Consider the following 288358-nt stretch of genomic DNA (forward strand, 5'->3'; position numbering starts at 1 on the left):
CAGGAAGGGAAGTGGAAGCATAATATAGCGTAGCAATAGGGGTTGCAGGGGTAGCCACCGTATCGGGGCCCTTGGGCCAGAGGGGCCCTGAAGGGCCCTCCCTCAATTACAGTATTAGTTCTCTATTGGTCCTGTACTCATAATAATCACTTCTATAGATACTTTGAATAATGGTAATCATTAACAAACTGTTCCCCATCCCCTTCTTGAACCTCTGACACTGTAGTTGCCATTGGCAGGTTTTGATGCGCTGTATCAATTGCTATGTATAGAGTACTTGGGGGACCCCATTGTAAAACTTGCATCAGGGCCCACAACTCCTTAGCTACGCCACTGACTGGGGCCTGCCAAGTGTCAGAATATTGAATGCCATCACCGCCACGCACCCAACCAAGCCCCTTCAAATGAGATTGCTGCAGCATGCCAGGTCGATCCTCTTAATCCATTCAGCCAGAAATCGATCAATGCCATGTTGTGGCATCAGTCTCTTCCAGATTCAGTCATTATGATCAAATTGGGCAGATATCGAAGCTGCAAATCGAGTAATGCATGAGCACTATAAGTGTATGGCCAGCTTAGGACAATTGAGCACCCTGACTCTACAAAACTGTGATAGCCTGCCTGAGAGTTGTGCTCACTAGTAACTGGTAAATTGCGTTTGGTGGCTTTTAAATGCGCTTAGACATGATGTAAGCAGAGCCTCCCCTGCAGCAGCAGCAGCAGCAGCAGCAGCAGCAGCACATGAAGAACAGAGTAATGCAGCCTCTCGCTTCCCGGAGCTGTCAGTGAGTCCGCACACACATCCTCCCCCTCCATCCTTTGTTCCCCTGGCTGCGGCTGCTGCTGCTCCCCCCTCAGCCCACTGTTCCTTCTCCTCTCCTCCTGCATTCACTGGCCTGCCCCTACTGCCGATTACGTCAGAGCGCTGCCAGCGGGGTGACGTCAAGAAACGCGGACCGCAAGCGGCCTCCAGTCCAGCCTGTGTGTCCCCTATCCCTCCGGTACTGATGTGTCCGGTGGCCGCAGCCAGGAGCAGCCTGTGCGTGGGAGCTCACTGATCAGAACGCGGGATCAGAGCAACAGGTGATGCATTGGGGAGTGATGATGAGCGCTGCTCTCTGTTATTATCAGTGTGCTGCTGCTGGAGGTGCTGTGTACAGTTATCTGCTGCTACTGCTGCTGTGTCTGTACATCCATAGCCTCATCAATATTCATGATACAGACTCAACTTGTTACACTGCTGGGAGGAAGTGTTGGTGTATTTACTACTATGAGATCTGTGTTTCAGATGTTCCATCATAGTTGGTGAACTCTTGCCCATCCCTATGTTTAAGAATGATTTAAATAAAACCCTGATTTCTTAATTTTCTCTTTTTAACTGTTGTCTTTTTTGTTTTACTTTTGTATACTGGATATCGGTGACCTAATGTAAAATATTTTGTCTGTTAAAGTGAGCATACAGTTAACTAAAGTAGAAATAAAGTAGCAACTACTATGTAATTATGTTTCACTGATTTTAATTACATAGTGGACTTTTTGTTTGCTCCTCAAACAAAGGTTTTAGATTGTTAGGGAAATGTTTACTTAGCGTATTCCAGTGATAAGGATGTTGGCAAACAGTCCAGAGAAGGAAGGAATGACAGTAATTGCTTAGCTTGCTGTTGGTATGCTGGAACCCAGTGGTCTTTGGGGAGTGCATTATGAAGGTGTTTTTCTTAAATAAGAGTAGCGGTAATTTAAACTTGTAATTAATTCTATTCAGTGATGCAGATGGCAGTTCCTCTGGGCTATTTCTGTAATCTTTGCTGTAGGCTTTCTCAAAGGTTCACACTTGCACACTTTTTCTTAGTCAGTTGCCCTTTGCTATGTGTGTTTAGTGGCATATGGTATTAAAGCCTATTACCGAATCAAGTGTCTGGGACTAAGGAGGTTATTTTTATTCAGAAACCTCTATCCTGAAGCCAGTACTGATTTTATCTGCAGATACTTATGTAGTGTGAACATTTTAATTATCATTAAACTGATTTTTATATGTATACTGTATAGTTCTGCCTTTGCCACATTTTCTGCAGCTCTTGAAGAGCTCACATTACTCAGCAAGGTTTACAATCTTATAATCATATGTTAAAGGACAACTGTAGTGAGAAGAATGTGGAGGCTGTCATATTTATTTCCTTTTAAACAATACCATTTGCCTGGCAGCCCTACTGATCTATTTGGCTGCAGTAGTGTCTGAATAACACCAGAAACAAGTGTGCAGCTAATCTTGTCAGATCTGACAATAATGTCAGAAACGCCTGATCTGCTGCATGCTTGTTCAGGGTATTTGGCTTAATGTGTTAGAGGCAGAAGATCAACAGGACAGCCAGGAAACTGGTATTGTTTAAAAGGAAATACATATGGCAGCCTCCATATCCCTCTAACTTCCGTTGTCCTTTAACCCCCCCTGGCAGTATGAAAAATTCCGCCAGCGGGAAGCGCAGCACTTTTTTTTTTTTTAAATCATGTAGCGAGCCCAGGGCTCGCTACATGATAGCCGCTGCTCAGCGGCATCCCCCCGCCCGCTTTGATCGCCTTCGGCGATCTCCGATCAGGAAAACCCGTTCAAAGAACGGGATTTCCTGGAGGGCTTCCCCCGTCGCACTGATTGGCCAGGCAGCGCACGGGGTCTGAGGGGGGCGCACGCTGCACCGGATAGCGGCGATGCGGGGCGGCGGCGATCGGGGTGCTGGCGCAGCTAGCAAAGTGCTAGCTGCGTTTAGCAAAAAAAAAATCATGTAAATCGACTCAGCAGGGCCTGAGCGGCACCCTCCGGCGGCTTACCCCGTGTCTAGCACGGGGTTACCGCTAAGGAGGTTAAAGGACACTTGAAGTAAAAAGAATATGTAGGCTGCCATATTTATTTCCTTTTAAACAATACCAGTTGCCTGGCAGCCCTGCTGGTCTATTTGGTTGCAGTAGTGGCTAAATCACACCAGGAACAAGCATGCAACTGATCTTGACAGATCTGATAGTAATGTTAGAAACGCTTGATCTGCATATGCTTGTTCAGGGTCTATGGCTAAGGCTAGTTACACACCAGGACGTTGCGTTTAGGGGACGTTATAGGGCACATAACGTGCCCCTAACGCAACGCCTGGTGCTCTCTGGTGTGGACGTCTGAGTGAGCCGCGTTGTGCAGCTCACTCCGGCATCCGTGATGCGTACTCTTGGACGCATGCGGCATCACGTGGTCCCGCCCGGCCAATCGCCGCACAGAGCGGCCGCTCCAGGAAGTAAACACTGCAAGTCACTGAGTGCAGTGAATATTAATTAGCCATGTGCCCGGCCGCTCTCCCCTCCTCCCCAACATGACTGAACATGTGCAAACAGTCTAACGAGGCTTAGCGGCGTAGAACGCACAGCATGCAGCACTTAACTGCGTTACAATGTAACGCAACGTGGGCAGTGTGAACAGCCCACTTGTGTTATATTGCTGTGCTTTGGGGGAGCGTTACAGGCTGCACTAACGTGCGCCTGTAACGTCCCTGTGTGGAAGAAGCCTGAAAGTATAAGAGGCAGAGGATCAGCAGCATAGCAGGGCTGTGGAATTGAGGATTCAGAGCAATTGTGGGTACCTGCAGTTGGAGTCAGTGCTTTTATAAACCGAGAAGTCAGTGTTGGAGTCGGAGGATTTTTGTACCAACTCCACTGTGAGGATAGCCATGCAACTGGCATTGCTTAAAAGGAAATACGTATGACAGCCTCCATATCCATCTAGCCTCAGTTGTCCTTCAATGATCACTATAAGTTAATGGTCCTTTGCCATCCTCATACCTAGAGATGGCATTAAAGAGTAACTGTCAGGCATAAAATACACAATAAGTTCTCTACTGCAGGCTGACAGAGCAGTAGAAAGGATGCTAACCAGGCAATTTAAAAGTTTAAAATCATTATTACTTTTTTTTTTTCATGTAGATTTCTCTACCCATGCCCCTTAGGCTCTAAGAGGGTACGCACGGCTGCAGAAGAGATGTGACAGGTATGCTGAATCAGCCTGATTGGCTGAAGCCTCTGTCACTCATCTCTCTGCGCTGCTATTGGCCGCCTGGTATCCCCTTGTCTGCGCTGGTCGCAGCTGCTGTTAGAGTGCATGGAGGGGGACCAGAGGCTATCTCTTGTCATTGTCCTCTGCCCCCCTCCTCCAGTGGCTCCTCTAGTGCAGAGAATAGATGGGAACGACATGCTTGGATCTATTATTCGGTGAGTCTGTGGCTGCTGCATTTATTCCTCCCCGCTGTGCACAGAGCCAGTGCGGGGAGGAGGTGGATGGGGGGGGGGGGGGGGGGGGAGGAAGGATCTAGCCGGACACAAGATGGCCCCTGCCAGCAACAGGAGTCTTCTAATATAAACATACAGTGGCTTGCAAAAGTATTTGGCCCCCTTGAAGTTTTCCACATTTTGTCACATTACTGCCACAAACATGAATCAATTTTATTGGCATTCCACGTGAAAGACCAATACAAATTGGTGTACACGTGAGAAGTGGAATGAAAATCATACATGATTCCAAACATTTTTTACAAATCAATAACTGCAAAGTGGGGTGTGCGTAATTATTCAGCCCCCTTTGGTCTAAGTGCAGTCAGTTGCCCATAGACATTGCCTGATGAGTGCTAATGACTAAATAGAGTGCACCTGTGTGTAATATAATGTCAGTACAAATACAGCTGCTCTGTGACAGCCTCAGAGGTTGTCTGAGAGAATATTGGGAGCAACAACACCATGAAGTCCCAAGAACACACCAGACAGGTCAGGGATAAATTTATTGAGAAATGTAAAACAGGCTTAGGCTACAAAAAGATTTCCAAAGCCTTTGAACATCCCACGGAGCACTGTTCAAGCGATCATTCAGAAATGGAAGGAGTATGGTACAACTGTAAACCTAGCAAGACAAGGCTGTGTACTTAAACTCACAGGCCGAACAAGGAGAGCGCTGATCAGAAATGCAGTCAAGAGGCCCATGGTGACTCTGGACGAGCTGGAGAGATCAACAGCTCAGGTGGGGGAATCTGTCCACAGGACAACTTTTAGTTGTGCACTGCACAAAGTTGGCTCTTATGGAAGAGTGACAAGAAGAAAGCCATTGCTAACAGAAAAGCATAAGAAGTCCCGTTTGCAGTTTGCCGCAAGCCATGTGGGGGACACAGCAAACATGTGGAAGAAGGTGCTCTGGTCGGATGAGACTAGTGTTGGGCGAACATCTAGATGTTCGGGTTCGGGCCGAACAGGCCGAACATGGCCGCGATGTTCGGGTGTTCGACCCGAACTCCGAACATAATGGAAGTCAATGGGGACCCGAACTTTTGTGCTTTGTAAAGCCTCCTTACATGCTACATACCCCAAATTTACAGGGTATGTGCACCTTGGAAGTGGGTACAAAAGGAAAAAATTTTTTAGCAAAAAGAGCTTATAGTTTTTGAGAAAATCGATTTTAAAGTTTCAAAGGGAAAACTGTCTTTTAAATGCGGGAAATGTCTGTTTTCTTTGCACAGGTAACATGCTTTTTGTCGGCATGCAGTCATAAATGTAATACATATAAGAGGTTCCAGGAAAAGGGACCGGTAACGCTAACCCAGCAGCAGCACACGTGATGGAACAAGAGGAGGGTGGCGCAGGAGGAGAAGGCCACGCTTTGAGACACAACAACCCAGGCCTTGCATGAGGACAAGAAGCGTGCGGATAGCAATTTGCATTTTGTCGCCATGCAGTCATAAATGTAATACAGATGAGAGGTTCAATAAACAGGGACCGGAAACGCTAACCCATCACAGATGTTCATTGTTCATGTTACTTGGTTGGGGTCCGGGAGTGTTGCGTAGTCGTTTCCAATCCAGGATTGATTCATTTTAATTTGAGTCAGACGGTCTGCATTTTCTGTGGAGAGGCGGATACGCCACCGATCTGTGACGATGCCTCCGGCAGCACTGAAACAGCGTTCCGACATAACGCTGGCTGCCGGGCAAGCCAGCACCTCTATTGCGTACATTGCCAGTTTGTGCCAGGTGTCTAGCTTCGATACCCAATAGTTGAAGGGTGCAGATGGATTGTTCAACACAGCTACGCCATCTGACATGTAGTCCTTGACCATCTTCTCCAGGCGATCGGTGTTGGAGGTGGATCTGCACGCTTGCTGTTCTGTGTGCTGCTGCATGGGTGTCAGAAAATTTTCCCACTCCAAGGACACTGCCGATACCATTCCCTTTTGGGCACTAGCTGCGGCTTGTGTTGTTTGCTGCCCTCCTGGTCGTCCTGGGTTTGCGGAAGTCAGTCTGTCGGCGTACACCTGGCTAGAGGAGGGGGAGGATGTCAATCTCCTCTCTAAAGTCCTCACAAGGGCCTGCTGGTATTCTTCCATTTTGACCTGTCTGGCTCTTTCTTCAAGCAGTTTTGGAACATTGTGTTTGTACCGTGGATCCAGAAGGGTATAAACCCAGTAATTGGTGTTGTCCAGAATGCGCACAATGCGTGGGTCGCGTTCAATGCAGTCCTAGGCCGAAGAGGTCATAGCCTAGGGTCACAAAACCTGTTTATTGGGCAATTTCAATGGTGGCGAGTCTGACGTACATAAATCGCAGCAATGGCCGTTAGCACTGTCTGAATCTCACGAAATGTCTCATGCAGGTAGAAGACATATTGTTAGACTTGGGCTCCAAAGATGGGTTCCCTACATCTCTGCAAACCAGAGTTACAGGGCTCCAAATTTGGTAAAATCCCCCATAGGCTTTCATTGGGCCTCCTATTTACAGTTCCAAAATCTCACATCTTTTCAAAGGGCAATTACTCAGCAGTGGCAAATTTTCTAGCATTGTAGGGACCCTTAGGGGGAACATGACTGGTGAGTTTCGGGCCCCTAGGCCAAAGAGGTCATAGCCTAGGGTCACAAAAACCTGTTTATTTGGGCTATTTCAATGGTAGTGATGGTGACGTACATAAATCGCAGCAATGGCCGTTAGCAAAGTCTGAATCTCACGAAATGTCTCATGCAGGTAGAAGACATATTGTTAGACTTGGATTCCAAAGATGGGGTCCCTACATCTCTGCAAACCAGAGTTACAGGGCTCCAAATTTGGTAAAATCCCCCATAGGCTTTCATTGGGCCTCCTATTTACAGTTCCAAAATCTCACATCTTTTCAAAGGGCAATTACTCAGCAGTGGCAAATTTTCTAGCATTGTAGGGACCCTTAGGGGGAACATGACTGGTGAGTTTCGGGCCCCTAGGCCAAAGAGGTCATAGCCTAGGGTCACAAAAACCTGTTTATTTGGGCTATTTCAATGGTAGTGATGGTGGCGTACATAAATCTCAGCCATGGCCGTTAGCAACGTCTGAATCTCACGAAATGTCTCATGCAGGTAGAAGACATATTGTTAGACTTAGATTCCAAAGATGGGGTCCCTACATCTCTGCAAACCAGAGTTACAGGGGTCCAAAATTGGTAAAATCCCCCATAGGCTTTCATTGGGCCTCCTATTTACCGTTCCAAAATCTCACACCATTTCAAAGGGCAATAGCTCAGCAGTGGCAAAACTCACCAGTCATGATCCCCCTAAGGGTCCCTACAATGCTAGAAAATTTGGTACTGCTGAGCCATTGCCCTTTGAAAAGATGTGAGATTTTGGAAAGTGAAATAGGGAGCAAATGAAATCCTATGGGGGATTTTACCAATTTTGGACCCCTGTAACTCTGGTTTGCAGAGATGTAGGGACCCCATCTTTGGAATCCAAGTCTAACAATATGTCTTCTACCTGCATGAGACATTTCGTGAGATTCAGACTTTGCTAACGGCCATTGCTGCGATTTATGTACGTCACCATCACTACCATTGAAATAGCCCAAATAAACAGGTTTTTGTGACCCTAGGCTATGACCTCTTTGGCCTAGGGGCCCGAAACTCACCAGTCATGTTCCCCCTAAGGGTCCCTACAATGCTAGAAAATTTGCCACTGCTGAGTAATTGCCCTTTGAAAAGATGTGAGATTTTGGAACTGTAAATAGGAGGCCCAATGAAAGCCTATGGGGGATTTTACCAAATTTGGAGCCCTGTAACTCTGGTTTGCAGAGATGTAGGGAACCCATCTTTGGAGCCCAAGTCTAACAATATGTCTTCTACCTGCATGAGACATTTCGTGAGATTCAGACGTTGCTAACGGCCATTGCTGCGATTTATGTACGTCAGACTCGCCACCAATGAAATTGCCCAATAAACAGGTTTTGTGACCCTAGGCTATGACCTCTTCGGCCTAGGACTGCATTGAACGCGACCCACGCATTGTGCGCATTCTGGACAACACCAATTACTGGGTTTATACCCTTCTGGATCCACGGTACAAACACAATGTTCCAAAACTGCTTGAAGAAAGAGCCAGACAGGTCAAAATGGAAGAATACCAGCAGGCCCTTGTGGAGACTTTAGAGAGGAGATTGACATCCTCCCCCTCCTCTAGCCAGTTGTACGCCGACAGACTGACTTACGCAAACCCAGGACGACCAGGAGGGCAGCAAACAACACAAGCCGCAGCTAGTGCCCAAAAGGGAATGGTATCGGCAGTGTCCTTGGAGTGGGAAAATTTTCTGACACCCATGCAGCAGCACACAGAACAGCAAGCGTGCAGATCCACCTCCAACACCGATCGCCTGGAGAAGATGGTCAAGGACTACATGTCAGATGGCGTAGCTGTGTTGAACAATCCATCTGCACCCTTCAACTATTGGGTATCGAAGCTAGACACCTGGCACAAACTGGCAATGTACGCAATAGAGGTGCTGGCTTGCCCGGCAGCCAGCGTTATGTCGGAACGCTGTTTCAGTGCTGCCGGAGGCATCGTCACAGATCGGCGGCGTATCCGCCTCTCCACAGAAAATGCAGACCGTCTGACTCAAATTAAAATGAATCAATCCTGGATTGGAAACGACTACGCAACACTCCCGGACCCCAACCAAGTAACATGAACAATGAACATCTGTGATGGGTTAGCGTTTCCGGTCCCTGTTTATTGAACCTCTCATCTGTATTACATTTATGACTGCATGGCGACAAAATGCAAATTGCTATCCGCACGCTTCTTGTCCTCATGCAAGGCCTGGGTTGTTGTGTCTCAAAGCGTGGCCTTCTCCTCCTGCGCCACCCTCCTCTTGTTCCATCACGTGTGCTGCTGCTGGGTTAGCGTTACCGGTCCCTTTTCCTGGAACCTCTTATATGTATTACATTTATGACTGCATGCCGACAAAAAGCATGTTACCTGTGCAAAGAAAACAGACATTTCCCGCATTTAAAAGACAGTTTTCCCTTTGAAACTTTAAAATCGATTTTCTCAAAAACTATAAGCTCTTTTTGCTAATTTTTTTTTCCTCTTGTAACCACTCCCAAGGTGCACATACCCTGCAAATTTGGGGTATGTAGCATGTAAGGAGGCTTTACAAAGCACGAAAGTTCGGGTCCCCATTGACTTCCATTATGTTCGGAGTTCGGCCATGTTCGGCCCGAACCCGAACATCTAGATGTTCGCCCAACACTACACGTGACCCGTTCGGCCAATCACAGCGCTAGCCGAACGTTCGGCCGAACCATCAGGTGTTCGGCCAAACCCGAACATCACCCGAACAGGGTGATGTTCTGCAGAACCCGAACAGTGGCGAACACTGTTCGCCCAACACTAGATGAGACCAAAATGGAACTTTTTGGCCAAAATGTAAAATGCTATGTGTGGCAGAAAACTAACACTGCACATCACTAAGAACACACCATCCCCACTGTCAAATATGATGGTGGCAGCATCATGCTCTGGGGTTGCTTCTCTTCAGCAGGGACAGGGAAGCTGGTCAAAGTTGATGGGAGGATGGATGGAGCCAAATACAGGGCAATCTTGGAAGAAAACCTCTTGAAGTCTGCAAAAGACTTGAAACTGGGGCGGAGGTTCACCTTCCAGCAGGACAACGACCCTAAACATAAAGCCAGGGCGACAATGGAAAGTTTTAAAACAAACCATATTCTTGTGTTAGAATGGCCCAGTCAAAGTCCAGATCTAAATCCAATCGAGAGTCTGTGGAAAGATCTGAATACTGCTGTTCACAAACGCTGTCCATCTAATCTGACTGAGCTGGAGCTGTTTTGCAAAGAAGAATGGGCAAGGATTTCAGTCTCTAGATGTGCAAAGCTGGTAGAGACATACCCTAAAAGACTGGCAGCTGTAATTGCAGCAAAAGGTGGTTCTACAAAGTATTGACTCAGGGGGTTGAATAATTACGCACACCCCACTTTGCAGTTATTGATGTGTAAAAAATGTTTGGAATTATGTATGATTTTCGTTCCACTTCTCACGCATACACCACTTTGTATTGGTCTTTCATGTGGAATTCCAATAAAATTGATTTATGTTTGTGGCAGTAATGTGCCAAAATGTGGAAAACTTCAAGGGGGCTGAATACTTTTGCAAGCCACTGTATATAAATCACAGAAATCAAAACTTGGACACTACAATACATCTGTTATGTAAGAAGAGCATGTATTTATCTACTTACATATGTGTGTTTTTTATTTATTGTTTTTTTTTTGGGGGGGGGGGGGGGGGCATTTTATAGCGAACAGTTACTCTTTAAAATTCACCTGAGGGTAACTTTATAGCTATGCAGAAAGAGGAATTCCTGTGGGCAGAAACTAGACTTTACACAGAGCTAATTAGATTGAGAAATGATTGATTACCTACCTGACAGCTGATTAATCAATCAAGCTAACATATATCCACCTTTAGCTTTTCAAATCAGATTCATCCTGTGGAAAGCTCCTGCTTAGCCCACTGGACTGTACACTTAGTGTCAGCACTATGCCAAACTGTTCAGGCTCCGTTACCCAGAGATGGGAAACTAAGCCGATATTTATAACAAAGTAGATTCTTGTTAAAGTGAACCAGAAGTGAGGAAACTCACTTCAGATTAGATAGTTGCCTATGTAGAGGTAAGGCTCTGCATACTATAGAGCAGTGATGGCTAACCTTGGCACTCCAGCTGTGGTGGAACTACAAGTCCCATGAGGCATTGCAATACTCTGACAGCTCTAAGCATAAGTCGGGGAGGCGGAGGCATGATGGGATTTGTAGTTTTGTCACAGCTGGAGTGCCAAGGTTAGCCATCACTGCTATAGAGCTTTCCTGGTTCTTGGTCCAGCCAGTTGTTCCAGCACCATCCCCTGTTGAAGTGCCCAGCTAAGTTAAGTACCTCTTTGGCACTCCTCAGGCAGTTTTCAGAAGTACTAGGGTTCTTGAGTACTTCCAAAGATGAGTGCATCCATACTGCACATGTGCAAGTCCAGGTTAACGCATGTGCAGTACAGGTGCACCAGTGTTTGGAAGCACTTGGGGATGCGAGTATTTCCGAAGGCTGTCCGAGGAGTATTAAAGACACAGCCAGTCACATAACTTCAACAAGTCAGGGCAATGGAACGGACCAAGGAACAGAAAGGCTCTATAGTATCTAGAGCAGTGGTTCCCAACCTTTTTGGAGTCGTGACACATCACATCAAACGTTCAGATCTCCGTGACACGTACACTAGCGACTGCTGGTGAGTGGCAATTACTGCTGCTGGCATAGTGGTGTGGGTGCTAGTGAGTGGCCATTACTGCTGCTGGCATAGTGGTGGCTGCTGGTGAGTGGCTTTTGCTGCTGCTGCTGGCATAGTGGGGGCTGCTGGTGAGTGGCTTTTGCTGCTGCTGCTGGCATAGTGGGGGCTGCTGGTGAGTGGCTTTTGCTGCTGCTGGCATAGTGGGGGCTGCTGGTGGGTGGCTTTTGCTGCTGCTGGCACAGTGGGAGCTGCTGGTGGGTGGCTTTTGCTGCTGCTGGCATAGTGGGGGCTGCTGGCATAGTCGCTTTTGCTGCTGCTGGCATAGTGGAGGTTGCTGGTGTGTGGTGGCTGCTGGCATAGTGGCTTTTGCTGCTGCTGCTGCTGGCATAGTGGGAGCTGCTGGTGTGTGGTGACTGCTGGCATAGTGGGGGCTGCTGGCATAGTGGGGGCTGCTGGCATAGTGGCCTTTGCTGCTGCTGGCATAGTGGGGGCTGCTTGTGTGTGGTGGCTGCTGGCATAGTGGGGGCTGCTTGTGTGTGGTGGCTGCTGGCATAGTGGTGGCTGCTGGCATAGTGGGTTTTGCTGCTGCTGCTGCTGGCATAGTGGGGGCTGCTTGTGTGTGGTGGCTGCTGGCATAGTGGGGGCTGCTTGTGTGTGGTGGCTGCTGGCATAGTGGTGGCTGCTGGCATAGTGGGTTTTGCTGCTGCTGCTGCTGGCATAGTGGGGGCTGCTTGTGTGTGGTGGCTGCTGGCATAGTGGGGGCTGCTTGTGTGTGGTGGCTGCTGGCATAGTGGGGGCTGCTTGTCTGTGGTGGCTGCTGGCATAGTGGGGGCTGCTTCTCTGTGGTGGCTGCTGGCATAGTGGGGGCTGCTTGTGTGTGGTGGCTGCTGACATAGTGGGGGCTGCTTGTGTGTGGTGGCTGCTGGCATAGTGGGGGCTGCTTGTCTGTGGTGGCTGCTGGCATAGTGGGGGCTGCTTGTGTGTGGTGGCTGCTGGCATAGTGGGGGCTGCTGGCATAGTGGGTTTTGCTGCTGCTGCTGCTGGCATAGTGGGGGCTGCTGGTGTGTGGTGGCTGCTGGCATAGTGGGGGCTGCTGGTGCGTGGTGGCTGCTGGCATAGTGGGGGCTGCTGGTGCGTGGTGGCTGCTGGCATAGTGGGGGCTGCTGGCATAGTGGCTTTTGCTGCTGCTGGTATAGTGGGAGCTGCCGGCACAGGGGCTGCTGCTATTTTGGTGGTGGTTGCTGCTGGCAGAGGGGCTGCTTCTCTCACAGCCAGGGGTTGCTGCTGGAACGGGAGCTACTTAATTTTTTTGCAGAGAGGTGGCATGAAAGTGCCTTACTTACTGTCCTCCTCACTGCAGATTGCCTCTCCATCCGCTCCTCCTCCTCAACCAGGACGCTATCTTCCGCTCTGTTCTGTTGCCCTGCTCTGCCAGTGCCTTCCCCTTTTGTTCCGTCCCATAGTAGATAAAAGACTACAAGAAAATGGCCACCGTTGTCCACAAATGTGGATGCTGGCGGCCATTTTCTTGTAGTCCTCTACTAACTACAATGGGACAGAACGAAAGGGGAAGGCATAGCAGGGCAACAGAGAAGCGCGGAGGGAGACAGAGCACGAACACGGCGACACATACCGGGAGCTGCCGTGACACATGTATGTGTCGCGGCACATGGGGTGGGAACCACTGATCTAGAGTCTTCCCTTTACATATGTTATCTAACCTGAAGAGAGTGTCCTCACTTCACGTTTGCTTTTAAGCAGAACTGGACAAATATGGCATTCAGAAGACAATCTGTCCAATCACCTAGTAGTACATTTTGTTGGCGTCTGTTCCCTTGAAAATTAAAGAAAAACTCAATAGATAGGTACCAGATCTATTTGTTATGGAGCTTTGGATGCCTGGCTTCTAGGATTTACTTGTCATGATGATAAGTATATCATGGTCTTCCATGTGAATATTCTGTACTGTTGCCTAGATACAAGGGAATCTTGATCAGCTCTAATCGGGGCAGAGCTCTCTTTACCTGTATTCAATTGATAAATATTCTCATCTGCCTTATTTTTTTTGGCCAGGACATGGGGACAATGAGGGAGGAAAATAGCCCCTTGAAAAAAATAAAAAATAAAAAAAAAATAGCCCCTTGAAAAAAAAAACTGCACTGTAACGTGATTGTGTAAAATACACCACCTGAGTGCTCCTGTCTAAACATTAATCAGGAAGTCCATGTATCCAGACAATGACTGTATATTTTGACTCTGGACCTCCAGCAATGCTTGTTAGGAATATGTTTTGTTTAGTTTTGATTTAGTTTGGCAATGAATTCCTCTTCTCCAAAATCTTGTTCAGATCTTGTAGAAAATTTCCCCCGGTTAGCTCAGCTATCACTTGAGCTAAATAATTGTCCCCTTTCCTAGTATAAATGGTTTTTAATTCCTGCTGATATTTTGGTTATTGAAATTTTGGTATGCTGCAATAGTTGTATTTCTCCAGTGTCATATATGTGTAGGGGTTGATAAGACAACTTAACCTGCTTAATATTTATGCTAGCCCCACCCCCTCTTCAACTCCAATTGTCTCATCTCCTCTAAAACCTGGTACAAACCTTCAATTGTGATTGGCCAATTTTACCACCTCGATGTATTATGAGGGTCAACTGATATTAAATACTATGAGCATATTATGTAGTTAAATTCTCATATTACAAAATTGGTTGTTTATTGGCCAATGAAAATTGAAGGTGTGTACCAGGCTTAAGCATCATTTTAACCAAACTAGGTGCTCCCCTTAAGGAAGCCCCCTTTGTTTCCTTACTGTAGAGTCTGTAGCCAATTGAGAAGTCTGCCCAGTTCTCCAAGAACCTAAACTCTTTCCGCCCACACCAACTTTGACCACTTATTTAAATCCGCTTATTTTCTTCTGCTTCTCAGATGTACCATGTGACAATTCTTTCCCTGAAATAATTTTTTATGACCTTTAATCTTTTATCAACTTTGTCACTGGTTCCTACCATATCTCACAAAAGTGAGTACCCCATCACATTTTTGTAAATAGTTTATTTTACCTTTACCCTGAAGATATGACACTTTGATACAATACAAAGCAGCCAGTATAGCTTGTTTAACAGTGTAAATTTGCTGGCCCATCAAAATTACTCAACACACAGCTGGCAACAAAAGTGAGTACACCTCTAAGTGAAGAATGTCAAAATTTTGCCCTATTGGACATTTCTCCTCCTGGGGTTCATTGTTACTCATTACTAGTATTACATGACTTTCTTCTACAAAAGAAAGGTCTTTAAAGGATACCACAGCTAAAAAAAAAGATTGCTGCAGTGTGTGGGGGGTTAAAAGTACATACCATTATCTCTTCCTGCCGCCGTTAGTGTAATATATAATTGTAAATGCCACTGCACCAATGGTAAAAGTAAGGATGTGCTGTAATCGCCCCTGGAGTCACAGGTAAACCGCAAAGTACTCCATATGATCCGCACCATCCAAAATGTATCTTTATTTATAGCTCTTTAAAACATAGTACAAAAATATAAAAGGTCCATCAGTGGGTCTGTGCAAAGTGATGATGCACAGGCGTTTCGGGCCGTAACAGGTCCTTTCGTAAATCATGACCAGCCCACAATGATTTCAAATCCATATAACAACTCTTTTAAAGCCCCAGAGAGGACCACATAGAAGACTGCAAAATTAGCATATATACATATTCATATATCCCAGAAGCCAATCAGATCTCTAGTCTGGCTATACAGAATATTTCTATATAATAGCTTAAGTAGACAAACAAAAAGCCCCACAGTACAAGTATATACATAACTTGCATCAGGATACTCACCATAATGCCTCACATGTATAATCACATGTGCAAAAGCAGAGGTATAAACCGGATCATTGTATCCAATAGCAGGGCTGCCTACTGCGTCCGCAGTAGGACTTTGTCCAATCAATGAGGGTCCTTTAAAATGCTCCACCTCCACTCTGGCTTGTATACTAAACACCACTAATAGTGGCCAAAAGGAACAAATGGCCGTGATCAAGCTACACGCTGCAAAGGACGTCGGCCAATGGGGAAACAAAACCTCCCAGCCAATAGAATGGCCGCCGACCGCGTCCGCCAGATGTCAAGACAGCATCTGAGCCAATGGCATCTCAGCCGGCAACGTCCGCTCTCCGCAGTCTTAGGAGCACGTGACCACGGAGATCCGCGTCACGCGCTCCCATCAACCAATCACAGCGCGTCCGACAAAGTCCACATCAAAGGCAGGGTGCATCCCAGCGCAACATATAGGAAGCGCGTGATCACGGAACTCCGCGTCATACGCTTACCAACAACCAATAGCGGCGTAGCCAGCAGCGTCCGCAATCTAAGCGGACCAAGCGACGCATAATTAAGCAGCGTGTACCCTAAAGCACCGCCTACATTTAAATTATTAATAATAATAATAATAATCCGAACATTTGTATAGCGCTTTTCTCCTGTTGGACTCAAAGCGCTCAAGAGCTGCAGCCACTGGGACGCGCTCAGGAGGCCACCCTGCAGTGTTAGGGAGTCTTGCCTTGAACTCCTTACTGAATATGTACTGACCCTAGCCAGGATCGAACCAAAATTAGCCATGTGGAAGCATAAACAATTCAAAGTACCCCCCACAGACTGGACAATATCACAAAATCCTACAGGAGGCTTAAGTATGAGTACAGTGGGACGGGCAGAGGAGGTGATTAGCATGTGACGCTTGGTGTAGTGGAGCACACGCAGCCCAGAGTAGACGGAGGGATCGGCGTGCTTCTGAGCCGATTGCTATGCACTGGCCAGAAGTGAAGAGGGGAGGACATACTGCGCACACAGGGCACAGTATGTCCGGGTGGGGGTCAATCAAGTCGGCGGACACCGGGATCAATATTACACTAACGGCTGCAGACGGAGGGGGGCAGGAGGAGATAATGGTATGTACTTTTAACCCCCGACACACTGCAGCAATCCTTTTTTCAGCTGTGGTATCCTTTAAGATTCTTGTCTGGAAACACCTATATACCGTGTTTCCCTGCAAATAAGACACTGTCTTATATTAATTTTTGCTCCAAAAGAAGTGCTAGGGCTTATTTTCAGAGAATGTCTTATTTTTGGGGGAAACACTGGTAGTTTTCCTATACAAAATGTATGTACTGCATGCCACGCTGAAACACAAGCAGCATACACAGAGCTTGTGGTTTGCAGATATTGCCTCTCACTTAAAAGAATTTGATTCAGCTGATCATGTGGGTAAGAGTCTATTTCTTGCATGCAGAGAACTCTGTCAGGCTCCCCAGAGCTATGATAGGATAAGCTGTGTGTTTTGCCTGAATTGGTCTGTAGTCTTGTACCTGTGGGTTTCCTGCAAACACTGCAAGCCATGTTCAGGCAGGAAAAGGGGGCAATCTGACAGGTTAAAGAGAACCAGAGATGAAGCACCCTCATGTATTTTATTACATTTATCAGTGGGAACATGACAGTAAACACCTACCCTGCTTTTAGTTTCATTGTTATCTGCTTAATTAGTCTATTAGCAACTGTGATAAGAATCCAGTCGAGGTTTGACCTGGAATCATTATAGCTGAGTCACTCTTCTGTGTAGTCTTTTCAAGCCCAAGCCTTCCCCTCTCCTGGCTTAGATTTCCTGCTTTGCATACTGAGAGCTGTGATGATATGGGAGAGGCTGCTGCTCCTGAGAGAGAAGCTCTGTGGCTGTGCTGTAATATGATCCCTGTGTGCAGTAGATACTGATAATGACGGCAGTTTCATTCCTATGAGAGACACTTCCTACAAGCAGCTGTACATCATACCAAAATGAAAGCACATAGATGAAAGGCTGCATTTAGCCTAGATAGCAGCATAGTCTCATATGGCCTAGACAGCACATCCAGAACAACTCATAACCCGTAAGGAGAAGGGATATGAGCCGGCGGCCATATTTGATTTTTCCTGGAGCAATAATGGATAAAAAACACTCAAAAAGGCACACCAGAGCGGCAAAATTATCAGGTAGAGCATTTATTCTTTACAAGCTATCAACTGATATGTTTATTTTGTGTGAATCGTTCATCTCTGGTTCCCTTTAGGGCCCTTTTCCACTAGAGCGATTGTGATTGCTGAATCGCAAAATCGCAAATCGCTAGTGATTTTTAAATCGCTAGAGTTGTTACTTTATCATAGAAATCACAAGAAGTATTTTCCACTACAGTGATTCGATTTGGAAATCGCTAATCGCAAATCGCAATCGCTTGCTGGAGCGATTTTTACAATGATAATGCAATGCAAATGAAAATCACAAATCGCAATCGCATAACAGAATTAATGAAAAATCGCAATCGCAATCGCTGGCGTTTGTGATTTGTGATTGCGATTGCTAGTGGAAAAGGGCCCTTAAGGTAGCCATACATCAGACAACTTGACGGTCGATCAACCATCCAATTCGATTATTATAACCGAATTGGATGAAAATCGGTGCCAAGTGCAAGCCCGACCGACAATGCAACCAATTTTGGTCCACATGCTGTTGGGCTGACTTACGGGTATGGGTGCGTGGCGGTAATGGCATGCAAATTCGGGACCATTGACTAACACTGAAACTCCCACCGCTGTCCCTCCCTGATGTTAAATGGCCCCCCGGTGCCCAGTGCTAGTGATATGTTACCTGTAAGCGGCCTCCGCTGGCTCTGGGATTTCTCCATTCTGCATACATGCGCGCCCCACATGGTTTCCCATTAAAGGGAAGGTTCAGGGAGGGTGGGGAAAAAATAAAAATCAATTTCCACTTACCTGGGGCTTCCTCCAGCCCGTGGCAGGCAGGAGGTGCCCTCGACGCCGCTCCGCAGGCTCCCGGTGGTCTCCGGTGGCCGACCCGACCTGGCCAGGCCGGCTGCCAGGTCGGGCTCTTCTGCGCTCCAAGTCCTTGTACTTCTGCGTCCCACGCCGGCGCTCTGACGTCATCAGACGTCTGCCGGGCTGTACTGCGCATGCGCAGAACTACTGCGCATGCGCAGTACAGCCCGGCGGACGTCCGATGACGTCAGAGCGCCGGCGTGGGACGCAGAAGTACAAGGACTTGGAGCGCAGAAGAGCCCGACCTGGCAGCCGGCCTAACCAGGTCGGGTCGGCCACCGGAGACCACCGGGAGCCTGCGGAGCGGCGTCGAGGGCACCTCCTGCCTGCCACGGGCTGGAGGAAGCCCCAGGTAAGTGGAAATTGATTTTTATTTTTTCCCCACCCTCCCTGAACCTTCCCTTTAAGGGCATGCGGGTGTGACGTCAGATGTCACACACGTGGCCACGCTACTAGGCAACCACGTGGAACACGTTTACGGAGAATCCCGGAAGCAGCTTAGGCTGCAGACAGGTAACATCTCATTTGCACTGGGCACCAGAGGGAACATTTAATGATGCATCGTCGTAAGGCCGATTCCGGATCAATTTCAGAATGAAATCTGTGTATGGGCAGCTAACAGATCTCTCTCTAATCCGATTCGATTAAGATAGAGAGTTGTCTCTTGGTCGAATCTGCCCATCATCGCCAGTTGTATGGCTACCTTAAAGGGAGCCTTAACTGAAAGGGATATGGATGTTTCCTGTTAATTCCAGTTGCTTGTCAGTCCTGCTGATCTCTTTGGCTGAAGTAGTGGCTGAATCACACACCTGTAACAAGCATGCAGCTAATCCAGTCTGACTTCAGTCAGAGCACCTGATCTGCATGCTTGTTGAGGGGCTCTGGATAAAAGTATTAGAGACACAGGATCAGCAGGAGAGTCAGGCAACTGGTATTATTTTAAAAAGAAAAATCCATATCCTTCTCTGTTTAGGTTCCCTTTAAGAAAGCCTCTTGTCCTCCCTCCCCCTAATGAGCTCACACTAACAGTGTCTGCATGTGTCACTTCCCTCTCCATAGAAGGAGAAATTGTGTGTTTTGTGGACCCTGGCATTCCTGAGAGCAGGGAAGGGAGGCAGTGCAGGTACTCCACCCAACCCCCTGCTACATTATAGCTGAATATATGACCTGGTTGCTGATTACAAGTTGACTTGAACAAGACAACTCCTCAATCTGCCAAAGTAAATCTAAAGTCCCATACTCACCGCTAGATGGCTTGGGGAACGCTTAGTGACACAGCCCATCAAACAAGCTTTCCCGATCCATCTTCCGCAGGAACAGGCAATGGCACACGACAGGCGTGAACAGGAGATCAGACGATCGTGACACTTTGCGCGGAAGTTATCGGGATCTTAAATATCCGATCCGCTGTGATTGGCGCAGGTTACAAAACGTTGCTCATCTAGTCGCACACACATACCCACGCTGTGAGATTGTGGAAATGATTACTCACTGCGTAAAAAAAAAAAAGATGGCTATGGGAAAAAAATTGTTTGAAAAATCACGACGTGGGTAAGTAGCTTAACCCTTCCATCACCAAAACAATTACCGTATACTTCATGGCTGGACAGATCTGCTACAGTCTAGGAATATAGTGAAATTTAGGAACTGAGGTTTAGACCTATCTAAATATGCTTTAATTGACTCTAAAATGTATTTCCATCTTTTACATTGATATTTCTTATTTTCAAAAGTTAGTATGACGGAAAACTAATGATGGTACAAAGGACGCCTGAGGTGACATAAAGAAAACTATTTTTACTTAACTGGGGTTTCTTCTAGCCCCTACAAGTCACGTATGTCCCTCGCTGCAGATCTGGTCTCCTCCCTGTTGCAGTAGCAGCTTCTGAAGATCAGATGGGTTGGTGTCTTCTGTACACTAGTCACCAGGAGAGTACTGTGCCTGGTATGCTCCCGATGACACAGGCATGCATTTGCACATGCGCAGAAGATACCGACCCATCCAGGGGTCGGTGATCTTCTGAGGCTGCCAGTGGGAGATGGGAGAGGACCAGAGGTGCGGTGAGGGACACCCCTGACTTGTAGGGGCTTTAAGAAGCCCCAGGTAAGTAAAAATATATTCTTTTTTTTTTTTTTTTTATCTCACCTTGGGAATCCTTTAAAATTTAAATAATAGAGCTACTTATTTTGCTTGTGTATACTTTGTGTTTTGCATTACTAGGGGTGGGGCAGGAGTGTGTCCCAAAGTGTCCCTTTTTTTTTTATTTCAAACATATGGTAGGTATATAGAAACCAGCTACAAATGGCTGCTTGCAAACTAAGGTTCCACTGTATTTCCTTTATTCTTTACAAAAGTACTCCTTGGAAACAAGCTGATGGCCAGCCTTTCTGCTTGTGTGCACACTGTGCTGGTAGCTGTACTGTGCCACTGCTGTCCAGGGGGTGCTTTTGAAATTGCACTATTCCAAAACCTGTTGGAGTTTTCATATTTTTACTACCTACTAAAGGTACTATGCAAGAAAAATTACCTACCCGGGTGATACTTGCCTAGGAAGGGGGAAGCCTCTGGTTCCTAACGAGGCTTTCCCCATCCTCCTAAACCTCAGGGCTCCAGCGCTGGCTCTCCCGAAACCACAGTCGACAAGGATGTTTGCTATGGCGCAGGTGCTGTGGCGCCTGCAATATCAACCTTCCCCCGCTCCAGCGCAGTAGCAGCTTCCCGGTCGGGCTCAGGTAGAAACAATTGAGCCCAATCAGGACCACTCTACAGTGCAGGCGCGAGTCACATGTGCAATTGAGCGGACATGATTGGGCTTGGCTATTTCCGTCTGATAGGAAAGCCACTACCGGATCATGGTAGGTAAGGGTGGTGGGGGGGGGGGGGGGGTTCTTACAGTAGTGGCAGCTACATATATTGCATTTTACTTTGGGAAAAATATACAGCTTTTATGTATTCAAGCACATGTATTTTACACTTGCTGATGGCTTGGTGTTACCCAGGTATATATTTGGCTGGTGTTGGCTCCGCCCACTTTTTCTAACCCTAACGCACAATTACTCTATGACCTAGTTTGTGAGCTTTGCGGTCTTTGGCATCAATAATTTGCATTGAAATGAAACACATCTGATTGGCTGTGGCTTTACCCCCTTTTTTTGAATTTTAACCCTCGTCACCCAATGACCAACTGTACCAGGTTTGAGGCTTGTGCCATTAACAGTGCAAGAATGTCAGCAATTAAATATTCCCCTTGAAAATCAATAGGTGAATTTTGATTGGCTCTTGTAGGCTCCACCCACTTATCTGAATATTAATCCCAGTCACCCAGTGACCAGTTGTGCAAAGTTTGAGAACACTACCATTTAGGCCTAGTGCACACCAGAGCGGTTCGGCTGCGTTTTGCGATCCGCTTGCGGCTGCGGATACGCTTGGGTAATGTATTTCAATGGGCTGGTGCACACCAGAGCGGGAGGCGTTTTGCAGAAACGCATACTCCCGGGCTGCTGCAGATTTTGGATTGCGGAGGCGTTTCTGCCTCAATGTTAAGTATAGGAAAAACGCAAACTGCTCTGAAAAAACGGCACTTCAGAGCGGTTTGCCAGGCATTTTTTGTTACAGTAGCTGTTCAGTAACAGCTTTACTGTAACAATACATGAAATCTACTACACCAAAAACTCTTCCCAAAACCGCAAAATGCTAGCTGAAACGCTACAGAAAAAGAAGAAAAAGCGTTTCAAAATCTGCTAGCATTTTGCGGATCTGCTAGCGGTTTTTGGTGTGCACCAGGCCTCACAGTGTAAGAATGGCTGCCATTTACATTTTCCCAGTGAAATTTGTATTTGTCTTGATAAAAAGTATCCTATATGTTATTCCAGGGAATGTACTATGTGTGTGCCAAATTTCATTCAAATCCGTTCAGCGATTGTTGCGTGATTGAGTAACAAACATCCAAACTTTCGCATTTATAATATTAGTGAGATTTTACAGTTTTTAATAAAAGAGGTCCATTTAAGAATCTTTAGTGTCTTGTTAAAATTAAGGAAACTAGTATAGTATGTGTTGTGTACGTAAGCTGCTGGAAATGAGTCCTACATTTTTTTCTGTTGATATTATGTGAGGCATACTAAGTGTCTTACTCAGAATGATACCTACATTCCTTAGATGAGCAACATTCTTGAGTAGTTGCGAAAGAAGAGAAAAAACATCTGGAGTGTTCTCTTATCCTACTTGTTTTAAATGGGTTTGCACTAATGATGGAAGTTGCACTTTTGGATTTACCCCAAAGCATATTTTGTCCTTTTTTCCTTGATGTTTATTTACCATTGTCTAAGATTTGTGGGAGTTGATCTTGTTTATCTGTGCTGTTATTATTAACCACTGTGATGTCTATTGAACTGTAACAGACCAAATTCTTTTTTTTTTTTTTTTATTTCCTGTATTAGCATAGCAATGCAATGCTATATGGAAACCCTTCTAGTGAGAGTGTGTAACTTGCAGTTGCTTGATATGTTAATGCAATATCTTTGTGCTGCAAGCATTTACTACTAACAAATTTGGCTAAAAGGATACCCGAAGTGACATGATGAGATAGACGTGTATGTACAGTGCCTAGCACACAAATAACTATGCTGTGTTCCTTTATTTTTTCTTTCTCTGCCTGAAAGAGTTAAATATCAGGTATGTAAGTGGCTGACTCAGTCCTGACTCAGACAGGAAGTGACTACAGTGTGACCCGCACTGATAAGAAATTCCAACTACAAAACTCTTTCCTAGCAGAAAATGGCTTCTGAGAGCAATAAAGAGGTAAAAAGGGGAATTTCTCATCAGTGAGGGTCACACTATAGTCACTTCCTGTCTGGGTCAGGACTGAGTCAGCCACTTACATACCTGATATTTAACTCTTTCAGGCAGAAAAAGTAAAAAAGGAACACTGCATAGTTATTAGTGTGTTGGGCACTGTAAATACATACCGTATTTTTCGGAATATAAGACGCTCCGGCATATAAGACGCACCTAGGTTTAGGGGGCAAAAATCAGAGGAAAAAAAAAAACGAATCCTAGGTGCGTCTATGGTGCAGGGGCGTCTTAAGGACCCTTTCTCCCTAAACTGTCACTATCTAAGCTAAACTGCCCATCTACACCACACTACACTTCACTTACCCCTGCTGCCCCCACTACACTACACTACACTTCACTAACTAACCCCTGCTGCTGTAACCACCTACTACACTACACTACACTAACCAACCCCTTCTGCCACTACCAAATACACTACACAGGATCAGGGGAGATGTTTAATCAGGGTTTAGCCAGTCGCCACGATCCTCTCCTCCCCCATCTGGCTTTCTTCATCAGAGGGTGTCCGTCATTCAGGGTCCCAGCTGCTGCGCTCCTCTTCAGCTGCAGTCTCCTTGTCTCTTCATCCCAGGACGTCCTGTCATCCTTTTTGAAGGTCTTCAGAGCCCCAGCTCCCCGCTCTCCGCTTCGCAGCAGTCTTCATATAGACTGCAGCCTTGCTGTATACATGTGCTGCTGCCGCCATCCTTCCTAGTTACGGCCTCCTCCCGAGTTACAGTGTCCTCCCCGACGTCCTCCCTAGTTACAGCGTCCTCCCGACATCCTCCCTAGTTACAGCATCTTCCTCTGACATACTTCCTAGTTACAGTGCCCTCTGCTGGTTGATCAGCGGCGCACGTGTGCGCGTGACGTCAGAGGCACTGTAACTAGGCAGGATGTCGGGGGAGGACGCTGTAACTAGGGAGGACGTCGGGGGAGGACGCTGTAACTAGGGAGGACGTCGGGGAGGACGCTGTAACTAGGGAGGACGCTGTAACTAGGGAGGACATCGGAGGAGGACACCGTAACTAGGAAGGATGGCGGCGGCAGCACATGTATACCGCAAGGCTGCAGTCTATACGAAGACTGCAGCGAAGAGGAGCGCGGGCAGCTGGGGCTCTGAAGACCTTCACAGTGACTGACAAGACGTCCTGGGATGAAGAGAGCCAGACGAGGAGGAGAGGATCGCGGCGACAGGATCCGATAAGTATATTCCGGGGCCACATTTACCGCATCTTTGGAATATAAGACGCACCCACTTTTCCCCCTCATTTTTGGGGAAGAAAAAGTGCGTCTTATATTCCGAAAAATACGGTATGTCTATCTCATCATGTCACATGTCACTTCGGGTATCCTTTAAAGCACAACTGAAGTGAGAGGGATATGGAGGCTACCATATTTGTTTCCTTTTAAACAATGCACATTACCTGGCTGTCCTATTAATCCTCTGCCTCTAATGGCTGGTACACACTATGCAATTTCCCATCAGATAAATGGGTCAAATTGATTATTTCTGACAAGTCCAATCTGATTTACCATTGTTTTGCTGATAAATTTTCCAATTACTTCTATACAAAATCGATCAGAAAAATGATCAGAAATCAGATCGGACCTGTCAGAAATAAATTATACTACCCATCCATCTAATGGGAAATTTCATGGTGTGTACCACGCATAACACTTTAGCCATAGCCCTGAACAAGCAGATCAGTTGTTCCTGTCTGAAGTCTGACTGCCTTTGCTGCATGCTTGTTTCAGGGGTACGATTCAAACACTACTGGTGCATAAAAGATCAGCAGGACTGCCAGGCAACTGGTATTGTTTATAAGGAAATCGATATGGCAGCCTCCATATCACTCTCACTTCAGGTTCCCTTTAAGAAGGTCAGTAAAAGTAAGATTAATAGCGAGGTAAGTGTGAGACCCTACTTGGCTTAGAATTTGGAATAGTGTTGGTGTTCGAATTCAGGTGATTAAATTCACAAACCTGAATTCTCCTGCACACCACACTTCAGCACTCAAAGCAGTGGACAGGCGTAGGTGAATAACATTACAATCCGCAGATGGCTGTGGGATCAGAACGCAATGCGTACGATCGCACGCAATCTGCATTTGTATGCGTTGCATGGCTGCTCCCATTCACGCTTGTGAATGGGTCAGCCGCGCGTTTTGCTAAGAAATGCGTGCAGCATGCATTCGCGGACAGCACTGGGCCACAATGCATGTAATGTGAACATCAGACAGTGCAGTCAATGCACTTCTGATGTTCGTGCGAGTCTGTCTCCCGCACGCGTTGCTGAAATACGGACTGCAACGCGTGCAATGTGCACGAAGCCTAAGGAGTACCTGGGAAAATCGGGTGCAGGAAAACTGCCGACAGTTGTAACATTGTTACGTTTACCAATATTCTACTATTTAACCTAGCGGTATGGACAGATATATCCGTCCATAAAAACATGCTTTGAACCGTTTAAATGTGCATACACATCAATACTCTCCTGCACTGTATACTAGACCCTTGCTTGACATATTTTGGCACGTTACAGGAAAAAAAAAAGTTTTAAAAATAAATTTTATCACTTTTTGCACAGAAATCCTGGGGAAATTGAACGCCAGGGAGGTTAAAGTGTTCATTTTTGATCGTAAAATATTGATTATTACTACCAATATTTTACTACAGCTAAACCTAACCCTACTCTCACACAGAACACTCCCCCTGATGCCTAATCCTAACGGTCCCCACAATCCTTCCTGACACCTAACTGACTGCCACTGCACAACCCCCCTTACTGACGCCTAACCGTTCCCCCACCCCTGCACAAACCCCCTTTCTAACGCCTATCTGTAACGCGCCCCCCCCCCCCCCCCCCCCCATCCAAACCCTTTACTTAACACCTAACTGTAATCCTCCCCCCCCCCCCCCCCCTCTGCACAAAACCCTTACCTGATGTCTCACCCTAACTGCCCCCCCCCACAAAACCCCTTCCTGACTCATAACCCTGACTGCTCCAGCTCCAACCCACCCCCCCGCCCCCGACGTCTAACCCCAACTGCCGCTGATATTTTCAATAAAAGTATATGGCGGCTTCCAATTTGCCTGATACAGGGTTATTGGGAGTTCACTTACTTTTGGATCCCGCTGTGCTTCATGTGACTCCAATGCTTCCTCCACCAACACTCATTATTTAATAAAGAATCAACACACCTTTTTTGACTGTCTGCCTCAGGTTTTGGCATTGTTTTTATTATTATTATTATTTTTAATATTGTTGTCACTAATTTGGCATTATGTGTATAGCATTAAAACAATTTGTACATGGTAGATAAATATAAGTATAAACTACTGGTAAGTGGTTTTTGTTTTTTTTTAAATGTCTCCAACTGAGACAGTGAAAAAAAAATAAAATATATTTCTATATATATATATTTCTATATATCTCTATCTCTATATATCTCTATCTCTATATATCTCTATCTCTATATATCTCTATCTCTATATATCTCTATCTCTATATATCTATATATATATATATATATATATATATTATTTTGAAATCTGATAAATATTGACTGCTAACCCTATTGAATTTCATATAATGTGAAAATGTCAGATCATTACAAAAAGCTTTGGATATAAATTTAGGATTTTATTGAGTTAGAGTTTTTCATAATTTCCCTGAAATAATTAACCAGTAAGTGGAGTGGGGTAATTTTAGAGCTTTTTTTTTTCTTCTCTGATTTCCTTGAATGTCACAAACTGCTAGCATTGCTGAAATGTGCATTGCAATGCATATTGTAGGTGTAAATTCTAATTTTACCACCATATATATGATTCAATGGCTATCTGGTGTGCTCATCATTTCCTTTGGCTACTAATATACACAGACATTTTTACAATAATTATGTATAAATGATTTAGCCAGTGTTTGCCCATTGTAAAATCGTATAAATCCCTGATTTACATTCTGTCATTTATTACATGGTGACATTTTTACTGTTGGCAGGTGATGTAGCTGCTGCTTGCTTTTTTGGCAGTTGGAAACAGCTGTAAACAGCTATTTCCCACAATGCAGCAAGGTTCACAGACAGGAAACTGCCAAGAGTACGTACTCAGAATTTCTTTGTGGGGGGGGTTTCACCACAATATCAGCCATACAGCGCCCCCTGATGGTCTGTTTGTGAAAAGGAATAGATTTCTCATGTAAAAGGGGGTATCAGCTACTGATTGGGATAAAGTTCAATTCTTGGTCAGAGTTTCTCTTTAAAAACTAGAAAGCCACAAACAAGCTTAGGAAGATGCATGCTTTGGCAGAGAAGAGGATTTACAGCATTGTTGTGAAATAACTTTGCTAATAAGCAGTACTAAATTTTGCTTAAATAATAAAGACTAACAAAAGTAAAAATATATCCCTGTATGTAGCAGCTAAAATGGTTTCTACATTCTGTGACATAAAACATGTAAAGGATTAGTGAACATATCTAGTGAATTAAATTCTCTCCCACTCAGGAGGCCATTCGTCGGTCAACCCCTAGCCAATAATTGTAGTCCTTATTCGATGAGGGGCTGAATGTTCTTCTGCTCTGTCATTAGTCAGAAATGTCACATGATGCCTGAAGCGCATCACAGCAGCATATTTAGCACAAATATTTTCTGGCCTTTTTTAAAATCTCCAGAGATGCACACACTCCAAGATCATGCCACATATGGACCCTAAATTCACAGAGAGAGATTTGGACTCTTTGAGCCTCTTCTGTGACAAATTGACAAATTGCAGATCCCTAAACCAGCTGGTTCCTAACAGAGGATCCTGCGGCAAAACTTTGGAACGTTTAGGCTTGGGGACTGCAGTTTGGCACAGAAGCTGCTCTGAGACCCCAGCTCAGCTTTTAAAAAGGCCACTGTACTTCTGCTGCAAAAACCCCCATTAGATCCCTCCCTGCCCTACAACTACTGCCCAATTTCCCTCCTCCCTTTTGCCTCAAAGCTCCTCGAACACCTGGTCCACTAATGCATAACCCACTACCTCAGCACCAACTCCCTACTTGACCCCCTACAATCTGGATTCTGTCCTGCCCACTCAACAGAAACCGCTCTCGTCAAGGTAGTAAATTGCCTTACCCATGCCAAAATTGAAGGCAACTACTCCATCCTTCTACTCTTCTTTTCCTCATCGTTTGATACTGTTGACCATCCCCTCCCCCTTCAATCCCTGCAGACCTTAGGGATTTGCAACAGCGCCACGGCCTGGATCTCCTCCTACCTCTAGGATCACCTCTTCACAACCTCTTTCAATGATTCCTCCTCAACTCCCACCCCCCTGTTTATGGTGACCATCCCGCTTTAAGAACTTTGAGATGGTACTTAACACCCAGTAATCTCAGCCAATGGTACCAGAACCAGAGTAAGAACTGTTGGAGATGTGACAGTGAGTCAGGAGATCTTCAAACATTTTGGAATCGGATTGCATGGTTTCTTAAAAAACTTTATTAGGTGGGAGGACACCCTCAACCCTAAGATAATTGTATTGGGTCGGGACCTGTGTAAGATCAGGAGACAGGGCAATATAGTACAGGTAGTCCCCGACTTACGAATGGCATGGATTCTCTGCTTCCATGGGAACAAGTAAAAAAAAAAACTTTTTCAAATTAGACTTGTAGTTTTTGAGAATTAAAAGAATTAAAAAAAAAATCTAAGAAAAAATGGCTTTTAAACTTGTACAGTATAAACAGGTACAAAGGACAGAGGTGACACAGAGGGGGACTCTGGAGGCACGGGGGGGGGGGGGGGCACAGAGGAGGTACAGGGGACAGAGATAGCACAAACAGATTCAGGTTAAGAACGAACCTACAGTCCCGATCTTGTTCGTTAACCGGGGACTACCTGTTTTCATGTTGACCCTAACTGTGACAACATTATTACTGGACACGTGGAAAACAGAGGTTCCAACACTATCGACTTTTCCAACTAGACGTAGGGGATAAGGATAGCGTAATTCAACCATCAAAAGGCTTTGTGAGGATCAGACAAGAATGGGAACAAGCTCTAGACAAAGAAAGAGAAAAAGCAAATAAGAATTAAAAATTTGCTAGAAATTGACAGACCATGTGTGAGTGGGTGATGTGTGTGACATGCTTTTTTTGTTTTTGTGTGTTTGTTTCTTTTTACACATTTTATAACTGAATACTGAGCCTCAGCAAAAAAATCACTGTAACATAAAGTAATTATAAGCAATTATGAACCAGATATTGCCACAATTCCTATGGCCAAAGGAGCATGCTGATTAAGCCACTTCAAATAGAATGGGGCAACTGATGTCTGCAAAAAAAAAAAAAACAGACATAAGTAAGGCCAACGTGTATATTAAGCAAAAGAATAGAGCAGACAGCAATCAGGCAGGGGGCCAGTGCAGACAGGCATGTTGCCTAATGGGGGGTGGGGGGCTGCTGCCTTAATTGTCATTACAGCATTTTGGTAGTAGGAGTGCCTTGAAAAAATGTCATAGGCAACCTCACCCAGAAAGTTTGAGAACCACTATACTAGTCACTAACCTGACAGATTAATAATACCTGACAGCAACTTAGGAAAAAAGTAATTTATAGTGCACTCCAAACTAGTTACAGGTAAATGTCCTTGCCATAGGCTAAAACTGTCTGTTTCTACTTTAAAGATAATACTAATTGCTTTAATTGTTCACACCACCTTGGACATTTCTGCTTAACGATCTACCTCTTGCAAGGTGCAGCTATCCTACTGTACAACTGTATTTGTTACACCTTAATGCTTACTTTTGTTGTTCCAGTTTGTCTTTCTCTTTTTTTGGGTATATTTATTTAAACCTTTAAAAAACTTGAATTAAGGCTACTTTTCCACCAAGACGTTGCGTTTTAGGGGACGTTATGGTTGCATAACGTGCCCCTAACACAACGTATGGTGGTGTTGAAGTTGCACGTCAGATTGAGCTGCGTTATGCAGCTCTCAAAGCAGCCGCTCCAGGTTAGTGATAGGAAGTCGGGATCTTTTTAAGGATTCGGATCATTTGAATCGGATCATTGAAAAGATCCGGATCTTTGAACCGAATCATTTGAATCATTTTACTAGGGAAGCTGACTGGGTGAAATGACTAGCAGGACAGGACTTTCCCTGCACTGTACCTTCTGTGACCAGGCTATTTATTACAATTAAGGCCACTGCAGCTTTAAGGGCTCACTGCAGGGCCGCACAACTCGGCACACAACTCTTTCCCCCCCCCCCTTTTCTGCCCACCAACAGAGATTTCTGTTGGTGGGCTATGATTGCTCCCAGGATGTTTATAAGTATTTTAGTTTTATTTTTAAATAAATTTGGTCTATTTTTTTTATTTTATTTTTATAGCCCTCCCTTCCCCCACCAGCCAATCAGCGCGATCGGCTGTCATAGGTTTCGGCCTCTGCCACCCAGGGGGACAGCTGTGTCACATGGCTGTCCCCAGTACTTCGCTGCCGTAGATTGCAGCACTATACAGAGTAAATAGACAGCGGTATCACCGTCTAACCGTCTCCTAGCGGAGAGGCACGCGCGATCTCCTGCAAAACCCCATCCCAGGACTTCACGCCAATTGGCGTGGAGCACTCCTGGGGCTGCCGTCGCTTTCACACCACTCGGCGTGGGGCGGTCGGCAAGAGGTTAATAATTAGGTTATACATTAAGAGGTTGATTCATGAAAGTTTATCACGCTAAGCAGCGCGAGTTAAATCAGCAAGTGTAAGCTACAGTCAGTGTAGCACGGGCTCCTTTGAAGTGGCGCACAATGGTAGGTAGCATGACCACGATACTTTACTAGCACAGCCACTACTACATTAGTTAACATAGTAGTGGCCACGCTAGTAATGTATCGCGGTCATGCTACATACCATTGTGCTTGGCTTCAAGGAGTGCACGTAGCTTAAGAGTGCACGCTATGCTGACCGTAGCATGTGCTCGCTGATTTAATATGCGCTGCTTAGCGCGGTACACTATTATGAATCGGCCTATAAGTTTGGCCACCCTGGTTCTTGTATTTGTAAAATTTAGCTTTGTCAGATCCAGTATTTAAATTCTCTGTATATATGTATGTATGTATGCATGTATGTACTGTATGTATGTTGATTATCTTAAAGTTTATACTTGTAGTTTTGAAAGCTTCCAAATATAATGGTTTGTTCACAGTTAGCCTTTTTCTTTATGCAGAACGCAGCATCTATGAAGACTATGCTGGAGGCGATTGGTGAGTATATTTTATTTGTTCAGTATTCTCTTTTATACATGCTAAAGTCCACGCCTTGATCTCCTCTGTTGCCAACAATTGGATGGGGAAAAAGCTAAAATTTCTAATGACGTCCACCATGGACTGATGGTCAAAACAAAGCTACTTTAATTCATAACCAGAAAAGGATTAAAGTGGACCTGAACTCAGAACTCATCTCTGCTCTAAAAGATACACAACAACATAATAACCTTTAAACAAAAAAAATGTATTTGTTACAGCTGATACAAATCCTAAAATAAATCTGCGTAGTTTCTACTTCCTGCTTTCATGGAAGCAGACCTATTGTTTACAGCCTGTGCTTTCAAATGGGATTCTCTGTTTTATGTGCCATAGGCAGTCATGTGACACGGGGGGAGATCAAATTACAACTAGTTATTAGACACAAATGAGGGGGAATTAGACAGGCTAAACTCTTTAAATACATACAGGGTGCATTTCTGTTCATTTCTTTGTGTCATGTGCAAGAGTTCAGGTCCACTGAAAGAAGAAATGGGGCCCTCGGCAAGATAGCAGTTTGTGCCAACACTGCTGATCACCTTGCTTTTTTAGTAAGATTTGGTGGGGGCTAGCGTCAGCCAAGCCCATAGACTCTCTCCAGGCACTAGGCACCTGCTTATGTTTGCCTTGTGGATGATCTGGCTCTGTTCATTACTACTAAGTAAACAATAGAACTTTCAGTTTCTTGCTGAAAACTAATTATGCATTTAGAGCTTGTCCCTGTAACTTGGGTTGACCTTTGAAACATGTGACACGTGCAGCTAACTAACAATAATTAATTAGATCACACTAACAAGTAATAATCTGACTTGTATTTACCAGATTTACATGACTCTCCTCTGCCCTTTTAGTCTGAGACACAATGCAGGGGGCTCTATGGCACTTAATTACGCCCTTCTTCTACGGCAACACTGGTTATATGATAGAGCCTTTGCTTCTTGTAAATGCACAACAGAGTTTAATGTGCAAATACAGATAGTTCTGTATTCTTATTATTTTGGTCATTAACATTTAAAAATTGTGGTATCATAGAAGGCAAAGTACTTCAGTAGCTTTGCACAAGGAAGCCAGTGTCCTGGCCCTGCTCTTTATTTTACCATATTCGCCCTGATTCACATTCTTAAGAGTATCAGTCATACTAGCATCTTTACTGCTGGCTTGATGAATGTCTATGGAATTTTCTTTTTCATCGTCAGTTGATCTACCAGAGTTCTCTAGGGCAGAAGGCTGCATGACATCATAGCCTACGCTAACATCATTGGAAGGAGGGGTTACATACCAGTATATAGAGTACTCCTGTGGCTGTCACTCTGGAAACATTGCATATTGTATCCACCATACATAGTTGTTGTTTTGGTCATTAGACACTCCTAAGTGCTCAACACACCTCAGATGTCACATGCCTTATTCTTGGCATTTACAGCTCTCAGCAGAAATTCCAAGAAAACTAAGAACTGAATAATGTCACGTACCAAGAAGAATTGTGCAGATCCTTTTCATTGCATTTGCCAAAGAATTGTGTGTAGAGAACAAGCTGTTAAAGTGACAGGATGTTCTGACCATGCCTCATAGTTTGCACCATGACATCACATCAGTCACGTGACCTGCATCTTCAGACACAAATATCAAGCAAACCTGAACTGAAAATAAACAGATGAGATAAATGATTGTATCTTTAGTTCTACTATAGGATTAATAATAGGATTTTACTGGAATCCTACAGTCTTATTTTGTGTTTGATTTATAGTTAAGCTTTTTAAAAAAAATGTATTGTCTCATGTGATTGATGACCGCTTTAAATGTTTACAACTTCATCTTAAACTAGTCATCTTTTATTTTTATCTGCTCTCTTCACTGAGAATTGTCTCTGCCATGCAAGACAGTGAGAGTTATGAGAGTTACTATGATAGACGTTGACTCGAGAGAAACGGTCATTTAGAGCCCTGGAACTGTAACGGTTACAGTGAGAAAAGAGGGAACTGTTATACATATGTTTTTCACCGTACATATCCATTTATCTCATCATGTTACATGTTAGTTCAGGTACTCTTTTAAGGTATAAAATGGTTTGTTTTTTTCAATGTGGACAAAATTCACTTTTCATTATGGGGGTTAGAGATAGTGGTTCAGGTTTCTATAGCTCACCTTTTAAAGAGAACCTGTAACAAAAAAAAAGTTCCCCTGGGGGGTGCTCACCTTGAGAGGGGGAAGCCTCAGGGTCCCAATGAGGCTTCCCCCTCCCCTGTAGCTGCAGGCAATCCAAAGCTGGCTCCCCCGAAGTCTCCGGCAATTTAGGCTTGACAAACCTGACAAGCTAGATTTATTTACCTTCCCTGGCTCCAGTGGGGGCGCTGTTGCGGCTCTCCACACGGCGATAGACAAAAATAGCCGATCTCTGTCGGGTCCGCTCTACTGCACAGGCGCAGGAGACTTTTGCCTGTGCAATAGAGCGGGCCGACAGCGATCGGCTGTTTCCACCTATCTCCGAGCAGAGAGCCGATACTGCGCCTGCGCTGGAGCCGGGAATGTAAGTATTTACATCCCCGCTGTTCGGGGAGCTTTATCTCCGCTGCCGTGGGACTAAGGAGGATGGGTTAAGCCTCAATAGGGTCCGGAGGCTTTCCCCACCCGAGGTGAGTATCCCCCAGGGGAGGGTTTTTTTTTTTTTTTGAGGTGTCCTTTAAGAGAATGGTTCATAACTTTCACTTATATTTTTTTCAATGCTTCATTGCAGATACTCATCGTGCCTTGCAGGCAGTTGAACGTCTGCAGGCAAAAGTTCGGGAGCGAGGAGATGTGGCAAATGAAGAAAAGCTGTGTTTACTGAAATCTGTTCTGCAAAGCTCCCTTTTCAATCAGATCCTAACTTTGCAGTCTTCAGTCCAGCATATTAAAGAACAGGTAGGAAACCGGCACTATCTTTACATACTTTACAGGGTGCACAAAAATTCCTTTCAGCTAAAAATCATTGAGATGTAAGCTTTGTGGTATCACTAGATACACATGCAGAGGCTATATTATGAGCAATCAATCGAGAGCTCTTAGTGAGTATCAGGGTAGGAGGCTCTCCCACTAAAATATATACGTAGTTATATGGCAAATAAAAGCTTTAATTTGACCCGAATCCAAGTTTAGAGAAAAGTTAGATACCTCAGCTGAGGGAAGCCTGTGGAACCAAACCAGGTGTCTCGTTACTTGCATCAGTGAGCTTTGATTGCCCATGACCCTGATGTTGGTTCACTAGTTGTGCTTCCTTAGATCACTTCTGGTAGCTACTAACAATACATACCAGACAACGGCCTACAAGATTTACAATGTTGGCAGTGCCAACCTTCGCACCACCAAGTGTCACAGATGAGAGAAGCTTCTTATGCTGGAATGCAGCAAGACATTGACTCTAAACACAGAAGTCGTTCTACCAAAGATTGGTTGAAGAATAATAGAGTGAATGTTCTGGAATGACCAAGTCAAATCAAGACTGTGGAGTAGGTACAAAAAAATAATCTGACTCCAACTCCTCAGTTTATGAAACCACCGACTCCAGGTACCCAAAATTTGCAGGGCTATGGAATGAGTACAAAAATAATCCAACTCCTCAGTTTATGAAACCACCGACTCTGACTCCAGGTATCCAAAAATTGCTCTGACTCCTCAACTCTGACTCCTTAGGCTAGCAGAGTCAAAGTCCTTACCTTTAAAGATGATCTCAAGCATAAATCAAAATTCACATTTACACTACAGGCAAAGGAAGTTATAATCGCATAGCATGCAAATATGTTTAAAACCCAACATTCTGTCCCACAAAATTTAGATTTAGTTGGTTAGCCACACCCATTATCTGACAACTGCCCTGGCACTTTTCTGTCCTTACAAAGGCTGCCAAGAGATTGTGTCATATGCGGGTGGAAGGTGTCTTTTAGAGTAGCCCAAAAAGTGTAACCTGAGAGGTACTTTTATGCATGTGCCACTGAGGCAGCCTATCACAGAGAGAAGAGGTGAGGCCAATCGGAGCTACTTCAGCAATATCCTGTTTCTTAATACAAACATCAGCCATCGCAGCATTGGGAGAAAACAACTGGGATCAGTCATAATAGATATAATTATGTCTCATATTTAGAATGACATTTCTTCTATTTTTGGAACTTATTTAAAATCAGATTGTTTTCAAAAATGTAAAGGGTTAACAAATTGTGAACCACCACTATATGCCCAAGAGATGAATTAGAGCTAGTGTTAGTCAGTATGCTGACTCAGCCTGCTGTAGAAGTGTAATTCGCAGGAAGTGGGATTTTAGGACCCCATTTTTTTAACGGAAAGGCAGCATAGTGAAAGGGATTTAGTGGTTTCTGTATGGGTTGGTGTACAGCTGCAGACAAGCACATAAAATATTTCTAAATAAAAAGCATGCAGTTCCAAAAGTAACACTTATGACTTGCATCAAACATCATGTCTGACTTCAGAGTTTACAACTTGTTAGTGTATTTTTTCAAGGAAGGACTAGTGGTTACCGGTAAGTTATAATTTTTAGTTCACCTTCGAAGTACCCATATTTATAAAAAAAATTTTTTATCAGACTAAAATTTTGAGAGAATTCTATTGCTGCACCGACAAATACCACGTATAATTTGATTTAAAGAGAACCCGAGGTGGGTTTGAAGAATATTATCTGCACACAGAGGCTGGATCTGCCTATACAGCCCAGCCTCTGTTGCTATCCCAACCCCCCTAAGGTCCCCCTGCACTCTGCAATCCCTCATAAATCACAGCCACGCTGCTGACAAACAGCTTGTCAGAGCTGGCTGTGTTTATCTCTATAGTGTCAGTCTGCTGCTCTCCCCGCCTCCTGCAGAACTCCAGTCCCCGCCTGCATCCCTTCCCTCCCTGCTGATTGGAGGGAAGGGACGGGGGCAGGGACCGGAGCTATGCAGGAGGCGGGGGAGCAGCTGAGACTGACACTACAGATGTAAACACAGCCTCACAGCATGGCTGTGATTTATGAGGGATTGCAGAGTGCCGGGGGACCTTAGTGGGGTTTGGGGTAGCAACAGAGGCTGGGCTGTATAGGCAGATCCAGCCTCTGTATGCAGATAACATTCTTTAAACACACCTCGGGTTCTCTTTAATTGAGCAGCCGCTTAAAGTTTAGAGGGGCATGAAAATTTAAAAATGACAGTTAATTTAAAAGACTGTTATTGCTTGTGACCTGCTTTTATTTGTTCCAGACTTGTGTAATACCTGCTGGATCACTAGTGACAGAGTTCGCCCAGATTTCTCCATATGGATCCAATTCCTTGTCGTCAGTCCAGAATGAGTCCTATGCCTTGGCCCAACAGAATGGGAGCCAGTTTAGCTCTGAAGAAACTGTTGCACATTCCATTTCAGCACAGATTAATGGAAAGCCTGGCTATGAAGAGTTTGACCATGTTATCAAGCAAATGGCTCAGGTTTGTGCTGTTGTGAGCAGATGTTGAATGCCAAGGAAGTGAAGGGGCTGTTATCATAGGTATCTTTCTAGCCCCTCAACACTTTTCCCACAATCCTTGTTAATGGTGTTCTGAATTCCATTATACTGCATCTGTGTAATGGATTTAAAGCAAACCTGAACTGTTAATAAACATAAGAGATAATTAATTGTATGTGTTTTACTAATTGTAGGCATGACATAAGTATCGTAAAACATAGTCTTCTTTTTATTTTCAGTTTAAGAGCTGCAATTTTATGTGTTTTGCATTCTATTTGCTTTGCAGGACATCACACTAAATTTCAACTTGCTGTTTGACTGCCCCATTTGCATAGATAACTATATTTTTAACACTTTCAGTACCAGAAATAGAAAGGGATCTCAGACAATGTTAATAGGAACAGTACTGTAGGTGCCCATTGTTTTTTTTGTTTTTGTTTTGTTTTTTATTATGTCAGGCGTCAGTTGAGGTACGCTTTAATTCTTCTTTAGTGCTCCTTTTGGTAATATTTTTTGTGCATAAGTAAGTGTTACGTTATTTTGCAGTAGACCGTGCTCTAATACAGTTGTGTTCAAAATTATTCAACCTCCACTGAAATTCAGTGTTTTGGCCAGTTTGACATTGATTTTGATCATTTCAGTCATCTTGTTTACAATTAAATCAAAGAGGCACTGGTAAGTCAGACAAATATAACATAACATTTATAATGAAATAACCACAAACTTTTGTGGTAGTGTTCTGTGGGCTGATGAAATAAAATTAGAACTGTTTGGGCCCATGGATCAACGCTATGTTTGGAAGAGGGAGAACAAGGCCTATGAAGAAAAGAACACCTTGCCTACTGTGAAGCATGGCGGAGGGGTCAATCATGCTTTGGGGCTGCTTTGCTTCTGCAGGTACAGGGAATCTTCAGCGTGTGCAAGGTACCATGAATTCTCTTCAGTGCCAGGAGATATTGGAAGAAAATGTGATGCAGTCCATCACAAACATGAGGCTTAGGAGACGTTGGACCTTTCAACAGGACAATGATCCCAAGCATACCTCCAAGTCCACTAGAGCATGGTTGCAGATTAAAGGCTGGAACATTTTGGAGTGGCCATCACAGTCACCAGACTTAAATCCGATTGAGAACCTCTGGTGGGACTTAAAGAAAGCAGTTGCAGCACGCAAGCCTAAGAATGTGACTGAACTGGAGGCTTTTTGCCCATGAAGAATGGGCTAAGATACCCATAGATCACTGCAAGACACTTGTGTCAAGCTATGCTTCACGTTTATAAGCTGTCATAATTGGAAAAGGTTGTTGTACTAAGTACTAAGGATGAATGTCACTTGGGGGTTGAATAAAACTGATAATGATGTGAGCACAGAAAAGACATTTGTGGTTATCTCATTATAAATGCTATGTTATATTTGACTTACAAGTGCCTCTTTGATTTAATTGTAAAAAGATGACTGAAATGATCAAAATCAATGTCAAACTGGCTAAAACACTCAATTTCAGTGGGGGTTGAATAATTTTGAACACAACTGTATTTTATAAGACTGAATCCCTGACAAGACTTGATGACTAGTTAAAGCGAACCTTAAGTCAACTAAAAAAAATGAGATGAACTCACCTGGGGCTTCCCTCAGCCCCCAGCAGACGATCGGTGCCCTCGCAGCTCCGCTCCGATGCCTCTGCACCCGCCGGCGACGACTTCAGGTTTCGCCGTCACCGGCCGACAGGCATGGGAACGCGAGTGATTGTTCGCGTTCCCAGCCTGTATATCGCCCCCTATGCTGCTATTGCGGCCAGGAGGCCGCGGTAGCAGCATAGGGGGCGATATACAGGCTGGGAACGCGAACAATCACTCGCGTTCTCATGCCTGTCGGCCGGTGACTGTCAAACCGGAAGTGCTTGCCGGCGGGTCCTAGGACATCGGAGCGGAGCTGCGAGGGCACCAATCGGCTGCTGGGGGCTGAGGGAAACCCCAGGTGAGTAAATCTCATTTTTTTTAGTTGACTTAAGGTTCGCTTTAATACTGATCTAAATGGAGCTAAATTATTTAACCCATTTAACCATAAGCACATATAGTAGAAAATAGTAAATTATTCACTTTTACATTAAATATTTTAGCACCAGAAACTCTTTCTATAGCTACTGTATATACAGTGGTTTGCAAAAGTTTTCAGACCCCTTGAAGTTTTCCGCATTTTGTCATATTACTGCCACAAACATGAATCAATTTTATTGGAATTCCACATGAAAGACCAATACAAAGTGATGTACACATGAGAAGTGGAACGAAAATCATACATGATTCCAATTTTTTTTTTTTTACAAATAAATAACTGCAAAGTGGGGTGTGCGTAATTATTCAGCCCCCTGAGTCAATACTTTGTAGAACCACCTTTTGCTGCAATTACAGCTGCCCGTCTTTTAGGGTATGTCTCTACCAGCTTTGCACATCTAGAGACTGAAATCCTTGCCAATTCTTCTTTGCAAAACAGCTCCAGCTCAGTCAGATTAAATGGACAGCGTTTGTGAACAGCGGTTTTCAGATCTTGCCACAGATTCTCGATTGGATTTACATCTGGACATTGACTGGGCCATTCTAACACATGGATATGCTTTGTTTTAAACCATTCCATTGTTGTCCTGGCTTTATGTTTAGGGTCGTTGTCCTGCTGGAAGGTGAACATCCGCCCCTCAAGTCTTTTGCAGACTCCAAGAGGTTTTCTTCCAAGATTGCCCTGTATCTGGCTCCATACATCTTTCCATCAACTCTGACCAGCTTCCCTGTCCCTGCTGAAGAGAAGCAACCCCAGAGCATGATGCTGCCACCACCATATTTGACAGTGGGGATGGTGTGTTCAGAGTGAAGTGCAGTGTTAGTTTTCCACCACATATAGCGTTTTGCATTTTGGCCAAAAAGTTCCACTTTGGTCTCCTCTGACCAGAGCACCTCTGACCAGAGAACCTTCTTCCACATGTTTGCTGTGTCCCCCACATGGCTTGTGGCAAACTGCAAACGGGACTTCTTATGTTTTTCTGTTAACAATGGCTTTCTTCTTGCCACTCTTCCATAAAGGTCAACTTTGTGCAGTGCACGCCTAATAGTTGTCCTATGGACAGATTACCCCACCTTAGCTGTAGATCTCTGCAGCTCGTCCAGAGTCACCATAGGCCTCTTGACTGCATTTCTGATCAGCGCTCTCCTTGTTCGGCCTGTGAGTTTAGGTGGGCGGCCTTGTCTTGGTAGGTTTACAGTTGTGCCATACTCCTTCCATTTCTGAAAGATCGCTTGAACAGTGCTCCGTGGGATGTTCAAGGTTTTGGAAATCTTTTTGTAGCCTAAGACTGCTTTAAATTTCTCAATAACTTTATCCCTGACCTGTCTGGTGTGTTCTTTGGACTTCATGGTGTTGTTGCTTCCAATATTCTCTTAGACAACCTCTGAGGCCGCCACAGATCAGCTGTATTTGTACTGACATTAGATTACACAAAGGTGCACTCGATTAAGTCATTAGCACTCATCAGGCAATGTCTATGGGCAACTGACTGCACTCAGACCAAAGGGGGCTGAATAATTACGCACACCCCACTTAGCAGTTATTTATTTGTAAAAAATGTTAGTAATCATGTATGATTTTCGTACCGGTAATTTGTAAATGTTGTTGTAGTGCAGTTGTGGCCACACCACTCTAGCACCTTCTTCACAATATATGATATAAAGCTCTGATGTGAGCTTCTTTTTGTTGTTTGTTTAGTGCTTTACAGGTCACGTGACCAGATCTAGCTTAAAGCTTCACACTGACAGCTTTTATACCGTTGTGGGAAAGAGACACTTCCACAAGAGAAAATCGTGTCCTATGACCCCCTTCAATTCAGAAAACTGGAATAGCCGCTATTTACTGTTACCTGCAGCCTCTAGGATTCTGAATGGTCACATGAAATTAGTTCATTTATTTGGGAATGCCCTCTGCACATTTAAAGAGAATCTGTATTGTTAAAATCGCACAAAAGTAAACATACCAGTGCGTTAGGGGACATCTCCTATTACCCTCTGTCACAATTTCGCCGCTCCTCGCCGCATTAAAAGTGGTTAAAAACAGTTTTAAAAAGTTTGTTTATAAACAAACAAAATGGCCACCAAAACAGGAAATAGGTTGATGTACAGTATGTCCACACATAGAAAATGCATCCATACACAAGCAGGCTGTATACACCCTTCCTTTTGAATCTCAAGAGATCATTTGTGTGTTTCTTTCCCCCTGCAGCTATCTTCCACTGAAGTGTCAGGCTGTTTCTTCCTGCAGAGTGCAGACAGCTCTGCCTGTATGTAATTCCTCAGTATGTGAAAGCCCAGCCAGCTCAGAGGAGGATTTATCCAGCTTGTAAAAGATAATAGAGCAGAGAGAAGCTGCACTAATCTAAATAACACAGCAGTGTGCAGAGAGGGGCCTGGAGGGGGGAGATGCATCACAGAACCACAACACTGAAGAACTTGGCAGCCTTCCAGACACAGGCTGACAAGTCTGACAAGAGAGAGATAAGTTGATTTATTACAGAGATGGTGATAGTAGAACATGCTGCAGTAAGCCAGAACACATTAGAATAGCTTTTGGAACTAGTAGGATGATAAAAAACAGGATGCAATTTTTGTTACGGAGTCTCTTTAACATTCATTCTAATGGCTGCCAGAATAGTTATGTGAATTGGTACTCATGATGACAGATGTGTTTTCATTCTCACATATTTTAAATTATCACACTTTACAGCTTCACTTCACTTTTTCTGCTTATATTTTATTTTTTTTCTTTGCAAAAAAAATGTGGTTTGTTTTGCTACAGGGTCGACAAATTGAAGTACTGGATATGGTTAAACCTACAAGTGGTGGTCTTGGTTTTAGTGTTGTTGGACTGAAAAGTGAGAATCGAGGGGAACTTGGGATATTTGTTCAAGAGATACAGGAGGGCAGTATTGCATCTAGGTGAGATTCACTTTCGCCAATCTCAGGATTGCCCCGTACATACACACTCTAATCTCGTGAACATAACCTTGAACTAGGCCCTTAGTGATAATTAGAAGCAGATACTCTTGCAAATTTGGTTATAATGACCCAGATTTCTCTTTTAGTTTGAACTTGGAATTTTTTCCAGTGGCCCCTCCCTGTATGAGACACTCCCAACAGCTAATAGTGATTATATCTGTTGGACTGCCTTTTCCTTTCTATGTTCATTGAATGTCAGTCTGTTTGTTTAATTGTCAGAACATAATTGAATATGGCCTACATGTGATAAATATTTTGTTATAGGGATGGAAGATTGAAGGAAGTGGATCAGATTTTGTCCATAAATGGTCAACCCCTTGATCACACAATTACACATCACCAAGCTATCCACCTGTTACAGAAGGCAAAAGAACGTGTGCAGCTTGTGGTTGCAAGAGGACCTTTGCCTCAGTTGGTTAGCCCTGTAGTGTCTCGCTCACCATCTGATGCTAGCACAGTATCTGCACTTTCTAGTCCTGTGAGTACTATATTCAGTTTTATTGTTCATTTACATGGATTGGAGGTTAAAGGTGCTGGATTTGCCTGATAACATTTAGATTGGTCTTTTCACTCTGGTCCCTAACACATGAGATGAGCTTACAGCTGAAAAAGTAGATACATTTCCTTCGCTTGCCATCTATTTCTATGGTAAAAACACTCTCATTATTTATATACAGGCATGTGTATATAAATGGGGACAGAGACCTTTCAGATTATCAGGCTACATTCCAGGGCTGTGGAGTCGAGGAGTCGGAGCAATTTTGGGTACCTGGAGTTGCAGTCGGTGGTTTCTTAAACTGAGGAGTTGGGAGGCGGTTGTTTTCTGTACCAAATCCTTAGTTCTGGTATGAATTAGACTAAGGAGTTGGAGTCGAGGAGTCTGAGTCGGAGCCATTTTGGGTACCTGGAGTTGGAGGTTTCAAAAACTGAGGGGTCAGATGATTTTTGTACCGACTCCACAGCCCTGCGAGATTCACAGTGATAGTGATTAGTTAGCCAGCAGCTGCCAGAGAGATAGGTAGAGGGCGCACTTTTCTTACACCAGACTGGGTCCGACTGACGGAAGTGCGGGGACCCGGTACCAGAGCAGCAGACATCGGAGGTCGGCGGCGTGGAAGTGATCCAAGCGAATGGGGCTGGAGGAAGCCCCAGGTATGCATAAATCTTTTTGTTTTTGTGAGCTCTGGTGCACTTTAAGTTCCCTGTAGCAGCTGGAATGCAACAAAACGGGAAAGCGTCGCTAAACATTACAGTGAACCAAACAGTGAATGCTGACCGTATGCTTCACTGTATTGATAGCATGGACGTTAATTGGTAAATGCACTGCATGCAGTATGTTTAGATATTGCACTCAGTCCAACCGGGCCAGAACAGCCACACTGTTAACATTTCATTGCTTTTGCATCACAGTGAGACGTTCAGCATTACACTGAGGCCATTACGACACACCGCACAGCTCCACTATGAACCTAGCCTCAAAGTTTCATACACCTGTGTAGTAAGTTAATAAAAGTTTTTCAGTTTGATGGATTATTGTGCCAAAACCCTGTAAAGAGAATTAGGACAACTATCCTCAATGTTCTTTATTCAGCATTCTAAAGATATTGCTGGAAGCAGAGAAAGGAACATGTTAGTAGATAGAAAGTCTGAGGATGCAACATATTGCATACTCAGGTTTTAAAATCTGCAAGTACTTAGATCTTAAATGGGAATAAGAAACTTGAAACTAAGACTGTGTGATGGCTTGGAATGGGATAATATTGTGAAGCAAGCCAAGATTCACTAAGTACAGTAGTGCTGGTAAAGGAAACGGCACCAGTGCTTCCATTAAGGCAAGGGGTCAATTGCCCCAGGGCCCCAAGCACTGCTGGGACCCCAGCCTCCCCCTGCCTCAACATTGTGGTCACGCTGCCACCCCCCTTCCCCACACGGGCAGAACCCCGACCTCCCTCCTAATTAATCCGCGCTAACTAATGTATCCTCTAGCGGGGCCCCAGCACGAGAGCAGCATTTGTACTTCACCTGTCTCGACTTCTGTGCTGGAGCCGCTTGCCTGTCTTCATTCTATTTCCTGTACCCGGCGCATGTTCGACATGATATGATGCGCCGGGTCACACAAAGTAGAATGAAGACAGGCAAGCGGCTCCAGCACAGCAGCCGAGAGAGGTGAAGTACAAATGCTTCTCTCGTGCTGGGGCCCCGCTAGAGGATACATTTGTTAGTGCAGATTAATTAGGAGGGAGGTCGGGGCTCTGCCCGCAAAGGGGGGGGGGGGGGGGGGGGAAGGGGGTCTTGCATCTGGCCAGTGCCTGTCATTTTTCTGAGGGATGGTGGCCCCAGGATTACCTTTGCACCAGGGCCCCATCGGAGGTTAAACCGGCCCTGAGAGGAAATAAAAGAAGCAAATAACATATCATAATTGGATAGGATGTTTCCCCCAAATAACATTGTTGAGCAAAGTGCTCTATCCTAAATAATATAATTAGCCTGTGTGTCCCATCAAATAATTTAATTGGGCAGAGTGCACGTCCAAATAACTTCTGTATGCAAATGAAGTAATTAAACTGAACGTTGCATTTAGCAAATGTCCTAATAAATAAAAGGCAAAACACTTTTATCTGGTCAAGGAAATAATGCTGAAGAATGTGGAGGCAGCCATATTTATTTCCTTTTAAGCAATACTATTTGTTTGTAGTAATGTCTCAATAACACCAAAAACACGCATGCAGCTAATTTTGTCAGATCTGAAAATATCAGAAACACCTGATCTACTGCATGCTTGTTCAGGGTCTATAGCTAAAAGTATGTGAGGCAGAGCCAGGATCAGCAGAATAGCCAGGTAACTGATATTGCTAAAAAGGAAATGAATATGGCAGCCGCCGTATCCCTCTCACTTCAGTTCTCCTTTAAAGTGGTCATTACTTTTATGTGTTTGCGGACAGTCATGGCTGTTGTTTAGAATTTAGTCTTACAAATTCAGATCTTAAACACAAAATAAAAATGTTCTATGTTGCTAATGATCTATACTACTAATGTTCTATTTATCATTAGTAATACCGCTGCAATTCATTATATCATACATTTATTTTCATTTCAGGTTTGCTGTAATGGATAACTGAATTTTCATAGTTTGTGAATTCTGTTTCTACCACTAAATTGCACAATTTGATATTCTGTATTAGATATAATTTATATTGAGTGTTATTAAAGGATACTTGTTAATTACACATTACTGGTTTGTGACATTAACAGGCATGGGAAGGATAATTTACTTCTTTTTCTCTGTTTGGTTTGTATCAGATACACTGGCAGCATGTGGAGACCATTGAGTTGGTCAATGATGGCTCCGGCCTTGGTTTTGGAATTGTTGGAGGCAAATCAACTGGAGTTATTGTCAAAACAATTGTACCAGGAGGAGTTGCAGACCAGGTTAGCTGACTGTCGTTGTTTGATGTGCATATGCAGAGCTGTGATTTGCGAATGATTTATAGAATCAGAATTAGATTACCATTACTATAAACTAGCATGCTATCTCACTTGAAGCTGGAGTTTAGTTTTTCTACTCGGCAATCAGGAAGACTAAACTTGAGCTTCAAGTGAGATAGAATGATAGTTTTTAGAAATATTAATCTAATTCAGTGATTAGTATTACTTCTAATATTAAGGGACATTCACCAAAACATACTGTATTTTGTGTTGATTATAACTTTTCTGCATTGGGATTTTTTACATGTGTAAGTACTTTGTTATATATCATAAGCTCATCTATACACAGAGTGGCCCAAAAATTTGAAAGCAAACCAGTGACAGAGTGATGTAACAATGCAGAGATGCTTATATAAGGAACGCTCAGCTTCAGATGGTGTGATGGTGTATTTATCACGGAAGTTAATGTTAAAATGAGAAAGACCAAAGATTTAAGTGACTTTGAACAAGGGATGATGATCAGTGCAAGAAGAGCTGGTGCTAGCATCTCTGAAACGACAACTCTTTTACAGTTTTCTCCCCCAACAGTATCTCAAGTGTTTAGAGAGTGGCAGTTGAGAAAAAAAAAAAACTTCAAGCGATAAGCACTATTCTGGTTGAATGTTTGAAAAAGGCTGGAGAACGAGAGAGGTGAAAGGCAAGTGGCATGCATAGTCAGCAGCAACAGAAGGGCAACAACACAACAAATTGCAGGTGCATCACAAAGCATATCCCAATGCACAACAAAACTGACTCTGTAAAGGATAGGCTTTAGCAGCAGGAGACCATCAAGATTGCCTTTGGTATCACAGAAAAATAGGAAAAGACACCTGTTGTGGGCCCTTGCCACCACTCTCAATCGGTCGCAAAAAGTTTTGAGGAACATCAAACAGTTTAAAGGATACCAGAGCCGAACAAAGTTGGAAAAAATGGGGGGAGCAGGCATGTACTGGCAGCTATCCTGATGCCCACCGCTCCCCCTGTTCTCCTCTCTGCCCCTCCGATCCTATATAAATCCCCCTCCCCCCCTCGGCAGCCTCTTCCGAGTCAAAGCCCTTGCAAGACAGCCACTAGAACACACTAAGTAGACAGTAGCAGTGTTGGGAAGTCTTACCCAAGAACTCCTACTGAATAGTAGACGTCCAGCCATCGAATAGTGCTATACTTACCCACGCACTGTACACTTGTGCATGAGCTGTACACACACACACACTGCACACTTTCTTACCTGCCATACATACACCATGCAGTGTACACTTACCCATGCACATTACACTTAAAATACTCTGTCTGTTTTAATTACCGGAAGAGTCTAAGCGCAGCCATTGCTGCTAAAGGTGGTAAAACCGGTTTGTTAAATTTAAGATAGCATTGATGTTTCCACTTGGGTGGTATGGGTAAGATCTTTGTTCTTTACTTACGGTACACATATTAAATCATACAAATTGTTATGCTTTGACTCAAGTTCCTTTTGTCTATTTACATTTTGCTTGAAAACTATAAGACCGTAATTGAGGAATCCAAGAAGTGGGGATATAACTTCATATTACTTGATACAGATTTGAGATTTTATCCACAGTCAATTCATTGCAAATTAAATAATTTGTTCCTGTTGTGTAGCCAACTGTCAATTACAAAGGGTGAGATTTACCTCTGGGCTTTTCAGAAACAGAAATTAAATTGCATGTTGGAAGATTTATGTGACAGATACTAAATGAGCACACAGATACATAAAAAACACTGAGTGGCCAAAAAATTAGAGACACCCTCTAATGTTGAGTTGGCCCACCTGTAGCTCTGATCAAAGCCGATATTCTTCTTGGCACGGACTCCACAAGATGCTTTATGGAAAAAAACCTTTTCTTTTTTTTTTTTTTTTTTATTGAAGATTAAACTAATGAGTTTACATTTTGTGCTGGTTGCATGCTCCTTAATGGCCTATGAAGGAGAATGCAGCCCTTGCTCAGACATCTTTTCCTTCAAGAGGTTGTCTCAGATCTAGGTGTTATGAAGTCTGAGCATATCATGCTATAATAAAGGTAGGCATACATTACTACACATCGTCATTTGCCACCTTCCTCAACTTAATATGAGATCAGATATCCACAGAGATCTTATCTAATATCACTTGCACCACCTCAGCCAGGAACTTACTACTGTTCAGTTGAGTACAGATCTAATGCAGCCTTGCTCTTGTACCACTCATGGCCACAGCAAGGAAGCAGAAAATTAGGGTTCCAGAGGTGCCACAGATGTTCAGCCTCCGCCATAGGCATCCATACAAATGAGCTATAAGGGAAATTTGGGAGCTGGGGCAGCCCAGTAATCGAACTGTGGATACATCCCACTATTTGTTGCCACAGTTTCAAAGTCAGGGGTGTTGATTAGGCATCGATTGGAGGTTGGTTAGGCATAAGCATCGGAAGGAGGGGTTGTTAGGATCAGGCTCAGTATAGGGGGAGCTCTCTGTGAGAGACTTAATTTAAGCTATAGTAAAATATTGGTAACATTTATCGGAATTACCACTGCACAATAGTAATATTACCGATATTCTACGAGCGGCTATTTCCAGTGCTCAAATTTCCAAAAACATATTGTATAGTGTGTCTTTTTCTTATAGTGTACTTTGTACTTTTTATGAATGCTTTACATTAAACTCTTTTCTCACCCTAAACTATACATTTTGTGTTCATTAGAATAGTAGACTCCACAGTGGAGACCACATATTGAAAATAGGTGAAACTGACCTTGCCGGAATGACCAGTGAACAAGTTGCTCAGGTTCTGAGGCAATGTGGAAACAGAGTGAAGCTGGTTATTGCCAGAGGTCCAATAATGGATTCAACTACAACAGTTTCTGCCAGTGTCCAAACACTGCCATCAATACCAGCACTCCCTGACACACAGGTGAGTACATTTTCAGCCAACGGTTCCTGAATGTTCCATCTGGCTCTTTAACCATTTAGTCTATGAAGCCCAACCAAAACGTGCCTTTAAGTTGCATGTCTACTATAGAACACGGTGAACACTGGTTTATTTATACTTCTATACTCCTTTCATCTTATTTTAGCTCAAAACCAAATTTCAACATTTTGGGTGCAAATAATTTAGTTTTGGGGGGGTTAAGGTATTTTTCCGACATTCCATGTTGCAAAGACCAAATCTTGATATACATTTGGAGGCTCCTAGCTCCTGTATTGGTTTCATAATGTTTTTGTGGAGAAAGGTTGTTATCCTTGCACCCAATCCCTAGTGATCCTAAAGAGCCAATCCCCAGTGATCCCAAAGAGCCAATGTTTGGGTCATCTCCTTTGTTCCCCAAACCTGTCCTCAAGGCCCACTAACCGTGCATGTTTTGTGGAAATCCACAGGTAGGTAATCAGTTCTGCTGAGACACTAATTACCCCACCTGTGAATGTTTGTGGTTTCCTGCAAATCATGTACAATTGGTGGGCCTTGAGGACAGGGTTGGGAAACTCTGCCTTCGATGCCTGGTCCTAATGCAAGCATGAGGAACACATCTTTCTGCCCTTGCATGACTTTGCCATACTAGTAATCATGATTTATATAATACAGTGATATCCTATTTACCAATGACCATAAGGACATGCATGCATTGAAATTGGTAGGACTAAGTGGCATTTCTTTTTTTTTTTTTTTCTCTCTTTTTTTTTTTTCTTCTGCTTATGTATGTAGAGGGGTTTGACATTTAAGGTTGCAGCTAAACATTCATGTTAGTTCTGTGTAGTTTGGGAACCTAGTTTGAGATTTTATCACTGTAGGGATGACATTCCCTTTTTCTTTCTGGGTAAATTTAGTTAAGTTGATATGCATAAATTGAGTTGAGCATGGGCTCAAATTTGAGCCTGTTGCGTCTGAGACAAGAAGTGAATACATTTCTCCACTACAGGGACACAGACATTAGTAATGACTTGATGGATAATCAAGCTCTTTGCAACTCTTTCTAAAACAAAACTGAAAACTGAAGGGAATTTGGACTTTAAATGTCTGCCTTTTAAAGCACACCTGACGTGAGAGAGATATGGAGGTTGCCATATGTATTTCCTTTTAAACAATGCAAATTGTCTGATAGTTCTGCTGATCCCCTGCCTCTAACTTTTGGCCATAGACTCTGAACAACTCTGAATTAGCCACATGCTTGTTACAGTTGTGTGATTCAGACACTACTGATGCCAGAAAACTCAGCAGGACAGCCAGGCAACTGGTATTGTTTAAAAGGAACTAAATATGGCAGCCTCCATAATCCTCTCACGTCATGTGTCCTTTAATACTGAAATTACGTGTTTTTGTCTCTTTCAATTTTATGCTCCTTTTTTTTATATTTATTTTTTCAGGTGAACAGTGGAATGCCTAAAGGTTCAGATGGTGAAACCTTTGATGTAAAACTGTCTAAAAATGTTCAGGGTTTGGGAATAACCATTGCTGGTTATGTTGGTGATAAAAGTTCAGGTAAGCGGCTTTTTGTTTTCTCTTTAACGAGATACATACGCTAGATGAGATTCAACCAAGGTTGCATTCAAATTCTCAAATCTGTACCGACACCCAACCCCATGGTTTCCTACCTGCTGAAAGCTGCTCCATCCTTTGCCACGCCATAATCCCTCCACCCCATCTATAGGAACAGAATGCATTGGGAGGCTGTATTGAATTCAACCCCAAACTGTCATTCAGCCTGTGTGGGCTGGAAATCTTAGTATCTACACACCTTTAGTATTAATTTGATGAATGGCTATGCATTCCATTGTAAGGGGGAAAAAAAGTGAGCTGAAGTCCTGGAACACGGCACACAGAACCACAACGAACAGGCTTGAAAGGGTCCATGCGAAAGCATGGATATTTTCTTCATGTCTTTTGCATATGATGTGCTGCCTGCTGCATTAGAACACAATGGATTAGAGTTTGAAAGTACCCACCTTTGTAGACAATTGCAACCTGGGGTGTAACTATGGTTGGCCAGGCCCACAGGAAACATCAACACCCCTGGTTGTAACCAAGGTTTCAAATAGTTTCTGACATAATGCTGAGTAACCTAGCAGGTGTAGGTTCCGCACCTAGTAGGACAGCTAAGAAAAAAAAAAGTCTTCCTTGGTACAATTACAGATTTTGATGTTTTATCTTACACAAGCAAATCAAAGATAAAAATCACCTAGCAAGAAAGGGTTATGTGTGTGTATGTGCACACGCGTGCACAATTCTTAATTGCTCTATAGACTTAGTTGGTGCCTAACTATAAAGTACACCAAGAAAAAGAGTCTGCTTCTGATGTGTATCTGCTGCTGTATATATCTGTTAGGCTAAGTTTCCACTGTGCTGGTATGCATCTGCGATTCTATGCTGCCGACCGTCCAGTTTTTTGCATACGTATACGATTTCAGAGTCAGCCTGTTGATTTCAATAGGCTGCAATTCCCTGTCTGAATTTGCATGCAGGGAAATGGACAGTAATCTCAGCAGTGGAAACTTAGCCTTAAATGGGAACTTCAGCCTAATCAAACATACTGTCATTAAATTACATTAGTTATGTTGATTAAAATAGATATTCTCTTACCCACCCTGTTTTAAAAGAACAGGCAATTGTTTGTCATTTCATGGGGGCAGCCATCTTTTTCATGGGGCAGCCATCTTTTTGGTTGAAAAGAGGTAACAGGGAGCATGAGACACACTTCCAACTGTCCTGTGTCCTGATCCGAGCGCTATAATTACAGCGCAGCCGATTTTGGTGCAGAAGGCGCCACCATAAGCCGTAATAGGAATTACGGCTTTAGAGGCGCAGAGTCAGTAACTTTGGCACTGTCAGAAGACGGAGCTGAAGTTGCTCTTAAAACACTGTAATTCCGCTTCCAGAAATGGCTGGAAGCCTAATTAAATTATTCCCCACAATTCACGTGGACATAGAGAAGGAATAGTATTTAACACCGCTAGGAACTTGTGCAGCAACAGGATAAGCCATATACCGGCCAGTATCCTGCGCTCAAGTCTCCCGGCGGCCAATTTATATGTATGTTCCTGATCACCCCTCCCAGCTGCACATGCTAGGCTTCAAATCTCAAATTCAAAATTAAAAAAACAAAACAAATTTGCACCAAAACAGCAGAACGAGAACAACAACATCAGAATTACCATCATGCTTTGCACAGCATCAGGGGACAAATGCCCGGGCAGTTTTCTTCTGTGCAGCTAAAAATGATGCTTTGGTAAGAAAAACAAAGTTCTGATGCTGTGAAACTGTTAAAGAAACACCTAGCCTTTTCAGTACTGCTGAGTAGATTTTTAGTCTGGAGGTTCACTTTAATGTATGTTCTCATTATAGAACTGGATGACAGGTATAGAGGCAGCCTCAGCATGGCATGTGACTGTTACTTCTCACTGCAACTGTGTACCACCACTTTTTAAAAAGGCAGCCTGTATAAAATTGGTGAACAGTGTGTCTGGCATAAAATTAAAGTGTTTAACATGGTCTGGCTATAAGTAGAGTGGCAATCAGACTGATTGCCACTTTAGTGGCGTACAAGAGGAATCGGCGCAAGAGACATGGGCGCAGGATACAGCCGGTATATGGCTGATCCTGCTGCTGCACAGTTACCGGCCGTGTTAAATACTATTCCCCCTCCAGGCCACTAGGGATGGTCAGGAATTATTGTGTTTTAAAAGTAACTTCAGCTCCGTCTTCTAAAAATGCCGAAGTTGCTCCCTGTGCGCTGCTATAGCCGTAATTCCTATTACTGCCTATGCTGGCGCTGGCTGCACCCAAGTCTCCTGCGCTGGATTCACTGTGGTCAACTTTAGTGTACTTTTTCTTTAAAAGTGGACAGCTAAATAATCACTGGGGCAAAATGTATACAGTGTGCCTGACTGGCATTTGATAAGCCAGCCATAATAGTTGTACCATTTTGTTTTCACATGCCCAGACCTGGATTGGCAGCCTGGTAAATCTGATGCCTGCCTGGAAAACTGTGCTTGAGAGTATATTAAATTGCTGGTTTCTACAGCTCTATGCAAGGCTGAACAAATCCTGTTTGATTGAAATGGTTACATATTGTGCACCTGACCATCAAATCCCTAATTGCCTGACTTGTTATCAAAGACAAACCTTACAGCTCCATTGGGTTTAACAAAGTGTATTTATGCAGGCAGATGAGGACTTTTATGCATATAATTCCACCCTAGAAAAGTGGACATGGTCGGCTCGTTAATGCAAAACATTTGACATTGTTTTTTATTTTACAATAGAACCCTCTGGTATTTTTGTGAAAAGCATTACAAAGGGCAGTGCTGTGGAGCAAGATGGAAGAATTCATGTTGGAGATCAGATTATTGCTGTAAGTAACACAGCATGATATATATTTTTATAGCATAGGTGAGTAGTCTGGTCAAGATTTATCATAGGTTGTTGACAACTATTTTCACAAAAGAGAAGTTGGAGAAAGATTCTGTTATTCACTCATTTCTAATTAAGAATAGGTACTGATTTGCGTGCTTAAATACTTTTAAAGGAGGCCTAAAGTGAGAGCAACGTAGAAGGTGCCATTGCTGCCTTTGTTTTTAAAAAAAGTGCAAGTTGTCCGTTAGCTCTGTAAGCACATACTGCAAGAGTTCTGTGTAAGAGAGGGGCCACAAACTCTCCTACAAAGCCCTTATCCATATCATGGACCAGGAGCTAATCCTCAGCTCCGGTACCCAGGAGGAGGTGCGGACAACCACTCCCTTGCATGTGGGGATAGTTCAGAGAGGGGGAATTGTGATGGAATCTGGGAGCCCCAGATGTCTTGCCCCTTCCAGGTAAATAGGCATAGAGGGTAATTTTGTTTAGTTTAAAAAGTAAAGTTAAACCTTTATTAAATGGAGAAAACAAAAGTTTGCTTTCTTAAAACAGAAAGAATTTGTGATAATTCAGGTTGGAGTGAGCTCCGAGATGTCTCCCAGTGCATCATTGCTGAATACATGCAAATTAAAAAAGCTTTTTCTATAGTCTTCTGTTTTTTCTTGTGTCACTTCTTTCTCCTTTTATTTATTTATTTCTTCTGTCTTCATTCTTCTTTTTCTTGCTTGGAGATTCACTTCCTGTCCGACGCTCCCTGACAGACTACTGCTGCTCCAGCGATCCCCGCCCCTGTCACTACTCGCCCCAAATCACCAGCAACCATTGCAAACAGGCACTGCTCCTCACCAGGACTCCTCCACTCTGGTATATAGGCAGGCTAGGCAAACCATTTTTGAAGCTCTTGCTGTGGCTCCACATTGTTTCATGGTCTGGACCATTGAGAAAGCTCCCTGAGCCTTGTCGGGAGTTTCAAAGATGCTTTGCCAGGGCTGCCTGTATTCCAGAATGGCAGAGTCCCAGCAAGGCATGGCAGAGGATGATCGCTGCAGTGCCGGGGATGGAAGAAAAAGTTAGTGATGGTAGGGTTTGCATGGCTGAACTTCTGGAAGGAGCAACGGAGTCTGACAAAGGAGTGGCGGGGAGTGAAGCGCAGCAGTGGTAGTTTGTCGGAGAGCTTTAAGGGTATCCTTAGTAAAGGAGGCACCCAGGTGCTAGGTTAATGCAATGGAAGACGTAAGTTAGTGCTTGCTCCATCCCTTCATTCCACTGCTGTCCACCTGTTGAGATTACACATATTCAGTACTCTCATCCCCAGTGCTTCTGAACATGGGCACAGTATGTGTGCAGTGTGGATCAGCTTGACTTTGGAAGTTCTCTAAGACCCGAATCCAAAGCCTGCACATGGAGTGCTGAAAAAGTATTTGACATGCAGTTTGAATAACTTCAACAGGGGGCAGAGGTGAAACAAAAGAATGGGAGTGAGGACCAGGAAGGCTCTATGGGACCCAGAGCCTTCATGCTACATAGGTACTCTTAGTATCTAACTTTTTTCTGGCCCAATTCAGGTTCACTTTAAGAGGCAGAGGGAAAGAGTTATCTAAATAACTACAAGGAAAGTCAGAGCAAGTGTGACAAAAAGTGTTGCAATTTCACAGAGGAAGCAATCAGAATCCTTGAACTGGGCATTTGCTCCACTTTTACAGCGATTCAACTCCAATTTGACTTGTATTGATTTTGATAAATCTGTCACAGAGTGTCAGTCAATTATAGTATAAAATTAACTGATTTTGGAAGATTATTTTAACTTCCAAAAGTCCCAAACACACCAGTTTGACATGGCTGTCGTAAAGTATTCCAAGTTGCTATTGCTGAGAGCTAGAAGCCTACTTTGGCCCCACGACATCCCCAGTCAGTCCACAGAGCCATCTTCTGCCTGCTGTGTGTTCTATACTCTAGAGCTTAGGATAATTAAGAGACTGACAATAACATAGCCTGTATGCTCATACATAATGAGTTCTGATAAAATGTTATCAGAAAGGAAAATTGCTAATGACAGTGAAATATTAGCTAATCCCTGCATGCATATTCAGCTTGTCTCTTCATGTGTAATAAAGTCAACTTACCCAGAAGCCTTGTTCTTATCTTAATGAAATAGAGAACAAATCATTTTAATGTGAATTACAGGAGTTAAATATAATATGTGATATGCCTTAAAGCTTAGTATGCTTTTCCCTCGCTGTCATTCTGAATAGTTTGTTTTGTACAGCAAAGCAGATGGTGGGATATATTCTCAAGAGGTTGTGATGTTTGTTTTCAAAATCGACTGTGTTCGGCAAAGCGAAATCTGGATATAAACATGTGCTATTAAACTTACATCGTGCAATGATATTATAATCCTTATTTCATCTCCCCTGTTTTAGGTGGACGGGACTAACCTTCAGGGTTACACCAATCAGCAAGCAGTGGAGGTGTTACGTCACACCGGGCACACTGTGCATCTGACTTTAATCAGAAGAGCGCAAAGGCAGGAAATAATTTCATATCAGGCTGATGAATCTTCAAGAGCTACTGACCAAAATGTGACTGTGCAAAATGAAGAGGTTAGCCAAGGTAAAAGACATGCATATAGGAACCATGTCCCTAGGAGTAGTAACATATCACTTAAAGGGGAACTAGTGAAAATAACATAATGCATACAATTGCTTATTGTTTACAATATTCATTTTATAGATTAGTTAGTCAGTGTCTGGCCATTGTGAAATCTTTCCCCTCCATGATTTATATTTTGAAATTCATCACTGGTGGTGACATATTTTGTGCCGCCTGGAACGTTTGTTACTGAGTGTTCTATGCAGAGGGAGATATTGATTGCTTGGCAGCTGGAAAATCTGTTTTTTCTCACTATGCAACGAGGTTCACAGACAGCTATCTGTCAGGACCATGGTCATGACGACATCACACTGTGGGAGGGGTTTCACCACAGTATCAGCCATACAGACACCCCCCTGATGAAAAGGTAAAGATTTCTCATGGGAAAGGGGGTATCGGCTACTGATTGGGATGAACTTCAATCCTGGGTTAAAGTTCCTCTTTAAAGCTAATGCGAATCGACATTAAAAAAAAGAAAAGTCAGATACTCACCTAAGGAGAGAGAAGGCTCGGTCCTAATGAGCCTCCCCTCTTCTGGTGCCCGGTCCCGCTCAGGACCCCCCGTAGCAGTATTCAACCATTTCGGTCAAATACTTGCACTTCCGCCGCCGAAGGGAGGTTTCGGGAAGACTTCGGGAGCACTCGGGCTCCCGAAGATGGGCCGCTCCATACTACGCATGCGCGAGCGCCATCATAGATGCACTCTCGCGTGTCTATGATGTACTTGCGCGTGCGCAGCATGGAGCCGCTGGCTTTCGGGAGCCCGAGTGCTCCCGAAGACTTCCGAAGTCTCTGCGGTGGAGGATTTGACTAAAGGATCCACCGGACATTGGGAGAGGAGAGTGTAGGCTCATTAGGACTCAGAGCCTTCCCTCTCCTTAGGTGAGTATCTGACTTTTTTACACATGGGGTTACATTAGCTTTAAGGATATCTTACCATTTTACAGCTACTACCTTACTAAGCTTCCAACGCTGAGGGCCTTGAAGGACCACTATAGCTACATTTTTGACAATTTGCCATCCCGACTGACATTTTTGTATTGGTAGGAGAGAAGAGTCCTAAATATACTTTGTGTCAAAAACACAAAGAAATATTCATCTGTTAGTGAAGTTGCTAATGGAAGCATGTATTCCTATCTTGTACTCTCCTCTCTCTCTCTTTACTCAAAGGAACACTTGATTTACATTTTTTTTTCAATTGAGATAAGAATTGTTTGGGAAGTGCTGCTAAGTACTGGTGTATACATTTCACTGGCAACCTCTTTGTTTCCTGTTCTCAAAATACTTTCACATTTTACTGATGGCAGAATGAGCCATGAAGGGAGGGGAAATTCCCTTCACACTCCATCAGTTAACCCTGTTTGTAACTCTGTGTGTGAGAGAGAGAAAGCTCCAAACAGCTGCAGCTTCTGTGTCCTGTGTTTCTGACTGAAGTGTGTGAAGAGAGCAGAGGAAATGTAATATGTTAACATTTGTAATTGTCACAGCTTTTGATACTGTTTTTTGCTTTCAGAGAAAAATACTCTGTAGTCTGATATGCAACACTGGCTGTGCATTGAAGCAGACACCCCTTCTGCAATTGATTTGTCCCAATATAACTAAATCCTACACTCAATAAGTTAAAGAGAATCTGTACTCTAAAATTCTTACAATAAAAAGCATACCATTCTATTCATGGTGTTCTCCTGGGCCCCTCTGTGCTGTTTCTGCCACTCCCTGCTGCAATCCTGGCTTGTAATTGCCAGTTTTAGGCAGTGTTTACAAACAAACAACATGGCATGTGATAGGCTGAGAGGAGCTCAGTCTGTGACTCATACAGAGCTTGCAGGGGGCGTGGAGAGGGTGTGTATAGCTTCTATCCTATCACAAGTAGAGCAGCACATTCCAGCCTAAGTGCCTGAGCCCGACAAAGCCGTCAGAGGAAAGAAGATTAGAGTATATAACGGAGATAATACAGCCACTGTGCAACTAGGAAAGGCTGCAGTAAGACAGACCACATTAGAACAGGTATAGGCACTTATAGGATACAATAAATAATGCTGAACATTTTGTTACAGGGTATCTTTAAAGCTTTTGCCTCTGATATTTAACATGAAAAGTAGGAAAATGTTTACACAGCTATTTAGACATTATTTGTACATGCCATTTTAGAACACTTGGGTATTGATAGTATTCCTTTAAAGAGGAACTCCAGTGAAAATAATGTAGTAAAAAAAGTGCTTCATTTTTTACCATAATTATGTATAAATGATTTAGTCAGTGTTTGCTCATTGTAAAATCTTTCCTCTCCCAGATTCACATTCTGACATGTATTACATGGTGACATTGTTACTGTGGGCAGGTTATGTAGCTCTTTCTAGCTGTTCTGGCTGTTACATACAGACAGCTGTAAACAGCTATTTCCTGTCTGTGAACATTGTTACATTGTGGCAGTTTGCCCAGAGTACCGCGGTATTCAGAGCTTCTTGTGGGAGGAGTTTCACCACAATATCAGTCATACAGCGCCCCCTGATGGTCTGTTTGTGAAAATCATTATATTTCTCATGTAAAAGGGGGCATCAGCTACTGATTGGGATAAAGTTAAATTCTAGGTTGGAGTTTCTCTTTAAGTTATTTCCATCCTTCAGTAATTGACAGGTAAGCAATACTGAGACAACGGAAGGTATGTGTCCTGCTAACTCTGTATTTGTTGTGAGAGTACTGTTCCGACGTGGTTCAGTTGGGCGGTCAGTGGCAGCGCCCAAGTCAGCGCAGTGCAGCACTGATCAGGAGCCAAAATGACCTGATCCGGTATTTGGTCCACCAGGCCGATTGCTCACTGAAGCCCTGAGGGGTATCAGGGGCCACTGTATACATATTAGATTCTCGGCAGAGGCAAGAGAGGAGGGATGAGCATTTTGTCTCTATAATGATCAGGTATAACCAGATTATAACATGCAGCTATAGCTAATGCTTTTTATTCAGATGTGTGGAAACTTCATGCCTAAATCATGATTATTATTATTTTTTATTATTATTATTATTTTTAGAAACTGCTAAGAAAATCCAACCAATATCATCACTGAGCAGTGGCAACGCTGCACAGCCTACATCAAAAGGCAAGAGTATACAAACAGGTAATGGTTTCCATAGCATACTGCATGGGCTGTGTGTGGTGTAAACATACCGCAGCAATCTGTCAGTGATAGAGCAGCCTAGCTGTCCCTCAAATCCTCCTCCCTGTTATATTGTAGCATCTGACAGTTTTTGTTTATTTAAAGAATGTATTAGAAAAAAAGCTAAATTGACCTACTCCTTTTTGGAGCATTTTCAAAAAAATGCATATGCTGCTATTATTTCTTTCTGATGTGAAAAAAAGAGCAACAATACATCCAATAGTGTTTGGTCTTACCGTGTTCTGTTTGAGTGAAGAATGTAACTGAAAGGTGGGGAGAATCATTTCAAAAAGAAACTCCGGCAGTAATTGCAGTGATGAGAAGCTGCTACATTTCCTCCGTATGGTCTTTTTATCAGATGACACACAGATGTTTCATGACAGTAGTGAGCACACCTTTACTCATAGAAGTCTTTGTTTTGCATTTTTGGCTCACTAGCTTTCCTTTAAAATTGTAATAAAAAATAGAGGAATACATTTGCAATGGAATGTTAGTAAATATCCCCCCTAGTTTTCATCTACAATCCTTAACCACTTAAGGACCGGGGCTGCTTTCCCAGATCTGTGCTGCGTGGGCTCTCCAGCCCGCACAGATCTGTGTGGCCGAGCGGGGGGGAGGTAAACACAGGATTTCTTCCTTGTGTGTTTACATTTAGCCTGCGAGCCGCGATCGGAGGCTCGCAGGCCGCGATCGGAGACACCCTCCGTGAACTGACATGGAACGGCCGCTTTTTCCATGGAAATCCACGAACGACCAGCCGCCCGCCTATCGGCGTTAGCTGGTCGTTATGTGGTTAAACATACTGCTAGGATAACTGTTGTGTGACTAAACTATTACAAGCATATGTGTACTTGTATCATATACCCATTCATTTAGATTAATATCCATGGAACCAGGCTGACTAAGACCTACCTAGCAACAGGTGTGCCCTCGGTTTTCGGTGATTTAGACCTCCGCAAGTACCTGGTGGATTGAGAGAGACAAAATTTGTAGAGGCAATATCTATTGGTTATCAGTTATGAAAATGATTCTACATTTTAGGGTAAAGGCCCTGCTCCTCCAGTGGCTGCCCAGCTAATCATGCGATTCTCCCCAGAGCTACAGAAGTTAGCAAGTTTTCCTCACACCACATTTTAGATAAGTGTTTTGCTTTAAAGAGAAACTACAGTCAAAATGCAAAATCACATGTTGTACCTGTATAAATGTAAAGTGAAATGAAGATATTTTTGAACATTTGTTTATTATCTATTGTGATTTCCAGCAGAGATTTAGTAAAATATGACAATGGCTGCACTTTTGGTATTACTGAGGATATACCAGGCATGGGCAAACTTGGCCCTCCAGCTGTTAAGGAACTACAGGTCCCACAATGCATTGCAGGAGTCTGACAGCCACAGTCATGACTAATAAAGGCAAATGCATTGTGGGATTTGTAGTTCCTTAACAGCTGGAGGGCCAAGTTTGCCCAAGCCTGGGATATACAGTAATACAAATTAAAATGTTAACTATTTACACATTGGAAACACATTCTGTAGGACATGACTGCAGCTGACTGGTGCACAACCGCTATCCAACTCAGTAATTCCAATCCTCACCTTACATTATCCAGTTTGTGACTGATACAACCCACCCATCATTCCAAACCAAATACTTACAATATATACTTACCTATGTAAAGGCTTGTAGAGTTCAGCTCCTAAAGCTTTCTCCATGGTGTTCACCTTATTGCAGAGTCGTTAGGCAGTGGAAAGTGCTGGAGAGGTAGTGTATGGCTTACCATTCCCTATTCCATACTTTTCCTTCAACCGCTTTCCATAGCCACTGTCTACAACTTTGTTTTGGGTCCCAATCTTTATTGCCGATCCCAATTGAAAATATAGCCAGCGGCTACAGACAATGTCATATGGAAGATTAGAGGGAGGCATGACCTGAAGAGATGAGCTTCTTCTAGTCCACTCTTTATAGACTGTGGAATTAGGGGAGCACCAAGTTTTTAGAGAAGATGCCACTTTCTGGCCCCAAAATCATAGTTTGTATTTGAGGGTTTTTTTTTTGCACTGTTCTTCATATTGTCAATTTAAAAGTGTGAACATGTTTGAATGTTCTGCTGATGATCAATTACTAAGTGTGAATATACTGTATATGAAAAATGATGCATGAGATTTCTTTTTGTTTTGTTTTTTCTTTTTAGAGGAGTGCTACCTTAACTTAATTGACGAAGCTGCTCTGAGGAGTAAATGGCAAAGAATTATGGGAACACATTTTGAAATTGTGGTATGTGATGTGTATGCATAAAATCTTGGTTGCTTATCGTTGCAATAATTTTAATTGTGGTATATATATGAACTGGTAGATATCCCATGGTTTTATTTTATGTTTAAACATTTACAAAGTAGATTTAATGTTTTATTGTCTCTGCTCATTCGCAGTCGAAGTGTCCCAGAGCTAAAATCCATGAACTATTGGCATTTTATATCCACCCCCCCCCCCCCGGCAATCAGAAGCTCTTCTCTGGTAGGAAATACTTTTATGGCTGTAATTCCTTACTGGTGAGGGTTACGCTTTAGATCAACAAGGCTCCAACAAGAGATACACTGTGCAGGCCTGAAGGTTAACTCTTTCAGGCAGAAAAAGAAAAAAACACGGACTAGTTATTAATGTTTTGCCACTGTACATATACATCTCATCATGTCACATCACCCCGGGAAGTAATCTGTATCTCAGCATGATGTTTGGAACAAAAGACAAGCAGCTGCATAGATTGGCAAGAATTAGCAAGAGCGAAAGTCAATGGGAAAACTAGTGCGTCTATAGGAAAGATGCTGAGACAATCATTTTTTTAAAGTCAGTCATACATACATACATACATACATACATACATACATACATACATACATACACCTGAGTTTAGCCTGGTGCTACAGGGTAACCAGTTAAGTCATGGAGAGCCAGAACTGCTAGGATTTTAGAGCATACTTATAGCTCATTTACATACATATGCTATGCTGATAAGGAAGGGAAATAGACGGCTTTATTAAAAGAAAAACGACAATAAAATGAATTTTAGTTTCACAGCAGTAATCAGATGCCACCAACAGAACACTCTGTTGGTGGCAAGAAAAGGAGGCAACATTTATTTGTGTGCTAAGTTGTATGGCCGTGCAGCAAACTGTTAAAGCTGCAGAGTGCTGAATTTTAAAAAATGGCCTGGTCACTAGGGGGGTGTAAGCCTGTGGTCCTCAACAAGTTAATAGGGTCTTCCTTATAACTGCACGTATTTTCACTGTTTTATTCAAAATCATTTTGTTTAACCAGTTAGCCCTTTTGGACGTATAGTATACGCCCAAAAGGCCGCATGTGCACTCCCGGGCCATGGTTTATGAGCCCGGGGATCAATGAATTGGGACATAGTGCCCGATCATTGATCCCTTTCCCAGGCAGAAAAAGCGATGGCTTCTCTCGGAAGCCTCGCTCTTTCTGCCTCTTTTACGTCCCCCCTATGTCTAAGCGTACATGTTACAATTAGAGTGACGTAATGTAAACAAACTCATGGTGGCCATCTTGTGGCCAAATAGTAAAACTGCATCTACATGTAAAAAACAAAAACAAAACAAACACATTCACATAAAAAAAAAATACTATTTATGTCCTACCCTCCCAAAAATACCCAAATAAAATGTTAAAAAAAAAACTAAACAAAAAAACATTACTATAAAAAAGTTAATATTTACCTAAGGGTCTAAACTTTTTAAATAGCCATGTAAAGATTAAATATTTCCATTTTTTTTATTATAAGCTTGTAAATAGTGATGGATGCAAAATGGAAAAAATGCACTTTTATTTCCAAATAAAATATTGTCGCCATACATTGTGATAGGGACATAATTTAAATGGTGTAGTACCCAGGACTATTAGGCAAATACAGTACGTGGGTTTTAATTATGGAGGCATGTATTATTTTAAAACTATAATGGCTGAAAACTGATAAATAATGAATATTTTCCGTTTTTCTTCTTCCTGTTAAAATGCATTTACAGTAAAGTAGCTCTTAGCAAAATGTACCAATTCCACTGTCCCACCGTGCAATCTGTTTACTGTCGGGCTAGCAGTCATAGGAGTGTGGGATAGCTACACCTCACCGCAGCACTTTTGATTGCGGGTTGAGGGGGATAGGCAAAGACCCCCACACCCTGACTGCGGACATAATATTGGTAACCCGTACAGTGGAGTAATCTGAACAGGGATACTCTTTTTTTAACTGTGTATTCATACAATAAAATTATAAGTTTTATTTATGTACCTATAGGGTAATGTCCTTCTGGACGTCAAGTGTGTATTTAGATTTCCCTGGTACGCCCTTCTTTTCGGTAGTGTTTGCTCAAAATGTACCACCCAAAGAAAGCCTAATTGGTGGCGGAAAAAAACAAGATATAGATCAGTTCATTGTGATAAGTAGTGGTAAAGTTATAGGCAAATGAATGGGAGGTGAAAATTCCTTGGATGCATTAGAATCCGCCTTTACCCAAAATTATTGATTATATATTAATCTGTATGTTTTAAGGTTTTTTTTGTAGAAAGGAAATATGAACTTTGATATTAAATAATTGCTCTTTTTTATTTCTCTGTTGTCTCTTCATTCCTAAAATGACAGCTGGAATATTTTTGGACATTTTCTTAAACTCTAGCACAAACTACAAGGTTGTAATGGAGACACAAACCAATGCATGTGTTTATATCAAGTGTATAAATGTGTCCTGAATTATGCCAGACATAAATATTGTAATGCATATGGTTTTCTCCGTTTTCAGGTTGCCCAAGTTAATAAATTTAGTGAAAGCAGTGGATTGGGGATAAGTTTGGAAGTCTCTGAGGGCCATCATTTCCTGAGGTCGGTATTACCTGAAGGACCAGTAGGCCGCAGTGGAAAGCTTTTCAGTGGAGATGAACTTCTGGAAGTAAGGTCTTACTCTGTATAAAGAAACCTTTAGATGTTTTTTTTTTCTTGTTTTTTTTTTGCGTCTATATGGTTGCAGTCTCCTATATCGCAGTCCTGTTATCCTATGCACACTTTTTTATAGCCAAATGAGCAGACTTTGAAGTCCTAATTCCCCCCTCTGGATTTTTTCATTTTTATTAAAGGTGAATAAAGGAACAACACAATGTTCACATTTGATGTAGCTGTTCCAGAAAAATTCTTCTTAAAAACAAAAAACAAAAAAGTCACATAACTCAGAAATCTGTACACAAAGTGTAGAGCTGCCAGCAGAGTGGTAGTTTCTTCCTCTGCCCTGAAGACCCATCACCTGACCACACCCGCCCCTTCCATCTGTTCAATTCTGTGCAGCACAGATAAGTGGTAGGCAAGGGAAAAGTCAGCCATGTTCTCCCAAAGACTAGCTGATCTTCCCTCTCAGCTCCTCCCTGACTGTCCTGTAACTGATTATTGAACTTTTTAAATGAGGGTTTGATGCAGGTTCTTTTTTTATTATTATTATCATCATAAGCTCCTCCTATGCTATCACTTCTGTAATCATGATATACGCATGTTTATATGTACATTTTTATTATTGCATAGTGAACTCTTTGGGATAAGAAAAGGAAATCCTCTAAAGCTCTAGTTCAGGCTCTGTTTTTATTAATGCATTTAATAATTAAATATTTCAGATGGTCTGTTTTTTCTAACCTTGCCTACTTCATGAAATGTAATGATCCTTACACTGCCCTGCACCAATTCAAAGGTGCCCATATCTGTCTCCTGCTTAGCAGGGACCTCCTCACTTCCCCACAACTCCCAAGGTATTGGAACCATCCCTTGTTCAATCACATGGGGCAGAAATAACTTCTTTTAAAACAGGGAACTTCTGACTGCTTTGCATGCTGTTACATTTCCTCTGCTTTAGAGACTAGAGCCTGGATAACCCTTAAGGTGGCCACTCATGGTCCAATTTTCTAGCGAAAAATCGTTCGAGCGATCAGAAATTCTGATCGGAAGAAAAATCGTTCACTACACCATCAACGAACCAATCTTTGCTATCTATCGATCATGATCGTCTTTAAAATTCAAAATTTCGTTCGACGAAAATTCGTTCATAATCGATCATAACCATTAATGGAGATTATTTACTGGCAATTCGATCACTGCCGACCTAGAATTTCGGATCGATCGAAAGATTTTTCGCTAGAAATTGGACCGTTCGTGGCCAGCTTGGCCACTAACTGTCCAATTTCTAGCGAAAAATCGTTCGAGCGATCAGAAATTCTGATCAGACGAAAAATCGTTCACTACATCATCAACTAACCAATCTTTGCTTCCTATCTATCACGACCACCAAGAAAATCCAAATTTTCGTTCGGCGAAAATTCATTCGGGCGACATTTTTTTCACTCGTTCATAATCGATTGTGTCCACCAATGGAGATTATTTACAACCAATGGGATCAGAATTTCTGATCGCTCAAATCATTTTTCGCTAGAAATTGGACCGTTAGTGGCCAGCCTTAGCCAAGCTGATCGGACAAGGACCTTGTTTTCTTTCATCTACTGTGCTGCTCATTTGCTGTCTGTTGTCTTGTCTTCACTCTTTAAGGAACAGTGCATGATGATGTGTTACATAACGACAATAAAGTGCTTCAATCTTGAATCTACAGCCCGGCAGCTTGCCTGTGCAGTGTTTATTAGGGGGCAACAGTAATGTAGCAAGTGTACGAAGTTGTAAACCAATAGTCGTAAATTAATTGTAACTATTAAAATGCATGTGTATGTATACATGTTAAATGCTCTATGTACAGCACAACATGATAGGCACTCAAGCAGGCTGATAACTGACATACAGGAGGCTGAGTAGAGACACAGATAAATTTAAGGAGACCTGGGCGCAATCTCAGACTATAAGGTTGGCCTTGCCGCTGGCTGAGGGGCTTACATGCATGCCTGTGGATATGTGGTTCCATCAATCTCATTTGGGGTGTTTTGTGCATCCGCTGGCTTTCTGGGAGCTTGAGCCGAGGTCTCTTTAAAGTGCACTTGAGGCGTCACAAAGTAAACCTCCTTGGCGGTGCGTTTTCTGTCTGGATTTATGGGTCTAACAACGGTACATTTTTTCCAAGAATTTTAGGCCTCTAATTCTTAAGTCAAAACTCACCATAATATGCCAGAAGAAAGGTCTTGTAGACATTCTGCGTATAATAAAAGACTAGAACACAAATTGTAAGTAATTAAATTTATGAATAAACTTAAAAAATAGTGAAACTGTACAAATAAGGGACCAGACTATACAGTATGCACATATATACCAAATACACCTCCCGCGTGAGGTATATTTTGAAACTGGGAATGGCACAGAGGGCCACATCACAGTAGGGGCAGTAGAAGCTTGATTCCTTTTGGACTTTATTCTCTTTATTTTCTTAGGCGGCAGGCAGAGAGTAATCAACATCCAGGCAGAGGTTGGTGCAGGCAGCAGGCAGAGAGTAGTCAAAACCCAGGCAGAAGTCGGTGAAACGGCCAGCAGAGAACAGTCAAAACCCAGGCAGGGGTCGGTACAGGCGACAGGCAGAGAGTAGTTAAAATCCAGGCAGAGGTCAGTGCAGGCTGCAGGCAGAGAGTGGTCAAAATCCAGGCAGAGGTCGGTGCAGGTGGCAGGCAGAGAGTAGTCAAAATCCAGGCAAAAATCTGTAACAGCAAGAAAGAAGCAGTTAGCTGAAAAGCAGTTGAGAACAAAATGGCTATATTGTTAACATCCTGTGCTTTTTAAATGAGCTTATCTGCCATGGCAGTCAGGTGACACGGGAGAGATCACATTACAACTTGTGATTAGAGACAAATTAGGAATTGGACAGGCTAAACTCTCTATATACATGCAGGTAGCATTTCTCTATTTCCTTCTGCCTTGCACAGATCGAGGGGCCTGAGGCGGGATCAGGCAGGCTAATCTCTCTATTTACATATAGGGCACAGTTCTCTGTTTTCCTTCTACCCTGTGCGAAAGTTCTGGTACGCCTTAATTCCCCCCCCCCCCCACCCCTCCCCCTGATGACGTCACGCCGCACCAACCCTCAGCCCTCTTAATTGACCGCTGGGATTCCCAGATAAAGAATGAAGGTAAAGGGAATCTCGGCGGCCGGGGGGGGGGGGGGGGGGAGAAGCGTGGGTCCTGCTGGCCAATGCTGATCGCACACGGGACCCAGGAGATCAAAGGGAGTGGGGGTTTTAGCCAGCCCGAGCTGTAGCCAGCCCGAGCTGGGGCTTACCGCGCCTAAAATGGAGCCCCAACTCAGCTCGGGAATGCCGCCAGGGGAGTTAAAAAAGTAAATACTTACCGAAGGAGATCCTATAGAGGCTTCCCAACTTGTCCTCTGTTTTCCTGTTGTCGAGACCCCCAGAACATTGATAAGGGCTTGTCGGTAATTACACCGGGGCTATGCTCCTCTTCAGGCATGAGCACGGCCATACTGCATCTGCACGAATACACCTGTGTCTGCGCAGTAAGCGCAGAGAATCTAGAGGCTTTCCTGTCTTTTAGGTACGTTTTTTTACTTTTTTTTTTTTTTTTTTATACTTTGTGACACCTCTGATTGTCGTCTTACATTTTAAAGTGGACTATAAGAAACCATGAATTAACACTGAGACTAAACAGGAACGTTAACATCCCGTACTTTTTCATACTTATTGCGGTATTTGTTTTTTGTCGTTTAAGGTGAATGACATCTCTCTCCTTGGTCAAAGTCATAAAGATGTAGTAAACATTTTGAAGGAGCTTCCAATCAATGTTACTTTGGTGTGCTGCCGGCCATTGCAACAACTTACAAGCCCCTATACCGATGATGAACAATGTATCTCTGAGAATGACATCCAATTGATTGAAAAAGTACTATTCTTTTCTCTTACAATGTTTGTGTCCAACATTTAAAAATATTAAAAAAATGTCTGCAGATATTTAAGCCATTACTTTTTTTTTTTTTTACTTACCTGGGGCTTCTACCAGGTCCTCCGCAGCCAGCTAGTTTCATTTTCGCTGACAGGGACTGGCCACGCATATCCTTCTTCGCATTCCCATCCACAATAGCATCCTGTGCAGGACAATATTCTGGACGGCAATGCAAAGAAGGATATGCGTGGCCAGGCCTGTCGGCGAAAACAAAACTAGCTGGCGGCGGGGGACCGGAGGATCCGTAAGTGACTGAGAGGGCGCTGGATGGCTGCAGGGAGCTGGTAGAAGCCCAAGGAAGCTGCAAAACAGTCAGCAATTAGGCAATGCACACCGGACTTCCGGCCTTCCCTCAAAAGCACCAACTCCCCAGCTACTAAAGGGAGAGAGAGTGGGCAGCGGTAATCATCAGGTGGCAATTGATTGGCGGTGGGCGGACTCGCTAGTGACTGCGCCACCGCAACTACTGCAGGGACAAATTATGGGTTGGCGGGGAGAGCGGAGAATGCGCCCTCAAGGTCCTGCGCCCCGAGGCTGGCGCCTCTCCAGCCTCTGCCTCGGCCCAGCCCTGATGATGCGCTCATTTGCTATTTTTTCTGCGATTTAAAAACGCCTGCCATTCTTCTTATTTCCATGCATTTCTTTACTAAATACATTGTGTAGCAACCTGAAAAATCACAAACTTTCATGAAAAATTGCAATAATGGAACTGGATTCCAAGAACAGAGTGCCACAATCCGCCAGAAATGCATGTGAAGTTGCGCTGCCAAATGTGCTCTCAGCTTAATACATTTATTGCCAAATATATTTGTACATTAAGTTATACCAAATTATTTTCCAAACTGAACTCTTTGAGAGAATTTTAATGTTGGCTTCACATAAGTGGCTTTTCCTGCATCTTAAATTAACAAACAATCTTACTGTTGCTCCTGCCCCATAGCCAATTTCTTCTATTTTGTTTGTCTGCACATGGGCTGCCATCTTGTTGGTAATTTTAGCTCTATGCACAAATTTAATTGGCGTGTTCTGATATACAGTCAGCTTAGCCCCTCAGCTGAAGCAAATAAATGTCTGAAAACATTAGCTTCTATCAAATCTTTGTACTACAATCTTGAATGGGTAATATTCAGGGCTGCTGTTTTTTTGGTCACCAGGTCCTCTACAAAGGTGTTTTTGAGCAAATGGTGGCTCATTTTGGCAGTTTTTTTTTTTATAGAAAATCTGCTGCTACTAATTGTTAAAAATATAAGGTTAAAGACCCTTTTTCATGGCTTTCCATGTTTCATCAGGGACCTAGAGTTAACTACGGCTCTGAAGTTTAGCTACAAGCAGAAGGGGGATTAATGGGAGCACTGGTGTACAGCTATTACATTGACAAAATGCTGGTGCTGAACGTTATTGGTTGTAGTAAGGAGGTTGGTTATCAGAGTTGAAAACAGGCATCGGGATGTTTTTCTTTGTAGTAATTAAGAAAGGTTAAGTTTAAGGAAAGTTGTTGGGAGTATAGAGGGTGGGGGGGGGGGGGAGCTAGGCATCATAAGGGGTTAATGTGAAAGGGAAGTGTCAAGACGGGGCTAACTATAAGGTAGGATAGGGGTAGGAGTTACAATGCAGAATGCTTTCTCTATTGAAGAGGATCGATTAATGTCAGCTGGCCTTCACAATGGCATCAAAATGAATCATGCTGAAATTACACTTAGCCCTGATGTCTCTGATGTCTATCCTGATGAATTTTGTGTAATGGAGAAGAGGCCATAACGATGAAAAGGCTATTTATTTACTTTACCTGGGCTGTAAATATATAGGCATTCAATCTGCTGTCTTGTTTGAAATGTATTTCCTGGAGCAAGGTGTACTTTAAAGGGCCACTATGGCAAAAAAAAACTACAATATTCATACTACATGTAAACACATACCTATGAGAAGTACATTTCTCCTTGATTAAATGCATTATAAATCACTTTTCCCCTATGTTGCTGTCACTTACAGTAGGCAGTAAAAATCTGAAGTTTTGGACTAGTCTGTCTACTTACTGTATGAGTGATTCTCAGTATTTACTTTATTCTTCACGAAAACACTCCCTGGAAAGGCTCTAAACAAATATGTCTGCTGACCTTCCTAGTAATTTCAACACTATTCTGGCAGTTGAACTGAGCAACTTCCATTCAGTAAGTGCTTTGGAAAATAAATAAATCCCTGAGAATACCCCATGATGAGATGGGCTAGTCCAAAACCTTTCTGATCTGACAGATTTCTACTGCCTACTGTAAGTGACAGGGGCATAAGAGAAAAGTAACGTACAGTGCATATTAACCAGGAGGAAATTAACTTTATGTATATATGTATATATATATATACATACATATATATATATATATATATATATTTTATATTGTGTATATATATATATATATATATATATATATTATATATATATATATATAACCGTTTCCTTCATAAATACCATCAAACCATTGTGATGAGAATAAGAAATCAAGGGCAATGCTTTGTTTTTCTGCAAAACTATTTATTCTATTGCCTTACCATTACTACAGGTTTCCAGCTACCTACACTTATTCCTGAGGGTGGCATGATATGGCACAGAAGACTTTTGGTCTCATTGCTTTTTATTCTACTATTAATCTGTTTCAGGATGACAGTTTCTCCAGTAATCAGTTATCAGAACTCTGGAAGGTACAAGATGATATTCCTGCAGCTCCCAGTGTTAATACAGAACCACAGGTAATGCAGTAGTTTGCTTTAGATCCTTGCATGCTCGCTATGGTGTGCAGAGAGCAGTAATACAGATTTATTATTGTGACACCGTTTCTTAATTATTTCACTACAATGATCTAACATGCGGTAGCTTAGCACAGTGTTTTTAGTTCGATTTAAATTGTAGAAAGCAACAGCAAGGAATATACTTCAAGCATGAAATAACGCACCTTTGAGTCAGCAGAAAATTGTTTCAAGTGTAACTATTTAAAACCAGTATGCATTCCTCCCTAGTGTTAATTTTAGTTAGAGTTTAAACCCAACTACAAGAAAGATGTTTATTGTAGTTATTGAAAATGTGTGTATGGTTAGAACTTATTTTGGCACTGCCAATATCTTTTTCCCTACCTGGGAAACAATCCCATTTTTTTTAATTGCCGTCCCTTTTTTTCTAACCCAACTATGTCATTCTGTAAGGGGGGAGGAAGGCAGCATTTGTAAAAGGAAGTCAGGAGTTGCAAATGTTTATGTGCAGTACAAGGATTTCTTTAAAATGACTTAAACACTTCAATGACTTACTCTTTCCATGTAGGGCAGTAGAAATGAATTCTATAGATGCTGCTTGCTACAGTAAAAAATATATATTTGATGTGGAGAAAGTCATTTCATGATTATTGCACAGCTGATTGGTTTTGGGTCCAGTTTAAGGTTCCTTTTGAAAAGCTTCCATCATGCAATTTCAATAGTACAGTTTTCTTCTGTTCTTATTGTTTCATTACTAGTTATACCCTTTGCCTGGAAACATGTAACAGGTAATCAGAAGAATTGGACAGGTTGGAGTGAATGGTAAATTGTCTCTGCATTTCTTTTGCAGTATCACTTGGGCCTTGAGAGATATTTCACCTCTGGCGTCGCTAAAATCTAACCTTCAGCTGACTGGCTGATCCCCAAGACTAACTAACTTTCCATTCTTGTCTGTCTTCTGGTGCCCATACATTGTATAAGTAAAAGTTTCAATTTTCCCATTTATCTGGCCAAAACAATTGAATAAAGTGAAAATCGAATTTTTTTTTATTATTGAGAAAAAGTTGAACCATTACTCAGTTTTGTTGATAAAAATCTGATCGGACATATTGGAAAAATTTGGCTGATTGGTTTCTGAAAGTGTATGGTGGGTTGTATAAGAAAATACTATTAGAAAAAACAACTTTTTTTCATATTCAATAGTTTTTCTCGAATTTTCTGAAAAATTGAACATTAGTGTATGGTACCACAAAAAGAATTTTAAAAACTCTTCGACCAAATGGAATATTTGATCGAATTTCTCTGATTTCCCCCCGTCCCCTTCCCCCCCCAAAAAAAGTACCATCTATGGACACCTTAACATTAACCTGAACTGCTGTAGCAACCCTGACTAATTTTGCTAATTATTTTCCTCCATTTTTGAGAATGAAAACTGAACTATAGTATTATTACTATTAGTTGTGCTGAGAGTTCACAATGTGTACTGTAAAAGGTGTCCCCCCTTCCATCACAAAACGCCAACCAATAATTCCTATTAACCAGCTGAGCGGTCTGGACAAGCTCAGCTCGTCCATCACCGCCGGAGGCTGCCGCTCAGGCCCTGCTGGGCCGATTTTCATCAAATAAAAAGCAGCACACGCAGCCGGCACTTTGCCAGCCGCGTGTGCTGCCTGATCGCTGCCGCAGCGCGGCGATCCGCCGCGTGCAGCGGTGAAAGAGGGTCCCCCCAGCCGCCTGAGCCCAGCGTAGCCGGAACAAAAAGTTCCGGCCAGCGCTAAGGGCTGGATCGGAGGCGGCTGACGTCAGGACGTCGGCTGACGTCCATGACGTCACTCCGCTCGTCGCCATGGCGACGAGGTAAGCGAAACACGGAAGGCTGCTCATTGCGGCCTTCCGTGTTACTTCTGGCCGCCGGAGGCGATCAGAAGAACGCATCCGGAGCGCCCTCTAGTGGGCTTTCATGCAGCTAACTTTCAGTTGGCTGCATGAAATATTTTTTTTTTTATTGAAAAAAAACCCTCCCGCAGCCGCCCTGGCGATCTTAATAGAACGCCAGGGTGGTTAAGCCAAACTTGGAAGCTGCTGAACAATCCAAAATAAATGTCATAAAAAATGCAATGTCTGTAAAGGACAAGGGGGAACAAGGAAGGGGAGGGGAAAGCGCACTCAATAGACAATTTGTGAAAACTGGTTAGCCAACCGTGGAATAATCTCACCTGAGATTCTTGCCGATTAGCTCATATGGGTTGGTCGGCTGGAGAGCTATTGTCCCACTCAGAACCGGGGACCAGGTCTTTCCAGCGATTTTCCTCCACAAGATGTACTGGCACATATGCTCCTTGCTTCTCCAGCCACTGAACTTCAGTCCTGGATCAGATGTATTTCCACTCCTCGCAAATGCTGCTTACCGCTATAGGCGGCCGCATTTATGCATAGGAGTGTCTGCACAGAGATGTCTTGGATGTGCAGGAGGAACCAAGTTTGTGCCTATAATACTCCAGCTGCTCTGTATGCTTTACACTTGTAAGCCACAGGCTGCAGGAGCTCTTGAAGCCAGGAGCTGGCCCGGTTTGTGTGAGGGGTAATGGCTGGGAGAAACTCCACTCTGCTGTGCGTGTCTCACACAAGCAAGCAGCAGGCAGCTGGAGGGAGGTTTGTGAGCTGACAAGCAGGTACTTTGCCTATACTTTACATCGATGTTGCCAAGATTGCTCCCTCTGTCGAGTACAGAAGTCAAACAACCCTTTCTTCCTCAACATAAAAATGTAATGGTAGCACAGAACACATTTTTTATGATGCATTGTACTGACAGCTTAAAGAAAGTAGGCAGATTTAGGCTGTTTGCTTAACCAAGCCACATAGAATGAAGAATAATAATAACAGCAAGTTTTCCACTTCTCTGCATTCAATGTAGCAAGCACTGAAAAAGCAGGTCACTACAGCTGCTAAACAGATGTAACCAGCGGTAACCTACTCAGGTTAGGCTATCCTAAGTCGCCAGTGCTCGATCCTCCGGTGGGTCACCAATCCACTTCAAATAAACCAATAAACAAGGGAGAAGGCACACAACAGGCTTTTCAACTTGCGTTTATCTAAACGTTAGCTAATACACAACATGTTTCAGAGTGTACACCTGATGAATTATGTAACCCCGAAACATGTTGTGTATTTGCTAAAGTTTAGATAAACACAAGTTGAAAAGCCTGTTGTGTGCCTTCTCCCTTGTTTATTCACTACAGCTGGTAGTGATATTTTTACATCTCTAAAGCAATTGCCTCTGTAATGCTGCATACAGTTAATGTTAGGTAGGGAATTTTGCAGCCATATTGAAATGCTACCCCTTAAAGTGTAACTGTCGGGCAGGGCCGGGCCGAGGCATAGGCTGGAGAGGCTCCAGCCTCAGGGCGCAGTGTAGGAGGGGGCGCAGAATTCATTCAGCTGTCATTCCTAATTGTGTTTGAAGCAAAAAGAAATAAGAAAAGGGGATACATAGCAGTGACTGCAAGCCAGATAACTAGATATTAAGGTGTTGGGGAGGTTGTGGGCCCTGTGGCGCCTCTTAGTCTAATAGCAATCAGTGTGTGATGGCTGTGGTGGGAGGGATGGAGGGGCGCATTATGGTGTCTCAGCCTTGGGTGCTGGAGGACCTTGTCCTGGCTCTGCTGTCGGGCATAAAATCAATTCTTTATTTTTATCTGGTAAACAAGTAATAAGGCTGCTAACCAGGTAAGCCAAAAGTTAAAATCACTGTTACTTTTCTTGTTTATAAATGATCATTCCCCAGTTTACCGGACACTTATTTGGTACACACAAAATTTGGAACACAAAAAGGAAGTTGTAGGGCATGCTGGGTTGTCCTTTTTTGCTTCTATACTCTCACTACCTTCAGACTTATCTAACACATCCTGATTGGCTGAAGCCTCTTTCCCTTCTGTTTTCCCCTCCTACACCTCTGTTCCTCTCTGATTGGCCAATATCTATAATGCTGAGACAATGCACTTTCTATAGTGAAGGGCAGGCAAATCAGGCAGAGGATATTAAGGGAGGAAATTACATCAGGATTGGCTTCAACACAGCCACAGTTAAGATGGGAAATGCTAAGAAGGATTTTCTTTTTTTTAACTATAGAAAAGTCACTAAATTCAAAATGTGGACAGTGCATATGTTGTATAAGTAGAGAAAGTATTTATCTTCTTATACATGCAGGTTTTTGTTTATGAGATAGTATGGCTGACAGCTCCTCTTTAAAACATGTGGCAGCGTGGTGGCACTACCACTTTAATTAACTTACTCTGTTTTACAGAAACTACCTCAGTACTGTCTCAGAGTAACCACTATAGCAACAAACAGAAGTACTAACAAATTACTTTAATGGTAGCCATTAATGATACAATCTTTTTCATCTACTCTTAGCATTTCTATGTAATATAAGGGTAATATAAGGGACTGCCTAAATTATCCAATCAATATATTCACACTGCAAAGAATGTATTCTGAGGAAGATTTGAATCGCTTGTTCTGTAAAACTGTAAGATCACTCTGTGACACTTGTGCAGTGCAGCATGTAGCTGATGGAAATGCATGATGGATTCGCCAGCATCAGAACAACAAAGTACACATGTAACCTTACAGTCCTTCAGATTTAAATTTAGCAATAAAATAATATAATTTATAACTTTCATACCACACAATACAATGTATTTCTTTTTCTGACATTGTATAGTTGATTGGTTCTCAATTTCAAGGGACTCAGAGATGAAGACAGAGTAGTAGAACCGATACTTATTTGGGGCTTCCTCCCGTCCCATAAACACATTCAAGTCCCTCGTTGTCCTCTGCGCATGTACAAACTTACTGCACATGCACAGTAGACCCAGACTTGTGCGACTGAACAAGTTACCAGGGCTAATTGCAGCTAAACGGAAGACCGCAGGAGGACGGCGAGGGACTTGCATGTGTTTATGGGACAGGAGGAAGCCCCGGGTAAGCATCTGTTCTACTACTATTTTTTATCTCTGGTTATCTTTAAGCCTCTTTACCACTGGCAGCTGAAGGCAGTGAACTTACCACCTGCCAGCTGCTTGCCTTCACCAGTTGGTCGCTGGCTCTCACTCAGCACAGGGGTGGACAGACCACCCCTGGGAAGTAGCATTTACCATCCACAGACTAAACACAAGACATTTTTTGGCCACCCGGTAACGCTGCTACGTCAGACATGACAGGCGCAATGTTGCCAAATGCTGACATTCGGCTGCATGTAGTTGCAGCCAAACGGCACTTGTGTCGGCAGCCGGGAGGCTGAGCTGCCTGACAACCGCACAGTTTTGCCTCCTGTAGGCAAGAAGCCTCAGGACACACATTTGTGACATTTACAAACTTTTTATATTGTTGAAGTTGGTTTTAAAGTATTTATCTCATTTACTATGCTTTTGATGGTATGAAAGGAGAAGCACTGATAAGAAAGCTCATATCTCTTTGGGTCAGGAGATTATAACATAGAAATAAGTGGCATCTTCTCTGGGTGGTTTCAGGATTGACAGGACACAATGTTCCTTCTGTATGGCACTTTTCAATAACATTGCTATGTAAGTTTTTGCACTTCTTCTGAAACAATGGTTTGTATTTTACAGCATCTCATTGACTTCGGCACTATTGGCTGTTCTGAGACTGATGACTTGAACATGGCAGCAGGGGACATTAGTCCAGGCATAGAGGACACGCAAGGATCACCACTGGCAATGTGGGAGACTGATGTTCAAACCATTGAGCTCGAAAAAGGAATCCTTGGCCTTGGTTTCAGCATTTTAGATTATCAGGTGGGTTTTGCTTTACTTGTCACTTCTATTTTTCATTGTTTTAAACTTAGCATTTTATTCATTTTAAAATGTCTCATAACACAAATCAATGTTTTGTGTTATAACCCACTATTCACCTTCCTGGCAGTAAGCCCGAGCTGAGCACGGGCTACGCCGCCGGAAGGCACGCTCAGGCCCCGCTGGGCCGATTTGCATAATTTTTTTTTTTGCTACACGCAGCTAGCACTTTGCTAGCTGCGTGTGCAATGCGATCGCCGCCGGCACCCGCCGATCCGCCGCTATTTGTCGCGCCGCGGCCACCCCCCCCCAGACCGCGTGCGCTGCCTGGCCAATCAGTGCCAGGCAGCACTGTGGGGTGGATCGGAGTCCCCTTTGACGTCACGACGTCGGTGACGTCATCTGGCCCGTCGCCATGGTGACAGGGGAAGCCTTCCAGGAGATCCCGTTCTTTGATCTCCGGCGATCGGAGGGGCTGGGGGGATGCCGCTGAGCAGCAGCTATCATGTAGCGAGACCTTGTCTCGCTACATGGAAAAAAATTTTTTAAAATGACTTTGCTGCCCCCTGGTGGATTTTGATAAACCGCCAGGAGATTTAACAAAGATCAGCTATGCCTCTGCCGGGCAAGCCCTATACTGTCTCTTTTAAAGTTATCACCCTAAATAGTTCGTTTTTTAATGTTGTCAGTAGAAGCGCATAGTTCCTGACTGTTCATTATCTTTTTATGACTCCCATTGAAAGGCAGAAAAGTTGAGAATACATCTGATGCCAGACATTACTTTTGTCCAGTTCTTAACAGCTCTACTATCCTCTCTCTGTATAGTCCTTTTTTAAGTCATCTTTGGTTAGCCTAATTTTTTAACAACCTTGGTGGTTCCAATATAGAGCATTTTTTTTTCTATAGCTCTGTCCCATTCAGTTTTGTTAATATGATCTTTTGCTTTGCCATTTTGTCAAATAAATCTTCATAAGTCATATGTAACTTTACGTCTAAATTATATCAACATTGATTTATAAGTGCATATCTGTAATTGGGAGGCAGTATCCTTGGTAACTGGCTTCTTTTAAATACAGTGACAACATTTTTCTGGGCCCAACATCAAAGTATTTTGTGAGTAATTTATTATTAATAATTTCTGAGTTAGAGATTACACTGTGGAGAAAGGCCTGGCAGGTACACTGTTTGGAAGAAGGTGCATTTTTTTTTTAATTTTATTTTTTTTGCAGCCTGCATCTCCGCATTTAATGACACGCTCCCGCCCACCCATCATTCTCTCTTTAACGTCAGACAGTCGGCACTGCAGTGCATTCAGCAGCTCAGCCTTGCCCTCAGCGGTCGGTTCGTTCCTCCATGAACCATAGTTCCTAATGCCTCCCTGCTCTGGCCTGGGGGAATTGCTTTTGTCTGCAAATAATGTCATCTGTGAAAAAAATCACAGGCAATAAAGAGCATGGAAACGAGTTTTTAATGTGTGTTATGCCAAACTGTAAAATATTAAAATTGTCAGTGAGTAAGGAATTATTAGTTGTGTATCTACCACTTTCAGTATACTATTTATCAGCATCATCAAATTTCTTTCCTTTCCTTTCTGTACTTGGTTCATGTTTTAAAGAATTTAAATCTTATCTTATTTTTTCTCCAGGATCCTGTTGATCCAGCAAGCACTGTGATAGTAATTCGCTCTTTGGTTCCTGGAGGTGTTGCAGAGCAGGATGGCAGACTTTTGCCTGGTGATCGTTTGATGTTTGTTAATGAGATTAACTTGGAGAATGCCGCTTTAGAGGAAGCTGTTCAAGCACTGAAAGGTGCACCTGTGGGAGAAGTTAGCATTGGAGTTGCAAAACCTTTGCCTGTAAGAATATTTAATATGCTTTAGAAAGCTGGTTAATGTGTTGGTTAAACAATAATGAAATCGTAGGCTGCTTAAAATATGTTATACCTGTTACTGAGAGTGGCAAACAAATGAGAAAAACCAAACAAGAAATGTATGGGTCACTTACACCTGGTTTGCAAAAATATCTGCATTGGTTTTTCGACAAAGCACTGTTAATAATTGCACGTCTGCAGATGCACAAAAAAGTTGCACCTCTTTTAAGTTTATTTGCATACCATATACTTTTCAGGCACTAGTCTACTTTAGGGGACCCAGCAGGAAACCCAATAGGGAAATTCTGCTAACGTAATTGTTGGACGGCACCCTCTCAAACTGCTAGGTTTAATAAGTTGTAGTAAATTACGCCCACACTATTTGGCCAATGACAACGCTTCATGCTATATAGGGTGATATGATTGCAGAACTGTTCCCTATGAGGTTTCCTGCTGGGTTCCCTAAAGTAGACTAGCGCCACTTTTCAATATAAAGTGGTGCAAATACCAACCATGATAAGTATGATAATGGACCAAACAAGGAGGATGTGGAGGTGAGGTACAGATAAGCCTTCGTAGCAGTCTCCTTCTGGTGTCATGAAAACCTTTTGCACTATGTGTTTCACTTGATACTGAAAAGTTGATAGTGGAGACCGTAAATATTCTTAATGGGTTTTCATGTTTTTTCCCCGTCTAGAGGATATGTGCAGCTATTAATTGTGCTTTTAATGAAAATTAGATATATCTGCATACCTGGACTGGCTTAGAGTTCTTTAGTTTATTTATTATTTATTTATTTATTGTATTTATAAAGCGCCAACATATTACGCAGCGCTGAACATTAATTTAAGTTACAGACAATATTTAGGGGTGACATACAGCAATATGACAATACAGGAATACAAGAAAACCAGATCACACACCATAGTATGAGTACCAGGTAATGCTTAGTCAGTCACTGGATGGAGCATGGAGATTAGGCAAGTTAGGTTCACTCAGATGCATAGCATGGGTTCACAGTAATGAAGGTGCATGATCAGGTAGGACACAAAAGGAGGAGGACCCTGTCCAAAGGCTTACAATCTAGAGGGAGAGGTAAGGACACGAATGGTAGGGGACCAGAGTTCAGCTGTAGGTTTAGAGCACTTGTGAGGGGTAGTAGGCCAGAGTGAAAAGGTGAGTTTTGAGGGCTTTCTTGAAGATGTTGAAGGGGTGGGCTGCCCTAATGGGTGGAGGTAGGGAGTTCCATAGTGTTGAAGCAGCTCTTGAGAAGTCCTGGAGGCGTGCATGGGACTGGGTTGTCTTAAAGTTTATCCAATATTACAAAAAATGTTATTAAAACTAACTCCGTTTAGCCTAAGAATTGGCAGTGTCTATGAGTAGCTTCACTACCCACAGAATTCTATTCTGTGCAACCACACGATTCTCCCAATTCGTGGTGCATGCCACATCTCTTCCTCTGCTGTAGTCAATAGAAGAAAGAGCTGGCACATCCAATGTAAATCTTTATTGGTTCCATGTAAAAGCATATGGCCTAACATCATACAATATTCATATTAGGGGGGCAAAAAGAGAACCTGTCAGAACCTGTCAGCAGCCAAGAGACAGTACCTTGCAATAGTAATGCAAAATGAAAAAGGGAAGCTACTAGCAATTAAAAACTTGCCAATATAGGGGCAAAATATTAATAAAACGTGTCAATCTGTACTGGAAATTCTCCAATTATCCCCACATAAGCATCAAATGGATAACCGCATCCAAATCAGCGAATTGTGTATGGTTGCGGGATCTATCTATCTATCTATCTATCTATCTATCTATCTATCTATCTATCTATCTATCTCTATCTATCTCTCTATCTATCTCATCTACTGCCAGCCTTCAGTAGAGTGACTGCAGCTTTGTTGACTGTTTAGGTGCTTTTACTGATTTGTTGGATGGACAGGGACAACTTCTTGTCATAAGTACAAATAAAGCCTCTATTAGAGATCCGGGAGCTGCCTGAAAACACAAACAAATAGAAAGTACTTGCAGACACCTTGTGGCAGTAGGTGCTCTTGCATTGTAATATTAGTTATAACATGAGTTGGTCATTGAAAGTTTATTTCATATAATTGATTTCTGAGGTGTTCTACTCCTCTAACATACAAAACATTACTTAAAGGAAACCTGAAGTGAGAGTGATATGGAGGCTACCATATTTATTTCCTTTCAAACAGTGCACATTGTCTTGCTGTCTTGCTATTTTTTTTGCCTGTAATACTTTTAGCCAGAGATTTTGAGCAAGCATGCAGATCAGATGTTTCTGACTTAGGCTTGACTGGTTTTGCCACATGCTTGTTTTAGGTGTGTGATTTAGACTCAACTGGTGCATGAAATATCAGCAGTTCGCCAGGCAACTGGTATTGTTTAGAAGTAGATAAGTATAAGAGCCTCCATGTGTCTCACTTTAGGTGTCCTTTAATCCTAAAATGGTTTGTTTTCATCACATTTAATATTTCTCTGTTTAATTTTAAAAAGCATGCTTAATGTAATGGGTGACTGATATTTTTTGGTGTGGGTACTCAAAGTTGGAAGTACCTGCTGTGTTTTCTTAGAAGAGCATATGGTGATCTCCATCTGGATGCTGAACCCCATTTGCTAGCTGCAGCCATAACATTGAATCTTTTGTAGCTGGATTCTATTTGTAATTGCATGTAAACAGGGACTGATATATAAAGATATAGGAAGATAACTGGACAAAAATGGGACTTGTAGGAAGAGCAACCAATCCGGATCTTTGTTTTATTTAATGATGGAACCTGATTTGTTAATGAAATTCCTTCTCAGCATTTTTGGTTTAGAGTTGTTTGCACATCTTGGCAATAGAAATGATCAAATAGATGCAAATGCTTTTGAGTTTATGCAAATTTTTATGCAAATATATGCACTTTGAGGGCATATTCACAGTGGGACGTTGCAGTTTAATGCGACGTTAAAGTCACAACGTGTCTGCATTTAGAAGTAACACACTGTAAGCAGTGAGTTACCACAACGCAACATTTTCAACGCGAGGTTAACGTCGCACTGTGAACCTTCTGTTGGATTATCATTGCAGTGCGGTAAACTGCGTTATAAGACTTTATAATGCAGCTCCGCAACGTGGCACTGTGAATGCGACCTGAAAATGGACCATTTAATTTAAACCCATATTTGCATACAAATTTGCATAGATGTGCATCAACTCGGAAGTATTTGCATATCATTGATCACCCCTACTTGGCAAGTTAGTCCCAGAGTTAGGATGAGGCTCTGCTGCTCAGTAGGAACCATAGCTAAAAACCTCATCTAGGTAAAAACTGTATTCGAATACCCAGTGGCTATATAATTAAGAGGAATCATAGTGGCATATAGTGGAATGCAGTAAATTATGTAGGATATCCAATTTAATGTTGATTTTCCTTGTTTTAAAAACACTTCCTTGCTATATATTGGTATATAGCCCTGCCCTCCCAGTAATGCTTAGCCTAGGCTGTTTATTATGCAGAATTCTCCTCCCTGAGCATTCTGGGAGACATGCTATATTTTGTACTGGCTTTGAAACCCATAGTAACCAAACATTCCACAGAAATCACCTGACAGGACTAAGGGCTGGTTCAGACGGACGTTTGCAGAGCGTTTGCTGCCAGCGTTCGGGGCTTGGCGTTAAACGCTCCCATTCAAGTGAATGGGAGCGTTTGTACCAAGCTTTTTCGCGCGTTTGCACAAACGCGGCGTTTGGGTCCCGATTTTCACTGGCGTTCAAGGAGCCCCTGGAAGCTACATGTTGCTTCCAGGGGCGGTTAACCGCGACGGGTAATGTCCCTCTAGGGGAAGAAAAAACGCGACCGCATCCGAACGCAATGCGAACGCTGCTGAAAGCCTGAACGCATCACGAACGCAACGCCAACGAACGCGACGCCTCCAAACGTCCGTCTGAACCAGCCCTAACGATGTCACCACCTGTGATAAATTTCAGAAAGTAAATCGGGGTGAGGTATAGTTTTACAATAGGCAAACACTCTCTAAATCATTTATAGATTATCATTGTAAAAAGCAATAAGCAATTTGATTTGATATGCTATTTTCACTACATTTTCCTTGTAAGTGAGTCATGCTCAAATTTGTCACACAAGCTATGATAAAGCGTCATTTTTCAGTCAGCATTTCTCTTTAATTTGAAGACCAGTTCTAGTTTATATTTTAAATAGCCTCAAACTTTTGATGTAAAAGGAAGAACATTTTCGTGCCTTAGAAGAGCTTTTACAGGAAAAAGTTAAACTTCTTTGCCTTGCTCAGCACTGTGGAGATAGACATGTTGTTAGTGAATTTGTCTACTCAGTTTTATGAATATCTGTGGAGCATCACCCCTAATAGCCTGTCTGCCTCTGCAGAAAAAAATTAATCAGCTTTTGATCTAACACCTCAAATGTTCCCTGCTCTCGACTGTGAGTTAATTAGCCGAGAGATGTACATCATGGAGTACCGTCATTTTATTCTGTGAATAAGGGGAATCATTTAAAACTAGGGAGCTAATTTATATTATTTATTTATTTCATTTTGTCATTATCATATATCCGTCACCATTACTATAATGTATCTCTCAAGTACCTGAAAGCCCAAGTCCAGGCAGAAACACATTTATAATATGTAAAGTCCATTGGTTATTTTCAACATTGTTTCTTTTTACTTTTTTTTAAGCTTATTGTACTGATTGAAGAGATAAAACTGGGATCATAAACAATTTGAGTTTCTTCCCAGCATGAGAGGATCACTAGGCATCATTCAATCAATGCTGTATAATCTTACCCCTAAATCATATTAAAACACAACTTTTACAAGCCAGTCAAAACCTTGTGTAAACATAGCTGTCAGTTTATTTTTAAATTATCTCAAATTCTCTGTCCTATTTTTTACTTACACTTTTTTAAAATAATAATTTAATCAAGTTTTCTCCACTGGATCAAATGTTACCTGCCCCAGACATGGGTCCCCAGTACTTGAATGGCTGCTAAATTTACTACAGTGGCGTGTGTTATAAAGTTTGATGGGAGCCGCGTATCTAGAATACAAAACAAAATGATGCTTGGCAACTCTACACACAGAAAATTGTGCAGCACCCTGAAAACTCAGCCCCATTCCATGCCTTAACCACCCTGGCGTTCTGATTAAATCGCCAGGGTGGCTGCGGGAGGGTTTTTTTTAAATAAAAAAAAAACTATTTCATGCAGCCAACTGAAAGTTGGCTGCATGAAAGCCCACTAGAGGGCGCTCCGGAGGCGATCTTCCGATCGCCTCCGGCGGCAAGAGATAACACGGAAGGCCGCAATGAGCGGCCCTCCGTGTTTCGCTTCCCTCGTCGCCATGGCGACGAGCGGAGTGACGTCATTGACGTCAGCCGACGTCTTGACGTCAGCCGCCTCCGATCCAGCCCTTAGCGCTGGCCGGAACTGTTTGTTCCGGCTACGCTGGGCTCGGGCGGCTGGGGGGACCCTCTTTCGCCGCTGCACGCGGCGGATCGCCGCGCTGCAGCGGCGATCAGGCAGCACACGCGGCTGGCAAAGTGCCGGCTGCGTGTGCTGCTTTTTATTTGGTGCAAATCGGCCCAGCAGGGCCTGAGCGGCAGCCTCTGGCGGTGTTGGACGAGCTGAGCTCGTCCAGACCGCTCAGCAGGTTAAACCTCATACACACTAGCAGGTTCTCGGCTGAGGGGGTGGTCAGGACTATTTCAGCCAAGCATTTAGCATGTGTACAGTGGCCACAATGCATTGTGGAGAAATCCTGATTGCAAGATCTTCTGGGCTGAGCACAGACTGAGCCCATTGTTCCTCTGCTCACCCCACCTGCATGAGGCTGATCCATCGTTCACCATACTGTCATCTCTCCTCCCCTTCAATATCAACAGACTGCATCGCTAACCATGTGTCTGAGGGAGTGAGTCCTGATCAATGCGGCTAACAGTAATTGTGCATAAGGTTGCCCATACACTATGTGATCATGATTATACAATTTTATCACTTCCATGCATCATAAGAGCTTACTTAAACAATCTGTTGAAATATTTCAATCAGTTGGCCCTTTTACTACATAGAGGTGGTAAGATTGTACAGTTAGTATTCTATGGTGTATGAACCCTAAAACAGATAAGAGCTGCTTGATGGCTGTACATACAGATCCTCTTCCTTGGTGGCATAATTTGAGAACAGAATTGTGATCATGTGACAAGATCAATAATTGATTAATATACTGTAGATGTGTGACTGCTTTATTATTATGGAAATGAGTTCCCTATTAAGGATAATGGAGACATTTTTGGACTTGCCTGGACCTGAGCTTTAACACAATCCATATTTGTGTCTTTTTTGCTTCCTGTATTGTGATGTTTTTCTGCTTTAAACACTCACTGTGCTTTTCACATGCATGCATCTCCTTTCTGTGTTGATGTTTAACCAGGTCCAACTGGGACCTCCTTGTTTCTGCAGTTGTCACCAGAAGAAGGTTATATCTCTGCTAAGGAGGACTCTCATTTCTACACTGCACACTCATATGATGAGGAAGGGTTCAATGATGCTCCTCTTTTCCATGCTGAACTAGCTATGGTTAGTCCTAGCAGTCTACTTAAAAAGGGAAAAAAGGGGAAAAATAAAGCCCTAGTTCACGCTCCCAGATTCTTCATTTGTGCAGAAGGCAATATGGCTCCAAGCCATTACTCAATCTTCATATTTGATTCAGCTGTTCCATAGAAAATCCCTTTGGAAAAAATTAGTCATTTCGCCTAATGATCTGTGTACAAAGTGTAAAACAACTGGGAGTTTCTTGCTCTACAAGCAACCGCTGCCTGGGCTTGCCCAGCTCCTTGTCTGCTCCCATCTCTGGCACACAAAGAGGAGGTGGGTAAGGTCAGCTTGGTTATTGAAGTGAGAGACTGGCTGATCTCCCCTCCCAGCTCTTCCCTGACTTCCTCATGTGAGGGATTATGAGATTGGGGAGGAGCGTCTGACATGGCACATGAAGTCAGTATTGCCACTCAGCCAGCCATTGCAAATTATTATATATTCCACACGTTTGCTAATAAAACATGAGCCTGAACTAGGGCTTTATACTGTTAGCTTATTTGTAGTTACTGAATTTGTTTTTTAGTAGACGCTCTCATCGGTAATGCAGTATACTTACACTACTGTAAGCTTAGCTCTGTTTTATAATACTGGCATGCATATTTACTCTAAGAAAGGTCATCGCTGGTCCATATTACTAACATGCAATGAAGACATGTTTGCTCTGAAAAATGGACCATCAAATCTCTGTTTCCCATTACACAGGGATGATAATAAGTGGTGCAGGCCCACTGCACAGGGATGATGAGTGGTGCAGGCCCACTGCACAGGGATGATGAGTGGTGCAGGCCCACTGCACAGGGATGAGGAGTGGTGCAGGCCCACTGCACAGGGATGATGAGTGGTGCAGGCCCACTGCACAGGGATGAGGAGTGGTGCAGGCCCACTGCACAGGGATGAGGAGTGGTGCAGGCCCACTGTACAGGGATGATGAGTGGTGCAGGCCCACTGCACAGGGATGATGAGTGGTGCAGGCCCACTGCACAGGGATGATGAGTGGTGCAGGCCCACTGCACAGGGATGATGAGTGGTGCAGGCCCACTGCACAGGGATGATAAGTGGTGCAGGCCCACTGCACAGGGATGATGAGTGGTGCAGGCCCACTGCACAGGGATGATGAGTGGTGCAGGCCCACTGCACAGGGATGAGGAGTGGTGCAGGCCCACTGCACAGGGATGATGAGTGGTGCAGGCCCACTGCACAGGGATGATGAGTGGTGCAGGCCCACTGCACAGGGATGATGAGTGGTGCAGGCCCACTGCACAGGGATGATGAATGGTGCAGGCCCACTGCACAGTGATGATGAGTGGTGCAGACCCACTGCACAGGGATGATGAGTGGTGCAGGCCCACTGCACAGGGATGAGGAATGGTGCAGGCCCACTGCACAGGGATGATGAATGGTGCAGGCCCACTGCACAGGGATGATGAATGGTGCAGGCCCGCTGCACAGGGATGATGAGTGGTGCAGGCCCACTGCACAGGGATGAGTGGTGCAGGCCCACTGCACAGGGATGATGAGTGGTGCAGGCCCACTGCACAGGGATAATGAGTGGTGCAGGCCCACTGCATAGGGATGAGGAGTGGTGCAGGCCCACTGCATAGGGATGAGGAGAGGTGCAGGCCCACTGCACAGGGATGATGAGTGGTGCAGGCCCACTGCACAGGGATGAGGAGTGGTGCAGGCCCACTGCACAGGGATGAGGAGTGGTGCAGGCCCACTGCACAGGGATGAGGAGTGGTGCAGGCCCACTGCACAGGGATGAGGAGTGGTGCAGGCCCACTGCACGGGGATGAGGAGTGGTGCAGGCCCACTGCACGGGGATGAGGAGTGGTGCAGGCCCACTGCACGGGGATGAGGAGTGGTGCAGGCCCACTGCACGGGGATGAGGAGTGGTGCAGGCCCACTGCACGGGGATGAGGAGTGGTGCAGGCCCACTGCACGGGGATGAGGAGTGGTGCAGGCCCACTGCACAGGGATGAGGAGTGGTGCAGGCCCACTGCACAGGGATGATGAGTGGTGCAGGCCCACTGCACAGGGATGATGAATGGTGCAGGCCCACTGCACAGGGATGATGAATGGTGCAGGCCCACTGCACAGGGATGATGAATGGTGCAGGCCCACTGCACAGGGATGATGAATGGTGCAGGCCCACTGCACAGGGATGATGAATGGTGCAGGCCCACTGCACAGGGATGATGAGTGGTGCAGGCTAACAAGAGAGAAGGTGTGAAGCCTGCGAGAACACTTCAGATGTTTCATATGGGTATTTACACCCACTGAAGCTAGTTTACTGTTAGAATAAGCTGAAAGTTACAGTTTATACTATAAATTCTGGAGGTAACATGCCAGTATTTAAAAATGGGGCTAACAACATATCAGTAATGCACATACATTGCATTGCCCTATTTTAAGCATTCTTAAGAACACCAACACTTTAAAAATGATTTTGTCAAATATTCACTTTCCACTGGTTATGCATACAGAGGATTGATTTGTGAAGCTACTGTAGTTTGTAGTTGATTATCTCACATACAGAGTCAAAACTTTCTTTATCCACATAATAGCTAGTGTCATAAAGCTGTGAAGACGTTTACGTTGTAACATTTCAGACACTAACAGTGCTTTCTGTGCTTCACAATCCTTAACTGCTTGCAAGCGGGGCACAGTCATCAATTAAAGAACAATGACTTTTTCATTGCTGCATGCATTTTATGGAATTTGCCTTTGTAGGTGGAGACCGCTGATGCTGACATAACGGGAGAATGTGGAATTGAATCCCACTTTCATGAGGACAGCTCACTGCCCGCTTCCATTATAGCTTTACATGGCAGTGCTGGTACCGAAGATCTCCTAAGTGGCTTATCTGATTCTTCTTTGCAGGTTAGTAGATTCATCCTGCAACTTCTTTATCCAAGCAAATAAGCATGTTAAGTATGTTGCTTTCCATAAAGCAAGTCTTCAGCCACATGTCTAAACAGACCATCTGACAGCATAGTAGGGAGAATCCCAAAATGTTACCTCTTTGTATAAGATAAAGCTTGTGCAAGTAGCATTTCCATTTTCTCAACCTAATTATGTGAATGGATACAGATTAGCTGGAAAAGTTAATGGCAAACTTACCAAGCAAGTTCACTTGACCTATTCCATTATACTGTACAGACTGCACAAAGAGAGCTCTCTGAGAACATTACTGCCTGCTTCTACAGAAGTCTGTACAGCAGGAAGTGGCTGTAGAAGGTCATCCCAACCAGTTTATATGGTGCAAATATACACATAAAAATGAGCTCTTACTTTGACTCCACAGGAGAAAGGTAATTAACAACATAGCTAACTTATTAGCAACTCGTGACTTTCATTTGCTAGTGTTGCTGCTGCTGCCAATTGCTTTGTGAGCAGAGATTTGCTTGTTAGGAGAGTTTTCTACTCAGGCCTGTACAGGGCTAAGGAAACACTTCTCCCTTGAGTTGGGCTTTAAGGGCCTATATTTCACTGCAGCACCACGTCTGTTGCCGAATCAGAGGCATCACCCGTCCAAAGCTCACTCGCAATAGCTGTGCCATGCATACTGCAGCATGCCATCCGAATCGCAACCAGCATGTGATTCGGGAGGGAAGCCTATTGATTGAATAGGCAGCATTTCCCTGCTCAAATCACATACAATACATTACAATAACCATTCTATAGCGCTTTTCTCCCATAGGACTCCAAGCGCTTAGGCTCTCTCAGATTCAGTAATTGGTAGTAAGATGAAGTATTCACACAACAAAAGTTATAATTCTGCAAATGCACAATTGAACAGGTGGGTTTTCAGTCAGGATTTAAACACGTCCAGGGATGGAGCTGTCCTGATCTGTTGAGGTAGGGAGTTCCAAAACGTAGGGGAGCATGACAGAAGGCTCTGGGACCAAAAGTTTCCAAGTGGACTCTGGGTATGACTAGATTATTACAACCTGTGGATCTGAGAATGCGGGGATTGCTACGCAGCTGCAAATTATCTTTCATGTATCCAGGGCCCAGATTATTCAGGGATTTAAATGTCAGTAGACCGATCTTGAATAGGACCCTCCATTCTATAGGTAGCCAGTGAAGGGAGTGCAGGACTGGCGTTATGTGGCAGTGACGGGGTTGGTTGGTTAGCACTCTGGCAGCAGTATTCTGTATCAGCTGTAGGTGGTACAAGACCTTTTTTGGAAGGCCAGTGTAGAGAGCATTACAGTAGTCCAGTCGGGATGTGATGAAGGCATGGACTAAGGTTGGCAGATCTTCTGGGGGGATGAGGTGCTTGATTTTTGCAATGTTCTTCAGGTGAAAATAGGATGATTTCACCACAGCAGAGATGTGAGTTCTGAAGTTTAAATTCCCATCAATTAGAACTCCCAGGCTACGCACATGATCAGAGCTGCGTAGATCCGTGCCTCCTATTCCCAGTGATGAAGACTCCAAGTTAAGTTGTTTTGTTATCATGCTCTGCCCTCTAATCAGAAGGACTTCAGTTTTGTGGTAAAACACTGCGGATTCTGCACTAGTGGAAACGAACCCCAAGACTGACTTATCCATATAAACTATATTAATTGTTATTGGGAACAAGTGATTGCATCAGCTAATTATATCACTTGAGCCTTGTACACATGTTAGATGAATCCTTATTCGGGGGAATCTCAGCTGAGAATCTAGCATGTACATGTGTAGCCCAAGGCCACAGTCTTGATCAGTGACAAGCAAATGCATTGTTCCCCTCCTTACTCCTAACACCACTTGCCTGAAGCAGCTCCATTCTGTCCCCCTTTAACCTCCCGTAGAGACATGCCAGTTGGGAATGGGATCAGTTGAAAAGGAAGCCTGAGCGATCAGTATTAAAAGGGCGCCTCCATAGACTTCAATGTTATTTCTGCAAATACGGGCTACAAGGTAGTGAAAAAGGGTGCCCTAGTTTTTTTTTCGGCTACAAGGTTTTTGATTCGGCTACAAAGGGGTGTCCCTTTGTAGCCCATATTTGTCATTCGGCTACAAGAGGGTGCCCCCTTGTAGCCCATATTTTTGATTCGGCTACAAGGGTTTTGGCTACAAGGTTTTTGATTCGGCCATAAAAGGGTGCCACTTTGTAGCCCATATTTTTGATTTGGCTACAAGATTTTCAATTCTGCTACAAAAGGGCACCCTTTTATAGCCAAGAGTTTTGATTCAGGAGTGCGGGGGGGGGGTGTGTGTGTTAGGATTTGCCATCACAAGTGCGGGAAGGGAGGGGGGGTGTCTTCGGGTTAAGCACCACCAAGTTGCAGTAGGCACCACAAGGGGAGGGTTCTGTGTGAGAGTAGGGACGAGTTAGGTCATAGTAATCTCCTTAGGGTTAGGCACCACCAAGGGGGGGGGGGGGTCTTATGATTAGGCACCTCTGGGGCAAACACTTTCATTCCAGCACAGGAGACTTTGGTGCAGCAGTGAGTGAGTAACTTCAGCGCCGTCAGAAGACGGAGCTGAAGTTACTTATAAAACACTACAATTTGGCCTCCAACAATTGCTGGAAGCCGAATTTTTTCATTCCCTACCATCCATGGCGGCCTGGAGGGGGAATAGTATTTAAAGAGAACCTAAACTGAAAGGGAAATGGATGTTTCCTTTTAACCACTTGCCGACCGCCCACTACCTATGTGCGTCGGCAAAGTGGCACCCCCAGGACCGCCTAACGCCGATCGGCCGCGGTACCTGCGGTACTGAATAGCCGGGGATCGCATGCATAGATGCGCGCATATCCACCGGCATTAGGCTCCGCCCATCCACAACGTCAACCCGCCGGCCAATTAACAGTGCAGGCGGGTTGTTAACCCCCAATCTGCCACGTTCAAAGCGTTTAATACGCTTTGTAATGTATACAAAGCGTATTATACAGGCTGCCCTGGTGGTCCCAGTGATCGAGGGACCACCAGGGCAGGAGACAACCCTTCTAGTATACACACACACACACAAACACACTGATCCTGCCCCCTGATCGCCCACAGCACCCCTCAGGACCCCCCCCGATCACCCCCTCAGACCACTGTTTGCACCCAATCACCCCCCTAATCACCCATCAATCACTACCTGTCACTATCTGTCAACACTAAAATTTAGATTAGGTCCCAAACTGCCCCCTGGGGCTCCTGATCACCCCCCACACACTCCGATCCACCCCAGACCCCCCCCCCCCCCCCGTGTACTGTATTCATCTATTCTCCCCTGTAATCACCCACTGATCACCTGTCAATCACCCCCTGTCACCACCTGCCACTGCCACCCATCAGATCAGACCCTAACCTGCCCTTTGCGGGCACCTGGTCACCCGCCCACACCCTTAGATCGCCCACAGACCTGCCCTCAGATCACCTCCCAAGTGCATTGTTTACATCTGTTCTACCATCTAATCACCCACTGATCACCCATCAATCACCCCCTGTCACCACCTGTCACTGCTACCCATCAGATCAGATCCTAATCTGCCCCTTGCGGGCACCCAAACATCCGCCCACACCCTCAGATCACCCTCAGACCCCCCTGATCACCTCCCCAGTGCATGTTTACATCTGTTCTCCCCTCTAATCACCCACTGATCACCCATCAATCACCACCTGTCACTGCTACCCATCATACCCATTAGATCAGACCCTCATCTGCCCCTTGCGGGCACCCAATCATCTGCCCACACCCTCAGATCGCCCTCAGACCCCCCTGATCACCTCACCAGTGCATTGCTTGCATCTAGTCCCCCCTCTAATCAGACTCTGAGACATCCATCAATCACCTCCTGTCACCCCCTAGCACACCTACCCATCAGATCAGGCCCTAATTTGCCCCGTGTGGGCTCCTGATCACTCGGCCAAACCCTCAGATCCCCCTCAAACCCCCTTCCGATCACCTCCCCAGTGCATTGATTGCATCTATTCTCCCCTCTAATCACCCCCTGAGACACCCATCAATCACCTCCTTTCACCACCTGTCGCCCCCTAGCAATCCTATCCATCAGATCAGGCCCTAATCTGCCCCCTGTGGGCTTCTGATCACCCGGCCAAACACTCACCCGTCCACCGCAGTGACAGAATTTTTTCTGATCACTGCTGGTCTCTGCAACTTAATTGTGGCTGAGACCAACCGTTATTCCACACAATATGCAACCGCCACTCCAAGAAGCTACCATGCCCAGCCTTTTAGCTGGAAACCACTCCCAAGTTTCCAAACGTAACATTTTTTGGGGCCTTCTCCTTAACGTGGGTCTAGTCAAAAAGAATGTATTGCGGTCTTATTGGTCTACGCACCCAATACATTACATGCCCATGTTCTCTGCTGCCATGTCCAGGTCACGATTTGAGAACATCCTGTGCTTCCTGCACTTCACTGCTAATACAACCTGTCATCTAAGAGGCCACCCTGCTTATGACCGGTTCCACAAAATTCGGTCCCTCATAGAACACCTGTCATCAAAATTTGCAGATGCTTATACCCCTGAACAGTCATTTTGAGACATTTGGTTTCCATACTACTCCTCACAGTTTAGGGCCCCTAAAATGCCAGAGCAGTATAGGGACCCCACAAGTGACCCCATTTTAGAACGAAGACACCCCAAGGTATTCCGTTAGGTGTATGGTGAGTTCATAGAAGATTTTATTTTTTGTCACAAGTAAGTGGAAAATTACACTTTGTGAAAAAAAACCAATAAAAATAAATTTCCGCTAACTTGTGACAAAAAATAAAATCTTCTATGAAGTCACCATACACCTAACGGAATACCTTGGGGTGTCTTCTTTCTAAAATGGGGTCACTTGTGGGGTTCCTATACTGCCCTGGCATTTTAGGGGCCCTAAACCGTGAGGAGTAGTCTAGAAACCAAATGCCTCAAAATTACCTGTAAAATTCTAAAGGTACGCATAGGACTTTGGGCCCCTTAGCGCACCTAGGCTGCAAAAAAGTGTCACACGTGGTATCGATGTACTCAAGAGAAGTAGTATGTGTTTTAGGGTGTATTTTTATACATATCCGTGCTGGGGGGGGGGGGGGGGATATCTCTGTAAATGGACAATTGTATGTAAAAAAAAAAAAAAAAAAAAAAAGACTCATTTACAAAGATATTTCTCCCACCCAGCATGGGTATGTGTAAAAATACACCCCAAAACACATTATACAATTTCTCTTGAGCACGGCGATACCACATGTGTGACACTTTTTTGCAGCCTAGGTGCGCTAAGGGGCCCAAAGTCCTATGAGCACCTTTAGGCTTTACAGGGATGCTTACAATTTAGCACCCCCAAAATACCAGGACAGTAAACACACCCCACAAATGACCCTATTTTGGAAAGTAGACACCCCAAAGTATTCAGAGAGGGGCATGGTGAGTCAGTGGCAGATTTCATTTTTTTTTTGTCACAAGTTAGCAGAAATGGAAACTTTTTTTATTTTATTTCTTTGTCACAAAGTGTAATTTTCCGCTAACGTGTGACAAAAAATAAAATCTTTTATGAACTCACCATGCCTCTTAGTGAATACTTTGGGATGTCTTCTTTCCAAAATGGGGTCATTTGGGTGTATTTATACTATCTTGGATTTGTAGCACCTCATGAAACATGACAGGTGCTCAGAAAAGTCAGAGATGCTTCAAACTGGAAAATTCACTTTTTGCACTATAGTTTGTAAACGCTATAACTTTTAACCAAACCAATAAATAAACACTTATTGGATTTTTTTTTTATCAAAGACATGTAGCACAATAAATGTGGAAAAAAATGTATATAGAAATTTTACTTTATTTGAAAAATGTCAGCACAGAAAGTTAAAAAAAATCAATTTTTTTGACAACATTTGTCTTTTTTGATGAATATAATAAAAACAAAATCACAGCAGCAATCAAATAGCACCAAAAGAAAGCTGTATTAGTGACAAGAAAAGGAGGTAAAATTAAATTAGGTGGTAGGTTGTATGACCGAGCAATAAACCGTTAAAGCTTCAGTGGTCTGAATGGAAAAAAAAAGTGTCTGGTCCTTAAAGTGGATCCGAGATGAACTTTTACTAATTGCATAATTGTTTTCCTTTCCTATTGTTTATAGGGCATTCCTCAAGCCAAATACTTTTTTGTTTTTGTTTTAATGCTCGAATTCCCTATAAACTAAAGAAGCCACGCCCACAGGTTTTCAGAGAGCCAAGGCACTTTCAGACAGTAGCAAGGGCTCATGGGAGCTCAGTCTGGGCAAGAGGAGGGGGAGGTATAACTAGCCAGAGATTTCAGAGGCAGAGGGGAGGAGGGAGGAGGAGGGGGGATTAGTTTTTTTTTTGCTCATGATGCAGATAAGCCTGCTTCTGTGTAATGTTTACAAACAACATGGCTGCTGTCATTGTATCACAGGAATAATCAATCATATTCTATTAAAGCTGTTTGCAGCTAGATGTGCTGTGTAAACTATCTAAACTTTAGATAAGATATGTAGACAAGTTACTTGTTATAGTTCGTTTTTCATCTCGGATCCGCATTAAGGGGTTTTAAGACTGCAGTCCTTAAAGCGGTCTAACACCCAGCATTTCAACTTGCTTTAATAGATTGCTTACAGCTTAAAGAGACTCTGTAACAAAATGTTCAGTCTTAGTTCTTCTATCCTATAAGTTCATTTGCCTGTTCTAATGTGCTCTGGCTTACTGCAGCTTTTCCTAATTGCACAGTGGCTGTGTTATCTCTGTTATATGATCTAATCTGTTTTCTTCTATCGGCACAGTCGGGCTAAGGGCTGGTTCAGATGGACGTTTGGAGGCGTTGCGTTCGTTGGCGTCGCGTTTAGCAGCGTTCGTGTGCGTTTGGATGCGGTCGCGTTTTTTCTTCCCTAGAGGGACATTAGCCGTCGCGGTTAACCTCCCCTGAAAGCTACATGTAGCTTCCAGGGGCTCCTTGAACGCCAGGGAAAATCGGGACCCAAACGCCGCGTTTGTGTAAACGCGCTTGAAAGCTTGGTACAAACGCTCCCATTCACTTGAATGGGAGCGTTTAACACCAAGCCCTGAACGCTGGCTGTAAACGCTCTGCAAACGTCCGTCTGAACCAGCCCTTAAGCTGGAATGTGTAGAATATGCAGGGCTGCTTGTGATTGGTAGAAGCTATACACACACCCTCCAGGCCCCCTGCAGGCTCTGTATGACTCACACACTCTGCTTATGTGAGCCTATCACAAGCTGGTTAGTTTGTTTGTAAACACTGCCTAAAACTGGCAATTACAAGCCAGGTTTGCAGCAGAGAGTGGCAGAAACAGCACAGATGGGCCCATGAGAACATAATGAACAGAATGGTATGCTTTTTGCTGTAAAAATTTTAGAGTACAGATTCTCTTTAAAAACTATTATACCAGAATTTTTTTTTAAGCAGAAATTCACTGAATAGTTAAAACTCAGCATTTTAGTGCTGTATTCAGCTAGGATTCCGCATCTGAGCTGAGCTTTAGATACAAATGTATCATGTTTGGAATGTAAATAAACAAAAGTCTCTCTGAGAGAGCACAGAGGGCTTCTCAGACAGGCTTTTAGGAGGTTTACATTTGTATCTAAATCTCAGCTTGGAAGCTGAATCCTAGCTGAATAAAGCACTAAAATGCTGAGTTTTAACTATTCAGTGAATTTCTGCTTAAAAAAAAATTCTGGTATAATAGTTTTTATGCTGTAAGCAATCTATTAAAGCAAAGTTGAAATGCTGGGTGTTAGACCGCTTTAAGTGGTTAAACAATACCAGTTGCCTGGCAGGCCTGCTGATCTCTTTGGATGCAATAGTGGCAGAATCACAGACCTAAAACAAACATGCAGCTAATCCAGTCTGACTTCAGTCAGAGCAGCTGATCTGCATGCTTGTTCAGGGGTTGTGGCTGAAAGTATTAGAGACATAGGATCAGCAGGAGAGTAAGGCAACTATTATAATACCTATTAAGGTATTATTTTCAAAGGAAAACTCCATATCCTTCTCAGTTTAGGTTCCCTTTAATACGGCCGGGACTATTGCAGCAGCAGAATCAGCCATATATCGGCTGTATCCTACACCCAAGTCTCCCTCCTGCCCCGATTCCTCTGGTACGCCCACAGGGGGGGGGGGGGGTGTTAAAGGTTAGGCACCACCAGGGGAGGTTTCTGTGTGAGAGTAGGGACAAGTCAGGTCCTAGTAATCACCGGGGGGGGGGGGGTCTTAGAGTTAGGCATCACCAAGGGGGGGTTAGGGTTAGTCAACACCAGGGTTAGGCACCACCAGGGCGCTCTGTGTGAGAGTAGTGAGAAGTTAGGTCATAGTAATCACTTTTCTTGGCTATATCCAGAGCCCTTTTATAGCCCAACAAATTTGGCCTAGAACAGCATCCCTTTTATAAACTAAAACTAGCTTTTTGGCTACATCAGGCTCCCATTGTAGCCGAATTTGGCATATGGGCTACACCGGGCACCCTTTGTAGCCAAATTTGATATTTCGCCTACACAGGTTGCCCTTTGTAGCCGAGTTTGGCATATGTGCTACACCAGGTGCCCTTTGTAGCCAAATCTGGCTTTTTTTCTTCTAAATTAGGCGCCTTTTTTCCAGGCACCCTTTTCAAAGAAGAATATATGTACTGCGCTCATTCTCCTCAGTGTTGCCCATAGGATTGAGCTCAATCCCGACAGATTATCAATATAGGTAATAGCCCACACTCCTATTCGATTCAAGCCTTTTATCAATCCGATTTATCGGGGAACTCTTGGTGATGTGCCTCCTGCATGCAGCAGCAGCTTAATGCTTAATTAAACTACTTCTGCTGCTACTGCACACAGGAGACACATCCCCGAGTGAGTGTTGGTGCTCCCAGCTGGGACTTATGCCTTAATTGTTTTGCATTGTCCTTGAGAAAGGAGTCCTATATGTCCCTGAAACATTGGATTAATAAAAGTCTTGAATCAGAGAGAGTGCAGGTGATTTCCTTTATTGACGATCTGAAGTGGTGAGGTCTCTCATCTTATAGCCTTTGTACCCACAACTGCTTTCTGTTACTGGCTAAAAGTGCGGTGTCTTAATTGCTTTAACCTCCCTGCCGGTTATCCCGAGCTCAGCTCGGGGTAACCTGCCGCGGAGGATTCCTCAGGCCCTGCTGGGCCGATTTGCATAATTTTTTTTTTGTTACACGCAGCTAGCACTTTGCTAGCTGCGTGTAACTTACGATCGCCGCCGCTCCCCGCCGATTCGCCGCAACCCGCCGCGACAGAGGGTGTCCCCCCCCCCCCCCGAGACCCGTGCGCTGCCTGGCCAATCAGTGCCAGGCAGCGTCGAGGGGTGGTTCGGGACTCCCTCTGACGTCACGACGTCGATGACGTCGGTGACGTCATCGCGCCCGTCGCCATGGCGACGGGGGAAGCCCTCCTGGAAATCCCGTTCAGAACGGGATTTCCGGATGGGTATATGCGCCGGCGGCGATCGGCGCATTCGGGGGGACGCCGCAGGGAGGGGGGAAGCATGTAGCTAGCGCTAGGCTAGCTACATGCTACAAAAAAAAAAATAATGCGAAAAAACACCCTCCCTGCCGTGCGCAGCATTTTTTTATAACGGCAGGGAGGTTAAAAAGCGTGATCTTGACAGGTGTCACAAATAATCATTGTATATGGAATTTTACTTTCCTCAGTATGGATAACATTTATTTTCTTCTTAAGAAATTGAGTAGAAAACAGGGTGATTACACAACTGTTTATACTGACGTTTACTAATTGAATGTTGTTACATTGCATTTGCTTATATGTATTCTTAACCTAACCTTAGTGGATGGATGAGTCAGGGTAATCTAATAGAAAGGATATCCTCAGCCTATCTTCTGTGACTTGTTGGCCAGCTGTCACTTCTCGGCTTTCTGTTAGATTAAACCTGTACAATTTACTAAACCTAGTGTATATGTTTAGGACTTTATCATCCATGTCTCTGGATGATAAAATTGTTCCTGCATAATCAGCCACTATTGCACGTATTGCATAATAAATACACCATAATACTGGTCTGGTGTAATTTGAAGTCAATTGTGCCACTGTTGCCTAGAACAGGATATGTATATTGTGACTGGTGCACTAACCACAATGCTTTTTTCCTTTGCCTTGTCCTGCAACGTTTATGTAGACTGCATCTAAAGAAGATGACTCCTTTCATTCTACATATGACGTCCAAACTGAAAGGTTACCTTTTCATAAGCCAGCTTCTGCTAGTGAGCTTTGGGCTACATCAACTCCAGTTTTAGATTTTAAGTTGCCTACTGTTGACTTTTACAACCAAAATCTTGGCCAGCCTGAAGATGCTACGCAGGCGTATCACAATGAATCTGCTACCCCCAAGTCAAATGAGCAGTCAGAGCTTGATGTTTTTGGCAAGCATGCAGAAAGCACATCTAGTTCATGGATGCCATTAAAGACTCGTGGAGAAGATACGGCTGAAGATAATTATCCTTCACTATTAAAGGTAATGAATGTTCCAGAAGACTGGCTTAAACAGTTGACTGTTCAAAGTAATAAAACAGCTTGTACAAATGCATCTTCTACAACAGAAGATATGTTAAAATGATTTATTATAAATCTTGGAATTTAATTTTTAGAAATCTGAACCATGCTGTATTTAGAGAGCCATAAAGTATTTTTCCCATTTAGCAGAACACAGCAGCAACCAGTTTCAACATAACAGCAACTTCTAAACAATTTCCTTTTTATGAATTGTAAATCGCAATGGAAAACTTCATAAAATCAATTAACATGAGTTTTGGAAATCTACAACAGTCTAGATGCATGAGGAGATCTGTGGCAGTGCAGGGCCCAAGCTCAAACCTTTAGCGGCAACATATGTTCTGAAGGAAGTATCCCATCTAAACTATAGCTGGATGCCTAGTGTAGGCACCACCAGCTTGAAGTGGGCTTTGGGAAGTTCTGTGCGCTAGGTACTTTGGGCACCACATAGACTGCAGTGTTAATTGTGGATACAGTGGTGCTTAGAATATAATTTGTGCACCAGAGGTATATGATGACCCGAAACCCTGGAAGGTGCTAGAACACGATAAATGAAGGTGGAGGGATAAGGCAGATAGTGGTGGAGCAAGAAATGGCAGTGGCAAGAGTAAGTAATGCATTGCTCATTGGTATTAGTGTTAGGCTGGGCAGGAGGGGTTAGTGTTAGGAGTAAGTACCATAGTCTGTATTTAATGGAGGTTAGTGTTACACATGGGTAGTCAAAGGTTAGTGTTAGGATAGGTAGAGGGAAGACTAGTGTAAGAAGAAAGTAAGGAAAGTGACAGAAGAATAACTGTAAAACTACAGATATCCGTCTGTAGGCTTCTAGCCATGTGCAATCACAAGAAAACATAAAAAAAAATCAGTCTTAATGGCCCTAATCCATGACTGTTTTTTCTCATGAGATCTCACTTCTTATCTTTTTCTCACTTTGACTTTTTAATGTTTTTCAGTATTTTGCAAGTAACAGTAAGATACTGTATATACTCACATAAAGCGACCGTGTATAAGCAGAGGTACCCACTTTTCCCTAAGAAAATAGGAAAAAGTGATTGACTTACATACAAGCCCCCTCCCCAGTATAGCTCCCTCCACAGAAGCCAGGTGTGCCCCAGTACAAGTCAGCTCCACTCCACATAGCCAGGTGTGCCCCAGTACAAGTCAGCTCCACTCCACATAGCCAGATGTGCCCCAAGGAGGCTACAGCTGTGTCTCAAGACGCCACACAGGAAGAATTCTGGATAATTGCACCGCTAAAAGGTTGCTGTCATGCTCTGCTCCACATGCCGGGGACACAAGGTAGTCTTGAACAGCAGACTTGGTGCTCCCCTGCCTCCTTCATAGCTCCTGTCTCTGCCTGCATCCCTACCTCCAATCAGCGGGGAGGGAAGGGACGCAACCAGGGACCGCACTATGAAGGAGTCAGGGGAGCGCCGAGACTGACAGCTGCAGAGATAAACAGCCGGCTGCGACACGCAGTGTGTTGACAGCTCGGCTGATGATTTATGGGGGCATAGCTAAGCACAGGGGGAACTTAGGAGGGATTGGGATAGCAACAGAGGCTGGGCAGTATATGCAGACCCAGCCTCTGTGTGCTGATAGCATTGTTAGCACCCACCTCGGGTTCTCTTTAAATGTGAGTATATACAGTATATGTAAAATGACACTGTAGTCAATGCATGATACCTTATTTTGAGTACTTATATTGTTTTCTATATCTTGAAAAATTATAAAATAGATAGGATGAGAGAAAGACGTGAAAATGTGTGAGTTAAATGTGTTAGACCAGTTATCAGAGGCATATCTACAGGGGTGCAGGTATGGCATGTCCATGGGTGCCACTTATTGAGGACGCTGCTCTGCAGCATCTCTGGTGTTCTCCATACAGATTTTTTATCTGGGGACATGCTGCTGCCTGGTTACATCTTTTGAGGGGACAAGCTGCCTGTTATTTGGGGGAATATGTACAGGCTTACTAATTGTGATACTTCATTCTTACAGACCATGCTTTTCCTCAACTTGGACATAACCAATTCAACTAAATATTTGGAGGCTGCACCCACTTCCCCATAGGCGGATTACAGGGTTTGCCATAGGAGCTCTTTTCCCTAGATATACCTCGGCCAGTGATTAAGGATTACTAAAGCAGTTAAAGTACACCATGTGTGGTTTATGGCTGGTAAAATATGTGTAATCTATGTAGTGCTGATTTTAGTCAGCACTGAACATAGTCTGAGCCTTGTCAGTTGTCTACCTCATGGGCACAGTCATTCTGTTAGTTTTCTTCATAACTGGTGATTGGTTGCAGGAGAAAACACACCATACACAAATTTCCAATTGCTTTAGTCAAAGATTTTACCGTACTAGTGTCCTGTGCAGGGGCATAGCAATAGCCATGGCAGTCATAGCAGTTGCTTTGGGATACTGGAGCATAGGGGGCACAGTGGGTACCATAATGTATTCACCACTAATGTTCTTGGGTTTTTCCACACTCTGACTTTGTTTTAGTGCCCATGAACTATGTGCAGTGTTGGTTGCATGACCATGTAAATTGTCCAATTAACTCATATCCATAGTGTAGCTGCAGGTGGCATTGCTTAAAAGTGCCTACATTGAAAAGCCCCATGAAAGTTTTGCTATGATTGTTTTTTGATATGTAACCAGCATACTGTATATTTAATTTTTATTCCAATTTTTGACAATTTTGCTGTTTATTTCTTATGGAAAATAGATGCAAATGAGTACTGCTACTGACTAAGATTGACCATGCATTCTTTGAACTTTTTTAATTGAGTGTTCGATATTCTCATTTAACAGGCTGATGGACATTCAACTGGAAAGCTGTATTATGAAATTAATGAAGACTGTGCTTCTAATGCCGTGGTGAAGAACACATTTGAGAAAACAATTACTGTAACCAGGGGCAACTGCAGCTTAGGTAAGAAAACAACACTTTTGGATTAGTCACTTTGGCTATAAAGGATACAAAAAAAACCCTCTTAAAGTGTACTCAAGGTAACATGATGAGATAGACGTGTATGTACAGTGCTAAGCATGCACATAGCTAGTTATTCTTTTTTTCTGTGTTAACCTCCTCAGCATTAATCTCAAGTCAGGCTCATGACAGAAATCCACAGCTCAAAACAGTAATCCTGTACCCTAAGTGAGTTATATGCATGAGCTGCTGCTGAACTCTCTGTGGTATGTTTTTTTTTTCTTCTTGTTTTTAGGGTCTAAAAGCTTGTGAAAAAATTGCACGGCTTTTAGACCCTAATCCTGTAAATAATCATAATGCCAGGGAGGTTAAAGAGTTAAACTCTCAAGTATGAAAGTGACAGATCCTTTCCAGTCAGGACCTAGTCAGACTATAACATAATTCTCACTGATAAGGAATTATACCCATATAACTCTTGCCTGGAAGAGAACAACTTCTGAGTGCAGGATATAGATATACAAAAAAAAGTAATTTTTGGGAGTAGTAGGAGAGATACAATTGCAAACTCATAACTCTATTTTCCCCTCGGGTTTCCTTCAAAGACTGGCAAAAATTAAGCCTAATGGTGGGAGAGGAGTACATGATTTCCCCAGCAGAAGATATATCACCTACTCCAGCGCCAGATCTCTTCTCTGTACCTGCCCCCACCTTGGGCCTCCTATATGTCACATGACATTGACATTCCCGATTGAGTAGAGCATGCTGGGGCAGCTGTACGGAATAGGAGACCTGGTACTAGAGTAGGAAACACGCCCCCTCCCCCCCCCCCCCCTTCCTTCCACCATGGTATTATGTACTACTATACTTTTAGGAACAGACAGCTGATGACAAAGAGAGCGAGATCTGACGGCATGCTGCTTTCTTTTTTTTTTTTTTTTTTTCACATGCCACACGCATTCTTCAAGCTGAGGAAAAACTGTGGAGACCCTGTATTCTTATAGACCACATTATGTGCCTCATTTTAATAAACCACAGAAGTTGTAACAAAATGTTATTGGCTACCTCAAGTCTAATCTCACGTGTATACGTAGCCTTTGATAGCACCCATTGGCATCCCACAGAGTGCTTCAGCAGCAGACAACATTACATACTGAAGCCTATTTAAAATCCACTAATTATTTGTTCTGGTAATGACCAAAAAAACTCATTGTTCACAGTAAACAACTGTAGCCGAGCATCTTTTATTCTCCATCTCCTTACATGGAGTAACTGCTGTGGAACAATGTCCAATTATCTAATGCATATGGCAGATCAAAGCCCTCAGCAGATGTGGAACCATTTTTGTGGTTCATACGCATGTCAATAATTAACGATTAGGGTAGCCTGTAATATTTTTTATCCTTTCATCCCCCACGTATTATTAACATGTGAGTTAATACAAAGTCAAAGATTAATTCTAATAGATATCACCACCTCAGTGTTAAATTACAACAGTAGACAGATTTTTTCTCTGTGCCTTGCAGAATACGGCAAAACTGCATTTCTGAACATTACAGTGGATCACAACCAAGGAACATCTATTAAACAATCTGCCACTAAGCACTACACCAGATCTTATTTAAAGGACCACTATCGCAAAAAAAAAATTAAAATTTAAAATGCATGTGTAAACATACTTATAGAAGTACATTTCTCCCAGAGTAAAATTAATTATAAATTACCTTTTCCTGCCACTTGGGAAGTCTGCCTTCCCCAGCCTGGCAGGCTAGTAGTGTCAGCAGTGCAGCGCCACCCAGTGGTGGAAGAGGGACTATGGAAGTGACTCTGATCAGAAGTCAGAAGGGGAGTGCAGTGCTGTGGGTGGATGAAGAGGAGAAGCTGGTCCAGCGTCTGGAACATGTAACTATAAAAATGCTTCCTGCGCTGCTCTGCATGACCTTAGTAGGCAGAACGAGTTCTGCCTACTGAGGTTATAAGGAGTGCCCATCTTCAAACTAAATATTTTGTTTGAAGACGCTAACGGGTTAAAGAACAGGATTTATTGTCTTTTTATTCTTATGAATATGTAATCAAAGTGTAACCCTACTTCAATAAAAAAAAAAAAAAAAAAGTAGCACATGGCTTTGACAATCCACAACCTACCTTCACCTAGCCCCCCTCGCACCCCCCCCCCGGTCTTTTTCCACAGTTACAGGTAGCCTCCTATTTCCAGCCAACCATGTCATCAGGGGGCCAGGAGATGGTTTGGCTGACATGAGAGAAATGTGCCAGTAACAGGTGGAGACATGATTTGGGCATCACTTAGCTCCCAAACCAGTTAGTCTAGAGTCACTTTAGCAACTTGTCAATATAAGTCAAATCAATATTTGGTGTGAACTTGGCAGGGAAGTTATTCAAACAACTAGTGGAACTAGTGATGGGCGAACACCTGGATGTTCGGGTTCGGGAAAGTTCGCCGAACATGGCCGAGATGTTCGGCATGTTCGGGCCGAACCCCGAACTTTCCGAACATCCAGCTTTTGGGGGCCATATGGGGTCGCAGGCATAAGGGGGGAGCATGCCCCGATCGCGGGGGGGGTCGGAAATTCCCCCCACCCCCTCCGCTAGCGCTCCCCCCTCTGCCCGCTTCCCCATTCAAAAGTTTAAGCAAAGTACCTGTAGTGGATGGCCTGGCAGTGGGCGGCACTGTGGAGTGAGGAGGAGGAGTCCGGAGAGTGACAAGTTGAGGGAGGCCGGGCAGCGGGCGGTTCAGCAGAAGTACCCTTGTGGTACTTCCGCCCTTTCTCTGACCTCACGCCCGCTGCCCGGCCTCCCTCAACTCGTCACTCTCCGGACTCCTCCTCCTCACTCCACAGTGCCGCCCACTGCCAGGCCATCCACTACAGGTACTTTGCTTAAACTTTTGAATGGGGAAGCGGGCAGAGGGGGGAGCGCTAGCGGAGGGGGTGGGGGGAATTTCCGACCCCCCCCCCGCGATCGGGGCATGCTCCCCCCTTATGCCTGCGACCCCATAGGGGGGCAGTATTCGGCCGAACAGGGCCCTGTTCGGCCGAACAGGGGCCCTGTTCGGCCCTGTTCGGCGGCCATTAGAAGTTCGGGGCGAATCCGAACTTAAAAGGCCGAACACCATCAGGTGTTCGGCCGAACGCGAACATCACCCGAACAGGGTGATGTTCTGCAGAACCCCGAACAGTTGCGAACACTGTTCGCCCAACACTAAGTGGAACTAACAACAGTTTTTCTGTGTATGTATGCTGTCTTAGTTTCCTCTGTTCTTTTTCATGTAATCTGAGACAGACTTGATGTTGAGATTTAGGTTATGAGGACACCATTCAATCTTTTTTTAAGAACTCCTAGTTGACAGGGTCATATGCATAGGGCCTCCCCCACTCAGTGACACACTCCCTGCTAAGCAGGAAGTAGGTCACTAGGATTCCCACCAGGCTGTGCATGCATGTGCGTGCTCCATTGTTTACACTGTTTGCGTCGCCCATAGATTTTCATTGCCCCAAGCATCGTGTGTTAAGCATGTTGCTTGCGGTAGCACTCTGTCACACTTGTGTCGGCTCAGATACTTCCAGGCACCACAACGGACCGCAATAAGTGAAAAAGTCTCCATAGACTTTCACTGCTTTTAGGTTTACCCTGCTAGTGTAAAAAGGGCCTCAAGGTTTTAATTGCGACTAATTTATGTTTTTGATGCAGATGAAATGACTGTAGTATTATCCCAGTCCTTAGCACCTAATCAGGATTTAGTTCATTGTAAAAAATTAGGAAAAAGAAAAAAAAATTAGGTCATCTTGCAGTCATTTTGTTTCATTCTACATAATCTTACTAAGACATATTAGACGGGCCTGAGCACTGTAAATAGATTTTCTTTTGCATTATTTGTGACTTGTTCTGTTTTGCATTATCGTGTGGTGTTGCTTGCAGCAGAGATAGCCCGAACGGTTCCCAGTGAACTTCCGTTGTACGCGATCGCAGATAACCGCAAACTTTTCCGGAAGTTCTATTCGCCCCATAGTGCATCATGAGGGTCAACTTTGACCCTCTACATCACAGTCAGCAGGCACATTGTAACCAATTAGGCTACACTCCCTCCTGGAGCCCTCCCCCCCCCCCCCTTATAAAAGGCAGGCAGCGTCAGGCTTTTTACTCACTCGTGTGCCTGCAATAATTGGAGAAGGGATAGCTGCTGCAGACTCTCATAGGAAAGCTTAGTTAGGCTCTTGTAGGCTTGTTGGCTTGCTCCTGGCTAATTGTTATTGTTAAAAAAGCACCCCTCAACAGCTCTTTTAAAAGCTAATCTTGTTCTTGTGATCTATTTTTTTTTTGTGTGTGTGTGTCCCACTGACACTTGTGTTGCATAGACAGCCTTGGTAATTCCTACTGTCAGGCCCAGCACATTCAGTGACTACCTGTGTGTGTGACAAGTGCACATTATAATACCCATCACTGCATATACCTACATGACAGTCACTGTTGTTCTATCATTGAGCTACCACAGCCCGGCGACCATATGGGCTTAAAAAACCGCCACGGCCTGCACTCTGGCCATGGTGTGCACCAGTCCAGCACGGCCGTCACTACACAAACCGCTAAATTATGGAAAAGGGGGAGGTTGCGCAAAAAACATGCTGCAATTGACTGCTTAATCGCTCAGGCATGCAGCACCTCTATTAGGCTGAAAATGCATGCCCTGCGTCCAAAACAAATGCTACATGTATTACACTATGGAGGAACGTTGGCTTCCACTATAGTTTGCATGCAAAGTATAATATACTGGAAGTATAATATACTGGTGTGAAGCAGTACTCTAATTACACTCCCTGATTGATGAATGCACATGCAAGATGTTTTAAAGCACTGGGCTTGAAAACCGCCATGGCCTGCACTCTCGCCATGTTACGCACCAGTGCAGCACGGCCGTCACTACACAAACAGCTGTTTGCGGTGCGTTACACAGTGAGTTTGGTGTGTCAGTGTGAAGCAGTACTCTAATTACACTCCCTTATTGATGTATTCACATGCAAGATGTTTTAAAGCACTTAAGGCATGCAATTTACCATTCAATGTGATTTCTGCCCTTAAAACGCTGCTTTGCGTCAAATCCAGATTTTTTCCCCAGGACTTTTGGTGTCTATCCCACTCCTCCATGCCCCCCTCTAGGTTTTAGACCCCTTGGAACCTCTTTTCAATCACTTTTCTAGCCAGCATAAGCGTTTCTAGTTTTGAAAGTTTGCCTCCCCATTGAAGTCTATTGCGGTTCGCGAAAGTTCGCGCGAACCAAACTTTTGCGGAAGTTCACGAACCGAGAATCGGAGGTTCGGGCCATACAGAATTCATATGCATGTGAACAGTTTAATCCGGTAGTAGGTTTGTAAGGGTCGTTTTTTCTGTTAGCAATCATGAGGTGGGTTAGAGGGGGTAGTTCACTGCTGCATGGATTCAGTGATCTTCCATCCAATAATGCCCCGTGTGACCTCTGACCTGAGATCAGCTGGCCATTGGCGTTCTCAAACAGCGGGTTCCGATGTGACCACAGTCATTGCAGTGAACTTCATCCCCATTGGCCTGCTGACTTCAGGTCAGAGGTCATGCTGGGCATTATGGGATGAAAGTTTAGCAAAGCCATGCCAGGATGAGCTTCCATCCCTAGAGGTGATAAGCTGATGTGTGTTGCTCAGTGACAGGAGGAAATGGAAGTGAGACACCTGGCAAGGACACAACCACTGCTAAAATCCTCAAAACATAAAAAATGTTTAAAAGAGTTAGAATCAGCTCATAAGTGTCTGTGCATAACTGAAGTATCAGATTTGGGTGGATTGATTATATTTGCAAGGTTCCCACTGAGTGATTATTCAGAACATACCACGTATTTAACGAACAGACGGTATACTTAGATTTACATAGCAGATGCCACATCAGCATGCATACAAGTGAAATCATACTTCAGTACTATTTTGAGTCAATTTTTGGGCTGATACTGTGTATGCACACAAAATTCCACTGGGCAGAAATGTAACAGTTGAGCTAACAGCTTGTGCTAGACTATAAAACACTTGAGATTTTTATTTGGCTCTATATAATTTTCCCTAGTAAAGATTTAAATTACTGTATGCTAGTATCTCATCTGTAAAACATTAAAGTCTCTTTATTTTTTATTAGGCATGACTGTGAGTGCTAATAAAGATGGCCTAGGCATGATTGTCCGCAGTGTTATAAATGGAGGTTCCATAAGTCGTGATGGTCGAATCCACGTGGGAGATTGTATACTGGCAATCAATAATGAATCCACCGCCAATCTAACCAATGCCCAGGCAAGGGCTATGCTTCGAAGACATTCACTACTTGGACCTGATATAAGGTAGATGATTTGGCTGTATTAGTGTTACCTGTGCTTAGCGCATCAACAATATATTTGTGCAGTTGCTATAAATATGCTTTTAATAATTCACTTAAATATTGCATTTTTTTATATCATCCAGTCAATTAGCATTTCAATATTATATGTTAGCTCACCCTTAATAATTTTAGAATCCCTTTTTTGGGGTATGTTGTGTATAGTTCCTTTATAAATTACCAGCTACTAGAAGCTTAATTCACATGGAGTGTTGGGATTTTGAAATTATAATACCTTTTCTCCTTCTACTCCAATTGGGAGTTACATTCAACTCAAACAGAACACATTCAAGCATGTTTATATTACCAACTGCTTCCAAATCACTGTGCAAATTAACCTTTATTATTTTATACTCCTATCCCCAGTTGGGGGGAGGGGGATGTTATATCAAGTGCACTTTTATATTTGAAAGCTGTTCCTTAATGGTGCAGAATGAGAGAAGTCATTGAAATTTCATAGCCCTTAACATTCAGGAGGAACACAGCCCACTATGGTTTATGCAGGAAATTTTAATATTCATTAGTATGCCTGCAGGTTAATGAACAAAGTAGACCTGGGAGCTTTGATTGGATGGCCCACGGCAATGGCAATGTCTTTCTGCAGGTTTGGGCATGGCCACGAGAGCTCTGTTTGTTATAACCAGATCAGGCCATTGTCCTCTGATGTCCAATAGTATTTTATCTCTATCATGATATAAAGCTAAAAAGGGGAGCATACCTTCAACTTTATGAAATAGTCTACGCAGTCATAGCACCATAACAATGAATATTGAAATGTTTCCCTTATAGCAAGTTGTCTCTCAGCCCTTCAGTGTTCTTGATATCATACATTGGGTATTCAGTGTCTTCTAATCTCCAAGTGTTTCTTTCTGGGCATATTTTATCTTTTCAAATGATTTGGAGGAAAAAATGTCCTTGGAAGCATATTGTGACATCCTGTAGACCTTACAGCAACCTTGTGTTCAGAACACAGAAAATGGGGAAATTTCCAAGATGAACATATTGACATTTTTGTTAAACTACAGGTTTTTCCTTTTCCTTGAAAGGGTAGAACGACTTCAGCTTCACAAGCTTTACAACAGCTGGCTGGGGTTGCAGGTTTGCGTTGTTTTGTAGTGAGAACCAGCTGTGCGGCCACTCACAGAATGCATGTCGTCCCTCTTTACTATCCACCTTGCCAGAAGCTTCTGCTATCTGTGCTGTAATAAGAGCCAGGGCTTTGCCTACTGCAGCAGCTGCTTCCAACATCTGTCAGATAATTACCAGTCTGAAATGGAATTCACCTGCCCTCACCTAAAGAATAAATTCCTGATCAAGGGAGAGAAAGACGGATGGCGCTAACATTTCCCCATCCTTTTTCATAATCAAGGCTATAGACACACAGAAAGAGCAGATGCTATCTGGGGGAGGTGTTGATGAAAGAGAGATGGGATTTTTTAGGGAAAAAAAAATTGAGGTAGAAAAAAAAAAAGAGAGAGACAAAATAAAAATTGCACATACTTTTAACTACATATGTATGCTTCACGTACGCATTGCGAGGCTTTGGCTTTTGTTAACACTATTGTAAAAAGATGCTGCATCATATGCTTCCCATTCTAGATCTTCTCCCGCACCTGCTGATGATCAGGCCCCATATTATGTGTGAGTATCGGTGATTCAAAAGCTCCGCATGGCTTATCATCTTTTCAGTTACTTCATTCATTCATAATTTTGTTTTTTTGTAGCGTTATCCAAACGAGAACAGCTTTTTTTCCCCCTTGCTTTCTTTTTTAACTGCTTTTTTTATTTCGATTAACCTGCACTGTCCAAACAATATTACAGCATTTTTATCTGTGCTTGGAACTGAACTAATATTCATATATTTAAATCTGCGTGTGTTTTTTAAGTCACCTACGTTTCCTTTAATCTTAAAAGCATTACACGGTGGATTTCTCGAAAGTCTTCTATTGTGGAGTGCCCTCATTAACCCTTTAAGAGCCACGCTCTACTTCTTCTTTATCCATTGCATGTGCTGTTTGTGTGAATGCGCTGGCTCTTGGGGGTTTCCTGCATGTGGAGTATTCTTTTTTTATCTTTTTGCTAATCCTTAACTCCCCACCTAAAACTGTTTTCCTTGAAGAAAGCAGTAATTGCATTCCATGTTGAGTAGCTGCAGCTGGAGAGCGGTAAATGCAGTTCTGATTTGCAGAAAAGAAAAAGGCCCTGGTTATGCTTGTATTTTCATTCATTTCTCTCAGCTAAGTCGGAACATGTTGCCTGCTGTGTCTTACCTTATCACCCAGCAAAACAAACTGCCTGTTATTTCCTTGGGTTTTTCAATTTTTTTTTCAATTAATTTTACATCCCACTTATACAGTAGAGTAATGAACCCTATTCTAAAGGTATGCCACAAAGAGCTTATTTTAATCCTTGGAATGTTTGTGTAGCTTGGTATAATGCTTTATTTACAACTCTGGAAAGCTGCTCTAGTTTTTATATTTTCATTCATTTCATTCAACATTTTTTAAAACGTAACTACTATACTACTACTACAGTCTTCAAAACATGGTACGTTTTCCTGTGTTATTTCATTATTATTATGGTCCTCACTCTGAATAAAAAAATCATATTTAAAATTGAAAATACATTTATGAGATAATATAATGTGCAATACAAATGGTAAGTAGAATGGAGTCTCATATTTTTATTTTCAGTTCAAGAGCTTTGTGAATTCTGAATTCTGACCAGCAGCCATGATAGTCTGATGTAAAATGTTCTACATTCAGCTGCTTAACAAAAATAAATATAATTAGCTTGATATTTATAGCCCTGTCTTTTAATTAGAATGGGATCCTCAGCCAAATAGTGTTTTGGGCTTCTGCTTACCTTTCAGGAGAGTCAGGGCTGAATTTAACTGCTTTTCTATTGCCGTGTATGCGTAGATAAAAGCACTGTCGTTTTCATCCTTGCACTACAAAAAAAAAAAAGCATACACATACGTTCTTAGTAGAACTAGTACACAAAATGGCTCACACATTTCAGAAAGTGATATAGTCATTTGGCTATGGCTAGAGACACATCACTGTCTGAAATGCGTCAGCCATTTACGTTTTTCCTGCAATGACCATATAATAAAGAGTGGAGTTTTTTGTTTGTTTTTTAAATTGGAGCCATAGATGTGTTGCAGATTTTAGATTACAGTGTGTGTGGATTTCCAAGATCCCTCTCCAGCACCTTCATGGTTGAATGAGGGGTATGAGCTGTGCTACTTTTTTTTCTGTGGGGCCATGAAGCCATATTAAAGACATATTTACCCTATGTGGAATATGCTTTTCAATTAGATAGAAAGGCATTGCAGATTACTATATGCTGGTTTGGCAAGAAGCCTGCTGGTGAGCAGGGAACTGAAGGGGAGTTTTTGCTCTCCCTGTATTGGTGGCTTACATGGCAGGTGTTGAGCACAAGGGTATGTTGTAAGGCAATGCTTGCCATGTTGTTTCTCTGCTTTTTACCCTAAGGTACTTCATTGGCTTGTTGGAGGACTTCCGGGTGTCATTTACTTGCCAGATGCGTGGCTGTTTTCCATTTAAATATCTTTCTTCTGAGCTCAAAAAGTGATCTGTAGGACCCATAGGAGATATAGCTCTTGTAAATGTTTCTTAAAGCTCAACTGTAGCTCTACCCCACCCCCTTTTTTTTTTGTTTCATCTATAGTGGGGAAGGATGTGAACCTGTGTCAAAGTTTTACTGCTGTCTGTGTCCTTATATGATGAATTCATTTGTGTTAATTTCTGACACTCTCACAGCTCACTCAGACCAAAATGAGTCACATGTATGGGATAAATATTCAATCGCCTGAGTCAGGCCACTTGAAATGCATAGTTACTCTGGGTTAATGACTCAGAATATATTAGAAGCACATAAATAGCACAACATATGAAAAGCATCTCTTAAAAGGAAGTCAGCAAATGCACCCTCATTTTTTCTTTCTTCTTAGTTTTGCATAATAAGCACTCATGTGTATGGTGGCTGTATCACAAATTCTCCACCAGTGGCATTTGTCCGCTTATGGAGTCCTTCTAAGTCCATATTTTGTTTGGGAAAATAAAGACACACACACACACACACACACACACACACACACACACACACACACACACACACACACACACACACACACTTGTATACACAACTCTTACTCACTTCCAGTCAAACAGTTTGATATAGTAAGCCTATCGCATTGTATACTGATCAAAAGTCAATTGTTCTGACTGTTTTTAGTTGCTACGTATTGTACCCAATGTCACATATTAATTAGTTGTGCACATCTCACATCCATGTGAGCGTGCAAAGAACCATTTTATATAATGCAACCTCACCAAGAAGTCCTTCAGAACGTCCCAGGAGCAGAAGGTTGGACAGAAGGGCCATTATACAAGTGTGTACGTTGATTTGGCATTCCTATCCAAATGATTATTGGTCAGTAACTTGAGTGGAATGATTAAATGCCCAGAAGGTTTTCCACGGATCTGCTTGTCTGTACAAGACCTAATACCTGGTACATACCTTCAACTTAGGGTCGTCAGTCACTGACCAATTTCACAACCTCTAAGGTTGTGCTTATAAGTTTACATACCCTGGTAGAATTTATCATTTCTTAACCATTTTTCATAGAAAATTATATGAATGATAACACAAAAACCTATCTTTCACTCATGGTTAAGTGGTTGGATGAAGCCATTTATCGCAAAACAACTGTGTTTACCCATTTTAAATCATAATCTCACAATCACACAAGCTACCCAAATAACCCTGATCAAAAGTTTACACACCCTAATTCGTAATACTGTGTATTGCCCCCTTTAAAGAGAATCTGAAGTGAGTATAAAACTCGCTTCTTCTCTTATATTCAGCAGGGTTATGTGTGCCCCTGCTAAATAGCCGCTATCCCGCCACACAACGGGGGTCCCTTACCCCCCAAATCCCCTCCATCCTTGCCGGGGATCGCTTCCTGGTGAGGCAGGGCTAATGGCCGCAGCCCTGTCTCTCACGAGTCTGTCAACGCGTATCTCCGCATCTCGCCCGCCCCTCTTAGTCTTCCCTCACTGAGAGGGGCAGGGAGAGGCAGAGATCCGCCACTGATAGATGGCGCTGAGAGGCAGGGCTGCATCTATTAGCCCTGCCTCTAGGAGCAGCAAAATCTACGACCAAGTTGGTCGTAGATTTTGCAGGGGGGGATTTCGGAGGTAAGGGACCCCCGTTCTGCCGCAGGATAGCGGCGGTTTAGCAGGGGCACACATGCCCCTGCTGAATATAAGAGAAGAAGCGAGTTTTTTACTCGCTTCAGTGTCTCTTTAACATCAACGACAGCTTGAAGTCTTTTGTCGTAATTGTAGATGACTCTTTATCTTCTCAGACAGTAAAGCTGCCCATTCTTCCTGGCAAAAAGCTCCTGTTACCATAAATTCTTGGGCTGTCTTTCATGAACTGCACATTATAGGTCTCCCCAGAGTGGCTCAGTGATATTGAGATCAGGAGACTGAGATGGCCACTCCAGAACCTTCACTTTATGTTGCTGTAGCCAATAACCGGTTGACTTAGCCTTTAGTTTTCATGTTGGAATGTCCAAGTGCGTCAGCATTCTTGCTGAGTGCAAATTGTCGTGCATCTCTGTAACGTATACCAATCTGAGGCGGCCTGGTGATGCGCTGGTCTACCTTGTATTTTTTTAATTTCACTTTGAGTCGCACCCAGGTTATGCATATACATGTTTTTAATTTAGTTAGTGCTAGGGCCTCTCCCAGCAGAGGATGCCCTCATTGTGGTGGGAGGGTCGAGTACTTGATAATTTGCATGCAAGCTATTATGGAAACCAATGTCTGGTAGTCAGGTGCATCTCATTTGAATGCAGGGTGTGTACTTTGTCTATTAGTTGTCTATTAGTAGTTGCAGCTACGTAGCAATCCCCGCATTCTCAGATCAACAGGTTCTAATAATCTAGTCATACCCGGAGTCCACCTGGAAACGTTTGGTCCTAGAGCCTTCTGTCATGCTGCCCCTACGTTTTGGAACTCCTTACCTCAACAGATCAGGACAGCTCCATCCCTAGACGTGTTTAAATCCAGACTGAAAACACACCTGTTCAGTTTGGCATTTGCAGAAATATAACTTTTATTGTGTGAATACTTCATCCTACTAATTACTGAATCTAAGAGAGCATAAGCGCTTTGAGTCCTATGGGAGAAAAGCGCTATAGAAATGTTATTGTATTATTGTATAGTCCTTGCACACTTCGTGCTGGTAGTCATTTGAATGCAGTCTGCCCTAAGTAGCGCTGTTCATTATTCGCTGTGACCTTTTATACACACCCTCTACTTACAAGAAAACAGAAGCTGATTACCGTTAATAGTCATTAAAACATGTTTGTGTCAAATAGTGTGCATTTTATCAGTCCAAATCACCAAGGTATGTCATCTTTTGATTAGGGTCATTTGGGTAGTCTTTGTTGCGATAATGATTTGAAAAAAAAGTAAACAGTTGTTTGACAAACTACTAATTATGAGTGAAATAAAAGTTTTAGTGTTATCATTCCTATTCTACTAAAAATGGTTAATTAATCATAAACTCTGCCAGGGTTTGTAAACGTATGTGCACAACTGTATGTAGTATGAGGGTCAGCAGATTTTGAATACTATAAGCAGATTGCATAGGTAAACTCTCATACTACATGAAGGTGGTGAAATTGGACAATCAAAATTACATGTGTGTATCAGACGTTAGCGATGCAGTGCCTACAACAGACATGGTAGAAGTACTTCAAATGGACATTAACAAGAGGACATTACTACACAGAGAGTAGGGACTGGACGACATGATTTATCTTGGACCTAAACTTTTGTTCCAACTGTAGTTTTTGTCATTTGTCCATGGATCTAAGTTATCCACATTATCCAGACATTCAAGCATTTATTTTTAGTTTCAGAGCATGTATTATATTTTTCAAGTATAATCTTACAAGCAAAGAAAAAGCCCTGATAAAGGGCAGTGCAATGTAACATCTTAGAAAGGAAAAGAAACGATAAGCAACAATTGATGAAGTAACCAGAAAAGTCACAGGTTTACAGGAGGCACAAGAATGTCAAAAGAAAAAGGGAAAATGCAAGTGAAGTGTTTTCAGAGGGATGGCCAATGAAATAGGTCAAAATGTTAGAGCAGATGACTAAAGGCTAAGGGAGGTGGAGCGGGAAACTCATGGCTGCCAGGTTTTTGCAAATATTTCTAGGGTATCATTGACTCAAACATTTCTTTTTCACATGATTATGAAATGCTTGCAGATCTGTTACCCACTAGAAAATATATTGTATAACAGTTATGTAATGACTTTAGTTTAACATAAATCATACTACAACATTACAGTGGTGTGAAAAACTATTTGCCCCCTTCCTGATTTCTTATTCTTTTGCATGTTTGTCACACTTAAATGTTTCTGCTCATCAACAACCGTTAACTATTAGTTAAAGATAACATAGTTGAACACAAAATGCAGTTGTAAATGATGGTTTTTATTATTTAGTGAGAAAAAAAACTCAAAACCTACATTGCCCTGTGTGAAAAAGAAATTGCCCCCTGAACCTAATAACTGGTTGGGCCACCCTTAGCTGCAATAACTGCAATCAAGCGTTTGCGATAACTTGCAACATATCTTTTACAGCGCTCTGGAGGAATTTTGGCCCACTCATCTTTGCAGAATTGTTGTAATTCAGCTTTATTTGAGGGTTTTCTAGCATGAACTGCCTTTTTAAGGTCATGCCACAACATCTCAATAGGATTCAGGTCAGGGCTTTGACTAGGCCACTCCAAAGTCTTCATTTTGTTTTTCTTCAGCCATTCAGAGGTGGATTTGTTGGTGTCTTTTGGGTCATTGTCCTACTGCAGCACCCAAGATTGCTTCAGCTTGAGTTGACGAACAGATGGCCGGACATTCTCCTTCAGGATTTTTTGGTAGACAGTAGAATTCATGGTTCCATCTATCACAGCAAGCCTTCCAGGTCCTGAAGTAGCAAAACAACCCCAGACCATCACACTACCACCACCATATTTTACTGTTGGTATGATGTTCTTTTGCTGAAATGCTGTGTTACTTCTACGACAGATTTAACAGGACACGCACCTTCCAAAAAGTTCAACTTTTGTCTCGGCGGTCCACAAGGTATTTTCCCACAAGTCTTGGCAATCATTGAGATGTTTTTTTAGCAAAATTGAGACGAGCCTTAATGTTCTTTTTGCTTAAAAGTGGTTTGCGCCTTGGATATCTGCCATGCAGGCCGTTTTTGCCCAGTCTCTTTCTTAAGGTGGAGTTGTGAACACTGACCTCAATTGAGGCAAGTGAGGCCTGCAGTTCTTTACATGTTGTCCTGGGGTCTTTTGTGGCCTCTCGGATGAGTTTTCTCTGCGCTCTTGGGGTAATTTTGGTCGGCCAGCCACTCCTGGGAAGGTTCATCACTGTTCCATGTTTTTGCCATTTGTGGATAATGGCTCTCACTGTGGTTCGCTGGAGTCCCAAAGCTTTAGAAATGGCTATATAACCTTTACCAGACTAATAGATCTCAATTACAGTACTTTTGTTCTCATTTGTTCCTGAATTTCTTTGGATCTTGGCATGATGTCTAGCTTTTGAAGTGCTTTTTGTCTACTTCTCTGTGTCAGATAGCTCCTATTTAAGTGATTTCTTGATTGAAACAGGTGTGGCAGTAATCAGGCCTGGGGGTGACTACAGAAATTGAACTCAGGTGTGATAAACCACAGTTAAGTTATTTTTTAACAAGGGGGGCAATCTCTTTTTCACACAGGACCATGTAGGTTTTGAGGTTTTTTTTTTCCTTACTAAATAATAAAAAACATCATTTAAAACTGCATTTTGTGTTCAATTATGTTATCTTTGACTAATAGTTAACGGTTTTTGATGAGCAGAAACATTTAAGTGTGACAAACATGCAAAAGAATAAGAAATCAGGAAGGGGGCAAATAGTTTTTCACACCACTGTATATAATATACAAGAGTAAATACTTTAAAAATAAACAGAATTTTTTTTAACTATTAATGCTAACAAATGTGGTACATGTATGCACACCAGTGAGGATTTGGCTTACACCCTCCCTTATAATCATATATAAAAACAAAACCCCAAAAATCGGAGGTCTGAATCTATGGTTTTTTTCATCACACACCTCGAACACCGTAACCATGGAAATATACCGACTAGTGCCAACAACATTTTTTTAAAAAAGCTATTCATTTCTAAAATGCCTGAAAGTAACATTGTACACATTCGGAAGATGTTCAGTGACAACTTTCTTCTTTTATAAACTCCACTTTGGTTTTATTAAGCAAAAATCTGAAGAAAATGCATTTCTCCCCTCCTCCTATAGACAACACATTTTGTATTGAAAGCAAAATCTTGATCATGCATTCATGAGTTGTTTATCTGACTCCTACTCATTGGATGTCAGTCAAAAAACCCAGGTGCCAGGCAGTGGATCAAATTCATTTTAGCTGTGATATCGTCATGTTTATTGGCCAATTCCCAAATCACTTGTGTTGGTAGCCACCAGCTGTGATGCTTGATTAAGGTGCTGGTGGGTTTCATAGTATTTTTATCTCCCTTGATTCAATTTAGCACATAATATGAAATCAAATGGAAATTACGTGTATTCTTCTGTCAGAGCAATGCTCTTCAGGTCTTTATTAGACTGAACATGTTATTGACAATTTGTAACTCTTTCCTTTCCATAAATATCACATTAAACCGTATTTTGCAGAGAAAAGCAATGGATCTTTAGAAATGCAGTTGGCAAAACATACACAACAGCATAGTCTAGAGATTATATCTCATTATACAGACAAATACATGAATTTTAGTACTTTGATCATTTACATTTTATGCTAATCAACAGAGCAGTTGTCTTATTTGGAGTTCTTAGCCCTTCAGTAATGGATTTTAGTTGCTTATAAAGATTTTGGGTTTACACAATATTTTAGACTATCAGTTTGCATTAGAGAGTATACTGGAATTAGCCATTAGATGTTGGGCTTGTGTTTTTTAGATCACTGTGTTAAACTATCTTATTGAATAGGGCAGAGATTGAAATTAACACATTTGAAGCCCTCTAAATGAAACTAATCTGATACTGCCTTCAGCACAAATTATAACTGAACAGTTTTTGGAATATAGGTGGCTATTGGACTTAACCGCTGAAAGTTACATTGCTTTAGGTGTCACTTCTCCCTATAGCAGACTTGCAAAAAACGTTAGCGTATATCAGTGACACAGTGACAAATAGCATAGTAGTTGCACAGCTACTATTCTGTTGGTTTTCTTATCTTTTACAGTTGTAAACAAAAAAGCTAAAAGTTTTTCATGTCTTGATCATATGAGTTTATTAAACAGCTAGTGCATACTTAGATGTATGCTGGGAGCTCTATGTCAGCAGAGGCTGCGGGTAGCCGCAACCATTCTGTGCTGCTTCATAGTTCTGTTTCTTTCTTCTTCTTTCTTTCTTTCTTTCTTTCTTTCGTTCTTTCTTTCTTTCTTTCTTTCTTTCTTTCTTTCTTTCTTTCGTTCTTTCTTTCGTTCTTTTTCGTTCTCTCTTTCTTTCTTTCTTTCTTTCTTTCTTTCTTTCTTTCTTTCTTTCTTTCTTTCTTTCTTTCTTTCTTTCTTTCTTTCTTTCTTTCTCTTTCTCTCCTTCCTTTCTTTCTCTCCTTCCTTTCTTTCCCTCCTTCCTTTCTTTCCCTCCTTCCTTTCTTTCCCTCCTTCCTTTCTTTCTCTCCTCCCTTCCTTTTCTTTCTTTCTTTCTTTCTTTCTTTCTTTCTTTCTTTCTTTCTTTCTTTCTTTCTTTCTTTCTTTCTTTCTTTCTTTCTTTCTTTCTTTCTTTCTTTCTCTTTCAGCAGTAGAACAGAGGCACCAGCAGGATAAAAGCGGATAAAAACTTTAAAATTTGCTGGGAGGAAGTGGTGGACTTGCCTCCATAAAGCAGACGCGAAAGACTGTCTGAATAGTAGCAATCACATTTATTAAATAGTACCCCAAAAAAGTGCAACGCGTTTCGCAGGCCCAGCCCGCTTCATCAGGCAATAAACGTGGGGACAACACTAGACAAAAGACAGTACATTATGCTATAGTAAATTCTGCAGTTACAAATTTGCATATCAATATATTGCATATAATAAAGCATACAATATGAAAAATTGCTTCATGGAGATGGCATAAAAGAGTTTGGTGTACAAGTAAACAATAGGGGGTAGAGGCTATGGTGCTCGTGATAGTAATGGGCTATGGGGTGTTTTTTACACAGTTTTGCAATGATTGGTATTGGTAATGGAAAAGGGTATATGTGAGCAAGAGCAGGGGCGTAGCAATAGGGATTGCAGAGGTAGCGACCGCATCGGGGCCCTTAGGCCAGAGGGGCCCCGAAGGGCCCTCCCTCAACTACAGTTTTAGCTCTCTATTGGTCCTGTGCTCATAATAATCACTACTATAGATACTTTGAATAGTGGTAATCATTAACAAACTGTTCCCCATCCCCTTCTTGCACCTCAGACACTGTAGTTACTATTGGCAGGTTTTGGTGCACCATATCAATTGTTATGTATAGAGTGCTTGGGGTGCCCCATTGTAAAACTTGCATCGGGGCCCACAGCTCCTTAGCTACACCACTGAAGCAAGAGTAATGGGTAATAGAGCATTGAGAAGAGAACAGGAGGCCAGAAATACAGGGTAAAGTGTGCAATAAAATAACAAAGAACTCACCAGAATTTCAGCAATAGCAGGTGTAGCGCCTCAGTGAAGTGGTGAGGACGCTCAACTCCTTATACAGGATCTTCTCAAAAAATTAGCATATTGTGATAAAACTCAACTCCTTATATATACAGGTTCTTGCTAAAAGGGCCAATTAGATGTGTGGGAGGTGTTAGGTGGGTAGGGTTAGGGCGAGTGGGCCAATGGGCTCTCGCCACCTGTGTTCAGTGAGTTGGGTTTTTGGGAAGGGTGGGCGGGGTTAGGGCAGGCTTGTGAGTAGCCAATGGGCTCTCGCCACCTGTGTTCAGTGTATTGGGTAGTTGGAGGGCGGATACAGGTATCATGGCGACCAAATGTGCAGCAGAATAGCGTACTGGCTGAATAGAGTACTGGTTGAGGGCACTGCCTTTGACATGGGAGACCAGGGTTCAAATCCCGGCCAGGGCCAGTACCTACTCAGTGGTGTTTATGCAAAGAATATGCAAAGGTATTTTTTAAGATTTAACCACTTCAGCACCACAGTGTTTTTTGCTTAAAAACCAGAGCAATTTTCACATTTCAGCGCTCCTCCCATTCATTCACCAATAACTTTATTGCTACTCATCAGATGTAAATGATCTATATCTTGTTTTTTTTGCCACAAAATATGCTTTGTGAGGGTGATATTTGCTTTTAGTAATTCTGCTAATATCTGTGCATTTTAAAGGGAAAAATGAGAAAAAAAGAGAAAAAAATACACTATTTTTCCATTTCCATGCACTATGGTTTTCAAATAAACAATGTTACCATAGGTAAAACTCACACATTGTATTTGCTAATTTGTCCTGGTTATCTCAACATTTAAATAATGTTCCTAGTACAATGTATGGCGATAATATATTAGTTTCTGGTTTGTGTTTTTTGTTTTCTCATTGTACTCTATCAGTAATGAAAAGCCCTTATCTTCATGATTAACAGTAATACACTCTCATGGCATACATATTTAAAAAGCTAAGTCCCTAGGGTAACTATGTATTCTCTTTTCAATGCTGTCACTTTTGTTTTGTTTTTTTTACAAGTATTTATTTAGGGGTATAGAGTACATGAAAATAACAGTTTTATTGCTTTTCATTCAGTTTTCCGGTAAAAAAAATCACATGACTTAGCCCTCAGTTGTTAAACAACACAAAATCTATTCTCTCACTTGTCATGGTTAAAATGATACCCTATATACATAATCAGATAGCTTATTGGGCATACAGCACACTGTTTACCACAAGTACACCTATCTACTCCCCTGAGCTTCAAGTAAAGTTTTGTGGGGAGTAGATAAGCGTAGCAAGGGAGGTGAAGTGGTTAAATAAATATAATGATTCACATTATATTGACAGAGGGATTGATGTGTAAAAGTGTTTAGCTGCCATCTAGTGGACCAAAAAGTTATGACTCGGTCCTAAGACACAAGCATAAATAGACATGTAAGAGCAACATAAAAAGTAATAGAAACATATAAAAGAAAGAGAGAAAAAAAATGTTTTAATTAAAAAGAAAAAGGTCATACCAATAATAAACAAATATGGATCAACTTAATAGTCCTGGACAATTGTAGCAACGGGTAAAAAGCACATAACTATCAAACCAAATTACACTTTTTGACATAAAAATATGTAAAATGATCAAGCCAGAGGTGTAGTAAAAATGGACGATGTTACACTAAAACTTATTGGGACAAATAGAATAAAATAAAAAAAAAAAAAGTAATGAAACAAGGCAAAAAAAGGGTAAAAGAGAGCGGCAAAGATAAAAGAAAAACGGTATAGGAGGTATTTTGGTAATTTTTTTCCAGAACTTCATTCAGACCCTCAGGGGTGAGGGTTCTTCTAGTTTGCATCCAGAACATTTCAGATTTTTTAAGTTGTTCGAATGCGTTTGACGAACTTGCATCAATTGAGTCAGTTAGTGTAATGTTGAAGAATTGTGGGTTGTTGGCGTGGTGAGTGTAGAAGTGCCGTGATACGCTGTGAAAGGGGAATTTTTTTAGTGATGTTTCTTTTGTGTTGTCCAATTCTGCTGCGGGCCAACTGTGTAGTCCTCCCCACGTACTGGAGTCGACAGGGGCATGAAATGAGGTAGATGACAAATTTAGATTCACAGGTGAAGTGTTTTTTTATGGGATATTGAATACTGGTACTGGAGGACACAAAGAATGTGCAGGTGTTGATAAATTGACAGGCTGTGCAACGGTTTTTGTTGCAGGGGAAACAACCAGGCTCCTGTGTTTGCAGGGTGGTGGGTTGGTTTGGTATACGTAGTTTGCTTGGCGCTAAGAGATTGCAGAGATTTGGTGCTCTCCTATATGTAATTGATGGTGTTGTGGGTAATATATGTCGTAGGTAGGGGTCTTGCATAAGGATGTCCTATCGTTTTTTTAGGATATTGCAGATGGACAAATGTTGGGCATTGTAACAAGTGATGAATGTGGGTGGGCATGTAGTATTAGTAGGTTGTTTGGTATTGGTAGGAGGGTTGAGATGTTTGGCTCTGTATCTTGCATCTTTGATCAGTTTTTTGGGGGTAATGGCGGTCTGTGAATTTTTTTGGTAAGGATCTCGGATTGAATGTCAAATTGTGATTGGTCCATGCAGTTCCTATGTATTCTTCTGTATTGACTGTAGGGGGTGTTAGTAATCCAAGGGTGGTGGTGAAAGCTATTGAAATGTATGTAGTTGTTGGCATCGACTGGTTTGAAGTATGTTTTTGTCATAATGTGATTCGATTTTATGTATAAAGTGAGATCGAGAAATTCAGTAGAGGAAATGTGGTGGTGGTGTGTGAATTGGAGTCCTGCTGTATTAGAGTTGATGTAACTGACAAAATGTGGAATGCGTGAAGCGTCGCCATTCCAGATGAAGATTAGGTCGGCAATATACCGCTTCTATAGTACAGTGTTGTCGGAAAACGGATGATGTGGGGATAGTTTAAGTACTTCCAGGAGCCCCATTGTAAGATTAGCATACGAGGGGGCGAATGAGCTCCCCATCGCGGTCCCACTCGTCTGATGGTAAATTTTATCATTAAACGTGAATATGTTGTTTTTTTAAGATGAATTCTGCATATTGCAGAAGGAAGGTTTGTTGTGTAGGTGGCATGGAAGGGTTGGTGGCTAGATAATATTGTAAAGCTTGAAGACCGAAGGAATGGGGGATATTGGTATAGAGGGAAGTGACATCGCATGTTAGCCAGACATAATCCAGCTGCCAAGCGATGCCGCGTAGGAGTAGTATGAGTTGTTGTGAATCCTTGAGGAAGGAGGGAAGGGACTGTGCGTGTGGCTGTAGGTGTTGCTGGGGATGGAGTTGATACCTGAGATAATGTGTCTACCGTGCGTTTTTTGTAAACTGTTATGTATTTTTGGTAAATAGTAGAAAATGGGGGTAATCGGTTGGGCGTTGATGATAAAATTTCTTTCATTTTTGGTAATGTTAGACAGGAAGGCATAATTGATAAGGGTTTTTAATGTAATATTTAGAGAGGGAGTTGGATCTATAGTCAAGGTTTCGTAATGTTTGGGATTGTCGAGGAGCCTGGCTGCTTCCTCTAGGTAGTCTGCGCGATTAAGTATGACAATGCCCCCCCCCCCCCCCCCTATCTGCAGGTTTAATAATCAGGTTATGTTTTTTTGTAGACGTTTGAGAGCGTGGGATTCACGTGGATTAAGGTTGGATTTGGCAGTGGGTAGGTCGTCCTGTAACGTTTGTAGGTCTTTAAGAACTAAAGAGTAGAAGGTTTCAATGTAGCAGTCCTTAGAGGCTGCTGTGTAAAAGCGGGATCTCCCTTTTAACTGAGTAGTAATGTATTTTTCTGTGCTAATTTCAGGGTGAGAAATGGTGACATTGGGTAGGGTGTCATTGTTGGTGATAAGCGAGGTTAGGGCATTCTCTTCAGTGGGTTTGAGGTTTTTGATGGCATAATGACTTTTGAGTGTTAGTTTGCGGATATAACTATTGAGATCTGAGAAAAGTTCGAATGTATTGACTTAATTAGTTGGGCAAAAGGATAGGCCTTTTTCTAAGAGAGTAGACTAATGTTTGGGGGGGGGGGGGGGGAGTGTTGTGATTATGGTTTGTTTCTTTTTCCTTTTCCCTCTACTTCCTCTTTTTCTATGTCTGGTAGTGGTCGTTTGGATTTGTTGGGTGAGTTGGAAAAGTACCTTCTCTGATCGTGGGCTTGGTAATTGGGTAGAGAGAATGTTTTGTGATAGTGCTGAGGGAAATTCTAAAAAAGAGGGGGAAAGGGTGTGGTTAGCTGATTCACTGCTGGAGGTGGGGATGTCATTTGTCATTTGAAAAAAGGTTTTTATATCAGTTTGGAGTTTGTGTGAGTTGATGGTAGTATTGACCTGGGGTGGATTGGGGTTTTGATTGGTAGGGGATTGTGAGGTGGGGTGTATTGTAAAGTCTAAAGAGTCGGGGTCTGAGTGGCAGATGCTAATCTGGGATGCTTGGACAGGTGAGTCAATGATGGTTGTAACAGGTGTAGTGGGAGTGGTATTTGAATTGGTGATGTTAGTGTCCTGAGTGGTTTTGAGCAATGTTGCTGGGGGGGCCATTTGGTATAAAGTTTAATTGGATAGAGGTCTGGCCTTTGTTGGTTTTTTTTGCCGTCCCCAGTAAGAGGGTTGAGTTGATAGATGTTTTATTGTTGGTTTTAGTGTGTTGGGTTTTTGGAGCTGCTGTGGGGTTTTTTGTGAGATCAAAACTGTTTGGGGGAGGGGCCACACCCGTGAAGGGAGTGGGCTTGGGTACGGTGTTGGGGTGTGGTAGGGGAACAGTGTGTGAGGCTGGAGGTGTATGCAAAGGTGGTGGGGGAAGTGCTAAGGGTTGTGTTGGTGCCTTTGGTGTGGGGAGTAGAATGGGAGGTGGTGGAAAGGGTGGGAACCTATATGTGGGTGGGGGAATATTGAGACTCATAAGTGGGGGTGGTGGTGGAGGGGGATGATTGGGGCCCGTCGGCTGCGCAGCGGGGGCGGGACGTGGCTGGAGTTCCCTCTCCCGGTGTTCAGCATACGCTAGACGGTCCCTGTTCAGTTTTTTAAGTTTTGACTCTATGGTGTCAAGTTCAAAGCGTTTAACTCTAGAGGTGAGATTTGACATAAGAGGGTGATATTGATCACTATTTTCATGGTTAAAGGACTTACGAGGCCAAGTCCATCAAAAAAAATAAAAAAAAGTTAGCTACCTTGCTCAGCTTGTAAGGCACGGAGGACGCCGTCCGCGCCCTCCGTGCCGTTCCGCCTGGTCCCCGCCGCTGCACAGCCCCCCGAACGGTCCCCGACCGCGCGGCCCGGGTCGGACTCCCCAGCCCTTACCAAGATGGCCGGCGGAGCTGGCCGCGGCTGCGCAGTCCGCATAGCCGCCAGTGCGGCTGCGCAGCTCTAAGGCCAACCCCCCGATCCACGCAACAGTAGCGTGGATCGGGGGGTTGGCCTTAGAGCTGCGCAGCCGCACTCGCGGCTATGCGGACTGCGCAGCTGTGGCCAGCTCCGCCGGCCATCTTGGTACAGGCTGGGGAGCCCGACCCGGGCCGCGCGGTCGGGGACCGTTCGGGGGGCTGTGCAGCGGCGGGGACCAGGCGGAACGGCACGGAGGGCGCGGACGGCGTCCTCCGTGCCTTACAAGCTGAGCAAGGTAGCTAACTTTTTTTTATTTTTTTTTGATGGACTTGGCCTCGTAAGTCCTTTAAGTAGGAATTCCCTACATTAATTTATGATGGGCTGTAATTTTTTCACTGATTAAGGTTTTTCTTTTAACTATGATCCTCTCTATCATACCAGCAGTGCAGACTTCAAGGTTAAAGGTACCAATCTGCACTGAAGGTAAGATCCTTAGGGAAGGCCGTGAGAGTTTTAATTCGTATCCCATCTAATTGGCCCTTTTAGCTAGAACCTGTATATACAGGATCTTCTCCAAAAATTAGCATATTGTGATAAAGTTCATTATTTTCTGTAATGTACTGATAAACATTAGACTTTCATATATTTTAGATTCAAATACACACAACTGAAGTAGTTCAAGCCTTTTATTGTTTTAATATTGATGATTTTGGCATACAGCTCATGAAAACCCAAATTTCCTATCTGAAAAAATTAACATATTTCATCCGACCAATAAAAGAAAAGTGTTTTTAAAACAAAAAAAGTCAACCTTCAAATAAGCATCCTGAGCCTCCATAACACCTGAGCTGTGCCACAGGCTGATTGCCTCCATGCCACGCCACATTGAAGCAGTCATTTCTGCAAAAGGATTCCCGACCAAGTATTGAGTGCATAACTGAACATAATTATTTGAACGTTGACTTTTTTTGTTTTATCTTTTATTGGTCGGATGAAATATGCAAATTTTTTGAGATAGGAAATTTGGGTTTTCATGAGCTGTATGCCAAAATCATCAATAAGAAAAACAATAAAAGGCTTGAACTACTTCAGTTGTGTGTAATGAATCTAAATATATGAAAGTCTAATGTTTATCAGTACATTACAGAAAATAATGAACTTTATCACAATATGCTAATTTTTGAGAAGATCCTGTATAAGGAGTTGAGCGTCCTCACCACTTCACTGAGGCGCTACACCTGCTATTGCCGAAATTCTGGTGAGTTTTTTATTTTATTTTATTTGCACACTTTACCCTGTATTTCTGGCCTCCTGTTCTCTTCTCAATGCTCTATTACCCATTACTCTTGCTCACATATACCCTTTTCCATTACCAATGCCACTCAAATCTGTGTAAAAAACACCCCATAGCCCATTACTATCACGAGCACCATAGCTTCTACCCCCTATTGTTTACTTGTACACCAAACTCTTTTATGCCATCTCCATGAAGCAATTTTTCATATGGTATGCTTTATTATATGCAATATATTGATATGCAAATTTGTAACTGCAGAATTTACTATAGCATAATGTACTGTCTCTTGTCTACAGTTTTGTCCCCACGTTTATTGCCTGATGAAGCGGGCTGGGCCTGCAAAACGTGTTGGGGTACTATTTAATAAATGTGATTCTACTTTTCAGACAGTCTTTCGTGTCTGCTTTATGGAGGTAAGTCCACCACTTCCTCCCAGCAAATTTTAAAGTTTTTATCCGCTTTTATCCTGCTGGCGCCTCTGTTCTCCTACTGCTATACCGTGTCCACCCTGGTGGAGGGGTGATCTACCCCCTTTCGCATCTACAGAGAGCAACTTCTTATCCCTGAGTGAGGACAGGTCTAATCTCCTCACCTGCCTATACAGTGGTTGCCTTTGTGGTAACCCACGTTTGTGAGTATAATTTTCTCACGAAACCTTTACTTTATTTATGCTTAACATACTATACTATATTGGGCTCTCGGTTTCTCTACACTTTTTCCTTTCTTTCTTTCTTTCTTTCTTACCTTCTTTCTTTCTTTCTTTCTTTCTTTCTTTCTTTCTTTCTTTCTTTCTTTCTTTCTTTCTTTCTTTCTTTCTTTCGTTCTTTCTTTCGTTCTTTTTCGTTCTCTCTTTCTTTCTTTCTTTCATTCTTTCTTTCTTTCTTTCGTTCTTTCTTTCTTTCGTTCTTTCTTTCGTTCTTTCTTTCTTTCTTTCTTTCTTTCTTTCGTTCTTTCTTTCTTTCTTTCGTTCTTTCTTTCTTTCTTTTTCTTTCTTTCTTTCTTTCTTTCTTTCTTTCTTTCTTTCGTTCTTTCTTTCGTTCTTTCTTTCTTTCTTTCTTTCTTTCTTTCTTTCTTTCTTTCTTTCTTTCTTTCTTTCTTTCTTTCTTTCTTTCTTTCTTTCTTTCTTTCTTTCTTTCTTTCTTTCTTCCTTCCTTCCTTCCTTCCTTCCTTCCTTCCTTCCTTCCTTCCTTCCTTCCTTCCTTCCTTCCTTCCTTTCTTCCTTCCTTCCTTCCTGTCGCAGGGCCCCTAGTGGCCGGACCGCACAATGCCTTCCAATCGGTTTCAGCACACAGACCGTGCAATTTGTGTTCGCAATCGGTGTGCAGAAACCGCTGGGAATTTGGCAGCAGACCGACTAGAAGGGAGCCTGTGAGTTACGGTAATACAATTTACACACTATTTCAGGGTATAACTGCCACCACCTCTGTTACCATGGGACAGAGGGACCCACTGACTGACTGACTCTAGACCTGCAAATAGAAAACTGTTAAACACACTCTATTTTATCTAGCTATCAACAACAGTAGCGACTCTTCAGAAGCCAGGGTTCAGTTTGTGCGGCTGAATAATAGGGTAGCTGAACAAATAAAGGACTTTAGCGTCGTTTATTAAAAATGCAATATAAATAATTAATATATACAGAAATTCATTAAAATCAACAATTATAGAGACAAATAATAGCACAGTATAAAAAATAAAAGGGAAAAAATATGGATACTTAAAGTTCGTGGAAATATGTCCTTTCTGGGAAAACTCGTAAAGTTCCTTTGTTTCAGTTCAGAAGCAAAGTTCAGACAAGATGGCCGCCACTGTTCCTCAAATCGGCAGCATGCTCCCAAGAAGATGGAATTTGGAGGAATGAGGTCCGCCTGCTGGCAATGTGCTTTTGATGAAGCTGGTTTGGGAGTGTGGCAATGCCTGCCCCCTCTGAATTACAAACCAATCACAGTTCAAGTCCTTGGAGAGAGATTTAGGTTTAAACTTCACATTTGCGCTGATAACAGATTAATATTCCTCAGATTATGACAATTCCTATGACATCAAACTTTATTAGGGCAGAGGATCCTGTTCCTGGGGAGTTTAATAACTTGGTTGTAGAGTACCCTGGCCCCCCAAGGCTTGTCTCGAAAGATTCCACAAGATGCCACAAACCCAATGATACAACTCTCATAATTAACCTACATACTATATTCCGTAAAGATGCAAAAAATCATATACAGCATTAATTTTCTCTCTCCTGCTGACTGAGTCAGGACGTCTGGCCTCAAGCTGTGAGGGACGCTCCCTTTGCTGGGCTCACCAAATGGTGGAAGCAATTGGCACCTATCTGAGGTTCTGCCAGAGTGCAGACCCTTTGTCCTCAGGTAATTAAAAATAAACACTAGCCTCTTGGACACAAGAGCTTGTTCCTAGTTCATTAGCAAATCAACAGTCATCCTGCACCTAAGTTGATGCTCTTCCTCTGCTGAGAGAAGGAGAGACCCCAGGCTTGACTGCCTGGTATCCACAGACAGACAATCCAGATCTGGCAACGCAACGACAATCGGTGCAACAAACCGATTGCGATTGCGTTCTCTTTTCTTACGGCTCTTCTGTGACACTTCCTTTCTCTCCTTCCTTTCTTTCTCTCCTTCCTTTCTTTCTCTCCTTCCTTCCTTTCTTTCCTTCCTTCTTTTCTCTCCTTCCTTCCCCCCCCCCCCTCCCTTTCTTTCTCTCCTTTTCCTTTCCTTTCCCTTCCTTCCCTCTTTCCTTCTTTCCCCAGTATATCTTTATTGAGCCAGCTGAACAGTTAACAAATATGCCTAATTTAAAATATTGAATGCAGTTTAAGCCAGGGGTCCCCAACCATTTTTGGCCCGGGGACCGCTATCCACACCAAACTTTTCCCCGGGGACCGTGGGAGGTGGGGGGAGGTGGCTGATGGGCATAGTGGGTTTCAGGGGGAGGGGCTTTGGTCGGGTGCGGCAAAGGTAGCCAGGTACAGGTATTATTATTATTTTTATTATTATTTATTTATAAAGCGCCAACATATTCCGTGGCGCTGTACAATGTAAGAAAACAAACAAGGGATACATAATTATACACATCAAATATGAACACTGATACAAAATACAGCACTGCTGATTACAATTGCAAATTTAACATGATGACTAAAATGTATAAATGTCTAACGGAGTGCAGGTATGGGTTTATCTAGGTATAGTTTCCCCAGTGTAGGGAGTATAGTTGCCCCAGTGTAGGTAGAAGATGCCCCAGTATAGCTAGTAGAGTTGCACCAGTATGGAGATTATAGATTTACCTGCCAGATCAATTATTTTTTTAGGCCCCGTTCACACTGCATGTGTTCCTATCCACGTTTCGGGAACGCGTGCAGGAGGCAGACACGCACGACATCAGACAGTGCATAGACTGCACTGTCTGATGTTCACACTGCATACGTTCCTATCCACGTTTTGGGAACGCGTGCAGGAGGCAGACACGCACGACATCAGACAGTGCATAGACTGCACTGTCTGATGTTCACACTGCATGTGTTCCGGACCAGTGCGGGTCCGCATTTGCTAATGTGAACAGGGCCTTACATGTCCAATCTGAATTTCGATTCATTTTCCGATCGAATTTCGTAGAAGTGAACATAAATTGATCGGAAGAAGGATTGGAAAATCGATCAAAATTCAGATTCAGCATGTTGGAAATAATCGATCTGGCAGGTAAATCTGCCAGAAAATTTAATGGTGTGTACCTAGCATTACTCGCTACAGCAGAAGAACTGTGGTATGGTCTGGCTCACACTTTGTTGATCGCTTTTCTTTCTTATTATGGGCCTTCATTCAATCCCATTTTTTGTTAGGTGATATTTTCACATTACAAATTAGATGCCTTTTCAAACATGAGCAAGCAAGAAAATACCCTTTCACCTACTTTTTGGTACTTTTTCAATTGCAGAGTGCAATTCTATTATTTTAAACCGAAGTTGAAAAATTATCTCCTGGGGAAAACTTAGGAGAAAAAGTGAATTGAATAAGAGCCTACAGGCCCTATCCACTTCACTTTAAGTTTTCTCTTAGGAGATAATATTTTAATCTTCTGTTTAAAATAGCTATTATGCTCTGCAATTGATAAAGTAGGTGAAAAAGTACTGACAGCATTATTCTGAGTGTTTTCTTGCTTGCTGGTGGCTTAAAAGGCATTTTATTAAAATTGTGAAGATATGAACTAGGAGAAAACGTGAATTAGGTTGGGGCCCTTGTGCCACTCAGCTTCTCTTCTATTTAAATACATAAAAAGGGGGACAGAGTCAGCATCAATGGAGGACACGTGGCTGTATTAGGCAGCTTGTCTGCCAGTGGAATAGGACCAGCAGCAGAGCAAGTCACTTGACCTCACAGTTCCTAAAATAAGATACGATATTCAACATAGTAGTTATATTTATAATATTTATTACAAAGCGTGAGGTGGTAAGAGAGGGACTTTAAAATAACTTTGAATATTGACATAATAATGTTGATACTCTGATCTGAGGATATGTTATAGAGAAACCAGTAAGTAACAGAAAGGCATTTGCCAAAATCAGAATCTCCATACTGCAACTGCTTTCAAAGTGAAGTTTTATGATTCTTAAAGGTGCAACAAGCTAAAAAGTTGTTACTTTCTGAAATCACGCATATTTCTTTGTTGTAAATTGTAAGTGTTACTTTTGGTTTTTTAAATGTAAAAATCTGTTTAGCTGTGCTTAAACACAGCTGGATGTCTACCTGTACTGATCCACACCCTTGCACTGGCTGACTTCCTGTTCATAAAATGGAAATCTTTAAACGTCACTTTCTGTGAGCTACAAGTGTACTTAAGGCTGTGCCAGCATGGCAATAGGGGCACACTGCCACCTATATTTTGTGAATAGAACTGTATAGACTGGGGGGGTATCATAATAAAGTGGGCCGATATTGAACAGTGGGATCAAGTCATGGGGCAACTTCAATGTCTACTAGGCACTTCTCTCCCTTATAAAGTTCCCTGGTATCTAATGGCCCCCTTTTCTCTCCTATACAGTTCCTTAGTATACAGTGGCCCTACCCTATACAGTTCCTTAGTTTCTAATGCCTCCTCCCTCACCTATACATTTTCCCGGTGCCAAGTGGTCCTCCCTCCATTCCCTATAGATTCCTATCCTATACAGTTCCCTGGTGTCTAGTGTTTCCTCTCCCTCCCCATTGGTCTTCACCTCTAAAATAGCTTCCCTAGTGGTTTAGAGTGAGCCAAACATAATGCAAAGTGGGGAAACTACTTGAAAGACAAATTTGATCGCTTTGCAAGCCATTTTTAGCTCACATGTCAGAGCTGGACATGTATGGAATAGACTGTATCCGTGCTCCAGCCTTGTTACGGTACTATTTCTGTTGCTGCCCTTTGCCACCACCTCTATAAACATGTTTACTGTAATGGTGGAAAATGAAGTACTGCCTGTATTGTTCTATATGCATTGGGAGTCACAATGTCACTCCTGATTGATCTATCCAACCACCTAATCTACATAAAGCAGGAAATAAGTTGTACTACTCCTGATCAGCACATTTAACTCATGAAAAAGGTATTGTATCCTACTTTACATCTGTGCATTGTTTATATACACTTAACAACTTGATTGCTGATCAATTTTTGCCCTGATGAGTTTTGAGTGTAGCTGAATTTAGTTTTGCCTTGAATTGTATTTTTCCTAAACCCTTCATTTCTCTGTGAGGTCAATGGGCCCCAGTAGAGCTATCCCAATTCTGCTGCTACAATTTTTATCTGTTGATAACTACTACCCCTACACAGTATAACTTACAGGCAAGTTTGACAGTTTTATGACCAGTAATCTTCATTAATTAGCACAAGCAGCTTGTAAACACGTCTAACATGGACACCTATTAAAACCATTACTCGGCAAGGAATTCAGAGTAGGAGTCTAGTGGTGCATAATTACTATCACAGTAGGATAACCTGAGTCCGAGTGGAGAACCATTGTAAGTATGCTCTGTGGGAGCCTTGCTAGATAACGGTCTTTTTTGAATTCGGATTATGACCAGTTTCTCACTTGTAAACTGCATGGGGAAAGGTTGTCTCTTTTTTCAGTGGCATGCCATCCAGACTTCAATTCGGTGCCAATCTGGGCGACATGCTACTTGTAAAACATAGGAGTTGTTCACTCTCCAAATAGCAATGAGCAGAGAACGGACAAGAAAAGTCAATTCTCCGCTCTAGTGGGAACTGACCCTTCTGCAGTTGTTTTGTAATCCTTTAAATGCTTTACCAAAAACAACTTGATAGCTTAATAAAGTATGTAAAAATGTTTCTCAGCTGATAAGCTTAAAAGTGTACTAAAGCTAGAAGACTAGAAGACCTTTTCTCTGGTAAAGTTCCAGGTTGTGCGTTTTCTGAAAAGTGCAGGAAAACGGAAGGTATGTGTTAATTCAAAAAGCAAATTTGCCTCATTATGTGTAAGTAAATCCAGTATCCACTGGAAAAACAATGGCTTTTCCTAGGTCCAGGCGGATTTTTTGTCTTTTCCACCTGTAAACTAAGGGAGAAGCTCTTAGCGCAGTGTTTCTCAAACCCTGTCCTCGTGACTCCCCAATGGTGCATGTTTTGCAGGCAACCTCACCTAAGCACAGGTGGGGTAGTTGGTGTCTCAGCTAGGTGGATTCCATGTAGCTGAGACACTAATTACCTCACCTGTGCATAGGTGAGGGTACCTGCAAAACATGCACAGGTTTGAGAAACACTGTCTTAGGATATGCAAACATTACTATCGCTACTGAAATGAAACATTAAAATGACAACCTTTGCAAAGATTTGAAGCAGTTATGCCTGGATTTAAAAATGCTTACTAATTTGTGGAAAAAAAAAACATTTTTTAGTATTTGTTGTGGTAAGTTGACTTGCTAAGCTGCATGCTTGCTTTTTATGCTATTCCTGTCATGTACACATATATGTACATATTAATTCATTAATTATGTTCTGTTTGACAGTCAATTCTGTGGATCTCCACGTGCTTGTACTTATACTGTGTGATTCCTTCATAGCATTACATATGTTCCAAGTGAGAATTTGGAAGACTATCGATCAAGTGTTGGTCAGATCAATGAAGGAACACTTTCATTTGATCATCTGCCTGTACAGAACCCTAGGTGAGAACTACAATAAAGTTGTAATGATGGCAATTTATGCAGTTGTGTAATCTAATGGGAACACACGAGAAGAACTGAAGTATACTCAGTAGGTAGATGCTAGGACAAGCTCTGGATTCTTAATGCTTTTTGTAAGTGTGAGGTGGAAGAATGTGTTTATGCTCTGTAAGTGATAACTTAATATAGAATTCACTTTTTCTCCTTAGTTTTCTCCTGGGTGATATTTTCACATTGTTTCAATAAAATGCCTTTCAAACCATTACCAAGCAAGAAAATGCTTTTTCAGAGTAGTTTTGACACTACTTTTTCACCTACCTTTTTGGCACTTTAAAAAAAAAAATGCAGAGCGCTGAAAGGTTATTTAAAACAGAAATGAAAAATTATCTCCTAGGCCCATATGCAATTATTTTTTTCACTTAAGTTTTCTCCTTTGTGATCATTTTTCAGCTTTTCTTTAAAATAACTTTTCAGCATTTCACAACTGGAAAAGTATCAAAAGTAATAGAACAAGTACTATCAAAATGATTTTGTGTATTTTTGCTTGATAGGGCCTTAAAGGGCATAATAATGTGGTAATATCAACTTGGAGAAAACTAAGGAGAACAAGTGAATTGAATATGGGCCAGTGCGTCTTGCGCTGTCTATGGCAGGGATGTAGAACTCCGATCTTTAAAGACCATATCCATCCAAGTGTTTAGAATGGACATGGAGAAATGTGTTCTACTTCATGAACCACACTATCCCTGATTCAGCCCTATAAATTTAAGTGGACCTGAACTCTTGCACAGGACAGAAGGAAAACCTAGAGAAATGCACCCTGGCCCATATGCAATTAAAGTTTTCTCCTGAGTTTTCTCCTATGTTATATTTTTAAACTTGTCGATAAAATGCATTTTAAGCCACCAGAAAGCAAGAAAATACTCAAATAATTTTGAGAGTATTTTTTCACCTACTTTTTGGTACTTTTTTTAGTTTAAAACTGCTAGAAAGTTATTTTAAATTGAAGATGAAAAATTATCTTCTAGGAGAAAACTCAGGTGAAAAAGTGAATTGCATATGGCCCCTTGTATGTATTTAGAGCATGCCTGTCTACTTCCCCCTGATCTGTGTTTAATCACAAGTTGTAATTTGATCTCTCCCATGTGTCAGCTGACATGGCTGATAACCTTATTTGAAAGCACAGGATGTTAACCCTACGCCTGCTTCCATGAAAGCAGGACGTAGAAACACTGCAGATTTATTGCAGGATTTTAATCAGCTGTAGCAAAGACATTTTTTAAAGATTATTAGTCTGTTGCCTATCTTTTACAGCAGAGAGTAAGTTCTGAGTTCAGGTCTGCTTTCATTTGAGCTGTGCCAAAAATGTGTGAGGATCTTGGCCCTTGAGGACTGGAGTTTGACATCCCTGCTCTATGATGAGGCCAAGCACCACTCATTGGGTGGATGATACCATCCACTAGTTAAAACCAATATGCATTGAGAGAATCAGCACTCCCAAGGTCCAATTTATTAATCAAGAACAAACCATACAAAGACTTTATTTAAAGAGAAACTGTAACCAAGATTTGAACTTCATCCCAATCAGTAGCTGATACCCCCTTTCCCATGAAAAATCTTTTCCTTTTTACAAATGGATCATCATGTTCCTGCCATCACACTGTGGCAGCCTTGTTGCATTGTGGGAAATAACAGCTGTTTACAGCTGTTTCCAACTGCCAAAAAAGCAAGCAGCATCTCCTTCCGCTGACATCACCTGCCAGCAGTAAAAATGTCACTATGTTATAAATGTCAGAATGCAAATCAGGGAGAGGAAAGATTTTACAATAGGAAAACGTAAAGATTTTACAATGTAAAAACTGTAAAAATGAAGTACTTTTTTATTACATTATTTTCACTGGAGTTCCTCTTTAAGTTCTCTAGCATTTAGCAGTGGCTATGGGAACCAAATAATACACAACTGTGCATGAGTACAATAAAAGCTGACCTTAGGGATTCATCCTATAACACATTTCCTTGAACCTGGTTACTGTCTTAAAAGAGAGATGCTAGATATTGATTGTTGGCCTTCTTTGATTCCTTCTTGTTTTATAAATTGAATTTTGTATTTGCTGACTACTCTTTCATTGCATATTAATCTGTTTGAGATAACAGGCTGTTCTGGAGTCTACGCTCTTAATGAATGTGAGCTTGCAGCATGAGGTGCTGCTCTGATATGACTACCAAGAGGACTGTCTAGAAATGTAAACTAGTATAATGAGATTATGTTTTAGATGAGCACAAGGTTCTGATTTTACAACTGTCACCCAATGTATAATGAAGCCTGATTCGCTGTCATGTTTTCCTGCACCATATAGTAAAAAGCCATGTTCATTATAAAAATTTGACAAGCACAATAGGTCTATACAGTAATATGGCTATAAAAGAAGTGTTACCCTTTTTGTGATACCTTTAACATATTTTTTTAATAAGCTTAAATTAGTCTTTTAATTTGGTTGTGGCATGTTGAAGCTTTTTTTTCTTTACATTATTGCAGTTTTACTAGTTCTAGGGATTGGGGCCTTGGTATACACTTGGGAAATATGGGTTGACTCCATTTAAAAAAATAAATAAAATGTGTCCATAGACATCACAGCGTGGTTAATTTTGCATGGTTGATATGCTGTCCAATAAATTTTAACGCTCAGTCCATCCATGCACTTCCCTGCATTCCTTTGAGGAAATGAAGGAGCAGAGAGTGGAGAATCCGGATGAATTTGTAGAAATAAAATGTATCCATCCACAGTTCTCATAGAATGTCTATAGGTGGCTTCAACACTCCACCTGCCTTGCCAAGTGTATCCAACTGAAATTGCTTTTTGTATTTCCAGAACAGTGAACTCTTTACTCTGAGGTTTGTATGTGAGAATTTATTTCCCCATGTACATTTTCCAGTGATGCTCCTGAGCTTCCTGAACGTGAAGAAGGAGAGGGGGAGGAAAGTGAACTGGAACATGCAGCATTCAGCAACTGGAATACTCCAAGAAGGTTATATTTATTTGCACTTCTTTATCCATACTGCCTTCTGTTACGATCCCTAAATACAATTACTTAATTCTGTCTACAACATTAGAACTGGATGCATCTAATCCCAAGCCATTTCTTCCCTTATCCTCACAGGGTAGAGCTGTGGAGGGAGCCTGGCAAATCTCTGGGGATCAGCATTGTTGGTGGCAGAGGCATGGGAAGCCGATTAAGCAATGGGGAGGTGATGAGAGGAATCTTCATCAAACACATTCTAGAGGACAGTCCTGCAGGCAAAAATGGAACTCTGAAAACTGGAGATAGGATTGTGGAGGTACCATCTGGAGGATCATTGTAATGTGCAAGCATGTGTAATAGCCATTACTTAATGCCTCAGTACACAGTTTGGAAACATATGCAGATTTAACCCCTACAGTGCTGCTAGGATGAGCTTTTTTTCTGATCCATGTCACGAATCGTTTTGCAGGAGCATGGTTTATGTTGAAATCAGAAATACTAGCATAAAAAAACTACAACATAAAGTCCTGTGAACTTGTCATGTTTGTCTTAGAATATGGCTAAATGTTCAATATCTGATCTTATGATATGTTATGCCACCTCTCTTCCAGAAAAGGGGCCTGTTTTTATTAAATGTTTCATTTCTGTGAGGCCTTGCAACTTGAATAAAAAAAGTGTTTGAGAGTAGGATCTAATCAGATTTTTTCTAAATTCATCAAAGCACAAATTGTGGTTTTCCATGAAGTTGCAGAATCCCAACATATTTTAGTCCTGTTTTAGTGACTGTTGATGAAAATGCCATAATTTACTTTAGCATACTATATGCACTTGTGTATAAGCTGTCCCGTATATAAGCCGACCCCCAACTTTTGCCCCTGAAAACCAAATCATGTGACCTGCAGATAAGCTGATCCCCCCCATGTTTGTTGTGCAGGGTGCCTCCCCTCTCTATGTGGTGCATGTGATGCAGAGTGACGCATGTTTGCACTCTGTATGTATGTGATGATGCACTGTATGTATTTTCAGCAGAGTGTGTGATCAGTAGAGTGCATGTATGTGATGATGCAAAGTGCTGTGCAGTGTGCATATAGCTACCTCTCCTTGTTCCTGGTTGTCATCTTCCTGTCTACCATGCAGCTCTGTACTTGCTAGAGAATCCAGGCTTCAGTGTCTTCTGGGCAGCCATCTTTCTGTCTCACTTGCAGCTTTGTACTCGCCACTGACATCTAGTGGCAGAGACATCTAGTGGCAAGGGAAACGGGAAGTGGCTCCCCAGGAAGAGAAGAAAGTGAAACAAGGACATCTAGCATGGAAAGCTACACAGGAGACATGAAGATCGCTGCCTGGAACGAGAAGAGGTAATTATCCCCACACATCTCCACACATAACTCACATATAAGCCGACATCCCCACCTTTGGGACACTTTTTTGTCCCAAAAATGTGGCTTATATTCGAGTATATATGGTAACTCCCTTGTGCACTTAGGCCTCGATTTATCAAGACTTATCAAATTAATTACCGACAGCTCGGTAAAATACCAAACTCGATGAGTTATTAAAAGTTATCTACAGCTGTTAGCGAGCAATCAGTAATCGTTTAGTAATGATGTGATAAAACAGAAGAAAGAGCAATTCATGAAAATGAAAGTGGGTATGGTTAAGCGTTAAATTTAGGATTAGTTATCTCCCTCACTGCTTTGTCGTTATTCGTGTCAGATCATTGCTGACAGAGAGGATGGAGCCATTTGAAGTGGTTATGTATCATCTCAGAGTGATTCAAACGCGCAGAAGGGCAAGAATAAGGTCTAGAACCATATCAATTTGCAAGAGAATGGATTTATTTGCTATACCAGGACATCGGCATTTCTCTTCAATCATCTTGTAAGAGAATACAGGCAGTGCCAGGGTTAACCTTCCTGGCGGTAACCCCGAAAGTAGTTCGGGGTAAGCAGCGCAGGAGGATTTCTCAGGCCCTGCTGGGCCGATTTGCATAATTATTTTTGTTTGCTACACGCAGCTAGCACTTTGCTAGCTGCGTGTGCACACCGATCGCCTCCACGCCATTTTGCCTCTACCCGCCGTGCCGCCCCCCCCCCGACCCCTTGCGCAGCCTGGTCTATCAGCGCCAAGCAGCGCTGAGGGGTGGATCGGGACTCCCGATGACGGTGACGCCATGGTGACGGGGGAAGCCCTCCAGGAAATCCCGTTCTTGGAACGGGATTTCCAGATCGCCAGAGGCGATCGGAGCGGGTGAATGCCGCTGCACAGTGGCTGTCATGTAGCGAACCCTTGGCTCGCTACATGATTTAAAAAAAATAAAATTAAAAAAAACTGCTGCGCTGCCCCCTGGCGGTTTTTAATAGACAGCCAGGAGGGTTAACTAAATTGCTAGCTGCACAAAATTTTTTCAGAAAAGGCTCCTATCAAGCCGTTGCTGGCGAAATTTTGGGATTGTCCCAAGCCACTTCCAGAATCCTGGTCCAGGTGTTAAGCCCTATTCAGAATGTTGCTACGTGATCTTCAAAGGTATGCCTTTTTACCCACAATTTAACGGGAATCTTATGGCCTTGTTAAATTACCAATGGAAAATGGAAAAATTAACATGTTACCGAATGGTTACCGCATTGTTATCGATATTTTATCGAAGTCACACCGAATGTGAAAAAACATTGATGAATATAACTAGAAATTGATAAACTTCGATTTCGGTAATTTAACGAACTGGAAAAAGTTATCGCAAAGACAATGATGAATCGAGGCCAAAGTCTGGCCTGCATGTGGCTCTGTTTCCCATAAATGCAGGAAGGGAAGGCAGCTTTGGAGGGTAGTTATTTGCCTGGATGGCTGTTGCTCACAATGACTCGCCTATGACCTTTATCTGACCCTTCCTGGATGCAAGCCAGCAAAAACTGCTGCAGATGTGACACTGCACACTGGCAGAACAGGTCTTTTGGAAAGTAGGCATACAATTATATTTACTTTTTGGAAAGATAGCCTAAATCCTTAGAAATTCTGCTAATTTATTTTAGGGTAAAGACAAAAAAAATTAACTAATGACAATAGAAACATTGTTTTACCACTTTGTTTATGAATTGATCATGCTGTCTGTATTGCTAGGTGGAAGTGTGGTAGCTAATCTGCTAATTTTACAATTGTTTTATTTAGCCTTTGCATTAGGGTCAATTCTTTGCACATTTTTTTTTTCAATCTGCTAAATTGTGTATCTGTTATTTGGTTGTGTTGTTTTTTTCTACAATGCTACCAACATGTCTTGTGATTGGACACTTTTTTTCAACCTAGTCCCCAACTGCACTGGTTGTAAAATGCCAGCTGTAGCAACGTAGCAATATACAGATGATCCATAGGCATTAAAATCCATTGGAAAGATAATGGTCTCCAGTAATTCACTTTTACAGTAATTTTAAGTTATTTGCATAGACCTTTCTATTTTCAAATAGATAAATAACAGGATTTATCCCAACGAGACTTGGAAACATAGACTGAAATTTAATCTGTTGGACGGACTGTATAGGACTTGGCACAGCATTTTGACTTTTCCCTCAACAAGATTACTACCCTGAATCTTTAACTGTCTCTTTCTGTTTGTTCTTAATGATTCAACTGACTGGCGTAAGCTTCAGATTAACTGAAGAAGCCAGTTATAGGTATAGATCCTCTCAGTAAAGCTGTTTAGAAAAATCACTTACAGCATAAAGCTGTTGTACCAAGGCTTTTTACACTAATAAAGCCTATTACTGACTTCTATTTATAATGCTAATGTAGGAATAGATGCATCAATGCAGTAATTAAAGGAAGAAGGTTTTTTTCTGTTACTATTGTTTTTCTGCTATGGTTAACAGGACAATAATATGGCAACCTTTTTGCAAGACAGAGCTCTGATACGGAAGATTACATGTGCATGTGTTTAAGATTGATTTATATGTCTATTGGTGGATTTTTCATTTTCATATCCTGTGCATCAGGTTGATGGCATTGATCTTAGAGATGCAAGTCATGAGCAGGCTGTTGAAGCCATAAGGAAAGCAGGCAATCCCGTCATCTTTCTTGTTCAGAGTATCGTCAATAGACCCAGGGTAAGTACTTGAAAAATCTCTTTAACAATGCCGATACAAGTCTAGGTTGCAGTAGTGCTCCTGATTTAATTTTGTGTAGATGTGATAACAACTTGGACCTGCAACTTGTTTTACTTTTATTAGGTAACAGAATTGCTGTTTTTAGCTCTCTATAGAGTGTATAGCGCATAGCATTTGTTCCAAAACTCTATTATAGTGCCCATACACAGTACAATAAAAACATTAGATTTTCCTGTTTATTCGACCAAAATAATTAAATGTAATGAAAATCAAAAATAATATTTTTTTTTCTTCGATCAAGAAAAACGAATGATTATCCAATTTTTTCAATAAAAATCTGATCAGACATGTTGGAAAAATCGTTGTATTGAATCATTTTTTCCGGATATTCTGATAAATCAAACGTTTGTGCACCTCGTAAGCAACTATACAACTACAACTATGCATTTTTTTTTCGATCTAACAGAATAATACAATTAAATTATCTAACCCCCAAAAATTAAAAAAAAATTGTGCCATTGGTTTGCACCATTACACAGTAAATGGTGGATTAAAATGTATCTATAGAAGTCTCTATCAACTCAACACCTGCAGCAGGTCATCATCACCATTGATCTTCATTATATTGTAAGAGTGATTTCATTGGTGCGAATTGAACAGTAATTACCACAACTGTTCTCAATGAGTGGCATCCTAAAAAAAAATTGGAATCTTTGCCCAATCCTAATGTAACATGTTTATTTCCATGCAGCTAATATATGGAATTCATCCCTTACATATTTATCCAGCATAATGATTAATGTTAGCCCAACTGGAGGTATTTTTACTAACCTTTCTAAAAAAAATCTCGTTTGTTACGTTACCAATATATTTCCAGTAGTGGTATAAATTCCATATATCTAAATATTTACTGTAACTAGGGCTGCTGATAATGCCTCCCTAAGATATGAATGGCAAAGCTTGCCATAAGGTGTTAGAAATCATGAGCAGATTAGCTTTGCCTCATGCAACTGCAAGTCTCTATTAGCTCTGCTTTTCTATCTTTTCATACATATAGCGTAAATTTGACTCCATAGTGGTTTAGCTCTTACATTAATTCACAAGATGCTTTCACCATTTTCTTCTTTAGCCTGAATCTGTGTATTGCTCTCCATCTGCCTCTGCTTACAGAGGACACCCATCTACTAACCCCTTCTCTCATCACTCCTCCAAGGTAAATACTCTGCTTGGAACTGTTTGCTGATTGTCATTAGGCATGCTTAGAAACCTAACCTCCTGCTCTTGTAGGCCAGTGGAAATTCACCATTATTAATCTATGTAAATGGCATGAATACATACAATCTGTTTTGCATTTTTGCCAACACATACTGTTTTAAAGAGATTTCTCTAATAATTTGTTAAACAACTGTTATCTGTCTTTCCTTTCCTTCTTTCCTTCCTTTTCTCTGTTTTTTTCCCCTTAACTTTGCTTAAGCGTTATAATTTTATTTTGTGGGTATCCCACCACTGCTATGGTTTATGTAAAAAAGAATAACCAGTACTACAAATTCCTTGTGGTGTCCAACATACACTAAGTTTAAGTCTTGAGTAGACTTCAAGTTTTTGGGGGAGCACAAGTGTCTGAGGGGGACACGTTGGAAGACACTTTGGAAGACACGTTGGAAGACACTTTGTCTAAGAATGTTATGTTGTTTTTTGGGGGAGGCCTAAATAATTGTGTGTGGGGGGGTTATTATGCATAATAACGTTGTTTGTTGTGAGTACACAACCTAATTAGGTTATTTGAGAGGGAACCTCTAATTATGTTATATTATATATTATATTAGAGGAGTGGGATACCCATCCTCAGAGGCGGTCTGAGGTAGAGACTTGGAAGGCACCAGTTTCTGGGTCAGAGCGTCAGAGCACAGAGGTCTCCTGTGCTTCCCTGAGTGCAGAGTATTCAGAGCGGACTGTGCTGGAAGAGCTACTCACCTCTCAGCACTCTCAGAATCCCTCTTCGGCCTTTTGTACTAGCAGCAACTGCTCTGTATTACACCCTCTAGTGGTGTCTCTCATGTGCACAGCTGGAGGGAGACGCTATGAGTGCAACAGGCTGAATAGGGAGTTAATCCCAATCTGGGAGCCCTCTTTAGGAGCCCTATTTAATAAGAGGATCCTAAATGTTTGCTTCCTTTCCAGCTAAATACTTAAAGGACAACTGAAGTGAGAAAAATATGGAGGCTGCCATATTTCTTTCCTGTTAAACAATACCAGTTGCCTGGTAGCCCCACTGACCTGTTTGACTGCAGTAGTCTCTGAATCACACCAGAAACAAGCATACACCTGATCAGTTGCATCCTTGTTCAGGGTCTATGGATATAAAAGTATTAGAGGCAGAGGATCAGCAGGATAACCAGGCAACTGGTATTGTTTAAAAGTAAACAAATATGGCAGCCTCCATATCCATCTATCTTCAGTTGTCCTTTAGGAGGGATTTATGTTCGCAATCCTTACTATTTATAAAAAAAAATGGCGAAGTTCAGGAATTTAATTGATACAAAATGCTAATAAATATTTTGTTAAAAAATTCCTTTTTTTCCATCTCTACTCTCTTATTTTGTTGTTCTTTCCTTCTCCAAACGTTTTTCCTATGCCTCTGTATTTTTTTCCCTCCTATACATTTACCTTCTGACATCCTCTGCTTTGATACACTGCTGCCTTCTTCGAGCACGTTTATCTGAGTACTTGTTTCTTCTTCTTTGTTCTTCTATACGTCAGATTCTTCTGTCATTGGTTATTTTTAGGCTTGTATTCTGTTGGTCCACATGCATTGACTCATAGGAATGTTCACAGTCATTTCAAAAACTGTTTTTTTTTGTGGGGGGGGGTTTACTTAAATTTCCTTTTAGGAAATTCAAGTTAACTGTTTTTGCGTTACATAAATTGGTTAACCTAATTAACTTAAAGTGTACCTGAGACAAAGCTATCACAAGGATTTATACTTAGCTGGGTTTTCCACCAGCCTCCCGTAGTCTGTCTGCTCCGTCTGCTCCCTTGCCTTGCCATCCTCCTGGTCCTCTCCATTGCACTACTGTTAGCCCCAGTAAAGTTCCTGACTGAGCCAATCCTGGCCGCATGCACCCCCAGATTGCCCTCCTATGGCCCAGAATGTGCATATTTGCAGTTTGCTAATGATGTAACTGCTTGCACAGATCGCTTCCGGGCCATGTGAGTGATAACTAAGTGCATGCGTAGTGACCAACATGGAGGAAGCTAATGGACTACATGGGGCTGAAGGAAGCCCCAGGTAAGTATATATCCTTGTGATAGGTTCGTCTCAGGTTTACTTTAAAAATTAGACCCTACCTTTGGCTCTAAATTGTGGCTTGTCTCAGCCATTATTCATCTAGAGGTGGAGCAGAGATAGAACTCTCTAATAAGACTATTATCTACAGCTGTGGCAATCACTGGGACATAATGTGATCGGTGAAGGCTCTTCCGACCAGATACAGATACTGATTTATTTGACATGCAGCTAGTCCAGAATTTTATGCTTGGATAAAAACAAGTAAAAGCAAGCTCAGGCACTAGTTTCATACTCAGGACTGAAAAAACAAAAACACTTTTTTTTTTTGGTACTTATCCGTTAGCCGGGCGCATCCGGCAGGTGGCGCTGTTGATGTTAATTCCAATCATAATTACTTCACGTAAACCTGTGAATGTAAACGCCGGATGCACCCGGCTTAACAGATCAAGCCGCCGGCTTGCTTCGTGTCTCGCTCTTCTCCCCCTCTTGCCCTCTCTCCTATAGAACACTGGGGATGGGACATGCGTGTCCCCCCAGAGTCGTTCGTCGCAATGCCGCGACGAACGACTCTGGGGGGACACGCATGTCCCCTCCCCAAGGCTCATACGAGAGAGGGCAAGAGGGGGAGGAGAGCGAGACACTCACGAAGCAAGACGGCGGCTTGATCTGTTAAGCCGGGCGCATCCGGCGTTTACATTCACAGGTTTACGTGAAGTAATTATGATTGGAATTAACATCAACAGCGCCACCTGCTGGATGCGCCCGGCTAACGGATAAGTACCTTTTTTTTTTATTATTATTAATTTGGGCTTCAATGAATTCTTAGATTAATATGTGTGTTTTTTCTGTATTGTTCTGAAATACCTATCCTAGTTTATGTTAGTTCTGAATAACATCTGCATTTCATGTGTTTTTGTATTCCTTTTTAGACTAAAACCTTGCCTTTACAAAGCACGTTTGGTACTAAACCTCTAAGATGCACTAACCCATTTGCTGATTCTTCCCAGTACAGCACTAACAAGGTTGGATGTTTTTAACTTTTTAAAGCAGTAGCTAATAATTAGTTGCTTTACACATTGTAACCACACCATTTCCTTGTAATGCTAATCAGTTCAAATGTGCTCATGGTCTCTAAATATATACATTTTTATGTATAAAGCTAAATAGTTTAATAGCGAAATGTGTTTTGACAATTCAGTAAGTACTTAATGCATTTTTCAGTGAGTACACACTACAGTTATTTCTGTCACTGCTTTGTATGTATTAAGCATTCTGTTAATGGCCTCAATTCACTAAGCTTATCTCCTGTCTTTAATAACTCTTCTAGAGTTGTTACCATGGTGATAAGGCATGTAGTATTCAGGAAACATTTTACCTCAGGCAAACCTAAAGTTAACTCTTCTGTCTTTAAGTTAACTCTCCAATCTTTAAAATAACTCCAGAGTTAAAGACAGGCTGTTAATTAACTGCGTGTGAAAATAACTACAGAGGAGGTACATTAACTACAGAGGAGGTAACGTAAGGAATGAAGAGATAAGATAACTCTCTCACTGTGTGGAGGTAAGTTTTCTCTTGCCTTATTATCTCCAGCATGATCTTAGTGAATTGAGGCCTATGTCTACTAAACAACTGCTGAGATAATAAGTTTGATAATAAGCCACTTTGGGCCTGATGCAACCAGCTGGAATATGATTTATCACATGTGAAAAATGGCAGATCAAGTGAAATTGTCACATGCTAATCTCAAATGATTCATTAAGGCTGCTTACACACAGGGACGTTACAGGCGCACGTTAGTGCAGCCTGTAACGCTCCCCCAACGCATAGCAATGTAACACAAGTGGGCTGTTCACACTGCCCACGTTGCGTTATATGTAACGCTGCACGTTGCAGTGAAAGTGCAGCATGCTACGACGTTAGAGCGGCTTAAGCCGCGTTAGACTGTTTGCACATGCTCAGTCATGTTGGGGAGGAACGGAGAGCGGCCAGGCAAATGGCTAATTAATATTCACTGCACGTTGTGACGTGCAGTGTTTACTTCCTGGTGCGGCCGCTCTGTGCGACGATTGGCCGGCGGGACTACGTGATGTCGCATGCGTCCAAAGTACGCATCACGGATGCCAGAGTGAGCTGCACAACGCGGCTCACTCTGACGTCCACATCGAAAAGCACCAGGTCTTGCGTTAGGTGCACGTTATGCGACCTTAACGTAGCACCTAACGCAATGTCTTGGTGTGCAAGACACCAATGTCTTGGTGTGCACATCCTTTGAGGATGTGCCTTCTTCCTATGTGGGGGGAGGGGGGGTTGATAAAGGGACTTCCAACGGCAGATGGGGAAGCGGCAGGAACAGTGGGATCGCCGAGGGGATCGGCGTCACTGGGGTTGAGTAGCTGGTTGGAGGCCGGGCATTGCTGCTGCCATACACACACCTGACTGTCGGCTGAGGCGGTCATTATCGCCCCCCTCAGCCTACCTAAGTCAGGAGTGTATGAGGCTTTAAAGGGAACCTTATCTGAGAGGCGTATGGATGTTTCCTTTTAAACAATACCAGTTGCCTGGCAGTCCTGCTGATCTCTTTGGCTGCAGTAGTAGCCGAATCACACACCTGAAACAAGCATGCAGCTAATCCAGCCTGACTTCAGTCAGAGAACCTGATCTGCATGCTTGTTCAGGGGCTGTGGCTAAAAGTATTAGAGACACAGGATCAGCAGGAGAGTCAGGCAACTGGTATTATTTTAAAAGGAAAAATCCATATCCTTCTCAGTTTAGGTTCCCTTTAAGATGACCATACATTCTCCTTTACTGAGCAATCGAACATGTCACTAGTTTTGGGCGTTTTTTTGTATCGGTGCTTATGCATAGGCTGTAACCAAAGCATGGATTTAGTGTGAACATCAGCCGATTTCCTTTACAGTCAATATTTTCCGTCCTGCTCATTTGAGAATTGTTGCAGATTCAGGCAGATATCGGCCAATTTGCATCAACTGAGCATAATGGAACACACACAATTCTCCTCTAATGCGATACAATTATCAAATCAAAAGGTAGATCACATGTGAAAATCGATTAATGCGTGTGCACCTTTAGCCTATGGCATGAATCTCTTATGTGGTTTTACACATAGGAAGTTCTGTAGCAATGCTGCATACAACTAGTGTCCCCATGGCAAGTGTGCAGGCCTGCCAGTCTATCATGTCTTTCAGCATGGAGGAGTGCTTTACTAAGGATGCCTGAAAATGTAGGAGACCCTTGCAAGCACCAGCACAGATTGTCGCAAGGTTTATCAGATGCATGACAGATATCAGACTGCATTCATTTAGATGGGAGGCCTGCTGAGGGACAGTTAGTGACACGAATTCTCCACGTTTTCTGTAAAAATGTTAGTGGTCTATTTATAAGTAATACTAATTAACAGCTTTGCAAGTCACAGAATTAATACTATAAGACCTGATTCTGCGTGTCTTAACTCCTCAATAATAAAAGCCACTATATCTTCATACAACACACATGTATACCCAATACCTCAGGTGAATGGAACGCTTAGCAGCAGCTTACAATCCAAATGATCAGGTTGTAGTGGCACTCTGTCACGTCTAGCCATATGTGTCCTTTACTTGTCTTATCCACTTTTGTCCACTGTTATCGCTCCACATGTGAGCATCAAGTATCGTACAGGATAAAATGAAAAGAAGAAAAAGGGACCAAGTGCCGGCTTTTTACAAGCTTTATTGCATAATGGGTAAACACTAACTAAATAAGTTATGACGTAATATTGTAAAAAAAAATAAGCAATTGTACTCCTTATGTTATTTTCAGTACTTTAAATCAAATAGTAAAATCAAATTAAGGTAAAACAGCAAACTCTATCTAGGGTTCAGAATTAACAGGACCCCGCATAGGTAAATACACCCAGATTATGTCCTCATCAATGATACAGTGCTGCCCGCTCTCCATCCGACTGGTTTCGCACTACTTGCATTCTCAAGTTCGGTTGGAAAGTGGGCAGCACAAATCTGGGTACACTTACCTATGTGGGGTCCTGTTCATTCAGGGTCCTATATTTGAGTTTGTTGTTTTTAATATATATTATTTGATTTTCCTATGTGATTTAGGTTGGGTGAAGTGTTCTCATTTGTTTGTGCAAAGAAGCTTGTAGAAAAGTCTGCACTTCGCCCTTTCCTACTTTTCATTTTATACTGATGTTCATATGGAGTGAAGGCACCGGTAGTTAAGGCGAGTAAAAGACACATCGGTCTAGTCTTGTCAGAGCGCTACCACAACCATTTATGAGCTTCAAGATTGAGGTTAACATTTACATTCAATAGACAGAGGTGACTGTGTGGCCCTGAGGATTCTACTAAGATTCTGTAAGTCCAGATTCAGCCATGCTTTTTTTTCATAAATTTTTAATAGTCTGAATTAATATTATAATTCTGTTAGAATTCCTGAATCCCTACTAAGGATATTTTCCTTGCATCCTTTTCTAGGGATCCATCTGAACTTGGAAATCATAAGTTCAGGTATTGTAGGGCAGCAATGAAAAACTGAGAGGCTCGATCTCTTTCCCACTCTTCAAACATTCTGTGTTTACTGCCTTCTGTGTTAAATAGATTTTCCTGCTTCCTTTCAGGACAGGGATTAAAGAGACACTGAAGCGAAAAAAAAATTATGATATTATGATTTGTATGTGTAGTACAGCTAAGAAATAAAACATTAAGATAAGATACATCAGTCTAATTGTTTCCAGTAAAGGAAGAGTTAAGAAACTCTAGTTGTTATCTCTATGCAAAAAAGCTATTAAGCTCTCCGACTAACTTAGTCGTGGAGAGGGCTGTTATCTGACTTTTATTATCTCAACTGTAATTGAACTATTTACTTTTTCTCTGCCAGAGGAGAGGTCATTAGTTCACAGACTGCTCTGAAAGAATCATTTTGAATGCTGAGTGTTGTGTAATCTGTACATATTATAGAATGAAGCAATGTTAGAAAAAACACTATATACCTGAAAATAAAAAATATGAGAATATTTTCTTTGCTGCTAATCTTCTAGTAATTATTCATAGTACACAACCAATTCACTATATCATATATTTTTTTTGCTTCAGTGTCTCTTTAAGAGAAAATTTGTTGAAAAGGTACACACAGACCAGTAAATACCTAAAGTTGGGTACACACGGTACCATTTTCCGTCAGATTGACCAGATAATTTCTGACCGATATGATCGGATTGCGATCGATTTTCAATCGATTTTGTGTAGTTATCAACGCAAAATTCACAGGTAGATTTGATGGAAAATTGTACCGTGTGTTTGAGGCTTTAGAAAGATTCAAACGCCTTTCCATGCTATCCAGTATTGAAATAACTGGAGTTAGGCGTTAACTGTTGACTGATGACATACACCAATCAGACCCTACGTGAAACTGGAAGTATTGTCTTGCACTCACTAATGGATCAAACCCATAGTCTTTAAGGGGAGTGCGACAGCTGAAAAGAGGGATGACGCCCTCTATGCAGTATTCAACAAGGGAGAAAGCTGGCACATCCAAAATCAATCTTTATTAGTTCCATGTAAAATGGCCATATTTTTACATGGAACTAATAAAGATTGATTTTGGATGTGCCAGCTTTCTCCCTTGCTGAACCCTACATGAAACTGCTGATAGAGGAAACCAATAACATTGATTATTGCATTGCATTGTAAAGTTTGGATGTATTAAGCAGTGAGCAAATGGTCAGTTGTTAAAGGATACCCGAGGTGACATGTGACATGATGAGATAGACATGTGTATGTACAGTGCCTAGCACACAAATAACTAGGCTGTGTTTATTTTTTTATTTTTTCTCTGCCTGGAAGAGTTAAATAGCAGGTATGTAAGTGGCTGACTCAGTCCTGACTCAGACAGGAAGTGACTACACTGATAGGAAATTCCCCTTTTTATCTCTTCCTTGCTCTCAGAAGTCATTTTCTGCTAGGAAAGTGTTTTATATTTGGAATTTCTTATCAGTGAGGGTCACACTGTAGTCACTTCCTGTCTGAGTCAGGACTGAGTCAGCCACTTACAAACCTGATATTTAACTCTTTCAGGCAGAGAAAGAAAAAACAGAACACAGCATAGTTATTTGTGTGCTAGGCACTGTACATACACATGTCTATCTCATCATGTCACATGTCACTTCTGGTATCCTTTAAACATAATGCATTGGAAACAGGAAAAATGGTCAAGTGTAGAAACCTAAGTGACTTTGACAAATTGATTGGAAAATAGAGAACCTTCAAAGCAGCAAGTTTTGTGGGGTTTTCCTGCTATGTCATAGCTAATATCTAGCAAAAGTGGTACAAGAAAGAATAACCAGTGAACTGGGAATAGAATTAGGAGTACCAAAGACTTATTACCGGTAATAGGCCTGAGGAGCAAAAATTAGCCTCACTTCATTTTGATTTTATTCCAACTTTGCTTCATCCGTCCTCAAAACATTCTACGAGTATCCTTCTGGTTTGGCTACATGATTTTTAGCACACTGTACACAGCAATATTTTTGGTGAGCAGTGGTGTTTAGCTTGCCATCCTGTCATACACACCATTGCTATTGTGTGATCATCTGATGGGGATCATTTGCCAATGTGAGACAGGCCTTTCTTATGCTTAGAAGTATATAAGAAGAAATATATCTGCTGCTTTGACTATATACTTTCCGCTGTGTTTCTATGCATCACTAGGTAAAAATAAGTCCAAGTTAGGAAAAGGAGCAGCGGCATTCAATGAAAATGTTTGGTGCAGCCCAAAATGCTAAGAATATGTGAAGTTGTCTTTTTGCATTTTCTGAATTATTCAGAACCTCTTTTTATAATAAACATTATCCTGCAGAGTTTCTCAATAACATTTTACTTTGTAGAACGCTCTGTATTGTCTTGAAAGTTTCTGTTCTTTTGTTACTGTAGGGCACAATGAATTCGGTTAGAATTGCCTTCCGCTGCTCCCCAACTAACCCTTTTGCTCCCACGCCGTTTAAGGTTTGTCTGCGTGAGCAGCTTCAAGTCTTTCTCCATTATCATCGTGTGCATATTGTGGTTATTTAGTGTGATGGTTTGTATTGTTGTTCTGTTCACCCACTGTCCTGTGTCCATCATTTAAGTAACCCATGTATTAGTTTGGTATTGTAATTATGCTTTTCATTTTGAAGATTTTATATTAATTTTATGAGGCTCTGTAAAAACAAACATGCTTGTCTTTACAAAGCTTTTCATTGTTAGCAATTTGCAGCTCTAAACATAATTTTGAGTCCTTGTCTGACACTAGGTCTGCCAAGGTCATCTGGTGGGTTTTGGAGATTATGCTGTATTTACCGTATTTGCTGCCGTATAAGACGCTTTTTCTTCCCATAAAATGGGAAGAAAAAATGATTGCATCTTATACGGCAAAGGCAGGGAATCCTCAACTTACGATTACGAACGCCCATCGATATGTACCCCCAACCCGCTGGGGTTTCCCTGCCTGTGTGCCCGCAGTGTGCCTGCCCTCCCGTGTGCCTCTCACCCCCCCCCCCCTTGTGTCTCCTGCCCCCCGGCTGCCGCTGCATGCATGGGAGGGGGGGCCAGGAGACACAAGGGGAGGGAGGATAGGCATGCAGGGGGGAGCCAGGCACACTGCTGGCACATGGGTGAGACCAGAGGAAGACATGGGGGACACAGGAGGACAAATGGGGGAGACAGGATGAAACATGGGGAGACATAGGGAACACACGGGGAAACATGGGGAGACATGGAGAACAGAGAAAAACACATGGGGAAACATGGGAAACACAGGAGGACAAATGGGGGAGACAGGATGAAACATGGGGAGACATAGGGAACACACGGGGAAACATAGGGAGACAGCAAGACACATAAGGGAGACATGGGGATACAGGAGGAGACATGGGGACATAGGGCGATACAAGGGGACACAGGAGGACACCATTTGGGGGAGGACATGTACAAGACGCTCCTGAAATATGGACACACCTGGTTTAGTTTATATTTTTTTCCCTGGTTCTTGCCCTCTAAACCTAGGTGTGTCTTATGTTCTGGAGCGTCTTATACGGTGGAAAATGCGGTACTAAGATGCACGGAATAGGTAGAACAACGCCTGGAAATCAGATTATGTGTGCCATGGCTAATTTCATATACTGGCTTGGGCCTTGCACAACCCTTGGCTCTCTTTTGCAAGTTAATGAGCTGAAAGCTGCTTTCGAGTAAGACAAGTGTAACAGTCTACTAGATGCTGTTTAAAGGGAATGTATAGTTTTTACCTTTTGTTCTTTTTTTACTTATTTATTGTGTGTAGCACTATTATTATAACTAAAACCTCATACATACTTATGAGTGCTGCGCCCACAGGGATAGGGACACAATCCCTCAAGCGGCAGGTCAGGGCCAAGTTCTGTACACAGGCATTCTGTTGCTGTGTAAAGGGGAGGAGGACCAACAATAGTCTGGTGCACAATACAGGGGTACAGAGAGGGTGAGGTGAGTAGGAGAACGATGCCCTTTGCCTGTGATTGGCTAAGGCGATCCACTAGCTGGATTTCTCACTGATGTATTGAGGGGACTGCTGTAGATTCTCGCTAGATTCTAGATTCTCGGCAGGGGTGGCTCTGACTGACCTGCCAAGAACCAACTAGCTTATCCTTGCACTCGCGCTAGATTGTTCTTGGCTGCGCCCCCGTTGCTTTGGCGACAGTATTGCGTTTGTACGTACCTTAAATGACAACTGTAGGGAGAGGTTTAAGAAGGCTGCCATATTTATTCCTCCTTAAGCAATACCAGTTTCCTGGCAGCCCTGCTAATGTCTTTGGATGCAATAGTGTCTGATTAACACCAGAAACAAGCATGCAGATAATCTTGTCAGTTCCGACATTAATGTCAGAAACACCTGATATGCTGCATGCCTGTTCAGGGTCTATGGATAAAAGTGTTAGAGACAGAGCATCAGCAGGACAGCCAGGCAACTGGTATTGCACAAAAGGAAAAAAAAACATGGCAGCCTCCCTACAGTTGTCCTTTAACCTGACTGCTTTCTATTAGCCTGATGCATGAAAGGCTGATAATTTTGGCATGTACATTTTATTGGTCCTTATGCGAGGGGAGCACCGCACCTTGTTAGTTACAGGCACGTTAACGAGATAATGCGTGGTATAACTCATCATACCATAGCTTTGCATGCGTTAACACAGTAACACATGTGGCGCTAATAGAGTAACGGGTGGTGCTTCCCTAATGTTAGGACTGGTCAATTTTCTCTTGTGCTGTCGGTGCACAGCAAAATCATAAGCTGTGCATCAGGCCCTATGTATCTTATCTGTACTGCCGGACAGTAAACAAATCCTTTTGTTTTTTAATCACATTTATTTTCATTGCAAACCTTACTGGTTAAACAAAAAGCTTGAAATACAGACAACTCATTTTTTTCGGTGATATATATAATTTTAGGATTGAATAAGTAAAACAAAATTACCCACAATTATACATTCCCTTTAGCAGCATCTTACCCTTTCTGTATCTTTTGCATGTTTGAATGTAGCTTGATGTGTTGGTGTTTAAGTATGATTTTTGCAATTTTTTGGGGTGTTTAATTTTAGGCTAGGTTCACAGTGGTCAGTTCTATAATGTATGCATTATAATGACTGTGAACTGCAATGAAGACTGACCATAGACTTTAAATATAAAGCCTGCATGCAGAGAGTTAGAATAATGTGATTTGTGAACGCAGTGCTGTAAACAGACCCATAGAATTGTATGGGCAGTCAGTTGACACATAGAATTATTCTGCAACACAAATGAGCACTGTGAACTAGCCCTCAATATTTTCACAAAAGATGAATGTCTCTGATGTTTGCAGACACACTGGCCTTTTCTGTAGCTTGTTCTGAAGCCATCCATACAGCAAGCAATACTCTGAGGCAGGGAACACACTTAGCAAAATCGCATGCGTTTTTCACTATATGCTATGGGGAAAACGCATGTGATTCTGCTAAGTGTGTTCCCTGCCTGACTCCTCCTTGGGCACTTAGTTTGAAACTTTTAACAAGTTTTTTGTTTGGGCATTTCCTATGTGCTATAGGAGTTAATTTAATGTGACTGCCAGTAAAAGTTTGTTGTCCAAAATAGCCATATGTTTTGGCTTCCGCTGTACAAAGAAGTTGGGTCAGTTTAGTTGATAGTGTGGAAGGAGCAAATAAGAATATCTTGTCCTCCTCTCAACATGCGTAAGCCTACTGTAAAGAGGCTGCAGAATTGTATCTTCTTCGTCAATCTTCCAGACGTGAGATTCTAGGACCTCATTATATGCCAGGCCACTTTCCGAAGGTGTTTGGTACTGTGGTTGTTCCTTTTGGGCCCACGTTGGATAACCCTTGTTTTTATTTTTACTTTTGATCTATGACTGTGTGGTTTTTTCACCTTATGAAATACGGTAATTGATGAATGAACGCAGGATAATTACTTTGTTTGATCTTACTTGATGTTTGCCGCTTTTGGAACTTGCACTTTTCATTAGTGTCCATCTAACAAAAATGATAGCTCAGCTGAGCTTGGTAAAGTTTTGGTCATACTCCTGTAGCTATTTTTAATCCCATCCTCCAGAACTGTTCAAGGCAACAGCAATGGGTTATGTCAAGCTTGTGTGTTTGCACCCCAGCTGGAGGTCACACATGCTTCTCTCTGCCATGCATTACCATGGCAATGAGAGGGAGACAGATTGTGCGAGTGAGGCACCCACCACTGAATCTCACTTTGAAACCAGTCCAGCAGTTCTAAAGGTTAGAGCCCCAAAGGTAATGCACCAGATTTCTCAGAACACAGGTTTTTGTTGCTGCTGTGCAGTTCCATTTTAATGAGCCTCACAGATAAGAATTTCTATATTGTTGGACAGTCTTGGTTTAGGTTTGTGAAAGTGTAGGTCTTTGTACTGTATGGATTTTGCCTTTGTTAGATATCTATTCTGAAGGTGGTGCACTTTACCATACTTGGACATTTTGGGGAAAATATCTATATAATAAAGTAATCCGTTTTCAGATATGATATACAGAAGAAGAGGTGTGTTTTACAAATCTGTTCTGAAGTCGGATAGGTGACCAAAAATGCTATGCTGGGGCCATAAATGTTTTGTCAATATGGTTGAAAGTGTTACTGTACATAAGAGTGTGCTCATATCTTAAAATGGGCCCTGATCAATATGGGCACGTTCCCATTACACGCGGTGCAATCGCCGCAACGCATTGAAATGGTAGTCCTGCTTATCTTTCTGATCAGTAGTTTCTGAATCACCCACCTGAAACAAGCATGAAGCTATTTCAGTCAGACTTGCGAGAGAAATATCTAATCTGCATGCTTGTTTGGGGTATATGGCTAAAGGTATTAGAGCTCAATGGATCAGCAGGACAGCCAGGCAATGTGCATTATTTAAAAAGAAACAAATATGTCAGCATCCACACACCTCTCACCTCAGGTTCCCTTTAAGTCCTTTTCCTTCCATTCTTGATTGTAAATTGTTTATCTCCACTCCTTATGAACCCTATTATCACCACTTTAAAGGTGTTATCAACATGTCAGTAACCAATGAATATGCTAGCCATGCACTGTGTACTATAAACAAAAGGCATTACATACTTGTATTTTGATTCAGCGCTAAAACCAATAATGAAGTTATTTTGCATTGTTGATAGACGCCTCATTGTATCACATTCTATCCAGCATGGAAAATAAATATTTGACTCCTTGCTTTGCGCACTTGCACTGAAATGAACAATGTGTATTTTTGTGGTAGTTTCATTTTGATGGCGAAAGGTCAAATATCAAGCAAAAACCCAGAAAACCCATTACATAAAAGATCTAAATTGATTTACGTCACTGATTAAAATAAGTATTTGATCCCCAAGCAAAACACAACTTAGTACTTGATGGTGAAATCCTTGTGGCAACTTAGACATTTAGCGGGGAATCCGATGATTATTTCCTGTATATGTAGACAGTCACTGCAACTAAGTTGCAGTCAGGACACATTTCTTAATCTATCAGAAGGTCCAAGTGTCATCTTTTTGCGTCAAGCGGCATCTGCCGGCAAAGGTGTTTAAAAATTGTAACCTGAAGCAACTCAGCTGTAGAGTTAATAGCAGGCTCTGTTGGAAGGGCTGCTGAGTAGCTCGGCATCATGCTATTCAGACTGCAAGGAGGACAAGATATACATGAGTTTTCTAAGAGAGCTGCACCCTGATGCTCTAGGGTTTTTTGCTGCAGAAATTGGCTCTTGACCAGGTACATTAAAAGTGATTTATTTGACATCAAGTATTTAATAAGTTTATACACAGATAAAAACAAGCTCTGTCACTAATTCCCACACAGGACTAAAGAAATACCTATAATATAATGCCTGCAGTTAAGCTTTCACTTCTTCCATATGCGCAAAATATGAAATGGCTATGGGACTTCAGGACAGATTTGGGAAACTCTTCCATTTGGCAATATGCAATACAATAATGACGATTAGTGAAAAAATATCTTTGTGTGTCTGTTTAAGGCTTCAAGCAATTCAGATTCCGAGACAGAAAAAAAGACTTTTTCAAACTTGGCTCCAGTATCGGCAAGTTTCCCTACAGTCAGTTCTGACCATGTTCAGATGGCTACCTGTACGTTCACTGGCGATCCTGATAACGAGGATGAATTTGGCTACAGCTGGAGTAAGTTGAACACTTATTTGATAAAAAAAAAATGCATCCTATACATTATGATCATTTTCAATAGAAAGTTTAATGTAAGCTCATCCTGATTTATTTTAGTTGCATTGTGCCATTAACATTGTACTATTTAACATTTACATTTATTTTACACTTAGAGGCACTGTAGTGACACATAGTAGAATCCAGTAAATTATTCTGCATACCCACTTTTATGGTAATTGTCCTGGTCCCAGCATCAGAAACACTTCCTATATCTATATATTTATATGTAGCCTCATCCTACCAGGGACGTCACAGCCTAGACTGACTAGCTATGTGGAAGTATCTTCCCAGAGCATTCTGGGAGACCAGGCATTATTTTCACTGGCTTTGGAATTCTCTGAAACAAACATTCCGCAGAGCTGCACCTGACAGGACTATATATACATCACCACCTAATATATTTCTAAATGAGGAAATAATTTAAAATGGGTAAACACTGACAAAATAATTTATAAATGAATATTGTAAGAAAGAAAAAAAATTGTATTCAATGTTATTTTTAATGCTCATTATGTTATTTTACTACAATTTCTCTTTAAATATTGACCTGGCATAATTGTTAGAAGTAACAAAGTGATGTTTTTACCACTTTTATTCTCTGTTCATACTGCTTGTAGCTTCAAGAAGTGTTATACATGCTATTTAATTAATGGATATCTGATTACATAATCTACGTATTACCATGCCCCATCACTATGTATTTTTCTATCAGGGCAACCACTTTTTACAGAAGTATAAGAGTGAAAGGTAAGTATGAATGCCACAGTGAGAACAATCAGAAAACATATTTTTTTCTGTTTTATAGATATCCTTACCTTTCTTTTTTTTCCATTCACCATTCTTGGATTTCTAAACTCTTTATTTACCAGGGAGTCCTATAGCTGTTTACAAATCATAAATGTAACTTGGCTATCTAAAGATAGCAATTTCCAGCCACTCTTTATGGTGAAATGGTGGTAATAATGTGTTGTTGTTGCTAGGGGACCTCTGCACATTTTTATCCCAATTTTGTTGCAAAGAGCTAATTACTCATGTCTGTTCTTAGTATGATGGACTTGCTAATTAGTGCTTCTTCCTCCCATTTAGGAAAGATATCACAGCGGTATGGAAATCTGCCAGGAGAACTGCATATGATAGAGTTGGAGAAAGGGAAGACTGGATTGGGCCTGAGCCTTGCTGGAAACAAAGACCGATCGCGAATGAGCGTCTTCGTGGTGGGGATTGATCCAAATGGAGCAGCTGGCAAAGATGGCCGGTTGCAGATTGCCGATGAGTTATTAGAGGCAAGTATATGTCAATAAGCCGCCAGTGAATACATCCATTGTACTAGTAAATGGATATTCTGAATTCTATTGAGCAACCTATGAAGGGGACGGAAATAAAGATTTCTTCTCGATTAAAGGTTCTTCTATTTCAGGCAGTGGGTGCTTAGGTATCTTGATTAATCTTTTATCAATTTTGGCTGTTCTTTAAAAGGAACTACTTCATAAATAAAACAAAAATAAGCACGTATTCTGATGTGTTGTTTTGGCACGTTTCTAAGAATACGTAGCTTTTAATTGTACTAAAATGGCATCCATTGAGGTAGAACATATGCCTGTTTTTTTTTTTCTTCAATGCACCTTATCAATTTCTAATCTAATGTCTTCCAATTTGCATTTCACAGATTAATGGACAAATATTGTATGGAAGAAGTCATCAGAATGCCTCATCCATTATTAAATGTGCACCATCTAGAGTCAAAATCATTTTTATAAGGTAGAAGTATAATACTCATACATATTCTGAACTGCAATCAAAAATGTGATCTGTATAGTATTTTTATGTTCTTCCCAAGTTTCTTCAAGTAGTTAATAGACTTTTAAATAAATTGGCTGTTCACTTTTTCGGCCCCTTCTGATTGATATTTGCTATTGACCGTGTAGTGAAAGCGTTATGGAGGCTGACATCATTTATGTACCTAAGCACACCTAAAGTGAGGGGGGTATAGAGGCTGCCATATTTATGTCTTAAAAAATGCAAATTGTTTGGTTGTCCTTGAATACTTTTAGCCATAGATCCTGAACAAAAATGCAGATCGAGTGCTTTGACTGAAGTCTGACTAGATTAGACAGGTGTGTGATTCAGACATTACTGATGACAGAAAGAACAGCATGACTGCCAGGCAACTGATAATGGTTTAAAAGGAAATACGGTACATATGTCAGCTTCCATATCCCTTTCACTCCAGATGTGCTTTAAAAAACACCAGGTGTCTATCTGCTGTTCTGCTTAGTAAAGCGTAAAAGGTAGGCCTAAAAGTGTCCAAGTGAGGATGGGGCCTTTGCTTCAGCAGTTGGAGTCATACACCCAGAATAAGCATGCAGTGAGTGGTGTCCGACTTAAGTCAGAACTGCTGGTCTGAATACTTATTCCAAGCAAACAGTATTCATTTTAAAGTGTAACTGTCGGGCATAAAATCAAAAATCAAGTCTTTATTTTTATCTGCTAAACAAGTAGTAAGGATGCTTACCAGGCAATCCAAAGGTTAAAATCTCTATTACTTTTCTTTTTTATAAATGATCATTCCCCAGTTTTCCTGACTCTTATTTGGTACGTTGCCACACAAAGGAAGTTGCAGGGCATGCTGGGTTGTCTTTTTTTTGCTTCTTTATTTCCCCTCAGACTTAACTAATGTACAGAAGCAAAAAAGGACAACCCAGCATGCCCTGCAACTTCCTTTTGTGCGGCAACGTACCAAATAAGAGTCAGGTAAACTGGGGAATGATCATGTATAAACAAGAAAAGTAATAGAGATTATAACTTTTGGATTGCCTGATTAGCATCCTTATTACTTGTTTACCAGATAAAAATAAAGACTTGATTTTTGTGTGTGTTTAGTTTATAGTTTTTGATTGGGCGCTTCCAGCTGTTGAGCTTTGATTCTACAGAGATGCACCTGGCAGAACTAAAGATTTCACCACCTGTGGTTAACTTCAGAATGTAAATCGGGATGAGGAAATATTTTACAATGGGCAAAAACTGACTACATAATTTATAAATGAATATTGTTAAAAAAAAATTAAATACAATTATTCATTGGGTTATTTTTACTATAGTTCCTCCTTAAAGTAATGGTTCATCGGTGTGGCCGATTTTTCGTAGCTTTGATTGCTGGTTTAGATATGATCAAAATTTGAATTCTTTACTGCGGTGGATCTTTTAAATACAATATTTCATTATATTTATTCTATACAATATATTATAATTAGACTTAATTATCTTTTCCAAAAAGTTTGTTTTGTAAACTTTGCAGCGTTAATGGGCATCTCTAGGTGCAACTGATTTGTCTCTATCTTGTTTTACTTTATACATGATACATTATCCATGTGAAGAATTATGGAAAACAAAGATCATGATTAATGTGTAACTTGAGGAAAAGGTTGGCTACCAGTACTTGAACCAGTGTGTTTTTCTCTGTTTTACTGATGAAAGGCTGATCAGTGTGACACATTATCATCTGCTTAGCCATTTGGTACAGCAATATTTCCGTAGGCGTGTTGATTAACTGGTGTTTGTTTAAAAAATTCCTGTGAAACACACATGCCTTGGCAATTATCGGGGTTTGTGTGGTTACTGGTTTCACTGGGTCCCTCTCCAGAGAAGTGGTGACCTTTTCCCTCTTTCCAGGACAGCTGCTGTTATAGAATTTCATTTATATTAGTGGTGAGATATACATCAGTGTTTTACAAGCCGGTTAAACATTTCAGAATACTGACTGATATTTTTTTTTCTTAAAAGGAATAAGGATGCTGTAAGCCAAATGGCAGTTTGCCCTGTGAAAACGACAGATCCGTGCCCTTCCAACTCCTCTGCTCTTCCAAGTCAAGAGGTAGACATCACACTGACACATTTACATAATGCTGTCTGCCTCTCTTTATGGCAGACATGTGGACAGGATTGTTACAGCAATGAGAATCTTGCTGGGAAGTACAGGATGTGTTGTGTCAAACGGGAGCCATGTGACTGCCTGCTGAGTGGTGCCCTTCTTGGCTTTGGTGATATTTGGCCCAAATACTGTAGCTGGAAGTGATCACAGTGCTGCTTATAAGCAACTGTCAGCCTGTACTGTAATTTAGGTATACAGTTTATAAGCATTTGGGAATATAAGCCGCTGCTTACACTAATCTGTCACTCTCCTAGATCACACAGGGTAGGCTTTGTGTGCCCAGCGAGCTTTACATCATAACATTTCAGATTTATGCATAACTCATAAAGGTTGGCAGTAAAATGTGTATTTATTTTTATCCAGAATGAAGAGAACATTCCAAGTATACCTCCTCCAATCACTTTTGGGTCTTTCAAAAATGTTATCCATGTGGAATTACCGAAGGTAATATTCTCATATTATTGTTTCTAACTGTAGAAATATGTCTGGAAATTGTATATAAAAGGTAGAAGGCTCCCTGCACACTGCAAACCCGATTTGCGATTTCATTTCCGATTCCGATTTTCAATTCCGATTTTCCCTGAATGCTATCAACAGAAAAATACAGAAAAAAAGGCAGCATGTTGTAACGATGAAAAATGTGAATCGGAATCGCATACAGTGTGCAGGAAGCCTAAGGCCTCGTTTCCATCTATGCGCTTCTGTCCGCTTCTGTCCGCTTTTCAGCAACATGTATCAATCTGTAACATTGATGTGCTGAAAAAAAGCGGATAGAAGCGGACAGATGGAAACAAGGCCTTAGGCAGTTAAAGTATGTGCCCACAGCAACCAAGATTAAAGGACAACTGAAGTGAGAAGTATATGGAGCCCACCATATTTATTTCCTTTTAAGCAATACCAGTTGCCTGGCAGCACTGATGATCTGTTTGGCTGCAGTAGTGTCTGAATCACATCAGAAACAAGCATGCAGCTAATCTTGTCAGATCTGACAATAATGTCAAACACCAGATCTGCTGCATGCTTGTTCAGGGTCTATGGCTACAAGTATTAGAGGTAGAGGATCAGCAGTATAGCCAGGCAACTGGTATTGCTTAAAAGGAAATAAATATGGCATTCTCCATATACCTCTCGCTACAGTTGTTCTTTAAGGATATAACTATGGCCATAACAGACTATCTGAATGCTGTTGGCTCCAGTGGCTTACACAGAAGAACCTGATAGTTAGTATCTTGCCAAGTGTTAGAGTTTGTGTGTAATTAATGTGTGCTTGTATGTGATTGTTTTGAAAAGTTAAAGCACAAAATGAAGATTACAGAACCAAGTGATCCCATTACATGTTTGTTAGAAACTGTAAAAATACCATTAGTTCCTTGATCGTGATCACAGTAGTACTATGGTTTTCATCAGTTTCACTACTCTGCTCAGTCTCTAGAAATACTCCTTAAAATAAAAGACATGGAAGGAAATCTTTCCATGGAGTGCAAATAAAAGAAAATAAAAACAAAACAAAACACTTCACTACAATTGTAGGATTGGGTATGGAAACCAACAGACACTGGGACTGTGACCAGACCCAAAACAGCCCTTCCTTCATGGTGCTATAGTACCTAAAATATAATTTTGATTAATGCAATAGTAAAATGGGCTATACAACCACCACCAATAGACTAAGTATGGGAAAGGACTAACAGATAAACATATCATAAGGACTGTATCATGCCTGGCTGCAGTATAGTGCGCTCCAGCATTACCCGTATATACATGACGAGGAAATGAATATGGCAGCTTCAATAGGTCTCACACCTCTGGTTTTCTTTAAAGGCAACCTTAACTCTAAAAAAAAAATTTTGAAAAAAATGATTTTTACTTACCTGGGGCATCTACCAGCCCCCTGCAGGGATCCTGTGCCCTCACAGTCACTCATGGCTCCTCTGGTCCCCCGCTGCCAGCTGGTTTCGTTTTTGCCGACTGGGAGTCGGCCGGCCGCCATGCGTAAGTTTTTTTGCATTCCTGCTGGTGCAGGAAGCTATTTCAGACATCAACAAGTACATTTTTACGCGGTAGGGTTGTAATGCGTAAAATTGGACGCATTACACCCGTAACGCGTAAAATGTACTTGAGACTTGTGTGATGTCTGAATGAGTAAAACGCATTTTTTTTTTCAGAGTTAAGGTTCCCTTTAAGGACCATTACAATGGAAAACTATTTTCATATTTATATATTCCCTATATAGTTGTTACTTGCAGTAGGTTTTATAAATCTTTGTCTGTACACCTCTTTTTGCCAGGTTTTAAAGGACAACTGAAGTGAGAGGGATATGGAGGCTGCCATATTTATTTCCTTTTAAGCAAAACCAGATTGGCCATGCTAAAATCCGTACCATCCGATTTTTGTAGTTAGAGACACATTTTTATTAAATACTGGATTTGGTTATACTTACTGTATTTGATCACAAGATTCAAAATCAAAATTTCAACCACCTGTTTTGGTTGGTGCTCAGTACTTCAACTCTAGTGTTTTTGTGCATAACATCTCTGGATTTTCTATTTATTTATTTTTATATTCACGCATAATGAATACCAGTGAACACTGGAAAATCTAAGTGATTGAAAATCCCTAAATGCTATTTAATTTGGCTCCAAATGAGCATATTATTAACTAATTGTCCCGTTGATAGTTTTTTTTTCAGAAGACTATACCTTCTGAAATATGCTTTCTACCTCTAGTGTTTGTCAAATTTTTAGATTCATATAGTAATTATAATTATTTTCGACATGTTAGAGAGGAAGGCTTGCCAGTATACTAGTGTGTGCCAGACATGATGGCTGAAGATTCAAATATGTGTCATTTGTGACATATAATTTTTTTGATCACTGCCCATCCCCCTGTTTAGGCCCCCGAAACAGCTCGCTATCTGATTTAAAAAGCTCCTTGGCATAAGTCTATAGATTCCTTTGTAATTAGTAGCTGTTGTCACAGGCAATCAAGGTAATCAAGAAGTAGGCATACTCCACAAATGACAATTTGCAAAAGCATACTCCTATTTTTGCCCCAGTTTTTTGCTGAGCATGAGTGCCAGCAATGGGGGATGCAATAGAGGGAAAATGGGAAAGCCCTTTTTAGTCCTTGTGCTCGGAGATGTTTTTTTTTACTGGCATGTTTAGCATGTAAGTTTGTTATACCAGCCACCTGACCACAAACTAGATATTCCAACACATTTGACATAGTTTCTTGATAATATGACTCCTGGTACAGAAAAACACGGTCTTTAGAAATTCAGTGAATGCTTAAAAAATGTCCTTCATACTAATACTAACTAGCTGGTAGTCTAAATGGGAAATATTTACAGATGGTATATTAATGTAGATTCAATTATTTGTTTATATACACCTGAATTTGAGTGTGTCTGCCAGTTAGACTTAAACTCCTGCTTTAACCTGAGATTACTGTTTTTTATTCTCTCATAGACTACTGTACACTAATGAGAACAGTGTCTATGGACACTGGCCCTAGCACATCATAAAGTGGAACCCATCTCATACCCACCAAGACAGCAAAAACACTTGTATCAAATTAATATCAGTTCTAAGTATACAGGATTTATGGCAAAGCTGTCTCTCTTGCTGCAGCCCTACATTGCTCTGAAAGTGCCTACAGGTCTACATGTAGAGCAGTAGATTTACCTGCAGAGGCTGCCCAATACCTCCCCTATGGGAAAATCTATAGGTTGATATCATAAACTATCTGCTGCAGAATATATCTTTTACTACAGTAGCTCAGATCAGTTTTCTGTCTTGTCATGGGTGGAGGGCACATTGGGAGTCTGGCTTACGCAAAAATGTTGAAGAAAACATGAAAAAGTCTGGCACTATAGTTTTAATGTCCGCAATGATAAAAACAGTGCAAAAAAGTATCAAATAAATGCATGGAAATGGCAACATGCAATACAAATCAATCATGCAGCGTGATGGTGATACAAAGTATTGCTTGCAGATGCTTTAAAGTGCTGTACCTGGGTGTCGGGAGGTGGCAGGTGTGGGCGCCAATGTGGTGCACGGCCTTATGACCGTTTCGCAGGGCAAAACGCCTGGCTTCTACTGAGGTAAAGTCTGGCTTACTAAGGTTCTCAGAAGCTGTAAAACAAAATGGGTAACATCACATATCTGCAAACTTGTACTTTTATGTAAAAAGTGTCTATCATATGGCATATGGTGTGTGGCTCTGGATTCCGGTGATACAATTATTAGTTCTATTTTACTCATATTAAGTTTTAAGAAGCAAGAGGTCATGAAAGAGGATATAGCAGATAAGCAGTCAGAAAGACGTGTGAGGAGGGAGTTAAGGTCTGGGACCAAGAGGTACAGTTGTGTATCATCTGGCTTTAGTGTTATTGAAACCCAAATGAGTTGATTAGGTTGCCAAGACCGTGCATGTAGATAGAAAAGAGGAGGGGGCCAAGGACAGAGCCTTGAGGTACCCCCACAGACAAAGTGTGTGGAGAAGAGATCTGATCTGAGTAAGAGACTCAAAGACCTTCTAGAGAGATAAGAAGATACCCAGGAGAGGGCAAGGGCAAGGTCCTATAGTTCTACAGATGAAAGGATATGTAGTAGTAAGGTGTGGTACATACAGCTATGGTTATAAGAATGGAGCCTGCCCACCACTGCAGAGGAGCTATGCACAGCTTATGTAAATCCACAATTAAAATGGAAAATAAAAGTATTTTATAACCTTTTCATGTATTATGAGGGAGAAGGGAGGTGGGCACCCATCCCTCAGGATCTCTGAAAAGTGGCAGTAATCTGTTGATGTATGGGTCCATATTAGGCACTCATTCATCTTTTACAGGTTGTGAAGGTAAAGCCAAGCCATCTACTACAGATGCATTCTGGGCAACTCAGGTCCTCAGATCCCAACAAAAACAGATGTTTTGCAGGTGACCATACTTATACCCAGACATGTGGTTTAAGTGTTTAATTGTTTATGTGGGTATCCACAGAACATACACTGCTGGGTATATCTGAAAGCAGGCTTGGGAAGCACTACCCTGTCTAGTGCAGCCTTAAGTCATTTGGGTGCAAGTAGTGCTAGTATGACACTAAGTTCCAAATGAAAATTGTATAGGCTTAAATTGGTAAAGTCTTCAAAAACCGTTTTTGAAATACTTTGTTGTTAATTGTAGGACCAAGGAGGCCTGGGCATTGCCATAAGTGAGGAGGACACACTTAATGGAGTAGTTATTAAAAGCCTAACTGATTATGGTGCAGCAGCAAAGGTGAGAGTAATGGTTTTGTCCTAGCAAAACTTATTGAAATGTAGCTTCCTGTTACAAATTGTATTTTTTGTTTGTTTATATAAAAAAGGATGGATGCATTAAGGTTGGGGATCGAATATTGGCAGTTGATGATGAACCAGTGGTGGGCGATCCAATCGACAAGGTAAATATGCTTTAATATATAGTCTTCTCCTATTTAAGTTGTAGCGCATATTAAAATAAATAAAAAAAAAACTGGTAGGAATAAAGATTGCTGTTGAGGAAAAATTACCTGTGTTTCTAGCAATCTTTGTTTCCACTGGCTTGATCTCACGTTCTCATATTCTATATTTCATGAGATACTGACCATAGACAGCTTTCCATTTCCCTTATAGCAATCATTCAGTTTCTTCTTTTTTCCAATGTAGACTATAGATTATCAGCAAAAGCATTAAACTATAAACCACAGTAACTGATAGAACTATGGATTCAAGTAAGTGAAACAAAATTCATTGTGCAGCACTGGTATATGCTGCATGTCTGAAGTTTAGAGACATACTGCTATTTAAAACTTCAGGGACATGCTGGGTACAATATACAGTATATTCATGTGAACTATATATGTGCAATGTGCATATACAGTGTATTCATGTGAAATACACTTATTGACATTTGGTGTCTTTGACCTCCATACCGACAGGGCGTGTATTTTGTGGGCTGTCTAATGTGGTGTCAGCTATTCCAGCTATCACCCAGCACCTGCCAGCCTGAACCTTCACCCACTGCTTGGACTACATTGGTGACACCGTAAACCTGGCACATTGGAACTTGTATGGTGCTGTCCTTCTCCTTTCCATTAATGATAAATATTATGTTTCAGTTCACCTTTCTGGGATTCTGAGAATGCCTCCCCTATATATCAAGCTTGGTGGTATGCTGCAAATTTAGACCACCTCTCTCAAACTTGATGTTGTTCCTTGTTGGCTCTGTCATTATAGCTATGGAACGTGGTGATTATTTTCATGCTTATAATTGGGCACACCTATCTACCTACTTGCTTCACCTGCGCCTTTGAAAAATGGTACTTCTAGAAGACTGTCAGTGAAATAGCAAATGGGCATTATTTCAGGTCACAACCTCAAATTTAAGAGGCAGCATTTTGCAGGCCTTCAGAAGATTTGGCATACTTTACTATACGTGGTTTCCCAAAATTTACTGGAAATTCAAAGTCCATGACAGTCAGGTGGCCTACCATCTGAAATCTTGAGCTGGGGTGAGAATATTCCCATATAAATACTCATTTTTTTGCCAGCTGATGTAATTATAAATTCATTAAAGTTCCCATCTGTGACTACTTTACACACTCTCTGTCTGGACTGTTCATATTTTCATACATTCACTTGAAATACTTTACCATTTATCTTGTATCTTGAGCTCTCAAAGATGTCTCCTTACACAGCAGTATAATGCAGTTTTGGTTAGGTGACTGGCAGACCATTCCATGAGCCAGTACTCCAGTTGAGCACTCTAAGCAACCTTTTACACAAGCTGAATGATTGTTTAGGATTGTTGCCATCTTCAAATGTTAACGTAGCAGGCTAATAACTTTGGTGGGTTTTTGCAGTGTAGAATGGTTGGCATTGTGCCTTTCACACAGTGCAAACCTCCAACTTTTCTAGGTGCCAATTAGTCCCATCCCATTTCCACCTCCAGGTTTGTTCATGGTTCTGTTATCAATGTAAATAAGGCACAGACCACAAGTCAAGAACAGCCTGATGTCCTGAAAAGTAAATAGAAGGCAATACATTTCTGTGTGGCTGAGAAAATACTGCTCATAACATTGAAGTGCTGAAAAGTTCAAAGGGTCATTATTTCTGTTTATTTTGCAGCTGAGTGAATCAGACTTTATATCAGACTGTTGTTGCTGTTGTTTAAAATTCAGTCTTAAAAATGTAGCTCTTAAACTGAAAATACAAATATGAGACTCTTTGCTATGCTACTAATGTTCTATTTGCCAGTGGTATTACACATGCAATTAATTATCTCGAAATATTTTTTTTTCCAGTTCAGGTTTTCTTAAAAATTGTCCATAAAACATAAGTTACACTCTATTAAATAAATAAACGTTTGCTTTTTCATCTGCTTGTGTTCCTTTTGGTCAATATATGATTTTTGTTTGTGGGTTAGGTCGTTAGCCTTTTGAAGAAAGCCAAAACAACTGTGAAACTAACAATAAGTTCTCAAGATCCAGACAGCCATCAAAACTTGCCTTTGCCCCTGAGTACCTTTACGCCTAGCACTGTGGAGAACAGAAGTAGCCAACAATGTGTACCGCATATCAACCTGCCGGAGCCAGAGCCTGTTCCAAGTAAGGAGCAGTGAACGTTTTTTCACTAAAAGTATTGTATCTAAATCTATCTAATTAGAAAAACTTCGAATGAACAGCTTTATAGAACATGTGTACTTTAAAGTTAACTTAAATAAGAAGTTCAGCCTAAACAAACATACTGTCATTAAGTTACATTAGTTATGTTAATTAAAATAGATAGGTAATATACTCTCTTACCCACCCTGTTTTAAAAGAACAGGCAAATGTTTGTGATTTCATGAGGGCAGCCATCTTTTTGGTTGAAAGGAGGTGACAGGGAGCAGGAGACAGTTCCAACTGTCCTGTGTCCTGATCACCCATCCCAGTTATGAGGCTTGCATAAGAAAAACAAACTTCTGATGCTGTGAAACTATTAAAGAAACTCCAAGCCTTTTCAGTGCTGCTGAGTAGATTTTTAGTCTGGAGGTTCACTTTAAGATTATGTTTAAAGCGGATCCGAGATGAAAAACTAAATATAACAAGTGACTTGTCTATATATCTTATCTAAAGTTTAGATAGTTTACACAGCAAATCTATCTTCAAACAGCTTCAACAGCATATTAATATTTTTTCCTGTGATACAATGGGAGCAGACATGTTTTCTGCTTGTCACTATTACACAATTACACACACAGTCAAGCTTATCTGTATCTAGGCATGCTAATCTGCATATTCTGTGAAAACTCCACTCTTATCTCCTCCATTACACAGGCAACTGATCTGTATCTGCACTGCAGCTCTCAGATTGTGAAAACTCTGCCTCTGAAATCTATAGCTAGTAACACCTTTTTCACCTGCCCAGACTGAAATCCCACAATCCCTTGCAAGCGCCAAGGCACTCTGGAGAAGCTGTGGGTGTGGCTTATTTAGTTTATAGGAAATTAGGGTATTAAAACAAAACAAAACAAGTATTTGGCTTGAGGAATGCCCTATAAACTATATGTAAGGAACACAATTATGCAATGAGTAAAAGTTCATCTCGGATCCACTTTAAGTACCTGCAGGAAAAAATGCCAGCAGCTACTCTCAACATTTCTACAGCTTCCCTAGCCCTCCATCATTTGGTGTTTACAGTTGACTGTATTGTAAAAAAAAATAAAAAAATTCTTGTAGCCACCAGAAGTCTTACTCTTCCTGACAGAGTACAGGCTTAAACCCACAATGTTATTTATCTTAATGATTTTTCATGACAAATGATTTTTTTTTATGAGATATCACGCAACATCATTTAATGAAAATTCATTAAATGTTTCACAACACACACCACCCAAGGCGATTGTTCGTTTTTGAATGACCGACATGTTGAATTAAATCACGTAGGATTGTTCTGAACCTCATTGACTTTCACAGGTATTTGCGCGATTATGTAAATTATTGTTTAGGTGATCATTAATTTACAATGGCGCAACAACACTTACAAATTTGGCCAGATGGATTGGGGAACGATCCCCAGAGATCCCCAATCCATCCGTTTGTGAACTGCCCGTGGGTACTTAGCTTCACTGTTTTTCATTCAGGAGATTGGAGACAGTCCATTTGTTGCAGTGAAACCTCTATTAGCTGGAAGAACAGTAGCTTTTCTTCATATACTTGGATATGAGTAGACTTTGTGATTAAGTTAACCCTAATATTTGACCCTCTTAAGCTAAAATTTTATAATGACTCAAGTATAAGTTGACTCAGGAAAGTGTGCTATTAAGGGCTTACATCCCCAAATGCAACGATAGTACCATGTAGCCCCCAAGTGCAGCCATTAACACAGCCAGTAACAGCAGAACAGGGCATCATAATACTGCACGTGTAAAAAGGGGGAGAGGGTTGCGCAAGTGCGATTCATGCAAAATATAAGCTCTGCTCAACCAGCATTTATAAAAGTTTTACCGTATTATATATAGTATTCAAGAAAGCAGAAAGAATACTAAGAAATGAAAAGTGCCAACAGTGCAGGGTACATGCAGAACCACACCGGTAATAACAAGGTGCTTAAAACCCTGAACACAGCTCTGGCATATAGAAGTGCACCTCTAGACTGCACTTACCCTGCACTTTTGGCACTTTTAATAGTGGTACTTTGAATATGTAGTAGAATTGACAGGAAGATTCGCTAATGAGAGATGGTACTGCGGGAAGGGATGGGGTTTAGTAGTGAAAAGTGTCCCGGAAGAACCGGGATTTTACAGGCCTATAAGTCAGAAATGTTAGGTCTGAGCCCCCATGATTTACTTTAACAAATCAGATGTACATTTCTAGACTTGCAGTTGAATATATACGGTAAATGTTATGGTGCGTACAGTAACGCAATGAATAAACTTGTCCTTTAACAGTTTAAACACACGCCTGACTAAAGTCATCTGAGGTGGCCAATAATTACCACTTCAGTTGATATTGAGACTTGTGTACAGTGACCCACTAGCAATCCACCTGGCGGATCAAATTACCTCCAGCAACGGCCAATCGTATTGTTCACGCCGATCCCCTGCCCGCCATGTGACATCACGCATGCGCTGCTCCGCATTGCAACACTGTGCCATCAACACGGCTGACATGCGTCTGTGTAACCTGGCCCAGAAATGTCAGCCAAGGGGGGATGTATGTAAACAGCATATGGAAACTGTATATTACACTTCCTATTTATTTTAAATGCATATCTCTGTTTAATTTCACACATACATAGCTAAAGATGAACATGACTCTGGATTATTTTGATTAAAACATCCTGCACATTTTGTCCTGAAACTGATCCCTTCTAGATCTATGAGTATAAAAATCGTTCATATTTAACAAGTCTTTCACACTTGATTTTTATTACATGGAATTTTCAGGTGCCAGTCGATCATCGACTCCTGCGACATTTCCTTCAGATCCCACCACTTGTCCTATTATCCCTGGGTGTGAAACTACCATTGATATATCTAAAGGACGAACAGGTCTGGGTCTTAGCATTGTAGGAGGTGCAGATACACTACTGGTAAATATATAGATTCAGATGTATTTGTTGTTGTAGAGCTAAGTCACATATGGTAAAAAAAATGGATTTCAAAATGTTACTAGGTTATCTGTATTTATAAAATGCTTACCTTAGCTTGATTCTAGGAGTCACATGTCTCATATCTAGGAGTCACATGTCTCATAAATAATGGGACATTGGTCTGGCAACCACCATCTGTGGGTATGCGTTACTAAACTCTGCAATGCGCATTCCATTGCTTAGAGACAGTAATTTGAATTAAAATTGGGACTCATAAGACTTCTCAGCTCCAGAGCATTGCCTAGGCTAAGTACGTAAAGTCAAGTGTTATGGGACGGGGAGAGAATGTGATACCTACCTCTTCAGGTTCCACCACAGTGTCTTCCTGCACATTCTTCTCCTGTGCTGGACACTGGCTTTTGCTGTTGATGTTCTCAGGCTCACCTTCCATTGCTAAAACAAAGAATCAACAAGACAAAGCTAAATGATGGCAAGAGAAGATACAGCAGCCAGAATGAGAGGAAAATGCAGATGAGTTGCAGCAGAGGTTGCTACAGTGGAATCAGAAAAGGTAGCTATTGCTCTATGTTCTCTGTATAGGGAACCACTCGGGGCCTGAAGGGAGGAAGAGTAAAAGGGGACTTGCTCCACACTCTGCATTTATTAGGCCATAGGGGAGCACCGGAATTTGCAGACTTGAGGAAAGGATGCTTCGCTCTATAGTTACATAGTGGTTGAAAATAGACATTAGTCCAAGTCCAACCAGAAAAAAAAAATAATTAAAATAAATAATTAAAACACCATCCTGAACCTGTACATATCCCAGTTGACCCAGGGGAAAGCAAAAGACCTTACAAGGCCTTGGCCAATTAGCCTTAAAAGCGCTGCGCTGCGTAATATGTTGGCGCTTTATAAATACAATAAATAAATAAATAAAAAAGGGAAGCATTTCTTCCCGACTCCAGATGGCAGTCAGATAAATCCCTAGATTAACTGTTCTGGGAATTACCTAAAAATTATAGCCGTGGATGCCCTTCAGTGCAAGGAAAGCATTCATGCCCTCTTTAAATACAGATATAGAGTTTTTCATAACTACTTCCTGAGGTAAGATGTTCCAGATTTTAACCACTCTCACTGTGAAGGACCCCTTTCTAAATAGATGGCAAAAACTTTTTTCCTCCACACGCAAATCATGTCCCCGTGTCTGTCATACAACCTGAGGGACAAAAAGCTTATCTGCCAAGCTTTTGTATTGCCCTCTGATGTATTTACACATGTTAATCAAGTCACCTCTCAGTCGCCTTTTCTCCAAGCTAAATAAGTCCAGTTTGTTCAACCTTTCTTGGTAAGTGAGATCTTCCATCCCTCTGATTAATTTAGTTGCCAGTCTTTGTACCCGTTCCAGAATGTCAATGTATTTTCTATAGTGTGGTGCCCAAAACTGTATTCAATACTCCAGATGTAGCCTCACAAGTGATTGATACGGAGGTAGTAGTATACAGTACTTACATCTCAAGATATTATTTCCCTATTTATGCATCTCACAATTTTCTTTGCTTTAGCTACTGCTGCTTGGCATTGTATAAGATTACCTAACTAGTTATCAACCAATATTCCTAAGTCTTCCTCCGAGTCTGATGTTTCCAGCTATGCTATGTATTCATCATTGACCTGAATATTAATGAAAGTAAATGAAATGTGATTTGAAGCTGTTTTTTTTTATCTAGCTGTATTCAGATCTTCATTTGTATTCTTTTTTTCTTTTTATACATTGTCTTATTTTTGGTTACTGTCTATACATTTTTTAGGGTGCAATTATTATTCACGAGGTATATGAAGAAGGTGCAGCTTCCAAAGATGGCAGACTGTGGGCTGGAGACCAAATATTAGAGGTACAGGGAGTATATACTGTAAATACGGTTTTTCTTTTGTTCTTTAATGGGTCTGTTATTATAAAAACCAGTCTTAATTTTGTAGGTAAATGGCATTGATCTAAGAAGTGCTACACATGATGAAGCCATAAATGTGCTGAGACAGACACCACAAAAAGTCCGGCTTTCAGTATACAGAGATGAGGCACAGTACAAGGAAGAGGATATGTATGACATTCTGAATGTGGAGCTGCAGAAGAAACCAGGGAAAGGACTTGGATTGAGCATTGTGGGAAAAAGGTGAATTAGCACAGTGTATAATGCCTGGTGAATCTTTATTGAAAGGGTTTGTTACAGACTTAAAGTACCCCTAAATGGTTTATTATAAACATCATTTTCATACAGTTTTATTTGGGGTGCTGTGACAAATGTCACAGCACCACCCTCCAGCGCCCCTTGATTGGGGGGCTCTGCATAGCCTTAATCTTTGGGTGAGCAGAATGTTGATTATGGGCATGGAGGAAGTGGCAGTACTTCCTCCTCTCTGCCCATCCGTAGGAACTCCACTCAACGCATTAGTTCCCGCAGTGTTACTTCACCTAGTAGAGCTGCGATGTGTGCAGACTTGTGTTGATTGAGCTTGGTGCACTATCTTTCTGAGCTCAATCACCACAAACCTGCACACGTCGCAGCTCTCCTGCATGCGGTGTGAAGTAACACCTTCAGGAACGATAAGTGGCGAGTAAATGGAGTGCAGCCACTTCCTCCCCTCCCAGTAGATTATGGCTGAGCAGAGCTTGGGGGCACAGGGGCCGCTGGAGGAGGAGCATGGTGCTGTGACGTTTATAATAAACCGGTTTAGGGGTACTTTAATTTCTGCCAGTTAACTGCTGAATGAAGCAAATGTACCTAGTGATCCAAGAAATAATGGCATAGTTCTAAAAAATATTTCATTATCATTATAACTTCTACCACCATGCATTAATCCTTTCCAATCAAATTTTTGCATCACCCACATACCTCCAGGACTTGGCATCAGGGGATGGGGCCAGGGCGATCTTGTTCCCTTTGCTCTGCCACATTGATTGCATGCCAGCGCAAAGCAAACTTACGTGCCACATGGTGCCTGAGGGGATCAAAGTAGCAGACTTTGTCCGACACTTTTGATGCACACAGGTTGACGCCATGCTGGACTATATTCGTCTACTACGCTCTAATACGCATTGTTGAACTTGTTTGCTACTCTTTTAACTTTTGTGCTTGGGAAGGGATGGGGGGTGGCCTGGCTGACAGATCTGTGTGTGTGGTGGTGTTGGTGGGGGGAGGGGGGTTGGCCAGCACTATGAAGTTACACCTTTGTCTCTCAGTATGGTATGCCTCTAAATGAGCTGCTAAAAACACATCAGCCCAAATTCTGCATAGAGATAAGCTTTCCTGCTTTGTTGGTATGCACTTTAATGGCTTTGTATGCTATTCTTTTTGTATTCAAAAGACTGTAAGCCGTATGTGGTAGGGGCTAGTGTGAAGTCTCTCCCCCAATAGTTATAGGCTAAATGTTAGTCAAGTGGGGTATCTGCAAGCTTTACATTGTAATGGTTTTGAGACTAAGCTAAACAGATGAGGGCTTAAAATGTGTTTGATGGATTTTCTAAAAGCAAGAAGTCTTGGATTAGATGGATTTTCTAGGAATTTGGAGTTCCTCTGATGGACTGCATCATCGGCAATCAGCAAACATTATAAATCGCCCCACCGGGTGACTGACCATGTAATTGTTAAACTGCATCTTCTGTTAACAGTACAGATTCCATTAATTTATTTATTTTGTGGGCTTGTACTGATTGTAGTATTTTCCACCCCTCAGGAATGACACTGGAGTGTTTGTGTCGGATATTGTAAAAGGTGGCATAGTAGAGATAGATGGGAGGCTAATGCAAGGTGATCAGATACTGTCCGTGAATGGTGAAGATGTTCGAAATGCCACACAAGAGGCTGTTGCAGCCCTATTAAAGGTAAATGTGACTTGTTTAATTATTTAATTTAGATGTTATTATTAAACATAAATGGGTATGGTTAATTACACTGATCACAATATTAAATCCACTGAAAGGTGACAGAAATAATGATTCTCTTATTACAATGGCACCTGTGAAGTGAGTGGGATATATCGGGCTGCACGTGAACAGTATGGCAAGTACTTGGTGATGGGAGTGTGATGTAAGTGATGTGTAAGATGCAGGATAAATGGGCAAGCGTAAGGATTTGATTGAATTTAACCAGGTCCAATGTGATGACTGGACCAGTGATGTGATGACCTCTCTCTCTCACTTCCTGATGTCTTATGACAATCAGCATCTGCTGATTATCTATTCCTCTGTATGATGTACATACAAGTTGATGTGAGAAATACCAGGGATTTACATTGCAAAGCAGATAGAACTAAGTTCCACTGAGTTTTAATGCATGCATTCACAGACATCAGTGAGCTCTGCTAGTTTCTTCGATAAGTGGCTAGTTTCTTCGATAAGTTGCTAATTACTTTCTTATCTTTTCTTAACCCCAATTTATGACGGTTTCTCTTTTTTTTTTTTTTTCCTAGCTAGCAGTGATCTCTTCTCTGCTTCAGTTAACTCTTTCCTGACTCATTTTCTGCTCCTAATATCTATGAGAATTGCAGGAATAAAAATGTTGTTTGCTTCCCTTTCTTTGCTAAACTGTCACTGTCCCCTGAGCTGTTACTACCTCTATGCTAGTGTTTATGGTTTGGCATCCTTCTATTTTCCTGTAGCAGTAGAGCATTGTACCATCTTAGCCATCAGAGAAAGCAGAATCAGGATGATACCATTTATTGGCTTAAAAGAAAAAGAGTAAGCTTTCTGCTAATTAGCCTTCTTCAGACTTTGTTCACGTATATTGTCCATATGTTAGAGGACACCGCCATATGTACATTCAACATTCAAAAGAGATGCATAGATTTTTCAACAAATATAAATAAATGTAATTCAGATGCTTTAAAGTGGAGCTGAACTCTTGCACAGGATAGAGGGAAAGCATAGATAAATGCACCCTGTATATATTTAGAGAGCCTGTCTAATTCTTCCTCATCTGTGTCTAATCACAAGTTGTTATTTGATCTCTACACTGTGTCACCTGACTGCCACAACATCTAAACTCATTTGAAAGCAGGAAGTAGGCACACTGCAAATGTATTGCAGGATTTGTATCAGCTGTAACAAAGAAATGTTTTTCTTTAAAGGTTACCGTATGTTGTTGCATATCTTTTAGAGCAGAAAGGAAGTTTTGAGTTCAGGTCCACTTTAATTACAACAGAACATCCAAAGTGGGTCTTGACAGGATGTTTGCTACTTACCTGTTCTCTGTTTTTGATGGGCTTCTCTCCATTGTGACTTTGACTGCAGCCAGTCGCACAGAGGACAAAGAAGCAGCGTATGCCCTGGCCACTCGTGCTCCCTGTAATTTCTCGCTCTTGCCCAGATGTGCACAGCAACCGAGGCCAGTACAGTGTTATGCATTCTTGACAAGTACCAATCAAACATCAGCATCATTTCTCAAGTATGCATGCCCAGAACACTATCAGCTGCTGTGCACATTCGGGCAGGAGCGCAAATTACAGGAATTATTTGTTGAATGGGGGGCAGAGCAGCACAACTGAAATGAGCCCATTCAAACCAGTGATCGCTAGTCAGAGTGTTGGACAGAATAGGTGGTGGTGGCGGTGCCGCTGCCGACACTGGAAAGTACAAATCCGGCCCTGCATATTGTACAGGACTACCAGGTTTTTGTGCTGGGGTCTTTGTGCCAAATACCATAACATATCTTCTGAAGTTTTGTAAAGTCTTTGTCTTATCTTATGTATATTTTACAAATAGAGACCAAACAAAAAAGTAGAGGGTTTATAGGCCAGTGAGAGTCTGTCAAGTATCCATAAAACATAACCTTTATTACAAAATGATAAAAGTCAGGTATGTGAACATGAATCAAACATCGAATCCATAATCATGTCAGTGTATAGATAATATGCAGCTGTACACTTTTGCACATTTCGTAGCTGTACTGCTACTTCTTTAGAGGCATAGAATTGCAAATGGATGTTCATAAAGATGGAAATAAAATCACAAAATCAAATACCGTAAGCACACTCTTATATATCCTGGATGGATATAATAGTGTGCTTATTTGATGTTGTGATTTTATTTCCATCTTTATGAACATCCACTTGCTCTTTTGTGGATCGATGCTCAGAAAATCCACAAAAGAGTAAGAGTGTAGGGTCAGACGCAAGTCATCCTGTGTGTATAAAATAGCAGCTAACAAGGTAGTGGCATCCGTGTTGGTAGTAGTCTTGTGGGGGAGCAGTAGTAAGAGATAATTGGGTAGGTATGCAGTGTCTCCTGTATGGTTAGACTTTAAAGTGAACCAAGCCGAAGCATGGGTTCAAAACAAGCTCTTACCCTGAAGAGAGGGAAGCCTCAGGATGCTATTGAGGCTTTCCTCCCTGGTCAGGAGCTCCCCGTTTCAGAGCGCAGCCCCCCTCCACAACGGGGCCATGCAGCTCCACTTCCTCATTCTTTGCCGCGATGTAGCCGTAGGAGCCACCTGCTCATGCGCAGTAGTGCGGAGCCCGCGGTTTCTGCTCACTGTGCATGCGCGGGCGGGCTCAGTCTGCTATTGCGCCATGAATAAGGAAGAGGAGCTGCAGGGCCCTGATCTGATTAGTGACAATGCCTTGTCACTAATCTTCTGGGGGGCCACGCTTAGTGAGGGGGTAGAGAGGGAAGCCTCAATAGGATCCTGAGGCTTCCTTCTCTTTAGGTAAGGATCTGATTGTGTCCCCTAGCTTTGGCTCGGGTACACTTTTAAAGTGGTATTTATTCTGGTGAACCCTACACAACACCACTACCATTTATGGCTTTAAAAGTAATATATGTTTATATAACAAACTCTTTTAATCACTATTTCATAGTGTTCAGGTCTGATTCTTGGTTTGCCTTGTTTGGTATCTTGTGTTGAATTTTGTGAGATGATTCCATTTAATATTTTATCTGATAAATGCAGGAAGAGTGACATCTGCTGGCTTTAGTGTGTCACTATCACACATCGAATTGCAATGTCTAGAAAGGTTATCTGAGTGAAATTGTTATTAAATAGAAAATATTGTTAGTATACACACTTCAATGCATTTATCATTGAACAAGTGATGGATGATTTTATTTTCTGTTTTGTTTTTTTTAAATACTGCCTGAGCATAACTTTGGCATATCATATTAATTAGACATTTGCATCCCTGTTCCTTTTCTTATAATATTTATCATTTTATTTTCTGAAAGGGATTGGCCCATTATAGGGTTGAGACATTAAGGCAGAAACCACATGATAAAATGCTTTGGATTCTTATGTAGAGCCTTTGGTTTTGTAACTATTACACCGTACAGAGCATTTTGAAGCCCCTGTTTCATTAATATTGCTAAATAAATTTAACATTTACAAATAATCCATAAGGTTTATATGTGATACAGAGGAGACAGCCCAATATCATTAGCCAAGTCAAGTCAATACAATGACTAGCTGTTATCGTATTCTAACAAAAGTATCTTTTTTTTGTTTTAAACTTTTTTTTAATCCGCTTTTCTATTTTTTAAAAAGATAGCCTCTTTGAATCACTGCTTATTTGGTAACTTGTCTTTAACTGTCAGTTATTTCAATAAGCCAGTCTAATGCCCATGGATTTAGCTGGACAGTAGACTAAACAGGCATCACAGGAAATATTTAGTATTACAGCTGATAACGTTGCAAGGAAAAACAAATTAAAATACATTGCAAATAATATTCTTCTTCTTGCTCTTTCTTGTTAAATTCCATCCAACTCCTCCTAATGTACATGGCAGTTCACATTGAGTTTGTGTTCTGTTTAACGACAATGAGCTCTATTCACAAAACGTCTCATAAATGTCTTATTTATCACCTAAATCAGAGGTCCCCAACCTGGGGGCCGCGGCCCCCTGGTGGTCTGTGGGCAGATTTCTGGGGGGCCGCTGTGGATCTGGCCTTGCCCCCTGTCCCCCCCCCCCCCCCCCCCCCGTGGCCGCCGCTCCTGTTACCTTATGATCGGGTGGCCGCTTCCTTCCTTCCTTATATTCCCCATAGCCCCTCTCCTCTTTGAAGCATCTCGTATTACAGCAGCACTTCCTGTGCGGCTGCTGTAAGGAGGGAAGGAGGTGGGGCAGCTTTCCCATGGTAACGGCGATCGCGGGAAGCGCTGCTGTAATAAGAGATGTTACAAGAGGAGAGGAGCTATGAGGAATATAAGGAAGTGACCGCCCGCTCATAAGGTACCGGGAGCGCCGGCCGCCGGGTGGGGGGGGGGGGGGGCTTAGGGGGTTAGAGGGCACCTCTCCTAGCTACACTGGGGCAGCTATACTGGGGTAACTACTGGCTACACTGGGCTAACTGTACTGGCGACACTGGGTCAGCTATACTGGGCTAACAATACTTGCTATACTGGGCTAACTGTACTTGCTATACTGTGGTAACTGTACTTGCTATTCTGGGCTAACTATACTTGCTATACTGGGGTAACTACTGGCTTACTGGGCTAACTGTACTTGCTATACTGGGGTAACTGTACTTGTTATACTGGGCTAACTATACTTGCTATACTGGGCTAACTGTACTTGCTATACTGGGCTAACTGTACTTGCTATACTGGGGTAACTATACTAACTATATTGGGGTAACTATACTACCTAACTAACTATACTGGGGCAACTATAGTCCTTATACAGGGGCAACTGTGTTAGCTACCTATACTGGGGGCAAATATACCTAGATACCTACTTACCTATATACTACACTCAAAATCTGGGAAAAAAGGGGGGGCTGCCGCTGCCACTAGCCACACCCCTGCCCCCCCCCCCCCCAATTCCCCCCGGGGCCTGGAGAAAATTTTGGTCGGGATAATGAGCCCCGGGCTCGAAAAGGTTGGGGACCCCTGACCTAAATGATAAAAATAACAGAAACACTTGATCTGCATATGCTTGTTCAGGGCTTATGGCTAAAAGTATTGGAGGCAGAGGATGAGTAGGATAGCCAGGCAACTGATATTGTTTAAAAGGAAATAGAGATGGCAGCTTCCATACCCCTCTAGCCTTAGTTGTCCTTTAAGGCTTCTTGCACACAGGGACGTTACAGGCGCACGTTAGTGCAGCCTGTAACGCTCCCCCAACGCACAGCAATGTAACACGACACAAGTGGGCTGTTCACACTGCCCACGTTGCGTTACATTGTAACGCAGCAAAGTGCTGCATGCTGTGCGTTCTCCGCGGCTAAGCCGCGTTAGACTGTTTGCACATGCTCAGTCATGTTGGGGAGGAGGGGAGAGCGGCCGGGCACATGGCTAATTAATATTTACTGCACTCAGTGACGTGAAGTGTTTACTTATTGGAGCGGCTGGTCTGTGCGGCGATTGGCCGGGCGGGACCACGTGATGCCGCATGCGTCCAAGAGTACGCATCACGGCATCACGGACGCCAGAGTGAGCTGCACAATGCGGCTCACTCCGACGTCCACACCAGAGAGCACCTGGTGTTGTGTTAGGGGCACGTTATGTGCCCTATAACGTCCCCTAAACGCAATGTCCTGGTGTGTAACTAGCCTAAAACTATTCAGAGGCTTTCCTCTATGGAGGAAAGTATCCTTTTACTTTTTTCCCCTCATAGGTATACTTTAAAGAGGAACCGAACTAAATTAAAACTAAACTAAATTAAACTTAACTATTGCATCCACAGCAACATAAACAGGAAGTACAATTCTATATAATGCTACTCATCCACTGTTGTTTAACATTTTTGATAATTGGGTTGCTGCATCCGTCACATGTACCCGAGATGACGTGACATGTTTAAGTATTTTTTTTATAGTGCCAACATATTACATAGCGCTGTATAGAGTATATATTGTTTTGTCATTAACTGTCCCTCAGAGGGGCTCTTAATCTAGTCCCTACCATAGTCCTATGTCTATGTATGTATCGTGTAGTGCAAGTCTCATAGTCTAGGGCCAATTTAGGGGGAAGCTAAGTAACTTATCTGTCTGTTTTTGGGATGTGGGAGGAAACTAGTGTGCCCAGAGGAAACCCACACAGACACGGGGAGAACATACAAACTCCTTGCAGATGTTGACCTTGCTGGGATTTGAACCGAGGACCCAGCACTCGAAGGCGAGAGCGCTAACCACTACGCCACTGTGTTGCCCATGTGTTCAGATAGACATGTGTATATACAGTGGCAAGAACAGAGACACCTATGCTGTACTCATTTTCTTTTTTATTCTGCCTGAAAAAGTTAATATCCAGCTATTTGATTTTTTTTTTCAGTCAGGGTATAGCGCTCCTCAGTGATAACAGCCATAAAAAACCTTGCTAAGCAGATAACTGGACTTCTTACTGTGAGGGGAAAAGATAAAAAGGTCAATAGTTCATGTATTTTCCCTCTGGGATGCTTTAGACACTGCAGTTGAGTAGAGACAATAAAACATTAAATCTACTTTGTACATAAAATAAAACCATGGAATGTCTAAAGTCATTTTTAGGAGTAGGAGGACGGATTCAGTTGTTTATCTCATCAGTTTATTTTCACCTCGGGTTCACTTTAAAAATGCAAAACACTTTTGCGTCTGTGATTTTGGGAGCCTTTGAAGTAGTTGTCCCAGCATGCAACACAATCCATGCCTCGGAGGAATGCCTGCAATGAATCCTTCATATTAAAATGTAATGTTCATTATTATGCAAGCATGGTCTATTTTTAGTATGGTCCGCTTTAAAGACTGAGACTCATTGTAGCAGTGTAGAAGGTGCAATGTACAGGTTAACAACACTATTCACTACTTTTCTTTTTATGAAAATGTCCAAATAACCTTGCACTAGTTTTGTAAATCCTACAATATTATATTTTCATTTATTGCCTGTATACTGAGCCCAGAGGTATGGCTGTAAATATGTCCTTTCTATCCTCAGTAGAAAAGAAGAGATTACCTTTCAATTTAAAAATGTTTCTATAAAATGGAGTGTATGTGTAGCCTGCATATAATCATTTTATGTGAAAAGAGAGGTTTATAATCCCTGTAAACAATAATCAACATGAAAGCTGACTATCTGTTATGGGTCCGTTTGCACTTAATTCTTTTGGCACCTTTTGTCTTTACCCCAAAAGTGCACCATCAACTGCAATTTCTCTCCATTAGGCCCTATTGTTAAATCATGAAAACTAAGGGAGGAGGCTTATTAAAACAAAAATGGCTTCAATAGAATGGCTGTAATCATATATTCAATGACTCAGGAGATCCATAACTGGATAATAATAGCACGTTACATCTGATGACTCCAGATGGTGGAACATAAAATAAAGAGCAGCAATAACTGTAATCTCGCAAGGCCTTGTTTAATAATCCCATTGATTCCCCATGTGGTTATTTTAGGAGACCGCAGTCCTGGCTGAACCAAAACTTGATTTGGGTATCCTAAAAATTTAGCTTCAGAATTGTGGAGCGTATAAGCTTAATGCTGAAACTCGCTCTTTCAGCTTAAAGATGCCTTATTTATCTACATTTTTTTAACTGTTTATTTTCCTGCAAAAACTTCCATTTCGTGTCAGGAGACTGAAGACAAAATATGAACAATTGCTAATTTAGATCAGTACTTCTCATTTTATAAATAGAAAAAAATTGAGAAATAGAATTAAATAGTAAGCACGTGCATTACTGCTGTAGTGGTATAGGATCCGTTATTTAAAAGCCAGTAAAATCAGCAATGATTAAAGAGAACCTGAACTGAAAATAAAAAGTCAAAATAAACATACACGTCATACTTACATCCTGTGTAGTCTACTCATCAATCTCTTTCTCCTCTCCTGTGTCCTGTTAGTCCACTGTGATCAATGGAATGCGCTGTCCTCTATTTTGAAAATGGCCATTACCCCATAACAGCTTCCTGGTCAGCACACTGTTAAACTGTAATATCGTTCACTTGAGCATGGACATTACCTTGCACATTCAGTTGTAACTGACAGCAGCTGATATATAACTGACAGCAACTGGCATATTTCAGTTCTGACAAAATATTGTCAGAACTGGAAGGGGTCACTGTAAGAAGAAAATGGTGAGCATCTGAGAGGAACTGGCAGTGAGTTAAGTATGTAATATTCATTTGCAGCTACACCATGTGTGTATTTTAAATAATTTTACTCCGTTCAGGTTCCAATTAAAGGGTCAGCAGTGATTGCTTCCATATTTTAGACTTTATTGTAGGTATACATGTCACATTTTTTTTCTATTGGTTAGATATTAGATAATATTTTCTGATATAAACATTGCATCCAAAGTACATAACTTACCTTTTCGCCGTAAAAAAAACAGCCATTATTGTTACATCCCATCCTCCCCCCACCGATAGGCAGCCATCAAGCTGGGGAGCAGGCCACGGCAACACAGGGAGGGGTTGGCCACAGAGCTCTGGACTTCTTCAGCGAGGCTTTGGTCAAATCCCACCATGGCAGTTTTGCTGACAGGGATACAGGGTTTGACAATAATAGCCGTATCCTGGTGAACAGGTGCATCATATCCCTGTTACATAAGTGTTCAATTGCCAAAGCAACATTCTGGTACTATAGGGATAACATTTATTGCATTTATAAATACACTGGATGATAGTCTTTAAGAAATGGAAACATTGATCCATGTTCTACCATTTTATAGATTGAGCATTGATTGGATATGTCCCTTATTTATTCCATCAAGTACAGTGAGCGTTTTAGGGACTGCAGGTAGAAGCTTTACAGTTTGCCCATAGCTTCAATCGGCATTGATCAGTACAAAGCTAGCAAAGGCATGATCAATATGATATATACCAAAGCACACGCGCGCCAGCACTAGATGTGCCCTGCAGATTGACCGATACCAGTATTAACGGTTAACACAGCCTCCCCCTGTTCGCCTCCTCCCCTATCAAACAACAATTGTAACACAAAGAGGTAGCGCCACTAAGGATCAGCTGTACACCACACTATCCTTCTCCCAATTAAACAGATGACATGGGCTCAACATCAATCTCTCAATATACTAATAGCTTATAACATATCCTATATCAGTCCATTGGAAACAAAACAGTCTCTAAAGTGACTTGATCGCCTATCTTCAGAATCCTTCAATTTTCACGATGGCAATAGATATCCTCCACCACACCCTTTGTGCCAAACTCACCGTCCACCTAGACCCTCAGACAGGTCTAGTCACACCTTGGGACCATTACCAGGTTGTCCCCCACCTCTCTGGCACGGATAATGATGATTCACCCTTGTCCCTCTCTTCACCGATCACCGTCTTCTTAATATATATTGCTGGACTCCAAAAACCTCAATAAAAAGGACCTCTCATAGCGTAATACTGTATAGCATTTATTACTTTAAAACACAGATTGCACTCACGTTTTCCAAGTTAAAATCAAAGCACAGAGTTTTTCTTGAGGCGGGCTCTCCCCCGCTATTGTTGGCCGCAGGCAGGCTGGTTGCTGTAGTCCCTCCGTGTGCTACACCGTTGGTGCGCGCTCCCCTCCGGCTACACTCCACGTGAGACGCCTGCCGCTCGATGAACGCTTCCTGCTTGCGTGGTTAGGCTCCGCCCGACATGTTTCGTCATCAAATGACTCATCAGGGACACCCCTGGGTGTCCCTGATGAGTCATTTGATGACGAAACATGTCGGGCGGAGCCTAACCACGCAAGCAGGAAGCGTTCATCGAGCGGCAGGCGTCTCACGTGGAGTGTAGCCGGAGGGGAGCGCGCACCAACGGTGTAGCACACGGAGGGACTACAGCAACCAGCCTGCCTGCGGCCAACAATAGCGGGGGAGAGCCCGCCTCAAGAAAAACTCTGTGCTTTGATTTTAACTTGGAAAACGTGAGTGCAATCTGTGTTTTAAAGTAATAAATGCTATACAGTATTACGCTATGAGAGGTCCTTTTTATTGAGGTTTTTGGAGTCCAGCAATATATATTAAGAAGACGGTGATCGGTGAAGAGAGGGACAAGGGTGAATCATCATTATCCGTGCCAGAGAGGTGGGGGACAACCTGGTAATGGTCCCAAGGTGTGACTAGACCTGTCTGAGGGTCTAGGTGGACGGTGAGTTTGGCACAAAGGGTGTGGTGGAGGATATCTATTGCCATCGTGAAAATTGAAGGATTCTGAAGATAGGCGATCAAGTCACTTTAGAGACTGTTTTGTTTCCAATGGACTGATATAGGATATGTTATAAGCTATTAGTATATTGAGAGATTGATGTTGAGCCCATGTCATCTGTTTAATTGGGAGAAGGATAGTGTGGTGTACAGCTGATCCTTAGTGGCGCTACCTCTTTGTGTTACAAATGATCAATATGATATCAGATTTCTGCTAATCCATATCAAATAGCGCTAGGTCAAGGAAAAATCGATCAATGTATATATGTAATATCGTAAATATTGATCAAAGTAACACCTGGTCTCTCAGAGTAGAGGCCTACGGGGGTCTAATTTTTCAGACCCACACCCGCAGCCCCGCTACCCACACCTGACCCACAACCCGATTAAAATAAAAAAGGGTACCTAAATCCAACCCGCATTTTGGGAAACCCGCAGGTACCTGACCCTATGCAGGCCTCTATCTCAGAGTGCTCTGGGGCACAAGGCTGCATAACTAAATGAATACGGGTAGAAGGCTGCGCATCCCTGACCTAATACTACAGTTAAATGGTTAATCGATGTGGCGTACACCGCCCCTCCGGAACTAAAAATGCACACCCCGCATCCTAACAATGCAATACTGGTTTATGGAGAAAGTTTAGTTTTGATTATAGTTTGCATGCAAAATACAATTTACTGGACATCTGCGCCAACATTGAGGTAATTCTCCGGAGCAGATGTCCTACACTATCTGACCTAAGTTAAAAACATATGTCCTTACCCTGGCAGCAGCTAGGCAGAAATGTGTAACTTACTTTCAATATGGACAGCAGAGAAAGCCAGCGCTCACCACATGGGCTGCATTTGAATGGCTTATCACCTCACGTGCACCATTTAACAGCTCAAATACACACTCAGCAATCAAACACATGCACAACATATGCATAACTAAATACTTACCATGCAAACAGGAAAGCACAATTGGAGCTGCTAGCCTGGTAGTTACAAAATTATGGAAACAAATATGGGTAGAAGGCTGCGCATCCCTGACCTATGCCACATCGATTAACCATTCAACTCTAGTATTAGGTCAGGGATGTGCAGCCTTCTACCCGTATTTGTTTCCATAATTTGTTAACTACCAGGCTAGCAGCTCTCATTGTGCTTTCCTGTTTGCATGGTAAGTATTTAGTTATGCATATGTTTTGCATCCGTTTGATTGCTGAGTGTGTATTTGAGCTGTTAAGTGGTGCACATGAGGTGATAAGTCATTCAAATGCAGCCCATGTGGTGAGCGCTGGCTTTATTCTCTGTTGTGCATAACTAAATGGCCTGCGCTAAACATCACTGGTAGAGCAGGGCAACACACCAATTTACAGCAATATACAGTTTACAGATATAGGAAGCGTTTCTGATGCTGAAATCAGGATAACTAACTAATATAACATTTGGTATCCTGATGTAGTACATACTATATATGTTCACATACAATAATGTAAAAAAAATGCATATAGGAAAATCCTAGAAAAAACCCTCCAAAGTTAATGCTTTCCTGACATCTAACTGTTATCTCCCCAATGTTGACCACTGCCCAGTGCCAAAGAGGGATATGGTTGCTGCCATGTTTATTCAATACCAGTTGCCTGGCAGTCCTGCTATTTTGCTGCACTAGTGTCTGAATCAAACATATCTCACCTCTAACAAGCATGCATCAAGTCTTGTCAGTTTTTTTGTCAGAAATGTCTGAACTATATGCTAGTTCAGGATCTATGGCTAAAATTATTACAGGCAGTAGATCAGCAGGTCAGCCATTGTGCCTTGTTTAAAAGTAAATACATATGGCAGCCTGCATATCCCACTCACTTCAGTTGTCCTTTAAAATTCCTCTTACAGAAACCAGATGATGCCAGCACAGGTGGTGATCATCATAACCAATAAATCACCCACTGTACAAAACGGCCACTTATAGCCCATAAATTACGATTCTCGTTCCCAAATAAGGAACTATCCCAGTTTAAATTTTAAGTATACATACATCTTATAGTCTAACACAGGTAACATTATATACCTCATGCACAAAAGACACATTAAATCAATTTCAGTGCTGTCATTTTTTTTTCCTTTTAAATATAAATTATAACTCACAAATGCTAAATACTACTTTTAAGTGGCTGGTCTTTAAACAGAATGCTAGATAAATGTATTTTGGGAGCGCATCATCCACTTAAGCAAGCACAGTTAATTTGTGTATACTTTATGCTCTCTGTTTCTTTCAGTGTTCTCTAGGTACAGTTAAGCTTGAAGTTGGGAGGATAAAGGCGGGTCCTTTCCACTCAGAACGGAGGCCATCACAAGGCAGTCATGTGAGTATGACAAGGCTCACTGATTCATGAAATCCTGTGTTCATTAAGATTCAAAGATGTTAATCCCCATATTGTGTCAGACCAGTGAGAGTTCATGGTTGTGTTGCATTTTGCAAAGATAGTTCAATTTAATAGGATATACAGATTTCTTGTTATGTGTGTTCTGATGATACAATAGGTCATCTATGGTATTTACTGCCTTTTTTATAATGTCATTAATAAAAGATTATTCAGTGAAGATGCAAAGAATGCTGATTTATAATCAAACCCATTATGTATCTTATCCATTCATGGTTTTAGGATGCTTAAAGAGAACCTGAGGTGCGTTTGAAAAATCCTATTAAGACACAGAGGCACATTCTGCATACAATGTCCAGCTTCTGTCTCCTTACAGTGTCCCTCCAGTCTCCCCCCGTGCTCTGCTGTCCCCCATAAAAAATGCCACTTTTCAGCAGAGTATCAGTCTGTAACATTGATGTGTTGCTGAAAAAGTGACATCACCCGTGTAAGTGTACTCAGGCCCTAAGCCTGTTTTTAGTCTCTGTGGCTTTTACTGATGCTTCAGTTGCATCATGTCTACTGTTAAGGCTGCAAGTGGTTAAGGCACAGTCTTAATCTGTCTGCAGAGAATGCAGCCTACAGCACAGTTCCCTTGCCATGCAGGAAATCTCCACTATCAAGGCTTCTGACCAGAGATTTATTATGCATCAGGCGATCAGGGTGCTTATGCACACACAAAAACACGTTTTGAAATTAGAGTGCATACACAGATTTAGGCAATCATTGTTTTTTTGCCATGATTGGGACTCAAAAGGACCACTATTGTAAAAATAATGTTACATTTCAAATGCATATTGTATGTATAAAATGTACATTTGTCTTAAAAAAAAATCATAATACATTACTTTTTTATTTATGTCTTTTGCAGTATATAGTATTAATCTGGCAGCTCTGGCAAGTTTTGGACTAGTCCAACTCCTCATTGTGGATTTTCAGAAATTTCTTTTATTTTCAAAAGCACTTTCTGGATGGCATTGGCACAGTCCAACTGCCAGAATAGTGTGTGGAAAATCAGCAGGTTTTGTACATATGCTTTACAGGGAGTCCTTTTAAAAATTAAATTTTTGGATTTTTAGATAGTTAAAGAGAACCCGAGGTGGCTTCCTAAGAATGAAATCCGCACACAGAGGCTGGGTCTGCCTATACTGCCCAGCCTCTGTTGCTATCTCAATCCCCCCTAAGTTCCCCCTGCGCTCTGCTATCCCCATAAATCACAGCCGCGCTGTAGTGTCACTCTGCGTGCCCCCCAGCGCCTCCTGCATAGCTCTGGTCCCCGCCCGCGTCCCTTCCCTCCCCGCTGATTGAAGGGAAGGGACGCGGGCGGGGACCGGAGCTATGCAGGAGACGGGGGAGCGGCGAGAGTGACACTACAGAGATAAACACAGTCCGCTGTGTGTCGACAGCGCGGCTGTTATTCATGGGGGCATAGCAGAGCGCAGGGGGAACTTTGGGGGGATTGAGATAGCAACAGAGGCTGAGCAGTATAGACATACCCAGCCTCTCTGTGCGGATTTCATTCTTAGGAAGCCACCTCGGGTTCTCCTTAACTTCAATTGAAGTTAATGGAGAAAACATTGGTGGTTTATTCTTGTACCAGGAGAGCAGCTGCAGCTTTCAAATGTAATAAAATGGCATGGGAAAACCACCAAATGTAAAAAGTGAACTTAAAATGGTCTAGGAACAAAACGTTAGATACTTAGGTAGAGGGAATATCCAAAAATGCATTTGGCTGAATATGAGCAGATAATATTGGCTGAAACACTTCTAAATTCATCATGCTGCTTTTGTCAGCATTCACATCATCAATAACTACAAGAGAACCAGTTCCATTGGCAGCCATACATGCCCACGCCATGACACTACCACCACCATGCTTCACTGATGAGGTGCTTTGCTTAGGATAATGTGCAGTTCCTTTCCTTCTCTATGCTCTTCTCTTCCCATCACTCTGGTATAAGTTGATCCTGGTCTCATCTTTCCATAGGATGTTGTTTCAGAACTGTGAAGACTTTTTTATATTTGGCAAACTTGTATCTGGCCTTCCTGTTTGTAAGGCTCACCAATGGTTTACATCTTGTGGTGAACCCTCTGTATTCACTCTGTTCTCTTGATTGTTGAATTTGACACACATACAACTACCTCCTGGAGAGTGTTCTTGATCTGGCCAACTGTTGTGAAGGGTCTTTTCTTCAACAGGGAAAGAATTCTTAGGTCATCCACCACAACTTTTTTCTATGGTCTTCCGGGTCTTTTTGTGTTGCTGAGGTCACAGGTGCATATCTTCTTTTTAAGAATGTTCCAAACAATTGTTTTGGCCACACCTAATGTATTTGCTATCTGTTTGATGGGTTTGTTTTGGTTTTTATTCAGCCTAATGATGGCTTGCTTCACTGATAGTGACAGCTCTTTGGATCTCTTCTTGAGAGTTGCCAGCAACAGATTCCAAATGCAAATGGCATGCTTGAAATGAACTCTGGACCTTTTATCTGCTCATTGTAATTGTGATGATGAGGGAATAACACACACCTGGCCATGGAACAGCTGAGCCAATTGTCCCATTGATTTTGCTTCCTTAACTAGTGGGAGTCACATTTGCAAACTGTTGTAATTCCTATGCCGTTCACCTGATTTGGATTTAAATAACCTCAAATTAAAGCAGCCAGTCTGCAGTTAAAGCACATTATGTTTGTTTCATTTCAAATACATTGTGTATTGTGTATAAAGCCAAAAATGTAAAAGCTGTATCGATGTCCCAATATTTATGGACCTGACTGAATATTCATATATCATCCTGATTAGCGTGCATGGGTGTGTGGAAGGATATGTGCGACTTTATTCTATAAAATGAGAATTTAGTATTCTGTTTGCTTTCAGGTAAGTGATGGAAGCAGTAGTTTGACATCATTCAGTTTCCCTGGGGCTGGATCTGCAGCTGTTGAACAACTTGACAGCATTTCGAGGAAGAATGAATGTGAGTTTTATATAATTTAATAGCTCTTATGTGCAAATGTTTCTTTAAGCCTGGGACCCACTTGCAATCACAAGTCGCTATCGTAGCTCACCATTTTTTGCTAGCATTTTGTAGGCGATTTTAGGAGCAATTTCCAGTAATTTTTGAAGCATTTTTATAAAATCAATGAAGATTTGAGAGCAATTGCATTTAGCAATTTGCAATTAACAATCTCACGTTTGCAAAGGATTCGTGGAAGCAGGTGATTCTGGGTAGTACAAACTCTTCATAATTGCTCACAAATCACTTCAGCCCATGGCATGAAGGGGTTAAAGTTCAAAATCTGTGAAACTTAGTCACTTCCATCCATCCTTATCATTTGTGATTGTTATTAAATTAATGTAACAAAATAAATTAGTCTTGAGTACTTTGTATACAAAGGTACTTAGTGTTCCCTTTTTCAAATAAGGTAGGTGGTGGTACAGTAAAGGGGCCCATACGCCTAACGATTTTCCCGCCGATATACAGCAGATTCGATCACTGTGATTGAATCTGCTGTGAAATCGTTGCGCAAACAATTGATTTCCGTACGAAATCAATCGTTCCCGCCGATTCCCATCAAGCCATCCGTGCGGGAGATTTTGCTCGATCGCCGGTGGTTCGGGAGTGAGTCGATAGTGGCGTTCGAATGCCCGATGACCGACGCTAGTGGCCTCTACTGTTTAAACTTCCCCAGACAGAAAGAAGTGAAACCAGCCGGTCCGGAACCCAGCGGAGAAGAAGACAGCGGTGACATATTGTGGTGGGTGGAGTACAGTTCAGTGCGATTTTATGTCTCCCTAGGGATGTGCCGTTGATAAGTTCCAAGGTAGGTTTGGGTTGCATTCGGTATAATTCAAAGGCCTGGAGGGAGCTAAAAGAGATGAAGTCATTTACCACCACTTAATCATGAATCCATACCTTAGTTCAAGGAATTAAGTTAACACCTAAATATTAATTTCAGGTAAGAAGCGATCTTTAACTCCTCATATAGAGATTAGGAATAGTTAATGAGATGTAAATAATTCCTGATGATGATACGGAATTATGCCAATTTATGCAGTTAGAAAATTGACCAATGAAAATCCACTTTGAAGTGTTGACTACATCTCTGTGTGAGGAATTAAAGCTTTTTTTTTTTGTTTGTTTGTTTTTCTTAATTTAGTCTTACTAATGTTGTGCTAATGGAAATTTTTGGATTGGTGCGTTAAACTGAAGCCTCAGACAACAATAGAACTGAAGTGGTGTTTAACTTGGTCCAGTTTAGTGAACTTCAGAATTCTGTTCAGTTGTTGCGTTAGACAGATTTCCATGCATTAAATAGTGCAAAAGTCAAGAATGAAAAACATATCTAATACATTTGTTGGCTAGCTAATTATATATTGTGGCAAGCTTTGTAGAACACTAATTTCTCTTTATAATCACCAAGCAACAACAGCTGAAAACTCATTAACTTCCACACTCTCTATTTGTTGCATATTATCATGGCTGATACAGAGCGCTATTGAAAGTTTGCCACTAAATTGTGCTCAGCTAGCCAATAAAGTTTATAACCAATACCTTCACTTTCCTGCTTCAGTCAGCGTGTGACCCTGTGCAATGCTTTACTGTTGAAATTAAAATGAAGATCCCATTCACAGCATGTTTTTCAAACCATATCTTTAACGTCGCTATTCTGTTAAAAAATAATGAAGCATGTTTAGGAGGTGGTAAAAGGAAAAATATTTAAGGTTAAGCTGGCTGCACTCCAGCACTGTAATCCTGTCTCAAGCAAGAATGCATTCTGCTGCAAATTGCCTGAAATTACAAAAACTGAAAAATGATCTGACTGGTATTGTTCCACATAATAAGTGCCAGGATGGCTGCACCTGCATTGTATGCGCGGAGGTCACCTTGTTAGCAAATAGGCTGGCTGTACTCCATCAGCAAATGTTCTGTTGTTCAATGAACATGATTTTTATTTTGTGTCTTCTTTGTACAGCTTCTGAAATCCAAGGGCTACGAACAGTGGAAATCAAAAAGGTGAGCATTAAAAAATGGTTTATTCAGCATGCCAACCATTAACATGTATAGTGTACTTATAGATATAATGTCTTATAGGGAACCTGAGATGAGACATACGGAGGCTGACATATTTATTTCCTTTTAAATAATACACATTTCCTGGCGGTCCTGCTAATTCACTGCCTCTAATACTTTTAACCATGGACCCTGAACAAGCATGCACATCAGGCGCCCTGACTGAAGTCTGACTGTTTCAGGCATATGATTCAGACACTACTGCAGCCTACAAGGACTTATAGTACCAAGCCTACTTAGAATTTACCAGTGTTCACTTTTTTCCATTGCAAAAGTAGATAAATCCAGTGCTTTTTGTTTGCCGGTAAGGTAGTAGAACTTGAATTAAGGGGGAGCTCTCCTGTAAATGAAATCCCAAATGTTTATTTGACTGAGCAAACAACCCTGATAGCAGGAGTGTTATAAAAAGCTCAAAAGCTAATTATGTCTTTTTGTTGGGAAGTGGAAGAACTAGGTTTTATATCACACTGACATGGCTACTGTGCATATCTTTATGAGTTAAAAAAAATTACCTCCTTCAATTAAAAATAAGAATATGAAATGCCAGGAAAGTTCCATATCCAATTGCTACTACACATACAATTTAATTTTGGTTAATTCAGGTTTGCTTTAAAGTTTCGTTTGGAGCAGGGATTTACATTAGGGCTGCTACTGCTAAATCTGAGAAATTGATTACAGGGAGACTCAAAAAAATATTTCTATTGTCCTATCTCTGGTTCAGTGTTGCTCTGTTCTGATAGAAATGCAGAGCTGCCACCACTTTAATTTCCTGAAAGTCAGCTGTGTGGCTGCCATGCTGATCTTGTGAGCAGTGGCAGGAAATATGTACGCCAATCAAATGTTTTGACTTGGCTGTTTGCTCGTCCATGATTCAGAAAGTAATTACCAAGGACAAACACGTACATGAAAAAGATGCTCCAGGGAATTTGGGTGCCCACTTTCAATAAGTAGAATATCAGTAAATGTACCAATATTCTACATTTTTAAATTGGCAACTATGAAAGTAAAATATCCAGAAATTGTACTGATGTTTTACTACAACTAAACCTAACCCTTTTCTCACACAGAACCCTCCCTCTACCTATGCCTAACCTTAACCACCTCCCTGCCGATGTCTTAAAGGACAACTGAAGTGAGAAGAATATGGAGTCTGCCATATTTATTTCCTCTTACACAATACCAGTTGCCTAGCAGCCCTGCTGGTCTATTTGGCTGCAGTAGTGTCTGAATCACCAGAAACAAGCATGCGGCTAATCCTGTCAGATCTGACAACAAGACAACAGATCTGACAAGAAACACTTGATCTGCTGCATGCTTGTTCAGGGCTTATGGCTAAAGTATTAGAGGCAGGTGATCAGCAGGACAGCCAGACAACTGGTGTCGTTTATAAAGAAATAATTATGGCAGCCTCCATAGCCCTCTTGCTTCAGTTGTCTTTTAAAGACAGCCCCCATGTCTAACCATAACCTTAACCCCCCACGCCTACTCCCCCTCCCCCACACCTAACTTTAAGCCCCACCCCCATACCTAACCATAAATACCACCCCCCTCCAACCAGCTGCAGCAATTCTACTGCGCAAAAAATGAAAAATATTGTGTGGTGCATAGGCGCCCATGTAAGTATCTATTAAGTGTGACATTTGGGCGCCCGCTGCGCACGATAAATAGCAGGCGCATCCTGGCACCAAAATTTCACACTATCAACGATATTTTATATGGACAGCTATGCATCGTCCAATCTTCTACTGCTAACTTGTGCCCAAATTTCCTGCTTCAGGACAAACTGTATTCAGATACAACTTCTTGAGTACCCCTAGGGCTTAAGCTAATTTTATCTAAACTACTGTGTTCTTTCGACAGGGCCCATCTGATTCCCTGGGAGTAAGCATTGCAGGAGGAGTTGGCAGTCCTCTAGGAGATGTGCCTATTTTTATTGCGATGATGCATGCAAATGGCCTTGTGGCCCAGACTGGGAAGCTCAGGGTAAGTGATCTTCTAATATTGCTTGCAACCTGTTGCTTTCATAAACAAAATGCAGCGTGTCCCAAAGCATCCACTATTTGAAGCAGCAGTTTGCATGGCGGGAGGCCCTGGCACTCAAATTTCACATTACCCAAAATTAAAATAGGTGCCTGTGGCAGTGCCCGGAAGCGGATCTCGGATTGCTTTTAGGTGAGCTATGGGGGGCAGGTAGAACAGGGGGGAGCGGTGGGCATCAGGACAGGTGGTAGTATATGCCTGCTCCCCCAGTTTCTCCAAAATGTTGAGCTCTGGTATCCTTTAAGGATTATTTTGATCATATTATCTAATGATGGGAATACACGTTTCGTTTCTGCCATGCGTTTCTCCTGTCGATCGTTTTTGCCGCTCGATTCCGTAGTCGATTCTCTTATCTTCTGCTGGTTTTCCTTATCTTTTTCCATTCACTTCTATTAGAAATCAAGCAGCGAAAGAATCGAAAGGGAGATCGGACATGTCGGAAATTATCTATCGAACCATCTAATCACCTAAAAAATGAACCGTATATTCCCAGTGAATGGACAATTTTCAAGATCTTCAGTACATCTGTTCCTCACCAGCTACACAAGTTAAATAACTCACATCTACAGACCTAAATAGCCAAGTACATTTTGTAGATCACAAAACACTAGTGACTAGATCAGTGTAATAAGCTCACTGAAAGTGTAATGCTAGGTACACACTTCAGATAAAAGTCTTTGGAAAATGAAAGATCACAGACCAATTGTACCCCCTTCCATGTAGTATGAGGGCCATACCTACACAGTCTATTCTATTGAGCTGAACTCCCCATCAGATAAAAATCTTTGAAAGATGCTGTACAGAAACATGCTGTACACATGCAAAAGATCAGTCTCTGCAAAAGACCTGTTCCTGCAAAAAATCAGTTTCTGCAAATTGCATTCATAGTCTATATCTGCAGATCTCATACACACCTTGTTTAACAGACATTCATCTGCATATCTGACAATCATCTGCAGATCTGAAGATCCATCCTGGTGGATCTGATCTGCAGATGAATGTCTGTTAAACAAGGTGTGTATGAGATCTGCAGATAGACTATGAATGCATGATCAAACAATTATTTCCATTCGTTCATATGAATAATTGTTTGTAAATGATCATTCCGCAAATTGTATTGTTAGTGGCCACCCTTAGCTAGTTTACCAACGGTATAGGCACAGAGTAGGACCTCTTATTTTACGCATTAAAGCTGGCCATACATGCATAGATTTTTTACCTGGCCCATAGCATTGTACTGTATTGAACAATGCAACGCTGTAGTTTGATAGATTTTCAATAGATTTCGTGTTAAAATCTATTTAAAATCTTTGAGCCATGTATAGAAGGAATCGATCAGATTCAGATCAGAGAGGAATCGATCTGTTTGCCAAATTGGGCAAAAATCTAAACATGTATGGCCAGCATAACAGTGAAATGTAGTTGTAAAATAGACAATAGACCTAAAATCAGAAATGCAGTTATATCATCAGAGCCCTTATTTTAAAACACACTAAAGTATAATCACACTAAAAATGTGTTGACATCATTTTAAACAAAACTAAGCTTCATGATCCATTCTGTGACAAACCAGGGCACATTTCAAATGAAGGCTAGGTTTACAGTGCATGCGCTGTGCCATTGCTGGGCACATTCTGCATTTTCTCACTGTAATGGCAATGAGTCTGCTGTGCTCTGAAAATACATGCAGCAGTGTGTTGCATTGGGACCAGATGCAGGTGGCAACTAATGCGCCTTCTCAGCACATTCACTAGGGATATACTTACGTTTTCATGCACGTTTTTTGCACACAAAACTGAGAACTCATGTTAATCAATGGGCTAGTTTACCAGGGGTGTTGCTAGGCAGTGCAGTTTCTAGGCTAAAATGCACCCAGGGCGAGGGTGTAAAAATTGCGCCCCCCCCCCCCCCCCCCGAGCAAGGTATGGGTGCCCGCAGTATAGGTTAGCCAAGTCTAGTTGCACTTAGTATAGGTCCCCCCAGTATAGGTAGCCAAGAATAGGTACCCCAGTATAGATAGCCAGGCATAGGTGAGCCAGTATAGTTGACCCCGCTATAGGTTAGCCAGGTAGGTGCCTCCAGTATAGGTAGCCAGTATAGTTGCCCCCAGTATAGGTTAGATAGGCAGGCGCCCCCGGTATAAGTTAGATAGGTAGGTGCCCTCAGTACAGGTTAGCTAGGTGGGAGCCTCTAATATAGGTAGCCAGAATAGTTGCCCCCAGCATAGGTTAGATAGGTAGGTGCCCCCAGACCCCAGTATAGGTTATTTAGGTAGGTGCCTGCAATATAGGTAGCCAGTATAGTTGCCACCTGTATAGGCTAGCTAGGTAGATGCCCCCAATACAGGTTAGATAAGTGCCCCCAGTATAGGTTAGATAGGTAGCTGCCCCCCAAGTATAGGTTAGATAGGTAGCTGCCCCCCCAGTATAGGTTAGATAGGTAGGTGCCCCTCAGTATAGGTTAGATAGGTAGGTGCCCCTCAGTATAGGTTAGATAGGTAGGTGCCCCCCAGTATAGGTTAGATTAGGTAGCTGCCCCCTAGTATAGGCTAGATTAGACAGGTGCCCCCCAGAATAGGTTAGATTAGGTAGCTGCCCCCCAGTATAGGTTAGATAGGTAGGTGCCCCCCAGTATAGGTTAGATTAGGTAGCTGCCCCCCCCAGTATAGGTTAGGTAGGTGCCCCCCAGTATAGGTTAGGTAGGTGCCCCCCAGTATAGGTTAGGTAGGTGCCCCCCAGTATAGGTTAGATAGGTAGCTGCCCCCCAGTATAGGTTAGGTAGGTGCCCCCCAGTATAGGTTAGATAGGTAGCTGCCCCCCAGTATAGGTTAGATTAGGTAGCTGCCCCCCGGTGCAGGTTAGATAGGTAGCTGCCCCCCCAGTGTAGGTTAGATTAGGTAGCTGCCCCCCAGTGTAGGTTAGATAGGTAGCTGCCCCCCAGTGTAGGTTAGATAGGTAGCTGCCGCCCAGTGTAGGTTAGATTAGGTAGGTGCCCCCCAGTATAGGTTAGATAGGTAGCTGCCCCCCAGCGTAGGTTAGATTAGGTAGTTGCCCCCCAGTGTAGGTTAGATTAGGTAGGTGCCCCCCAGTGTAGGTTAGATTAGGTAGGTGCCCCCAGTGTAGGTTAGATAGGTAGGTGCCCCCAGTGTAGGTTAGATAGGTAGGTGCCCCCCAGCGTAGGTTAGATTAGGCAGCTGCCCCCCATCGTAGGTTAGATTAGGTAGGTGCCCCCAGGATAGGTTAGATAGGTAGCTGTCCCCAATAATGGAGGGGGGAGCCGCGGGGAGGGCAGCCCGACCTCTCCCTCCCTCTCCTCTCCCGGGCGCCCTCCGTGCTCCCCCCTCAGATGCAGAGTCCGTGAGCAGGCAGGGAAGCGCTGTTTACAACTCACCTGCCTGGCTCCAAGCGCTGCTCTCTCGCCGCTGGTCTCCTCTTTGTATACGTACTGATACACACGCTGCTTCCAGGCTACAGGAAGCAGCGTGTATCAGTACGTATACAGAGAGAGGAGACCAGCGGCGAGAGAGCAGCGCTTGGAGCCAGGCAGGTGAGTTGTAAACAGCGCTTCCCTGCCTGCTCACGGACTCTGCATCTGAGGGGGGAGCATGGAGGGCACCCGGGAGGGAGAGGTCGGGCTGCCCTCCCCGCGGCTCCGGCTCCCCCTCCAATATAGCGCCCCCTCCCAACAGCGCCCCGGGCGGCGGCACGCTCCGCACGGGGCAAGAAACGGGCCTGTTGCTAGGATCCTAAGGGCCCTTTTACACTTAACCACTTGCCGACCGCACACTCATACCGTGCGGCGGCAAAGTGGTAGCTGGAGGACCAGCGACGCACATCTGCGTCGCCAGGTGCCTCCCTAATTAATCTGGAAAGGCCGCTCGCGCGAGCGGCCGTTTCCTGTTAGATCAAGGAGCAGCAGCGCCGTAAGGCAGATCGGCGATCCCCGGCCAATCAGCGGCCGGGGATCGCCGCCATGTGACAGAGAACAGCCTGTCACAGGCTGCACAGGACGGATAGCGTCCTGTGCAGCCCCGATCACCAGGGGTGAGAGGGAGGAGAGGGAGGGGGGAAATTTCGCGGCGGAGGGGGGCTTTGAGGTGCCCCCCCCAACACCCAGGCAGGCAGGAGCGATCAGACCCCCCCTGCACATCATCCCCATAAGGGGGGAAAAAGGGGGGGCGATCTGATCGCTCTGCCTGCAACCTGATCTGTGCTGGGGGCTGCAGAGTCCACCCAGCACAGATCATAAAAAACCACGCTGGTCCTTAAGGGGGGGGGGGGTAAAGGCTGAGTCCTCAAGTGGTTAATCAGTTGCTCTCTGTTAAAACGAAAAGAAAACTGATTTTCAAAGTAATACCCATGTTTTCCTATGGCACCTTTCACACTTAACGCTTTTACCTGAAATCTTTGTCACAATGCACTGCCATGGAAAAAACGCGTACCAATGCGCACTAACGCGTACTAACGCACACCAACTGATTAAGTGTAAAAGGGGCCTAAGAGATCTGGGGCAGTTTTTGGCACTCTAGACAGAAAAAGGATGTAGTAGTCAAATTTACATGAATTTAACAGCATCACAGTGCCCAGCATAGCACTACAGCACCCAGTATACCTACATAGAGGCACCACAGCACCCAGCATAACATCAGTTGATACCTCACAGATCCCAGCATATCCGCCATTGGGGCACCACAGCTGACTCTGCCTGGGGGACATTTGGGGCATCCCTGAATAGATCTGGGGCATGTGCCACTGATCTTTGGGGCTAGCAACACCTCTGTAGTTCACACTTTAAAGGTTTTTTTGCGTGCAGAAAAAAAACGGACATTTTGCAGTATAATTCTGCACATTTTGTCAGTTTTCTCTATCATTTAGATGCTGTGAAAAAACACGCATGTTTTCCTGTATTCAAACACACATGATAAGCAGCTGCACAGAAAACTGAAAGACAAGCGTGTCCCCTGCCTCAACCAAAGAAAGCTGATCACGGTGGCTAAGAACAAGATATTTTTTGCAGAATCACTATGATCTATTGACAAGCCAATTAATAAACTTCTGATTGATTTCAGAGATTATCAATTAAAACTGTACTCAGGCAAAGCAATAATTTAATTAACTGAGTGGGAGGAAGAGAAGCTGGAATGAACATCTGCATTGCTTTGTGCCGCATCTGTTAGCCTAAAATTAGTAGGTGTAGCAGCTGAACTGTTTCTTCATCAAATTTTTGCTGAAGATTGAGACTGATTGGTCTGATGGAGGCTGAATGGCGGCATAGTGATCCCCACACTCCTATCTATTTCATTTTGGTAGTGATTAGTATTTTGGCACATCAGTTTATGACCCTCTAAGTAGGGCTCTATACTAAGTAAAAATATGAAAAAAAAAATGCATGTGTGAACTATATATCCCTATACAGTGCATTGCATTCGCTTCATAGCTCTTTTAGATAGTCAGCCAGTGGTGTAGCAATACGGGCTGCAGAGTTTGAGACCGCACTGAGGCCCTTGGTCCAGAGGGGCCCTCCCAAAATTACAGTATTAGCTCTTTATTAGGCCTGTGCTGGTATTTAATAATCACTTCTATAAATGCTTTGAATAGCAGTAATCATTATCAAACTGTCCCCCATCCTCTTCTTGCACCTGTGACACTGTGTTGTCCTTGGCAGGTTTGGGTGCGCCCGTATCAATTGTTATGTAGAGAGTGCTTGGAGGGCCCAATGTAAAACTCACACCGGGGTCCATAGCTCCTTAGCTATGCCACTGTAGTCAGCTGATTAATATATACCTCATGTGTCCTCTAATCTTAACTTTCTTTTATGCAGGCCTCACAAACCTCTGCTAGATGCCATTGAGGAAAAATGGCCCTGAGAAAATGCTATTAGGACTCCAATATTGAATATCGTTACTGTAGATTGGGAATTTTTATATGCTAAATTACAATATGCAGTTTACTGTGTAGACCACTAGGTGGCAACATATACTATGTTAAAACACTACATTTGTTTTCCCTTTTGTATGGTTATGATTTCTTCTTTCATTCCATTGATAAAACATTTGTGTTTTAGAGGGTTTTAGATTAATTTTGGGATTCCATGAATGTCAGTTACGCACTCATGACTCTGGAAAGCATCACTCTGTTAGTTGTGCCTCTCCTGAGGGCTTGTGTGTGTACTGATCTCTGGATGTTACTGTAGCATGTCAGTTCATCTGAGAAAGTGCAGTAAGCAGCACATACTAAAGAGGAGTGCCCGAGGGAGCATTCTCAGGAAATCGACACATTCAGTGAATTAAAACTTATGTTATTCCTGAAAAATGTATGTGAAATACAATATGTGGGAACACCTATAAAACAAAAGGAATGCAAAGAAGCTATTGTTGTTTCTTGCTGTGTGCAAACAATAGGGCACAGCTAGAATTCTAATGAAATGCCACCCATTACAGAATTATGTAATGTCATTCACATGCCTCATGCCTTCATGGCTCATTCTTTTACAGAAATAATGGACAGTTATTAAATAAGAAAAAATGCACGGTGAAAGATGAGCCCAGCTACATGTGTAAAGTTGTGTTTAGACCTGAGGTGAATTTGATATGAATACGTTTCCATTTGTCTCTGCGTGGCCGGCATTTTTTGGACATGTCGATCTCATTCCTTGGAGTTTATCTATTGTGCTGTAAAGATATGCCTGAAGCGCTGGTCTCGGTTGTAATCCTCAGATTTCTGTGGCCTGTGGACCAACTAGAGCTTCTTCATAGGAGTAGAAAACCACCTATGTCCACATCTTTCCTTGGAAAATGATTCCCTATTCATTTATTAATAGTGCTGAATCACATGAGTAGAAAGAAGTCATTTTTTAAAATGAAGAAACACATATTATTTTGCTCTTTACAGTGGTTACTTTGGCTACTCCATTATAAAGTAAATAAAAAAAAAAGTGTAATTTGACCAAAAAGACTTGCAACTGCAGGACCGACAAATTAGTTATTTATGGAAAAAATGTCAGTGGCAGGGATTCGCAATTGACCAAATGCTTGCTTTCAAGATTTGGCAAAAAAAGATGAGCTTTTGGTCTTCAGACTCTTTTCCTGTATGCTTGACACACCGTTTATAAACCTTTAACATTAGAAGGAGGTACACTGATTGTTTTACAAATATAAATAAAAAGTCATTCAGATGTGTTAATTACAACAGAACATTCAAAGGCATGACATTTATTTATTTGCAAAACATGTATGTACCTCCTTCTGATGATCAATGAATATAAACTGTGTGTTCTAACGTCATGCCAGCATACAAAAATGGGGAAGAAAAAGGAATAGTCCCCTGTATAAATCAATACATAATCACTACAGCTTCATCATAGAAAAATCTTTGTTAATCAACAAACCAGTTTAAAAACCCTTAAAATCACACATTGGCTCCTGGGTCCAGAGATCCCATAATAACAATTAATTAGCAGGTAAGAAAATCCATACACTGCTCTTGCAAAGGATATAAATCAATGTATTGGTCCAATCAAAAATTCCCGTCACACCTACATAAATATATATACATCACTTATGGTGTGGCGTTGGACCAAAAAACACTGCTCCCTAGTTAATAATACTGTTTAAATAAAAATGCATTAGTATAGAAATACAGGGAGTGCAGAATTATTAGGCAAGTTGTATTTTTGAGGAATAATTTTATTATTGAACAACAACCATGTTCTCAATGAACCCAAAAAACTCATTAATATCAAAGCTGAATATTTTTGAAAGTAGTTTTTAGTTTGTTTTTAGTTTTAGCTATTTTAGGGGGATATCTGTGTGTGCAGGTGACTATTACTGTGCCATAATTATTAGGCAACTTAACAAAAAACAAATATATACCCTTTTCAATTATTTATTTTATACCAGTGAAACCAATATAACATCTCAGCATTCACAAATATACATTTTTGACATTCAAAAACAAAACAAAAACAAATCAGTGACCAATATAGCCACCTTTCTTTGCAAGGACACTCAAAAGCCTGCCATCCATGGATTCTGTCAGTGTTTTGATCTGTTCACCATCAACATTGCGTGCAGCAGCAACCACAGCCTCCCAGACACTGTTCAGAGAGGTGTACTGTTTTCCCTCCTTGTAAATCTCACATTTTATGATGGACCACAGGTTCTCAATGGGGTTCAGATCTGGTGAACAAGGAGGCCATGTCATTAGTTTTTCTTCTTTTATACCCTTTCTTGCCAGCCACGCTGTGGAGTACTTGGACGTGTGTGATGGAGCATTGTCCTGCATGAAAATCATGTTTTTCTTGAAGGATGCAGACTTCTTCCTGTACCACTGCTTGAAGAAGGTGTCTTCCAGAAACTGGCAGTAGGGCTGGGAGTTGAGCTTGACTCCATCCTCAACCCGAAAAGGCCCCACAAGCTCATCTTTGCTTGATGTAATTGCCTTCTTAAAACAGAAGGACATTTGCAATTATTCAGTTATAAATGAACATTTGTGGTTACCCACAATGCACACCTACTAAATATGCAAATTATCCCTTTCCGCCCTTGTTAAGCCAAGCAAGCATCCAGAACCGCTGGTTTATAGCAAGCCTATAGCTTTAAGTTTTACACAGCCATATCAAACCCACATGTAGACAGCCTGTTTCGGACTTTTGGTCCTCATCAGTACATGGCAGGGATTGATAAGGCTGTATGAAATAGGGCTTGGTCGAGTACAACAGAGTAACCAAGCAGCTTAACAAGGGCGGAAAGGGATAATTTGCATATTTAGTAGGTGTGCATTGTGGGTAACCACAAATGTTCATTTATAACTGAATTATTGCAAATTTCCTTCTGTTTTAAGAAGGCAATTACACCAAGCTTTGCTTTTTTAGTAGGAGGGCTTTTTGGTTCCTTTCATCCCCCTATACATTCCTAGTAGTTTGGGTCACCCTGAGCTGCTTGGTTACTCTGTTAAGCTCATCTTTGATGATACCAGCCCAAACCAGTACTCCACCTCCCCCTTGCTGGCGTCTGAGTCGGACTGGAGCTCTCTGCCCTTTACCAATCCAGCCATGGGCCCATCCATCTGGCCCATCAAGACTCTCATTTCATCAGCCCATAAAACCTTATATTAAATATATTGAGATATTTCTTGGCCCAGGTTTGACGTTTCAGCTTGTGTGTCTTGTTCAGTGGTGGTCATCTTTCAGCCTTTCTTACCTTGGCTATGTCTCTGAGTATTGCACACCTTGTGCTTTTGGGCACTCCAGTGATGTTGCAGCTCTGAAATATGGCCAAACTGGTGGCAAGTGGCATCTTGGCAGCTGCACGCTTGACTTTTCTCAGTTCATGGGCAGTTATTTTGCACCTTGGTTTTTCCACACGCTTCTTGCGACCCTGTTGACTATTTTGAATGAAACGCTTGATTGTTCGATGATCACGCTTCAGAAGCTTTGCAATTTTAAAAATGCTGCATCCCTCTGCAAGATATCTCACTATTTTTGACTTTTCTGAGCCTGTCAAGTCCTTCTTTTGACCCATTTTGCCAAAAGAAAGGAAGTTGCCTAATAATTATGCACACCTGATATAGGGTGTTGATGTCATTAGACCACACCCCTTCTCATTACAGAGATGCACATCACCTAATATGCTTAATTGGTAAGTAGGCTTTCGAGCCTATCAGCTTGGAGTAAGACAACATGCATAAAGAGGATGATGTGGTCAAAATACTCATTTGCCTAATAATTCTGCACTCCCTGTATATAGTGCATTATGAAACATACATAAAGTGCTTAGTGCATATCAGTGTAAAAGGTCTGAGTGCAAGAGTCCTAAAATACAACCATCAATTCAAAACTTCTATTGTTTTTTGCAACCTTATGGTTGGGTCGATGACCCTAGTTCCCAATTTATAATTTATTTTTATAATAAAGGCTAACTTCCTGTCGATATGACTAGTAGTATTCCAGGCTCATGCTTGTGTTTAGCATAAAGAAATAGTCTGGAGAAGGCTTATTAGCCTAAAGCTTATCTTTTTCTTTCAAGTTATTATTATTATTTAGTATTTATATAACACTGACCTCTTCCACAGCACTGTACAGACTATATATTGTCTTGTCACTTAAAGGACTTCTGATACGAGGAATATTAAACAGATTTTGCTCACCTGGGGCTTCCTCCAGCCCCTAGCAGCAGTCTCATTCTCTCGGCACAGCTCTGATCCGCTGCATTGTCCTGCTGGCCGCCCGCAAAGATGGCAACCTTGTCGGCGGGGTCGGCTCTTCTGGGCCTGTATGGGCATTCGTGCCCATGCATCCATATCAACTGGCGAGTACTGCTCCTGCGCAGTAGTTGTGTGCAGGCACAGTATGTGTCATATGACATAGATGCGCAGGCACGAATCTCCACACAGGCGCAAAAGAGCCGACCCGCCGGCAGGGTCACGATCTTCACGGGCGGCCAACGGGACAACGCAAAGGACCGGAACTGCGCCGAGGGATTGAGACTGCTGCTAGGGGCTGGAAGAAGCCTCAGGTGAGTAAAAATCTGTTGGACAAAAGTGCATGAAGCAGTTCTTTTAAAAACAATTGTTCTCCTGCGTAGCATATAAATGGGAATGTCAGACAGTGCAGTACATGCACTTCTGATGTCCTATATCGCACTCTACAGGTGTTACGGAAATGCGCACAGCAACGCATACATGGCTTTATTCACTAAACCGTGCTAATTCGTAGCATGTCCGCGCTAGTGGTTTGCGCACGTTTTTGTGGTTTCGCATGTAAATGCGAATTTTCATGTGCAATTGCGGGTGTAAATTCGTGATTGGGCATAACATTTGCGATTGCACATGAAAACACGCGCAAAACGCCAGCGCGGCCCTGCTATGAGTTAGCACGGTTTAGTGAATCAAGCCCATAGAGTGTACCAGGTCTAAGCCTTTCTACAGGTTTCATTTTAATACTCAAAATAAGTGTAACGGTTATATTTTAATGTATCTTTACAAAAGTTATAAATAGTTCAACGCCACGGAATATGTTGATGCTTTGTAAATCAATATTAATAATAGCTCATCTGTGAGTGGTTTTATTCATCCTCAAAGCATTCCTAAGGCAAAGTCCTCTGGCACCAGGGGTGTAGCAATAGGGGTTGCAGAGGTTGCGACCGCATCAGGGCCCTTGGGCCAGAGGGGCCCCGAAGGGCCCTCCCTCAACTACAGTATTAGCTCTCTATTGGTCCTGTGCTCATAAAAATTACTTCTATAGATACTTTGAACAGTGCTAATCATTAACAAACTGTTCCCCACCCCCTTCTTGCACCTCTAACACTGTAGTTGCCATTGGCAGGTTTTGGTGCCGCCGTATCAATTGTTATGTATAGAGTGCTTGGGGGGGGCCCCATTGTAAAAATTGCATCAGGGCCCACACCTCCTTAGCTATGCCACTGTCTGGCACACAAGGCGAACCACTCATCCACAATTGTCACTGGTGGAGTAAGTGAATGGGTGGCAGTTGGCTCAGCATGACCACCTCCTCCCTACTCAGAAGCATCTTCTGGATCTTGGCCTCTTGGTGTATTAGAAAGTTAATGCACACCTAGCTGGTATAACTAGTAGTAAAAATCTTCCCGTCAGAACAAGCGAGCTTTATATGGAAGTTTTAGCAGAGGTATTGCGTATTTCTGGTTACGGCAGTAACTTCAGCGCCGTGGCCATTCATTTGTAGCAAAGGGAAGTGGAAGAGATAATGCTGGTTAGTTTGCGTATATTGAAAAAGGGCGCATGGAAAAAAGGGCGCGGGATGTAGCCGAATTTATAAGTTATAATGTAAAACAATGTTTTCCCTTAGTTGCGTTGTAAACGAAAATATAGTGCTGTATCGCTGTAATGAACGTATATTAAACGGCAAAATACCGTCTATAACAACAACCGTCTTCTGTAGTAAAACGTCATTGTTGAATGAAACGTGAAATGGCGTGTATAACAGGAAACGGATAGTGTATTCAAACTTCAAATAGCGTCTATAGTAAAAACGATATTTACACTGCTATTAAGCATAGTAATAGAATAGTAGATTTTAAAGGTATTTCTTAGCAATTATACCTAACTGTAAGCTCACACAGATCTCTCCTTCTCCCTATCCCTAACACCTAGACCCCCCCTTTGTATTAATACACATAATGTCATAAATTGTATATATTACACATATTGTGCTGTAACTATATCTAACCTTACTCTCATACTCTCCCTGTACCTATCCCTAACCCCTAGACCCCCCTGGTGGTGACTAAACCTAAGACCCCCTACTGGTGCCTAAACCTAAGACCCCCCTGGTGGTGCCTAAAACTACCCCCCCCCCTGCTGGTGCCTAAACCTAAGACCCCCCTGGTGGTGCCTAAAACTAACCCCCCCCCCTGCTGGTGCCTAAACCTAAGACCCCCCTGGTGGTGCCTAAACCCAAGACCCCCCTGGTGGTGCCTAAACCTAAGACCCCCCTGGTGGTGCCTAAACCTAAGACCCCCCTGGTGGTGCCTAAACCTAAGACCCCCCTGGTGGTGCCTAAACCTAAGACCTCCCTGGTGGTGCCTAAACCTAAGACCCCCCTGGTGGTGCCTAAACCTAAGACCCCCCTGATGGTGCCTAAAACTAACCACCCCCCTGGTGGTACCTAAAACTAACCACCCCGCTGGTGGTACCTAAACCTAAGACCCCCCTGGTGGCGCCTAACCCTAATCGCCCCATAGAGCTGTATATTGCAATGTAATTATACATAACCCGCCCTATCCCTAACCCCTAAACCCCTGGTAGTGCCTAATCCTAACCAATAATTTGTATATTTGTAATACATTAAATAGTCTGAAAATGACGTATGCAATATTAATATTATAAATACATAAAATTATATATCACGTAAGCATTAAAAAAAATCTTAAAATAACAGTAATATTAAAAACGATATTTTACTAACTATAATCAACGCATTATAAGTGTAAAAAAACAAAGTTAATACCAAGTATGATGTATTTCTAATACAATAAGGTTCAAAATGGTATTTATACATTGGTATTTAAGCATTATACGTATGTAAATGACTTTTGAATGTTAAAAGTAGTGTAAACGAACATTTACTTGTTACAGTCCTGTACGAGCTCCTATAGACGAAATTTAAAAACGAAAAAATAAGTATAACACAACATCAAAACGAACTTGTAAACGAACTTGTAAACGATGTTTCTTATAAACCTTAATCTGTTAATATTACTGTAAACGAACATTTACTTGCAACAGTCCTGTAAGCGAAATTTAAAAACGGAAAAATAAGTTATAGTTCCTATAAGCGAGATTTAAAAACGAAAAAATAAGTATAACACACAGTCAAAACGATCTTGTAAACGATGTTTGTTATAACCCTTTTTGTATAAGCGAAAACTTTTGATAAAACGTTCCTTGTAACCGCTATTTCTCGGGCGCCCTTTTTTCCTGTCGGGCGCCCAATAGCCGATATTTTGTATTGCAGTCTATGGCGGCACCCTTTGAGTCTACTAGAGCTGTGCGCCCTTTTTTCCCTGCCCCGGTTAGTTTACAGGCTGGCCTCCTTACTTCTGTATTAAAGGGCAACTGAAGTGAGAAGAACATGGACTGCCATATGTATTTCCTTTTAAACAATACCAGTTGCCTGGCAGCCCCATTGATTTGTTTGGCTGCAGCAGTGTCTGAATAACATCAGAAACAAGCATGCAGCTAATCTTTTCAGATTGATTTAAGTAGTTATACAACGCCCACATATTGCGCAGTGTTGTACGGAGTATATTGTCACTAACAATCTAGTCCCTACCACAGTTGTGTGTCTATGTATGTATAATGTAGTGCATGTATCCTAGTCTAGGGCCATTTTAGGGGGAAACCAATTCACTTATCTGTATGTTTTTTGGGATGTGGGAGGAAACTGGAGTACCCGGAGGAAACCCACAGAGACACGGGGAGAACATACACACTCCTGACAATAATGCCAAACACCTTATACCTATTTGAGGCAGAGGATCAGCAGGATAGCCAGGCAACTGGTATTGCTTAAAAGGAAATAAATATGGCAGCTTCATTTAATACCTTCAGTTATCCTTTAAGTTGCTCCTTCCAACTGCCAAAAAAGTGTACAGTGAGCATGGAGGTTGGCCAGCATCTTTGCATAAATCTTTCTCAGGCCCAGTGCACACCAAAAACCTATAGCAGATCCAAGAAACGCTAGAGATTTTTGAAGCAAATTTCAGAGCGATTCTAGGCATGTTTAAAGAGGTTTTTTTAAACATGCCTAGCGTTTTTGGAGCGTTTTTGTGTAGCAGATTTCAAATATTGTTACAGTAAAGCTGTTACTTAACCGCTTCTGTAACAAAAACACCTGGAAAACCGCTCTGATCTAGCGTTTTTCAGAGCGGTTTTCCACTTTCCTATACTTTAACATTGAGGCAGAAACACCTCATAAATCTAAAAAATGCAGCAGCCCCCGAGTTTGCGGTTGGGGAAAAAACGAACCGCTCTGGTGTGCACCATCCCATTCACTTTCATTAGCCAAGCGGTTTTCCCCTCGCAAGCATTTTAAAAACGCTTCAGAACCGCTCTGGTGTGTACCAGCCCTCAGGGAGTATCTTTATAAAAAATTAAGGCCATGCTGAGAATCCTCTATGGAGAGATGGATTAGCTCAAGACCTGTCGGTAATGTCAGATTTCTACTACTTTCAATAAGTGACAGCAACATAGGAGAAAAGTAATTTATGGCTCATTGTACTCTGGACGAAATGTACTTCTTATTTGTATGTGTTTATGTATATTTTAAATTTTAAGGGTTTTGCCACAGTGGTCCTTTAATGATTCAAAGCTACAGAGTAAGGCAACATCACCATATTATTCAATGACATGCTCATGCACGAGGCAGCCCAGCTCTATTCTTCTGTATTATTATGTGTTCTCTTTCCACAGTATAGGTTGATAAGCATTCTTCATTATCTCTAAATGCCATTAGGAAATATAGCTTGTGGCGTTCTATGCTTAAAAAAATAAAGTGGTTGACAGACATACTAAAATTTATCTTTTACAGCTTATAACATTTCCTTGTTCTTGTATCAACAGAGTGCTGTGATTCAAGCTGAAGTATATCCTTTAATTTCTCTTTATTTTTATGTAACCATGGTGACTTAGGGATGTGATTGACACCAGGTCCATGCCTTATTCACAAATCTTTTTTTTTTCTCCCTTATAATGAAGGTTGGTGACAGAATTGTTAGTATTTGTGGAACCTCAACTGAAGGAATGACTCATTCACAAGCTGTCAGCCTCCTGAAAAATGCTGCAGGCTCAATTGAGTTACAGGTAATACAGTGCAGCTTTGTGTAGACCTATTCATGCAAGTCATTTTTCCCCTTTGTCCAAATGCATATTGTGTTTTTGGTTACAATAAGGCTAAGTAAACTTTTAGGTTTTTAAGTAGTGTTCTTGAAGAGGACTACCTAGTTCAGAAACTTGTTTTATGGTTTTGAGGGTTAAGCTTATGCTTTACAAATATACTCTATGTGGTCAAACGTGTATTGACACCTGCACTGAAAAATGGGCTTCTAGCCACACCTGTTAATAATAGGTGCGTACAATCAAGCACAAAGTCATGCCATCTCCTTTGACAAACATTGGCAATAGAATGATTGTACTGAAGAGCTCAGTTGGTTCAATGTGCCACTGTCATAGGTCATTGCTTTGCCAGCAAATCTACACTGCTAATTTAAACAGTTCAACCAGAAGGCAGAAGTTCACACAGGTTTATAGAATGACGCCAGTAACTGCTGGAGTATATTACAAAATGATCTATCCCCTGATGCAGCTGTCACAACTGAGTCTCATGCCGTCTTTGAAAGCAACATAAGGCCAAGAATTTTATGAAGTGGGTTTCTGTACTTGAGCAGCTGCATACAAGCCCAGGGCCTGTTTCACATGAACAGTTAACAACACTGCATCCACCATCTGTCAACAGCTCCTGTGGATCTGCCAGAGATTTGCGAACAAACACTGGCATTGCAGTGGTGCCCATCCTTTGTGTGTAGGTCTGAACATGCAACAGCTGCCTGCTAGATGTTGCGAGTTGGGATTTCCTGCTGTACAGTAAATACATTGCATTAAAGAGCAGTTGAATGTTACTTGTTCCCTGGTGGATTGGTGGCTGAACCACAGTGTACACTTCATCCCTCCATGAAAATGTAGCATCAAGTCACTATGCAGAGTATCAGTCAATGGTTGTCAAGTGAAGCACACTGCCAATGGACAGAGCCTGCATGCAAAGTGCCAACAGAAAAGTCTGGTTGGGGTAGGATAATGACCCTGAGAATATTTTACTTGAGTTATTGGGGGTGCATTTCTATACTAATTTCTTTGGCTTTGACCCTGAATGACTACCAGGTGTATATGGATGAAGGTTAGTCTCACCATGTGCAATTGACCATTTATCATACATGTTCTGATGAATTTGCTACATTAAGTTTTTGACACATAAATACACTGTTCATTTTACTAAAACCTCATTCATTTTGCCTATTTTCAGGTAGTAGCTGGTGGAGATGTAAGTGTAGTTACTGGTCAACAACAAGAACATACAGGATCTGCTGTCAACTACTCAGGGCTTTCCTCAAGCAGCATTTTACAAGATGATTTGGGGTATGTGAAAACTGTAGAAGAATATCTAGCTAAATGTGGCTTTTTCAGTTAAATTTTTTAAGTAAGATTACTTTTAACTTTTATTTGAATTAAGGTTAATTCCTTGTCATTACATAAAATACATCTCTGGTAATGGAAAATGTGGCTTTTGTCACCCTTTAACCTACCACCAGGTCTCAGATAGTGGCCAAGCAGAGCACTGGGCATATTCTTTGTAAAATCCAGGCAAGAGTTTTATGGCTTTAATTTCTTATCAGTGAGGATTGTGCTGTAGTTGGTCTTGAGTAGAGTGAAACTGTCACCCGCATACCTAAATGATTAACTCTTTCAGGCAGAAAAAGAAGAAAAGGGACACAGCCTAGTCAGGGCCGGTTCTAGACTTTTTCAGCCTGAGGCAAACTTGTGAGGATTCTTAGGCTCCTAAAAATGTTTTACTATTATTATTTATTTAGACTCAGTATGGGGAGCTTCACATTGACCACTTCAACTTCTCTTAAAGTAGTAAACCTTTTTGCAAATGTATCAGCTTCAAGTTTCAAAGCCAATGCATAATATATTTAAACTTCCTGTTTAAACTTCCTCAATGAAGGGTCTTAATTTTCAAGATTCATTCTCCTTTTTTTTATGCTGTTTTTTTTTCCATTATTATTATCGTTATTTTCTCTATACAATCACATCCCCCTTTTTTTAGCAGTCTTGATACCCATTATTTGCAGACCTTGTGGATTACATGTGTGGACACAGTGCAGCCTGGGATGTGAATATGAGTTTAACAAACGTAGTACACATGGAAGGTTCACATGGATTTGAGAGCAGGTGGGGACCCACAGGAGGTTGATCCCACTAAAACTATATTTCACATTCCAGTTGGAATAAATATGAGATCTTAGAGTAACAGGAAGAGAATGTTAGTAATTTGTTTACAACAACCACAAGGAAGATCCTGCAGATTTAGAGGTGTGGGAGGCTCCACATAAACCATGGCGGGAAAGAAGGAGAAGAGGTGATTGGAAAGTCAGTTAGAGATAATATTTAGCGCCGGAAAGGTTAGAAGAAACAAAATGTCTGCAACATCCAGTGTTTTCAGTCCAGTGATCACCCCCTAATGAAGGAAGGGGGAGGGTCCTGAATAAAATACTTAAGTTTTTTTCCTGATAGTTGGGGTTAACAATATTGAAGATAGTCAGTCTGGTTTTTGTGTTAGCCACAATGGGGAACTATGGTTTTGGATCCCGGGATAAGATGCCAGGATAAGAAAATGAGTAAGGTTTACCCCATTGCTACACTGAGCTTAATGGCCCTATAATTTTAATGAGACCTGGTATTATGTATTTATGGACAATACTTGGGGTATTTGCACTTATTTATTTTTATAATGTTGACACTAAAGTTTTTGGTTTGTGAGTCTCAATATCACTGTCAGTATTCTCATTTTGTCAAACTGCACTTTGTTTTAATATTAGGCCTCCACAGTACAAGACCATTATTCTTGAACGTGGACCAGATGGACTTGGTTTCAGTATTGTTGGAGGTTATGGTAGCCCACATGGTGATCTGCCCATCTATGTGAAAACAGTATTTTCTAAGGTAACAAAATTATTTTGTTACTATGACTTTCTAATGCTATCTTGCAATCTTTACTCCTCGAATATGTCGACCTCGTGTATAAGTTGTCTCCAATATTTGACCCTCTTAAGCTGGAATTTTTATTGACTCAAGTATAAGTCTAAGCAGCAAATTTAATGGCTGCACTTGGGGACCAGGAAGAATTAACAGCTGCACTTGGAGACCAGGAGGGGTTAATGACTGCACTACATACAGTATTGCAGCCATTAACCCCTTCTGTCCCTGAAGTCAGTGCCGGATTTACCATAAGGCACTGTAGACACATGCTGATGATAAAAACGTGGCTCACTCCCCTCCTCTGATCTCCCTTCAGTCAGGGGCACCTTTGGCTACTTAATACTGAGGTTCCTCTAGCTACCTAACACCAGGGGGAACCTCTAGCTACTTAATATTGAGGGTACTTCTGGCTAGCTAATACTAAGGGCCACCTGTAGCTACCTATGACGGGCAATGTAAGTAAGGGAGAAATGACATCTGGGACAGCCAGCACACGTGTTGCAGTTTGGTGTGAGTTTGTAGGTTATTGGACGGCGCAATCTAAGGTGCCAGAACATCTGTGCCTATAGGCTCCAGTGAGGTGAATCCGGGCCTGCCTTAAAGGGGAACTGAAGAGAGAGGTATATGGAGGCTGTCCTGTTTATTTCCTTTTAATCAATACCAGTTGCCTGGCAGCCCTGCTGGTCTATTTCTCTTCAGTAGTATCTGATTAAAACCAGAAACAAGCATGCAGCTAGTCTTGTCAGAGCAGACTTATAAGTCTGAACCACTGAAACACCTGATCTGCTGCATGCTTGTTCAGGGGCTATGGCTAATAGTATTAGAGGCAGAGGATCAGCAGGGCTGCCAGGCAACTGGTATTGTCTAAAAGAAAATAAACATGACAGCCTCCATATACCTCTCTCTTCAGTTCCCCTTTAAGTGCAACCAATAACTCCTCCAGGTGCCCAACTGCAGAAATTATTCACCCCCCTTCCTGCAGCCCAGTATTTTCCCCTGCCTCTTTCCTTGTGGCCACGACTTTCAGACCGGTGTTTTCAAGGCATTTCTTTTATCAAGAAAGTGTCACTTACCACTGGGTTAAGTGCTGCAAATGGGAATGTCACTAATAGTACACATTACTCAGTGTTGCTCGACCCCCTATACTTTTATTTAGTGAGTCACACCTAAATTTCTAGACATATAGTTGAGTATATGTGGTACTTATGTTTAATTAAGAATTGCAATGCAAAACCCTCCGTGCTCTGCAAAAGGAAGATATTAGCAGATGTACCATACCACCTATTGCAACTGTTTTTCCTATGTAAATGTATCCTTTGTCCACCACTTGATATATGCCATGAAAGAAATATCTCTCTGTAGGTGTTTTCTACTTCTTTGCTGCCATTAATTAACTACTAAGTCTTTGAATGGCAGATCATGGCAGGGAAGATAGCAATTATTTAGTTGAGTTCACTGGACAGTGTAAGTGGTAATAACAGAGACAGCATTAATACTTGTATTTCCAAAATGGACAGCTTGATCATCACTACATATTACTACATAAGTAAATCAAACACAAAGCATCAGCTATTTGCTATTGGTATTAAAGTGGGATCAAACTAAGTACAAAAATCATAGTAAAATAAAAAAGTGCCATTTAAAGTTTTATCTACTCAGTTTTAAAGGCCAAATGATTTATCCTGTGTTCTAGCTGTTTCATTATCACTACTGAAACAACTCAAAGCCGAGGAGGAGAAGCAATGAATTTGGGGACAGGTTTTCTTTTTCATTCACTACAGCTGAGAGATCCCGAATAGACCAGGGGCTTCCTTGTGAGTTTTAATTCACGATCTGCAGCTGGGTCTGTCTCTGGCATCAATCAGTAACCTGTCCCAGAATTCAGTGTTTCTCATCCTGGGCTTTGGGCTTTATCAGTAGTGATAATTAAATAACTAGAACACAGGCTAAAATCATGCTTTATTGTAAAATGAATTACGGCGGATATATTTTAAAGTGCACTATTTTTATTTTGCTATGACTTTTATTGCAAGTGTATTCCCACTTTCAGGCCCAACTTCACTTAAATTTAGATGCAGCAAAAGGAGGTTAAGAACCTCCTGTAGTTTTTTGTTGTTGTTGTTGTGTCCTGTGTGAGGACTTGTAATCTTTACCTGTTTTGATTTACTATGTTCAGAAAGTAAATGGAGATCCTCCACAGCAGGAACACAGACATACAGTGCATCTGGAAAGTATTCACAACGCATCACTTTTTCTACATTTTCTTATGTTACAGCCTTATTCCAAAATGTATTAAATTCATTTTTTCCTCAGAATTCAACACACAATACCCCATAATGAGAATGTGAAAAAGTAAGTATTCACGGCCTTTGCTCAATACTTTGTAGATGCACCTTTGGTAGCAACTACAGCTTTAAATCTTTTTGAATATGATGCCACAAGCTTGGCACACCTATCCTTGACCAGTTTCACCCACTCCTCTTTGCAGCACCTCTCAAGCTCCTTCAGGTTGGCTAGGAAATATTGGTGCACAGCCATTTTAAGATATCTATAGAGATGTTCCATCAGATTCAAGTATGGGCTCTGGCTGGGACACTGCAAGGACATTCACAGAATTGTCCTGAAGCCATTCCTTTGATATTTTGGCTGGGTGCTTAGAGTCATTGTCCTGATGAAAGATGAACCATTGCCCCAGTCTGAGTTCAAGAGCACTCTGAATCAGGTTTTCATCTAGGATGTCTCTGTACATTGCTGCATTCATTTTTCTCTTTATCCTGGCTAGTCTCACAGTTCCTGCCACTGAAAAACATCCCCACAGCATGATGCTGCCACCCCCATGCTTCACTGTGGGGATGGTATTGGCCTTTTGATGAGTGTCTGTTTCGGAGGTTTACGGGCACTTCTTGGTTTGTGCTCTGACATGAACTGTTAACCGTGGGACCTTACATAGACAGGTTTTAATAAATTTGCCAAAATCTCAAGAAAGCTTTTTTCATGATTTCGTTATAGGGTTTTGTGTGTTGAATTCTTAGGGGGGGGGAAATGAATCTAATCCATTTTGGAATAAGGCTGTAACATAATAAAATGTGGAAAAACTGATGCATTGTGAATACTTTCCGGATGCACTGTACATAAAAATAATGTCTTTATTTAGAATACCAGTTGAAGAAGTTTTACTCACACCCTGTCCATTTTATGGGTGTCAAAGGAAGAGAGAAGAAAATTACCTAATGGTACAGAGATCACAATATACTGACAGTGGTTCTAACTCTTCCCAACTTTATCCAAAACTAAAGAAAAAAAATGTGGTTGGATTTGGGCTTAACCTACATATTATTGTGCCCCATTCCATAGCTAATTCTGCCGGCTGTCATATGCTCATTCCAAAATCTTAGTTTAGTCTGCTTAAGAAAAGGTGGGAAGATGGTTTTAGGCAACATTTTCCCTCAGCGAAGAGGTAAATATTCAAATACTCAAAATAAGATTGACATTACCTTTCTTATTTATGATTTAGTAATTGTTCTCTTTGGGGCTCCTAAAAAATTAGTTTACAGATGAGAGGACAACCCATCTCCTGGTTGGAAACCCAAGAGAAAATAGCTTGACATGCGCAAACAAAAAAGATTTGTGTGGAATTTTCTTTGTGAAGGTCTCCCACAGGGGTCTGTTCTGGGTCCAGTGCTCTTCAATTTATTTATTAATGACCTAGTAGATGCAGTAGTGAGCAATGTTGCTATTTTTGCAGATGATACAAAATTGTGCAGAATCATCAACTCTCAGGAAGATAGTGTCATATTGCAACAGGATCTGGATAGGATGGCTATATGGGCACATACATGGCAGATGAAATTCAATGTTGACAAATGTAAGGTCATGCATTTTGGACGTACTAATGGTCTAGCACCATACAAAATTAATGGGATACAGTTGGGGACATCAAACTTGGAGAAGGACTTAGGAGTACTCATTGACAACAAGTTAAATAATCGTACTCAATGCCAAGCAGCTGCAGCTAAAGCTAACAAAATTTTGGGATGCATTAAAAGGGAAATAAAAACTCGAGATGCTAGCATAATATTGCCCCTGTTTAACTCTCTAGTAAGGCCACATCTGGAATATGGAATTCAGTTCTGGGCACCACATTACAAAAAAGATATTGCAGTTTTAGAGCAGGTGCAGAGACGAGCAACAAAATTGATGCGTGGGATGGAAGGTCTCACTTATCGAGAAAGGTTAGATAAACTGGGTTTATTTAGTCTAGAGAAAAGACGCCTTAGAGGGGATCTAATTAACATGTATAAATACATCAGAGGGCAATATAATACCTTGGCGGATGAGCTTTTTGTCCCTAGGCCTTCTCAAAGGACTAGAGGACATGATCTGCGCATGGAGGAAAAACGTTTTAACCATTTATTTAGGAAAGGGTTCTTTACAGTAAGAGTGATTAAGATGTGGAATGCATTGCCACAGGAAGTCGTTATGGCAAACTCTATACCTGCATTTAAAGGGGGCTTAGATGCTTTCCTTGCGTTGAAAGACATCCATGGCTACAATTACTAGGTAATGCCTAATGATGTTGATCCAGGGATTTTATCTGATTGCCATCTGGAGTCGGGAAGGAATTTTTCCCTTTAGGGGCTAATTGGACCATGCCTTGTAAGGGTTTTTTCGCCTTCCTCTGGATCAACAGGGATATGTGAGGGAGCAGGCTGGTGTTGTACTTTATACTGGTTGAACTCGATGGACGTATGTCTTTTTTCAACCAAAATAACTATGTAACTATGTAACTATGTATGCAAAAGTGTTGTTGTGATCAGGTACACTTTTCTTTTTAAGAAAGTCCCCTTACATTTCTCTGTAAGTATAGAATATAGAAAACTATAAGAAGATGGAAACAATATTCTTTCATGTCCTGCAGGGGGCAGCAGCAGAAGATGGCCGTCTCAACAGGGGAGACCAGATCATTGCAGTGAATGGACAGAGTTTGGAAGGAGTAACTCATGAAGAAGCTGTGGCTATTTTAAAGAGAACAAAAGGAACGGTTACTCTTACGGTGCTTTCCTGACCTCTCTGCGTATTTTCTCTTCCATCTTGGGGTCCTACAGAGACTCCATGTCCGCAGCTGTTTCTCCTGTGAAAGCACATAAACCAGTAGAACTGTCACAGTTCAGCTGAGTGTTAGGTAGAATCCTCTCTTCTCTGAAAGAATGTTTACTGAGCTGCTGCCTTTTATTCACACTGATTTACACTGGAGAGGCAGAAGAACAGGTTAAAAAACATTATCTTCAGATGTGTGTGCTTTACTGAGTCATTCTTTCAGTCAGTATTCCAAGTTCTGGTTCTTAGAGGAACTGTAACATAAAAAGATCCCCTGGGGGGTACTCACCTCGGGTGGGGGAAGCCTCCGGATCCTAATTAGGCTTCCCACGCCGTCCTCCATCCGTCAGGGGTCTCGCTGCAGCCCTCCGTGGAGTCCGGGCAGCGGTGACGTCATTATTTACCTTCCTGGCTCCTGCGCAGGCGCTCTGACGGCTGTCGGCTCCGAACTACACGGAAATACCCGATCGCCGTCGGGTCCGCTCTACTGCGCAGGCGCAAGTTTCCTGCGCCTGCGCAGTAGAGCGGACCCGAATGAGATCGGGTATTTCCGTGTAGTTCGGAATGGAAAGCCGCCACAGCGCCCCCGCTGGAGCCAGCAAAGGTAAATATTGAAATGACAGTCGGCACAGTCGCCGGCTGTTCGGAGGGCTGCGGAGAGACCCCCGTGGGACAGAGGACGGCGTGGGAAGCCTCATTAGGATCCGGAGGCTTCCCCCACCCGAGGTGAGTACCCCCCAGGGGATCTTTTTATTGTTACAGAGTCTCTTTAAGCCACAAAAAAATGAAGTATTTTTATAATTATAGATACACTACAACGAGTAAAAGTCAGTGAAGAATATGGATCTAAGCAGCCAAAAACATCAGTTGCTCTGTGAGAAATCATTTTGTTATAGATATGTTCTTTTTAGTATTACCTTGTTATATCCTGTAACTTGTTGCATCATTGCTTTGCTGCTATATAGACTAATAACTGAATGTTATGTTTTTTTGTTTGTTTGTTTGTTTTTTTGTATTATTACCTAGTACACTGGATTTTGAGACATTGAACAACATTTTTTTTTCCTCTCCACTGAAAGGGGTTGTGTCAGGTAGAATATTCCGAGCTATTTATAAGGACTGGAATTGTACAAAAACATTGGCAGAATTAGAAAAGGTTTTCTTGCTGGCTTTTATCTCTTGCACTAGGTTTTATTAATGCTAGAGGCATACTGTATTTATAAACCAGAGGCAAGCTCATAGCATGGCATGGCTTTATTGCATTCATGTCTGCCAGAAAAACACACTAACAACTGCCAGTTAGAGCTGACTCGGTAACAATAAAAGCTTGCATGCAAACTTAATGCAAAGCATATAAGGCATTGTTAGCATCTCATTGACCATCTCTGTTGTTAGGCCCATTTCACATTGGTAATTTAAGCCAAACGGATCTGTAAGGCTTGGTTCACACTGGCAAATGGATCCGTGAAAACGGATCTGATCACCGGTCAATCGGATCTGTTTTCACTCCATTGCCACTCCGATTGCTACAGCAGCTGGGCAGGTTAGGGAGTGTTAACTTGCCCAAGCTTCTTTCTTCTCCTGCCTTCAATTGCATCCCACGTCACAGTCCAAGTTGCCTCACGTGACTACGCTTCCTCCTTCAACCTGGAAGGAGGAAGCGTGTCACATGACGTGATGTGGGATGCAATTGAAGGCGGAAGAAGACGGAAGCCTGGGTAAGAAACCCTCCTTCTCCTACCTGCCCGCTCAGGTGCATCGTCCCCACATACCCCCCAGACGCCTGGGTAAGAAACCCTCCCGCACCCACCCACCCGGATGCAGCGACCCCACATACCACCCAGACCCCCACCCCCAGTGGATTTTGCCCCTTAACGGTCTGTTTCTTGACTAGTGTGAAGAAACGTTCCATTCTCTCATTGCCTTTAATGCAGGGCTTCATCTTCCGTTTCCGGTCCGCTGGGCTACGGTGTCCAGAAAGATTGGTGCTGAGAGAAAGTTATGGTCCGTTCAGCGGAATGTATGGAACAGATCCATTCGAACAGGCGGATGTGACCGGTTCCATAGGTTAACATTGGATCTGTTTGCATCAGTTCTGTTTGTACAGTATCTGTTGCGCGAATGGATTGTTTTTAACGCAAGTGTGAAACGGGCCTTAGTTCTATGCAGTGTTTGTTTAGAGAGGAATAAGTGCACAAACTATACATTGCTACAACTTTACATTAGAAATATACAACAACAAAACAACTTTACATTATAAAGGCCACAGTGAGTACACTTGCTGGCTGGCACCTAAAAATATTTATCTAACCTCATATTCATGACTGTTGTCTCTAAACAACTTCCATGTGATTGGTTGGTTGAGGCAAATACTGCTCCACTTTACTGCTGTTCACTGCAATTCCCTTTTACTACATTTTCTATAAATGTACCCATAGGAGAGTCTAATGCCTGCTACACACAATTGAATGTCCCATCAAATGGTTGAATGGATCATTTCCGACCGGCCCAATCGGATTCCCGATAATTTTTCTGATAGATTTTCCAATCACTTCTATACCAAATTGATCACAGAAATGAAAGGAAATCAGATCGGTCCTATCAGAAATGACCTATTCGACCGTCTATCTGATGGTAAATTGCATGGTGTGCCAGGCATAAAATGTAATACACAATGAGCCCATACATTGTTGAAAGAAAACACTCTCAGGACTCCAACTGATCCAGAAGGGAGCATCCTATACAATAAACCCCCTGTGTCCTTTCCTGTACCTGTGTCCGTGCCTACTGCGCATGTGTGGCACGCGGGCGGCCTTTGGGACAGGAGGAGGAGGAGGAGGAGGAGGACATGTGCAGCGGGGAGCACTGCTTGCATGCACACTGACATGCGGCGGATGTCGGCGGTGACGGGCAGGAGAGGAGGGGGGTTGTGAGGGAGACCTAGAGCCAGTTATTGTAATGGGCTTAGGCCTACTAGTTATTTATACCATTACCGTCAAATATTATTGAGTGTATAAATCCGTTCTGGTCATTTTAAAGCTCATCTAAACCCAAGACCGACTGTTAAACTGAAAGTGCACACTGTTTTGTTTAAATTATATCGATCACTTTTGGTACTGCATTTTCATGTACAGATGTACAGCTTTTCTGTCTGTGCAGATGTACAGTGAGGCCACTTCACTGGTTCACTGGCTGGTTTCCAGTTCAGAAAGCAATGCCTTGCATTTCATTACCACCTTTCTGTGAACTATCTGCATACTGACTGATTGACAAAGCTTTTGCTTTTACTGCAAACTATTTCTATGCTCCACTCTTGTGACTGACTCATTTTGGGCTACATTTTCACCAGTGATGCTGAGAATTATAGCCTGACTTCTATGTATCTTCTTACTTGGAGCGTGACATGGTCCCACCAACCAGTTGTATCCAGAGAGGAGAGTAAACAAGCTGTACTGCAGTGGCAAGCACATTTCTCCCATGAAAATGGATTTTCTGTCCAGCACTTTGCCTCAATACACTATTTAAATTCACCTTATATCATCCTGATTGCAATTAGAATTTGCCTTGCTCAATTTTGAGTTTAGTGGTAATTTTCAATAGATCAAATATTCTGCCTATACAACCTCTTTTGGCTTAAAAAACTGTAGTTTTTATTAATTGATGAAAAAAAAATACTTTATTAGATTCAACATTAGGACAACGTGTATCCATTTCTTGGCAATTCTAGCTTATAATAGTGCACAAATAATATAGACTCTAACGTTTTGGGTGGACAAGGATTCTGGGAGTTAAATGTATGTTTGTCTTCCTGTTGTGATGCTACATTCTACATGTTCCGGTGCATACAAGTCATCTTTTACTGGTGTAAGTGTAGTAAATGCTTAAAGCAGGATATTTAGAGTTAAAAAAGCTTATTCAATTAATATTCCTCCTGAGTTTTCTCATAGATGATTTCACATCTTATCAATAAATGAATCATTTAAACAAAACAAAAAAAAAAAGATCAAAATAAGTTTTATATTCCTTTTTTCCTATTTCAATTGTGTTCTGAATAGTTATGTTGTAGATGAGATGAGAATTCTCCTGGTTAAATGCTCTGGAGAAACATTAATTGAATAAGGGCCGAAAAGAGTATTATGTATTAGAGAGCCAAAAGCATGTCAGGTTTATGTGCAACTCTCAAGTGAGGAAAAAGAAGTGAGTTTTGCTCAGAGGGTAGTCGTGGAGTGGACCCAGAATAGCAAAGCCTAGCAAGGAACCTTACCATTTGTCATGCCAAGTAACTGTGACTCTTATATTATGCACAAAAGTACTGTATGTATTTATATTGCTCTCCAAAACCTTGACCACCCAAAACAAAGACTCAAGCTGTGAAAGTTTTAGCTCGTTTTTGAGTTAGTTTCCAAAGAAATATTGAAATTCGAAGCGAATTCTGCTGAAAGAAGCTTTAGTATTAGAATAACTGTGGCATTTCAACACCTACACAAAAGAAAATCTACAGCGAGCAACACTTGGAATGACTTTGACGTGTGATGTTGGAATGTCAGTGTCATTTGCGAACAGTGTCAGATTTCTCTTGGGAACAATCACCTTCTTTGTTTGTACTGCGTGATAGGGAGTGTGAAGGATTTATAGGAATCTCATGGTAAACGCCACTATTATCCTTTGTGCTTTGCAGAATGTGAATCTGAAAATCATTTTGGTATCGCTTTTTAACAATCCCTCATAAAAAAAAAGGTACTAAAGTGTTGTTTCAGCAGGTAAAATGCTCTTGATTTTATGAGCGAGTCAGAAAGTCCTAGCTACATTCCAGATCAATTTCCCCATGAAGGTGCAAGCTTCTGATGCTGGCAGCTTTTACTCCACAGATGCTGAATTATATGCAGCAGGGGTGACTGAACAATCACTGCCTAAACAAAACAATCACATCTGTCCGTTTCAAGTCATACCACTGGATTTTTTAGATTCTCTGCTGTAATATGTAGAAGTGGTTTAATAAGTCCATGTGATGGATTTCTTTAAAGGACCACTATTGAGAAAAATACAATTTAACCACTTCGGTACCAGCGGACTCTGGCCCCTTAAGGACCAGTGACCGCTGATACGAAATACCGGGGCTTGCCGATGTCACGCAGTACAGAATCGCTGCTGTCACCGCTCACGCCGCACAGCCATTGCCACAGCCCACCCACTCTGCCATTTCTATGGAGGCACAGCTCTATGAGCCAGTCAGAAACCGATTTCATTATTCCTGACCCTATGATTAATGTGAGCCAATGATATTGGCTCACAGTGATGACCGGGTCAGGAGCCAATGAAATCGGCTCCTGACTGGCTCGCAGAGCTTTGCCGTAATTCTCACAACAGGGTGAGTGAGCTGCAGTGGCGAGAGAGTGATGCGATTGGCAGGAGAGCGCGGCGGGGAAGTTGAAATCTACTTCCTGTCAGAAGTAAGCAGCCACAAACAGGACGTGGATTTCAACCAACGCGGTCCAGAACGAAATAAATGCATATGTATAAAATGTACATTTGTTTCTGAGTAAAATGCACTATAAATTTCTGTTCTATATTGCTGATTATGAAAAATGGATGGGTTTTGACGTAGTCCATCTCACGGGGGATTCTCTGGGTTTTCTTTACTTTTTTCATTTTCTACTTTTCTACATATCAGTACTAATTAACAGTTGCTCAGTCCAACTGTAAAAAAAAAAAAAAGTGTGCAAGCGAATAGAGAGGCCTGCACTGCATCTTTTTATAGATCCTTTCGAGGAAGTACTTTTTTAAAGAATTAAAGAGCTACTTAGAATCCCCCATGAAGAGATGAACTAGTCTAAAACCTGACAGATCTGTCTGAGTTTTACAGCTTACTGTAAGTGACAGCAACATAGGAAAAATATAATTGGTGTTGCATTTTGCTTTGTGAGAAATGTACCTCTTACTTGGATTTTAATATTTTACTATTTTTTGCGGTAGTGGTCCTTTAAGCTCTGGTTTCATAACATATACGTACTAAACAAGAGGATCTCTGACCATTCCAGTGTTTTAAAAATATATATATATATTTTTTCCATGTATTTTAATGAAGTCTAATCTCAAGGTTGAAAAAGAAGTTAATTGCATTTTAAATATCTGTCAGTATGAAGGAATGTGCGAAGCAAGCTGTGAATATTATTAATGAAAACTGTAGACTGTTGATGGAGGTTATTATGTGCCTTAATGGTAATGTTTCTTACAGTTTTAGATGTGGACTATATACTATGCTCTTATTACTTTTAAGTATTGTCGGTGCAATGCCGTTTGATGTTATGTATCTATATAAAGAAAGCAAGATAATGTATAACACGAAGCACACTTGTGAACAGGCTTACAATCCCAGGATTTCTAGAAAATTATCTGTCATGTTGTACTGATCAACGTATTTTCTATAGGATCTCTAAACCGCCAATTACAATAAGTTCACTGCCAGCCATAGCTGCAATGTAGTTCTGTTGTCGGAATGTAAAAAAAAAAAAAAAACTAAAGAAAAGGCCTTTAGCTTCCTGGGAGTTCATCTCATCGCAATCATTGATACCTGAGAAGTTAAATGTGTGTTGTTTTTTTTATAGATTTTTATTGGCATCTTATTTTTTGTTGAAGATAATGATATGTAGCAATGCTAGTTTTTCTTGTATCCTGTATTATATTACAAAACAATCTGAAGTGGTGTGAAAATGGTTTTGGATCATTCGTATCATTTTCACTTAAAGTGTACTTGAGATGGGGCAGGAGAAAAAAAATTATACATACCCGGGGCTTCCTCCAGCCCCCTCCAGGCTCAGTGGTCCCTTCTCATCCTCCTGTGCCACCTGGATCCTCCGCAATTGGGCCCGGGAAGTCTTTCAGTCAGGGTCAGTCGGCACAGGTGCTGTCTGGCCACGTACCCTCCACCGTCGCGCTTCTGTAGCAGGCACAAGAATGCTCCTGGCAATGGGAGCCCGATAGGAGCGCATGCCCAGCAGGACTGCACTTGCACACTACGCCCTTGAATGGAGGACATTCTGGGGCTAATTGCGTAAGATCCATGATGGTGATGGAGCAACCAGCCTGGAGGGGACTGAAGAATTATGTATAAATTATGTATAATTTTTTTTCTCCTGCCCCATCTCCGGTTTCTTTAAAGGTTTATACGTTGGTGATGTTTTAGTACGGTATGGCTGAAATGTTTGTGGTTGTTAAATAACACTACTTTTGAAGTACAAGCATGAAATTCAAAGCAGCAATTTTGTAGTCGCAGTGCTGGGACATAGAGAAAGGGCTGCAGTTGAATTCTGCACTACTGAATGTTACTTGGAAGTTGGAAATGAATGTAATGGTATTCTAGTTTCCCGTCCCATATTGTAGACTGGAGGTATAACTATTTGCTGCATGGTATGCTAGACCTGCATGCTCAACATTTGGTTCCTAATAGACTAAACCAAGGGTAATTTATGCACTACATTTTCATTTTAGTTTCATTTAGAATCCATCTAAACGGTTGATGAAAAAAATGGGACTACTGTGTGTACAGCTGTTGGTCACGTGATCATTGCTCAGTTATTGGACAAGTGATTTGTTCTGAAAAAGAGGACTGATATTCAGCACTGGAATGGCAATGGTTCTGCCTGAGCACTCTCCTGATGTCATTCCCTAGGTCATTTTCATCTGCAAACACCACCTGTTCAATGCCTTTGCTTGCTCATAGCAGTGAAACTCAGTTTCCCAGCTCATCATATAGATGGAAATTCTCAAATTTTATTTCATCTATAGGAACCCTTTAGTATTGAACTGCAATCTTGAGATAGTAAAAGCTTGTGTAAACCTTCTTTTTAGCAGTGTTTTCACAGTACAGCTCTTAACATTTTTAAGATCTCACTAAAGGACTTTTAAGTGTATTGCCACTTGTAAACATCTGTTTTTATGCTATAGAAGTGTATTTGGCTAAACTATTGTTCTTTAAGCACATTCATATAAGGCATGAATGTAGATGGCTTAAATTGTACTTGAAGTCAATCGAATTAAGTTAACCCCCATATATAAACATTCTCACCAAAAGATGCTGGTACATTGGGTTGGTGTTCCTTCTTAAAACCTGAAGGATCTCCACTGTCCTACATGCAGGTAGTATCGCCCATTGTGTTTTTTTCCATAGACCTGTTCGCTCCCCTGATGCCCCAAGTGCCCCTGCTTCAGTTAGGTAAACAGTCAAGAGATGCTTGGGGGAAGTGGTGAAGGCTTCTTTACCTACATTTTAATCAGGAGGTCGCTGATTTGTATAAAAGATCATGGAGGCTTCTGGATTTGCTGAGGGCAGTGCAGGAGGTGAGAAACTTTAAAGTGGTCACACTTTATGGCTCCAGCTTTTATTTATGGGGATTCTTTTTTTTTTTTTAATTAAAGTGGAACTACAGTTTGGTATAACATGGGATTCAAAAAAAATATGTGATTCGATTAAATCCAGCCTGTTCTTGACTCAAAGTAGTGTCATCTATGTCAATGTTAATTTCCCTTCAGGTACAGTCCATGTACTTAAAGCTGCCAGTTTGCATAGTAATATACTATCCAGTTCAGTCTGTACGTGCAAATACTGTTTTTAGACTTTACAGCTAGTATGCAGTTTTCTTTGCATCTTGCACAAAGAAACTCTCTTAAGGGTTATCTCTGCATTCAGAGATAAAATAACTATTCATGTAGTCTGGAGAGCTCAGTGCTGCAGGCACAGCACCATACAGCTCAACTCAGTGACTGATGAGGCTGCAGAAGAAAATTAAACTAAACTCATTAATTATTTTAGGTACTTTTATTTTCAAGAAAGAAATGTTTGTGTTTAGAACTTAGAATAGTGTGACTAAACTATTAGAGCAGAAGAGAAATGTTGACTGTAGTTCCTCTTTAATTAATATTGACTTCAGGTTTCCTTCAAGCATAGCACTTGTTATGTCAAACATCTGCCAGTGCTAAACTTGCATAACATATACCTCTAATATTTTTAGATTTAATCATATCTGTCAAGTATTTTTCAGCCTGCTTTTTACAGTATTATCCCGTCTCTAAATACCTGATTTTCTGTCACCAAAATGTCTTTACATTCTATAGTGCAAAATTTTAGAGTAAACCTTAAACTCTAATCTTCTATATTGCTTTTGAGAAATGAGTTTGTTAAATATAATCATGATCAATGTGTGTAGATTATACTGAATAGCATTACACTGCTCGGTGTGTCACTTTAAGCTTTTGTAGACAAAGAAATACAGTGTACAGATATTTTCATACTGTCGTGAAGTTTAAGATAATTGAAGACTACTGTCCTCTTGATTTACAAAATAAAGTCCTGCTTAGACAAAATGGGTTTTTGTGTCATTTGTTGCAAGAAAAATCAGACAGGTTGCAAAGCATTATGGGACACATTTGAAGTGCTGGATTAGGTTTACTAAGATTTTTTTCTGTTTTTTTTTTAAGAAAAAAAATGAATTGCACAAAATGTTTTGAATACATTATTTCCTAGTTTCATGCCTTGGTTTATCTTTTTATATTTAGTGTGCAAAGCTTTGTTTTTCCACTGTCACTTTAGCACTGTCCTTGTTATAAGGTCACTGTCATACAGTGAGATTTGTTCTGAGATATCTCTGAAATAAAAATGCATGAGAAAGCTACCATGAGTTTTGCACCCTATACCTTTGTTTTTGTTTTATTTTATATCTACAAGCAAATGATGTTTGCTTTACAATGTTGTTCTAAGAGGTACATGTATACTGTTCCTACAGCAGTCATAACACTGATTTGATTTTTAGTGTTTACATTTTACTACATTATACAAGTTAAAGGAAACCTGCATTCTTACACATGCAATGGCAAAATCCCATAGACTGTTTGGTAGGCACAGTGCCACAGAAGATGATGGGGCTATATAAGTCAGTAATAATCTAATCAGAGCTACATGCAGCATACAAACAGAAGGCTGATAACCGCATGCCCAGTGTCTCCGGGAATACTATATCTTCATGGCCTTCCAACTCTTCTTTTAACCCTTCAACCCCAATTGCCTATGTGGGGCTTCACCACCTGAAAAGTACTAGCTCACATGGTTCTTGTCATGAGGGTGCACTGTTAGAGGGGGGACAGAAATCCTCCCCTCCACCTTTATTTTGCAAAACACTTCGGTCCATGTCAGTGACAAAAGGCTCATCCCTGCATTCTGTAAAAAGAAGGTGGGGAGTCTCTACTCCCATGCATGAGGATGGGGTGACTTCTGTAAGCCCTATTTAATAAAAGGGTTGCCAGATATTTGCATCTTCCCATTTCCATCTTGGAATGGGTGTAGCGGTATATTATCACTATATCAGCAAATAGCCAAAGTAGATCTGCCAGGTTTTCTACTGATACAATGACCCATGAGTTTCCTTCCTACAGAGGATTCCCATTAGCCAGTTCAGTGAACCAATAAGAAACCTCAAGCTGGAGATTAAAAGGAAAAGAATGGACAACACCTGAAGGTATGTGGATCCAGCATGAACCTACCTCATCACTTAAATAAGTATTTTAAGTACACTTAAGAGGAACTTAACAATTAATAAAATTGCTTATTTTTATACTATTAATTTATAAATTATTTAGTCAGTTTGCCTATTGTATAATTACAGGTAGTCCCTAGTTAACGAACGTGATAGGGACTGTAGGTTAGTTCTTAACCTGAATCTGTTCTTAAGTTGGAACAATGTGCCATCTCTGTCCCCTGTACCTGCTCTGTGGCCCCCTGTTCCTCCAGTGTCCCCCTCTGTGTCTGCTTATACAAGTTAAAAAGCCATATTTTTTTTTATTTTTTTTAATCTTTTTTTCTCAAGAACTACAAGTCCAATTTGAAAAAAAAAAATTTTTTGACTTGTTCTCATGAAAACACTGAATCCATGCCGTTCGTATCCACGGGTCGTTCGTAAGTCGGGGACTACCTGTATTACTATTTAGTATTTATATAGCTCTGATCTCTTCCACAGTGTTTTACACAGCATAGAATAGTCTCACTAACTGTCCCTTATGTCCCTAGCTGTCCTCAAAACATGCTGGACTGATTGCTAACTCAATGATGGTAAAGTATTTTTCTACCAGCACAACTAGAGTGATACTGGGCTATAAACTGGGCTATTTGGAAGTCACTTAAGAGCCTTCCACAGTATAAACATACCGTATGCATATAAGTATCAGTGCTCTGCTGTACTGTGTAAATGGCATTTATGGGGATTTCCTGTATAATTTATCTGTATTTACAGTTCTATTTCCATTGACTGAAAACAGAAGAATTAATGGGTGTGGGCTTGTTTCTATAAAGACACTCTCCATATCCAGATGAAAGACTGGATTGTGATGTTTACTATTATTACTGAGGGAATCCCAGCTGTTCTGCCTCATCCCCAAGTGCTGACAACTCCCAGTGCTTGTATAGCCTGAGCAGCAGAAGAAGAAATACCAGCTTTATAGTGAGATTATGTCTTGAACTCTGCAAAAGAACATCCTCAAGTGTTAAAGCAGACGGTCACAAAAACCGGCAACTGAAAATGTTCACATCCTAAGGTTATCTCCTATGAAACCTCAGGACATATCCCTTGTACCAGATGTCTAAAGGCCCTACACACCCCTGACTTACATTGGCTGATGTGGCTGATTACAACTGCCTCAGCCAATAATCAGGTGTGTGTATGGCAGCCCCTGACCACCAACCCTCGAGCGGTCCTCCTGATGGATCTACTCAACCCTAAAGATGCCAATCCCATTGATCACGCCACAACCCTGCCCGCTGTGTGTTGTCACGCCGATCCCTTGCATAGAAACACAGCGTGTGAGCAGCCTAGCATTGTCACCCAAGGTGATCAGGTCCTGATCCCTGAAGGGCGGCATCCGTCAAAGGTGTGTACACTACACACATTTAGACCAGCAGAAGTAAGGTGAGATGACTTCCTAATTAGGCAGTGAAGTAATCCATTGTACTGCACACCAAAAAGGTTGTGGGAGGCGTTAGGACAACAGTGACAAGAAACATTTATATTAACATATTTCTCAAAAATGTCTATAGCAATATTAAGCATTTTTTTAGCTCTGGTAACTTACTCACCACACATTTTCTATTGTATGCTCAGCACAAATCACATCAGGGGGCATTAGCAGAGCATTCACCACAGTTCATTTGGCCGCATTCTAAGAAATCTTCCCCCCCCCCCCCCAATTAAAAAGAAAATAGAATATATATATATATATATATATATATATATATATATATATATATATATATATATATATATATACATACATACACATACATACATACATACATACATTACATTACATTACATACATTACATTACATTACATTACATTACATACATACATACATATACATATATATATATATATATATATCTATATCTATATATATATATATATATATATATATATATATATATATATATATATATATATATATATATATACATAAATACAAATATATATACAGTGGAGGAAATAATTATTTGACCCCTCACTGATTTTGTAAGTTTGTCCAATGACAAAGAAATGAAAAGTCTCAGAACAGTATCATTTCAATGGTAGGTTTATTTTAACAGTGGCAGATAGCACATCAAAAGGAAAATCGAAAAAATAACCTTAAATAAAAGATAGCAACTGATTTGCATTTCATTGAGTGAAATAAGTTTTTGAACCCCCTAACAATAAAAGACTTAATACTTAGTGGAAAAACCCTTGTTTGCAAGCACAGTGGTCAAACGTTTTTTGTAATTGATGACTAAGTTTGCACACATTTTAGGAGGAATGTTGGTCCACTCCTCTTTGCAGATCATCTCTAAATCCCTAAGGTTTCAAGGCTGTCTCTATGCAACTCTGAGCTTGAGCTCCCTCCATAGGTTTTCTATTGGATTAAGGTCCGGAGACTGACTAGGCCACTCCATGACCTTAATGTGCTTCTTCTTGAGCCACTCCTTTGTTGCCTTTGCTGTATGTTTTGGGTCATTGTCGTGCTGGAACACCCATCCACGACCCATTTTCAGTTTCCTGGCAGAGGGAAGGAGGTTGTCTTTCAGGATTTCACTATACATGGCTCCGTCCATTTTCCCGTTAATGCAATTAAGTTGTCCTGTGCCCTCAGCAGAAAAACACCCCCAAAGCAAAATGTTTCCACCCTCATGCTTGACGGTGGGGACGGTGTTTTGGGGGTCATAGGCAGCATTTTTCTTCCTCCAAACACAGCGAGTTGAGTTAATGCCAAAGAGCTCTATTTTGGTCTCATCAGACCACAGCACCTTCTCCCAGTCACTCACAGAATCATTCAGGTGTTCATTGGCAAACTTCAGACGGGCCTGCACATGTGCCTTCTTGAGCAGGGGGACCTTGCGAGCCCTGCAGGATTTTAATCCATTGCGGTGTAATGTGTTTCCAATGGTTTTCTTGGTGACTGTGGTCCCTGCTAATTTGAGGTCATTCACTAACTCCTCCCGTGTAGTTCTAGGATGCTTTTTCACCTTTCTCAGAACCATTGACACCCCACGAGGTGAGATCTTGCGTGGAGCCCCAGAGCGAGGTCGATTGATGGTCATTTTGTGCTCCTTCCATTTTCGAACAATCGCACCAACAGTTGTCATCTTCTCTCCCAGCTTCTTGCTAATGGTTTTGTAGCCCATTCCAGCCTTGTGCAGGTCTACAATTTTGTCACTGACATCCTTGGACAGCTCTTTGGTCTTTCCCATGTTGGAGAGTTTGGAGTCTGCTTGATTGATTGATTCTGTGGACAGGTGTCTTTTATACAGGTGACTAGTTAAGACAGGTGTCCTTAATGAGGGTGACTAATTGAGTAGAAGTGTCTAATCACTCTGTGGGAGCCAGAACTCTTAATGGTTGGTAGGGGTTCAAAAACTTATTTCACTCAATGAAATGCAAATCAGTTGCTATCTTTTATTTAAGGTTATTTTTTCGATTTTCCTTTTGATGTGCTATCTGCCACTGTTAAAATAAACCTACCATTGAAATGATACTGTTCTGAGACTTTTCATTTATTTGTCATTGGACAAACTTACAAAATCAGTGAGGAGTCAAATAATTATTTCCTCCACTGTATATACATATACAGTGGTGTGAAAAACTATTTGCCCCCTTCCTGATTTCTTATTCTTTTGCATGTTTGTCACACTTAAATGTTTCTGCTCATCAAAAACCGTTAACTATTAGTCAAAGATAACATAATTGAACACAAAATGCAGTTTTAAATGATGGTTTTTATTATTTAGTGAGAAAAAAAACTCCAAATCTACATGGCCCTGTGTGAAAAAGTGATTGCCCCCTGGTTAAAAAATAACTTAACTGTGGTTTATCACACCTGAGTTCAATTTCTGTAGTCACCCCAAGGCCTGATTACTGCCACACCTGTTTCAATCAAGAAATCACTTAAATAGGAGCTATCTGACAAAGAGAAGTAGACCAAAAGCACCTCAAAAGCTAGACATCATGCCAAGATCCAAAGAAATCCAGAAACAATTGAGAACAAAAGTACTGTAATTGAGATCTATCAGTCTGGTAAAGGTTATAAAGCCATTTCTAAAGCTTTGGGACTCCAGTGAACCACAGTGAGAGCCATTATCCACAAATGGCAAAAACATGGAACAGTGATGAACCTTCCCAGGAGTGGCCGGCCGACCAATATTACCCCAAAAGCGCAGAGAAAACTCATCTGAGAGGCCACAAAAGACCCCAGGACAAAGTCTAAAGAACTGCAGGCCTCACTTGCCTCAATTAAGGTCAGTGTTCACGACTCCACCATAAGAAAGAGACTGGGCAAAAGCGGCCTGCATGGTAGATATCCAAGGCGCAAACCACTTTTAAACAAAAAGAACATTAAGGCTCGTCTCAATTTTGCTAAAAAACATCTCAATGATTGCCAAGACTTTTGGGAAAATACCTTATGAACCGACGAGACAAAAGTTGAACTTTTTGGAAGGTGCGTGTCCCGTTACATCTGGTGTAGAAGTAACACAGCATTTCAGCAAAAGAACATCGTACCAACAGTAAAATATGGTGGTGGTAGTGTGATGGTCTGGGGTTGTTTTGCTGCTTCAGGACCTGGAAGGCTTGCTGTGATAGATGGAACCATGAATTCTACTATCTACCAAAAAATCCTGAAGGAGAATGTCCGGCCATCTGTTCGTCAACTCAAGCTGAAGCGATCTTGGGTGCTGCAGCAGGACAATGACCCAAAACACACCAGCAAATCCACCTCTGAATGGCTGAAGAAAAACAAAATGAAGACTTTGGAGTGGCCTAGTCAAAGTCCTGACCTGAATCCTATTGAGATGTTGTGGCATGACCTTAAAAAGGCAGTTCGTGCTAGAAAACCCTCAAATAAAGCTGAATTGCAACAATTCTGCAAAGATGAGTGGGCCAAAATTTCTCCAGAGCGCTGTAAAAGACTCGTTGCAAGTTATCGCAAACGCTTGATTGCAGTTATTACTGCTAAGGGTGGCCCAACCAGTTATTAGGTTCAGGGGGCAATTTCTTTTTCACACAGCTCCATGTAAGTTTTGAGTTTTTTTTCTCACTAAATAATAAAAAACATCATTTAAAACTGCATTTTGTGTTCAATTATGTTATCTTTGACTAATAGTTGTTTTTTGATGAGCAGAAACATTTAAGTGTGACAAACATGCAAAAGAATAAGAAATCAGGAGGGGGCAAATAGTTTTTCACACCACTGTACATACTCGTGTTCCTTCGCCATGGTCTCCGATCTTACAGTACTGCCATAATGTTTTGTAGCTTTTTGATGTCTCTTATGAAGTGCCTTAACTCTCCAGAGTCCCAAAAGTGCTTCCCAATGTGTCTGTGCCCCCACAGCCTTCCCTAGCCACCAGTGCCTCTTTTACTGTGTTCCAGCTTCCCAGTGCACCAAAAGTTTTTCTCTAATTTCCATTGACCCGGAATTATTCTACTGTCTCCCATTGCTTCTTTGTTGGATCCCAGCTTTTTGGGATCCTGTAATGTATGTGTTGTCTTCCAGCTTTCCACGATACCCAAATTCTTCCACAGCCTTCCAGTGCCCCATGCTGTCTTTCAGCTTTCCAGTGCATCCAGAATGAACCACAACTTTCCAGTGCCCATGTATTTTGTCCAAACTTTCTAGTACGGTGGCCGTAATACCATCTCCCATTCCACATTAAAGGACAACTGAAGTGAGAGGGATATGGAAGCTGCCAAATGTATTTCCTTTTAAAGGGATACTGTAGGGGGGTTGGGGGAAAATTTGTTGAAGTTACCCGGGGCTTTTAATGGTCCCCCACAGACATCCTGTGCCCGCGCAACCGATGCTCCGGGCCCCGCCTCCGGTTCACTTCTGGAATTTCAGACTTTAAGAAAACCACTGCGCCTGCATTGCTGTGTCCTCGCTCCCGCTGATGTCACCAGAAGTGTACTGCGCAGGCACAGACTATACTGAGCCTGCGCAGTATGCTCCTGGTGCCATCAGCGGGAGTGAGGACACGGCAACGCAGGCGCAGTGGTTTTCAGACTTTAAAGTCTGAAATTCCAGAAGTGAACCAGAGGCGGGGCCGGAGCATTGGGGAATGGCTGCGTGGGCACAGGATGTCTGTGGGGGACCATTAGAAGCCCCGGGTAACTTCAACTCATTTTCCCCTGACCCCCCTACAGTGTCCCTTTAAGCAATACCAATTGCCTGGCTATCCTGCTGATCCTCTACCTCTAATACTTTTAGCCATAGACCCTGAACAAGCATGCAAATTCGGAGTGACTGACATTATCAGATCTGATAAGATTAGCTGTATGCTTGTTTCTTGTGTTATTCAGACACTATTGCAGCCACATAGATCAGCTGGGCTGCCAGGCAACTGGTATTGTTTAAAATGTAATACATATGGCAGCCTCCACATTTTTCTCATTTTAGTTGTTCTCTAAACATCAGGATTGCAAGTGACCGTTTCTGTCCAGTGGGTACCTGGTCAGACTATAATGTAGCCCTCACTGGTAAGGAATTATAGAAATAAAACACTTTCCTCGTAAAAATGGCTTCTGTGAGCAGGAATCAAATAAAAATGGTCAATAGTTTAAAGCTTTTAGCTCTGGCATACTTCAATGAATGTGTCATTAAACAGAGACAATGAAAAGGTAAAAACATAAAATGTACATTTACAGGAGATATAAAATGAAACTGGGGGATATATTAATGTCCTTTTAGTAGAAGGGGAATAGATACAATTGCTTATCTCATCTGTTTGTTTTCACCTCGGTAGTTTGACTGCATTTACTGCATGTTTGTTTCAGGTGTGTGATCCAGTTGATGCACAAAAGATCAGTAGGACAGCCAGGCAACTGTTATTGTTCAAAAGGAAATACATATAGCAGCCTTCATATCCCTGTCAGATCAGTTGTCTCTTTTAAAGTGGACCTCTAGACTAAAAATCTACTCGGCAGCACTGAAAAGGCTTGATGTTTCTTTAAAGAGAGTCTGAAGCGAGAATAAATCTCGCTTCAGACCTCATAAATAGCAGGGGCATGTGTGCCCCTGCTAAACCGCCTCTATCCCGCGGCTTAACGGGGGGCCCTGATCCCCCAAATCCCCTCGGTGCAGCGAGGGAGCGCTTCCTGGTTGGGGCAGGGCTAACCGCCGCAGCCCTGCCCCATGCGCGTCTGTCAGCGCGTATCTCCGCCTCTCCCCCGCCCCTCTCAGTCTTCCTTCACTGAGAGGGGCGGGGGAGAGGCGGCGATGCGCCGCTGATAGACGCGACCGGAGGCAGGGCTGCGGCGGTTAGCCCTGCCTCCGGGAGCGACCAAGTCTGCGACCAAGTGTTGCAGTTGGGGGTGAAGGGACCCCAGTTTAGCGGCGCGTATGCGGCGGTTTAGCAGGGGCACACGTGCCCCTGCTAACTTTGAGCTCTGAAGCGAGATTTATTCTCGCTTCAGAGTCTCTTTAAGGGCCTGTTTCCAGTAGAAGCGATGCGGCTACATAGCTGCATCGCACCACGGGTATGCTGAAACACATGCACGGCAATGGAAGAGTTTCCACTGCGTGCATGTCGTGCGGAGCGATCCGAGAATCTGCAGCATGCTGCAGATTCTTGCACGGCTGCATCCGCCCGCAGCCGCGTCCCATCTCTTCAATTGACTTCCGCATCGCATGCGTAGCTGCATCGCATCACTTTCGCCAATGGAAAGGGGCCCTAACAGTTTCAAAGCATCAGAGCTTTTTTTTTCTTTCTTACCAAAGCCTCATTTTTAGCTGCATAGAAGCTAATCTCCGCCCCTGATACTGTGCAAAGCATGAAGGGATATCTAATGTTATTGTTCTCGTTGCTTAGCAATTGGGAGGAGTGATCAGGACACAGGACAGTTGGAACTGTCTCATGCTCCCTGTGACCTCTTTTCAACCAAAAAGATGGCTGCCCTCATGAAATCACAAACATTTGCCTGTTCTTTTAGAACAGGGTGGTTAAAATATTAGATTACCTATCTATTTTAATTAACATAACTAATGTAACTTAATGACAGTATGTTTGTTTAGGCTGAAGTTTCTTTTTAAGTGGAGCTACCAATAATAATGTTACTATACTTTTACTAATATCAAACGATAGCCTAAGTTTGTGCTCATTTAGTTTTATTTTAGGACCAACAAAAAAAAAAAAATACATCTGACTTTCTTTCTCCTGAAGACATAATTAGTAAAGCATGCCATTAACTTAGATAGGCATCCTGGAATGTATGCCATTAGAGGCTGCAGCCAGACAACGCACAACAATTTTCCTGGTTTTAATGTAACATATATTGCACACATAGGGCTACTCGCATCACATGCGCAACATGTGCATTGCTTCTATAGCATGTGTTTTATAGTGTAGTGTATTGTGCATTTTACTGGCAATGTGCGTCATAAAGTATGTACATAATTTGATGTGCACTATGTCCGCAGTGAACTTTATGTTCCTTGTGTAAACACCAGTAAAATTGCACACTGCACTTTTCTTGTAACTGTCATGAATATACACCAATATTTCATCAGATATTGGCAGAAATATCACTGAATTGTGTGATATGGTGCATACATGGCAAACCCCCAACCAATTTTCAATCATTTGTATAGTTTCATCTGTAGCGCCCCCTTACTAATGGGTCCAGTCTAAACAGAAGTAACTTTGACTTTCATCTAAATTAGTATGAATTCAATGCGTCCTTTGCCACCACTTAACATTAGAACACGCCACTCTAATTATCAATTAAAGCAATCCTCAGCCTGGAAATAGCAGAAATAATATAGGAAAATTGCTTCAGAGAAGTGCGTGAACCCAGCTGACTCATTCTTGAGATTAGTAGCAGACTTCAGAGGATTTCACCAGCGTTCTTTTCAAGCAACATGCCTCGTGGAAAAAAAATAAACTTCAAATAATAGCAGCAAAATATTTTTGGAAAGGGATCAGCATTTCTTGGAGCTGAAGCAAAAACAATCTAGGATCTTTTTTTCCCATCAGACGAAAGTAATTCTTTAAAATACACCCGAGCTTTGAAAGTTAAATCATCTCCACTTCAAATTTGCCCTGTGCACAGTCCTGAAGCCGTGAGTTATTGTACGTGGCTGGGCTTTTCCAGAACGATTTAACCTCTTCTATGCAAAAGAATACCGTTTATATTTGTATGTATATTCTTTAATGGAATTTAGTGGCATGGAAAACATAAAAGGCTCCCTTCCCCACCCCCAAAATGGTTTCAGATTCTCTGTAAAGAGAACTTGTGAAGGCCTGAAATATACAGTGCAGAGCTCAGGCCATAACTAGAGGGGAGAGGCCCCTACGATAGCAGCGAGACCCAGAGCTGTGGGGAGGCCCAACTACTAACCTCCCCTGCCTTCTGATACAGGGGATTATACTTCAGACCAGGTGTTTTTGTGGCTGCTCTTGTTATGGGTGTGAAGAACATGATGGCAACACTTAGTGGGGAGGGGCACCAAAGTTTTGCTCATGGGGCTGCATGAATTGTAGTTATGCCACTTACAGGGCTGGTACTTCCATAGAGACAAACTCAAGTTAAGGGTAATGGCACATAGTCATGTCATTGACCTCGGAAGTGAGCTGAGTGAACCTTCCCGAGCAGCTCATACTCGTTAGTGTTAAAAGTTTATGTGACACGACCCTTTGAATGCTGGCTAGAAATAAGATTCCCATTAGGGTCACCACGGAAAGTGAGCCAGTTCTCTGTCTGCATTAATGATTTTCAATAAGCTTGGTTAAAGTACAACTATTGCGATAAATTTACAATTTTAAATACACTTGTAGTAGCTGTACATTTGTTCCAGAGTCAAATCTCTATATATATAAAATCGGATGTATGTGTGTATGTGTCGCGATCACTCAAACGGCTTGACTGATTTGAACGAAACTTGGTATACAGATCCCTTACTACCTGGGATGATATGTTCTGGGGGTCTTGTGTTCCTCCTGCACACCTGGGCGGAGCTACAAACATCAAATTAGATTCCACTCATTCATGTCAATGGAAAAAATGTAAAAGGCTGCCATTCTCACAGTAATCAAGCCAGAGTCCCCACACTTGGCACAGTTGGTCACTTTGTGATAGAGGTTACAAATTCAGAAAAGTGGGCGGAGCATAAAACAGCCACTCAAATTTTAGCTATTCATTTTAAGTGGGAAACTGTAAACTGCAGCCATTCTTACACTGTTAATGGCAGGGCTCCCAAACTTTGCCCAGTTGGTCACTGGGTGACTGGGATTAACATTCAGAAAAATGGGTGGAGCCTACAGCAGCCAATCAAAATTCACCTATTGATTTTCAAGGGGAATATTAAAATTGCTGCCATTCTTACACTGTCAATAGCAGATGCCTCAAACCTGGTACAGTCAGTCATTGGGTGACTGGGGTCCAAATTCACTAAAGGGGGTGGAGCCACAAACAACCAATCAGATTACATTGATTTCAGCCATTCTGTTATTGGCAAGGTTCTCAAACTTGACACAGTTGGTCACTGGACGGCTGAGATTAATATTCAGGAAAGTGGGCAGAGCCTACCTCAGCCAATCAAAATTCACCTATTGATTTTCAAGGGGAATATTTACATTGCTGCCATTCTTAGTTTCTTAATGGCAGAGGCCTCAAACCTGGTACAGTCGGCCAGGGCAGTCATCAGGGGAGGACAACTGACACTGCAGTGAGAGGCCCAGGGCTTCTGGGGGCCCTGGGGCCCCCAAAAGCACTGGAAGGGCCCACAAGTGCTGGCTGTGGGCCTGTGGCTCACTAGCCAGCACATCGCGGTCTAACACTGAGAGAAGTGTGACATCAGCACTTGAACATGGGGAGCAGATGAGTGAGCCCGCTACAGTGGACTTTCTATACTGGGGCACCACCTACATCTGGCTACAGGCTACCTTTACTGGGCCACCACCTATACCTGGCTACCTATACTGGGACTGGAACCACCTATATTTAGCTACCTATACTAGGGCACCACCTATACCTGGCAACCTATACTGGGGCACCACCTATACTTGGCTACCTTTACTGAGGGCACCACCTTTACCTGGCTACCTATACTGGGGCACCACCTATACTTGGCTACTTATACTGGGGCACCTATAGCTTGCTACCTATACTGGGGGCACCTGTGCCTGGCTAACCTATATTGGTGCACCACCCATGCCAGGCTACCTATACTGGGGACAACTATACTGGCTACCTATACCGGGCACCACCTATAGTTGAATACCTATACTGGGGCACCTGTATCTTGCTGGCCTATACTGGAGCACCAGCTATACCAGGCTACCTATACTGGGGCACCACCTATAGCTGGCTACTTTTACTGGGGGAACCTATACCCGGCTACCTATACTGGGGGCAACTATGCCTAGATACCTATACCGGGGGCACCTATACCTGGCTAGGGCAGGGGGACGAGCTGAGACAGAAGGGGACAAGAGGTAACACAGGGGGATAAAAGAGGCACAGAGGGAACAGAGACGGACAAAAGAGGCAAATCTCATTTGTTAACCGGGGACTACCTGTATTTTGCTAGCATTTGGCTCCACCCACAACATGTCATGGTCACGCCCACTTTTTGCCATATCACGCTGTGCATGCCGCTTTCTTCAGTGTCGGACCCATGCACATTTTTCGCAGCAGCGCACTTCGCGAACGGACACGGGGTAAGTTGGCTAGTGGTCGGGCACAGCAACCAGTGGGTGGGCTCAGGGAGGGGGGGGGTGCCAGGTCTGATGATGTGTGAGGGGCCACAAAATTTCTGATGGCAGCCCTGCAGTCGGCCACTTGGAGACTGGGGTCTAAACTCTTAAAAAGGAGGTGGGCCGCAAACAGCCAGTCAGATTTGTTTAATTTCAATGGGAAAATGCAACTTATTGATGCCAAGGACCCCAAAGTTCATAAACTTGGTCATTGAGTGACTGTATGTCAAGGTTAGAAACAGTAGGTGGAGCCAAAAACAACAAGCTTTTTACATGGGAAAATACAGTATAAATTGCAGCCATTCTTACACTGTTAATGGCAGGGTTTTCAAACTTGACACAGTTGGCCACTGGGTGACTGGAATTAATATTCAGAAAAGTGGGTGGAGCCTACAACAGCCAATCAAAATTGACCTATTGATTTTCAAGGGGAATATTGAAACTGCTGCTATTCTTATTCTTCTTAAGTGACGGGGTTCAAATTCACTGGATAAACTGCTTCCATTCACACAATTTTGATGCCAGGAACCCGAAAGCTCACAAACTTGATCATTGAGTGACTGTGTGTCAAGGTTACAAAAAGTGGTCAAAACAGATTTCCCTGTGAAAATGTAAACTGCAGACCTTTTTCACTGTTAATGGCAGGGTTTTCAAACTTTGCACAGGTGGTTACTGAGTGACTGGGATTAATATTCAGAAAAGTGGGTGGAGCCTAAAAAAAGCCAATCAAAATTTGCCTGTTGATTTTCAAGGGGAATATTTAAATTGCTGCTATTCTTACACTGGTAATTGCATAAGCCACCCGCCTGGTACAGTTAATCATTGGGTCACTGGGGTTCAAATTCAGAAAAGGGGATGGGGCCACAAACAGCTAATCAGATTTATTGTACAGAGATGCCAAAAGTATAAAAGTAGGATAAAATGTTTTAAAAGAGAACAATGGGGGGTTAGTGGTGGACTTACCTCCCCAAAAACAGGAGGTACAGAGACAGAGGCGCTAAGCTTGTACTGAGAACGTATGAGTCGATTGTACTCCAATTTTATTGCTTGATGAAGTGGAATGTGCCCACAAAACGCGTTGCATCTATCCGGGGTACGTAAATTAATCCCTTTTGTTGAATTAAGCAACATTTTTCTGTGTCTATTTTGGGGAGGTAAGTCCACCACTAACCCACCATTGTTCTCTTTTAAAACATTTTATCCTACTTTTATACTTTTGGCGCCTCTGTACAACTGTACTATAAGTGTGTCCATCCCTGGTGGAGGGGACTTGGTTCCCTTTTTTCCAATCTACAGAGAGCGACTTCTTAATCCTGAGTGAGGACAGGTCTAATACTCCCCACCTGCCTTCAAAGTGGTTGCCTGATACGGTAACCCAGGTTTGTGAGTCTAACATTATACTTCTCCTTCTATACCTATAAGTTACAGTGCATACTACATTATATTGGGCTCTCGGTGTTCCCCCTCCTTAACCAATCAGATTTGTTTCATTTCACTGGGAAAATACAAATTATTGATGCCAAGGACCTCAAACCTCATAAACTTGGTCATTGAGTGACTGTGTGTCCAGGTTACAAAAAGTGATCCGTAAACAAATTTCACTAGGAAAATATTAACTGCAGCCATTCTTACACTGTTAATGGCAGAGTTTTCAAACTTTGCCCAGGTGGCCACTGGGTGACTGAGCTTAATATTCAGGGAAGTGGGTGGAGCCTATAATAGCCAATCAAAATTCACCTGTTGATTTTCAAGGGGATTAGTTAAATTGCTGCCTTTTTGACACTAACAGCAGATTCCTCAAACCTGCTACAGTTGATCATTGGGTGACTGGGGTACAAATGCTGGAGAGGAGCGGATCCACAAACAGCCAATCCAATTTGTTTAATTTTAAGGGAATATACAAATTATTGATGCCAAATACCCCAAAGCTCACAAACTTGGTCATTGAGTGTTTGTGTGTTAAGGTTAGAAAAAGTGGGCGGAGCCAACACCAGCCAAATACATACCTGGGAAACGCCGGGTCATCAGCTATTGCACTATAAATTATGTGTTTCCTGTATGCCTGTTACCTACAGTAGGCAATAGAAATCTCACAGATTTAGAACTAATCTCACTCCTCGTGGGGTTTTTTCCCCAGGAATTCTTTTATTTTCAAAAGAACTCTCTGGATGGCAGTTGCACACTCCAACACCCAGAATAACATGCTCAAGAGGGCTAGGCTTTTCAGCACCATTGTAAAGGGTTTTTTTTTCCAGGGAGTGCTTTTGAAAAGAATAAAGAAAATATTCTGAAAATCCCCCATGAGACGATGGACTAGTCCAAAATCGGTCAGATCTGTCTTACTAACTACTTTAAGTGACAGAGAAGAAAAAATACTTTTTTAAAAGGCACATGTGAGCACCCTGCCTTATAGGGTTATATGTATCCTACATGATCCTTTTACTAAACTGCCATATAATCAGTAATTACAGTTGTCGCGCTTTTCCTCAATTATAAATAGGCTGCAAGAAAAAAGTTGTGGGTTTGCTCCACCCCCACCGACAATTGACCAATAAGAAATATATATTTTTTTTTTTTGCAACATCAGCACTGCAGTGCCATTTCCAAACGGACTTCCGTAAGTGCAGCGTTACTGCGCCTGATCTAGATTGCTGTCTGTTCATATACGAGCAGCTGAGGATTGCCAAAGGGGCTATCAGTAGAGCTGGCTTTTGTGCAGAGTGGCAGTCAGATTCAGGTGTATGGATGTTTGACACGGAGTGTGTGAAGTGTGTACTGTAATTTGTTAATTGAAATATCAACAAATGGTGTTCCTCCTTTTACAATAAAACTTTTTATATATTTTTATTATGATGGAATTTATATGCTTTGAATAGGCGCAAAAAAATATATATATTTCTAATTATCCATATAATCACTTTGATCTTAAAGGACAACTATCATTGAAATGTGCAAAATTTAAAATATGTATTCGCTGTACATTTGTCCCAGCATAGCATGAACTCATGCTATGCTGGGACAAATGTACAGCTAATACATATTTTAAATTTTGCACATTTCAATGATAGTTGTCCTTTAAGATCAAAGTGATTATATGGATAGTTCTAATGGCAGTTTAGTGAAAGGATCATATAGGATATATATGGCCCTATAAGGCAGGGTGCTCACATGTGCCTTTTTTTGTCATTTTTCTGGTACTCTGCTGTTGTGCCTTCCACGTGTGATTTTTCATTTTCAATTGCATTTTTTTGGGTTTTGCGGCCCAGTATGCTACCAGGATCCTGTGATTTTAATATGCGTGTTTCCTGTCTAAGCAGTACAAGCAATGCATACAAATCTGAAACCGTATAAATAAGAGAACTGATATCAGATTTGATATTTGTATATTTGATTTGATATTTTCTTTCGCGGTCTAGCTCTATATTGTTCCTAGTCCTGCAAATGTGTGCTTGTGGATTGTAGTGTGGGAGGGATTTGTGAACACCTGGAAAATGGTAAGTGCAGACAGGTGTTCCTGCGTGAATCTTTGATGCAGAATGGAGGCAAGCATGCAAAATGGGCCCTGGCACAATTTGGGCACTGGAAATAGCTGCTAGTAGAATATCCATAAAATTACCAATATTCTATTGTGCAGTGGTACCTTGCCTAACCCTAACCGATCCCCCTATGGATGCCTAACCTACAACTCCACAATGCCTGACCATACCTCCTGCCACAAACCCTCCGATAACCATGCTGCCTTGACTGCTTTAGAAGGAAAATGGGCGTTGCAGAACTGTGGGTGCCCCAGATGTGTCCATGTTATTATCAGTAATTTAGGGAAATTTGGGTGTCCACAGCATCTGATAAAATAACAGGCATCTGGGCTGCTATTTTATTGGGTGCTGTGGGCGCCCAATTATGGATTTATAATATAGGCTCACCAGTCACCGCCTGGTGAGCCTAAATCCTAAGGCACACTGTTCTCAGTGGTCTCTATTAGTTCTATAATTTCCACCTCCCAAGTTCTGAATGTAATAAATTAGCATTCTTCAAAAGCTACTTGGCATTTTCTGGTATGTACATATACAAACAGTGACAGCATGGCAGGCATATACCCAAACACTTTCATCTAAATGTATCAGTTAAATGATTTCATCCATTCCCGTTCAATGTATCCCTTCCAGGATTGCAAAGACTACAATGTTACAAAATATCTGAGTGCAAAATATTGAACTCTGCCAGAATTATACTATACACTTTGGAAACTGTTTTAAAGTGTGCCAAACTCCGCATCCAATAGAAAATTGATTCCTTACATTATTTGAGTTCATTCCCTGGAATGTTCTGACTTAATTCCACTTCATCACCTTTCTGGATGGAGACTATATGCCATTTGGCAAACACCATTGGATAACCTCATACAAACTGAGCCTGCTCATAGGAAAACAGATTTAACTGCTCAATGTGTATTGTCGGGTGATTGTGATCAGAGGTGAAAGACCAGACCTGGCACTGGTTTGGATTTGTCACATTTTGGCTTATTTGGACATTTTAAAACAGTTCACAGACAAGTTGATTTAACATATAATTTGTCTTTTTAATGCTAGCATATGGGGAGTTTGCTGACAGCCTATGAGCACAGTTTTAGTTACAGTAGTGCTAGAATCATATTGTTGTTGCAACTGCTGCTCTTTCTATAATCATTCATCTTTAACCAAGATGTATGAAGCAAGGCATGGGTGTAGCTAGTCTCCTTTTAGCCTTAGCATAACATGATTGGGAGGATCTACAATGTCTTCTTTGTTAGAATTTACTACTGCTGAGAAAAAAAATCCTCCTGTTATAGTGACTTCCATTGACCCATAGAGGGAATTAAACTTAAACCAAAGCTTCTACTTGCTAAGGAATTAACCAGATAATCGATCACCATCTGCCTGCTTTGATTGGCCCAACTTATTTCTATTAGTGGGTCAGTAGACATTTGCATGGTAGAAGTATTGTATGTTCATCACTCGTGCCTACTGTAAACATCCATGTCTGGGGGGGGGGGGGGGTAGAATTCTTAATATTTCAACTACATCCTACACATGGCAACATTGGCAACATCATAGTAGAGGGAGTAGATTGTCCAAAATCAGGACATCTGCCAACTGGGCATTCTTCAATACCTTGGCTTCCAACCAAACCACAGTCATCTGCAAGTTATGTCACACGCATTTGAAATGTAACCATTTGGGACATAGCTTGTATGTTTAACAATATACATTTCCCACCTCCCTAGCTAAGTTTAAAGGGACTCCGAGCAGTGCAGAAACTATGGACAGATGCATATCATTTTAAAGCTCTCTTTCTCCTCTTTCCAATGATATATAAACCGCCGCCCTACGCCTTTGAGTTTTTGCTATTTTCGCGATCTAATTGCAGTGGACGCGATTTCGATCGCAAAAATAGAGAAAACTAAAAGGCGTAGGGCGGCGGTTTATGTGTCGTCAGAAACAGGAGAAAGAGAGCTTTAAAATGATATCCATCTTTCCACAGTTACATTGTATTAAAGTCAGCAGCTCTATTCTGCTGAATGGAGCTGCTGACTTTGAGAAAAAGTCAGGGTGTAATACAATGTAACTATGGAAAGATGGATATCATTTTAAAGCTCTCTTTCTCCTCTTTCTGACGACATATAAACCGACGCCCTACGCCTTTTAGTTTTCTCTATTTTCGCGATCGAAATCGCGGCCGCTGCAATTTCGATCGCGAAAATAGCGAAAACTAAAAGGCGTAGGGCGTCGGTTTATATGTCGTCAGAAAGAGGAGAAAGAGAGCTTTAAAATTATATCCATCTTTCCATAGTTTCTGCACTGCTCTGAGTCTCTTTAAGGCCCACTTGGGCCAGAGGCAGAGGCTCAGAGTAGCTGGCACACACATCTAACTCTCATGCCACTTTTTGTGCATCTTCCTCCTCCTTTATCTCTGTCACCTTAGGTGCCATACAAGTATCCTCTACTGCTACTATGTAAATCCTGGCATTGCCTCTCTCTCCTCCCTCCTAAATCCTGGCATTGCCTCTCTCTCCTCCCTTCAATCCACCAGGATCTTCTCTTCTCTTAATTTTAGTTTCCCCCTACCACACAATGTAGGCAACAGAGGTAAAGCTGGAATGTTTTCAGGAAGACCATTCTAATCTGGTTTTTTTTTGGGGGGGGGGGGGAGTGGGGGATGGACGACTCTCGGTTAAGTCATAGTATTTCCAAACAATGAGGACTGGCCTCATCACTGTGCTCTTTGTGTTGGGTAATTGGATCACATTATGGTTTGCATTACTAAGGCCCGGTTCACATTAGCGTTCCCTGTCCGGATTCGCCGGGCCGGATCCGGACCGTATACTGTACCAAACGGAACGTACGTTCCGCATAGCAATGCAAAGGCTATGCGGACGTTCACACATGTCCATTCCGTACAGTACGGAGTAAGACCGGATCCGGACTCCGGACACTTTTCCAACATGCGCTATTTTTTGGGTCCGGCTCTCTGGCCCACGCACCCGGACCGGAGCCGGACTGGAGCCTGACTGCACCATCCGGAACACAGAAACCAATGGGAAATGGAAGGCACAGAACACAATGCCTACAAACACCTGACGTTCTACCCCACTTCCTATGCGTATCCAAGCGGCCATTTCAGATGGGGACACATGGGCCAAGCATGTCTGGAGTGGAGCAGCAGTGACAGACGTGCTGGAGCTATTTGGCAGAATGTCGGAGGTGGAGGTGAGGCCTAAAGCAGAGGAACCTGATTCTACAGGTGCACCAGGTGCACCTTCTGCTGACCCCAACATTTTTTTATTTAAATTTCGCTATTTTTTGACCACGGATCCGGATGGCAGCCTGATGCATGCCTGATGCAAATGGACCGGATCCGGATCGGAACTGTACGGTTCCGATCCGGATCAGGTCCTGATCCGATCAGGATCCGATCAGGATCCAGTCCGTTTGCATGGCAAAACGCAAGTGTGAACGGGGCCTTAAACAAAAAAAAAATACTTGAAGTAAAGAAAGGAAACACAGGAAAGAGAAAAAAAGAGAACGAGAGAAAAAAGGGAACAAGAGAAAGTACTCAAGCACTTTCAGATGGAGCTTCTTTCTTGTATCAACCTTATAAGGGTCCATGTTGTAGAGGCCTACAGACTCTGATTCAATTAGAGTGGAAATCATGCCTCGCCAATCAGTTTAGGCATTCAGGGACTTCTCCAGTTGTCAGACTCAGCAATGAATTTCTTAGCAGCCAAAGTTGAATAAAATGTAAGATCTGAAATGTAAGATCTGCAACGAGGGACCTGATATATTGCAGGGTGCTGATGAGTTTGCCACCTACAGCCTTCTGTGTGCCAAGGAGAATCTTGAAAAAATATCAGTCATCAAGGGTGCCCTCACCTCGAAAAATTTGAAAACAAAGATTAGCTTTGTCTACAAGACAGGAGCTATATTTATACCTCTTTATACTTTTCTAAACCACATGACCAATTTTCTAAATTAAAAGCACCGCCACATCATAGGTAAGTTAGGTAACCAAAGTTCATGAGAACAGAGGCGCTTATCGTGACCTTGAGACTGTACTGCATGTACTCCTATTTGTTATTGCCTGAGGAAGCAGGAATATACTTGCGAAACGTGTTGCATGGTTGTCTGGAGTATATAAATAAACCTGTTGTTGTTAAAAAGCTGACAATATCTTGTCTACTTCAAGGAGGAGCAGTGGTGCTCAAATACCCCTTTTCAAAATTCGAGTTAGGTCGAATTCGAATAGTAAATTATTCGAGATCAGTCGAATATTCGAGTCGAATAATTTTTACTATTCGATTCGACCTCGGAATTCGAGCTCACTATTCGAGTCGGTATTCGAGCTCATTATTCGAGCTGACTATTCGAAATGGCCTTAAATAGCTTCCAACACTTGTTTTGAGGGTGAATGATGCAAGAAACCTCTTTTTTTCCAAGTAACAACAGCAAGTGATTATGTGGGGATGTTCCTTTAAAAAAAAAAAGTTGAAAAGAGAAGTTGTGTCCAGAAATTTGTTCAGTACTGTATATACTTCTTCTTCTTCTTCTTCTTTATCTTCTATATCTTCTTCTTCTTCTTCTATATCTTCTTCTTCTATATCTTCTTCTTCTATATCTTCTTCTATATCTTCTTCTTTTATATTGTCTTCTTCTTCTTCTTCTTCTTCATCTTCTTCATCATCATCTTCTTCTTCTTCATCTTCTTTTTCTTCATCTTCTTCATCTTCTTCTTCATCTTCTTCTTCATCTTCTTCATCTTCTTCTTCTTCTTCTTCTACATCTACTTCATCTTCAACTTCTTCATCTTCTTCTTCTTCTTCATCATCTTCATCTTCTTCATCTTCTTCTTCTTCATCATCTTCATCTTCTTCTTCATCTTCTTCTTCTTCTTCATCTTCTTCATCTTCATCTTCTTCATCTTCTTCTTCTTCTTCTTCATCTTCTTCATCTTCTTCTTCATCTTCTTCTTCATCATCTTCTTCTTCATCATCTTCTTCTTCTTCATCTTCTTCATCTTCATCTTCTTCATCTTCTTCTTCTTCATCATCTTCATCTTCTTCTTCATCTTCTTCTTCTTCATCATCTTCATCTTCTTCTTCTTCATCTTCTTCTTCTTCATCATCTTCATCTTCTTCTTCTTCATCTTCTTCTATATCGTCTTCTTCTTCACTTATTTCTCTTTTCAATTTTTTTTTTTTACAGAAATGCAGCTATTTTTGAGCGTAACAAGTAGCTGGTGGCGCACGCATGTTGGAAGCGCCATTGTATGTGCTCCCTGGCAGTGGAAACACACAGACAGCAGGAGGTAAATTCAGCAGCAGGAGGAGGAGGATGAGTGTGTGGCAGCAGGCAGTCAATGAGGCAGGCAGCGTGACATAATAGCCCTGGTACCTAGCGGTGATACCAGGGCTGTAAATAAACACAGCAGGCAGGAGGTCCCAGACAGCGGTCGTGCAGCCCACATTGTGTCCAATACACAACTGAGACAACACAGTTTTCAACCCGGGCACCTCAGAAAAATTAAACCTTTTTTTTTTTTTTATGGTTTTGTAGTTTTGGTTTTACAACCAATTACACAGATATAGCTATTTTTTGACGTAATAGCTGGTGGCAGAGTGGCAGCAGAAGGTAAATCTGTGTACCCTGGCGTTGGGAAACACAGACAGACAGACAGCAGCAGCAGCAGCAGGAGGAATGGAGGAGTAATGTGAGCAGCTATTGTTTGACGTAATAGCTGGTGGCAGAGTGGCAGCAGAAGGTAAATCTGTGTACCCTGGCGTTGGGAAACACAGACAGACAGCAGCATCAGCAGGAGGAATGGAGGAGTAGTGTGAGTGTGGCGGCAGGCAGCGTGACATAATAGCCCTGGTACCTAGCGGTGATACCAGGGCTGTAAATAAACACAGCAGGCAGGAGGTCCCAGACAGCGGTCGTGCAGCCCACATCGTGTCCAATACACAACTGGGACAACACAGTTTTCAACCCGGGCACCTCAGAAAAATTAAACCTTTTTTTTTTTTTATGGTTTTGTAGTTTTGGTTTTACAACCAATTACACAGATATAGCTATTTTTTGACGTAATAGCTGGTGGCAGAGTGGCAGCAGAAGGTAAATCTGTGTACCCTGGCGTTGGGAAACACAGACAGACAGACAGCAGCAGCAGCAGCAGGAGGAATGGAGGAGTAATGTGAGCAGCTATTGTTTGACGTAATAGCTGGTGGCAGAGTGGCAGCAGAAGGTAAATCTGTGTACCCTGGCATTGGGAAACACAGACAGACAGCAGCATCAGCAGGAGGAATGGAGGAGTAGTGTGAGTGTGGCAGCAGGCAGGCAGCGTGACATAATAGCCCTGGTACCTAGAGGTGATACCAGGGCTGTAAATAAACACAGCAGGCAGGAGGTCCCAGACAGCGGTCGTGCAGCCCACATTGTGTCCAATACACAACTGGGACAACACAGTTTTCAACCCGGGCACCTCAGAAAAATTAAACTTTTTTTTTTTTTTTATGGTTTTGTAGTTTTGGTTTTACAACTAATTACACAGACAGATATAGCTATTGTTTGACGTAATAGCTGGTGGCAGAGTGGCAGCAGAAGGTAAATCTGTGTACCCTGGCGTTGGGAAACACAGACAGACAGCAGCATCATCAGGAGGAATGGAGGAGTAGTGTGAGTGTGGCAGCAGGCAGGCAGCGTGACATAATAGCCCTGGTACCTAGCGGTGATACCAGGCCGTAAATGAACACAACAGGAGGTCCCAGACAGCGGTCGTGCAGCCCACATCGTGTCCAATACACAACTGGGACAACACAGTTTTCAACCCGGGCACCTCAGAAAAATTAAACCTTTTTTTTTTTTTTTTTTTTATGGTTTTTTGGTTTTGTTTGTAAAACAAATTACACAGATATATAGCTATTGTTTGACGTAATAGCTGGTGGCAGAGTGGCAGCAGAAGGTAAATCTGTGTACCCTGGCAGTGGGAAACACAGACAGACAGCAGAAGGGCAGTACACAGCAGCCCACTGTAGGTGTAAAATGTGTGGCTGCAGGCGACGTAATAGTCAAAGTGAACCAGGCTGGCTTAGTGAGCAGGAGCCAGGAGGTGGTAAAGGGTGGTAAGGCACATTAACGATGGTTCTTAGCCAGTTCATGTCCCCCTCTCGCCGACAACAGGGGCCAGGAACTCGCCTTCCACCCACGCCTGGTTCATCTTGAGAAACGTCAGTCTGTCCACAGACTTGTGAGACAGACGTGAGCGTTTCTCGGTGACCACACCACCAGCTGCACTGAAGCAGCGCTCGGACAGCACGCTGGAAGGCGGGCAGGACAGCACTTCCAGGGCGTACTGCGCCAGCTCGCTCCAGATATCCAGGCGCTTGACCCAATACTCCATGGGATCAACAGGGGCATCGCTGTCAAGCCCGCTGTAGGACCCCATGTAGTCAGCCACCATGCGGGTCAGGCGCTGGCTGTGACCGGTGGAGGATGCTGCTGCATGCACCTCCTCTCTAGTCACTGCTGCCGGAGCCTCTACAGTCCTGTAGAGCTCGTGGCTGAGAGACAGCAGGTCTGTGGGGCGCTTGCTGCTGGATGCAGGCACCTGCTGCTGCCTCTGTGCTGGCTGCTGGACAGTGGGGGTGGAAGGCTGGGGGAAGGCTTCCTCCAAGCGCTCAACAAGGGCCTGCTGCAAGCTCCTTATTTGTTGCGTTGGGTCTCCTCCTGCAGGCGGCAGGAACTGGCTCAACTTCCCCTTGAGGCGTGGGTCCAACATCATGCTGATCCAGATGTCCTCCCTCTGCTTCATCTGGATCACCCTGGGGTCTCTGCGCAGGCACGTCAGCATGTGCGCTGCCATTGGGAAGAGGCGGGCCACGTCTGCTGGCACATCGACGGCAGTGCTGCTGTCCTCATCCTCCTCCTCTGCCTCGTCAGCCTCATCCTCTCTCCACCCCCGCACCAACTCAGCTGCACTGTGCTGCTCCCCCTCATCAGCAGCAAGGTCAGGGACCTCCACCAAGTCCTCCTCCTCCTCCCCCTCAGAGGTGGACTGTGCAGCTGCTTGCCGCTCCTGCTGGTCCAAGGCTGCCGCTCCCTGTTCCAGCAAAGCATCGAGGGCCCTGTTCAGCAGACAAACCAGGGGCACCCACTCGCAGACCATAGCATGGTCCCTGCTCACCATGTTAGTGGCCTGCAGAAAGGGAGCCAGCACTAAGCACACCTGCTGCATGTGCCTCCAGTCATCATCGGTGACGATGGACGGGATGTTGCTGGTCTTGTCCCTTCTCTGAGCGGCGGAAACAGTGGCCAGGGCAAGGTACTGTTTGACAGCGCGCTTCTGTTCAACCAGACGCTCCAACATCGCCAGGGTGGAGTTCCAGCGAGTCGGAACGTCAAGGATCAGCCGATGGCGTGGCAGATCCAGCTCCTTTTGCACGTCTTCCAGGCTCGCACAGGCTGCAGCCGAGCGCCGGAAGTGACGCACAACGTTCCTTGCCGTTTCCAGCAGTTCGCCCATCCCCTGGTAGGTGCGCAAGAACTTCTGCACCACCAGGTTCAGCACGTGGGCAAGACAGGGGATGTGGGTCAGGTTTCCCCTGTCTATTGCGGCAACCAGATTGGCCCCATTGTCGGCCACCACCTCTCCGACTCTGAGGCCTCTGGGGGTCAGCCAAATCCTCTCCTGCTCCTGGAGTTTGGCCAACACATGGGTTGCCGTCAGCTTGGTCTTCCCAAGGCTGACCAAGTGCAGCAGCGCTTGGCAGTGGCGGGCCTTCACGCTGCTGCTGAGGAGGGGGGTTTGGCCAGGTGTGCCGGAGGATGGCAGAGGATCGGAGGAACCTGCTGCAGTTCCCCTGACCCTGCGGGGTGGCACCACCCACTGTGTTGCTGCTGCTGCTGTGCCCGCTGCTGCTCTCCCATCCTCACCCCCTTCCACCAAGCTGACCCAGTGGACAGTGAAGGACAGGTAGCGGCCTGTCCCGAAGCGGCTGCTCCAGGAGTCCATGGTGACGTGGACAGTTTCACCAACCGCGTGCTCCAGCCCTCGCTCCACATTGGCCATCACAAAGCGGTGCAGTGCAGGAATGGCCTTGCGGGAGAAAAAGTGTCTGCTGGGGAGCTGCCAGTCTGGGGCTGCGCAAGCAAGCAGCGCACGAATGTCGCTCCCCTCCTGCACGAGCGTGTACGGCAGGAGTTGGGAGCACATGGCCCGTGCCAGCAAGCCGTTCAGCTGCCGCACGCGACGGCTGCTGGGAGGCAGAGCCCTAACCACCCCCTGGAAGGACTCGCTCAAAAGGCTCTGGCGTGGCCTTTTGCTGGCACGGGAATCAGCAGACACAGCGGAGGAGGCCACTGAGGACTGGCTGCCAGAACAGGCCTCAGTGTCGGCGGCAGGAGTTGCAGAGGGGGGAGGAGCAGTGCGTTTCCGCACTCCTGCTGGTGCTGCTGGAGGAGCAGGAGGGCGGGTGGCTGCTGTTGCTGCTGCTGCTGAAGGCTGTGCAGTGATGGGTGTGGTGCCACTGCCAGCACCAGATGCCTTCAGCCTCTGGAACTCCTGATGCTGGTGGAAATGTTTCGCAGCAAGGTGGTTGATGAGCGAGCTGGTGCAGAACTTTAAGGGGTCTGCACCTCTGCTCAACTTCCGCTGACAGTGGTTGCAAGTGGCGTACTTGCTGTACACTGTGGGCATGGTGAAAAAGCGCCAGATTGGTGACAGAAACATCCCCCTACGGCATGGAAGCGCTGCTGCCTGTCTCCCTGTGGTGGTTTGGGGGGGGGGCTTGGGGGGCTTGGGTGCGGCTGGTGGTGGTACTGGCAGATGCTGCTGCTGCTGAGCCTGAGACACCAGCAGGCTGTGGGACCTGCCTACTGCTGCTGCCAATGCTTGCAATGATGCGCCTCCTTGCAAGGCCCACAAGAGCATCCTCCTCCTCCTCCTCAGAGCTGCTGAGGACGACATCCCCTGGAGGTGGTGGCACCCAGTCTCTGTCTGTCACCGGGTCATCAACATCCTCCCCCTCCTGAAACATGTCCTGCTGGGATGAGGACCCCCCAAACTCCTCTCCTGATGCATGGATGGGCTGCTTGACTGTCGCCACAGTCTTGCTGTCCAATCCCTCATCCCCCAAAGTGCCCATCAGCATCTCCTCCTCAAGATCGCCAACAACAGCAGACAATTTACTCATGATGCCTGGGGTCAAAAGACTGCTGTGCTGAATGACAGGTCGGCGAGTGACGGTGAACTGGCCTCCTCCCCAGACCCTGCTGGGCGGCTGCTGCGTACAGGGGTGGTGGTGGTGGTGGTGAGGGTGGAGGCCTCAGATGCAGAGCTGATGGCGGGCTGCTCATCCTCCGTCATGAGTTGCACCACAGTGTCTGCATGCTTTTCCTCAATGGGACGTTTCCGACCCGGCTGGAGGAAAATCGGAGCAGGTGCTACACGCTGCTGCTGCTGTGTCTCTGCAGCGTGAGTTGCAGATGCTCCTGCTGGGCGGCGCCCAAGGCGTCCACGGCCAGTGGCTATGGGAGGAATGTTAGCCACTGACGCTGCTGCTGCTGCTGCGGAACTGTGCATGGTGGCGCGCCCGCGCACGCGGCTTGCCACAATGCTGCTCCCTCTCCTCCTGATTCCCTTGCTGCCCTTCCCCTTGCCCAAACCGCGCTGGCTGCCACTTCCAGACATCTTCGATGTTTTGGGCGTATAGACAAAAGTTTTTTAAAAGGGCGGGTGAAAAGTGGGGTACTTTAATGGAGTGGGTTGGTGGGTGAGGTGACTGAGTGAGTGTCCCTAGTACAGTAAGTAAGTAGTAACAGTCAGGAAGTACAACTAGCAGTTACAACTTACAATAATCAGTAGTAATCACAAGTAAATTTAGTGTGTGTACACTACAGACAGTGAGTGCACGCACGCGCAAACACGCGCAGGAGCTAGCCTATGAACAGTGACTGAGTGAGTGTCCCTAGTACAGTAAGTAAGTAAGTAGTAACAGTCAGTAAGTACAACTAACTAATTACAATAATCAATCAGTTATCAGAATGAAATAGAGTGTGTGTAGTGTGTACACAGACAGTGAGTGCACACACACAGGAGCTAGTAGCCTATGAACAGTGACTGAGTGTCCTAGACTCCTAGTACAGTAAGTAGTAACAGTAAGTACAACTAACTAATTACAATAATCAATCAGTTATCAGAAGGAAATAGAGTGTGTGTAGTGTGTACACAGACAGTGAGTGCACACACGCAGGAGCTAGTAGCCTATGAACAGTGACTGAGTGTCCTAGACTCCTAGTACAGTAAGTAGTAACAGTAAGTACAACTAACTAATTACAATAATCAATCAGTTATCAGAAGGAAATAGAGTGTGTGTAGTGTGTACACAGACAGTGAGTGCACACACGCAGGAGCTAGTAGCCTATGAACAGTGACTGAGTGTCCTAGACTCCTAGTACAGTAAGTAGTAACAGTAAGTACAACTAACTAATTACAATAATCAATCAGTTATCAGAAGGAAATAGAGTGTGTGTAGTGTGTACACATACAGTGAGTGCACACACGCAGGAGCTAGTAGCCTATGAACAGTGACTGAGTGTCCGAGACTCCTAGTACAGTAAGTAGTAACAGTGAGTACAACTAACTAATTACAATATTCAATTACAATAATCAATCAGTTATCAGAACTTGGAAATAGAGTGTGTGTAGTGTGTACACAGACAGTGAGTGCACACACGCAGGAGCAGCTAGTAGCCTATGAACAGTGACAGTGAGTGTCCTAGTACAGTTACAGTATATAACTACAATACTAATACAATCAGTAGTAAAGGACAGCAGAAATACTGGTATAGATGAGAGAAATAAACAGAGGACAGGAGGACAGCTGCCCACACAGGCAGGCCCTGAGGCCTAAAGCTGTAAGCCTGCAGCAGCTGGCCTGTCTCTATGTAACACAAAAGCTACTAACTAAAATACTATGTCTAACTAACTAACAACAATATAGGTGTGTATAGGAGGTGTATGTGAGCAAAAACGCTAGGTAAATGACCACAATAAAGCTCTTGCTAAGCCAAAGCACAAAGGAGAAACTCTCTCTCTATGCAAGTCTCAGGCAAGGACGGAGAAACGTAACATGGCGGCCGCTATTTATAGGGTAGGGGCTGGCCAGGGTCCCCCTCTGTGATTGGCTGCCGTCAGAGGGCCTGGGAGCCCTCTGATTGGCTCTAAGGACATCAATCTGGGCTATGACGCTATTCGAGCTCGGTACCGAGCTCGAATAGCGCCGTTTGCTCGAATAGCTCGAATAGTGAATGGGCTATTCGAGTGTACGCGAATAGCCCATTCGAATAGCTGCAGCTATTCGGAGCTCGAATACCGAGCTCGAATAGCTGAAAAAGAGCTCGAATATTCGAGCTACTCGAATATTCGAGCTCTGCTGAGCACCACTAAGGAGGAGAGTCCACCACCACCACCTCCTGAGGAATTTAAAACTTTTTAGTACCTTTTATCCTGCTGGCGCCTCTGTTCACTCTTATATTAGAGTTCATGAGAAGGCTGTCACTTTGCTGTAAGGTATATCAAGGATTACAGCTGTAAATGCAACCATTTTACATCATGATTAAATTATGATATTATGATGTCTGCTGCCAAAATGTATAAACATATGTCTGTCTCTGCATTATGATGGAATAGTCAGTCTGGACAACGGTAACTCTAGCATCTGTAATGTAAATTATGTTTTGTATTTTTAATTTGTAGTTATACAACAGAGCTGAACAATCAAGTAATCAAGTATTTGTTTACTTCAGCTGGAGTAAATAAAGGTGTTTTTTTTTTCAGGCAGCTGAGCCCCTTTTATGAGGTTTCTCTTATTGCAGCTGTGTCAATAAAAGACAGAAACCCTAGAACAATGAAAAGCAATATACTTGTACTAGCCAATAACGGCTAATGGTTAATTCATATTCATTTATGAAACATAAACAGAGAAATAGCCTGCTCTAAAGCAGATGTAATGCTACATAAATATAAGAAGTGCATGCTAATTAACCTCAGAAAAGGACAAAAAAGCTACCAATATATAATCTACTACATAAGAATGTGTAAAATCTCTGAACGCTATGATGAGAAATAAAAGTTGTTTTTTTTTACTCTCCTTTTTGCATAAACGTGGTCAATTTGTCCTGTATTTTCAAAACTCATTGCATAAAACAGCTGCTAGTGGGGTCTTTTAGTATTCCACTTGGAGAACCATAAAGCCTGTCAGTGAAAGCAGAAGTTGGTAAAACAGTGTCAGCTTCTGCCTCCTGACACTGAAGATCTGTGTAAAGGTGGCCATACATGGTACAATTTTTTTAATTAGATAATTTAGTTCGATTATTCCGTTAGATCGAATATAAAGATTTTTCCAGCATGTCCGATCATTTTTCCCGAAAAAACGGGATAATCGTTCGAATTTCTTGATTGAAAAAAAAAAATATTTTCAACTTTCATTCAATTCGATCATTTAGATTGAATAAACGGGAAAATCGAACGTTTTTATTGTACCGTATATGGCCACCATAAGCTGACATTTATGCAAATCATCACTTATACATTGCGTTTCACATGCATTTGCAATACATTGGGAATGTTTTGGTCTCATCCAGTCAGTCACTCAGTCAGTTTTCTCCTAGGAGATAATTTTTCATCTTCGATTTAAAATAACTTTCTAGCACTTTTCAACTAAAATAATACCAAAAAGTAGGTGAAATAGTACTATCAAAATTATTTTGAGTATTTTCTTTCTTTCTGGTGGCTTAAAAGGCATTTTATTGACAAGTTTAAAATTATCACCTAGGAGAAAACTCAGGTGAAAAAGAGAATTGCATATGGGCCCCTGTATTTAAGATACATTCACATGAAATGCAACTCAAATTAGGAAAAAAAAAGCCACGAACACTAACCCTAACTTGATTTAATAAACTCCAGAAAGGCCAAGTGCGATCATTCCTAGCCTTGTCAGGTGTTCACGCTCACCTTTGCAAATGCATGGATGCGCAAAACCTTCAGCAGCGCTTTGCTGATAACATTGACTGATATTTAATTGCACTGTATAATTTCAACCTTCTTTCCTTTTCTATGTCTGCACTGGTACTTTTTTTTTTCTTTTCGAAACTGCAACACAAATCTAAGTACAGCAGATCCCCCAGCATCCTGTACAGGCGGGGATTACCTGATGCCATTGCTGGATACATGTGCTTGTCAGTTGCTTGAGCAACCGACCAAAAAAGCAAAAAGTTTCCCCCTCATGCACAACAAAAATACTCACCAAGCCTCCAGTGACATCTAGCGGGCTCCTGACGACTTTCTGGCATCCTCTGTATATAGCTCCTGGCATGTCGCCTGACCCGCATCACGACATGTGACACACCAGGATCCGGGCATGGATGCCAGAAAGCCACCAGGAGCCCGCCAGGAGCTGCAGAACATCGCTGAAGGCTCGCTGAGTATTTTGTGGCGGGCAAACCCCCCCACCCCCCCACATTATCCCATCAGTCATGCCAGTTGGTTAAGACTTATCTGGATAGGAAAACTTTGCTGTATTTGGTTAAAGTATAACTGTTTGCACAATGTTCAAAAATAACTTGTAGAGAGAAGTCCTTTTGCTAACCTTCCCAGTGACTGTCCCGGGGATCCCCACTCTTTTAATTGTAGACACTCTATTTATGGAAGGCTGCTGTGTTTCCTTCACAGATATGCTGTCATGTCTGGCCACTTTCGAGCACACACAAAACGATGGTAACCATGGTAACCAGAACCTTTGTTCTTTACAAGGTAGCTACCTAATTACCACTGAGGTGTTGTGAGGCTGTGGCATGAATGGCCCTGAAAATTGTCACCGCCATAAGCAAGGACACTTCTCTGAGAGGTAAGTACAATGCTTTCTTACCACTTACGTATACACAGAAATGTATCTTGTAGACAGGTTTTAAAGCATTTAATTTGTATTTTGTATGTTATTTTTTCCAACAAACATGAATAGTTGCTTGTGGGTCAGTAGTGCATTTGCATTGCTATGGATTGCATTTCTTCTTTGTTTGCTTCCTCATCCTCAATTCTCTGCCCTATGCCAGTTTTAACATACAGTAGCAAGAATAAGTATGTGATCCCTTTGGTATGATATGGATTTCTGCACTAATTGGTCATAAAATGTGATCTGATCTTCATCTAAGTCACAACAATAGACAATCACAGTCTGCTTAATCTAATACCACTCAAATAATTAAATGTTTCCATGTTTTTATTGAACACACCATGTAAACATTCACAGTTCATGTGGAAAAAGTATGTGAACCCCTAGACTAATGACCTCTCCAAGAACTAATTGGAGTAAGGTGTCAACCAGCTGGAGTTCAATCAATGTGATGAGATTGGAGGTGTAGGTTACAGCTGCCCTGCCCTATTAAAAAAAACAGTTTGGAGTTTGCTTTTCCTAAGAAGCATTGCCTGATGTGAATGATGCCTCGCACAAAAGAGCTCTCAGTAGACCTATGATTAAGAATTGTTGACTTGCATAAAGCTGGAAAGGGTTATAAAAGTATCTCCAAAAGCCTTGCAGTTGACCAGTCCATGGTGGGACAAATTGTCTATAAATGGAGAAAGTCCAGCACTGCTGCTACTCTCCCTAGGAGTGGCCGTCCTGTAAAGATGACTGCAGGAGCACAGCGCAGAATGCTCAATGAGGTGAAGAAGAATCCTAGAGTGTCAGCTAAAGACTTACAAAAGTCTCTGGCATATGTTATCATTCATGTTAGTGAATCTACTATATGTAAAACACTAAACAAGAATGTAGTTCATGGGAGGATACCACAGAAGAAGCCACTACTGTCCCCAAAAAAACCCATTGCTGCACATTTCAAGTTTGCAAAAGGGCACCTGGATTTGCCACAGCAGTACTGGCAAAATATTATGTGGACAGATGAAACCAAAGTTGAGTTGTTTGGAAGAAACACACAACACTATGTGTGGAGAAAAGAGGCACAGCGTCAAAACCTCATCCCAACTGTGAAGTATGGTAGTGGGGACATCATGGTTTGGGGCTGCGTCAGGTAGGGCTGATCGGAACAGCTGAATTCCGATTTCGTCGAAATTTCGTGTACCGCATGCGAAAACCAAGTTTCGTGATCCGAATTTTCGTGTTCCGAGTGCATTTCTATTGAATTAAATAGTGTTAACTTCTGCGGTTAATTGTAAAGCCCCCGTACATGCTAACATCACCAAATTTGGCATGTATGTTAAGCAGATGAGTAGGAACATGGTAAAAAAAAAGTTTTGTGAAAAGAGCTTATAGTTTTTGAGCAAATCGATTTCAAAGTTTCATAAGAAAAATGTTTTTTAAACTGTGTAAAATGACACTGCTGCAGAACAGGTTACTGCATTCCGAGTTCTGTATACTTTGCAGGATCGGCAGGTGCGCGGGATCTCCTAAGAGGATAGAGGGGGGCACAGCGCAGGAAGGTGGGAAAGTGGGCACAGAGCGGCGGGGAGGGGGGGAAGCCTCCCCTCTCTCACCTAGGGCCCCCCCTTGTGCACTCTCCCCCCCCCCCCCCCACCTCCAGCATTCCAGCCAGCCAGCGGAACGGCTTACCGAGAGCGATAGCTCTGTGTGCCGCTGGTCTGGTATTCTGCACTGACACTGTCCAATCACGCTCTCGCAGTACTTCCTGTGAGAGCGTAATTGGACAATGCAATGCAGGAGACCAGACAAGCAGCGGCACACAGAGCTCTTTTCTCGGTAAGTGATTCCCGCTCGCTGCCAAGTTTCCAAGTTTAGGTAGGCAGGTATATAGGTGTCCCAGTATAGATATACCCAGGTCTATAGGTGTCCCCAGTTTAGGTAGGCAGGTCACCAGTTAGTGGGGGCCCCCATGCTGTAAGGGGGGGCAGTGGGCACAGAGTGGCGGGGAGGAGTGGAAGCCTTCCCCCCTCCCTCAACTAGGGTCCCCCTTCCATGCTCCCCCTCCAAAATTGCAGCCAGCAGCGGCAGCGAGCGGGTATCACTTACCGAGAGAAGAGCTCTGTGTGCCGCTGCTGGTCTGGTCTCCTGCATTGCATTGTCCAATTACGCTCTCACAGGAAGTACTGCGAGAGCGTGATTGGACAGTGTCAGTGCAGAATACCAGACCAGCGGCACACAGAGCTATCGCTCTCGGTAAGCCGTTCCGCTGGCTGGCTGGAATTCTGGAGGTGGGGGGGGGGAGTGCACAAGGGGGGGCCCTAGGTGAGGGAGGGGAGGCTTCCCCCCCTCCCCGCCGCTCTGTGCCCACTTTCCCACCTTCCTGCGCTGTGCCCCCCTCTATCCTCTTAGGAGGTCCCGCGCACCTGCCGATCCTGCATAACTCCTGGGGATGAATGGCTGTAGACAGCCTCTGCAATCTGTATTGCATAAGCTAGAAACACAAAAATTGTTTGCTAAAACAAGAATTTTCGGCAAACAGTGTCATAAACAAAATGGCTGCTGGGGAATCCCCGTTCCCAGGAGGCCACCTCAGAGTGTCAGAATACGCGTTATTTCACATGAATGGGTGGGTCCAGGGGATTAGGGCACCTCCTGCTCTGGTCACCTGGACCCACCATCTATGTGAAAAATCACTGGTTTTGCCACTCTAGTGTGGCCTCCAGCGATCGGGGATTTCCCAGTGGCCATTTTGATTGCATCACTGTTTGCCGAAATTTCTTGTTTTAAAGGCAAAATTTTCGTGTTCTCAGCCTCTGCTATACAGATGCAGAGGCTGACTGTGACCATTCAGTGGTGGGAGTTCGTCAGTGTGGGAGGGAGGTGGGATGTCATAAGAGGATACTGGCGTGGGACCACTCCTGAGGTTACTGGCGTGAGATTATTGCAAGGTAAGTATCCCTGGTTAATTTAGAACAATAAAGGACTTTTTTCGATGTCGTGTTTTTATTTCTTTTTTTTAACTCTGCTGAAATGGGTAAGGGATACCGTGTACCTCTATACTCATTTCTCCTGGGGAAGGGGCGGCTTCCGGGGTCCGCTTGTTAAAGGGGAACCCCGGATGGCACCATGAATCCCCCAGGACGTCGGCGGCCCCCACCTCCTCCTGGGGCACCGGAGGTGGGGAAGAGCCTCTTGTCCATGGATTGGACAAGGGCTCTGGGGGAGAGGGGGAGGTTGGCCGCCCCTCTCCTCCAGAGCCCCCCCATACCATGGACCATGCGGGCTGGTATAGCTCAGGGTGCGAAGCCCCACATGGCCGGGACTCCGCATTCTGGCTATCCCAGCCTGCATGGGGGACAAGGGATTAAGGAGGCTTGGGAGGGGGGACCCCACGCTGTCTGTTTTCATGAAATGTATACAATAAGTATACAGAACTCGGAATGCAGTAACCTGTACTGCAGCAGTGTCATTTTACACAGTTTAAAAATCATTTTTACTATGAAACTTTAAAATCGTTTATTTCAAAAACTATAAGGTCTTTTCACAATTTTTTTTTTACCATGTTCCTACTCATCTGCTTAATATACATGCCAAATTTGGTGATGGTAGCTTGTAAAGGGACTTCACAATTCACCACGGAATTTAGCACAATTGACTTCAATGTAAACACGAATTCGGTACTCGGAATTGCAGAATTTTCGAGTTTCGAGTGCTTACTCGGAACTGCCAAATTCCGATGGCAAACTCGAAATTCGGAATCCGAGAGCTCAGCCCTAGCGTCAGGACCTGGACGGATTGCTATCATCGAAGGAAAAATAAATTCCAAAGTTTATCAAGACATTTTGCAGGAGAACTTAAAGAGGAACTGTAACGACAAAACGGCCCCTGGGGGGTACTCACCTCGGGTGGGGGAAGCCTCAGGATCCTAATGAGGCTTCCCACGCCGTCCTGCGTCCCTCGGGGGTCTCGCTGTAGCCCTCCGTACAGCCGTGACGCAATATTTACCTTCCTGGCTCCTGCGCAGGCGCTCTGATGCCTCTCGGCGCCGAAGTAGGCGGAAATACCCGATCGCCGTCGGGTCTGCTCTACTGCGCAGGCGCAAGTTTCCGGCGCCTGCGCAGTAGAGCGGACCCGACTGAGATCGGGTATTTCCGTCTATTTCCGTGCAGAAAGTCGCTACAGCGCCCCCGCTGGAGCCAGCAAAGGTAAATATTGAACTGACAGTCGGCACAGTCGCCGGCTGTTCGGAGGGCTGCGGCGAGACCCCCGTGGGACAGAGGACGGCGTGGGAAGCCTCATTAGGATCCGGAGGCTTCCCCCACCCGAGGTGAGTACCCCCCAGGGGATCTTTTTAATGTTACAGAGTCTCTTTAAGGCCATTTGTCCACCAGCTGAAGCTCAGCAGAAGATGAGCGTTGCAACAGGACAACGACCCAAAGCATACAAGTAAAACAACAACAGAATGGCTTAAACAGAAGAAAATACACCTTCTGGAATGGCCCAGTCAGAGTCCTGACCTTACCCGATTGAGGTGCTGTGGCAAAAACATGGAAACATTTAATTATTTGTGTGGTTTTAGATGAAGCAGACTGTGATTGTCTATTGTTGTAATTTAGATGAAGATCAGATCACATTTTATGACCAATTTGTGCAGAAATCTATATAATTCCAAAGGGTCCACATAATTTTTCTTGCTGTATTCAATGCAATCATATTACTGAATGTTTTTTTGTTTTTTTTAATGTTTCCTAGTATTGACTCCTCCTGACACCAATGCATTCAACTGACCCTTTAAATCCTCAACCTCCCCAACCACCACGTCAGCTGCCAGCACCCATGCCACTTAGGAATATCAGGTTTGCACAACAGTATCCTGGTATATACTTGGCTACATACACAATCACTGTGAAAAGTGTCTAAATAGGTGCTGTCATACACTGATTGGGGACACATTAATGGGCAGCACGGTGGCATAGTGGGCAGCATGGTTGTGTAGTGGATAGCACTCTCACCTTGCAGTGCTGGGTCCCCAGTTTGAATACCAGCCAGGGCACTATCTGCACTGAGCTTGTTCATTCTTCCCTTGTCCCGTTGGTGACATATGACTAGAAATTTGATTGTGAGCCCCTCTGAGGGACAGCCAGTGAAATTACTGTGTACCTTGTGAAGTGATACGGAAGATGTCAGCACTATATACACTGTAAATACTAAATAATAATACGAATAATAATGTTTCAAGAAATTTGATGGATTAGAAAAGCCAAACATTTATATTTTCCAGAAGCCAAATTCCAAGCACGAATGTTCTCGGGTCCCTGGTAGGAACTCAGTAGTAGAGATTGCTAAATCAGTATATGGTGCAGTCATCATTCTCTGTTTTAATAAAAGAGGTTTAAAGCTGGTCGGGATTCCTTTCTTTCTGTTTCTGCAATCCATGTGTTAACCTGTCTGTGGATAGAGCAGCCCTATGGGATTTGGAAGGGAGTGTGATCTATAGATGGAGGCCAGTTCTGGGTTAGCAAAGTTGGAGAGCAAGTAATACGTGGAACTCATGCACCTTTCTTATAAGATGGACTTATCAGCGGAAGTCACTTAGCTTTCTGTATTTTGTGATATATCTGAGCCCCTTGCTAGTCAGACCAACATACTTGTACCGATTGTACTGTGGCACACCAACAGACCCTATTCCCACATGGTGATTCAGATGTACCAAATAGACAGGAAACTGGATGAGTCGACAAGTCTTTACACAAGATGACTAAGGATTGCTTGTTTGTGACTCCCATTTCAAAAATTGGATTAAACAAGCAAGGTTTTTACATTACTATCAGTGCAATTCATGAAATAATGGATCAATGGGTCACTATTTGGTATGACTAGTGGATTCTAAAGACAGCTAAAGATAATGTAAGAGGATGTGAGAAGCTAAGCTTTGGGCAGGACAATGTTTTCCTTCTAAAGTAGTGGTGAGGTGATGCCACTGATCATGCACAATGCCCCTTTCAACATGAACTCACAGGCACTTCTTCAATTCACTTTTTCTGCTAAGTTTTCTCCTAGGAAATTACTTTTCATCTTCTGTTTAAAATATTTTTTCGTCTCTCTGCAGTTTAAAAAGTATCAAGGTGAAAAAAGTATTGTCAACAAGTATTTTTTTGCTTGCTGGTGGCTTAGAAGACATTTTATTGATAATGATTGAAAATCCAAACTCAACTGAAAACATATGCTTTCATGTGTGGTAATGGCCCATATCAATATATATTAACGTTTCTCCTGCATTTTCTCCAAGGAGATATTTTCAAACCTTAGCAATAAAATTCCTTGCATATTGTTTCCCTTTTTTTTTGTGTGTGATTTTTTTCAGATGCAAATTTCCTGACTTTTGCAGAGACCAGTTGTAGTACATTATTGAATTATCTTTTATTTTTGATCCAGACACTTAAGGTCAGGGATGCTCATCCGGATTTCAGATATCCGGGTAACTCAGATATCCGACCATTTTTACACTATCCGGCCGGATCCGGATTCTGGATAGTTGGGCAGAAATCCGGATAGCTATCTGCGGATAGTTTGACAGCCGACCCGGATATCCGCAGATTTCTGCCAGATATCCGAATTACAAGTTCGGTGGCAAAAAGGACCATCACCACCATCATCATCATCACCACCATCTCTCTCTCTCTCGTCTTCCAGGGATTAGCTTCTAAAACGGTTAAGAAGCTTTTAAAAGACCATTTCCGATTTTCAAGCCGGATATCCGAATCCGGCCGGATACTGGGGTCGGATATCAGAATTCAATTCGGATTTCAAAATTTCAATCTCTGATATCCGACCCGGATCGGATATCTAGGTATCCGGATCCGAATTAGTTCCAGATAGTGAAGAGTGGTATCTGAGCACCCCTGCTTAAGGTATGCAGCCATGGTGGCCCAGGAAAGGGAGGGCTCATATTTACATCCACCCATGCTGCATGACCTGATAAGTGACTGGCTGGAATATTGCCCTCTTTAACTTGGGCCATCTAACCTGCATGCCATGATAAGTGTTGGGCTGAAATATTAATGAAGAATCCGCACTTTTTTTTTGTGTGTGTGTCCTTCATCTTATTTCAAACCAGCCAAAGCCATATGTCTCAGTACCTTGCAAGTAGGGGTTGCAAAGCCTACCCATTCACAAGCTGCAGTTCTTCTAATTAACGACAAAGGCTGCTTCCCTACCTTTTATGTGCCCCAATATGGATGAAAGGTTTATGGTAACTTGGGGAAGATTATGGTGGAGTCTAGTAGCCATGCTCAATAGGTTGTTCCCAGATATCCATGCCCACCCTGGAAATTTAGCATAGCATTCATTTTGAAACTTACTCTTTCCCAGTCATACAATTAACAGTCAAAAGCCTGAACACCTTGAAAATGACCTGTAATGAAGAGAGGACACAAGACAGCAATAAAAAATGGCTCCTGACGTATTCCAGTTTTTGTAACCCAACCTATTTTATAGTCACACAATGAAATCCATAAGGGTATCTTCACAAATTTGTGATAGCTGACGCCCCATTTAACGCTGTCTGCCCTGCACTCATGTACTGCCCATGAGCACCCCTGTCACCGTCTTGGTGGTAAATATAGCAAAACAAGGTAAATTATTTTTTTTTCACTTTCTTATGTGTCAAATCCCACTTGTCCGTTGTATGGCCATAGCTATCCACTGTGTAATGATATGACCAGTAAGACTTTACCAGACGGGCTTGTGTTGCCATTTATCGGATGATTGGCACGCATTCACTCTGGAGTGACCATTGAGCAACACAAAGCATCCATGTAATACAGAGACTGTACACTCATCCTTAGGTGTGTTAAAGTTTGCTGCCAGCCAATGGATTAGTCCAAGTGTTGAAAACTGAGTAACAATAATTAGTGCTGCAGGAAGGTCAGCATTGGACAACGTCATGGCAACACTACCCCAAACAGAGTAGCAAACACTAGCAATTTGAGCTATGTAAAGTTGGAAAATTCTTAGCTGTGTGACATTAAAATGGAATGAAAAGTTTTAAAGGGAACCTAAACTGAGAAGAATCTGGATTTTTCCTTTTAAAATAATACCAGTTGCCTGACTCTCCTGCTGATCCTGTGTCTCTAATACTTTTAGCCACAGCCCCTCAACAAGCATAAAGATCAGGCACAATGACTGAAGTCCGACTGGATTAGCTGCATGCTTGTTTCAGGTGTTTGATTCACTCACCACTGCAGCCAAAGAGATCAGCAGGACAGCCAGGTAACTGGTATTGTTTAAAAGGAAACATCCATATCCCTCTCAGTTAAGGTTCCCTTTATGAACATTAAACTGCAAAAAGACGTATGCAGCACCCATCGGTATTTACAGCAATTGTATTAAGAAAGGGGACTATATCTTTAAGTAATACAGATCTTTCTCATGTAATGTACAGAAATGTGGCTTTTTCATAAGCTGTAGCTAATTAATAATGAGAGAGCTGCTTATGCAGATCCCTAGCAGGTGTACATTCTACAGTTCAGATCTCTTTGCATAGTCCGGAAAGCGCCTCCATTTGTGTCAGGATAAATTTGTGGTTTATTTGTGTTTCTTCCCAGTTCCCACAGGCCATTGCAAACAGCAGTCACTCAAGACATTTTATTACTCCCGGAACAAAAGCATACAAACGTGAAGTTTTAAACAGTCATTTGCAGTGTTTACTCTTGTGCATGCTCTTCTTCTTCTCATTCAGTCATTCTAGTTTTACTCATGTTACCTACCTATCGGCACAATGCTACATATTGTTTTTATGCAGGCTATTCATTGTTCTATGCACACAGCTGGAATTGGGCACTCTGCCGTAAAATAAAAAGATAACGCCATTTTCGTTGTGAATAATGTTAAAAAAGTGTTAGTCCCGATGGCAATCATTGAGCTCACAGGAAAAATGCAGACGTTTCTTCTGTGTGTTTGCTATGCGATCTGTGTGTGCAACAAAACTCCCATTCAATTGTACTGAAAAGGAAAGAAACCCAATCTCACAAAAGACCTATAGCTGTCTACCTATACTGGGGGCACCTATACCTGGCAACCTATATTGGGAACACCTATTTCTGCATACCTATATCAGGGGCACCTTAAACTGCCCACCTATACTAGGGGGGTAAATACCGCATCACCAATAACATTCCGAAGATTGGTGGGCACCGCGCAGTGGGCGACACACGATGGGTAATGTATAAATGCAAACACATTTATACATTAAGTGAGCGGGGGCAGATGTGGGGAACTCGGGCAATTCCCGAGATTTCATGCTGAAATTGATTAGGAATCGGCCTGCGGTGTATGGGCAGCCATCAGATCTCTCTCTAATCAGATTCATTCAGAGAGATTTGTCTCCTGGTCGAATCTGCCCATCATCGCTAGATGTATGGCTACCTTTACAATCGTATTAATGTAGGTTGAGCAGCTGCAGCTTGGAAGTGTAAATGATCAGAGATTTTGAAATTTGATTTTGTGTTTCAAGATTTTATTGAACTCAAAATGTATACTAGACCCATGCTTGACACATTTTGGTAAGTTACAAGAAAAAGGGTTATGTAAATTAACTGAATCACTTTTTGGACAGAAATCCAGCAGAAACTGAACACCAGCGAGGTAGATGGATACGTTCCTAGGTGTGCTACAAACCAGCAGTTCTGCAAGTCTGCCTAGCTCACAAAGGCATAATAGAAATGTCTGCACACTCCACATAGTGTCCCAAAGTGAGGCATTATGTATTAAAGTAAGTGAAGTATGGCCTGGTGTTAGCCGTGGAGCAGATATGTCAACATCAAACCACCAAATGTTGATTCAGGTAATATCTTTAATGATTAACTATACATAGTTTATTGTAAGCTTTCAAAACTTTACATTTCTTCTTCAGGCATGATATAGAACTGGATCAGAACCATACAGTAGTTATAGAGAACCTGTAAAAGTGCCCCTGGGTGGTACTTAACTTGGGAGGGTGAAGCCTCTGGATCATGATGAGATTTCCCCCTTCCTTTTCAGCCTCTGGGATCCACCGCTGGTAGCCCTGAAAATCCATGACAAGCTTGTTGTAGGTGGTGTAGGGGCTTTAGTGCATTGCAATATTTACCTGCCCACACTCCTGTGTAGGTGCAGCTCACGGTTTCCTTTGGGGTCTGGCGGAATTAGCTGAGCCTGATCGGGTCCACTCTACTGTGCAGGTGACTCGTGCCTGCGCAGTAGAGCGGACCTGATCAGGCTTGACTATTTCCGCTGAAGCCCGAGGGGAAGCTTGTACTGCATCTTCACAGTGGATAGGTAAATATTGGCGCACACTGTTCACTGCCAGTGCTGGATCCCCGAAGCGGAAGAGGACAGGGGAATCCTCATTAGTATGCAGAGGCTTCCCCCTCCTGAGGTAAGTACCCCCAGGATTACTTTTATGTAATGTGCCTCCTTCTGGTTTCCAAGTTGTTACATTACATAGTTGCAAAGTTAGTTGGGTTGAAACAAAAACTTGCGTCTTTTGAGGGTAACTGGAGATATGGTACAACAATAGCCCACACTCTCACATATGTTAGCTGATCCAGAGGAAGGCAAAAAAAAAATACCTTATAAGATTTGGACCAATTAGTCATGATACATAGAAAAATACCTCCCCAACTCTAGATGGCAATCAAATAAAATCTCTGGATCAACACCGCCAGGAATTACCTAGTAATTATAGCCATGGGTGTCCTTTTATGCAAGGAAAGCATAAATGCAGATATAGAATTTTCCATAACTACTTCCTGTGGTAATACATTCCACATTTTAAGTGCTCTGATCTATTATTAAGTAAACAAAAATGTGGAGTCTGAAGAAGTCCTTTTGGGACAAAAGCTTACTCTTTTTAATCTTTTAAAGTTGGCCAGTAAATAGTATCATCATAGTTCAAAACTTCCTGCCTATACTTAAAGAGACTCTGAAGTCTCCCTAAAATGAGGTTTTTATTTTAAAACCCAATTACCATTATAGTCCCTCTTAAACCGCCGCATCCCCACGGCTGAAAACCCCCTCGATCACCCCAAACTCACGGGGTACACAGCAGGCAAACTCCACAACTTTCTTTGTCGTGAATTTTGCTGCCACCTCTATGCGCGTCAATCAGCGCATATCTCCGCCTCTCCCCTGCCCCTCTCAGTAAAGGAAGACTGAGAGGGGTGAGGGAGAGGCAGCGAGCTATGCTGATTGACACACATAGAGGCAGAGCTGCGCTGCCTCTATGCGGAAGGAGCCCGCCGTGCACCCCTGTGACTTCAGAGTCTCTTTAAGTGATATGACAGTCATTTAAAATTTAAGGTAAATTATCAGGGGTGTTCTCTGACTTGCTTCACTTAGAAGTTAAAACCCAGTTCCCAAAAATGTTTTGTAGTAGTGCACTTTGCAAAGCTTGTTTAAAAATTAGAACCCATTTTGTATTTTTATTACTGACCTCTGTCTACACCTGGGAGAATTCACATCACTTCCTGTCCAGAGAAGGAATGCAAAAAAACTTGAAACTCCAAAGACTGCAACTGTAGATTATGCAGTAAGGCGATTGCGTTAACGTTTTTAAGAATAAATACATTGTATTTATTCTTTTCCGGGTTAAAGAGTTTACTTCCTGACTTGCATCAGGGAGTGAATTACAAAACTGCTCGGAAAAATGTTTCGAAAACCGCCAAGCACAAAATGAATTGCCCACCCAATCGCCGGGAATCGGAAAAAAAAGACGCCTCAAAAAAAAAAAATACGCGGATGGACATGTGATGTGAACAAGGCCTAAAAGGACACTGTAGTTAGGTGGATATGGAGACTGACATATGTATTACCTTTTAAAAACGACAGTTGAATGGCTGTCCTGCTGATCCTTTTGGCTGCTGTAGTGTCTGTATCTCACATGTGAAACAAGCATACAGCTACTATGGCCAGACTTTAATCATGAGTCATGACACCTGATGTTATACTAATTCTGGGTCAGTGGGAAAAAAGTAATGGTGACACAGGATCAGCAGGACAGCCAAGCAATTGGTATAGTTTGGCGTGAAGTGCTAGGGGCGGGGATTGCAGGGGATCGCACGCGATGTGTAAAAAAATAAATATAGGAGGAGCAATCACAGCCCACCAACAGAAATCTCTGTTGGTAGGCAGAAAAGGGGGGGGGGGGATCACTTGTGTGCGGCCCTGCAGCGAGCCCTTAAAGCTGCAGTGGCCTATTTTGTAAAAAATGGCCCGGTCACTGGGGGGGTTTAAGACCGCAGTCCTCAAGAGGTTAAAAGGCAAAAAGGCAGCCTTACATCCCTCTCACTACAGTGCACCTTTCAGCCCTCTGTGCTACATGGAGGTTGCAGGCACAAGAACTGAGGGACAAATTCTTCAATGGAAACACATACCGCAATAATGAATAAATACAAGTACAGGAAAGTCCCCGCTGTTATCCGCAACTCAGGCAACCGGAAATCTCAACTAAGCAGCTTGTCTGAGGGGATAACGGGGACTGTGTCTTAGGGGGTTTGCAGAGTAGTGATGGTCAAGTAGATGCAAATAACTTTGAGTTGATGCAAATGTATGCACATCTTTATGCAAATGTATGCAGTTTTAAAATGAACCAATTGCATTTTACCTCAGCAGGATTTGATTGGTTCATTTTCAAGCTGCATACATAAGCATACAAATTTGCATCAACTCGAAGTTATTTGCATCTACTTGACCATCACTATTGGAGGACATAAAATACTTACCAAGCCTCTAGGTGGGTGTCAGGTGACATGCTGGGAGCCATACATGGAGGATGCCAGAACGCTGCTAGAAGACACAGGATGGGGGAGGGGGTGGGTGGAGCCAGAGTATTTTATGCTGCCCAGGGGGAAAGGGGGGGAGGGGATGTTCTTTTTTGGCCAGTTGCTCAAGAAACGAGCAAATAAATGAGGACGATCCCTGCTGGTGCTGGTGGATACTAATGGGTCTTGCTGCACTGTATTTCTAAGCACTTCTACACCATTAAATACTAAAATAAACTAAATTTCTTGGCCATCAGACTCAAGGCATCCATCACTCCAAGTCACTAAAAACTCTGTATAAATGAGTGATTCTGTTGTGACGTTTTGCTTGGTAAATATATATAACTGCCCCTCAGAAATAGGAAAATTATACAACTCTATATACACTGTCTTAGTGATATAGGACAGACAACCTGTGTGATGTGGGAACTGTATTGAACAAATGATTTCTGCTGAAGGAATTTGTGATATTTCACAGTTTATGTAACAGAAAAACTACTGCATGCATCATAATGAAGGGAGTGTTATAGTTACACGGAAAAGAGGCCAGTTTCAAGACAAAAAGCAGTGCATACAGTATGTGTGTACTTCATGTGCTCACACACGCACAATCTTTTATAGTCCCTGCTGACATTTTATTGTTTTTGTGAAAACAATAGAATCTTTTCTAAGTGATGTACTACTTCAGATAAGGGTGTTCATAAAAACAATATAAACTAGCTTTGTACACAATAGTGACTATAAAAAGCACAAATAGTTTGTGGTACATCCACAAGCCACCTGAACTTTGTAAGAATAACATTGCTTCTCAGAAGTAGCAGTAAGTATCACTTCTCTGAAAGTTCCCAACAAGCACCTTCAGTATTGTTCCATAGCTACTAATCTCATAATCTTACTGACCCATTTGATTCCCCGGGCAAGGTACCTTTTGTCCCCTCAATCTAGGCTGACCAGGCGTCCTCTTTTGCCCAGACAGGTCCACTTTTTCTGACCTGTCCGGGCCATCCTCCCAGGTTTTTGAAATGTCCGGGTGAAGAGAGCCGAACACGAGCGAGCCAAGCAATTAGCCAGTTCATTGCGACTCTTTAGTTAGCCGGACTTCCCATCACTAACCTAAGCATTATTCTGGGCTAGAGACTAGTCTCTGCCAGAGAGTCTCTGGCAGGCTGCTCCTCTGGCTGCTTCTGTTAGTCATGAGTCGACTCATGAGTCAAAGATTGCTGGCTCACAATCTTTGACTCATGAGTCGACTCATGGGAGCAGCCAGAGGAGCAGCCTGCCAGAGACTCTCTGCAGCAGTGGGACCACAGAGAGGTGGAGGGCGGAGGCAGAGAAAATCAGCGTGGAGGGAGAGAGGAGGTGGGACTGGGAACACTCGGAGCAGCAGAGCAGGAGAAGTGTTGTCTATGGAGGGGTCAGTGCGGGATGAGCTCAGAACATCCTCTCTGCCCTAAAAGATAGACAACAGCATGATAACCATTATTAATTAAAGTGGACCTGAGCTCAGAACATGCTTTCTGCTCTAAAAGATCCACAACTACACAACAGCATAATCCACAACAGCATAATGCCCTTTATTAAAGTGGACCTGAACTCAGAACATGCTTTCTGCTCTAAAAGATACCTCTGCCAGAGGTAACGGTTCGTGCAGTTATGTGTCGGAGGAAACTGTTGTTGCATTTCATTCCTCAGAGTTAACGGTTGCTGCATTTATCATTGTGACAGTCATTGTTGTCTGATTGCATTTTGTGGTCGGTCGGCCGGCCGGCCGGCCCTCCACCATGTGGTCTGGAAAAAAACAGCCCTCCATACCCGCGAAGTTGGACAGCACACTGCTAAGGTCTTGTATATTTGGCCCCACCCATGACCACGCCCACATGCTGTTGTGATCGTCCTCTTTTTGGAAATCAAAATATGGTCACCCTACCTCAATCTTGTAAATAGGAACATCATAGTCTATGTTAATTAGATTTACAGGCACCACCACTAGTAAATTAACAGGTTCCATACAGAATTGTTCCTCAGACTGATGTTATTTCTCAAAATAAGTAATTACTGTCCAAATCCAAAACAATTAAAGTTTAATTAGCACATTAAAATCTGCCATATAATTGTTATGCTATATAGGCCTTTTTGTTATGCTAATCAACAGTTCTCAATTAGGTGTTAATATTGCTATGTTTTTCGTAAGGGAACTAGCAGTGTATATGAATTGCATAAAGCACAGTGTGCCAAAGATAGCTATGTGGTGTTCTCTCCTGCAGGTGTTATCTAATGCTGGAAATACACGGCTTGATTCTGGCGCTAGATTCTTGCCCCATCATTTTACCCGCTCGATTCTCTTATCTTCCACTCGTTTTTCTTATCTTTTTTCAATTCACTTCAATGAGAAATCGAGTAGCAAAACGATCAAATGGTGATCGGGCATGTTGGAAATTATCTATTGAGCCATCTTAATGGCTCAAAATCCAGGCGTGTGTTGCCAGCAATAGGCATCTGCCTGGTTTGCCTATGCCTAAAAACATGACTGTGCTAATGGGCAATATAGCCAGTTTATAAAGACAGGCTCATTCATAAAGGCCACACAGTCAAGCTGATGGATTTTTAAAAGGTAATTATAAATGTATCTGTATTCTTTTTAAAATCATAGTTTTTTGTTAAATTTCCCTGTTAGTTGCGGTGCGCTTGCAATTTGCAAATTGTGTGCAATCTAAAAGTCGGATTGAAACATGGCCAAGGCCTTGTTACCCTCCTTGGCCTCCTCCATGTTTCCTGATGTACCACGTCTCCTGGTAGCGCCTCCATGCTCTGGAAACTACGCTGACAGACACAGTAAACCTTCTTGCCACAGTTCACATTGATGTGCCATACTGGATAAGCTGCACTACCTGAGCCACTTGTGTGGGTTGTACCACTAGAGTCAAAGCACCACCAGCATTCAAAAGTGACCAAAAAATCAGCCAGAACCACTCCTTTATTGGGGATGTCTTTTTAATTGCATATAATTTCCACCTGTTGTCTATTCCATTTGCCCAACAGCATGTGAAATTGATTGTCAATCAGTGTTGTTACCTACACACGCATACAGTATATATACTGTGTGTGTGTGTGTGCATAAATATATATATATACAGTATATATACACACACATATATATATATATATATATATATATATATATATATATATATATATATATATATATATATATATATACATACATAGTGGGATGCGAAACTTTGGGCAACCTTGTTAATCGTCGTGATTCTCCTGTATAAATCGTTGGTTGTTATGATAAAAAAGGTCAGTTAACCACTTGAGGACTGTGGGCTTTACCCCCCCCCCCCCCCCCCTTAAGGACCAGGCACTTTTTTTCCATACAGACCACTGCAGCTTTCATGGTTTATTGCTCGCTCCTACAACCTACCACCTAAATGAATTTTGGCTCCTTTTCTTGTCACTAATACAGCTTTCTTTTGGTGCTATTTGATTACTGCTGCGATTTTTACTTTTTATTATATTCATCAAAAAAGACATGAATTTTGTCAAAAAAATGATTTTTTTAACTTTCTGTGCTGACATTTTTCAAATAAAGTAAAATTTCTGTATACATGCAGCGCGAAAAATGTGGACAAACATGTTTTTGATTAAAAAAAAACCCATTCAGCCTATATTTATTGGTTTGGGTAAAAGTTATAGCGTTTACAAACTATGGTGCAAAAAGTGAATTTTCCCATTTTCAAGCATCTATGACTTTTCTGACCCCCTGTCATGTTTCATGAGGGGCTAGAATTCCAGGATAGTATAAATACCCCCCAAATGCACCCATTTTGGAAAGAAGACATCCCAAAGTATTCACTGAGAGGCATAGTGAGTTCATAGAAGATATTATTTTTTGTCACAAGTAAGCGGAAAATTACACTTTGTGACAAAAAAAAAAAAAGTTTCCATTTCTTCTAACTTGCGGGAAAAAAAAATGAAATCTTCCACAGACTCACCATGCCCCTCTCTGAATACCTTGAAGTGTCTACCTTCCAAAATGGGGTCATTTGTGGTGTGTGTTTACTGTCCTGACATTTTGGGGATGCTAAATTGTAAGCAAGTTAGGCTGCAAAAAAGTGCCACACGTGGTATTGCCATACTCAGTAGAAGTAGTATAATGTGTTTTGGGGTGTATTTTTACACATACCGATGCTGGGTGGGAGCAATATCTCTGTAAATGACAATTTTTTCATTTTTTTTACACACAACTGTCCATTTACAGAGAGATTTCTCCCACCCAGCATGGGTATGTGTAAAAATACACCCCAAAACACATTGTACTACTTCTCCCGAGTACGGCGATACCACATGTGGGGCACTTTTTGCACCCTAACTGCGCTAAGGGGCCCAAAGTCCAATGAGTACCTTTAGGATTTCACAGGTCATTTTGAGAAATTTCGTTTCAAGACTACTCCTCACGGTTTAGGGCCCCTAAAATGCCAGGACAGTATAGGAACCCCACAAATGACCCCATTTTAGAAAGAAGACACCCCAAAGTATTCCGTTAGGAGTATGGTGAGTTCATAGAAGATTTTATTTTTTGTCACAAGTTAGCGGAAAATGACACTTTGTGAAAAAAAACAATAAAAATCAATTTCTGCTAACCTGTGAAAAAAAATAAAATCTTCTATGAACTCACCGTACTACTAACGGAATACCTTGGGGTGTCTTCTTTCTAAAATGGAGTCATTTGTAGGGTTCCTATACTGTCCTGGCATTTTAGGGGCCCTAAACCGTGAGGAGTAGTCCTGAAACGAAATGTCTCAAAATGACCTGTGAAATCCTAAAGGTACTCATTGGACTTTGAGCCCCTTAGCGCAGTTAGGGTGCAAAAAAGTGCCACACATGTGGTATCGCCATACTCAGGAGAAGTAGTACAATGTGTTTTGGGGTGTATTTTTACACATACCCATGCTGGGTGGGAGAAATAACTCTGTAAATGGACAATTGTGTGTAAAAAAAAATCAAAAGATTGTCATTTACAGAGGTATTTCTCCCACCCAGCATGGGTATGTGTAAAAATACACCCCAAAACACATTGTACTACTTCTCCCGAGTACGGCGATATCACATGTGTGGCACTTTTTTCACCCTAACTGCGCTAAGGGGCCCAAAGTCCAATGAGTACCTTTAGGATTTCACAGGTCATTTTGCGGCATTTGATTTCCAGACTACTCCTCACGGTTTAGGGCCCCTAAAATGCCAGGGCAGTATAGGAACCCCACAAATGTTCCCATTTTAGAAAGAAGACACCCCAAGATATTCTGTTAGGAGTATGGTGAGTTCATAGAAGATTTTATTTTTTGTAAACAATGCGCAGGGGATGTAATCAGGAGGGGGGTATGAGGGCAATCGAGGGTCTGGGCAGGTGATCGGTTGCCCCCGCGGGGCAGTTAGGGTTTGCTCTGATGGGTGGGGGTGCTGAGGGGTGATGGACAGGTGATAGACAGGTGATCAGAGGGGGATCAGGGGGTAAGGTAGCTGTATACAGATGTATACAGTATACAGGGGGGTAGTCTGGGATGGGGTCTGGGGGTGATCTAAAGGTAGGGGGGGGGGGATCAGGGGTCATTAGGAGGCAGTTAGGGACCTAATCTAAGGGATAGCGTCAAAAGTTAGTGGCAGGTGGGGGGGGGGGGGTTTAGAGGGGTGCAAGGGTGCTGGGCAGGGGTCTGCTGGGGTGATCAGGGGGGTATGAAGCCTGGGGTGGGAGATCAGGGGGGCTGTGGGCAAAAAAAGCTGTGCAATGTGTAACTTACAAAATGCTTCCTCCTCGCTGGTGGTCTCTGGAACAATGAGACCACGAGGCGAGGAGGAAGCATGTATAAGGCACTTTGTTTACCTAACAAAGTGCCTTATACTCCTTGATTGGCCGGTTACCTATATTCCTCCGCTCGCCGGCGCTGCTAAGTGGCCGGCGAGCAGAGGCTAAATGCCCGGCCATCGATCCCCGGCGGAGGATCGCGTCACGGATGACGCGATCGCTCTGCCCATGCCCCTACAAGGACCTTGCGGGGTCCACTTCCCGGTTGCCTCTGTGCGTTGGGCGGTCGGGAAGTGGTTAAATATATCATATAGGAGACACACACAGTGATATTTGAGAAGTGAAATGAAGTTCATTGGATTTACAGAAAGTGTGCAATAATTGTTTAACCCTCCTGGCGGTTTATTAAAAATCCGGCAGGGGGCAGCAAAGTCTTTTTAAAAAAAAAAAATTTCCATGTAGCGAGACAAAGTCTCGCTACATGATAGCCGCTGCTCAGCGGCATCCCCCCAGCCCCTCCGATCGCCGGAGGCGATCGGAGATCAGGAGATCCCGTACAAAGAACGGGATCTCCCGGAGGGCTTCCCCCGTCGCCATGGCGACGGGCGGCATGACAGCACCGACGTCATGGACATCGTGACGTCATTGGGAGTCCCGCACTACCCCTCAGCGCTGCCTGGCACTGATTGGCCAGGCAGCGCATGGGGTCTGGGGGGGTGCGTCACGGCGAAGCGAGCGGTGGGTAATCGGCGGCAAGTGGCGGCAATCAGAGGGCACACGCAGCTAGCAAAGTGCTAGCTGCGTGCTGCAAAATTTTTTTTAATAAAAATCGACTCAGCAGGGCCTGAGAAATCCCCCTGCACGGCATAGCCCGTGCTGAGCACGGGCTTACCGCCAGGGAGGTTAAACAAAATTAAGCAGGTACATACATTTGGGCACCACAAAAAAGAAATGAAATCAATATTTAGTGAATCAGAATCAGAATCTCTTTTATTCGCCGAGTGTAACAGGTGTCACACCCGGAATTATTTCTGGCATACACGGCATGGCAAGGAACAACAGTTTACAAGCGGCTGTTAGTCATACAGATACATTGATACAAAGAAAGACAAAAAGACAAAATCAGCAATGCCACGAGGCAGGAGTGGCGAGAGTGGAAGGCTAGGGGACCTCGTATGAGAGGGAGCGAGAGTTCAGGTGCAGTACAGCTTGAGGGAAGAAAGTATTCCTGTGCCTGGTGGTTCTAGTGGGGATGGTGCGGAAGCGACGGCCTAAGGGAAGCCGATTAAAGCGGTGCCAGCCAGGGTGTGAAGGGTCATTCACTATCTTATTTGCCCTGGACCATAGTCTGGAGGTGAACAAGAGGTCCAGTGGTGGCAGGGGTGACCCTATTATCTTCTCCACAGAGTTGATAACCCTCTGAAGTTTGAGTCTGTCCCTTGCAGTTGCTCCAGCATACCATACGATAATCGAGGAACAGAGGATCGACTCAATGGTGGCCGTGTAGAAGCAAGTCAACAGTTCCCTCGGCATTCCAAACTTCCTGAGTTGTCTCAGGAAGTACATCCTTTGTTGCGCTTTTCTTTGAGTGTTTGTGGTGTTATCCAGCCATTTCAAGTCATTTGTGATGGTGGTGCCCAGGAACCGTACGCTAGACACCCTGTTAACCTCAGTGCCCTCAATGGAGACAGCGTTGATTGTGGAAGGGCGCCTTCTAAAGTCGATAACCAGTTCAACTGTTTTCCCTGCGTTCAGTACCAGATTGTGTTCCTTACACCAATTGCAAATGCGTTCAATCTCGTTTCTGTAGTCATTCTCCCCATCACCCCCAATGAGGCCAGGGATGGTAGTGTCGTCTGCAAATTTAACGACCTTGACAGAGTTTGTGGATGAGGAACAGTCGTTCGTGTACAAGGAAAACAGGAATGGGGACAGCACACAACCTTGCGGGGCCCCCGTGTTGGTGGTTCTTTCCTGAGAGGAGCAGTTGCCGAGTTTAACTAGTTGTGTCCTGTTGGTGAGGAAGTCTTTAATCCAACCACAAAGGGTGAAGTCGAGACCAAGTGAGGTTGCGATGTAGGATGTTGGGGCAAATGGTATTAAAGGCAGAACTGAAGTCAAGGAAGAGAATCCTTGCATAGGTGTCAGGTCTGTCCAGGTGATCCATGATATACGCCAGGCTGGTGTTTATGGCATCATCCGTGGACCTGTTTGACCTGTAAGCAAATTGGAGTGGGTCCAGGCAGGCATCCGTGGAGCCTTTCAGGTAGGTGAGGACCAGTCTCTCGAAGGTTTTCATAATGGTGGGAGTTAGGGCCACAGGCCTGTAGTTGTTTAGATCGGACAGCCCTGGTTTTTTGGGGACAGGAATGATCACGGATTTCTTGAGACAGGCGGGGACCTTGCCTTCTGCTAGTGATCTGTTGAATATGGACGTGAGGACAGGGGCCAGCTGGCTAGCGCAGCTTTTCAGGCAGGATGATGACACACCGTCCGGGCCTGAGGCTTTCCGTGGATTGGTCTTCCGTAGGAGCTTCAGGACGTCGGCCTCGGAGACCCTCACTGGAGTAGAGGAGATCTGTGCAGGCTGGGTGGATGGAGGGACTCGTACCATGGATTCCTGGGCTCCAGGAGGGGAGAGGTTGTTTTCAAATCTGCAGTAAAACTTGTTGAGCTCCTCCACGAGTTCTCTGCTAGGTGTAGCTTGAAGGGGTTTGGCTTTAAAGTTAGTGGCTGCTCGGAGACCCTTCCAAACTTCTCTCGGGCTGTTGGACTGGAGGCTAAGCCTCAGCTTATTTGCGTAGTTGTGCTTTACCGCTCTTAGCTCCCGATTTAGTGCGTTTCTGGCATCCCTGAACTCCTCTGGGGTGCCGGATTTGTGGGCTTCCTCTTTGGATTTCCGGAGCCGGCGCAGCTCTCCGTGAAACCAAGGTTTGTTATTCGGGAAGACTCTGAAGGACTTTGTGGGGATACAGGACTCCTCACAGAAGCGGATGTAGGCGGTGACATTCTCAGTCCATTCATCCAGACAGGGGGCCTCCAGAGCAGACCAGTCGGTGCAGTCGAGGCAGCCTTGAAGTTGTAACTTAGCCTCATCTGACCATACTCTGGTGGTTCTGATGGTGGGCTTGGCTGACTCGAGTTGTCTTCTGTAGGTGGGGATCAAGTGGATAAGGCAGTGATCCGAGTTTCCCAGTGCAGCCCAACAATTTGCCTTGTACGCTTGATTGAGCACAGTGTAGCAGTGATCCAGGGTGTTCCCATTTCTTGTGGGACACGTGGGGCTTGATTCACAAAGCGGTGCTAACTGTTAGCACGCCTGTGAAAACCCCCTTAGCACGTCTAAACAAACTTTTCGCGCATAAAACTTTACGCGCGCAAAACTTTATGCGCGTAAAACTTTACGCGCGTACTGCACAGAGCGCAGGGCGCTCCGCGCGAAGTGCCCATTAAAGCCTATGGGACTTAGCGCGCGTAAAACTTTGCGCGCACAAAGTTAGTGCGCGATCTGATTGAGAAATCCGGTGCTAACCTACTTAGCACCCTGGTTAGCGCGTCTAAAGACTTTAGACGTGCTAAGTAGGTTAGCACCGCTTTGTGAATCAAGCCCGTGATGTGCTGTCTGTAGCGGGGCAGCTCCAGCCGAAGGTTAGCTCTATTGAAGTCACCTAAGATGATGAAGAGGGAGTCCGGGAGGGCTGTCTCCCACCGTTGGATGGAGTCTCCTACTGTGCATAAGGCAGATTTGGTGTCAGCATCTGGAGGTATGTAGACTCCTACAAAAACATAGGAGGAGAACTCCCTGGGTGAATATGCAGGCCTGCAGTTGACGAGAAGGAGTTCCACATCAGGGGAGCAGCTCTTGTGCAGGATGATGGTGTTGGTACACCAGGCTGTACTGACAAAGAGGCAGATGCCTCCTCCTTTGCTTTTGCCGGAGAGAGCGTGGTAGCGATCGGCTCGGTAGAGATTATAACCTGGGAGGAGGAGTGCATTGTCCGGGATTCCATCATTAAGCCAGGTCTCAGTAAAGCAGAGGACTGGGGTGTTACCGCTGATCGGATTTTTACTGCCAAGCAGAATTTCAAGTTCATCCAGCTTGTTTGGGAGCGAGCGGACGTTGGCCAGGAGAATAGCAGGGATGGGTGAGCGCAAGCCCTTCCTTTTAAGTCTCTCTTGTGCGCCGGCCCTCCTCCTTCTGTGGCGGATTTTCCTGGGGGGCCATATGCACCTGCTGTTAAGGTGTTCCACATGGGCCCAAACTAAGTCTCGCAGGGGTGGTATGTCCTCTTTAGTGCTGCCAGCGTGGGCCTCCCAATCCAGGAGCTCAGCTCTGGAGTAGGAGATGGTGTGCCTCACTGGTGGGTGGTGGGGCATCTGCAGGACTATACCTGGCACCGCAGTGGTTGCTGGGTGGGGTAGGGGTAAGCAGTGGCGTACCTACCGTCAAGCGGCAGGGGCGGCCCGCACCGGGTGTCTTAATGCTTAGGGGGTGACACCCGGAGTCCTGTGTTGCCGCCCCTGCCGCTGCAGTCAGTGCGCACGTTGTGCAAATTTGGGATTTTACACCCCCCGTGGCCGTCCCCGCTGACAACCTATGCTTACCCCCCCCGGCCTTCCCCGGTGACAGGCAGGAGTCAGGAGCAGCCCAGCTTCAGACCTCCGACCAGCCGGCGACCAGTATGCGGGCGCTAGGACCCAGCGGACACCGCACTGATATACGGAAGTGACATCACTTCCGCATATACAACGTGGTGTTCACTGAGTTCGGTGCGCCCGCATACTGGTCGCCGGCTGATACTGAGGTCTGAAGCTGGGCTGCTCCTGCCTGTCACTGGGGAAGGCCTGTGAGGTGAGGTGAGGTGGGGGGGGGGGGTAGGTTGTCAGCGGGGACGGCCACGGGGGGTGTAAAATCCCAAATTTGCACAACGTGTGAAGGGCACCTGTCACTATCTAACCTGGGGGAGGTCCCTGTCACTATCTAACCTAGGGGGTCGCTGTCACTATCTAACCTGGGGGGTCCCTGTCACTATCTAACCTGGGGGGTCCCTGTCACTAACTGGGGGTCGCTGTCACTATCTAACCTGGGGGCTGGGGGGACCCTGTCACTATCTAACCTGGGGGTCGCTGTCACTAACTAACCTGGGGGTCGCTGTCACTAACTAACCTGGGGGTTGCTGTCACTATCTAACCTGGGGGGTCCCTTTCACTAACCTGGGGGGTCGCTGTCACTATCTAACCTGGGGGGTCGCTGTCACTATCTAAATGGGGGTTGCTGTCACTATCTAAACAGGGGTCGCTGTCACTAACCTGGGGGTCGCTGTCACTATCTAACCTGGGAGTTGCTGTCACTAACTAACCTGGGGGTCCCTGTCACTGCCTAACCTGGGGGGTCCCTGTCATTATCTAACCTGGGGGTCGCTGTCACTATCTAACCTGGGGGTCGCTGTCACTTTCTAACCTGGGGGTCGCTGTAACTATCTAACCTGGGGGTCGCTGTCACTATCTAACCTGGGGGTCGCTGTCACTATCTAACCTGGGGGTCGCTGTCACTATCTAACCTGGGGGTTGCTGTCACTATCTAACCTGGGGGTCACTGTCACTATCTAACCTGGGGGGTCGCTGTCACTAACCTGGGGGTCGCTGTCACTATCTAACCTGGGGGATCCCTGTCACTATCTAACCTGGGGGGTCGCTGTCACTATCTAACCGGGGGGGTCACTGTCACTATCTAACCTGGGGGGTCGCTGTCACTACCTAACCGGGGGTCGCTGTCACTACCTAACCTGGGGGTCGCTGTCACTATCTAACCTGGGGTTTCCTGTCACTATCTAACCTGGGGGTCGCTGTCACTATCTAACCTGGGGGATCCCTGTCACTATCTAACCTGGGGGGTCGCTGTCACTATCTAACCGGGGGGGTCACTGTCACTATCTAACCTGGGGGGACCCTGTCACTATCTAACCTGGGGGTCGCTGTCACTAACTAACCTGGGGGTCGCTGTCACTAACTAACCTGGGGGTTGCTGTCACTATCTAACCTGGGGGGTCCCTTTCACTAACCTGGGGGGTCCCTTTCACTAACCTGGGGGGTCGCTGTCACTATCTAACCTGGGGGGTCGCTGTCACTATCTAAATGGGGGTTGCTGTCACTATCTAAACGGGGGTCGCTGTCACTAACCTGGGGGTCGCTGTCACTATCTAACCTTGGAGTTGCTGTCACTAACTAACCTGGGGGTCCCTGTCACTGCCTAACCTGGGGGGTCCCTGTCATTATCTAACCTGGGGGTCGCTGTCACTTTCTAACCTGGGGGTCGCTGTAACTATCTAACCTGTCACTACCTAACCTGGGGGTCGCTGTCACTATCTAACCTGGGGTTTCCTGTCACTATCTAACCTGGGGGTCGCTGTCACTATCTAACCTGGGGGTCGCTGTCACTATCTAACCTGGGGGATCCAGGGATGGTGTGCCTCACTGGTGGGTGGTGGGGCATCTGCAGGACTATACCTGGCACCGCAGTGGTTGCTGGGTGGGGTAGGGGTAAGCAGTGGCGTACCTACCGTCAAGCGGCAGGGGCGGCCCGCACCGGGTGTCTTAATGCTTAGGGGGTGACACCCGGAGTCCTGTGTTGCCGCCCCTGCCGCTGCAGTCAGTGCGCACGTTGTGCAAATTTGGGATTTTACACCCCCCGTGGCCGTCCCCGCTGACAACCTATGCTTACCCCCCCCGGCCTTCCCCGGTGACAGGCAGGAGTCAGGAGCAGCCCAGCTTCAGACCTCCGACCAGCCGGCGACCAGTATGCGGGCGCTAGGACCCAGCGGACACCGCACTGATATACGGAAGTGACATCACTTCCGCATATACAACGTGGTGTTCACTGAGTTCGGTGCGCCCGCATACTGGTCGCCGGCTGATACTGAGGTCTGAAGCTGGGCTGCTCCTGCCTGTCACTGGGGAAGGCCTGTGAGGTGAGGTGAGGTGGGGGGGGGGGGGGGGGGGTAGGTTGTCAGCGGGGACGGCCACGGGGGGTGTAAAATCCCAAATTTGCACAACGTGTGAAGGGCACCTGTCACTATCTAACCTGGGGGAGGTCCCTGTCACTATCTAACCTAGGTGGTCGCTGTCACTATCTAACCTGGGGGTTGCTGTCACTATCTAACCTGGGGGTCACTGTCACTATCTAACCTGGGGGGTCGCTGTCACTAACCTGGGGGTCGCTGTCACTATCTAACCTGGGGGATCCCTGTCACTATCTAACCTGGGGGGTCGCTGTCACTATCTAACCGGGGGGGTCACTGTCACTATCTAACCTGGGGGGTCGCTGTCACTACCTAACCGGGGGTCGCTGTCACTACCTAACCTGGGGGTCGCTGTCACTATCTAACCTGGGGTTTCCTGTCACTATCTAACCTGGGGGTCGCTGTCACTATCTAACCTGGGGGATCCCTGTCACTATCTAACCTGGGGGGTCGCTGTCACTATCTAACCGGGGGGGTCACTGTCACTATCTAACCTGGGGGGACCCTGTCACTATCTAACCTGGGGGTCGCTGTCACTAACTAACCTGGGGGTCGCTGTCACTAACTAACCTGGGGGTTGCTGTCACTATCTAACCTGGGGGGTCCCTTTCACTAACCTGGGGGGTCCCTTTCACTAACCTGGGGGGTCGCTGTCACTATCTAACCTGGGGGGTCGCTGTCACTATCTAAATGGGGGTTGCTGTCACTATCTAAACGGGGGTCGCTGTCACTAACCTGGGGGTCGCTGTCACTATCTAACCTTGGAGTTGCTGTCACTAACTAACCTGGGGGTCCCTGTCACTGCCTAACCTGGGGGGTCCCTGTCATTATCTAACCTGGGGGTCGCTGTCACTTTCTAACCTGGGGGTCGCTGTAACTATCTAACCTGTCACTACCTAACCTGGGGGTCGCTGTCACTATCTAACCTGGGGTTTCCTGTCACTATCTAACCTGGGGGTCGCTGTCACTATCTAACCTGGGGGTCGCTGTCACTATCTAACCTGGGGGATCCAGGGATGGTGTGCCTCACTGGTGGGTGGTGGGGCATCTGCAGGACTATACCTGGCACCGCAGTGGTTGCTGGGTGGGGTAGGGGTAAGCAGTGGCGTACCTACCGTCAAGCGGCAGGGGCGGCCCGCACCGGGTGTCTTAATGCTTAGGGGGTGACACCCGGAGTCCTGTGTTGCCGCCCCTGCCGCTGCAGTCAGTGCGCACGTTGTGCAAATTTGGGATTTTACACCCCCCGTGGCCGTCCCCGCTGACAACCTATGCTTACCCCCCCCGGCCTTCCCCGGTGACAGGCAGGAGTCAGGAGCAGCCCAGCTTCAGACCTCCGACCAGCCGGCGACCAGTATGCGGGCGCTAGGACCCAGCGGACACCGCACTGATATACGGAAGTGACATCACTTCCGCATATACAACGTGGTGTTCACTGAGTTCGGTGCGCCCGCATACTGGTCGCCGGCTGATACTGAGGTCTGAAGCTGGGCTGCTCCTGCCTGTCACTGGGGAAGGCCTGTGAGGTGAGGTGAGGTGGGGGGGGGGGGGGGGTAGGTTGTCAGCGGGGACGGCCACGGGGGGTGTAAAATCCCAAATTTGCACAACGTGTGAAGGGCACCTGTCACTATCTAACCTGGGGGAGGTCCCTGTCACTATCTAACCTAGGGGGTCGCTGTCACTATCTAACCTGGGGGGTCCCTGTCACTATCTAACCTGGGGGGTCCCTGTCACTAACTGTGGGTCGCTGTCACTATCTAACCTGGGGGCTGGGGGGACCCTGTCACTATCTAACCTGGGGGTCGCTGTCACTAACTAACCTGGGGGTCGCTGTCACTAACTAACCTGGGGGTTGCTGTCACTATCTAACCTGGGGGGTCCCTTTCACTAACCTGGGGGGTCCCTTTCACTAACCTGGGGGGTCGCTGTCACTATCTAACCTGGGGGGTCGCTGTCACTATCTAAATGGGGGTTGCTGTCACTATCTAAACAGGGGTCGCTGTCACTAACCTGGGGGTCGCTGTCACTATCTAACCTGGGAGTTGCTGTCACTAACTAACCTGGGGGTCCCTGTCACTGCCTAACCTGGGGGGTCCCTGTCATTATCTAACCTGGGGGTCGCTGTCACTATCTAACCTGGGGGTCGCTGTCACTTTCTAACCTGGGGGTCGCTGTAACTATCTAACCTGGGGGTCGCTGTCACTATCTAACCTGGGGGTCGCTGTCACTATCTAACCTGGGGGTCGCTGTCACTATCTAACCTGGGGGTTGCTGTCACTATCTAACCTGGGGGTCACTGTCACTATCTAACCTGGGGGGTCGCTGTCACTAACCTGGGGGTCGCTGTCACTATCTAACCTGGGGGATCCCTGTCACTATCTAACCTGGGGGGTCGCTGTCACTATCTAACCGGGGGGGTCACTGTCACTATCTAACCTGGGGGGTCGCTGTCACTACCTAACCGGGGGTCGCTGTCACTACCTAACCTGGGGGTCGCTGTCACTATCTAACCTGGGGTTTCCTGTCACTATCTAACCTGGGGGTCGCTGTCACTATCTAACCTGGGGGATCCCTGTCACTATCTAACCTGGGGGATCCCTGTCACTATCTAACCTGGGGGGTCGCTGTCACTATCTAACCGGGGGGGTCACTGTCACTATCTAACCTGGGGGGACCCTGTCACTATCTAACCTGGGGGTCGCTGTCACTAACTAACCTGGGGGTCGCTGTCACTAACTAACCTGGGGGTTGCTGTCACTATCTAACCTGGGGGGTCCCTTTCACTAACCTGGGGGGTCCCTTTCACTAACCTGGGGGGTCGCTGTCACTATCTAACCTGGGGGGTCGCTGTCACTATCTAAATGGGGGTCGCTGTCACTATCTAACCTGGGGTTTCCTGTCACTATCTAACCTGGGGGTCGCTGTCACTATCTAACCTGGGGGATCCCTGTCACTATCTAACCTGGGGGTCGCTGTCACTATCTAACCTGGGGGTTGCTGTCACTATCTAACCTGGGGGTTGCTGTCACTATCTAAACGGGGGTCGCTGTCACTAACCTGGGGGTCGCTGTCACTATCTAACCTGGGAGTTGCTGTCACTAACTAACCTGGGGGTCCCTGTCACTGCCTAACCTGGGGGGTCCCTGTCATTATCTAACCTGGGGGTCGCTGTCACTTTCTAACCTGGGGGTCGCTGTAACTATCTAACCTGTCACTACCTAACCTGGGGGTCGCTGTCACTATCTAACCTGGGGTTTCCTGTCACTATCTAACCTGGGGGTCGCTGTCACTATCTAACCTGGGGGTCGCTGTCACTATCTAACCTGGGGGATCCAGGGATGGTGTGCCTCACTGGTGGGTGGTGGGGCATCTGCAGGACTATACCTGGCACCGCAGTGGTTGCTGGGTGGGGTAGGGGTAAGCAGTGGCGTACCTACCGTCAAGCGGCAGGGGCGGCCCGCACCGGGTGTCTTAATGCTTAGGGGGTGACACCCGGAGTCCTGTGTTGCCGCCCCTGCCGCTGCAGTCAGTGCGCACGTTGTGCAAATTTGGGATTTTACACCCCCCGTGGCCGTCCCCGCTGACAACCTATGCTTACCCCCCCCGGCCTTCCCCGGTGACAGGCAGGAGTCAGGAGCAGCCCAGCTTCAGACCTCCGACCAGCCGGCGACCAGTATGCGGGCGCTAGGACCCAGCGGACACCGCACTGATATACGGAAGTGACATCACTTCCGCATATACAACGTGGTGTTCACTGAGTTCGGTGCGCCCGCATACTGGTCGCCGGCTGATACTGAGGTCTGAAGCTGGGCTGCTCCTGCCTGTCACTGGGGAAGGCCTGTGAGGTGAGGTGAGGTGGGGGGGGGGGGGGGGGGGTAGGTTGTCAGCGGGGACGGCCACGGGGGGTGTAAAATCCCAAATTTGCACAACGTGTGAAGGGCACCTGTCACTATCTAACCTGGGGGAGGTCCCTGTCACTATCTAACCTAGGGGGTCGCTGTCACTATCTAACCTGGGGGGTCCCTGTCACTATCTAACCTGGGGGGTCCCTGTCACTAACTGGGGGTCGCTGTCACTATCTAACCTGGGGGCTGGGGGGACCCTGTCACTATCTAACCTGGGGGTCGCTGTCACTAACTAACCTGGGGGTCGCTGTCACTAACTAACCTGGGGGTTGCTGTCACTATCTAACCTGGGGGGTCCCTTTCACTAACCTGGGGGGTCCCTTTCA

General features: G+C 42.9%; 1 protein-coding gene across 9 annotated transcripts; it reads left to right on the forward strand.

Moving 5' to 3' along the window:
• Window positions 1-945: 945 nt before the first annotated feature.
• Window positions 946-218029, forward strand: MPDZ (multiple PDZ domain crumbs cell polarity complex component). 9 transcript variants are annotated; one of them, XM_068234923.1, is made up of 51 exons: window positions 946-1083; window positions 31503-31539; window positions 34313-34479; window positions 36801-37022; window positions 41874-42013; window positions 42338-42551; window positions 45374-45502; window positions 48235-48444; window positions 49893-50007; window positions 52788-52876; window positions 55299-55488; window positions 58557-58643; window positions 60874-60956; window positions 63491-63637; window positions 67378-67548; window positions 70261-70350; window positions 75978-76163; window positions 77806-78015; window positions 84530-84646; window positions 87395-87544; window positions 97773-98108; window positions 100964-101084; window positions 107250-107448; window positions 109083-109124; window positions 132987-133091; window positions 136023-136115; window positions 136248-136425; window positions 140093-140203; window positions 141333-141416; window positions 144422-144514; window positions 150437-150508; window positions 156051-156210; window positions 157339-157535; window positions 157919-158010; window positions 160033-160123; window positions 160544-160624; window positions 165363-165455; window positions 165544-165618; window positions 167622-167802; window positions 170625-170770; window positions 172579-172662; window positions 172748-172941; window positions 174503-174650; window positions 187142-187228; window positions 190163-190259; window positions 192259-192299; window positions 194217-194339; window positions 209630-209734; window positions 210951-211063; window positions 212527-212650; window positions 217605-218029. In XM_068234923.1, exons 2-51 carry the CDS (start codon window positions 31515-31517, stop codon window positions 217749-217751), a joined length of 6555 nt encoding a protein of 2184 aa, XP_068091024.1. In that variant the 5' UTR covers window positions 946-1083; window positions 31503-31514; the 3' UTR covers window positions 217752-218029. The 9 variants fall into 9 exon arrangements, with proteins under 9 accessions (XP_068091024.1, XP_068091038.1, XP_068091029.1 ...); XM_068234937.1 differs by lacking the exon at window positions 150437-150508; XM_068234928.1 differs by lacking the exon at window positions 109083-109124.
• The last annotated feature ends 70329 nt before the right edge of the window (window positions 218030-288358 follow it).

This window comes from Hyperolius riggenbachi, chromosome 1 (assembly GCF_040937935.1).
Source record: "Hyperolius riggenbachi isolate aHypRig1 chromosome 1, aHypRig1.pri, whole genome shotgun sequence".
Taxonomy (NCBI): Eukaryota; Metazoa; Chordata; class Amphibia; order Anura; family Hyperoliidae; genus Hyperolius; species Hyperolius riggenbachi.

Bases quoted from the DNA above. Each gene is read 5' to 3' on its own strand.
- MPDZ (XM_068234923.1), top strand. From the start codon at position 31,515: ATGAAGACTATGCTGGAGGCGATTG. The intron at 101,085-107,249 runs GTAAGAAAACAA...ATTTTTTATTAG, and splicing joins CAGGGGCAACTGCAGCTTAG to GCATGACTGTGAGTGCTAAT. The intron at 212,651-217,604 runs GTAACAAAATTA...CATGTCCTGCAG, and splicing joins TGAAAACAGTATTTTCTAAG to GGGGCAGCAGCAGAAGATGG.